At 47.7% G+C, this 280,960-nt stretch overlaps 1 protein-coding gene across 3 annotated transcripts; it reads left to right on the top strand.

Annotated features, from left to right (window-relative positions):
- Positions 1–5,046: 5,046 nt before the first annotated feature.
- WSCD2 (WSC domain sialate O sulfotransferase 2) lies at positions 5,047–226,803 on the top strand. 3 transcript variants are annotated; one of them, XM_075898761.2, is made up of 9 exons: positions 5,047–5,733; positions 90,021–91,098; positions 133,101–133,215; positions 140,057–140,241; positions 162,617–162,738; positions 169,549–169,723; positions 174,704–174,868; positions 191,712–191,912; positions 208,620–213,964. In XM_075898761.2, exons 2-9 carry the CDS (start codon positions 90,729–90,731, stop codon positions 208,970–208,972), a joined length of 1,686 nt encoding a protein of 561 aa, XP_075754876.2. In that variant the 5' UTR covers positions 5,047–5,733; positions 90,021–90,728; the 3' UTR covers positions 208,973–213,964. The 3 variants fall into 3 exon arrangements, with proteins under 3 accessions (XP_075754876.2, XP_014428402.3, XP_089631303.1); XM_014572916.4 differs by lacking the exon at positions 208,620–213,964 and adding an exon at positions 226,328–226,803 and having other exon boundaries at positions 5,058–5,733; XM_089775177.1 differs by lacking the exon at positions 5,047–5,733 and having other exon boundaries at positions 90,705–91,098; positions 208,620–213,965.
- Positions 226,804–280,960: the final 54,157 nt, after the last annotated feature.

Genomic DNA, 280,960 nt, shown 5'->3' on the forward strand with positions numbered 1-280,960 from the left:
GCCAAAGTGGACAGTCTCTATGGGAAAGAATTAATGGACACAAATCAGATATCCAAAAAGACAACACATCAAAACCTGTTGGAGAACACTTTAATCTGCCTGGACATTCATTAATAGATCTTAAAGTCACTGTGTTGTTCCAGGCCAATTCCACAAGCCAAATACATAGGTAAGCACTGGAACTGAACTTCATTTACAAGTTCGAGACCCATCACAAATGAAGAAGTGGGCTGTGCCCACGAAAGCTCATGATACCATCTATATGTTTTGTTAGTCTATAAAGTGCTACCAGACCTTCTGTTGTTTTTTTCAACTAACAATGGGTACTTAAGAACAATTTGCACCTTCTCTATCAGCTTCATGTAACATGAACACTAATTCACCATTTTTTCCCTTCCTTCTTCCCCCACCCCATCCCCTATTTATTTTGGAACTGGACTTTTAATACTCCAGTCAGCTGAAGAAGTTGGTTGTACCCACAAAAGCTCATGATATCAGTTACATGTTTTGTTAGTCTTTAAGGTGCTGCTAGACTATTCGTTGTTTTTAAAGTTTTTCCAGTTATAGACAAACTCAGCTATCCCTCTGAAGTCCCTGTTCATACATTTCCAGGTGACATTGGTAACCAGGGAGGCACAAACTTTTATTAGAGACCTCCCATTACAGTCTTGTTGTGAGTTAGACTCAGGAGGTCTTGGTAACTTCTCTGCTCCCAGTTCTGTGCCCCTGGCTAGTAGGAATCCAAGAGGTTTCTGGATCACACTCGCATTGCTTCTGTTCAGTTTTTTGTGTAACTGTCGGTCAGGACCTCACAAAATCAGGATTCTCTCTCTCATTCATGCCTGATTTCCCTCCCTCTGCTTCCCTGTTCTTCAATTTGTCTTTCCTCTCCTGCTGTTCTCTCTCCTTCAGGCATCCACCCCCTCGCTAAGCTCCTAAACAGCCCCCTTCACTTTGCAATCCTTCTTTCAAATGCTCCTGGCCCCCAATGTCAGTTACAGCACTGCCTGTCCACCCATGCTATTAATCTGTCAACCACAGCGAGGTTTTCTGCTCCAGTTTGTCACACCAAGCGGATGAAAACAATATGACAGCCAAATGCATGGCCCCATTCAGCGAGGACCAAATGTCAAAGCCACAGGGTTCAGGTAGGTTTGAAATGTTCTCATACAGACTCACCCCCTCCTTGCTGCCACCTTCTCCTTACAAAGCTGTTCTACGCCCCATCTCAGAGACAATCAGAAGATTGAGAAGCCAGCAGGGAAGAAGCACTTTAAGATGTACACGCGCCCCCACACTCTGGGTAAAAATTTGCTTATAAAAAGTTGACATTTCAAATCACAAAAGGACCAAATGTTGTTTCATAAACAAACTTATTTTTCCTACACTCAAGCTTATTAGAACGCAAGAAGTGAGCCATTTAAATTGTAGATTATGACCTTTACACTGAAGATCTTTTCAGACGTCCTGTTTACAGCTTTTTTTTATACTGGCACTTCATAATCCTCAATATGAGATTTTATGAAGCCTTTTTCTTATTAGAAGGCACTGCATCCTAGCCTCTCATGTGTTATTGAGACCACCTTGGTTATTAGCAGTTTTGCAAAATTCCCATAAATTAATGCTACAGACTACTAGACTACCGTATATTGTGGTGGGAGACAGCATGGATTCTGTTAGATTCTCCTCTACATTATCATGAGCCTAGGAAAGGAACTGGTCTAGTGACTTTGAGCCTAGGAACATGTGAGGAGAGGGAGTCTTTTCATGGGACAGAAGTCGGTGCATTTCAGGGCTTACTCACAAAGAACATTTACGCAACAAAAGTCACCTTCCTGCAAGGATGCAAATTAATCTCACAGGTTTTATTTGCTTGATAGGTTTGTTTCAACAGTTCTTAGTATGTGGTTTTTGGCCAGTGATTTAGGATTAAAAAATATTGACTCTAACTAGGATGGATGTTCATGACAGTGTTAAAAGTTTAATGAAAACAGGATTTTCCCCTTTGTTTATAAAAAGCAACATTCTCTGTGCTGAGGAGCAGCAAGTGAAACATTATTCAAAGCAGAAAGAGAAACAAACTGGTTTTGACTGAATAAATGAAGGGCAAACAGTAAACCAACTGCATGGAGGATGCAAAGTGAATTAGTGTTACACATTCTCCTAGTAGGGAGAGTTTGCTGCTTTAGGGTACATCTAGACTACACCTTTTTCTGCCTTTTTTTTTGGAAGAGGCTTTTCTGAAAATTGGCCCTTCTACACTGGGCCAAATTTTGGAAAAAAAACCTCTTTTGGAAGATCCCTTCTTCCTCGTGGAATGAGAAAGACAAGGCTTCCAAAAGAACGCATCTGCTCTTCTACAAAAAAAAAAAAAAAAAAGCGGAAGAGCAAATGTGTTCCCTGGATGCGGCAGAGTTTTTTTGGGATACCTTTGGTATCCTGAAAAAAATTCAGCAGTCTAGACATACCCAAGTTATATAGCAGGGCGAGGTGACTTCACCTACCCTGTACAACTCAAGAGAGTGCAGGGTTTGCTGCTATGCTGGTCCTCTATCTTGGAAAAACTTTCCTCAAAGAAACTGAGGATGGGAAGGGTGTAGGCAGTGCCATGGCTCTGTTCCCTCCTAACCCCCACCTCCATATTTTGGCCTGGGAGGATGGTAAGTCAAACATTACCTCTCCACCCCAGCAACCAGTGTCTCTGCACTGCTTCCTCTTTACCCCACAATATGGGGTTGTGTATTTTGGACCCAATTTCACAATATGTTGAAACACAAGCTTAACTTTACACATATACTTCAAGTCCATCCCTACTCAGCAAAGCATTTATGCAGGAGCTTAAGTTCAAGCCCTGGAAACATCAATAGTTAAAGTTAAGCTAACAATTAAGTGCTTTGCTGAACTAGGCCCTTCTGTACAACTTGCATTTAATGTGTTAATATGGGGTTAAAGAAATTATTGCTATCTTGACAGTGTCCATCCCCCCCCCTTTTTTTTGAATGAGGGAAAAGCAGATTTGATTTGTTTCGAGATGTTGTATAAGTGTGATGAGATCAGGGTTAGCAACACTGTGTCAGCCCAGAAAGTTAAAACAACTTCTTCTTATAGGTCCAAGTGCTTTAAGTACTCTTACATGTAAACTGAGTTGACTAAAGCTTGCTGATCCAATCAGGATGGACCAGACACCAGGCCAGATGCATATTACTGTGGCTGAGTGAACCCAGCAAAACCCCAAAAGCATGTGCGTGAATTGTTATTCCCTTCCCGTCTAGGCATGCTCTCATCTCTCCAATCACTGAGTTTGCTGGTTGGGATATTTGCACAAATGGGGTTTAAGATGATAAAATCATGATGGGCATGGAGAAAGTGAATAAGGAAAAGTTATTTACTTGTTCCCATAATATAAGAATTAGGGGTTACCAAATGAAATGAATAGGCAGCAGGTTTAAAACAAACAAAAGGAAGTATTTCTCATGCAATGCACAGTAAACCTGTGGACTCCTTGCCAGGGGATGTTGTGAAGACAAGGGCTGTGTCTACGCTGGCATGAATTTCCGGAACTGCTTAAAACGGAATACTATTCCGTTTTCAGTTTTTCCGGAAAAGGAGCGTCTACATTGGCAGGCTGCTTTTCCGGAAAAGCCCTTTTTCTGGAAAAGCGTCTCTGGCCAATGTAGACGCGCTTTTCCGGAAAAGAGCCCCGATCGCCATTTTCGCATGTTTGCTCAGAGGGGTAGTTGGAATTAGGCTGTACCTAACCCTCACAAGTACTGCGGGTAGGGGCTAGAGCTAGAACTATCCCTGAGCAGCCACGGGGAGCAGCTGGGAGCTTGTTCTCTCCCCTTCAGCAGCTTTGCTTGTCCTGTGCATTGCTGTCACTGCAGCTTACGCAACAGGAACGAGGAGGCAGGGCCTGGAGTCATGCATTGCCTCTCAAGGTGGGGCTATATTATGCCTGAGGGAAATGCACATTTAGTGGAATCTAATATAATTGCATATACAGGCTTTCCCTGAGTTACAGACATCCGACTTACGAATATCCCCCCATGCACACACAACTCACCAGCAGCCTCCAGGGTGCAGGCAAGCGGCACAGGCTGGGTGAGCAGCACAAGCACTGGCCCGAGGACTCCAGAGGAGCAGGGGGCAGTCGCGCAGCCAGTGGCTGCAGAGAAGTGGCACTTCGAGGGGAAACCATCTGCTTCTCTCCAGCCGCCGGCTGCACGGCTGGCCCCTGCTCCTCTGCCCACACACACACCGGCCACCCCCTTCCAGTGAGGGGGGGATGGGAGAAGCCTCTGGGGAGGGAGGTGGCAGTCAGGGGAGAGGACCGGCTGCAGGAGCCGGCACAGAGCCTGTGGGGAGAGGGCAGGGGTGGTAGCCAGGGGATGCCCAGAATTCCCCTTCAGAATCTTCACCCACCTCCTCATTCTCCTCTAGTTAAACCTGCCTTTCCTCAAGCACCAGCACTCAAGGTTAAATGAAAAACTCTCTCTACTATTTTGCATTGCAGACGAACAGTATTTCAGCTACAATAACGGGTTAAACCAACTTTGGTGGGCCAGCCCGGGAACTCACTGCCACTTAAAAGATTGTTTCTATGGCAAAATGTGTTCTGAGTTCCAAACAGCTGGCTTACAAACTAACTTTTGGAACACAACCCGTTCCTACCTTGGGGATTTCCTGTAATATTGGGTGTTATATTTCAAAAATATAATGGTAGTGACTGTAAGCTTTTGGGGGCAGGCACCTTCCTTTGTTCTGTAGTTGAGCAGCTCCAAGCACAATGGATTCTTGGTATAATTAGAGCCCCCAAGCATGACAGTACTACGGATAATAATCGCAGGCAGCTGCTGCTAACTCCAACCCACTTTTGGTTCCCTACCAGCTCTACCCTGGCTGCTTTTTGCTGTGTGCCTGGCTCAGGTCTATGGAGCATTTTCCCGCTGTGACTGTGCCTTCACAGTGAGCTTTTTAATGCTGTCTGCCTGGCTGAGCTTTTTCGGGGGTGGAGGGATGTGAATAAGCAGAAGGTGGCAGGTAGGGGGGGGGGAGAGAAATCTCGACGCACCGGCTACCCCCTTACAAAAGTGGAGAGATGGCAATTAAGGAGTTAAGCAGTAGGCAGTGCTGTAGGCCTGTGAATAGCAGCGTGCGGCGAAGCAGAGCTGCAGCAAGGAGAGCTGGATAGAGATGTTAAGTAACGGAGATCAGGACGCCTCAGCCGCATCAGGAGCTGGAATCCTAGCTACAGGACAAGGGTTTCCCCCTCTCCCCCACCAGCCAGGGATATTAGAGGCAGTGGCTGGCATGTAAAGCATCCTGGGCAGAAAGCAGGAGTCACAGGATGGACAGAGCTTCTGGGAAGCCTCCTTCTAGGTTGCATGAGGGGGAATTGCAGTGACTTTAGCACTGCCATCCTTTCTGGAGAGGAGGACTCGGAGACACACACACGCTCAGGCTGGGGCTACTGCATTTGGGGGGGATGTTCTCCCCCTCCAACACAAGCTGGTGCCTTGGTGGAAGGCAAAGCAAATGCCCTTCTGACCAGGGTGGCAAGGGGGAGGAGACCTGCTAGAGGAGAGGGTCCTGTTAAGAAAGGCAGATCCTGTACTACACTGTTGGAAGGACCAAGGGAGCACACGAAGCAGCTGCAGACTTAACCCGGAGGGAAGAATCTGGCATCCTGACCCTGACCTCTATGGAGTTTTGAAGGGACTGCACATTGCTCAGGTAAGAGGGGAGCAAAGCGAGTAGCACTGGGGGCTATTGTGCTAGGGCTGCTGGAGAAGGTGGCTTATTTTAGTTGTTTCATGCTGAAAGCAAGTAAACAGCAGATTCTTTGCAAAAAGTGATGTCTATAAGGCTACTGGGGAGAAGCAGGAGAGAACGGGTTACAGCGATTACCAGGGCCAGAGGATTATTGACAAAGTTTCACTTTGCCAATAAACTGCTCCTTGGAATGAGGAATCTGCTCTGTTATCTTCCCCCATTTGCCATATGGGAGACGCTTTAAGGACCTTATTAAAAATACAGAGTGTGACAAAGGATGAGCAGACAATTGCATTTCCACTCATTGTTGTCCCCCTAAAAAAACCCTGCCTCCTGCCCCCATGCTGGACATGACCCCAGAATCTGTTTCTATGTCTCCAAGCTAGGAATGGGGAAAAGCAAAGAGACAAATTTTGTGTTAATCTATAGTGAGTGTCTCATGCTGTCTGTGCAATGAAGTTATAAACCAATTCCTGTGAGCACCCCGGCTCAGAAGAGGTTAAAGATCCTTTGCAAGGAGGTGTTAATAATTCTATTATTGACAGTGATTTCTCACCATATTCTGCTGGTTTCAAAAGGGCTCCTAGACTTGGAGAAGGGGGGGGATGGAGGGAGGAAACAATCTCTCTCCTATACTATGTGCAGGAACATTCGCAGCATGGGAAATTGGGAGAAAGCTGCTTATCCTTCCAAATGAACTTTCCTGATTCATTCTGCATCTGGAGCTGACAGCTTCTTAATATATTTGTAACATGTATGTAGAGAAAAAAGGGTGACAGGGCAGTCAGATAATAACATGAAGGTTACCTTGAGCTGAAGATTAAAAAATAAATAAAAGGAAGCCTACGCGTCTTCCAGCCAGGCACGATGTAGTGAAGTGTCTCTGCAAATGAGTAAGTACATTCATGGTTCAAACAAAAATATTTGGGCAAACTTTGGAGAGGGGAGAAGACTGAGGTGAGGTGGGAGGGTGGTACATTCTAGAGCAGAGGGCAGAGCTGTTTAAAAAACTGGCTGGAAGCATGAGATATATCTGCTACATTCCAGTGACCCCTCCAGTTCGTATTGCTCCTTCTTGCACCACTGGCAGCTGTAAACTCTCCACCTGCTAGTTTACTCTGGTCCAGTTATTTTAACAAATCATGAACACGGACCTACAGGGGCCACCTCTCTGGAAGCATCATCCCCAACTTAATCCCTTTGCTCTGGTGCTCATCAGAGTCTTTCCCTCTAAGTTGTACAGGCGTTTTTCTGAGCTGGTTTTTAAATAGGCAGCCCTGTTTGAAGGGTTACTGAAAACAGCAGCTTGGCAAGCTGAATGGTGATTGACGGGCTGGTTCTCCATTCTTCTGCTATCCCTCAATTTTAGCCTCTTGTTATTCTGGGTTTGCATTTATGACAAATGCAGTTCGGTGCTCAGAAGAGGACAAAAAACATGTTGGGAAGGGTCCAGGGAGCCAAAAACCACAGTCTCATAGAAATGTGAAGAAGAAGATCTTTTTCACCCTCTGCAAATACTAGGTTGTCTCTATGTGTCAAGTATAGTGTTAAATGTCTTGGCCACTTGCCTTGTCTTTTGCATTCTGCATTCAAGGTCCCCAGAAAATCATATACAATCCCTGGCCCTCTTTGCTCCCAGCAAGGGCCTGAGATGTGGGGCATCTTCTCTGAAAGGGTGAAGTGCTGCTGTTTTCACTCCAGTCCAGATTTCCTTTGACTTCAAGAGGAGGTTTGCCTGAGACAGAGCTGCAGGAGGTGGCACTGTAGCCAGGGCTAGTCCAAGAAGCACTAAGGCAAGCTCCGGTGGTTTGGGCTGCTCTGAGACTGTTTCTGCGATGTTACAGTTGTTCTCCACACAGAGAATGTGTTTCAGGTAGGGTGGCCAGGTGTCCGGTTTTGAACTGGACAGTCCAGTATTTGAGCTTTCTGTTCAGGAAACAAATTGCGAAAATAGAAATGTCGGGTCTTTTCTAACTAAGATGGAATGTTGATTGCGATGTTATGTCAAGTGTGACTGGTATTTTTGTTGAAACCATCTGGCAACTCTAGTTTCAGGTCTTGTGTGTATAGTCCACGCCAACGTTTTTAGCCTTAATCAATTGCTGCCAACTAGGAATCAAGGGGTTTCATGTTCTCTGCCATTTGCCGTCCCCAGTTCACCACAGGCCCTGCAACTTACCCATGTGCTACAGCCGGAGCTGGAACCCACTCTCACTGCTCAGTAGAAAAGTGACTAGTTTCCTCCCACTTTGCAGTGGGGAAGTAGAATAACACCTCCAGAAGCACAGGTTGACAGTCTGTAATGCGAGCGGAGGCATGTTGGCAGGGATGTGCAATTTCACATTTCACAGGATCGACTTTTCTGATGGCGAACAAACAGTTTCCATTTCTGATCTTCGTCAGGCCTTGTATTAATTTGCTAGCAGCCTGATTCTGTTCTCAGAATGGTGTCAGTCTGGAGTAACTCCTTTGAAGTGAATGGAAAGTTGGTGCAAATGAGGTATCAGAGTCACCCCTGGACTCCTCTTTAGCGACTGGCAGCTGTTGTGTTAATGACCAGGTTGGGAGCATTAACATGTTACCCTGGGGTGTAGTAAGGGAACAGATTGGCTAGTGCATGCATATGTTTTATATGGCTAGACACACTCCTTGCTTCACAAGATTTGAGGTTGCATCAGGGCCTGGCCACCAGTCCAGCTGCTTGCATTGGCTTGCTAAAGTTAAAGGCACTTATTAGTGAGGAGAGAAAACTTCTGGCACAATCTTGACAGAGCTGATAATTGGAGGTGAGTGACTAAATTTGGATCCAGATCTGTGTCTCCACATTTTCTGAAAAAACTTAAAAACAACGAATGGTCCTGCAGCACCTTAGAGACTAATAAAAACGCAGATGGCACCATGAGCTTTCGTGGGCACAACCCACAATCTGCTGCTGTGGGGTGTGTGTGTGTGTGTGTGTGTGTGTGTGCGCGCGTGCCAGGAAGTCAGCTGATATGGGTTGAACCCTCCTGGATTAGCATTCCTGGACATGCTCATTTTCCAAAGTGCATAATCCATGCAGCCCGAGCATCGCTGGCTGCCTGGCTATAATTGCCAAATGCTCTAAAGTGATGTTTTTTCAGCTACTTAATTTTGGACAGTGCTGCTCTGTAGCAACTCACAGCGATTCTCTAATGCACACTGCTCTTTCCCATTCCATTCTCCCAGCTCCTCTTTGCAAGAAGCCCGAATTTAATAGGAATTGCTGAATACATTCACAGATGCTAAAAGCTCAGATATACATTGATTAAGTGCATGGGGCAGGGGGAGGGAAAGCGGGCAGCCCAAAATGCAGTGCAACGCGTTGGCATAAAGATTTCTAATTAGAATGAATTTGCTTTGCTTAAATAAACAAATCAGGAAAAGAAACTGTCAGTTGCTAAGCACCCCTCTGGGTCTCTTCCCACCTCCTTCTACAAAGGATCCACTACAACTCTCAGGTGGTTCAGACAGGCAAGCAGGGCTTGAATACCCCCGGTGAGTGCAAATTGGCACCTCTTTGTATCTGAAGAGCAGCTGCTGACAAGGAGAATTCACTCCCTGGGGGAACCCAGCAACAACATCTCTGTTGCCTTCTGCCTGGCTAGGAGCAGCTTTCATCTCCAGCTAGACCCACCTGGTGAGCTGCTGAGGAGATGCAGTGATATAATTGTTCCCTGTCATGCACATAGTTGCTTTGTGCATTGTGTAAATCGGCTTCAAGGTCCCTACAAAACAGGGGTTACTCTGACTCCTTTCCAAACACAGTTTCCACTCTCAGAGGCCTCCAGCTGTGATGGAACTCAGGCAGAGAATCTGGTCTCTTGTCTAGAGTTATTAAAACAATCATCGTTTATATTAGTGCCAGCCTGGGGTCCTATGAAACTCCACAGATCCTGCTGTCTCCCCACTGAATAGATAGCAGGTTTAAAACAAATAAAAGGAAGTTTTTTCTTCATGCAGTGCACAGTCAACCTGTGTAACTCCTTGCCAGAGGACGTTGTGCAGACCAGGACTTTAACAGCGTTCAAAAAAGAGCTAGATAAATTCATGGAGGGAGGGTCCATCAATGGTTATGAGCCAGGATGGATAGGAATGGTGTCCCTAGCCTCTCTTTGTCAACAACTGAGTGACAGGGGAGGGATCACTTGATAATTACTGGTTCTGTTCATTCCTTCTGGGGCACCTGAGGACATTGGACACTGTACGATGACTGGACTAGATGGACCTTTGGTCTGACCCAGTATGTACTTACCTAGATATCCTTCTTTGTCTGTTTCCATATAGCACCATAGCGTGCAACCTTTTGGTGCAAAAATAGGACTCCTTGGGAAGTGTGTGTGGCCAGAGTTTTTGGAATGCTGTAAGAGGTGAAAGTTGAACTCCAGTGGATTTCAGGTGCTTTGTTCATTTAGAGAAGAATATGTTCAACATTCTAACATGCAGGAGCCCGGCATGGGAGACACACGGAACGGCTCCCCTCTGTCCCTGTTAGCTTACATGGGTGGGCAGGGTCCTTTTGCAGTTCTATCCCTGGTGCAAAGCACAGGAAGTAATAGAAGGCTCTGTGGTGGCCTCAGATTTGTTACCATATATGTAAGAAAGAATTTCTTTTTTTGTGTGGCAATCACACCCTCTTTCTCTTCATGTCATATCTCAATTAAATACATTTTAAAACTGCACATTCATTAGCAAAAGAACCAATTAGACCACTCATCAATATGTCATTGTGAGGGATGGCTTCTCCTTTCAGGTTCACATACCATCAAATCTTCTACTTCATCACTATCGTGAATCTCTTATAACAACAAAAATACTGGGCATAAACTAGACTCACACTTACAACTGTCCTTAAACTCAGGGCAACTTGACATCTTGTTATATCTTTTACCTGAGAGTTGTAGCCAGAATACTCTTTTTTAAAAAGAAAACCTATCCTATGAGAAATTCTTCTGCTGCTTGATTTAGTTTTAAATACACTGATAAAAATAACATCTTCTGCTTGAAATGGGATTTTGGCTTGCACCATGCTGTGCATAATCCTAGATTACTGACCTCTGGGGAAGGACTGTGTCTGAGAACTGGAGAAGTGTGGTTTTATGGGTGTGATTAGTTTTGTCTCTTTTACACTTGGAGATTCGTGGGGATTAATTGGAGACATAACTCAGTTGACCTTCACACACAGTCTTAAGGAGGAGCATTTCAATGATTACTGAAAGGGATTTATCATTTACCTGGTAGGAAGCTGAATTAACCTTCCAAAATTTTCTATTGGAACTTCCATTAAATGGCTTATTCTCCTCCCTGAACAATAAAGTCCAGTTCCCCAGATTGTTCAAGGTCTACCCAACAAAACAAGTCTGTTTTTAGCGGCACATTAGTGGCTTGATTTAAAATGTGGACGAAGTCCAGCAAGGAGTCTTAAAGGGAGTGCCACAAATTATACAAGTATTTTGTCATCAGTTTCTTATTGGTGTCTATAAAGCATGAATCAGATCCACTGTTGGAATAAATTGTCAGAGGTCAATTGATGATCCTATCACAATTGACATCAGCCCAGGTTGTAGCTCAGTTGTTCTCAAACTTTTTGGCCTGCTCTGTCCAATGAAGACCTTTCTGTGGCTCACCAGCCAACCATCCATGGTGACAAAATGGGTGCAAGAGGAGGTGGGGGTGCAGAGTCTGGGAGGGAGGTTGGATGCAGGAGTGGGCTGAGCCAATGGGAGCGGAGGAGAAAGCCTCCACACGAGCAATTCCATATGCTTCCATCTCCCCAGTCACTTCCTTCCCTTGTGAGGCTCAACCTCACTGACCCCCTGCAGTGGGAAGCTGGCGCTGGTACACCAGTCTTACACGGTGGGCAGGGCTGGAGTCCTGAGCCCATGGCTCACAGGCAGAATGGTCCACAGACCACACTTTGAGAACCACTGATTTAGCTGCATGTGTGTTCTCCATAGAACCATCTAAAAGAAAAACAAGCTTTTAGGTGTGTGTTATAGGAATACAGGGGTATTTTGTAAGACTCTGCCCTTGACTTTGTCATGTTTTTCATCACTGAGGCAACTGCCAGAATTTTGTATTTACAAATTTGGAGCATTAAGGGTGTTTGTGTGCACTGTGGGGGGAGTTGCACTAAATAACACTGAGGTCCTGCACAAATAACCCCCAAATCGCTCTTTTCCTGGAGAGAGGAAGGAACTTTTAAGGCTTCAGAATTCCATTTGGATAGTTGCAGTCAGAAAACAAGAGATTTGCAGGGAATGGTGCAGTGGCTCAGAAGCCAGCTATGTGTCCAATCCATTAACTCAGAAACAGAAATAACAAGCCAGGCTGCTACAACCTCCATTTTTTAGCTCTATTTGACTGTATTTTTACATTCCCTGCCCTCAGTTAAAGTCCTGGACACTCTCTCTCTCTCTCTCTCTCTCTTCTGCAGCCTTCTAAACACAAGCAGGCTGCTGGCCCAGCAAAACAATGTCATGGGGGGCAATGGAGCCAAGCTCCTAGTAAAAAACCAAATCTATTTCCTTCACCCCGGCGATACTAGCAGTTCATCTGTGTGTTCAGCTTGCTGCTATAATCATGTGTCAATTCCACTCTGAGGGCCAGATTCTCCCCTTTGATTTGAGTCTTTTGAGCCTTTCTAGAGATTCAAGCAAGGGGATCAGCAAGCAGCCAGCTCTTTCTACCCACGGGTTCGTCAGGTGTCCTGCCCTTCCTGCTGCTGGCATGAGAGTGGTGTCATGTCTGAAGGGAGAGGTTCACTGTGCTACAGTGTTCCCAGCTGATGAGCCATGGCCAGCTGGTGTGCAGAGAAGTCCTGAGACATAGAAAGGCCCCCCTCATCTGGGAACTACAAGCAGCTGCTTTGAAGTCTGCTACTCAGTCGGCCTGGGATGAGGGATGGAACCTTGTCCATAAAAGGCACAGGAGAAGCCTGCAGAGCATTGATATAGGAAGCTCTCCCCCACAACACTCAACATGTTAACAGCTGATCCAACTGACCAAAGGTACTGGGGTTTCCCCCCCCCTCACATTTTCTTTAAGGCTGAATTACTATCAGTGAGTCTGAAATTGCTTCTGTCAATGTCTCAGATAGGCCAGGCGGTATAAGGTGAAAATATCACTCCTAGTACGCCTGGCACTGTATAATGCTAAAAGCTGACTGACCCTTAGCTAAGGCTGCAGAGCAGATGTCCCTCTCCCGTCTCAGTGCCTCTGGGTTTCACTAGGTTAAGAGCATCCAGCTAGTTCCACTCTGCGTAACAAAGACCAGACTCTAAATAATGAATCCAATGGGAGCGTTGGCCCAATATACCTTGGATAAGGTATACACCTTCAATTATCAAGTCATGTCACTTCCTGCCTCAGTCCCCCCTTCCATAACATGATAGTGACCTCCACTGTAAAGCACTTTGAAATTTGTGGATGAAAAGGTCCAGGCAAGAACTCAGTATTGTTATCACTTTGAGTATCCAATATCTGATACAGGTCCAAGCTATTCTGAGTGGGTTCTGTCACTTAGGAATTGCCAACTCTTCGCATTAAGAAATCATGGGTCAGGCCCCTGAAAATCTTGACATTGGCTTTAAAATGATGAATTTTTAAGAAATTGGTGCTCACTTTATTCATTTTCTGATTTTTCAACCATTCAGATGCGCCTGTGTCATGTTTTAAGCTTTGCTGGTCTAGAAATGTCCTTTATTTAAAAAGGCAGCTGAGTGGCTCACCTTGTCACATGATTCTAGGCACTTGAACTTTCTGAAAGACATCCCATCTCATGTGGCTTGTGGTGGAACAGCAAGAGTTGGCAGTGCTACTGGAGGATAGGTCACACGAATTGTTGCAGAAACACAGTTCCCAATATAAAATTGCAGTGCAAGTGTTTTCCCCTCCGTTGTCAGGTGGGTCACAGGTGCTGGTAGGAGCACGAGGCTGTGGAAAAGAACCGGAACAAAGTGTTCTTTTGGGAGGTAGGGCCACTTGTATCCAGTGATAGAAGAGGGAGGTGTTGCTGAATGCTCTGGCTGCATTCAAGTTTTGTTGGCTGTTTAGACAGCACAGTGCAAGATGTGTATGGTCTGAAGAGAAACCAGACTATTTAGACAGCAAATAATAAGACAATAAATATCCTAATGACACTGTATACATCCATGGTATGCCCATTTTGTTTGTCCCATCTCTAAAAAGATATATTAGAATTGGAAAAGGTACAGAGAAAGGCAACCAAAGTGAACAACTTCTGGATGGAAAGGGGATGACAAAGCTGGATATGGAGGTCGCTGGTGTGGAGAAAGTGAATACAGAAGAGTTATTTATTCCTCCACATAACACAAGAAACAGGGACCATCCAATGAAATTAAGAGGTTGCAGATTTAAAGCACCTACAAGGAAGCATTTCTTCACACAACACACCTGTGAACTCATTACCAGGGGCTGTTGTGAAGGCCAAAAGTAGAACTGGGTTCCAAAAAAGAATTAGATAAGCTCATGGAGGACAGGTCCATCAAGGGTTATTAGACAAGATGGCCAGGGATGTAGACCCATGCTTTGGGTGTCCCTCGGCTTCTGACTGCTCAACAAGAAAGGGATCACTTTGATGATTCCCTGTTGTGTTCATTCCCCATAAAGCACCTGGCTTTGGCCACTGTGGGCAGATACTGGGCTAGATGGATCATTGCTCTGACCCAGTATGGCCATTCTTAGACATATGGTTTTGCCTCTTTGATTCTAAAACACGTGAGGTTACACTGCTTTCTAGCCCAGACTCTTTGGTATACTCAAGGGCTGTGTCTAGACTGGCAAGTTTTTCTGCAAAATCATCTGTTTTTGCGAAAAACTTGCCAGCTGCCTACACTGGCCGCTTGAATTTCCGGAAAAGCACTGACGATCTCATGTAAGATCATCAGTGCTTTTCCGGAAATACTATGCTGCTCCCTTTTGGGCAAAAGTCTTTTTCCAAAAAACTTTTGCGCAAAAGGGCCAGTGTAGACAGCACAGTACTGTTTTCCGCAAAAAAACCCCGATTGCGAAAATGGCGATCGGGGCTTTTTTGCGGAAAACCGCATCTAGATTGTCCACGGACGCTTTTCCACAAAAAGTGCTTTTGTGGAAAAGCACCCTGCCAATCTAGACGTGCTTTTCCAAAAATGCTTTTAACGGAAAAGTTTTCCATTAAAAGCATTTTCGGAAAATCATGCCAGTGTATACGTAGCCAAGGAGCATGTGGTGCAAATCCAAGTGGGAAGGGATAAATGTATCTTTTGAACCCACCTTTTGTCCCTTACCCAATTCTAGTGTGGCACTCATACATAATTTTACATGTGCTTTTTCCCAGTGTGTGAGCAAATGTTCAGTCTTCAGAGAAATGTGCTGTCAATGTGGGAATATGGACTCTTTGGGAAAAGTTGTTGCAAACAGCAAGGTAGTTTAAGGCAGAGAACAATCTATTATATATTTGAGAGAGATTGTGTATTGGTCTGTCTGTTCGTCTGTAAGTCCATTTGTTCAAGAACTCTTCCTGAATAGTAAGTGGGAAGACTACCAAATTTAATATGCAGTTCCTTCTTATCATAACTGAAAGCAAGGTTAATAAGTTTGGTTGTGCCAGGGTAACAGGATGAGCATGGAATGTGATTGTTTCTCATCAAGTGGAAAGGGAGGGATGTGATAGCAGGGACAATTATACTCACAAATGACCACAGGACAGCAACAAGCATGGGGGATAGTTATACCCCAGAAGGACCACCAGGGGGCAGCAAGAACTGCATACTAAATCCCCGGGAGCAGCTTCACCCCCAAACCTAACTCCTGCACCCTTCCACATCCCTAGTCCCCTGCCCTAAAGGACCTGTGCAATGCTGGGTAAGTCTTCTAGTTTAACTAACAAAAGTGAATTCCTGGGGTAGAACTGAGCATTGGCATGTGGGCTGACTGGTTTTCCTGCCTGCTGTTGATCACTGCCTCTGTTCAAAGACTGGTGTTTACAGTGTCCATAAACAAATGGCACTGATAAAATACCCTAACTTCATCCCTGATTCCTCTGAGTGGTTGGAGATGTTCAGTATTGCTGCAACCAAAGGCTGAGGTTCATTCTACAGCATGGAAGGAGGGAGCAGAAAATCCATTATCAAGGTCTTGCCCACACTGACATGCCTGGGTTTCACCACATAGAAATCAAGTACACCACTGTGTCCTTCATGCTGGCACTACTCATTAAGAGTGTGATCTGCATAGCACAATCATTTCTTCCTCTAGAAGCTTGACCGTGATGAACTGACAAGGACAGAATTACCTTTTCGTAACTGCTCAGACATTTGAAATTGGAATTGAGCATAGCTGAGCACACCCTGGGAGAGCTGCCATCTCTTCCTGGAAAAAATGTGGCCTGGGGAGATTTCAGTAATGACAATGACAGTTCCCCTCTAGCTAGAGAGCTGCCTGACTCACAGATCCACTTCTGTGGCGTGGTCAGTGTAATTCCATTACTGTCTTTCAGCTGTTCTAACACATCCAGCCGAAGGGCCCGTCTGGGCTGCAACGCGGGAAGCAGCCTGATGTCAGCTGTTTCGGCTTTTGTAGCTTGTTTCCTGGCAGAGCCTGCTCAGCTCACCCTTCTCAAACTGTAGTGAAAAGACTTGGAAACCTCAAAGTGTTTGACACAGGACAGTATCCCATCTGTGGGGTCCTGCAGCCTGTGCACCTACCTATGGCCATGGACAGTGCAATCCCCTCGCTGAAGGGTGAAGACACAAGGTCCCACCCCCGCCAACTGTTTTCAATGGCCAATGGGAGTGTAAATAACGTTGAGGATCTTGTCTGAATCTCTGTGGCTGCTTCTTTCACATTTTCACACTGAGGAGATGCAGTACAGTGACTTTGCCCCTGGCGTGTACCCGGTCTTCATCCGTATCCCACAAAGGGATCCCGTGTCTGCTGGGGATTTAAAATCCTGTTTTAAAAAAGTTAACCAGTTAAATGTTAAGTTAACCAGTTAACCAGGAACCCATGGGCTGGGGGCTGCTCCTGCACAGCCTGCCACCCGGTAAGCTCACGATGCGATGTAACTGGTTAACAGGTTAACCTTTTACATTCCTAGTGTTTGCCAATCTCCATCCCAGGATGGAACGATGTGCAAAGGCCTCCAGAATGCACTGTCATGATAAAGGCAGACTTAAGGGAAGCCAGGGCTACCCAGTCCCACACACGCTTAGCCAAACCAGAGCGCTAGAGGCCAGATATCAGAGACATTACTGCTGGCCTTGGCATACAATGACTAGGCCAGCGACCAAGCAGCTGGTGTCTGAGGCCTTCCCTGACACAAGGATATATATGCATGTGGTGCTGTGCGGCCTCTGTTACAGTTAGGGTCCGGCCTACACTGCTGCTCTCAGTGGGTTGGCTGCTGGGGCTAACGCTTTCCTCAACATCCTCTTCTCCTGCGTTTGCCTTTGGCCTGGCCCTGCCTGCTGTGTTCTTTTCCGCCAGGCCGGCCCTTGCGTTGTGTAGGGGAGAGGCCGGTTCTTCTCTCTCAATCCTCCTGCTTCCAGTCCACCAGAGCCCATTCCACAGGCATTGCTTTGGGTGCTTTCTGGAGTAAACGGCGTGTTTAACCTTGAGCCCACCTCAGTCCTGACCCCCTGTGCAACAGGCTTGCTTGTGAGTCAGCCTCTTGTTCACGCCCTCTACTGCATAAGTGACTCTGACCCTTCTGGACTAGACAAATGAGCAAAGACTCGCCCCTCTGAGTCCTGGAGAGTTCTCAGTGAGTCAGTGGTGACTCAAACACCAATGGCACCTCTTAGACTCCTTTGGTTCCTGAGCTCAACCATCTTACCTAGCAATGGCTGATGGATGAGGGCAGCTCTTTTGCTGGTCTCTTTCTGCATTTTTTCTGTCAGCCACTTCTCTTGTCCTTTTTCTTGATTTTTCCGGTGGTTTCTTGCCATTGGCTCCTGAGGGAAGATGGAGTGACTCAGACCTCCTCCAGCATGCACTGCTCATGGCCTCTCTAAAGGAATCTGGCCAGAGGCATCTCCCAGCTTACCTGCTCCCCTCAGGCTTCTACCTTCTCCTGTCAGAGTGGATCTGGCTGGGAGACCTCACACAGATAATGTCTCCCCCATTAGGAAAGCAGGATAAGGGGACCTGCTGAAGGAAGGGAGGTGGGGTGAGTTCTTGTGTGGACTAAGGGATAAGGCGTTCCACTGAAGAACGTACCCCACCTCTTGGTACCTGTGGAGGTGCAAGTAAATATAGAGGTGGTGGCCATTTTATTGCTTACCCTATTATTGAGGATGCTAGATATGGGAGCTCATGACATAATTGTGCTCACCAGCAACTTGTCAGTAATTCCTTCACTAGGCCTCACACTGGCTAAATGTAAGATCAGGGTCCAGATCCTGAAAAATATTTAGGCACCTAACTCGTATTGAAATCAAGAGGTGTGGCATCTTTGAAGATCTGGGCCCATGTCTCCATCTAGGTCCTGACAGCAGAGCATTGGCCTAGAGCTCCAGAAACCAAGGTCCAATTCCTGGCTTGGTCATCGATTTTCGATTTTGCCCAGGGCAAGTCAGTTAGGGCTTGTCTTCACCATAGGGGCTGCTGTGCTGCTGTAGCTATCTTGCAGCAAACCCATAGTGTAGCTGCACCCTACAGTGATGGAAGGGTTTCTGCATTACTGCAGACAATCCACCTCCCTCAGCAGTGGTAGCATGAATGCTTCTGTTGGCCTAGCTGTGTCTACTCCAAGGGCCATTCAGCAAGGTTACTGTGCCCAGGAGTGTGGGTTTGTCAATCTACATTTTTAGTGTATTCCAGGCCCTCATCTACCTCAGTAACTCATCTGTAAAATGGGGAACCCAGGGACGCTGTGAAGATAAACCCATTAATAACTGGGAGTCACTCAGATGAGCCACTGAGAGTCCCTAGATCTAGATGGAATCTGTTCCCTTTTGTTGGTATGGAATTTCAGTTACAACGGTATCTACCATGGATACAGCAGGACATTGGCCAACAATACAGGGATGACCCGGGGGGAGAAGAAATCGACCCCATGTTGCTGTGGCTTTTCATAACAGTGTTTTAAAAATATCATCCCAGCACCTAAGCACTCACTGAAAGAGTGGAATATCAGAGGGTATGTCTACACTACCCCGCTAGTTCGAACTAGCGGGGTAACGTAGGCATACCGCACTTGCAAATGAAGCCCGGGATTTGAATTTCCCGGGCTTCATTTGCATAAGCGGGGAGCCGCCATTTTTAAAACCCCGTTGGTTCGAACCCCGTGCAGCGCGGCTACACGGGGCACGAACTAGGTAGTTCGAACTAGGAAGCCTAGTTCGAACTATCTAGTTTGTGCCCCGTGTAGCCGCGCTGCACGGGGTTCGAACCAGTGGGGTTTTAAAAATGGCGGCTCCCCGCTTATGCAAATGAAGCCCGGGAAATTCAAATCCAGGGCTTCATTTGCAAGTGCGGTATGCCTACATTATCCTCCTAGTTCGAACTAGGAGGGTAGTGTAGACATACCCAGACAGAGTAGCAATGGGGCTGATAGCCTCACCAGGCCCCCGATCAAGTTTTGTGTATGGTCCAGCACCATTGCTCTTGGAAGGGGAAAGGGCCAGGGCCAGGACTGAGAATGACTGCTACCCCCACCATGTCCGAGATCCTAGGCCTGCCTCATCTTGAGCCTCAGAGATGCCCTGACCACAGCAGTCCAGAGAGAGGTACCCCGACAGCATCTCCCGACTCCCCACCCCCACTGGCTCCAATCAAATCCCAGTCCCACTGTGGATGCAACAAGGTTGTACTTTACAATGACTGCTCCAGCCCATCTCCACAAACTTCTGCTCTTTCCCCCACTACCCCTGAAAGATGCTTACCATCTTCAATACCGTGGAAGAGACTTGTCAAGCCAGGGAGATTTCCTTCCCTGTACTGCAGCTAAAGGGAAAAAGAACAAGCTGCAGAATACCTTGCATTTCAAAGGCTTCCACCATTTCCCCTTCTTTTCTTTATCTTTAGTAAAAGATTAAAAGGTTTTTGATTTTATTTTTTTTTTGCCAGAGTGCTGAGCAGGGTGAAGTCTAAGATGACCCCTTAGAGATGTTCCCCAATGTGCTGATTATGCCACTAATATCTGGCTTCTTGCTCTCTGGGGCTCCCCAGCACCCTGCCTTACTGGACCAGATCCTCTGGTCTTCCCCAGACAAGACAGAGCCAGGGTAACTGCCCATTTCCCCCAAAGAGCAATGCGGACACTGAACCACTTCAAGTCTGGGAATGCAGTTGTAGGGCATAGAAAGCAAACCTCAAATGGGACTAAACCCCCAAATAAATCCATCCTTCTCTGAGTAACCGTTTTACAAAAAGAAAGCTGTGAGGATGTTCTCCCTCTTTATCAATGAAAGAGAGATATGCACACTGATTGCTCCCCCCAGGTAACAATTATTTGCACTGGGCCTGATAGTAAACAAAAGTGTTTTTATTAAGTGAAAACAGAAAGATTTAAGTGGTTGCATGTGAAAACAGGCAGATCAAAGTAAGTTACTAAAAAAAAAGAAAAAAAAGAAAAAAAGAGAAAACAGATAGCTATTTCTAATGCATTAAAGCTTATTGCAAACTTATCTAAAACCTGTTCTTATTCCAGCCACATCTTCAAATCAAAGATGTTTTTTCCCTCTGGCTTGGGTCTCTAGCCTTCCTTTTGGGTATGCCACGGCAGCCAAAGACAAAGGGACTGAATTTACTATTGTTTATATAGACTTTTCCCTGATTGGAATCTTTTGTTCTACATCCTCCCTTCCATGGAATACATCTCTAACTTTGCAGACTAAAGTGATACATACACCAAAATAGGAGTTACAGCTCCAGCTGCTTGTAACATTAAAATAGGTAGGTTACATGAGATATTTTGTCCAAAACATCTTCAGGTTATGCCTATATCATAAGGTTATTCCATAAAGCATGTGGGGAATATCACAATCATCTCTCCCCATTCTCCTTATCTAGTGCGACTCCCCTGGTCCAGGGGTCTTCCCTGGGGGATGTTTCCTCCCACTGCAAACTGCACCTGGGCTTTCCCCCTTCACTGCAGCCTCCCACTGATCACTCCCAGGCCTACTTGTTCTGCAATCAAAGCTGCCAGCCTCAGCTTCAAGCCCAGCCCCAAAAGGGCAAGTCACCCTGTTAGTTGATCTCACATTGTAGAGAAAGGTCCTATAGGCAGTTTTCACACTGTCAGAATGTGTCTATATATGGCTTAAATCTTGGCCCATTTCAAGACAGTGGCAAAATTCCCATTGCCTAGGATGGGACCAGGATTTCACCCCAGGAATTTTTAGTTTGTGTAAAGGAAACCATTTTTGACAAGAGGAAGCTGAGGAATACTAGGGGCAACTCTGCAAAATGCCATTTTTGTCTTTACACTTTAACCAGCAACCGTCTCCACCAATTGGGATCCAGTTGCAAAGCCCTGTGCATGGAAATGCTAATGGGTCTACAGAGGAGATACCACGACAACCTCACCATGGAGCCTGTAAAAATGCAGACAGAGAGCCTGCATTGGATTCAACAGCTGCTTCGTTTGAGGAGCTCCCATTTGGATCTAAGCAGCCCCCTTGCAGGGAAGCATATGCTGTCACAGGGAGACCACAAACTGCTTCTCCACTTGCATCCCAGAGCATTCCTCACTCCTGAAGCAGCTCACTAGGGGAGAGCTGACATAGGCAGGCATCTGCTGTGTGGGCAAGGAAACAGGCCTGGGGAACATAGACATCCCAATCAGACAACAACTTTTAAAAAAGCATAGTCCTGTGGCACCTTAGAGACTAACAAATATATATAGGATCATGAGCTTTCGTGGTAAAACCCACTTCCTTAGATGAGATGATCTTGAGTGGAAAAAAGGGGGAGACCCTCAGAAGAACAGGGGATCCCCAATAAGACAGAAAATATCTTATTGCCTCTTTATAATTCCATGGTACACCCACATCTTGAATGCTGTGTGCAGATGTGGTCGCCTGGTCTCCCCCTTCTCCCCCATAAAAAAAAATCTTTCAATTGGAAGTTTCAGAAAAGGGCAACACAAAAGATTAGGAGTGCAGAATGGCTGCTATATGGGGAGAAATTAATAAGACTGGGACTTTTCAGCCTGGAAAGAGGCCACTAACAAGGGACATGATAGAGATCTAACACATCATGACTGGTGTGGAGAAAGTAAAAAAGGAAAAGCTATTTGCTGTTTTCTATAACACAAGGACCATGGGTCACTAAATGCATTTAAATAGGGAGCAGGTTTAAAACCAACAAAAGGAAGTATTTCTTCACACAACACAGTCAATGTGTGGAACTCCTTGCCAGAAGATGTTGTGAAGGCCAGGGCTATAAGAGTTAAAAAGTGTTAGATAAATTCATGGAGACTAGATCTATCAATGGCTAGTAGCCAGAACGGGCAGGAATGGTGTGTCCCTATCCTCTGTCATGTCTGGAAATGGATGATAAGGGATGGATCATTTGATAATAACCTGTTATCTTCATTCCCTCTGGGACACCTGGCACTGGCCACTGTCAGCAGACAGGATACTGGGCTAGATACCTTTAGGCTACGTCTACACTGGCCCCTTTTTCGAAAGGGGCATGCTAATTTTCAACTTCAGAATAGGGAAATCCGCGGGGGATTTAAATATCCCCCGCGGGATTTAAATAAAGATGTCCGCCGCTTTTTTTCCGGCTTGGGGAAAAGCCGGAAAAAAGCGTCTAGACTGGCCCGATCCTCCGGAATAAAGCCCTATTCCGGAGGATCTCTTATTCCTAGACGTAGCCTCTGTCTGACCCAGTATGGCCGTTCTTATGTTCCTATGCTGTGCATGCACTATTCTCTCCAATCGCTGAGAATTTGCACACATTTCGTGAAGATCCTTTCTGTTGCTAGTTGGAGAAAGCAGGAAGGCTGTTCTTCAATTAATATCACACAGAGACATGTCCTATTTGCAATTTTATATTCCAGCATGCTAATATTATATTAGCATCATGGTTATTCATTTACATTAGTGAAAACAAACACTGATCTAGTAGGTTGTTCACTGCAGCACAATGCTAGTTTAAAGCAATTAGCCCCTCTCAGAAAAATGATAGAGCATCTCTGCTCTTTCCAGAAGCATTTTCAGGGCCTGTTAAAGGAAACCCAAGTACTGTAAGCTCAGATAACACTAATGGAAAGAGTCAGATAACACACGCTTGTGATTGTTACTGGGTAATTAAAATAGTAATACAGTAATATATTGGTAGATCACAAAAGGCTGTCTACAGTTACCTGTTGTCCTGGATTGAATTGTAAATGAATGCATCCTTATTTATGTTATTACAGTGATTTCAGTGTCCCTGGCTGTTTTAAATCATCTGATCTGCAGGCATTGTATCGTGTATATAATTCTGGAAATATGTAGGCATTTTCTGCTTTCCTTTATGAACCACCTTTGCCCTGAAGTACAGCCCATTCATTGCAATACAAATTAGACTGCAAAGAAAAGAAGACTGGCATAGGACCCTAGAGTTGAAAGAGACCTCAGGAGGTTGTTGAGTCTAATCCCCTGCCCAAAGTAGGACCAACCCCAATTATATCATCCCAGCCAGGGCTTTGTCAAGCTGGGACTTAAAAACCTCTAGGGATGGTATAAGTTGGTCAGTTCTGGGAGGGGCACCTTCCCTTTGGGGTCAATGGGTGGCCACTCCAACCCACTACAACCAGATCAGTCTCTAGGGGGAATTAACACATCAAATAACCAGTCCCGGGTCCCCTGCCTGTACCTCAGGGAGGGCTGACAAAAGTAACCAATAACCAAGGAGGCCTGGGTTTGGGCAGGCCAGCAAATGAGAGTTAGAGGCCCAGCCTTAATTCAGGGTGGGCCGCCAAGCCTAGGGTTAGGAAGGCAATTCAGGGTGGGGCAATAGGCAAGCAGTCGATAAGCTCAGCCCTAAGTCAGGCAGGGCAGCAGCAAATAGTTTATCAAGGCCTAGCCCTGGTTCTGGGTGGGGCCACAGGAAAGCAGTTTGTAAAGCAATCTGCACAATTCAGGTCTCCTTGCTCAGGAGGGTTGTAGGCAGCTTGCCAGCAATGGCAGAGAGGGGAAGGCTACCACTCAAGTGGTGGGGGGGGGGGGGGTGTCACAGGCCCGCCCACTCCACTGTGCCCTGGCCCAGGCCCTAGAGCAGTTTACTGCTACTGGACCAGCGGGGGCTCCAGCCTGAAACACGCTGATCCAGGCATGACTACGTCCATGTGTCCCCTGGGCCACTTCCCTCCTCTGCGCGTACCTGGCAGTCGCGTATATTTCCCACAGAGTCACAGGGACCCAGGTTCATTGGCCACTCCTCAGTGGCAGGTTGGGTGTTTGTGAAGTCTGGGGAAGTCTGTTGTTCCTCCAGGCCGCTGTGCAGCAGGGACCCCAGTGACCCCCGCCAGCTCTCCACCTTCCCATGCCTTAGCTCCCCTCCTCAAGGTGTAGGGGAGTCCTCTGGCTTCTTCAGTGGTCAGCACCCCACTGTCCTGGCTGGCAGACTTTTTACCTCTCTGGCCCCGCCTCTTGGCTTCTGGCCAGGTGGCTTATTAGGGCCAGGTGCAGCCCACGGAGGCTCTGTGAGGGGCACCTCCCCTTTGGGGTCAGTGGGTGGCCACTCGGAGCCACTCCAGAGAAGGAGGAGGAAGGTGTGGCTGCTCTTCTCTCCTCTGGTCTGGAGCACCCTTCCCTCCCTCTCTCCCCTGCCCTGTCTGATGCTACTGAGCCTCTCCCTTCCCAGACAGCTGCCACCACCACCACCACCACTCACAGCTTGCTGCTTCCTGGGGGGCCTGCTGGCCTGCGCCCCCCTGCACCCAGAGGGAGAGGTGAAGAGGACCCAACCACCCAGAGGCCTTCCCTGGTTGGCTGACACCCGCCTGATGCTGCTGCTGCAACACCTGTGCCCTGTCGAGGAGGAGGAAGAGGAAGAGGAAGAGGAAGAGGACCGCCTCTGGGACTTGTGGAGGGGATTGTTTTCCAGGACTGAGCCTTTAATATCTGCGCTCCAGGGGCAGTGGTGAACTGAGTTGTTAAGAGGAGGGCTGGGAGAGAGGTGCAGAGCCCTCCCCCCAGTCCAGCTTCTCCCTCTTCCCCCCACACACTGCCACCACCCCCAACACCTCCTCCATCACCTTTGACACCTGGAATTTTCTCGGAGGGGCTGCTGCTCCAGCTGAGACTGAGCTGCTGCAGCAGCGGGCGAGGCTGAGCTCCCCACAAGCGCTCGTGGGCGTGCTCCCTTCCCACCCCCTTGGACTTGGCCTCCCTCCCTCAGCTGCATTTGGCGCGGGGGGCTTCCCTTACCCCTGATCGCCCCACCCTACTCCCCCCTTGCCACAGTGGCTTGCCTCTTTCCCTTCTGCCTGCTCACCCCGGGGGAGGAAGACTCTTTGCCAGTGGGCCTCGGTCTGGGCTGTGACTCTGCTGCGCTGCCCCCTCCTTTCCCCAACCCTATGCCCCAGGCGGCCGACCCCGGCCTCTCTCTCAGGGCACCTTGGTGTTGCCCATTGACCCAGCCGACTCAGGCGCTACAGCTGAGGCTGCTGAGCCCTTGAGGCGATGGCTGGTACTGAGCAGCCAGGTCCTGGACTTGAGGGTGCCCCTTCCTCCACCCTTGAGGCGGGGAGGTCACCTTCTCTCCCTGTTGGGGATCCGACAACGGACGTCCCTCTAGCCGATGCCGAGGCTGCAGAAGCGTGTTCTGCTCCTCCCTGAGCCCAGCATCGGCGTGGGCCCCCTTCCTACTCTTGCCCCCCACCCCGGTCTCTATTTGGGAGGCACCGCAGTCCAGTGGTGTGGACCAGAGGAACCTTCCCCATGACCTTGCCCAAATCTCTGGCTCCCTTCCCTGTCCTGATCCTCCTCTCCCCCCTCGTTCACACCCTTGGTCCCGATCTCACCCTTTATGAGCCCATTTCCAGCCCTGAGTCCTCCCCATTCCCGCTCCCTCTCCTGCCATTACCATTACCCTCCCCTCTGTTCCTGACTCACCGTCCGGCCCTGACCCCACCTCTCCTCCCGCCCCACCACGATACCTGCTCCCCCACTATCACCCCCCCATCCTACCCACCCTCCCATCCCCACTGCAGTGCCTGCCCCCCCATAACCGCCCTTGCATCCCACTGTTATTGCTACCCCCATGATGGCTGCCTCATTCCCACTCTCTGCGGGCAGCCCTCTGGGGGTGATATTTGTATCCCCAGTCCTATAGGGGCTGCCTTGTTTCCTCCGCTGCCCCCTCCCTCGCTGGGGTTGGGGACAGGCATTGCGACGCTGTCTCTTTTGGCACCGCGCCGGTGATCGGATCCTTCTCTGCCCATCTCCATGGCCCACGAGGCCCATCCCGGGGCCAAGACAGAGGAAAAGTCTGGTACCCCCTCAGCGCTGGGGGCCAAGCTCTGCCAATTCCTCATGGATACCTGCAGGGCCAAGGGAAAGGTGGCTCTTCAGTGCTGGGGGGATTTCCATTCCATCCTGGGGTCCACAAGGGCCCTTTTGCAGGACGGAAGATGGATCAAGAATCAGGACATCGCAGCCTACTGGTGGACCCGCAAATTCGGCAACACTCTCCTCACCTCCGGGTCGGGGAGTGGCCTGTTACGGGGCCTACGGGAGGCTGATGATAACCCTGCCTGGGAGGATCCACCCCAACCCTCACTATGAAGTACACCACCATTGCAACATTAAATGCCCAGGGCTGTAGGGCAGGTCTCCTCAGGAGCTGGGTGCTCTCCTTCCTTCAGGAGTGGCGGTACTCGGTGGTTGTCCTGCAGGAGACCCACATGACTCTGGCCATTGAGGCTGACTGGCGGCTGTAGTGGGGGGACGGGTGTATTTTAACCACCTCGGCACCCCTTCAGCCATGGTGCCCGTGCCCTACGGCCCGAGGTGCTGGGGGTTACTGAGGTTGTCCAGGGCTGCGGAGTGCTTAGTTCGAACTAGGAAAACTTCATTTTACGAGGACTAAGCCTAGTTCGAACTTACTAGTTCGAATTAAGGGCTGTGTAGCCCCTTAATTCGAACTAGTGGGAGGCTAGCCCTTCCCAGCTTTCCCTGGTGGCCACTCTGGCCAACACTAGGGAAACACTATTGCCCCCCTCCCGGCCCCGGACCCCTTAAAGGGGCACGGGCTGGCTACGGTGCCCGTGCCAGGTGCAAGCCTGCCAGCACCCAGCCAGCAGACCCTGCACCTGGCACGGCTCGAGCCTCCCACCCGATGCCCCCCAGCCCTCCCCCTCTTCCCGGGACCAGGCTGGCGGCTCCCGGGAGCTTGCCCGGGACTGCAAGAGGCGGGCACCTGCCTGGGCTAGTGCGGACATCGTGGACCTCGTCCACGACCTCCGCACTAGGCACAGGAAAGTGGCCGTCTAGGGCAGGAGAGCTGCCAGCCTGGCCACCCAGGCGCAGGTGTGCATGAAAATTAAGGTGGTCCACTGAGACCCCCGACCCTGAGCCCTGAGCTTACAATGGCCGTACTAGGTCAGACCAAAGGTCCATCTAGCTCAGTAGCCTGTCTGCCGACAGTGGCCAACCCTAGGGACCCTGGAGGGGATGGACCGAAGACAGTGACCAAGCCATTTGTCTCGTGCCATCCCTCTCCAGTCTTCCACAAACTTTGGGCAGGGACACCACTCCTACCCCCCTGGCTAATACCACTCCATGGACCCAACCTCCATGACTTGATCTCACGTCCCTTTAAACTCTGTTCTAGTTGTAGCCTTCACAGCCTCCTGCAGCAAGGAGTTCCACAGGTTAACTATTTGCTTTGTCAACAACAACTTTCTCTTACTAGTTTGAAACCTGCTACCCATTCCTTTCCTTTGGTGTCCTCTAGTCCTTCTTTATGGGAACTCATGAGGAACTTTTCTGAATGCACCCTCTCCACCCAACCCCTGCTTTTAGAGACCTCTATCCTGTCCCCGCTCCATCTCCTCTTTTCTAAGCTGAACAGTCTCAGTCTCTGTAGCCTCTCTTCATATGGGACCTGTTCCCAACCCCTGATCATGTTAGTTGCCCTCCCCTCTCCCACTGTTTCTCTTCCCCTCTCCCACCTCCTTTTCCTAGTCTCCCCCAGTTTTGTTCAATAAAGAAAGAGTCAATGTTGGAAGAAACGTTATCTTTATTTTGTACATCAGGAAGGAGGGCTAGGGAAGGGTAAGTGGAAGGAGGTGAGGGAGGAATGGGGTACGAGCCCCCGATGGGGAGGACTGGGCTGGCTCTGCGGGCTTCTGGGGGTGGAAGCTCTCCTGCAGCCCCCCAATTGCCCTCTCTCCGCAGATGGCAGCCTGCGGCAAGTGCAGCCGGTCTGATGGCCGAGTGGTGTGATGTGTCCAATGTGGGCACTCCGGGCACTCCAAGCTAGGACTGCTTTGCAAGCGGGGCACCCCTGAGAACTGTCTGTCCGGGGTGGGGGTCGGGTCCCTTTAAGCGCAGCCCTCGGCTAGCCTGAGACAGCATCTCCACGCTCTAAGTCCTCCTCTGATGCCCTGCTGGCACTGCTTCCGGCCATCCTTAAGCCCTGTTCAGGGTCCAGTTAATGTAGACATGCTAGTTCGAATTAGCAAAATGCTAATTCGAACTAGTTTTTAGTTCTAGACACGTTAGTTCGAATTAGCTTCGTTCGAATTAACTAATTCGGACTAAGTTAGTTCGAACTAACTCTGTAGTGTAGACATACCCTCAGAGAGTTGTTGTTAACGGTGCTAAATCCTGCTGGAAAGGGATAACAAGTGGAGTTCCGCAAGGGTCTGTTTTGGGACCCGTACTGTTCAATATCTTCATCAATGATGTAGATATTGGGATAGAGAGTACGCTTATTAAGTTTGCAGATGATACCAAACTGGGTGGGGTTGCAACTTCTTTGGAGGATAGGGACATAATTCAAAATGACCTTAGCAAGTTAGAGAAATGGTCAGAGGTAAACAGGATGAAGTTTAATAAAGAGAAATGCAAAGTGCTCCACTTAGGAAGGAACAATCAATTCCATACATACAAGATGGGAAGCGACTGTCTAGGAAGGAGCATGGCGGAAAGGGATCTAGGGGTCATAGTGGACCACAAGTTGAATATGAGTCAACAGTGTGATGCTGCTGCAAAAAAAGCAAATATGATTCTAGGTTGTATCAACAGGTGTGTTGTAAGCAAAACTCGTGAAGTCATTCTGCCGCTCTACTCTGCACTAGTTAGGCCTCAGCTGGAGTACTGGGTCCAGTTCTGGGCGCCACATTTCAAGAAAGATGTGGAGAAATTGGAAAGGGTACAGAGAAGAGCGACAAGAATGATTAAAGGTCTAGAGAACATGACCTATGAAGCCAGGCTTCATGAACTGGGCTTGTTTAGTTTGGAAAAAAGAAGATTAAGGGGGGACATGATAGCGGTTTTCAAATATCTAAAAGGGTGTCAAGGAGGAAGGCGAAAATGTGTTCCTCTTGGTTTCTGAGGACAGGACAAGGAGTAATGGGCTTAAAGTGCAGCAAGGGAGGTTTAGATTGGACATTAGGAAAAAATTCCTAACTGTCAGGGTGGTCAAATATTGGAATAAATTGCCCAGGGAGGTGGTGGAATCTCCCTCTCTGGAGATATTTAAGAACAGGTTAGAACAGGTTAGATAGACATCTGTCAGGGATGGTGTAGACGGAGCTTGGTCCTGCCTTGAGGGTGGGGGGCTGGACTCGATGACCTCTCGAGGTCCCTTCCAGTCCTATGATTCTATGATGTTGAAGGCAGCTGTCAAATCCCCCCTCATTCTTCGCTTCTGCAGACCCAACTCCCTCAGCCTGTCCTCATACGTCATGTACTCCAGCCCCCTAATCATTTTGGTCACCCTCCAATTCATCCACATCCTGGACACAATACTCCAGATGTGGCCACACCAGAGCTGAATAAAGGGGAATAATCACTTCTCTAGATAATATGTAATGGAGATTGCCTATTCCCTAGAACTGGAAGGGACCTTGAAACGTCATCGTGTTCAGTCCCCTGCCTTCACAGCAGGACCAAGTTCTATCCCTGACAAATTTCGCCCCAAATCGCCTCTGCAAGGATTGAACTCACAACTGTGGGTTTAGCAGGCCACTGCTCAAACCACTGAGCTATCCCTCTATATTTAGAGCTGCTGGCAATGCTCCTCCTAACGCACCCTAATATGCATGCGCCTTCTTGGCTACAAAGGCACACTGTTGACTCATATCCAGCTTCTTGTCCACTGTAATCCCTAGTCCCTGTAATCCCAAGGGCTGTTCCGAATTTACTGGCAATGGGTGGAGAAAAGGGACACCATTACCTCTGACAACAACCCCAACACAGACCACTGAGAAAAGTTTGCATAGAGCCACTACATCAGTCTTCCACCCCGGGGGAATCCAATGTCATGGCTACCTGTCACTGGCCCAGAGGCACAGATTAGCTGTAGCAGCATGGAGCATCTGGGCCCTTTATATTTTGATTTCCTTTCACTGGCCAGAGAAGTAGGCCAGTAGGGCAGTTTCCTAACTAAGGCTGCACATGAGAAGGTCAGAGAGTTATTTTAGTGAATATTTCACAGCTGAACTTAGATCCTTAATGGGACCCCTGGAGCATGCAGGGCTGGGTATCCAGAGAACAAGCTTTGTAGCAGGTCAGCACCTCCCCTCCATTCCTGCCCACACTAGAGAGCAGCAGGGCGGTGTGCAGCATTCAATATAACCTGCGCAACAAAGTGGCCTGGAAGCTTTTGAAGCAGATGCTGCTTTTGTGTCCTTTCCTCTGCCCTGGAAAGCCAACATCTTCTGCTCTGTTGGAGTGAATAAATGATAGCTGGAGGTCCTTTGCCCATAGGCTGAGGTATGGCATATTGCAGGGTCAGTCTTTATTGCACAGTTAGCCAGGGTGCTTGGCACCCTACTTAGCCTAACGTACGTGGAGGCCACCCCCCCATCCCACCATCCAGTGTTCCTGCTATTTTTTCGCACCAGTGTGCAGAATAAATGTTATGTGCACAGAGGCATGTGCAGATGTGCACCACCTGTAGAGATGCATGCTGCCAGCTGTGGGTGCTCTGCTAATCAGCTGGGTGGCACCTGAATCTCTCCTGTGTGGTTGCCCAAGTGCTCAGCTTACAAGGACCACTGTCTCCATCCTAACAAGACCCTACTCGTGTCCACTATCTCCTCACTGTTTCTGTGCTTCCCCTTGTAGGTCTGGAAGGGTGTGCGTATCCCAGGTTCTTTGTGCTGAGATGCATTAGGATTCTGTCCCAGATAATTGTGGGAAAACTTGTCTGTCTTTGGGGGGAATCGTAGCAAGGCATTGGAGGATGATCAGCATGTGGGCAATTTAGCCTGTGTGCTAAATGCAAAAAGGGCAGATTCCAGCATGAATTAAATAAGAGCCTGGTTGGGCATTGACCCACCAAACCCCAGCCAGGCCAGCTAGCCTGGACATTCAGCACCTCAGTCCAAACCCAGTGTACAGGTTTGTCACTGTGGATGGTAGGGGGTAGGGCTGAAACCGAGAGGGAAGCTGAGCTTACCTGTGCTGTGAAGACATACCCGCCAGTGTCTTGTGAGGTGTACAAGAGGGGCCCCAGATTACTGGAGAAATTCAATAGCATGGGACTGATTAAAAGGGAATGGTTTCTTTAGCTGTGTCAGATTTCACCATCTATTTGCTACGTAGGCCTTTCATTTCATCCCATGTCCCTGCCGTGTGTCCCTGCTTTGGCTGATCTCAAAACTGAAATGCCACCATTCCTAACTGCGCAGACTCAGAAAAGCATCTGAGTGTTGCGGTTCTTCTTCAAAATAAACCTGGAAACTTCTGAGACTGGGCACTTCACAAGCAAAGTACAGGTTGCACCTCTCTAAACAGGGACTCTCTGGTGCTGCTGTGGCACAGGCGTCAGCAAACAGAGTTGTAAACAGGGGAGTGTGAGTGGGAGTTTGTAAGGGGAGTTTGGATTGAGGGACTCATTTGGGGTTGTTTTTTTTTTGCTGTGTGTGTGGGGGGGGGGGGGGCTTGTTTGTTTTTTTTGTTCGCCAGACTAACAAGATTTAGGTGAGAAGGCTGATAAACACAGAGGCAGTAGTGGCCATGGCCCAAGTAGTAGAGAACACAAGGAGGATGATTGGATGTGGTAGCTGCGGTATGTACATGATTCTGGAGGGGGTACCTGAAAGGAGTTTTTTTTGCATGAAGTGCCGTCTGATAGAGCTGATGGAAAAAAAGAGCCAAGGACTGGAGATGCAGGTGGAAACTTTGGTCGAGTTTAGAAGGGGGTTTGAGCAGATGATGGAGCAAAGGCATGAGGTGGCTGAAGGGGCCAGCTTAGACATGCTGATGGAAGCAGGATCAAAGGGGGGACTGTTGGGCGAAGAAAATGGACAGTGGAAGCATGTGACTAAGAGAACCAGGCAGAGGAAAAGATGGGCCAGTGAAGGAGAAATAGAGCTCAAGAACAGGTATGCGGAGTTAGAGAATGAAGAAGGGGTACAGCAGGTGGCCACTGAAGATGGAAGGGCAAGGAAGAAGAGAAGAGTGGTTAGTCCCATAGCTAAAGGGGAAGAGTCGATGGAGACAACACCAATAATGAGCACCAGGAGGATACAGGATGGGTTGACGAGGATTACAAGGGAAAATAGAAATGGAAAGGATTTGCACCTAGAGGAAACAGGATATAGACCAGAGAATTGGACTTTCACCAGGAAAAGGCAGGTCTACGTGATTGGGGACTCCTTATTGAGAAGAATAGACAGGCCTGTAACTAGAGCTGATCCAGAGAATAGAAGGGTGCGCTGTCTGCCAGGTGCTAAGATACGGGATGTGGAAGTGATGTTGGAGAGGATCCTAAAGGGAGTGGGAAAGAATCCATTGGTCATACTTCATGTAGGAACAAATGATACGGCTAGAATCAAGGGAGACTATGCCAGGCTGGGGAAGATGCTTAAGGAAATCGAGGCTCAGGTGATCTTTAGTGGGATTCTGCCTCTTCCTAGAAAAGGGCAACTAAGGTGTGATAGATGGCTCAGACAGTGGTGCTATAAGGAGGGCTTTGGGATGTATGGCTACTGGGAGGCATTCATGGACAGAGGACTGTTCTCTCGGGATGGACTTCACCTAAGTAGGGAGGGAATAGACTTCTAGGATGGAGGCTGGCATGACTGATTAAGAGAGCTTTAAACTAGGAATTTGGGGGAGATGGTTGGGAGATGTCCAGGTAATCTCTATGCTGGATTTTAGCATTGAGAGGGAGGAAAAAGAAGTAAGAAAGGATGTAGCTGGGGGTAGGAGAATGTACATGAGGAAGGGTAGGGTGGATACTAGTCTAATAGGTCATATCGGAGGTACAAAGTCTGGGCCAAATTGGGTAAAGAATGTAAGTGAGGCCAAACAGCAAAAATTAAGATGTTTGTACACCAATGCGAAGAGCCTAGGTAACAAAATGGAGGAACTAGAGCTATTGGTCCAGGAAGTGAAACCAGATATTATAGGAATAACAGAAACATGGTAGAATACTAGGCATGATTGGAATACAGGTATTGAAGGGTATGTGCTATTTAGGAAAGACAGAAATAAAGGTAAAGGGGGTGGAGTCGCATTGTATATCAAAGATTAGATAGATTGTAAAGAAATAAAAAGTGATGGAATGGAGAAGACAGAGTCTGTCTGGGCAAAAATCACATTGGGGAAGAAAACTATTAGATCCCCCCCAGGGATAGTGCTTGGGGTGTGCTATAGACCACTGGGATCTAATTTGGATATGGATAGAGACCTCTTTAATGTTTTTAATGAAGTAAATACTCATGGAAACTGTGTAATCATGGGAGACTTCAACTTTCCAGATATAGACTGGAGAACAAGTGCTAGTAATAATAATAGGGCTCAGATTTTCTTAGATGTGATAGCTGATGAATTCCTTCATCAAGTAGTTGCTGAACCAACAAGGGGGGATGCTATTTTAGATTTGGTTTTGGTGAGTAGTGAGGACCTCATATGAAATGGTTGTAGGGGACAACTGTGGCTCGAGCGATCATGAGCTAAATCAGTTCAAACTAAATGGAAGGATAAACAAAAATAAATCTGAGACTAGGGTTTTTGATTTCTAAAGGGCTAACTTTAATAAATTAAGGAAATTAGTTAGGGAAGTGGATTGGACAAAAGAATTTATGGATCTAAAGGCAGAGGAGGCCTGGGATTATTTTAAGTTACAATTGCAGAAACCATCAGAAGCCTGTATCCCAAGAAAGGGGAAAAATGTATAGGCAGGTGTTTTAGACCAAGCTGGATGAGCAAGCATCTCAGAGAGGTGATTAAGAAAAAGCAGAAAGCATATAAGGAGTGGAAGATGGGAAGGACCAGCAAAGAAAGCTACCTTATTGAGGTTAGAGCATGTAGGGACAAAGTGAGAAAGGCTAAAAGTCTTGCAGAGTTGGACCTTGCAAAGGGAATTAGAATAAATAGTAAAAGGTTTTATAGCCATATAAATATTGAAAAAACAAAACAAAAAAAGAAGTGGGACCGCTAATCACTGAGGGAGTGGAGGTTAAGGATAATCTAGGAATGGCCCAATATCTAAACAAATACTTTGATTCAGTCTTTAATGATGCTAATGAAGAGTTTAGGGATAATGGCAACAGAACAAATGGGAATAAGGATATGGAGGTAGATATTACCATATCCAAGGTAAAAGCCAAACTCGAACAGCTTAATGGAAGTAAACTGGGGAGCCCAGGTAATCTTCATCCAAGAATATTAAAGGAACTGGCACATGAAATTGCAAGTCCATTAGCAAATTTTTTTAATGAATCTCTAAACTCAGAGGTTGTACTATTTGACTGGAGAATTGCTAATATAGTTTCTATTTTTAAGAAAGGGAAAAAAAGTGACCAGTGTAACTACAGGCCTATTTTGATATCTGTAGTATGCAAGGTCTTGGAAAAAATTTTGAAGGAGAAAGTAGTTAGGGACACTGAGGTTAAAGACAATTGGGACCAATTACAACATGGTTTTACAAAAGGTAGATCGTGCCAAACTAACCTGATCTCCTTTTTTGAGAAAGTAACAGATTTGTTAGATAAAGGAAACTCAGTGGATCTAATCTACCTTGATTTCAGTAAGGCATTTGATACAGTACCACATGGGGAATTATTGGTTAAATTGGAAAAGATTGGGATCAATATGAAAATTGAGAGGTGGATAAGCAACTGGTTAAAGGGGAGACTACAGCGGGTCATACTGAAAGGTGAACTGTCAGGTTGGAGGGAAGTTACTAGCGGAGTTCCTCAGGGATCAGTTTTGGGATCACTTGTATTTAATCTTTTTATTACTGACCATGGCACCAAAAGTGGGAGTGTACTAATAAAGTTTGCAGATGACACAAAGTTGGGAGGTATTGCCAATTCAGAAAAGGATCGGGATATCATACAGGAAGATCTGGATGATCTTGTAAATTAGAGTGATAACAATAGGATGAAATTTAATAGTGAGAAGTGTAAGGTTATGCATTTAGGGATTGCCAGAGGCTGGAGAAGGATGGCAGGAGATAAATTGCTTGATCATTGTCTTTGGTCCACCCTCTCTGGGGCACCTGGTGATGGCCACTGTCGGCAGACAGGCTACTGGGCTAGATGGACCTTTGGTCTGATCCAGTATGGCCGTTCTTATGTTATGTTCTTATGTAGGGATTAATAACAGGAATTTTAGTTATAAGCTGGGGACACATCAGTTGGAAGTAACGGAAGAGGAGAAGGACCTTGGAGTCCTGGTTGATTACAGGATGACTATGAGCCACCATTGTGACATGGCCGTGAAAAAGACTAATACATCCTTGGGATGCATTAGGCGAGGTATTTCCAGTAGAGAGAAGGAGGTGTTAATGCCGTTACACAAGGCATTGGTGAGACCTCATTTGGAATACTATGTGCAGTTCTGGTCTCCCATGTTTAAGAAGGATGAATTCAAACTGGAACAGGTACAAAGAAGGGCCACTAGGATGATCCGAGGAATGGAAAACCTGTCTTATGAAAGGAGACTCAAGGAGCTTGGCTTGTTTACCTTAACTAAAGGAAGGCTGAGGGGAGACATGATTGCTCTCTTTAAATATATTAGAGGGAGAAATACCAGGGAGGGAGAGGAATTATTTAAGCTCAATACCAAGGTGGACACAAGAACAAATGGATAGAAACTGGCTATTAGGAAGTTTAGACTCGAAATTAGACAAAGGCTTCTAACCATTAGAGGGGTGAAGTTCTGGAACAGCCTTCCAAGAGAAGTAGTGGGGGCAAAAGACCTAACTGGCTTCAAGATTAAGCTAGATGGGTTTATGAAGGGGATGGTTTGATGAGATAACATGATCGTGGCAACTAATTGACCTTTCACTATCAGTGGTAAATAGGCCAATGGTGGGATGATAGGAGTTACTTTAGAGAACTTTTTCCTGGGTGTCTGGCTGGTGAGTCTTGCCCACATGCTCAGGGTTTAGCTGATCGCCATATTTGAGGCTGGGAAAGAATTTTCCTCCAGGGTAGACTGGCAGAGGCCCTGGAGGTTTTTCGCCTTCCTCTGTAGCATGGGACACGGATCATTTGCTGGAGGATTCTCTGCATCTTGGGGTCCTTAAAACATTTGTGGACTTCAATATCTGAGATGTAGGTGAGAGGATTATTCCAGGAGTGGATGGGTGAGATTCTGTGGCCTGCACTGTGCAGGGGGTCAGACTAGATGATCATAATGGTCCCTTCTGACCTTAAAGTCTCTGAGTCTGAGGGTATGTCTACACTACCCCGCTAGTTCGAACTAGCGGGGTAATGTAGGCATACCGCACTTGCAAATGAAGCCCGGGATTTGAATTTCCCGGGCTTCATTTGCATAAGCGGGGAGCCGCCATTTTTAAAACCCCGCTGGTTCGAACCCCGTGCAGCGCGAGGTGAAATGAGGAGTAACGGTAGTTCGAACTAGGAAGCCTAGTCCGAACTACCTAGTTTGTGCCCCGTGTAGCCGCGCTGCACGGGGCTCGAACCAGTGGGGTTTTAAAAATGGCGGCTCCCTGCTTATGCTAATGAAGCCCGGGAAATTCAAATCCCGGGCTTCATTTGCAAGTGCGGTATGCATACATTACCCCGCTAGTTCGAACTAGGAGGGTAGTGTAGACATACTCTGAGTCTGGCAACCTGTACTATTATACTGCCAGGCTTGAGTTTACTCCAGGCCTAATTCAGGACAGATCTTCCTTTTTTGTAAGCATTTGTTGTTTTTACTACAGCCTTCTCCTGCTAATGGTGCTCAGCATGGAAATGACATATTTCCATCCCCCTCTCTCATTAGCGGCTGCTTCCGTCCGTGTTGCTGCATGGAAGACAACAGTGCTGTCCCCCCTGATAAGGGATCTTCTTGTGGCTTCTCTTGGGTATCCTTGTTTCCTCATACCCTTTAGTTTCTCCTGGACAACTTCATATGTACATCTGTGTGCTGACATCCACAGTCCAATGGCCAAATATGCCTGATGCTTCCTTCTCATTCTCATGCAGACAAGCTGCTAGGAGATAATTTATTGGATCTCTTCACCTGGTGATTGTCTTTTCTTCCAGTGCCCAGAATCTTTGGTAGGCACTTATTTTCAAAGGCATCTAGTTCCCTATCTAGCATCTACTATATCACCAGCCCTCATAGCACTGTGTGAGGACTGAGCTTGATTTCCATCCCATGTGGAGTTCAGGGAATGCTACAGATGCCTTCTCTGTTTGATGCCACATCCTTCTTGAGGTCTCCCTTGGTTAGGGTACCATTGCTCAGGTAAATGAACTGTACTAGTTTCTTGATGTTCTAATATGATGCCACTGCTAGAGGGTTGAGTTTCAAGGATGGGTTTTTTTGGTGTTAATGATTTCAAGCCCTGTTTGGCTGGTTTTGCAGTGGTGTCTGTCTTGGTATGCAGTTTTTCGTGGGCTGTGACTCAGTAGCACATGAGCGAGCATTGCATTTAGGGAAAAGCTATTGCACAGTCAAGCAGTGAATGCTGCAAAGATCGGAATTAGACAGCAAGCTAGTCCAGTGACATGAAAAAAAAATGATTCATTCTCTCCTAAGGTCACTTCCTGATTGCTGCTGTGCACTGCAGCTGCTGTCTGGATTTGGTTCATTGTGCATTGGTTGTGTGTGTCCGACAGCAGACTTTGCTTGTCTGCTAAATTAAGCAGCCCAGTTAGGAGTCAGGTTGCCAGGATGAGTGTAGGAATGTAATAACATCCTCCTAGCAAACTCTGTTGCATTCTTTGCATCGCAAGCTGATATTCTGCAGGCACAACACGACAAATGAAAAAGCACAAAGAGCCTTTATGCTACAAGTTGTATGAATCGAGTCACCCGTAGTCACCCACCTGTGTATTCATTTATGGATGAGAAAGACTGGCTATTTCTGTACTGAAAGCCATTTTCTACCTAAGTGTGGGTAGACATAGTAGGCATGTTTCCCCATTCATTCTGTGGGCAAGGAATAGTCTAGTGCACAACATCTGTACATGGGAGACCTCAGAAAATGGAGACAATATGAAACATTTCATCTCTCCTGCTAAAAGGAGGGAGTTAGTTTGGTCCCAATAATGTTTAATTCAAAGTACTTAATCCTGCAGGGCAGGAGTGGTGTCAGAATGCAGAATGGGCACCAGCTGTGGGAATAGATCTTTCAGCAGGTACCAGCTGAAGGGGAAGTATTAGCTATGATGCTCTAGGCCCATGGTTCTCAAGTTGTCCACAAACTGCTAGCAGTCCATGACCATCTTGTTGGTGGGCTTGGGGCTTGTCTCCTGCCCTCCCGCAGCAAGGAGCTTGCACTGGCACTCCAGCTCGGCAGCACCCATGCAAGGTTGGAGCCCCTGTACCAGCTTCCCGATGCAGTATATATGTGTATGTGGGGTGGGGTGAGTTGGGGGGAGAAGTGGTGAGCCTCACAGCTAAATCTGGCGTGTGCAGAAGGAAGCAGCTCTATGCACTGCCGCTCCCCTACCCTGGCTGGGGGAACAGCATTGCAGGAAACCGCTTTCCTGGAGGCTTTCCCTGCTGCTCCCATTATCTGGAATCATGGCTGAGGGGAGCAGTGAGGGGTGGTGCCTAGGAGTGGTGGGGTGCATGGACCCAGATTAATGCCTTTCATGGCCAGACCCTGCATCCTTACCCTGCACTCTACCTCCCACCCTCAGCCCACTCCTGCACCCAACCTCCAAGCCAGACCCCACTTACACCCCCTTCTGTATGCAACCTCCCAGCCAGACCCCATCCCTCACCCTCTCCTGCACCCAAACTCCAAGCCAGACCCCATCCCTCACCCTCTCCTGCACCCAAACTCCAAGCCAGACCCCATCCCTCACCCTCGCCTGCTCTCAACCTCCCAGCCTGACCCCATCCCTCACCCTCTCCTGCACCCAAACTCCAAGCCAGACCCCATCCCTCACCCTTGCCTGCTCTCAACCTCCCAGCCTGACCCCATCCCTCACCCTCTCCTGCACCCAAACTCCAAGCCAGACCCCATCCCTCACCGTCGCCTGCTCTCAACCTCCCAGCCTGACCCCATCCCTCACCCTTGCCTGCACCCAAACTCCAAGTCAGATCCCACTTACACCCTTTCTGCACATAACCTCCCAGCCAGAGCCCACCCCTCACCCTCTCCCACTCCCAACCTCCCAGCCAGAATCCACCCCTCACTGTCTCCTGCACCCAACCTCCCACCCTCAGTCTGCTCCTGCACCCAACCTCCCAGCCACAGCCCACCCTCTCCTGCAGACAACCTCCTAGCTAGACCTCACCCCCCACCCTTCATGAACCCATTTTTGTCTTCATGGGTGATTGGCTGGTGGTCCGTGGAAAGGTCTGCATTGAGCAGAGTGGGCCACAGGCCAAAGTGTTTGAAAAACACTGTTCCAGGCCAGTGGTCTCCAGACATTTTACCTCATGCCCCACCTTATCCCTGTCCATGCCCCACTCTCCTCTGGTGCTGGTGCCAGCATGGGACTGGTAGCCAGGGCCAGCCTCTGGGGCCAGAGCCAGGAACAGAGGGTGGTGCCCCCTTCCTGGGGGGGAGGGCGCCTGGTATCTAGCCACGCCCCACAAACATTCTTCTGCACCCCTCTAAAGGGCATGCTCCACAGCTTGGGGACCTCTGCCATAGGCACTCAAAGAAGCAGCCATGCCTCCTCTTTCTTCTAAGTACCAAGAGGCAGGACCTCATGTTTATTTAGGCTGTCAACTCTTTGGGACAGTGTCCATCTTCCGTTGTGTGTTTGTACAGTGCCACGCTCACTAGAGGTCTCTACGCACTACTACAGCATGAACACTAATCCTTAACAACAATAATGCTGTTTCCAGGCTCGAATGCAAGATGTAACCCGGCAGTCAGCCATGCTTCCTTTCGCCTTCAGTGAGGTCCCTGTCATGCATTGTTCTTTGCACCATTCTAAATACAAAGAACAATACTGCTGCAAAACTGTTGCAGAAAATGCTGTCTGTGATTACATTTTCAGCCAGTGACTACTTTCCCAATAAAAATCCTCATGGCATGCTGATGAACTGAACAATATCTTGGGGATAGTTCCTGTGCCTTTACACTTATAACCGTTTCCTTTGGAGGGCGGAGTAATGTGCATTTGCTTCTGTCTTTCCAGCAGGGCTCACAGCAGAATTGGTGAGTTTGCTTTCAGAAGGCTATGGGAGAAATTCATGCCTGCCACTGTGCTTTGGTAGCATCCACTTGCTACTGAATCTTTATTATTGATATTATGTTGGCAGCATAATTTCTGCCCCCATTTCTATGTCATCTGTTCCAAAGACAGGAATATCCTCTTCTTTCACAAGTCAAACACAATGACCCAGGCAGACGTCTCTATAGAGCTGGGCACTGGGACTTCCGAGCAGCCGCTTGAATTTTTAATCCGCTACAACTGAACTTCGAACGTCAGTTACATTTAAAACTTAAGATATCAGCTCGGGTGAATAAAATGACTCCCCTCAATTCGCTACAGATCATGTCGCTGTGATTTCAGCCATGCACTCAAATATTGTCTGGGCAGCTGTCAGATGACTTATGCTGACACAGGCTGTTGTGTACAGCAGAGCAGACCCGTTTCCGGCAGGTATCCATCTGTGGAACTAATCGATGTAGACGGGCAGCGGAAAATCATCTCTAGGTTGTTCTGTGCAGGACTTTCAGGTCAGATCCTCGTCTGGTGGAAGCTGGCATGATGCCCGTGGAGCTGCACTAATGGATATCACCTGAGGACCTGGTCCTGTATTTCAGAGTTTATTTATAATCAGCACATTTAATCGGAGTTGCCCAGGTCTTTAAGGAGAGGCTCAGGGCAAGGAGCTAGGCGCATGGAGGGGGTAGGAGTCAGGGTTGGGGGGTGAGGAGAGGCGCTGGGCAGAGGACATGTGTGTGTACGTGTGTATAGGGAGTGAGGAGGTGGCCAAAGCTACCCTTCCCCACTCCTGATTCATACCAGGGCTGTTTGCTCCTCCTCTTCCTGTCCCTGTCAGGGAGCCAGAGCAAGCTGCACAGCTCACCTTCCCCCTGCACTCCCCAGCCAGAGCAAGGAATGTAGCAAACTGTGCACTTTCCCCACGCTCTCAGACAAAGGGAACCAGCCAGCAATGCCCCCATACAAATCTGGGGGATGGGGGGGGGGAGCTTTGGTCCCTTCCCAGCCCTCCCAGTGGGAGTCTCAGGGCTCTGGCAGTCCCAGATGTGGTGGGGGTGCCCCATCCAGCCCCTTTTCACCTGCCTGGTGATTGTCTCTTTTCTGTAAGGTTTATGAAAAGCAATCCCATTGCAGGAACATCCCTTTGTCCTGGCACAACCAGTCCCTGACCTTGCTTTACGTTCTGATCAGCCCTAGACGAGCTGCTGGCAACTGGCGCTCTAGGCGAAACGCGCGATCAGCGCCCCCACCTCCAAAGGCCTCAACAGCCGTTTATCTTGGTGCCATAGATGTCCGCCTAGTTCGCCTGTATTGACGGGCCGCCACTGGTTCTGATAAGAGGAAACTGTGCACCAAATTGGGTGGCCCTAGTTCTTGCCATTTAGGAGGAGTGCTTGCACAGATAGACAAACAGACAGAGAGACAGACAAACTCAACAATATGGTAGATGACTTATAAATCCAGATTTGCGTGTGGCAGCATCTTGAAAGTGAGAGAAACAGAGGAAGGGTTATCTGTGGGAATACAATCATGATCATTGCCAACAACCAGTGTCCCCTGCAAGCTGAACGCTTGACCAGTTGCCCAGCAGAGATTCAGGTGCCACCCAGCAGATTAAAAGAGTGCCCACAGCTGCTCAGGGCTGACAACACTGGTGGTGCACATCTATCTGCACATGCCTTGGTACATGTAACAAAATGTATTCTGCCCATGGATGGAAAAAATTAGAGGGAACCTTGACAACAACAGTATTTTCCATTTAACCCAGTGCCCTTTGTGATCTCAAAGCACTGGACGGATGTTTCTTAATGAAGCCTTGCAACTGCCATGCATGTGTTACCCAGGAGGGTTCAGCTGAGCCTCTGAAATATTGTAAGCCAGCCCTCTTATGGATTCCTGCAATGCCAGCCATCTAGATTTAGCTGCTCCCTGCAATACCCAGAGCAACAGAACAACCAGTCTCCTCTATCATAATCATATGCTGTCCAGACCACCCGTAAATCTTATAAATAATATTTAAAAATTCCTCTCCTCTCCCATCCCTGTTCTCACTGGCCTCTGCTCTCTCATGTAAATCCAAAGCCTCCCATTGAGTTACAGCTAGGAAACAGATTTATAAACCTTAAAACAGATCTGGAAATCCGGCAAAACTCTCTGAGCAGATGGACAAATCCTCCTTTGGATTTTCAAATCAAGCTAATAAATCCCAAATAAGAGGTTTTTCCTTTGCAAATCTTTTTTGTACTTGGGACAGAAAAGGGACTTCACTGCTTACAAGGGACTTTGGACCCAAACCACTAGGACTTACAATTTCTTTGAAAATGGCTGGATGAGAAAATTCTGTAGCGGACTTGTCTCTGGCATTCAGAAAGGCACTGGAACCTGGGCTGCAGTGTAACCAAACCCACAGGATTGAAGACAATCCGCTGGTCCTTATTGCTATTTACAGATCTCAAGATTTTCCCACTGTTCCCTCCTCAGTAAAACTCCACACCTTGTTCACTGTACTTGTGGGCCCTTCAGATCCTCACTGGTTAGGGTTGCCAGATACTTTCACAAAAAATCCTGACCATGGCGGTGAAAAAACTGGTTGAGAAAAAAAAGGGGGGAGGGGGAGAGACCAAACTTGTTGAGCAAGAAAAAAGGACACTGCGCCTTTAAATTCCTGCGCACCCCTCCCCCCCCCTCCCCCACCCGCAGAAGCTGACCTTCCATCTGAGAAAAACATGTCTGGTATTTTCTGGGGGGAGGAGGGTTCTGGACAGAAGATGCAATTACTGGACTGACTGGGTGAAAACCGGACACCTGGCAACCCTATCACTGGTTAGCTCTGACATTGCTATCAATGGTGCTGCAGTCATCTACATCAGCAGAGGTTCTAGCCTGCTGTTCCTGTAGACCATCTTCCTAGTTAACTCCTTTGTAGTTGCACTTCTTTCTCACCAACACACCCGAGTGCCTAACCCTGCCCTCCCTACACTTTCAGTATTGGCTGCTTCCTGCAAATGGTGAAGTAAAACATTGGCGGCTGCCTATCTGGCATGCAGATTGCTTCAATCTCTTGCAGGGGTGGGCAACCTGTGGCTTGCGGGCCATCTGTAGCCCACTGGGGTTCCACTTGTGGTTCTTGGACCCCCTGGCTGCTCTCCATCCCCCCTTGTCTCTTGAGCACTGAGACACTGGACCCCACGCTTACTGGGTATGTCTACACTACAAAGTTAATTCGAACTAACGGACGTTAGTTCGAATTAACTTTGATAGGCACTACACAAGCGCTCCGCTAGTTCGAACTTAATTCGAACTAGCGGAGCGCTTAGTTCAAACTAGGTAAACCTCATTCTACGAGGACTAAGCCTATTTCGAACTTACTAGTTCGAATTAAGGGGTGTGTAGCCCCTTAATTCGAACTAGTGGGAGGCTAGCCCTTCCCAGCTTTCCCTGGTGGCCACTCTGGCCAACACCAGGGAAACTCTATTGCCCCCCTCCCGGCCCCGGACCCCTTAAAGAGGCACGGGCTGGCTACGATGCCCATACCAGGTGCAAGCCTGCCAGCACCCAGCCAGCAGACCCTGCACCTGGCACAGCTTGAGCCAGCCACCCGATGCCCCCCAGCCCACCCCCTCTTCCCGGGACCAGGCTGGCGGCTCCCGGGAGCTTGCCCGGGACCGCAAGAGGCGGGCACCCGCCTGGTCTAGTGCGGACATCATGGACCTCGTCCACGACCTCCGCACTAGGCACAGGAAAGTGGCCGGCTAGGGCAGGAGAGCTGCCAGCCTGGCCACCCAGGAGCAGGTTTGCATGAAAATCAAGGGGGTCCACTGAGACCCCCCGACCCTGAGCCCTGAGCTTACAATGGCCGTACTGGGTCAGACCAAAGATCCATCTAGCCCAGTAGCCTGTCTGCCGACAGTGGCCAACCCTAGGGACCCTAGAGGGGATGGACCAAAGACAGTGACCAAGCCATTTTTCTCGTGCCATCCCTCTCCAGCCTTCCACAAACTTTGGGCAGGGACACCACTCCTACCCCCTGGCTAATACCACTCCATGGACCCAACCTCCATGACTTTATCTCACTTCTCTTTAAACTCTGTTCTAGTTGTAGCCTTCACAGCCTCCTGCAGCAAGGAGTTCCACAGGTTGACTCTTTGCTTTGTGAAGAACAACTTTCTGTTATTAGTTTGAAGCCTGCTACCCATTCCTTTCCTTTGGTGTCCTCTAGTCCTTCTATTATGGGAACTAATGAAGAACTTTTCTTGATGCACCCTCTCCACCCCACTCATGCTTTTATAGACCTCTATCATATCCCCCCTCCATCTCCTCTTTTCTAAGCTGAAAAGTCCCAGTCTGTTTAGCCTCTCTTCATATGGGACCTGTTCCAATCCCCTCATCATTGTAGTTGCCCTCCCCTCTCCACCCTGTCTCTTCCCCTCTCCCACCTCCTTTTCCCAGTCTCCCCCAGTTTTGTTCAATAAAGAGAGATTCTATTTTTGAACACAATTGTCCTTTATTTTGTACATCAGGAAGGGGGGCTAGGGAAGGGTAAGTGGAAGGAGGTGAGGGAGGAATGGGGTACGAGCCCCCAATGGGGAGGACTGGGCTGGCTCTGCGGGCTTCTGGGGGTGGAATCTCTCCTGCAGCCCCCCAATTGCCCCCTCTCCCCAGATGGCAGCCTGCGGTAAGTGCAGCCGGTCTGATGGCCGAGTGCTGTGATGTGCCCAGTGTGGGTACTCCAGGCAATCCAAGCAAGGACTGCTTTGCAAGCGGGACACCCCCAAGAACTGTCTGTCCGGGGTGGGGATCGGATCCCTTTAAGCTTGGCTAGCCAGAGACAGCAGCTCTAAATCCTCATCTGATGCCCTGCCGGCACTGCTTCCGGCCATCCTTAACCCTGGTTCAGGGTCCACTCTGTGTGGACATGCTAGTTCGAATTAGCAAAATGCTAATTCAAACTAGTTTTTTAGTCTGGATGCTTTAGTTCGAATTAGCTTAGTTCGAATTAACTAACTAAGTTAGTTCGAATTAGCGCTGTAGTATAGACGTACCCACTGTTCCTTCCTCCTCCCTCCCAGCACTTTTGAAGGAACCACTCCATCCCTGTTTCTCCTCCCTCCCTCCCAGAGCTGGAATGCTGAGAATCAGCTGTTCACGGCATTTCAGCTGTGGAAGGGAGGTGGAGGAGTGGGGTTGGAACATGGATCAGGTGATTCTTGTGCTCTGAAAGCATTGGGAGGGGGAGATACAGAAAGTGTGGGGCTCTGGTGCCCCTGTGCACCAGAGGCATGTGGGAGAGGGGAGCAGAAAAGGGGACTAGGATCAGGCTCCTGTTTCTAAGGGGCTACTTTTCCATCTTCAATCATGTCCCACACTGCCTTTGAGGTGTGGGGACACCCCTGCCTCATTCTGAAACTAACTGACTAAGTGCTATAAAAGGAATACTGCCTGGCTTTTCTGCTTTGCACTCACTCACATTGACACAGGGATCAGCTAGAAGCCCCACTGGGCATTCCTGAGTCACTGCTCTGAGTTCCCTTCTCAGGAGAATGGGAGCTGCTGATAGAAACCGAGTGCAGATGGTAATCCAGAAAGTGTCTGCCTCTGTCTGGTTGGAAGCAAAAGATCTTAGGCTGTGGAGAACTCTTCCATCCTGGAAGACTAGCATAAGATGGCTCAGCAATTGCTCTTCTGCTGAGAACCTGGGATGAGACTGCTGTAGAATCCGATTTCCCTTGTGCCCTGGTATTCAGCTGCGATGGCACCTCTTCTGGAGGAGCAGCTGTGCAGTAGCCGATAGACAGAGATAGGAATACTAATCTGAATGTAATTACTTCTCAGATAGAGCAGTTCAAAGATACATCAGAGGATACAAGCTGTGACCCTCTTGTAATATTTAAAGTTGGGAAATTGTGCTCATGCTGAGGGCTTGATGGAAAACAATTCCATTTCACCAAAAATTCGGAGGCTTTGACATTTATTTTTTATTCCAATATGCAACAAAAATTAGACCTTTTTAAAGTTGTGCATGAAAAACACTGGCGAGAGAGAGACTTATCTACCCTGGAAGAGCCAACAACCCAGTAACAAGGGAATTTATCTGCATGTGGGGAGTCTGGGTTCCACTCCCTGCTTCGCATCAGGACTTGAACCTGGGTTTTACACATTCCAAGTGGATCTGGTAGCCACTGAGCTGTTGGCCATTCCTTGGGAGGGGGGTGTCCCTGTCTTTCTGTTTCTCTCTTTTGGATGAGAAATTCCATCTTGTATCCAAAAAACCTTCCTGATAGGATTGCCAGGTGGTTTCAACAAAAATACCGGACACATTTGACATTACATCATAATCTACATTACATCTTATTTAGAAAATACTGGACATTTATATTTTCTCATTTATATTTGCTCAATTTCTTTCCTGAACAGAAAGCTGAAATACTGGACTGTCTGGTTCAAAAGTGGACACCTGGCAACACTTACTTCCTGATAAAACCTTTGATCAGTTCTATGTACGGGCAGCAACAAGTCAAAAAGGCCCTCTTTATTAAGGAGATCTGCATTTTCTGCCTGTGAAAATCCCACTTGCTCCTATCAGGGGCTAAATGGAAAATCTCTGTGGTTTAATCAGGAAGGAGTTAGCATTTAAATGCCCTGCTGCTTTTATTCACACCTTTATTTGTGCATGCCCTTGCCTATGTTTTTTCCAGGAAGCTTGAATAGCTAGACACTGACAGCGGATGAACAATAGGAGAGGTGCTGAAGGGTTATCATGATGAGTCTTAGAGGACAGGATATACCTGGATAGAATATGCCCTCTGGGAACTGTAAAGAGTAATGTTTGTGATGAGATCTAAAACTTTTTAGCAAACTTGAACTGAAGGAGGCCGGGATCCTGGAGATAAGCCCGGGTCCTGAGGGTTGAAGCTGATGCTTGGCTTTGGAGGGAAACACAGCACATTTTAAAATCTGAAATGTAGTGTTTTAAGCTCAGCTCCACATTGAATTTTTGCATTCATTCAAAGTTGCAACTGCAAGCTGAGTTCAAGGGATGGGAACTCAAGAGAGGCAGAAGGAGAAAGGATCTCATGGTACATGTTAACCATCATATGTCATACAACTCTTGCGGAGAAGACACAACAGAAGCGGGGAAAAGCCTTCCAATGTTTGGATGCTTGTCTACATTTATCATGAGAACAGGCTGTCCTGGGCCAGGCCAGATTTAGCTCTCTGGTAAACCAGTGTAAGTCTGGAGTAACTTCACAGAAGTCAATGGCACATTTGGAGTTACAGCCATTGTTGTCATTCTTTATTAGTAACATCCAAAGAGCCCAGACAGAATCAAGGTCAATGTTCTCTCTAATTTTTTCCATCCATGTGCAGATTTTCTTCCATCCACATGCCTTTGTGCACCGCCCACAGAAAAACAACCTAGCTGGGGGCACTCTGTTAATCCACTGGGTGGCATTTTAATTTGTCCTGAGTGACTGCGCAAATGCACATGGGAACATGGGCCAAGGCCCCCTTTGTGCCGGTGGATGTACAAACACAGAAGAAGAGAGAGTACCAGAGAGCAATGTATATGAGTGCCACATTTGACCCATACTTTTAAATTATCACATTTTTTGGTTTCGTGGACTGGAAAAAGATGTAAATAATTGATCCAACTCAGATGGCCCATCAACTGTGTCCATCATGTTGGGAGAGTAAAGTCCAATAGTTATAGTAGGAGGCTGAAGGGGAGAGGGGGGCAAGGCTATTGGGTTCTAGACCTAAAAATACCGCAGACTGACTTGTTATATGAATTTGGGCATCTTAATGAACTCCTCTATGTTTCAATTTACAAATGGCATACTTATAAACAGTGTCCTGTGTGAGTGTTGTAAGACTATATCAATTAATGTATGTAAAGAGCTTTGAGATCCTTGAAATGAATGGAGTTAAATGAAGAATTTATAATGCATTATTTCTAAAACAGCTGTAAGCATTGTGATGAATAGTGCTGGTCAGTACTTTTTTTGTGACAGTACTGTCCAGTACGCAGTACCGGCATCTCCAGATGCAGTACCAGCAGCTCCAGTCAGAGCTCAACAACTTTTCCCCTGGAGTACCGGCACCTTTTTTTCTTCTTTTTAACAAAAAAAGCACTGGTGCTGGTAATTAAGGGGGGGGGGGAGGGAGGAGGGGGAAGAATGGTGCCATGTCCACTGCAAAAGGAAATTCTTTAAAATGTTCAGTGAATCAAAAAGAAAAAAAATTGCTTTGGGTCAATTGGAGGATGTTGCTTTAATTTTAAGCAGTTTTAAATCTATAATTGAAGGACATTTCTAAACAAAAAGATAGATAATGTCAACATAAAATGTTTATTGTTTGGACAACATCCAACAACAGTGGCATGAATTTGCTAAAAATTTTGATCAACCTAAGTCTGCATTTTTGGATGACCAAAGTTTCAGTTGAAAAATTGCATCCTGCTTTAATGATGGTAAATAGAGAAGAGACTGATCCATAATACCAGCTCCTGACTCCCCTAAACAATTGAGAAATTTTGATCTAAGTCCACACGTTGGACTTGACCCCATTCAATAATGGAATGAACCAACTCACCAGATTTAAACACTGAGAAAGTTTTGATCCAGGTTTGGAATTGAACTCTACAGCTCAAACTACTCTGTAATAATGAAAGATGACACCTCCTGTAAGGAACTGATGGAGTTATGCAGAAGTTTGACCCCATTCACAGCACACACAAGAAATGCAAACTAGCTAGAGACCTGTACTAGGAATTATGAGATGAACCAAGTTATACTGAACAAACCTCAGAAAAATGGAAAACAGAAACTGCCACCACATAGCAGAAAATAGAGCTATGTCGGGCAAAGGGTTTTGCCAAAGAATTCTGAACCTAAGCCAAACCAAATAAAACATTTTTAAAAAATAAAGATAAATTTGTTTTAACTGCATCTAAAATTTCAGGTGGTGTATTTAGCTTGGCAACATCACACGAATGGATATGTGCACCGTATGTTCTGGTTTGGGCTGATGTCTGTTTGTGGTGTGGATGAGACCAATGTGCTTTCTTGTTACAATCTCTCCCCTTCAAGCCCCACTCCCTGCATTCAGAATGGGTTACTTGTGTAGCTTAAAAACCATTGCAAAAAATTGCTATGCTTGATGGCTACAAAACTGCCTATGTATTACAGCTACTTCGTTTCTATATCTGCAGCCATTCCTCTCAAATTATTCATTGTGATAGAAGCTATTCCCAGCCACTGTATAGAGACAGGGCCAAATCCACAACTGGGGTAAATTGCCATTGCTCCATTGAAATAAATGATGCTGCATCGTGGATAACTGTTGAGGACCATACCTGGAGAATGTAATTTTTCAAAAGTGACTAGTGATTTTGGGTGCCTCAAGTGTTCCCTGTAAGCTGGGCACTTGGCCGGCTGCTCAGGAGAGATTCAGATGTTGCCCAGCTGATTAGTAGCACTTCCACAGCTAGGCTTTTGTTTCTGTTGGTGGTGCACATTCATACAGGCCTTGGTGCAGATACAATTTATTCTGCACATGGATGGAAAAATTCACATATGGATGGAAAAGATTAGAGGGAATACGGGTGCTCAATATACATTTTTTATTTATATATATATATATATATATATATATATATATATTAATAAATAAATATTATTTAGTACTGGCATGACTGTGGCACTGAGAAGCCCATAGTCAGGAACAGCCCCCTCCATTATTCAAGACACTATAAAGACAGAAGTCAAAACCAACTGATCATCTAAGCACTTTGCTTCTTCAGCAAGTGATGAGCATCTCCCCTCTTGGAAACAAAGACACTTTGAAGCATTCCTTTTGCAAACCTACCCAATGGAATGACATATAGATCAACCATAGGTCCAGACACATACACACATGCTAGCTTGTAGTGCCATCAGCGACAATTTTGCAATCCAGATGGGATGTTTTTCTCCAGATTGGATGTTTTTGGTCTAGGAATTCTTTTGGGGCAGGTCTCCGGCCTGTAAGATACAGGAGGCCCGACTAGAGAATCACAGTGATCCCTTCTGGTCTTGAAATCTGTGAATTGCAAGCAATGAAATCACTTTGCAGTGCTAACTAATTGCATGGCATGAGTTTAATCAGGTGGCTTTCCACTTAAATCCCCCTCTCCCCCGACATTTTTTTTACAAATAACAGTAAAGGCTTAAAACGGTTACAGGGCTTGTGCTTGGTCCAATCTCCCTAACCCCCTACTACATTTCCTGGAAGAAGAAAAATCCTGCTGGTCTTTACACTTCCTATTCACTACTACCTTTGCCGCAGGCTTTTCTGATTTTCTCAGGGAGACGATGAAACACGTTTCCCCTCCCACATACATAAATGAGCGTTTAGGCACAAGTCGAATGGTTTGAACCACCCTTCCCCACCTATGGAAACAGCAGCACTAATGGGGGGCCTTCACTGTTCTAAATACTTGGTGGGTTTTGCTGCTCCTTGTACTGTGAGTGCTTTGTTCTTTTCTCTGATAGAGGGTTGAGATGGTAAAAAAGAGCTCTCCAACCGGGCAGCATGAAATCCGGCTGCACTTGAATTAAAGGACTTGTTTAAGGGCCATTTTTGCCTGTCTACAGAATCCTTTCCAGCTTTAGACTTAGCCCAGGTAAGAGGAAGGGATTCAGTGTCTCTCTTCTTGTTTGCTGCTAATGCATAGAGCATTGTAGAAGGGAGCCACAGGAGTTCTTAGTCGTTTGAGCCAAGATCAACTGAATGTGAAATTACACTAATTGGAATCTTGGCCAGCCATTCAGAGCATTGAATTGCGACCATTGCTAATCAATAGGAAGGAAACACAACAGGAATCAGCAATGCCACCTAATCAGATGGCGACTTATTCAAAAGAGACAATCACAGAATTCTGTGAGCTTAGGAACAAGCCAGTGATATATGACTGGCTGAAGCACAGGATGTAAGTTGGTCTTTGTGGAGGCTTTTGTGTCACTTAAAACCACATGAGCCTGATGGGATCTAGATAATCACGTTTACTTAAACTTAAAACACAACAAATAGTTCAGCAGCACCTTAAAGACTAATCAGACATGTAGATGAGATCACGATGTTCTGTCAGGGCCAGCCCACAACATTTTGGCACCTTAGGCAGTGTGAGGCAAGTGACCCAGGCCTGTTGGCAAGGTAGACACTGTTGGGGCAGCAATATAGTTAGAAAAAATATTCTGCAGCTACAAAAAGCTCAAGTGTGTAGACTGGTGTAATGACCGATTCAGACATTTCAGGAACCCTAATAGAATTCAGGGAAACATGAAAACCTAGGATGTGCTGTTTCTGGTTTAGTGGTGCCTAGGTCTCGTGCTACCTCTGTATAGGGTGAACTTCCCCCATTGTAAGAAGCAACTTCTTTTCAGCGTCTCCATCAAACAAAACAATGTAAATCTACATCAATCCCCATTGGACAGGTTTCCTCATGTGTATGGAAACTGGAGAATTTCTCACATTCCTGTTATCTTTAGTTTTGGAACTGAATGGTTAACACACGCAGGTGGTGAAAGGTGCCTTAGAAAGAGACCAATTAAATAAATAATAATCCTGTTGATAAAATCGTTCTATTAAAGCCTCAGCCCTTTCAAATGAGATTTCATTCATCTCCCGGAAATTGTTACTCCAGTAATGATTGCCACCAAAGTCTAATAGAATTTACTGGGGGACAACATGTAAAAACAAAACACTTTTAAGATGTGTTTTTATGTAAACCCAGCGTGGGGCAAGGCTGCCTGCGGAGAAGAAATCTTAGATGAGAGGGCAGATGTTGTGCGGAGAAGATAACAAAACATGCTGGCAAAGCAGCACTCAGCTTGCAAAAAAACATTCCAAGGCCCTGGTTTTCTGTGAGTAAATGAGGAGTCAGGGCATCGCAATCAATAGAGAACCAATGGTGTCAGCATGAAGGGAGGGAAACTAACAAAGGAAATGCCCTGCTCTTTGGGCTGACACCAATCTTTATACTAGTACATAACTAATACACTAATATTATAGTCCCGACTACTGCTACTGCTAGTCCATACTTTAATCAGTGCAGTCAGGCAAGATGTCTTTTTGAAATGTCGCTATGAAATTAGTTGTGCTCTTGTGGAAACCCTGAATGATTAGTGCCTAGGTACCAGGGCCGGCTCTAGGTTTTGCTGCCCCAAGCAAAACATTTTTTGGCTGCCCTTCCACCCTTTTCGTTGGCTTTTATGCGTATGCACATCGCAATTTTGTTTTGTTTTGTTTTGGTGACAGAGACAAGATTTCCAGCTCACACAAAGCTCTTTTTCAAGAGTGGGAAATATACCTTAAATCTCTACGTTATTGTTCTTATAGAAATAGGCTACTTTTTAATTGTGGTTTGAATGCATGAAAAACTATTAACACAAATAGTTTATATTTCCTTAACTAAGTACCAAAAATAGAAGGGAGAACTTGTGCCACATCTAAAACTCAAGGGCTGTGTCTACACTGGCATGAATTTCCGGAACTGCTTAAAACGGAATACTATTCCGTTTTCAGTTTTTCCGGAAAAGGAGCATCTACATCGGCAGGCTGCTTTTCCGGAAAAGCCCTTTTTCCAGAAAAGCATCTGTGGCCAATGTAGACGCGCTTTTCCGGAAAAGACTATTGGGCTGTCTACACTGGCCCTTTTCCGGAACAGTGTTCCGGAATAAGGACTTATGCCCGAGCGGGAGCAGAATAGTTTTTCCGGAATAGCGGCTGATTTTGTACAGTAGAGTGTCGTTGCTTTTCCGGAAATTCAAAGGCCAGTGTAGACAGCTCACAGCTTATTCTGGAAAAGCAGCTGATTTTCCGGAATAAGTGGCCCAGTGTAGACACAGCAAGTAGTTTATGGCTATACTTAATCAATCTTCAAACCAATTACAATCAGCTAACAATACCACTCTGTTTAAACATACTTGTCAACCAATTATAATTATAGCACATAGGATATCTAAACTACATCATTGTTGTATTGTTAAACTAGATTTGTTTTGGAATGCAGTGGCTACTTATGTGGCTCTAACACATCTATGTTATCAGAAACTGAGATCAGCGGGTGTGCATGTGCACATTATTTTTGTGTGTCTATCTTTTTAGTAGCCATTATATATTCAAGTTTATGAGGTGTTAGAGGGAGTGGAGAGTTGTATCTGCACAATATAACTATATATGGAATGAAGCTTGCCTTAGAGACATCAAACACAAAAGTTTACCCAGATCAACGAAGTTTAATTCTTTAAAGAAATATCTATGAAACAGCATGTGTGGTTCTTTGAAGAGTGTAGAACAGTTAATATTCTGTGTGTGTGTGTGTGCGCACGCGTGTGCTGGATCCTTGTTTGGTTCTACTTCTACTACAAACATGAACAAGAGAAATATACTAGGAACAGACTTCAAAGGGTCCATGGGGCTGAGGCTGTCAAAGTAGGAATAAGATCCTCCGGAAAAGGGCTTTTTTCTGGAGGATCGGGGCCATTGTAGACGCTCTTTTCCGGCTTTTCTAAAAGCCGGAAAAAAGCGGCGGACATTTTTATTCAAATGCCGTGGGGGATATTCAAATCCCCCGCGGATTTCCCTATTATGACCTGTGACATTAGCATGCCCCTTTCGGAAAAGGGGCCAGTGTAGACGAGCCCATTCTGATTTTAGTGGAGTGAAGACCGCATTTTGTGTGGCCACAGAGATATGCCTAACACATGTCTAGTTTGATAACCAGACTCATATTTTCAGAAAGTGTTCATGGGAGCGAAGGGCTCCTGGCACTGACTAGATCTAGGGCAGATGATTTGCAAGCTTCCCAGCCTAGCTAGGGCTCCTCTCTTGCTTTCTCTTTTTATCTGCAATGATCTCTATTGCAAGCCGGGCCCTTTTTGAGTCCAGTGGATGGAGCAGAGCTGGGTGTCAGGGCTCCTGGGTTCCCCCCACATGGTGAGAATATAAATTCTTATTCACGGGAATAACTTGATTGCTGCATCTGCCAGTGGTGTCCAGGGGAGCTGACAGGATGGCCAGCAATGTGGGGGGGGGGGGGGAGGTGTTTGTGGGGGTAGCTCTGCACTCCTGGAAGGGGCAAGGCCTTAGGAAGAGGGGGTGGGGGGGCTGCACATCCAGTCCTCAGCGTCACCTGACTGGCCCCAAGGCTCCCCCACCCACAATGCATTTGGTGCAGGGCTCTGCAGTGTGCCTCCTAGTGCTTCGGCAGCAATACTAAAGGGCCTGGGACTTTGGCTGCTGCTGCTACCGCTGCTCTTCAGAATCTCTGGGCCCTGGGACAATTGCCCCCTTTGCTCTCCTCCCCATAGATCCCGTGTAGGTGGGAGGCTAGGAAAGCTGCAGAATGCAGACATAAGATGATATGTTTACACTGATCATTTAACATCAAGACATTTCAGGCTGTCAAATTACTAGATGGCAATCAATATGGTGAGGCAGCATTTGATATATAAGCAGGGAGTTGATTTTTTTTTTTTTTTTTTGAGATGGAGAAGGAGACCAGGTCAAAAATGCATGCTGTCAGATGGATTGCACACCAAAGCGTTGAACTATCCAGGCGCTTGGACGAACCAAAGCTGACTGTTTCTGATGTAATCAGTGCAAACATGTACTTCCTCTTATAAGCACCAGATGCATTTTTCATTCAAGCTGTTAGTGCCAGGGATGAAAAGTGAGAGCAGAATTTGCCTCTGTGCATTGCAGGTACCGCACCTCCCATATGATGACCTCACAGGGCTTTCTTGGCCTCACAACACTCATGGGAAGTGGGTCAGTGACACTTCTGTGGTTATCTAGGACTTTGCAGTTGTCACAATGCTTCACATCAGGACCCGTTGGAAACTTCATGGTAGCAGGCGGGGGAGAGGACTCAGATTTTCCTCTTCTGAAGCCCAGCGGGAGATTTGTTATTAGTAGAGCCCTGCAAATCTGCAGATAGCCACTTTTCATCCATCGGTATCTGTATACATGGCTATGGACGAGGATATCTGCGGTTCAGTTTAGTGACTGACTACAGATGCAGATGCAGATATACATTCTGTATCTAGAACTCTGTAAATGTGTGGAGATATACTTTATGTCCCTGGGTACCCGCGTCTGGCTGTGGATATCCATGGATCATTTTTGCAGATGGAGATGGGCATACCAGTTGTGTATCCATGCAGCGCTCCAGCCATTTGTTAGCAGAATACAGACTATGGAACATTTTTTAAATAATCTAAACCCATCCCACAGGGGGCAATCAGTTGGACACATACACAAACTGCACTATCCAGTTAGCTTACAGCAAGATCATGATTCCTGTTAGATGGGTCAGGTAACTGAGAGTTAATGTTTGTTCCAGGCCTATAGATTGTTTCCACGTTTTAAACACTAGACTACAGTGTATTTGTCTCTATTTTTAAAGGCCTTTTCTCCTGCCCTGGCCTAGACCCTAGATAAGATATGCTAGTGATATGATGCAACTGGATAGTTCAATTGCCTTTCTCCTCCTAATGGAACTCTTGTGTTCACTAATTTGCTGTTTTTAATGGTCTGATTGTTCGGCACATCTCAGGGAAGCCATGTGAGCACTTGAGAGTGTTTTTCAGCGGTCACGTGTGAGGTGGTGCTTGAAGGCAGCTGAACCTTGTTGCTCAATAATCAGAGAGCAATTTGGAGACAAGACTCAACTGTATAATTTATGGGCACTTCATTCATCCTGGTCACAGGCTGTTACTGAGACAATTTTTATAGTATAAAAAAACTCCAGTCAAGAGTCAGGACATGTGGTTTGGAGCTGCAACTGGCCACCTGCCAATGGGCTTTAGTTGGGAAGAAATCATGAAGTTGTAGGACAGGAAGGGATCTCGAGAGGCCATCAAGTCCAGTTGCCTGCATTAAATCACTTTGAACTTTCTGATGAAGTATTCCTAGTCAGTGAATGAGCAAAGGACCCTAAAATGAAGAGAGCCTGGTCTCACCTGCTTTGCACAGGGCGAGGAGCTGGTATAAAACACTAGCATATAAGAATTCCCACACGCAACTCCAGGAGAACATTTCAATACACTTTCCACTAGTGTGAATGACTGGAAATGAAACCAGGCAGGAGGGAACCTGGCCCTCTGATTTGCTAGTCTTTTATGCCTACTTTGTATAGGTGTAAATAATTGTACATGGTGCAGGACAGTGAGAAAAAAGAACTCAAGCTCTTAGACAGCATTGCCATGAGCATAACATGTTACACTGGTGCTATGGAACCTCTGCCAACCAATGCTTCCTCTAAACTTTTCCATCCATGTGCAGAATAATTTTATGTGCATATGTACCACCAGTAGCAACAAAAAACCTAGATGTAGGCTTTCTGCTAATCAGCTGGGCAGCATCTGAATCACTCCTGAGTGGCCGATGGAACCGCTCACAGTGGGGGTGAAACAGCTCTCTCACCACTGCTAATGCCATATCTTTGCTCAGTCTGCCTTGAAGATCAATTATTCTCATTAGCCAATGGGGAATTAATGAGCATTAGGCTTAATTAAGGTGCAGGAGGGAGAGGTTAGGTAGAGCATTAGGAAGGAAATCATATATGGGCCAAATTTGGCTTGTTGCCACCAATCTAAATCCATTAATGTTTGTAGAGGTAGATCCCAAGAAAGAATCTGGCCCTACCCCTAACATGGAACCCAGTGCCAAAGGAAGTTATGGACTAGCTGGCACAGCAGATACACCCAGTTAGACAATAAACAAGGGATGGTTTAGCAACAATATAAAACAATAATGATTCTTCTCCAAATGCAGGGTGATGGCTGATACCAGCCAATGCTAGAGGTGGCCTCCAAGTTTCCAGCCTGGATAACCGTGCAGCATAGCCTGGAACAACTGATGAGAGCAACGGCTCTGAAATGTGACATTTCCAACCCTGCCCCCCGGCACCGAAGCATCTGATTAATTCCTCTTGCTTTAAGCTTCATTATTTTGATTGCTAAAGCATGTCACCAACTGTCCTCTAGCAGAAATGCTGATCTGGCCGGTGCTTATTAACTCGGCTGCTAAATTAGGGAGGCTTGGGCAGCCGTGTGTTCAGAAGCTGCTTTCCCTGCACGATGAAGATAAAGCTTTCTTCAGCGCGTCAATTCTCAGCCTCCCATGGTATTTCTCACATAGTTCTTCAGATGAGTTCTCCTTTCCAATGCAGAGGGCTGCTGGGAATGCTGTTTGACTGTAGTTATCCAATTGAGACCTGCAACCTCACCGTTCTGACGACATCCTATGTAAGAGAATGTGCAATTGCATGGGAATGCTCTCCCCCGTCACTCTCCTTCCTGGCGGGCAGAGAGAATTGGAAATCCTGGAGGGGAGCAAGCACACACCTTGGTCCTAAGTAACATCAAGTTGCAGCATTTGTTGACTTTGACATCAATATAGGTTGGACCTCCCTGGTCCAGCACTCTAGGGACCTGAGTGTTCCCGAGCCAGGGAGTTTGCGGGACCAGGGAGGTTAATACTCCCCTGATGACTGCTGCCTCTGCTCCCAAGCACTGGGCTGCGGGACTCCCCGCCCTGCTGCTGGCCCCACTGCTGCTGGCCTTGCTGGGAACTCCCTGGGGCTGGACATCCCGCCCTGCTGCTGTCAGCACAGCTGCAGCCAAGACTCCCAGGCTGCTGAACTCCCAGCTGGCTCCTCTCCCAGCCTCAGTGACTCTTTGGTTCAACAGCATCTGTGGTCTGTATTGCCAGACCAGAGAATCCTGGATTTAAGAGGTTACACCTGTAGTAGGCATCTTTCAGAGCCATGCCAGATTTTGGCACCTAAAAGCAGGGGCAGCCTGTGAGTCTAGGTGAACAAGGCAGTTGCCTAGAGCGCCGCTGGCCCGGGCGCCTGATGATGACGTCACAGCCATTGACGGCCATGCGAGGGGGGATGCCAATTGTGCCGCCTGCCTGAGACACCAGCTGCCGCATCCGGCCTCAGTCCGCTCCTGCCTAAAAGCACTCAAGGTTCCTACACGACAAAAGAAACCAGCCATTCCATATGACTGGCGTTGCCACAGACTGTGCCATGTTGGCAGCTCCTAACAAACCTAGGACACTGTTCATCCACAACAAGCCCAGCCTGGTCTTCTTGCCCCTACTGGTGTGCCTCAAACCTGGCATGGACAGAGGGCAAGAGGGAAGATCAGTTTTGATGGAGCATTTGGTCTTCAAGACCTGCTGTTGGAGTTTGCCAGCCAGTAGCAGATACACTCCAACCTCCCCATAACATTGGTGTCTGCAGTGCCGGCCTCCCCACCCTCCCCCCACGTGACAAAGCTCAACATTGATATCATTTTGGGTTGAACACGGAATTTCTTGGAAAGCCAGGAAGTCAGAAACACCTACTGTCCCATTAATAATGCCTCCCAGCCTTCGTCCATCTCTCTCCCATTGCCTTGGAATTATCACAAGGCCCATTTCACAGAAGGTCAGATCTGACCACACGCTGTGCAGGACGGGGTGCATTGTATCATCTACCCACTAGTGCCCTGGTCACCACCACACACGTGTTATTTATCAGCATAAAGAGCTGGAGGACGACTTTGGCTGGGTTGTTAATTCCAGCCTTGATGGGACTGGGACTAGTAACAAAGAACAGCAGCACCACATCGTTAGAATGAAAAACCACAGGGGTAGCCTCTTCAGCCTCCAAACAAAGCCGAAAGAGCAGGCTTTGGAGTCCAAATATGTATTTCTGTCTCCCTGGGGGTACTTGGTGGGCATAAAGAGCCGATGCTCCCATGCAGAGATTATTTATCCTCCACAGAATTAACTTGGATATTTTGCTTCTGATGTCTTTTTCTTTTTATCCTGCCTGAATATTAACAGTGCAGAGCTGCATTAAGGAGGGTTACGATGTTATAAACCCTTTCCACTGGGGATTGCCTCCTTCGTCTGTGATGAAGCCGGCACTCAGTGAAATTCTTTGTGAGATTTAAGCACTACCAGAAGGCCCCTTTTTTCTGATTGTGCCCTCTTCCTGTTCCGCCAGAGCTGGAGGTGGGAACAGGGCAGAGTGTTGGCATTGTGTTAAGGATGTTAAATATCGTGTAATTCACTAATCAAATAGTCGATGCAATTTTCATTGACTATTTGATTAGTCGCTAGGGCATTTCAAAGGGGCGGTGCCGCACAGCTGATCCCAGGCTCCCTGCATTGCTGCCCCTTTGAGGGGCTGAGAGTTTGGCAGGCATTTGTGGATCCTGTTGTGATGTTTCCAAGAATAGTGTGTTTTGGTGCTGTGTTATACAACCTCTTGTTAAACCTGCCCATCTTTTTTACTTCCTTCCTTGTTAGACTAGGGTAGTGGTTCTTAATCAATTTACCTTTGTGGGATGTCTAGGTAGGTCTCTGTGCATTATGTGGGCTGCATCTACACAACACATATACAGCCTATCTAATCCTGAGGATGTCGCATGGGCCGCAGCTGTGTGCTGATTGGGCTGCAGGTTGAGAACCACTTGGCTACTGGCTTGGCAGTGATGCCACAAAAAACTTTGCTGGCAAACGATTCAGAATCTGTACAAGTCTTGCCCCTTAATGGCTAGAGGCTGATTTCAAAGTACCTTCTCAGGTGCTTAAGCTTGCACTTCAGTGCATTGCAAGAGCTGGGCCTTAGAGGCAATTCCAGATTTAGAGTGAAACTCATAGGGTTGCCAGGTGCCTGGTATTGACCCGGACAGTCCGGTATTTTCGCCCCCTGTCCGGTAGAAAAAATCAGAAAATACCGGACACCTAAAATGTCCAGTATTTTCTGATTTTTTTCCCAGCCAGGAAGCGAAAATACCGGACACCTGGCAACTCTACACACACTCAGCAACTGGGCCCAGCCCCCCCGCTTACCTAGTTTTTTTGCTCAATAGCTTTGGTCTCCCCCCCCCTTTTTTTTCTCAACAGAATATTTTCTCCGGTGTTTTTTTTTTTTTTGTGGGAGTGGGGGGCAGAGGGAGTTTTTGTATTTTTGGTTAAACCATATCATAGAATCATAGAATAATAGGACTGGAAGGGACCTCGAGAGGTCATCGAGTCCAGCCCCCCGCCCTCAAGGCAGGACCAAGCTCCGTCTACACCATCCCTGACAGATGTCTATCTAACCTGTTCTTAAATATCTCCAGAGAGGGAGATTCCACCACCTCCCTTGGCAATTTATTCCAATATTTGACCACCCTGACAGTTAGGAATTTTTTCCTAATGTCCAATCTAAACCTCCCCTGCTGCACTTTAAGCCCATTACTCCTTGTCCTGTCCTCAGAAACCAAGAGGAACAAATTTTCGCCTTCCTCCTTGTGACACCCTTTTAGATATTTGAAAACCGCTATCATGTCCCCCCTTAATCTTCTTTTTTCCAAACTAAACAAGCCCAGTTCATGAAGCCTGGCTTCATAGGTCATGTTCTCTAGACCTTTAATCATTCTTGTCGCTCTTCTCTGTACCCTTTCCAATTTCTCCACATCTTTCTTGAAATGTGGCGCCCAGAACTGGACCCAGTACTCCAGCTGAGGCCTAACTAGTGCAGAGTAGAGCGGCAGAATGACTTCACGAGTTTTGCTTACAACACACCTGTTGATACAACCTAGAATCATATTTGCTTTTTTTGCAGCAGCATCACACTGTTGACTCACATTCAACTTGTGGTCCACTATGACCCCTAGATCCCTTTCCGCCATGCTCCTTCCTAGACAGTCGATTCCCATCTTGTATGTATGGAACTGATTGTTCCTTCCTAAGTGGAGCACTTTGCATTTCTCTTTATTAAACCTCATCCTGTTTACCTCTGACCATTTCTCTAACTTGCTAAGGTCATTTTGAATTATGTCCCTATCCTCCAAAGAAGTTGCAACCCCACCCAGTTTGGTATCATCTGCAAACTTAATAAGCGTACTCCCAGAAACTCAGCAGTGGTGGAGGACAGATAATTCTTTCACAGGGGTCTTGAACTGGCTCTGTTCCTGACTCTTGAGAGCTTTGCCCCTTGGTTGCCCCCCCGGGAGCTGATAGACTTCTCCACGGAGCGCTGAAATGTTTTTGGAGCTGTCCCAGGCCTTGGAAGCACTAAGGGCATGCTTACAATGGGGAGTTATTTTGAAATAACAAGTGGAGCATCTACACTATCAACCCCATTATTTTGAAATAATGGGCTTGTTATTTTGAAATAATAAGCTTATTTAGGTAGTAATTATTTCAAAATAACCTGGTTGTGTAGACACAGCCTAGAACACCTCCCAGGAGTTGCCAGGTAGACCTCATTGAGAGCCATTTTTGGAGCCGGGGAACTGGGCTCACCATGGTTTTGTTCTAAAAGAAAGAACTCTGCCTAGACTTCCTCCCAAGCAACAATTTCCCCCACCCTCCCTGCAGACAATGACGTCTCTGGGAGCGGATGACCTTCAGAGCACAGGCCTGATTCAGCACTTGTTTTACATTTCTGTCAATTTTTCACACTTTAGAGGGTGTTTAGCGGTAAGAATCAAAGTGGAAAAATGCCCCAGTTACCCTTGGCAACCATCTGAAGTAGAACTCAGGGCTTGTGAAAATGTAATTAGAATCACTCTGGCTATTTGGTGTTTGCTGGTTGGGGGCGGAGGGAGACCAGCCAGGGGGCTTGCTTCTCCTTTGAATCAATTAGCTGTTCACCCAAGACTGCAAAGAAAAGGGCGGATGTAGTCTGGTGCTACCACCCATTTCAGGCGGTTTGTAAATCTCTCCCTGACAAGGGAACAATAAGAGGAGGACATTATCTCCTCAAGACAATTAGCAGCAGTATTAATGGAATATATGCAAATGTGCAGTAATTGACCTGAGCCTTAGCAGTTCACAATGGAGAAGGATGAGTTCCAGATGGCTTAATGAGAGTAATTTAAGCCCCCTCTTTATAGTGTCAGAGCCCAGAAAGAAATAAGGAAAGCCAGACTGCATTCTACACAGGGAGGACTACAGCTAGAATTGATGTTGACACATCCAGAGACACTTGTTGCTTTGAGAATACAGTGGGGATAGACCCCAAATCCTCCTACTCCAAACAGCAGAGCAAAAGGAGACTGACTCACTATTAGGTTTGGTAGTATAGGGTGTATGACACAGAATTTATTCTAGTGACACAGTAGTATACGGTCTACAACCCACAGCTGATTCTAATTCCATTCAGCGGAGAGGTGTGATGTGCTTGTGTGTACATGCACAAGTCAATATGTTGCTTGAGAAGATGCCATTTATTTTATCTGCTCTGGTTATTTACCTTTTGTTTTCACTCTGGGAGGATCGGTGTGGTGCCCAGTTCAAACAGGGTGGTTAAAACATTGCTTCCTGCTCAGAACTTATGGAATCATAGGATCATATAACACTAGAACTAGAAGGCACCTTGAGAGTTCATCAAATCCAGTCCCCTGCCCTCACAGCAGGATCAAGCACCGTCTACAGCAGTATTTCTCAACCTTTTTTTTATAAAGTATCCCTTTAAATATATATATATAAGTATCCCCAGTACCTACAGTTTTCAGACACACCATTTTTTTCTACCATTGCAACACATTTGTTTAAACAACTTAATTGTAGCCAGGAGGGCAATAAAATTTTTGGGTGTAAAAAGTACAAAAATAATAAAGCACTGTAAAATGTAAAACAAAAATTCAGTTTTCTCCAAATTTCAGTTGTGTTGATGTACTCTCTTGAGTACCCCTGAGGGTACTCATACCACTGGTTGAGAAAAACTGGTCTAGATCATCCTTGATAGAGTCTATCCAACCTGCTCTTCAATATCTCCAGTGATGGAGATTCCACAACCTCCCTAGGCAAATATTTCAGTGTTTAACCACCCTGACAGGGTACGTCTACACAGCAGTAATATTTTGTAATAACTGGTGTCATTTTGAAATAACATTGCCCGCATCCACACTACAAGCAGTTTTCATCATAATATCAAAATACTGTCAAGCTGGAGGACTTCTTACTCCGACTCCTGTAACCCTCATTGTACGAGTAATAAGGAAAGTTGGAGGAAGAGTGTTCTACCTTGCACTTCCTACTCCGTAGACAGCGCCAAAAGCCAAAATAAGTTATTTTGACTTAAGCTATGCAATTGATGTAGCTTGAGTTGTGTAGCTTATTTTGGTTTTAGCCCTGCTGTGTAGATGTACCCTTAGGAGGTTTTTCCTAATGTCCAACCTAAACCTCCCTTGCTGCAATTTAAGCCCATTGCTTCTTGTCCTATCATCAGAGGTCAAGGAGAACAACTTTTCTACCTCCTTGTAACACTCATTTAGATACTTGAAAGCTGCTATCATGTCCCCTCTGTTTTCTCTTTTCCAGACTAAACAAACACAGTTCTTTCAGTGTTCCCTCATAGGTCATGTTTTCTAGACCTTTATTCATTTTTGTTGTTCTTCTCTGGACCCTCTCCAATTTTTTCACATCTTTCTTGAAATGCGATGCCCAGAACTGGACACAATACTCCAACTGAGGCCTAACCAGCGCAGAGTAGGGCAGGAAGAATGACTTTGCGTATCTTGCTCATAACACTCCTGTTCATGTTTCCCAGAATCATGTTTGCTCTTTTTGTAACAGTATCTCACTGTTGACTCATATTTAGCTTGTGGTCCACTTTAACCCCTAGATCCCTTTCTGCAGTACTCCTTCCTAGACAGTCGCTTCCCATTCTGTATGTATGAAACTGATTGTTCCTTCCTAAGTGGAGCACTTTGCATTTGTCCTTATTAAACTTCATCCTTGAACATAGCATTATTCTGAGGCTGGAGAGAATTTGCTTGAGTAGGGAATTCAGGATATGGCTCGTTGAGATGTGCTTGGCCCCTGCCACACTTATTAAAGCCACTGTTGCCAAACCTGGGGAATGCTACTCAGTGTTTACTCAAACCAAGTAAAGGCAGAGTAAATACCAAGTAAGGACCTCAGGAGCAGGCCCACAATGAAGTTTCTGGTCATTTCTGGAGCAAATGCTCCTCCCTTATTTGCAGCCTGGTGCTAATTGCAATAAAGTTCATGCTTACAAAGCAAGAGGTGTTTGAATAATTACTCTGGGAAGCAGAATTAAAATATTTATTTATTATTCATGCCATATGTTCCACCAATATTTTGTATTTAATCAACTTAAGACAGATGGCAGAACATTAAGGCCATTAAACTAATGGCACTTAGTTTTTCCATTTATTTTCTTCTCCTTTGGGGGAAAAAAAAGTTGATGGATAAATGAAACTGAATGGAGGCAACAAACTCTGATCTCTGAAAAGCCAACTGGAGCTAGAGAATGGCCCAAGGAAAAGGTTTTGCCAGACATTAAGGGAGCTGGATTTCCGCCTTGCTGACACCAGTTTCACACTGGTGTAACCACACTGGCTTCAGAACAATTACTTCCAATTTAAAGCTGTGTGTGGTCAGAATGAAGCTCTTAATAATTCACTGGAAGATTTACCTGGTATTATCTGGATCCCTCAGGGCAGGGCCTTGGGTTTGCGGTGGTGATGGTGGTGGTGGGGTGGAGTGTGGGTGTGTGGGGGAGGGGGTACTGCAGGAGGCTGGGGGGTCAGGGGCCTGTTCTCTTCCCCCTTAGTTTCCCCCAGCCACCTTTTCTCTCCTTCCCCCTCTAGTGCTGCGGTCAAGGGAGGGGGTGAGGGTTTGGGGCAGGAGGGCTATGTACTCAGTGTGCTGGCAGGCAAGATGGAGGAGCTGCAGCCCTGCTGGCCACTCCCTTGGTGGTATCGCTAGTGGACACTCTGCAAGATAGCTTCCTACAGGCTCGCTGCAGTGTCCCTTCGAACACCCCCTCCCTTTCCATGTTATGGAAAACTGTCCTGTACCCAGTACTTATGGTTGTCACCCTCTGAGAACATTGGCACCCTCAGAGCAGTTGCTAGTGAGCAAGCCGCACCACAAATGACATTCCAGTGTCAACAAAGAGATCGGGTAGTGATTGGAGCTCACTTCTGGGCTGAGAAGCAATCAAGAGAAGGCAGGGTTGAGACACCTTGGGGGGATTTGCAGGGGAAGCTTGTGTGAAGCAGTATGAACATGTGTCTGGACAGCTCACTTGTGATGTAATATTCATGCAATGTCTTTCTCTCGACATGCTCTTCCATTCTCAACGCGGGATGCAGAACTCTTGCAGGCGCTGGGGGAGGAATGCACCTGCCACCCAGATATTGTGCAGCATTTCAGCGAAGGAACTGAATCATTGTTTAGCATTTGAATTATATTTGAAGTGCTCTTCTCTAATTTTGGCCAGACTGGGATACCATAGTGGAGATTAATACAGGGTTCCCAGGTGCAGGCTGATTCCATTTAGCCCAGAGCTCTGCTCTCCTATTGGACCTTTCTTTGGGACAGGCCTGTTGATGGGGGGAGGGGGGGAACAGAATAAAAGGGCCAACTGCTCAGTGGCCAAGCAATACAAAAGGATCCAGAACTTCCAGCCATTGCTGCTACTTCAGCAGCAGCTGTGGCCAGATCCCCAGGCCCTTTAAATAGCTGCTGGAGCCTTGGCTGATGCATTCTGGATAGTGCTAAGGGTTGCCTTGGGGGAAAAGGAAGGGGCATGGTGCACTCAACCAGTGCTGTGGCTGCCTACCCCCAGCCCTGTCCCCTTTACCTGAGGCCTCACCTCTTCCAAGGCATGTGGCCCCACTGCTTTAGGATATTGCTGGACGGGAATTGGTTTTCTTCTCCCGCAAGAGTTTTCAAGATTTCAAACTTTTGTCCTGTTCCAAAGTGGGAGGAAAGTTTGATATCTCAAAATTTTATATATATATAAATTGATAAGCCAGGGGTGGTGGTGGTGGGGAGATCAAATCAGGTCAGTCGAAACAACAATCAAAACATTTTGGTTTCATGAAATTAGCATTTTCCGATGGAAAAATGTCTCCTGAGAACATTCTGGCCGGCTCTATGTAAGCCAACGCTTTCAAACCTGAGTGCCAGACAGAGGCATAGAGAGGGCAATTTTGAAAACTCCGGAGGCCCAGACCCTTCCATGTACTTAGATGCTAACTCCCATTGACATCAGCATTGCTCCTTTGAGGACCTAGAGGTCTAGGAGACTTGCGATCCAAATTCTGGTGAAAGTCAATGAGCCATTTTGTAAGTGGTGACTGATTGCCTGCTCACGCCCAACCCTTCCAAGATACTATCCACAAACCTATGGTAACAGCTGCTGCACAAATGTTGACCCTGCTTATGGAAGGGCTGGAGTGTTCAGAAATTGGTGTGGTCAATGCCCTGTGGATTGAAAGAGATGATGAAGAGAATGCCGGCAACTTCCCTATTGTCTAGGCTGCTTTCTTGTTCCAGGGATTCAGAAGAATAAACTACTCCGCCTCAAGCTCCACTTTCTTAGAGGCAGGGAAGGGGGGAAGGGACAAGCCCAGTGAATGGTGATTGCTGTCTCTTCTGTGTATACAAAGCCTACTTCACTCTCCTTCGGTGGCAAGAAAATTGTCTCTAAAGTGGGAAGGCAGGGGAAGAAAAGTAGTTGCATAAAAAGAAAATATGAAGAAAGGCAGCAATCAAAACAGCTTTCTTTACAGCCCCTCTTGTGTTCTGAAAAACCCAGCCCCCCAACCTCCACTCCTCCCTCTGCTCTGTTTGGACACATTCAAGAGGAAAATGATTCACAGTTGGTAAACAGCTCCTGGAAGTGTTAAAATTTGCAATTATTTATTGCTGTTCCTAAAGCAGAAATTAAAACCTTCAGTCTACAATTCCCAGGCCCCAAGCTTCTGGGGCTTGCTGGGAGACACTTTGGGAACTGACAAGCCCAGTGAATGTTGCAGGAAGCTTGGTGCATAATTCTCTTGCACATCAGCAGAATAACAAGCACAAGTGTCTTTGTTTTCCCACATTTCATGGCCTGTGCTGATAACATCTCGTGGCTGAACCATAGGGCAAGACCCGTCTCTCTTAGCTCTGTTGATTTCAGTGACGTTACTTCTGCTTGGATTTCAGTAGCAAATCAGGCACATTATACTCCCACTCTGTGCACAAAGGTCTTAGTTACATACTGCCAGTTCGGGGTGGGAAGGACTGACACCCTCCTCGCCCGTTAAGCAATGTCAAATCAGCCCTTCCGTGGACAAGGGTAGTTGTCTCCCTGGGTGAACTAGCTGAGCCATCTGGCACGCTGACAGAATTTGATTTTTGCCAGACAGATTCTGAACTTTGGCCTGGAGCTTCTCCACGGAAGGTCATGGATGGTATGTCTATATTACACGGCTCTGTCGATGGAGCCATGTAGATGAGTTTACTAGACATAAATTAAATGAGATTGCCTATCTCCTACAACTGGAAGGGACCTTGAAAGGTCATTGAGTCCAGTCCCCTGCCTTCACAACAGGACCAAGTACTATCCCTGACAAATTTTTGCCCCAAATCCCTAAACAGTCTCCACAAGGATTGAACTCACAACCCTGGGTTTAGCAGGCCAGTGCTCAAACCACTAAGCTATCCCTTTCCCCATAGGAAAATGAAACGGCGATTTAAATAATCGCCGCTTCATTTACATCAAAATGGCCACCGTGCTGTGCCAATCAGCTGTTTGGCAGCACAGCAGGGCAGGCTGGACGTGCCACAGTTGACAAGGGAAGCCTTTGTCAACTGCTAGTAAACTCATCTACATGGCTCTGTCAATGGAGCCATGTAGTCTAGACATACCTGGAGTCCCTGCACTATAGACATGGGGTGATATCAGAGCTAGAGTGATAACTGCCAACAAGCAGATCTGAACCTGGGACCTCTGAGAGCATGAGCCTCTACAGCAGTGTTTCCCAAACTTAGGGCTGTGGCCAGTCCTCAGCATGGCTGCTGGGAGGGGAGCGGGGCGGGCTGGGAGAAGGCCTGTGTGCAGGAAACCGGCCGCCAGGAAGCAGAGTTGGGGACAGTGGGGCTGTCCAGTGGAGATGGGGGGGGGGAGGCTGGGCGGAGGGCCAGCAGAAGCAGGGCTGGATGGAGGGCGGGGATGGGGGGTGGGGCTGGCCAGGGGAGATTGGGAGGAGGAGGAAGGGAGAACCAGCCACTGGAAGCAAGACTGGATGGGGGCAGCGGGGCTGCCCCGGGAGATGTGGGGGAGAATTGGCCAGCTGGGAGGGGGTAGGGGAAGCAGGGCTGGTTGGGGGATCGTAAAGAGGAGCGGGGCTGGCCGGGGGAGATCAGTGGGGAGCAGGGGGGAACTGGCTGCTGGAAGCAGGGCTGGACAGGAGAGGTCAGGGGGAAGGGGAGAGCGAATCGGCCGGCAGGAAGCAGGACTGACCCAGGCACAGGCAGACCCGGGCACATGAATGAGTCTGGCCCTGGGGATTCCATTTTGCCCGCCTCCCCCATGCCCTCCCTCGAGTAGTTGTGAACTTCCTGGCTGGTAGACACACTCGCGCAGTGTGCACATCTGCCAGCCAGGCAGTTCGCAGCTATGGACTGATATACCTAATTCTAATAAAACTTACCTAATTAGAAAATACTGGACATTTTAGACTTCCACTCTATTCCATGCTGAGCCCCTGGTACCAAATATTCTGGCATGCCAGTGCCACCTGCATGCAAAACCACATGGCTACTGCAGGGCAGAGAAGGGAGTCTTGGATGGCTCATGAGAGGTAAAGTCAATTGGCCGCTAGACAGAACAACTTTTTGGTCTCTAGACAAAATCAATCAGCTCTTGCCCGAGTCTGCCCACAACAGGGCCTGTTGGAACAATCACCTTTCCATCAGCCACTGGGCTGAGACCATCCACTCTATTGCAGAGGTCTTCAAACAGGTGTAAGGTGCCACCAGACCTTTGTTTATTTAGTCTGGATTCAAGTTTTCCATATGCCTTTATCAATCCCCATGGCCAGCTAGCCCCCACCAGAAGGCTCTCTTCATAAACTGGTACTGCAGGAAATGGAGTTGATCGTGAATGCTGAGCCATCCCCAGGAAATAACGAGCCTTCAAACTTATTATACTCACAGGACATCAAGCTGTGAAAGAGAGGTGCCAACTGACTCTCCACGGGGCGTTTGCGGGGAAGGCTGGCATGTTTCTGAGCTTTTGGGAGCCGCAGTAATCTGTGCTGCTTTTCAAATTGGAGACTAGGAAATGTCCCGTGGGCTCAGAGAGGCACTTGAGTGATAGTGAATCTGGAAAACATTTACAGTGTGTTTAAAAAAAATGTAATAGCTCAGCTTGTCTACTTGAATTTAGGAAGGAAGAGGAAGAGGGAAAAGCCGGGCGAGACCTGCCGACAGTATGTTATGTGTTTTCTGAAAGCTGAGATTGACTAAAAATTACACAGCGTTGGAAAATGAGCCAGTATGTATGCGGGAAGGGGCTGTGTGCTTGTCAGCAAGCCAGTCTTGAGGGTGTGCTGAGATACAGTGCTTTGCACAGATTAAATCATTTAGAATGTTCTGACAGCAAATACACTGTGATAATGTGCTTCGGGCCGTCCTGACATTCTGTCCACATCATGTGACACCCCAGGGCTGCCTCTCTTGCTAGGCATTAGGAGAACCTCAATAAGACATCAGCTTGGGATGACGCCACAGTGAACAGCTGGTACCTTGCTCCAGACCCCAAGTCACGTCAAAGGAAACCCCAGCAGAGAACAGCCCTCTGGGTACCAGGGAGGGGGAGAGTAATGATAGCACCCCATTCTGCCCCATGTCCCCAGAGAGCTGTACCAGATATTAATCTCTACCACTTGTAGAAGCACCAGAAGAACTCTAGACCTAGGAGGACAAAGAGATGCTCTCAGGCAAAGAAGCTCCAGTAGCCAAGATTGGCCCATGAGTCAGCAATAATTTATCTTTCTGGTCACGTCTAAACTACGTTTTTTTTCTGAAAAAGGATATGCAAATTCCACAGGAATTTGCATATCTTCTGATCTCACTTTTGAAAGAGGATCTTTTGAAAGTGAAAGTAGTCTGAACATGGGGGGGGGGTTTTGGGAAAAACCCCCTTTTTCAAAAAAAACACATGAACCTCCTTTTTTAAGGAAGAGCTGTTTTTTTGAAAAATGAGGGTTTTTTCCAAAAAACCCGCATCCAGACTACTTTCACTTTCGAAAGATCCTCTTTTGAAAGTGAGATCTGAAGAAGATGCAAATTCCCACAGATGTTCCATGGGAATTTGCGTATCCTCTTTTGAAAATTCTACTTAGTCTAGACATAGCCTCAGTGGGTGGCAGGAGGCATACAGGCAGGGGGGCCATGCTTTCTAAGCACAGCCTCACATAAAGGGTGGCATGGAGATTCATTGCCTAAGCTGCAGTTCCTTGAGGCACTGTGTGCTAAACAGATAGTTCTTCCTACTGCTCCAAAAGAGAGGTGCTGCTAAACTTATTCATGAATGTATCATATGCACTCCAGTTGGCTAGCATTTTAGTCTGTGTCAAAAAGAATGGGATGGGCAATTGGCTTCACTGGGAGATACCCACCTCCAGTGTGGGAGGAGCAGGGCTCAGTCACATGGCAAAGAGTAGGCCCTTACCAGAGAGGGACCTCCTAACCAGAGCCAGTCAGAACATGTTCATTCAAGTATGTTTTTTCTGAAAGCCAAAATGTTTTGCAGAGACGTATCAGCTTCTGGGACCAGAGCAGGGAGAGTGGGAGACCAAGGCAGGTTCTTCCTCTAAGGGTCCAGGGAGGGATGGGTATTGGGGACCCCTCCTGTCTGAGTCCCCAGGACAGAGTGATCTAGAATTAGCCACTGGTGCAATGGTGGATTCCCCATTCCTGACTGGCTGGCGGAAGAAGCAGCTGGATGTTTTTCTAAAAGCTCTGCTCAGGGAATTACTGTGGAGTAGGCCTGTAGCTTGTGTCACCCAGGAAGTTGGGAAAGAAGCTGACCAAGGTTTCTGGCCTTGGAATGTTTGAATCTCTTGCCTTTCGCAGCTGTAGCCGGGTTCACCCACTCTGGAGGTGACATTGCAGCTGCCTGTTGAGGAGGCTGTTTCAGGAGGGGGCTCTACTGTACAGATGCTTAGGAAGGTGCCACCTGGTCTAGCTGAATGGACCTGCCCTCCTTACAAACTCCTCTGCAACAAGGAGCTCTGATGCCGCTGGTCTATTGAGCAGGCAAGGGGGAGAGGTAATTAAAAGAGCTCCTGTCCATTTTAGCTTCACAGTTAATTTAGAAAGGGCAATACAAGACCTAAGCAAACTAACGAGGCTACGACCTGGAAGGTGATTACACATCTGCCTGTATGATCCAGGGGAGCCTCCAGCAATAAACTGGCAGCTTGGGACAAAGTTCAGCAAAACAGGCAGCCGTGAATGCGTCACTGGCGTCTGAAGATACTAGAACAGAAGAGCACTTGGGCGCTCGCTTGTCTGCTGAAGTTGGCTGAGTTCTGTGCTGCTTTTAAGTATACAGTGGCAGCAAGGAGGGCCTCAACTTCTAATCCTAGTTCCCCTAGGGTGCGTCTACACAGCAGCATTATTTAGGAATAATGGCTTTTATTCCAAAATAACAATGTGAGCATCTAAACCACAATTCCGTCGGCTTATTCCGACTTCTGTAAACCTCATTCCATGAGAAATAACACTTATTTCAAAATAGCTATTTCACAATAGCTGTAGTGCGGATGCTTCACTGCTGCTATTTCAGAATAGCTCCTCCCCACGGCTAGTCAAAGGAATTACTCCCCAGTACTTCCTGGGGCAGGCCTGGGCAAAATACATCCTGTGAGCCAAATCCAGCCCGCCAAGCCACCGGATCCAGTGGGGAGCCCCAGGCAGGCTCCCCAGCTTACCCTGCAGCCCTATGCAGCCATGCAAAAACGCAACCGCCTGGGCTCTTGTTTCTGTCTTAAAACCAGAGGGGAGGAGGGAAGGATTGGGAGCCGCTCCACTCCCAGCACATTCTCATTGGCCGGTTTCTGGCATAAACCAGCCAATAGAAGCTGCTTGTTGAAATAACAGGCAGCTAAGAAGAGTCATGCCCCCTCTCCTGGGCTCAGTTATTCTTGAAGTACATGGCCAGGCAGGCTGGCTGGCTGGGAAACATTTTAAGCTCTGCAGGCAGGCAGGCAGGCAGGCAGGCTAGTTTGGCAGCTGGCAAGTAAGTCTCTTGGCTACATCCTTCTTGTGGCACCCCAGCTCTTTTCTGCCCCAATTCTCCGTCCCTCCCAGTCAACATACCCAAACCCTCTGTCGCGCTTTTACACCCATACCCCCTCCCAGATCTGGCACCCCAATCTCCTGCCCCAGAACACAATCCCCTCCTGCCCTAGGTCACATCCCAAACTCCTGCACTCCAGTCCCCTGCCCTAGGTCACAACGGCCTGCCTCATCCCAACTCAGTACCAGACTCCAGTCTCCCTCCTGTACCCCAGTCCCCTACCCCAAACTCCCTTCCAAGCCCTGCATCTCTTCCATTAATATCATGGAAGAGGCAGTCCAAAATCTAAGCATGCCCCCCCCCATCAAAAATTATTGCCCACTCCTGGCTTTGGGCTCTAAATTGAGGTAGCACATTCACATTAGGGGAGGCTGCCTTGGACTAATTTTGAGGCTTCCCTGTAGTGTAGACACTGTGCCGAAGGGTCTTCTTCATTAAAATGGGATGAATGGGTGGTGGGGCATCATAATAGCAGCTACTAGGGGTATTGTGAAGCCTGACTTGTCAAGATAAGGTGGAGGGTTGGTAGAGCAGCAGGCTACTATTCTGGCACTACTAAGATTTTCATTTTTCCTCTCTCCCTCTCCCCCTTTCTCTCTCTCTCCCCCTTCATCTCTCTTTCTTTCTCTCTCTCCCTCCCTCCCTCCTCCCCCACTCCCATGGTATCACAAAATACCATGGGTACTTCTCAAGCAAAGATCTGTTTTTGTTCTCTGAACCCCTGCAACAGACAAGGGCAGATACAATAAACTCAGAGCCGCTCTGCCTCTCTCAAAGGTGGCCCAGAGCTTATGCCCTCCCCCCCATGTTTGCTCACTGAAATATGAAAAACTGGTAATTACATGGATTCCGTGTATGTCCAAGCAGCCAGATGACACTAAAATGCAAACAAATTATGTCTTGTTGCTCACGCCTCACAATCTGCTTTAAAAACAATCTGCTTTAAAAATCTGTGGCTCCTTAGGGCACGTCCACACAGCAGGACCAAAGTCAAATTAAGCTATGCAACTTCAGCTATGTCAATTGCATAGCTGAAGTTGAAATAGCTTAGTTTGGCTTTTGGCACTGTCTACACAGCAAGAAGGTGAAGGAAGAACATTTTTCCTCTGACTTCCCTTACTCCTCGTGAAATGAGGTTTGTAGGAGTTGGACTAAGAAGCCCTCCAGCTCGACGTTATTTCAAAATAACAGCTTGTAGCCGTGATCTTTGTTATTTCGGAAAAAACGTCAGTTACTCCAAAATGACACTGCTGTGACTAACAAGACTATATAGATAGTATCATGACCTTTAGGTTCTGATGGAATCTGGTAGCTTCCAGCTGCCTCTTCTCTCATCACCCTCTCCCCCAACTTCCACCCCAGCCAGTTCCCACATCCATGCCCTGGCTTCCTCCCCCCAGTCCTCCAAAGTCCTGCTGCAGCTCCTTTACCCACAGCTTCTCCCTCCCCCACCTGAATGATCACTGCTGCCAGTCTGGGTCAATGTTTGCTCTCCCTGTTTGTTTCTCATTAGTGGGAGATTTTGGTGTTTAATTTTGGGCTCCCTCCCTTTTGCTGCACTGTGTAAGCAGCATTGTTTCCTGGAGCTCCCGGGCAGGAAGACTGGGATATTTTGGGATGGGACAGTTAATACTGTACTTGAACTTTTGCTTTTTTAGTCCACAAGGAAAGCTCTTTTCCTTGTTGATCTCTCCCACCACTCCCATTTTCCCACAACTGCACATTCATCTGCATTTTTAAACTCTCCACCCTGGCACCTGAGCTAACCATAAAGCATGCTCTGTTGCATTCGATACGGCATTGTTATGACATTAACAATTTAGGCGAGAGATGGGATTTTTCCCCCTATCAAAATAAGATGGGAATCAAAGCAGCAGGCTGGATAAAATTGATTTCTAGCACCTCGGGTTGTAAGTACCTCACACAGCTACAGAGCAGTTTCTATAGGGAAAAGATGCTTGTTGTAATGAGGGAAAGCAGAGTGTTCTGATTATGCAGCATTATGTGCATGAAACAACAGGAACATGGCCTGTAAAATCTTCTTCCCGGGGGAATACCAACTCCCCCTGTCCAGTGAGGAAGGGGGTATTAGCCAGAGGATCAGCTGCGCTCCATGAATGAAAGTCTGGCAGCAGCTTTTGTAAGCAAAGGTAGTACAAAAAGAGTAATGTTACTATTATAGTTTTTGTAAGTAGGTAGCATTGAGAGGCAGTGTGGTCTAGCAGAGGCTCTGTTCCAAGCTCCGCTACTAATCCACCTTGTCACCTTAGGCAAGTTACTTCACCTCCCTTCTCTGTTTCCTTGGTCTATTTAGACTGCAATTTCTTCAGGGCAGGGGTCCTTTTTGTGCATTAGCGCAGCACTTCGCATAATGGGGCTCTTATTTCAGTTGAGGTCTCTGGGTGCTATTGCGATATGAACAATAACATCAATACTCCTGAGACATCTTTGCTATCAGCACAGCCCTCTGGCCTGTGAGGGGGACCTAGGTTAATGAGTGAGCTTCACGAGTGGTCCTTCTTCATCTCCACGGGCTGCAAGTTGGTCGTCACCAAGATGGTTTCCTGAATTAGGGAAGTTTTGCTAATTGCACTGGCTTGCCTAGAATTTGCAGGCGATGACAAATGAACCTTAGCAACGCTGTGTTTGCATGTAGAGGGAGTGCACTGCTCTCCCAGTGTTGTGTGCAGTCAACCCGCACCTTGTGTTGCGTGCCTTTGCCGTACGCGTGTGTCACTGTAGCAATACAGGAAGGAAAACGCCTTTGTGGATGGAAACCATCAGAAACTGGCAACCCTGTGTCCGAGCAACAGTAACAAAATGTCTCATGGGCCACACGTAGAACCCCGATGGGCTGCATGCAGCCCTCTGCTCTTATGTGTGCCATCCAGACAGCGGCACTGACTGGATTGTGACAGATGGTGTCTCTTGCAGCCATGTAGTCCCTCCGTGGGGGCATCTGACGACTCCCTACAGGAATAAGTGACCAGGGCTCAATGGATTCATGAATGTCAATGAACTATAATGGCTGCTTATCAACCATGTACAGGGAAAATGACCCAATGTTTGGGTGTACAGTCCCTTCAATCCAAATTTTCTTTGTCAAGTTGCTGGTGGCAGGAATTGACTCATTGACTTCAGGATCTTAAGGCTTGAGCTCCTCTTGTTTGAGCTGGGACCCAATTTCATTAACTCAGCTGAGCTGTAGCAAGCTCAGCCTCTAGCTACAATGCTGTCTACACAGCACCCTAAACTCGAAATAAGATACACAATCTATCTTGAAATAGCTTATTTTGAAATTTGGTGCATCTACACAGCACCAAATTTTGAAATAACTCACTATTTCAAGCCATCCCTTATCCCCTGTGCAATGCGGTTTACTAGTATGGTGAAACAGTGCGCTTGTTATTTCAAAAAATATTTTGAAAAAGCGGGCAGCTTGTGTAGACATAGGGTAGCTATTTCGGGTTACCTCCCATATGCCAAAGTAGCTGTGCAGTGTAGATGTACCCATAGAGGGGAACAGCATGCCACACCAACTGGGCATGACCTTTAGCATTTAGCTCTGTCTGCACCTGAAAGCCCGGGGGTAAGAGTCATCTAGCAAAGTTCCCTCCTGCCTCAGCCCTTACCTGGGGAGACCTGCCCAAATGGTGACTGAGTGAGGCTGCATGGACCCCTTCAGTCTCTGATGTTTCTGCAAATGAAGGGGCCTCACCACCTCAGTCATATGGGGACACTTTTCCTTTAAGAAGTAGGTGGACCTGTGCCACCTTATGAGAAGCATGGTATAAAAAAAGCCACCATGTGAGCCCTAAACTGGGAGTCAGACTGAGGCAGGATCGGATAGGAAGTGTCTCTAATCTCTCTCCACAAGGTTGGCAAACAGTCTGTTGGCCTCTCTGGAGATAGCTGACAGATTTTCCTGTGTGGGCACAATGGGTGTATCGCAAGGGAATGTTGGAAGCCTACAAGCTGCTGCATGGATATGCACAGACAGACCATTACCTGCTTTATATGCAGTGTGGTATCCCATTGGAGCAGAAGGATTGGGCCACTATGATTATTCAGAGCTAATGTTTGGCTTTCGATCTAGTGATCATGCCACTGAAACCCTAGGTATGATTGGTGAAATAACAGGGGAACTGTCGTAGAAGGCAGTTTTGGTTCTTGTGACAGTCAAGGAAAAGACTCCTGCTTTTTAGATTTGCTTGGTGCTCCCCATTAGACCACCTTAAGTATTGGGGGGGAGGATTCTCCTTCACAATGCACTGTCACAGACAACATTGGGACCTGGTGAATTCATATTAGTCCCCCAGCTGGAATGCAGCCATTCTCATCTAAGGGAATCTGTGGGGCTTTGTGTTTGGAAGGCCAGGAATTGGATACTGAGAACTCAGTCACTTCCCAGCAGCAAAAATGCAATTGACAAAAATGTTAAAGGGGGAAAGACAAAAGGGCCCCCCTGACTTCAAGGGTTTTAATAGATTGCTCCCTTCCATTCTGACAAGGCCACGATTAATGGTGACATTTTCCCTGCAGCACCTTTGTGACTGAAGAGCTGCCGGCTCATTAAATATGACTCTGAATTAACAGCCAATCAGAAGATACTGCCTGGGGTTGCTGCTGGGGAATTACTGACGACTTAGCCATAAATTTGCTTTTCATTAGTTTGTGGGAGTCTGGACTGAAGCATGACAGTCTCAAGGGCTGTGATTAACGGGATGGTGCAAAAGGCCACCCAGGGGATGAGTCTGCGTAGGCCTCATTGCCTGCGAGGGATGGGAAACTCCTGTGCCTCATACCAAACCCAGCCAAACGTCAAGGCCATTTCTGCATTTGTGTCTGGCTTTGGGAAGACAGAGAGGAACACAGGAGAGGAGATGGGAGGAGACGGGGAAACTATTGAAAGACAGACCCTACTGCAGCAGAGCAACTACCAACTACCCAGGGGTGCGGCACAAAGGAGTGGAGGGGAAGACTGTGAAAAATGGACATAGCCTATATGTTGTACATTGGGCAGCCACTGGTGTATGTCGCTGTGTGTATATGAGACTGTGTCTATCTTTGTGTGATATAGCTCTGTGTTATTCTATTTTTGCTACTAAAATTCAGTGGAACTTCTCTAGCAAACAAATGGCTTTAAATGCCACTAAAACCAAATGTTGTTACTCTAACAACCTGCCCTTATTACCAGGCATAAAGTCCTGGAACACACCGTGGCATTGGCCCCCTTCAGTGCTGAGATAGTCAGCAGCATGATATGGGTCTCAGCCCAGCTCCTGGCTGAGCCCTGCTCCCAAAGGCCAAATGCATTTTATTTTGCAGACACATGGCTACAACTCTCCCTTCTCACCAGATAATCAGCCCCTTCATGAAATTTGCAATGTACAGCTACCATTCCATTGCCCTTGTAATTCAGATAGTTTATTGCTTGTGAATAATTACCTGACCACTTTTTAAAAAGTGGTCATAATTTCTTCCTGATCCCAAGCTGGGCACTTGGCTTCTGCCCTGAAGCATGTGGGTGGATCACACTTATGATTGGTATCCTTGCTAGCATAACTGCAGTGTTGCTGGCTCATGGGAATGCCTAATACCTTTTTACAGAGGCCTCTACTGTTGCTCCCTCAATGAACTGTAGCCACAAGCAATAGAGTATGGATGCCGGTGTGCTTGGTTAACCCTTGGACAGGTGCACTTAGTTATGTGGAGTATTGGGCAGTACTCTGGGCCTGATGTCACCCATCACTAGTACCTACTGCAGAACACAGAGAAAGAAGTGTCCTGTGAGAAAGAGACACACAAATTTGGACTAGATTGCACACCCACATGTTGCAAGTCTGCCATGTAGCAAATCAGAAAGAGGCAAAACCCAGCAGAGAGAGTCAGCCTACACAGGGCTCAGCCCAAGGCCAATGAGTTACTTATGCTCCATTTATATCCATGGCCTGAAACAAGATGTAAGTGATGCACAAACCTTGTGCTTGTTGCTCTGAATGGGGATAAATACCTCTCCATTAGAGCTCCTGTTAAGCCCTGCAAACAGCGAACAGACCTTGGATAATTATTCTCAGGTGAAATAAATTTGTTTCAGTCATGCGTGGGTCCCCTTCATGTCCACTCCTACAGGTGGGTGCACTAGCACAAAGGCTCCCATGATGTGAATTTCGATGTCACAGGGAGGAGCTGAATTTTAAATCCATATAAGGAAGTGGTCATGCTTGCTCACTCATCCAATCAGGGAACAGGAACAATGCCATGTTACATATCTGATTACTCTTAGGAGGGATTGAATACTTTCAGAAAATTGTGAGCAATCAGGATACTTAAAATAAGGGGGGGGGAAGTGTTAAACAATAAGTACACAAGAGGAAACTGATCTTCGGGGGGACGTGCAGCCGAAAAAGTGAGCAGTTAATTGTTGTGAGTTACTGGCTCCCCTGAAGTCATTATTAATATGCACCTATTCAGATCTGGGAAGTTTATTGTCCATTTGACCCCTGCAGTAGTTCCCCTGGATTTGGGGTGAACAAGCTGAGAGCAGTGGATATACATTTATTGGAGCATTAGAGTACGATAAATGCAATGAGAATTAGAATGAATCCATGTGCCTGTGTCTGCTGCCTGGCCCTCCAAGAGAAAGACCTGAATGAGCAGAAAAAAAAAGGCTGAAAAAGGAAAAGCCAAGAGGTGACAGTGGCCTTCTGTGCTGAACCTAGGTGGAGCTACATAAGCTCTCACAGGAGGCTAGAAGTCTCAGGGCATGTCTACACTAGGAAATTATTTTGAAATAGCTTATTTTGAAATAATAATTCCCAAATAACTATTTTGAAATAGTTCACACTACAGGGAAGCCTTGAAATTTGTCCGAGGTAGCGTCCCTTAATGTGGGTGTGCTACCTTGACTTAGAGCCCCAGGACACACCGGGGAGTAATTCGTTTGAATGAATCTGGGGAGCTGTTATTTCAAAACAGCAGCTGTGGAGCATCCACACTATCGCTATTTCAAAATAAACGTTATTCCTTGTGGAAAGCAGGAGTTAATATTTCAAAATAACGGGCTTAGTAGTGTGGATGCTCTACTTGTCATTTTGAAATGTAGACCAAGGCTCAGAGGGCTAGCTGTGTTAGTCTGTATCTGCCAAAAAACAAGGAGTCCTCTGGAGCGTTAAAGACTAAGACTATGTCTAAACTACATCCCTCTGTCGGCAGAGGGATGTAAATGAAGCACTTTGAAAGTGCAAACAAAGCTGGGATTTAAATATCCCACGCTTCATTTGCATAATCACGTAATAGCGCTCTTTTGAAAAAGCGCTATTTCGAAAAAAGAAACACTGTCTAGATGCAGTTATTTCAAAAGAAAACCCTTCTTTTGAAATGACCCTTACTCCTTATAAAATGAGGTTTAAGGGTAATTTTGAAAGAAGGGGTTTCTTTCAAAATAACTGCATCTAGACTGTGTTTCTTTTTTTGAAATAAGGTATTTTGAAATAGTGCCTGGATGCGATTATGCAAATGAAGTGCGGGAAATTCAAATCCGCACTTCATTTGCCATTTCGCTCAGCTGCATTTGCATTCCTCTCTCAAAAGAGGAATGCAGTGTAGACATACCCTAACAGATTTATTTGGGCATAAGCTTTTCTGGGTAAAAATCACTTCAAGATCTCTCTCTCTCTCTCTCTCTCTCTCTCTCTCTCTCTCTCTCACACACACACACACACACACACACACACACACACACAAAATGCTGCATCTTCAGGTACATTTACCCAACTCCCACCTGTCCTTCTGACAGTCATCGGCAGGTACCTCCTTTCCCCTCAGCCTGCCTCAAGCTGCTAGGAGCTAGGACAAACTTTGTTATCCAGCACATTCAATTAACTGACAACCCCCATTCAACCATGCGTGCCAGATAACAAAACTTTCATTGTACTAGCATTTTGAAAGAATGGAGTTACTTATCCAGTGTAGGAACAGTGTTAGTGGGGCCAATTCAGTCAGGATGGATGTGGCTTATTCCCAGTATCTTATTGAGGAAATATGAATAGCAAGAGATTGCCTTGGTAGAGAGATAACCATTCTAAATCCTTATTCAGTCCTAATTTGATTGTGTTAAATTTGCAGATTAATTGCAGTTCTGCTGTTTCTTTTTGTAGTCTGGTTTTGAAGTGTCTCTTTTGTAGAAGGGATGGCTACTTTTAAATCCATTACTGAGTATCCAGAGAAGTTAAAATGTTTTCTTACTGGTTTATGTATGTTACCTTTTCGGATGTCTGATCTGTTTCCATTTATCCTTTGGCGTCGAGACTGTCTGGAGCCTAGCAGTGATTTTTACACTGTTATCCTTCATGTGAGCAGGTCAAGGTTCTTTCTTTCCATGTTTTCTGTCTGTTACTAGTTGTCTCATTAGCCTCTTAGGTTACGTCTACACTGCAGAGTTATTTCGGGGTACTGGAAGTATCTCAAAATAGTTATTCTGCGTCTTTGGAGTGTGCCCCTTATTTTGAAATATAACGGGTTCACTATTCCGACATCCTTATAAACCTCCTTCTACAAGGGTGTAGATAGCACCAGATTTCGAAATAAGCTATTTTGAGTACAGGTGCAGTTTTGATGCCCCCTTTGAAACCTCTCTCACCCCTCTGTCAATAGTAGTGCAAAACCCAGTGAGGATTCCAGAGCCTCACATTTAGGCTGTGTCTACACTGGCACCCCTTTCCGGAAAAGGGATGCTAATGTAGACTTTGGAATAGGCAAATCCGCGGGGGATTTAAATATCCCCCGCGGCATTTGCATTAACATGGCTGCCGCTTTTTTCCAGCTTGGAGATAAGCTGGAGAAAAGCGCCTGTCTAGATGTGATTCTCCGGAAAATAAGCCCTTTTCCGGAGGATCTCTTATTCCTACTTTCAAGGGTAAAAGAATAAGAATAAGAATAGGAATAAGAAATCCTCTGGAAAAGGCTTTATTTTCCGGAGAATAACGTATAGACTGGCGCTTTTCTCCGGCTTTTCCCCAAGCCGGAAAAAAGCGGCAGCCATGTTAATGCAAATACCGCGGGGGATATTTAAATTTTCCGGAAAGGGGTGCCAATGTAGACACAGCCAGAATGTATGAAGAGGGATCTGGCAAGTCTCACTGGAGCCAAGCAGTAACCTCTGTACACAGACATTTTCTCTCTCTCTTACCCACAGCAAGGCAAAGGGCTGCAATGTAATGAGACCTTTCCAATTCACTCTGGCTCTTTGAGGCTCTGTGGCCAAAGAAAGTCGAGCTGGTGCCAGACGAATATGTGAGCAAGGTGAAGACTGTGTGGCCAGAGAGGAGTCAGAAAAGGTTCTGGAGGAGGCTGGTTTCTCATCAGTGGAGATCTGGTAGCCGAGGCAACAGGGATACCAAGAGTCAGGGCCAGGCTTCTAGTGGCGCTTAGAACTCCATGAGCTGAGTGTCTCTTCTGAAAATCCGGCAGGGTCACTGCCAGCATTGCCTGTACACTGCACTTCGGCAGCCACCCAGGAAACTCAAATGCCACCCAGCTGACCAACTCAGCACCCAGAGCTGCCCACAGTGGTGCACCTCCGCACATGCCTCAGTGCACATAAAAATTATTCTGCACATGGATGGAAAAAAATTAGATGGAATGATGGTCACTGTCATGGGGCAGTCTCATCACCATCGCGCCTCCAGCCAGCAGTCCTGGGAATTAGCTTGCTTGGCTTGTTGGACACTTCCCTCTAGCTGGTGTCTCCCCGTGTTTCTCTTCCCAGGGAACACCCAGTTCCCCTGTACACACCTTGCCTCAGTGACCCACTGCCAGTCTTCATCTAGCCCCTGCCTCAGAGGCAAACTGTAGTCTGAATTGGCCTCTCATCACTGGCAAGGGGATGTGGACCTGCTGCCCCTGCCTACCATGGCTGCCCCTTGCAGCCCCAGTTGCTTCAGGCCCTGCAGCCTGGGAGCTTGGCTGGTCAGACCCTCCCCAGCCCTGCCTTTCTTCCCCAGCCCTGCTCTATCCCCAGCAAGCCTCCTGCTTCCCTGGCAGTCAGGTTTCTACTGCTCTCTGTCCAGAACAGCCGTCAGTTCTCCCTCTCCTGCCAGGGCTATGTCTACACTGGTGGGTTCTTACATAAGAAAATCTTGCACAAGGGTTCTTGTGCAAGAACACGTCCACATGGCCATGTGCTTTTGTGCAAGAGTACCCATGGCAGTGTGGATGCTCTATTGCGCAAGAAAGCTCCGATGGCCATTTTAGCCATAGGGCTTTCTTGCGTGTCCACACTGCCCTCTTGCACAAGAGTTCTTGTGCAAGAGAGCTTACACTTGTTAGAAAAGAGCGTAGCTCTTGTGCAAGAAGCCCTCTCTTCCCACGCTTGACTGTAACTCTTCTTGCGTAAGAGTGGGCGGGAAGTGTGGATGCTCTGCGGAAGAACGGCCACTCTTGTGCAAGAACCTGCCAGTGGAGACATAGCCCAGGAGTCCTTCTTTATATCACCCCGAGCTGGGCCCTCATTAGCAGAGCTGCCTAGCTGTGGCTTTGTTCTCAGCCCTCACTTAGGGCTGGGGTTTTGCTTTTCAAGGGCCAGTGCAGGGCAAGTGCCCTGTCACAGTCACCACGAAAGCTGCGGCAAGCTGAGCTCATCTGAAAAAATGAGGCTCATCAGGCCTCATATACGAGGGTTGAGCTCATTTGAAAACCTGCCCTCCCATGGAAGAAAGCAGCAAGTATGGGGGCTCAAACATTGAAAGAATTCAACAAGGTAACTTTGTACAACAGTGCAGTAAACACATGGTTACAAGAATTTGACAGGCAGGAGTAGAGCAACAGCATGTTTTTATCTGGAGTTGGTTTGGCTCATTGTAAGAGGAAGGCCAGTTTTGTGCTTGAGCATTGGAGCAGCAACCAGGAGGGCCGGATTCTATGCTTACTCTCACGGTGCCTCAGTTTCTCCATCTAATAATGCCAACCTCTCTGACAGGGGTTTATGAGGCTTGTACTTGTAAAGCCTGTTGAGATCTCCAGTTAGCAGGCACCATGGAAGCACAAATTGTCTATTGCGTGTTACTTTGATTAGGGAGAGAAATAGAAATGTAATATCCATTCTTTTTCTAAGTGCAGATAATCAAGGAACATCTGTTTGTGGGAGAACATTAATTGGAAACAATGACCGTGACAGAACCTCCCTTTGCACTCAGATGTGTGCTCCATTAGGCAGGCTGCTATGAGGAGTATCTTGCCAAGGCTGGATCACTGTGTGGTGGAGGGGCTGACAGTGGTTGCTTCTCATCTGTCATGCAAAAATGCAAGAGAATGACCATTTAAAGAGAGCTTCATGGGGCTGCCCAGGTCTGGGTGTTTTTCAGATGGAAAAGAACATATGTCTGGGTTGCATTGGATTAGTAACACCAGGAGAACATCTGAGCCCACTATGTTTTGGTCCCTAATGTTTCCTGTCCCCACTGAAACACATGCAATCTACTATGTATTTTAGAGAATTTGTCTGTCTGTTCAAGAACTCCTCCTAAATGGTAAGAATCAGCACCATCAAATTCAGTGTATAGCTTCCTCTTATCCTAACTTAAACCAAGGTCACGGGTTGGTTGTGCCAGGACAATGGGGTGTGCCTGAAATGTGGTTGCTTCTCATAAAAACTAAACAGAAAAGAGACAACAGAATCACCAAAGCAAGTATAATGTGTCATTCTGTGGCACCTAAGACACCTTAACAATATGTGTGCGTGTATGCTCACATGCACGCGTGTGTGTGTATATATATATATATATATATATACAGAGAGAGAGAGAGAGAGAGAGAGAGAGAGAGAATCATGAGCTTTCGTCGCTTTCGTGGGCACAATCCACTTCTTCAGATGCAGGGGCAGATGAGAGCGCCGCAGGGCCCCGGGCAGCAAAATTTCGCGGGGCCCCCCCCTTTGACACATGCGCCGTGGTGCCAAGGCGCATGCGCGGGGCCTCGGGAAGCGCGGGGCCCGGGGCAGACGCCCCACTCGCCCTGCCCTAAATCCGCCGCTGTTCAGATGAGCTTGAGACAAGCAAGTCCTCCAAATTGACATCACTGAGCAAATGTTGAAAGAGACTGAATCAAGATGAGCCAGAAAAGAAGGATGAACAATGAATAGGATTGATTCTCAATAAACCTTACAGAAAAGAAATAAAATGAAGAAATTTGGAGCAGTGCTCTATTTTGGCACAGCTAAATCAATGCTTTAACTTGACGGTAGGGGTCGCTCAGTGGTTTGAGCATTAGCCCCCTTAACCTAGGGTTGTGAGCTCAATCCTTGAGGAGGCCATTTAGGGATAAGAATGGCAGTACTGGGTCAGACCAAAGGTCCATCTAGCCCTGTAGCCTGTCTGCTGACAGTGGCCAGTGCCAGGTGCCACAGAGGGGGTGGACTGAAGACAACAGTCAAGCAATTTGTCTCCTGCTGTCCTTCTCCAGCCTCTGATCAACAGAGGCCAGGGACACCATTTCTATCCCCTAGCTAGTAGCCTTTTATGGACCTAACCTCCATGAAATTATCTAGCTTCTCTTTAAACTCTGTTATAGTTCTAGCCTTCACAGCCTCCTCTGGCAAGAAGTTCCACAGGTTGTCTACACGCTGTGTGAAGAAGAACTTTCTTTTATTAGTTTTAAACCTGCTACCCATTAACTTCATTTGGTGTTCTCTAGTTCTTCTATTATGGGAACTAATAAATAACTTTTCTTTATCCGCCCTCTCCACACCACTCATGATTTTATATACCTCTATCATATCCCCCCTCAGTCTCCTTTTTTCTAAACTGAAAAGTCCTAGTCGCTTTAACTTCTCTTCATATGGGACCCGTTCCAAACCCCTAATCATTTTAGTTGCCCTTTTCTGAACCCTTTCTAAGGCCAAAATATCTTTTTTGAGGTGAGGAGACCACATCTATACATGGTATTCAAGATGTGGGTGTACCATAGTTTTATACAGAAGGCAGTAAGATATTCTGGGTCTTATTTTCTATCCCTTTCTTAATCATTCCTAACATCCTATTTGCCTTTTTGACTGCCGCTGCACACTATGTGGAAGTTTACAGAGAACTATCCACGATAACTCCAAGATCTCTTTCCTGATTTGTCATAGCCAAATTAGCCCCCATCATACTATGGGTATAGTTGGGGTTATTTTTCCCGATGTGCATTACTTTACACTTATCCACATTAAATTTCATTTGCCATTTTGTTGCCCAATCACTCAGTTTGGTGAGATCTTTTTGAAGTTCTTCACAGTCTGCTTCTGTCTTGACTATCTTAAACAGTTTAGTATCATCCGCAAACTTTACCACCTCACTGCTTACCCCTTTCTCCAGATCATTTATGAATAAGTTGAACAGGATTGGTCCCAGGACTGACCCTTGGGGGACACCACTAGTTACCCCTCTCCATTCTGAAAATTTACCATTTATTCCTACCCTTTGTTTCCTGTCTTTTAACCAGTTCTCAATCCAAGAAAGGACCTTCCCTCTTATCCCATGACAATGTAATTTACACAAGAGCCTTTGGTGAGGGACCTTGTCAAAGGCTTTTGGAAAATCTAAGTATACTATATCTACTGGATCCCCCTTGTCTGCATGTTTGTTAACCCCTTCAAAGAACTCTAATATATTAGTAAGATATGATTTCCCTTTACAGAAACCATGTTGACTTTTGTACAACAAATTATGTTCTTCTACGTGCCTGACAATTTTATTCTTTACTATTGTTTCGACTAATTTGCCTGGTACTGAAGTTAAACTTACCAGTCTGTAATTGCCAGGATTGCCTCTAGAGTCCTTTTTAAATATTGGTGTCATATTAGCTACCTTACAGTCATTAGGTACAGAAGCCGATTTAAAGGATAGGTTACAAACCACAGATGATAGTTCTGCAGTTTCCCATTTGAGTTATTTTAGAACCCTTGCATGAATGCCATCTGGTCCCGGTGATTTGTTAACATTAAGTTTTTCTATTTGTTCCAAAACCTCCTCTAATGACACTTCAATCCAGGACAGCTCCTCAGATTCATCACTCACAAAGGACGGTTCAGATTTGGGAATCTCCCTAACATCCTCAGGCGTGAAGACTGAAGCAAAGAAATCAATTAGTTTCTCTGCAATGGCTTTATCGTCCTTGATTGCTCCTTTTATATTTCGATCGTCTAGGGGACCCACTGGTTTTTTAGCAGGCTTCCTGCTTCTGATGTACTTAAAAAACATTTTGCTATTGCTTTTTGAGTTTTTTGCTAGTTGTTCCTTAAAATTTTTTTTTGCTTTTCTTATTACATTTTTACACATGATTTGACAGTGTTTATGTTCCTTTCTATTTATCTCACTAGGATTGGACTTCCACTTCTTGAAGGATGCCTTTTTTGTCCCTCACTGCTTCTTTTACATGGTGGTTAAGCCACGGTGACTCTTTTTTATGTCTCTTACTATGTTTTTTTAATTTGGGGTATACATTTAAGTTGGGCTTCTATTATGGTGTCTTTAAAAAGTTTCCATGCATCTTGCAGGGATTTGGCTCTAGTCACTGTGCCTTTTAATTTCTGTTTAACTAACCTCCTCATTTTTGTGTAATTTCCTTTTTTGAAATTAAATGCCAGAGTGCTGGACTGCTGAGGTGTTCTTCCCACCACAGGAATGCTAAATGTTATTATTATGGTCACTATTCCCAAGCGGTCCTGTAATAGTTATCTCCTGGACCTGATCCTGCGCTCCACTCAGGACTAAATTGAGAATTGCCTCTTCCCTGTGGGTTCCTGTACCAGCTGCTCCAAGAAGCAGTCATTTAAGCCATTGAGGAATTTTATCTCTGCTTCTCTTCCTGAGGTGACATGTACCCAGTCAATATGGGGATAATTAAAATCCCCTATTAAAATCCCCAACCTTATAGTAGCCGCATCTAGGTTGTATCTCCCTAGTTTATTAATAAGAAGGTCATGGGAGACCAATGCTTTATTAAAGTCTAGGTGTACCACATCCTCCCTTCTCCCGTATCCACAAGGATACATTTCATCAGGCCATGGTGACTTGCAGGCATCTCATTTTTAACTTTTTCTTTTTTCGTTTTAACTTCTAACCCTACCCCATTTCCAGTAGCATTCACTGTGTTCGGCATCCTGTCACCATAAATCTTCTGGATGAAAACTGAAACAAAGAAGTTATTAATCACCTCTGCCATTTTCATGTTTTCTGTTATTGTTTCTCCCTCCTCACTGAGCAATGGGCTTACTCTGTCTTTGGTTTTCCTTTTGCTTCCAATATATTTGTAGAATGTCTCCTTTATGTCTCTAGCTAGATTGGGCTCATTCTATGCCTTCATTTTTCTAATCTTGCCCCTGCATGTTTGTGTTATTTGCTTATATTCATCTTTTGTAATTTGACCTAGTTTCCACTTTTTATATGACTCCTTTTTGATTTTTAGATGATGTAAGATCTCCTGGTTCAGCCAAGTGGTCTCTTGCCTTACTTTCTATCTTTCCTACGCAACAGAATAGTTTGCTTTTGGGCCCTTAATCATGTCTCTTTGAAAAACTGCCAACTCTCTTCAGTTGTTTTTCCTCTTGCTCTTGCTTCCCATGGGACTTACCTGCCAGCTCTCTGAACTTACCAAAATCTGCCTTCCTGAAATCCATTGTGTCTTTTTTGCTGTTCTCCCTTCTCATGCACTAGAAATTGCCTTTGTAGTGCACTAACCAGTTAATATCTTTGTTCAAGCCCAAGTTGATAGTGTTGAACTTGTAAATGAATTCCAATTCAGCTGTCTCCCTTTGTAATCGGGCGATAAAATTGCTTTGTAGAAGAATGGCTTCCTGAAGGGTGTTTTACCCACAACAACTCATGACCTAATACATTTGTTAGTCTCTAAGGGTATGTCTAGACTACATGCCTCTGTCACCAGAAGCATGTAAATTAGACTACCCGACATAGTCAATGAAGTGGGGATTTAAATATCCCCCACTTCATTAAAATAAAAATGGCTGCCGCGCTGTGCCGGCTCAGCTGATCGATCGACAAGGGAAGCCTTTGTCGACTGCTCCTGTAAACCTTGTTTCACGAGGCATAAAGGAGCGGTCGACCGATCTGCGTCTTGACTGCCGCGCTGTGCCGACGATCAGCTGAGCCGGCACAGCGCGGCGGCCATTTTTATTTTAATGAAGTGGGGGATATTTAAATCCTCGCTTCATTGACTATGTCAGGTAGTCTAATTTACATGCCTCTGGTGACAGAGGCATGTAGTTTAGATATACCCTAAGGTGCCAGAGAACTGCTCATTGGTTTTACAGTTTAAGGTTTAGCTGTCCCTTTAATAAGACAATGTTGGTGGATGCACTTTGTATGAAATGCTGCAGTCCTTTGCAGGCTGATTGAAAGATTTAGCATCGGTACAGGATTTGGAGTGGAAGGAAAGGTAATTAAAATACAACTCCATGCAAAACAGGCTGACCAATAGACTGGAAACATCAGAAATCCCTTTTTAAATAGCTACATAGGAAAGTGTCAAAGAGTCTGGTCTAATTATAAGGACTGAAATTATTTTGGACAATACATCTGGGAATCTGCAAACAGCTTAGGACAGGTCTACATTGATGGAGAAAATCAGTGTAAGATAGGCAATTCCAATTATAACAATTGTGTAGCTAGAGTCAACATACCTTCCATTGATTTTCTTGGGCTGCCCGAAAGTGGGAGGTTGACAGGTAAAACTCTTCCATCAACTTCCCTTATTCCTCACAGTCACAAAGAGTACTGAGTTTGACTGGGCACCCTCAGCATTTGATTTAGTGGGTCTTTGCCAGACCCACTAAATCAAACCGCATAAGATTCATTGCCAGAGCACTGATCTTCCAGCAAGTAGAAACATGGCCTTTGTGTCCCAGTTTTATTCATATAATATTGTGATGAAGTAGATATGTTGGTAGGTGGGGGGAGGGAGAGAGAATGTGTGTGTATTGCTATTCTCCACTTGATGACTTCATAACTCACCTGTATGACATAGGCCCTATACTGCTGATAGCTAATAGGGATTCTCCCTTCATTGGCAGGGCCCTGTTATTTTTAAATTTGATTTCTATCCTAGTGGAATCCAGGAAATTCCAAGTGTCCATAACGTGCAACATAGTGACAACTGTAAGGTGCCTGGACAGTATTGGATTTCCTCTAATAATAGCTTAATTTGCAAATGTCCCAGACTGCTAAGTTTCAAAAGGAAAGAAGAGGTCTTGTGTTTTATCTTGACTGGGATCGGAGAGTCTGAGGGAGGCCTGCAGCTTCAAATGCTGTAAATCTCTCCCTTCAAAATACTTTCCTAATCATTGTCTTTCCTTTTGACTCACAGGTGGAGATTTCTTGTGCTGAGACCGAAATGAATGGAGATGCATTGAACAAAGGGGTCCAGTTAGTATTCCGTACCTGGAGACGCATCCAGGGACCTTTCATTCTTTCGCTGAAAAAGAGACGGTGCCATTTCCATGACAGAAATGCCTGCAAGAACCAGTGCTGAGGAGCTGAAAGCTGAGAGAGCCAGGGAGGGGAGCTGTGTCAGCTGATCAGCTTTCAAATCACCTTCAAACATTCAACTTTCTTAACATGATCCCGCCATCCTTGGAGTCTCCAGGGTACCCTGTAGGAACGTTAACAGGAGCAGAATGAAATGGAGCCAACTGGGACTGACTGCGTTTTGCTGTGAGAAATACCTCGTTTTCTTAGCCTGAAAGGGGAACTGAAACATATACTCTCCAGCACCTACCCCTGCCCCTTTGGACTAGATAGAGTTCTAAAATATTTTTGTATGAGTTCAGCATGCAGTTCTGATCTGGTTTTGTGACTACCTATTGATCCCAAAACAATACCAAGGGGAATACTTCAGCAATTGAACCAGTAGAGCAGGATGGCTGACAAAAGGCCATTGTCCTCTCTTTCCCACTTAGCTTATATCAGCCGGTTTTGACCCCAGTCTTGTGCACTTGAAGCTAGAGTTGCAAGACGATTGTTGCTGTCTTTCCTCTGCAACTTCCCCTAATACAAGGCGAGTAATGAAGGCGCTATGGCGAAGTTATTGGTAAAGTTCCAGCGTTATTTTCGGCGGAAACCTGTGCGCTTCTTCACCCTGATCGCACTGTACCTGACGGCCGGCAGCTTGGTGTTTCTGCATGCTGGGTTTGCTGGGGAGCCCACCATCTCAGAGAATGAACCCAACCCCTTGGAAGGCACCAGTGAAGGAACAGAGTTTCAGTACCTAGGAGTGGTTCAGCTTGGAAGGGGTTTCAAGGAGACTCCAGAGACCCGGAATTCTGTCCGGAGGTTTGGGCCTTGGTTCAAGAGTGTTTCCAAGGATATGCCTGAGAGGAACAAAATGGGGGCCCGGAGCAGAGCTCTCAAAGGGAGGAAGGTCCGCGAGAAAGAGGAGGACCGAGGTAAGAGTCCCATGGGGCTTGGGGAGACTGTCTGAATATCAGCATATATTCACACCAGGGAAAAGGCAACAACTCCCAGCAAACCTCTGGAGCAAACTCCTGGCCCTGCAGGAATCAAGGGGAGTTTTGTTACTGATATTTGTTCATCCATCTCCTGGAGGGACATTTTCCATGGGCTTTATTGATTCTGGTTTTCAAAATTCACTCAAGCCAGCTTCCCCCACATCCTTTGGGATGTACTGCCAGCCAGTAGAAATTTGTTTCCCAGATATTCAGCTTGAATTTTCCTTTGCTCATTTTCATTTCATAATAAGTTTTAGTCCTAGGCCCTCCGACCAAAACAATCCACCTCCCTCTGAGATGTTTATAAGAGGAGCTTGAGAACATCCAGCTCTCCTTCTGGGAACTTTAATGAGGGTAACTCCCAGGGGAAGAAAAACACAAGTTGAATCTTGGAGCCAATTTATGTCCCCTTGACCTTACCAATGTAAGTATGCTCTTGTGTCTCTTGCATTGAGCGAGCCTCATTTTCTAGGCACCCCTTGATCTCAGTAATACAATGTTATGTCTCCATGGACTTCAGTGGAGTTACTCTGAATTTACATTGGTGTAACTGAGATTAACCAGAGTCTTTCTTTTGCCCGGTGTTTTTACTGGTGCCTCCCTGGGAGGAACACTAATCTGAAAGCCACCTTATCTTTTCCCATGGTGGTGGGGGGAAGAAGCATTGGACTCCACTCATTTTTAATATTCCAACTGGTCACCTAATTGAAAGGCTGAGAAAGCCTGAATCCTAAACATTCAAGTGAGTTTCTCTTTCTGAGGCTTCCTGCACATTGGAACTGATCGGGTAGCACTGCAGCAAATCAGTGATGTTTCTAAGCCAGCCAAAGAGCTTGCCCCAAAATCAACATCCTCAATGTCTTTGTGTCTACGTGAACCATACATTCCTGAGCTGTTTAGCTTTGGCAATGTGAAGGGGGTCCCAGAGGGCACTGCAGACAAACAACTGTCAGTTCATCCTAAGCCCCTTGAAACATATATTATCTCTGTTTTAAATGAAACCTGCTACCCTCCGCTGACAGTGTCTTTTGTGTGGTGACTGATTGCTCTGTTTCTGATGTGCTTATCATCTCTGAGAAGCTAATTTACAGTCCCCTGACAAGGCAGTTATTTTATGAGGAGTACAGAGCTATCACAGGTTCTGTTTCTTTACCAAGTTGCATGGCTTAGCTAGCTTGTACATTCCCAGTAATTTTTTTCCATTATGATATTTCTGGAGAGGCAGCACATCTTACATTTTGTTAGCACGAAAAGACACCCTCCCTCTTTTTGCTTAACTCTGTCCTGTATGGGTGTACACAGAGGAGACTGCAAAAGCCAAGTAAACTCAAAACCAATTTAAGAAGCTCCCCAATTTCCTCCTCCCGTTCTTAACATTCACACTGCTCCATGAGGAGAGTCTAAAAAGTTTCCAGGCCATTGGTAGAAAGTGTGTGGAGAATGGATCAGTTGCTGTTTACTCCAGTGCTGTAGTTATTCTTGTTGCTCATCCTGAAGTATTTGCCAGACTGCCAGCCCAGACAATCACTTTTTTGCCTTTGATTATGAAGGCGCCTTATCACCGTATTGCTATTTCTTCTGGTATGCCTCAGATACTTGATGTGGGCATTTTGGATGAAATGCCTTCTAAAGAAATGGGAGATTAAAATACAGGCAATTACTTTTGCAGTAAACTCTCAGATTTGATGTCTGCAAGTTCTGAGATCCCCGCTGTACTTCTCTCTGTATGCAAATAATGTATAATGTATTCGGGCTTGGCTAAAATGTTAATTACCCAGGATAAGCTAATTAGGTAGTGCTCATTGGTTTTTAAAAGGTCACTTATTTACCCATTGGATAAGTATATGCAGACAAACAGTCTCTGAGGTGCCCTAAGGTTCCATGTGTGAGTTTACATATTCAGAAGTGCTCACTACATCTGGCTTTCTCCATTTTGGGGCCTACTCCAGGCAAGCAGAGGGGTGCTCTGTACCTCTGGCAATCAGACCCCAAATTGCTCAAGCTGAGCACCCAAAATGAGGGGCCACTTTTTAAAAATCCAGTCCAGAATTCCAGGGTTAATATAGGTTGAACCTCTCTAGTCCAGCACCCTTGGGACCAGACAGGTGCCGAACCAACAAATTTGCCTGACCATGGGAGGTCAGTATTGTCTAGCAGCATTACCGCTTCCACTGCTTGCTGGGCTTTCTAGAAGACATTTAGGGGTAAATTAGAGGTAAATAACAGCACAGAACACTGAGAGCCAGGACTGATAGCTGAAAACAAGCTTTATGGGACTGCGGGAAATTTGGCTACACCCATGATAAGTGGACATCCGGCTAACTACAATCATACCAAACCATGGATGTTGCCAGATCAGAGAGTATCAGACTAGAGAGGTTCAACCTGTACTTCATACCGAGGATAAACCTCCCTCTAGAAAATTGTCCTACATATGTTGATAGAATGAAATATCAGACAACAGCAACAGAATGAGATGTCAGGAGAGTACCCATGATGACACAAAATTACCTGCAATCAATGTTCCCCGATTTGAAGATGAAGGGGAACGGTACATTTACAAAGCAGTTAGACTCTGCAAATACACTGTATCTGGAGTTCTCAATCTACTGTTTTTCCCCCCGTGAAGCACTAACTTGCATCTTCGGCTGAGTGTGAATGCTGTTACAATTTGTTGTCATTAATAAAGTGGGCTGGTGTGAAGAAGCAATACAGCATGTTGCTACAGTACAGTGCACCTGTGACAGCAGCATAATGGATTGCCTTGGTATTTAGGGAAATAGCTGCAGCATTCTCCATTATGGGAACCCAAAATGAAACAAGAAATGGCAGTAGTAACTAGTGAGGTTATCACCAGAAGCAGATTCAAGCCCTGTAGATGATTTCTTTCCATAGCTTTTCCCGGGAAAGGCTTGTGTGAACTTTCAACCATGCAAAAGGCCATATTGTCGCCAACATTTGTTTTTAATTGCTGGGTGCTTTTCTGTGGTAAAAACACACAATTAAAAATACAGTACAGCCACAGGAAAGTGGAGGAATTCTGCAAAACCAGACAATCCCATAGCAAGCCATTAGGAAGCTAAGCCTGTGAAAGAATAGCATTCACACATCCCCCTCTTGTGAACTAATTCAGTGTCTCTCTATCTGTTCCCCAGGATAATTCTGTTCTCTTCATTTGGAAAGTGAACCCATCTAGTTTAGTAGGTGGGTTACAAGATGATCCCCTATCCCCAGGCTTTCCCCCTCTTGGTCATATGCTGGCATCTGGCTCATACAAACTTCAAAAAAACCTCAGCAACAAATGGCAAATGAATAAAATGATTTAATTAATTCACAGCAAATGTTTCGACCCATTCTGGTTACAGGGTTCAATGTTTGTGGTCCTGGCCCATGGGGGTGCAAAGGAGGATTGTAGAAAATATAAAGGAAGTGAGATGTGCCAGATTCACAAGAGGAGATGACTTTTTTCATCTGTTCTCTGAATATGATCCCAGGGTGTTAGCTTTACAGCTGAATATCCCAGGACATTTTTCAGCATCAGCCCCTTTGTGCAGAATCGGTGCAAGGAGGGGCCATAACATTCAAGGATAGACAGGCTAATTCGGATCAACTTTCACCTTGTGCTCCTAATGGCATGGGGGGTATTGTGGTGCACAGCACCCTCTCAGCAAATGCTCCTTAAGAAACAGGATTAGGCCAAAAACACTACCCCTACGTGCTGCAAGAGGTGTGTTCAAGTGACTGCAGCCCTGAAAACAGACAGGGGCTCATCTCCACACTGTGGGGGCATAAATGATCATTAACTGGCTGGTATTTTGTGTTCCATTTGGAATTCCTCTGCATTTCCTTTAGATTATGGTCACCAACCAGTAGATCAGGATCTACCAGTAGATCTTGGAGCCTCTGACAGGGGATCCTGACTGGTTTGGCCTGGAAGCTATTGAGCACTGGCACTTCAGTTTCCCCTCCCCTTCAGGCTGCACATCTCCTGCCCTTTGCCTTGGAACTGCCCCTTGGGAGCCTCCTGCTTGCTGTGCAGAGAATGGGAGGGACAAAGGGGGGCACTAACGTCCAGAGTCCCTCCTCCCTCCACTTCTGTACCCCATCTCCACACAGAGAGAAGGGGATGGAGGTAGCATGGAAACACAAATCTCTGTCACTCTCACACCCTGTGTGTGTCTCTGTCATTCTCACAAACCTGCACTATCCTTCCCTCTCATCTTCTGACCCAACATACATGAGGGGTTGTTGTTACTTTTACTGCTTGCAAAGTGGGTTATTTTTGGTTTTTGACTGGTCTGGGCATTTCATAACTTTCATTTCTCTCTTATGCTTAAATTTAATTCTTTGAGGAGTGAGTTCTAAAATGCTGAACCTGTCTTAGCTGGGATAATTATCCCTGTGGTAATTGCTGCTCTGGGAAGTGGCTGGCATGTCCCTGCAGCTCCTAAGTCAGAGCAGGGGGTCTCCACATGCTGCCCTTCCCTGCAGCTCCCATCATATATATAGTAGCCCAGTGTCTGTGAGTCTGTAACGCTGACGTACACGGCCATGCCCCCTGACCATGTACATCAGTGCCCCACCTTCCTTCCCCTCTGGCCAGGGCCCTGCTGAGTGCCGCTTGCGCTGTGCCACTCAGCTGGGCCCAGGCCCAGAAGGCAAGGGGGGCAGGACACTGGCATACATGACCAGGAGGCAGGGCCTTGAACGTCACCACTCCGCCCCTCCCCCCTCTTCGCAATGCTCAGCTGGGCCACCACAGGGAAGCCCAAACAGCTGCTTGCTCCCCCACAGTGGCCCGGCTGAGGGGTGCAGAAGTCAGCCAAGTGCCACAGCCGGAGCAGGGGGGGCAGGGAGAGATGGAGAGACCAGAGTCTCAGAGTCTCAGACCAACATGGAGGAGAAACCTGAAATTCCCATCTTATGATGGGCTAATTGTTCAATAATGGAGAGCTGTGGCCTGCAGAGTTGATGCCTTTAGATGCGAGGCAGCACATGGGACCATGGAGCCTCTGCTGTACACATAGGTGCAGGGGGCCAGGGTAGGGATGAGTCTGCCTTAACTCCACTGCTCTATCCCCAGGAAGCTGGCTGGCTGCTCCCAGGGTGAGTGGGACTTGAACCCGAGCCCAAACCCTAGCCCCGGGTACATGCCTTATCCACTAGGCCACTCCAGCACTACTTTCTTTCCTCTAGAGCAGGGGTTCCCAAACTTTTTGACACGGGGACCAGTAAATCCATTCACGAACTTTTGGAGGACCGGTAATATTCATTTGCATATTTGCATATTCATTAATCAAATGATGAATATTCAAATAAGTTGTTTCTGGTCCTCCCAAAACCCCCAGTGCCAGTCTTAGCAAAGCTTTTTGATATGGTCACTCACAATATTCTTGCCAGCAAGTTAAGGAATATGGATTGGATAAATGGACTGTAAGATAGACAGAAAGCTGGTTAGACCAGGGTTTCCCAAACTTTTTACTTTCGTTGGAACCCTTTTTTTCCCAATACTGCTTTTTGCAGCCCAAAAATATAAACACATAAAAAACAAACTGAGAAAATACCAGACGTATAACATGTCTGGCATTTTCTCATTAGGTAAGTTGTATTAGTACTAGATATATCAATGTATCAAGATGTATCAGTTTGTAGTTTCAAACTGCCTGGCTGGTAAATGTGCTCAGGCTGCATGAGTGTGTCTACCAGCCAGACAGTTCGCAACTACTCGAGGGGTGTGTGTGTGTGGGACAACTACCCGAGGGGTGTGTGTGTGTGGGGGGGGGAGGGAAACAATAGACTCTCTGGGCCGGACTAACTCATGCTTTGTGGGGGGAGGGGAGGAGACGGGGCAGCATCCCAAGATCTACATATGGCCAGGTCATTCCTCCCCCCTGTGCCTTGGCCAGCCCCACTTCCCCCAACCCCCTCCTGGGCAGCCAGGTCCCCCCCCCCCACTTCTCCTCCCAATCCCCTTGGCCACTCCCCCCTGGCCAGCCCCGCTTCTGGTGGCCACTTCTCTCCCCCCCCATCTTCCCCGGCCAGCTCCCTGCCCCCAACCTTGCACCCCCCAGCAACCCTACTTCCACCAGCCCCCCAATATCCCCAGCCTGCCCTGATTCCCCTGATTCCCCCATCCAGTGCTGCTTCCCATGACCAGCTCTCCCCTCCTCCTCCCCCGCTCGTTCCCTTCCCCATTGAAGGGCTGGAGGCCACTGGGGCCCAGCAAAGACTTTTAAATCCTGGGCTGTAACATCACCTCACGTCACACCCAGGCATCCTCCCCACCCTCCCCACCCACAGGCAGCAGCAGGCAGTGATGAGGAGCCGCGCATGGCAGGGACACTCTGGGGGCAGGGCAGGGTGACGCACAGCAGGGGACCTGCGCCCATGCCAGGGGAGAGATCCAGCTCCACATATCAGAGGAGCAGGTCTCCCAGCTCTGTAACTCACCTGCACTTCCGGGTTCAGGGCCCAAATTGGCCTAAGGCCAGCCCTGCTGGCAGGTATGCTGAGGCCCAGTATTTTTTCCCCCACAGCCCGGTACCAGGCCACGGCCCATAGTTTGGGGAACGCTGCTCCCAAGGGTCCCTTACTCTCTGTAGACTGTTTGGTCACTCACAGGGCAGGTAGGACAGGGCTTGAACCCATCATTCCATGCACCCTAGGCAAATGAGCTGTCCCCTAAGCCACACCAGAGCCCACCCTACTGCCCCACCTTCAGGGCATCCCTTATCCTGCCTTCCTAATGCAGGTGCCAGTTCCATCCCTGGGGCTGCTGGTGTTGGCTGCCAGGCTGCTGCATTGGTGGGTGGAGTGTGGGCCAGGGGGAACTTGAGTCCACCACACTGTGCTTCAGATGGTGAAGTCATATTCCCTGTGCCACTCCAGAGCCCACCCTACCTCCCTACCTTCAGAGGGTCCCTCGTCCTTCTTTCCTAATGTGGAAGCCAGCTGGATCCCTGGGGCAGCCTCTGTTCACTGTCTGGCTGCTCCCAGGGTAGGTAGAGGGGAGAGGGACTCAAGCCACCCAACCTGCACTCCCCAGGAAAAGGCCCTATCCCCTACTCCACTCCAGAACCCAGCCCAGCTCCCTACCTTCAGGGTGTCTCCTCCCACATTCTGAAACCCTTGGCCCAAGACCGGAGCCTGCACCCCAACCCCTATCCCAGCCTGGTGAAAGTGAATGCGATTCGGGGAGGAAGGGGGATGGAGTGAGCAGAGTGAGGCCTCAGAGAAGGTGTGGAGCAGGGGCAGGGCCTCAGAGAAGGGTGGGAAGGAAACGGGGCAAGAGTATTTGGGTTTGAGGTAGATCTTACATTGCACTTACACTGAAAGAGTGATCTTGTGGTTAAAAAGGTTGGAGACCACTCTGCTCTAGAATAGCCACTCACACGTCAAGGAGCTGGCGTTAAATATCTGCACACAAAGCCCGAGTAAAGAGATGAGAGATACGCACAACTGGTGGCCTCCCGGTGCTATTTTCTGAGCATGCAACTCTCACTACCTTTCATCTTGCCGGGTGTACAGGTAGGGATATGTTCTCATCCCTGGAGAACTCCCAGGACACAGGGACTGTAGAAATGACAACATACTCCTAATTAATCAGGCTTTCACATTAATATGCCAGATGAGTAACCAGTGAAACATTTAATTATGCAAAGAAGTAACCTTCTATGGAAATGTTCCACTGAGAAGCTGAATATGTATTTCTTTGGGGGAGGCAAGGCTGCAATAAATCTGTAGCAAGCTAAATATTTCACAGCAGTCACTATGTTGTGTTCCTCTCAGATCATTTCTCATAAACATATCCCAAGCCACTTTAGCTTCAGTTGGATAACTGTTGGCTATTAGCAGTATAGGGCATATGAACCACAGTTGAATGGTTCTTATTTTGTCTGGTGCAGGACAATGATGCAAATGCTCTTTAGACAGTCCATGCTCTATAGTGGCAGCAAGAGACCTGTGTATGATGGATGTTCCAATCTTCTACTAACTGGGCTTTTCCAAAGCTGGAAAAAAGTAAATTCCCTCAGCCATGTGGGCTTTCATGTCACATAACAAGAGACAGGAAATATAACGCCTGAATAAATTCTGTGCCCTCCGGCCTTGTGGCGTTCTTACACTTTCCACAGCAGAATCGGTGGAAACCCACTTCTGAAATGTATTTAGTTGTGCTTGTTAGACTAATTTGGATTGACACATAGAGAATCGCCACCAGATGGTTAGCAAGAATAAACTGTCTGTCACCATAAGAAACCATGCAGCATTCCCGTGCCTGGCCATATGTAATGTGTCCACTGCAATTAATCGCTGATAAAATGGCTTCTAATTCCTAATGATGGAGATGGGGATTAACACAGGGAGGGGTTATCACTATCCATGCATATTGGTGCTGATAATGGGCAAATCCACACTTGCTTCAGCGACACTTACAGATACTTTGTGTTCAGAAGAAAAGCAGATGTTGCTACCTCTCACTTGATGCCTTAGCTCCCAGCAAATGGCTGGCCCTAATATTATTCAGAGCAATCCTTGAATTCAGCAAAAGCCAGTCCATTCGTAAGAAACCTCTCCCGGCTTTCTGCTAAACCACCAGAAGTAGGAACAGCTCAATCAGAGAGGGGCTGCATGTGAGGCAGAGGGAGAGCTGTATTCAACACTTTTTGGCAAAGCCTAATGTGCAAAAATTTCCCTGCATTTCAAAATGCAAATATTGGACTCACTACATTATTTATTAGCCATTTAATTTTTTTTATTGTGGAGCTAAGCAATTTGGTTACTCAGGACAATAAATCAAACTGCACGGTACTTGGGCTGGGTCTAAGCAGCTATGGCTGTAATTAAAAAGAGTCAGCGAGAGCCAGCTTGAGATGCTTGTGAACAAAGAGAACCAGAATGAAGTCTGTGTAGGTCAAATAGACAATGGGGCATATTTGTGGACTGGCAATAAATGCACCTAAGGGCCTTCCACAGTGTGAGTAAGGTGAGTGCTTCCTTTGTGCCCTCCACTAAAAATGTGTCCCTCTGCCTTTCAGCCAGAAACTGCTTCACTGTGCAGCTTTTACAAGAAGCGAGCTGTGTTCCTGCAAAGCACGTTGCCGTATGAGCGTGTGCTCGTCTGCATCTTATTCCTACAGTCTACACTGCAGGCTTCTTGTGCATGAACAGCCATTTTTGCTCAAAAACTTGTGGAGCGTCTACACTGCACGCCTGTTCTCGCACAAGTAAATTTACAGTAAAGCATTGGAACAGAGGGCTTCTTTCACAAGAGTTATTCCTCTCCCCATGAGGAATAAGCCCTCTTGAGCAAGAGCTCTTGTGCAAGAAGGCAGTGTGGATGGGCAACAGCTGTTTCTTGCGCAAGAAAACCCTATGGCTAAAATGGCCATCTGAGCTTTCTTGTGCAAGAGAGCATCCACACTGCCATGGGCGCTCTTGCGCAAAAGCACATGGCAGTGTGGATGTGCTCTTGTGCAAGACCTTTTGCACAAGAACTCTTGCAAAAAACAGTTCTTGCACAAAAAGCCTGCAGTGTAGACATAGCCAGTGACCAGCTGTCCTGTTTTTAAAAGGAGAGTCCCATATTTAAGCCCTCCTGTTTTTCTTAAAAACAGGCAAATTGTCCCATATTTCCTGTCTCTCCCCCCATCTGTGCTGGTAGGTCCTACTTGCTGGTCAGAACCCTGCTTGCCAGCTGCTTGTCCACCAGTAGTAAGTGGGCAGGCATACTGGCCAATGATGGGGGTGGATGTTCAAGGTTGGGTGTGTGTGTTTGTGGGAAAGGGAGGTGAAGATGCAGTGTGTGGAGCTGGCTGGTCCCTCTGCACAGCCTCCACTGCAGCCCCGCTCCACATTCTGTTTCCTGGGGACCCTGGCCACAAGCTACAATGGTTGATGAGTGAGGGTAGGAACCAGGTGGCAGCTGGTTACAAGTCCCCTCTGCTGCCCATCCATCAAGCCTTTGGGTGTGTCTAGACTACAGGATTTTATCGACAAAAGTGGACTTGTGTCGACAAAACTAAACCTGCGTCTACACTGCCGCTGAGTTTTGTCGATATAACGTCGACAGAACTCAGCAGTTTTGTCGATGGCTGTAAACCTCATTCTACGAGGAATAACGCCTTTTGTCGACAGAGTTCTGTCGACAGAGGACGTTATTGCATCTACACTGTCCTTTGCGTCTACACTCTCATGTTGACAAAGTGGCTTGCTTTGTCGACAGAACTGGCTGTAGTCTAGATGCTCTTTGTCAATAGAAGCTGTCGACAGAACTTCTGTTGACAAAAGCCTGTAGTCTAGACATACCCTTTATGTGCTCCCCTTCTCTCTGTCCTCTGCCTGCTTTTCCCCTTCACTCCCTCCTCCCAGCCACACTGCTCATCCATATCCCCACATCAGCAGGGAGTGTCCCTCTCCCAGAGCTGTGTGGAGAACCAGCCACTGGTCCCATCATTCAGCTCACCCACAGACTGGCTGGCAGGCTCCTTCCTCCCCCCACTGCCTCTGGCTGCCCCAGGAAAGACCAGCACCTTGCAGCCTAGTATGCTGGCCAGGAAGAGCTCAGCCCTGCATGGGTCAAAGCCCCTGCAGAGCGCTGGCACAGGAGAGCCTCTGTTCCTCTCAGATAAGCTCAGGAGTGGTGGGAGGGAAGTGATTTCAAGCCTGTTTGTGCTCCAAACTGGCAGGATCCATGGAAGCCCCCTTGAACAAGGGCGTAACATTCTCTTTACCACATCCTGCCCTAGGTCCTGCCCCAGGGAGTGTGGGGCTGCTCTGTCCTTAGGCATCCTCCTCTGCTGAGCCACTTCTCTGGCCTGGTTGGCTAAAGCCCCTGCAGCCGGGTTCCCTGGTACTGATTCACAACGCCTCCTTAGGGCTTAACCCTTTCCTGCCTGCGCTATAGCTGTGGCACAGGAGGTGGCTGGGATTTGTGAGTGGCCAGCAGTAGCCTGGAGGTGTGAGCTGCCTTTTGAAACTGTGCAGGCAAGATGGAACAAGCTGCTCCCTGCCATATAGAAGTGGTTGGGGGAACAGGGGGAGAGGGGAGCTCTGTAAAGCTATGTCTAGACTGCAGGCTTCTTGCGCAAGAAGCTTTTTTCGGAAGAGATCTTCCAAAAAAACTTCTTCCAAAAGAGAGCACACTGCCAAAGCACATCGACAGAGTGATCTGCTTTTTCGAAAAAGAGCATCCAGACTGAACTGACGTTCTTTCGCATGTAAGCTGTGATTACTATGGACGGCGTAGCCACCAGGGCACCTGTGCTTTTTTCTCATCCCTCTTCTTCCAAAAGAACTGCCTCTTCTCCATCCACACAAGCCTTTTGGCAAAAGAGCTCTTTCACAAAAAGGCTTCTTCCTCGGGCAATGTCTACACTACAGGGTTTTGCGCAAAAATGGCTGTTTTTGCACTAAAACCTGCGGAGTGTCCACACCGCAAGTGTGTTTTTGTGCAGTATATCAAAAGAACAGAGGGTTTTTTGTGGTATAGGTATCCTGTTTCTATGAGGAATAACTCCTTTTTGCGCAAGAGTCCTTGCACAAAAAGGTGTGTGTGTGGACGGGCAACAGGGGGGTTTTGTGCAAAAAGAGCCAATCGACAAAAGCACAGGCGCCCTGGTGGCTATTCTGTGAATGGCAATGAGAGCTTTCTTTCAAGAGAGCATCTATGCAGTCTGGACGCTTTCTTACACAAACGTGCACCACTTTTACAATGCGCTTTTGTAGTGTGGACGCGCTTTTGTGCCAGACATTATTGCGAATGATCCCTTCTGCAAAAAGCTTCTTGCACAAGAAGCCTGCAGTATAGATAGCCTCGTAGGATGAGGATTACCAATGCTGGAAAACCCCCTCTGTTCTTTCGATTTTCTTGTGGAACAACAGCTGTTTTTCCTACAAAACTGTAGTGTAGACACAAGCCAGGTCATGCCTCCCCCTCCTCTCATGATTGGAAGCAGCTCCCATCCTTTCCCTCCTGCACAGTGCTGAAAGGCTGCTGCTGGCCACCTTCTGGTGTGAAGCCTGGTAGAAATCTGATGGGCTTGTGACCCTGCATGCCCTTCTATGCATTGCCTTGGGAAGACAACAAGCCAGGTATCAGGAGATGTGAGTCCGTACTGGGGGCCCAGCCAGGCATAGGTGGAGGAGAGCGCTGGGCAGGCAAGGTCAGTCATTCTAATGTGAGAGAGTTGTATAGGAGCATGTGTGTGTCACCCCTCTGTGTGTGTGTGGACAGGATCGGTGTGTGTGTGTTACTCCTCCCTATGTGAACCCTCAAGCTTTAAAGATAAGAAGGCAAATAAAAAGAATCCAGCTACACAGTTCTTTGTAACAAAGTCACAGGGCAGGTAGCTATGTTAGTCGATAACTGAAAAAGCTTAAAAAACAGCAAATGGTCCTGCAGCACCTTAGAGACTAACAAACATATAGATGGCATCATGAGCTTTCATGGGCACAGCCCACCTCTTCAGATGCCCACGGAAGTTCATGATTGGCTATATGTTTTGTTAGTCTCTAAGGTGCTGCAGGACCATTTGTTGTTTTTTAAAGTTTCTCTCTAACAGGCACTCAGTCAACTCAGTGTTAATTTGAACATTTGTACTATTGATTGCCATGGGACTCCCTCGAATACAAGTTATTTCGCTAGGTGTCCCGTATTCAGTCTGCTTACTAGGGGGTTGTCTCTTTGTAATGTGTCTGTTTGACACTGGCGAATGGGGTGGGGTGGGGAGGGGCCTGTGATATTTAGGAGCTCAGATGGGGTGATCTGGTGATTTCTTTTGGCCTTAGATTCAATTATTTTATTACATACTCTTGGCAAAATTCACCACTAGGCAGAGGGAACAGCCCCAAGCTTAGGCCTCACCTCAGACCTATTTTTTAGGGTTTTGCAGTGACTAGTCCTTCTGGAGACCACCTCACACAGGTGAATTTCCCCCACAGAAAATTGGCAATGACACTAATGGTGACCTACAAGAAAAATGCCCTTAACAAGCTGGCTAAGTGCACCCCTGGTGTATGACCACTGATGCCACAGGAAGAGCATTGGTCTGGAACTTGGTGCCACTCCTGCTAAAATACAAATACCCATCCAGTCCGTCCCATATTCTCTTCTGGGGTAGGAAACACAGCAGACTCACATTGACCTCCTGCCCCCTTGCTGAAGGCATTTTATGACCCAAGAGCCATCAGGAGCAATCCTAATAACATTACTCAAAGCAATTACTGTGTAAATCCTTTAGAACAGAACTTTATGTCGGCTGGGGAAACTGTGCATACCAAATATGCCAGGCCTTTGATCAGCAGCCTTCAGGTTAAGGGAATCTATTAATGTTAATACCACTCTAAAGCTAAGCCGGGAGAAATTCTTTCATCCCACTTTTAACTAACGAAATGACAGCTAATGCCCTATAATCCAGCAAACAATGTGGAGGAGCAGACGCAGAATCCAGTGCAGCCGGGTGACTTCTGCCAGCTCCAAAAGGCAACAAAACTCTTATTCTGCCTGCTAGGTCCTGACAGCATCCATACCTTGCACTTTCCTAGCATCAGCTGTCGGGGGACCTCAAAGGGCTTCCTAAATGTTAGTGAACTAGTCACCTGAGCCTCCCCAGAGACAGTGGAAAATCATCAAACCTGTTATACAGATGGGGAAGGTGAGGCACAGAGAGGTTAAGCAACTGAACCTGGGTCATGCTGTAAGTCAGTAACATAGCTGAGGGTATGTCTACACTACAAAGTTAATTCGAACTAACGGCCGTTAGTTTGAATTAACTTTTATAGGCACTACACACGCGATCCACTAGTTCGAACTTAATTCGAACTAGCGGAGCGCTTAATTCGAACTAGGTAAACCTCATTCTACGAGGACTAACGCCTAGTTCGAATTAACTAGCTCGAATTAAGGGCTGTGTAGCCACTTAATTCGAACTAGTGGGAGGCTAGCCCTTCCCAGGTTCCCCTGGTGGCCACTCTGGGCACAACCAGGAAAACTCCTCTCCTCTACCCCAGCCCCGGGCCCTTAAAGGGGTAGACTGTGGCCAGACAGCACTTGACACAGCCAGCCCTGCCAGCAGTCTCTGCCCCGAACCAGTGGCCCCAGGATAAGCCAGGGAGCCAGTGCCAGCGAGCCGTCCCCTGCCCAGTCCCCCAGGGGCCATAGATGGCACACGCCCTCCTGGACTAGTGCAGAGGTCATTGGACCTCATTGAGGTTTGGGGGCAGGCCCCCAACGTCCATGATCTCCGCACTAGGAGGAGGAACACAGCTCTCTACGGGTGCATAGCAGCCGCCATGGCCCGAAAGGGACACAGGCGCACCCAGGAGCAGGTGCGCCTGAAAGTAAAGCAGCTGCGGCAGGCGTATGCCAGGGCCACCAGGGGAGGCGCCGCAGCAGGGGCTGCCACCTGCCCCTACTTCCCCGCCCTCGACCGACTCTTGGGGGGTGGGGCGGTCCGTGCCAGCCCGGGAGGCAGCGAGCCGGGACCGGAGGGCCCTGACCCAGGCACACCGGAGGAGCCACCGCAAGCAGTTCCAGCACCAGAGTCGGCAGGGTCGTCCAGGGAGACCGTACCGGGTAAGTAGTTTGAATTAAGTAGTTCGGGGGGGAGGGAGAGGCGGGAGGGAGACCAGAGACCGCGCGCGTGGGCCATGCCTTCCACGGATCACGCAGACACCTGTGCATGTGCGAGCACGTGTCATGCCACCCTTGGGCAGGTGGCTCCAGCTGCGTGACACCCAGGGACCATGGCCCAATAGGCACATGCATGTGTGAAGAGACCTGACATGCTCCCGACTGCGGGGCGGGACCCAGCAGGATGCTTTCCCTTCACATGTCCCCTCTACACGGAGGCAGGGGACATCTCCCCTTCCCCCCCACCGCCCCGGCCACACTATACATGGCACAGGGACATGGGTGCGGTCTTGGGGCAGCTCCCAGTCCCGGGAAGAGCCAGACATCCTGACCATGGCCTCTGTACAAGCACAGCGGCTCTGACGGTGCAGGACATGGTCACCCGCACGTTGCGGAGTGGGGGAGGGGGCTGGGCATCATCCTCTGCGTCCCCAGGGAGAACTGACCACTTCTCTTCTGTCTCTACAGCTGCACCAGCTGCTCATGCAGGGCGCACCACCCCGCCCGGGACATGCTCCCGCACCCGCGGCCTGCTCCGGACCCCCACCACGGAGCAGGAGTACTGGGACCAGCACCTAGGGTGTGTCTAGACTACATGCCTCCTTCGACGGAGGCATGTAGATTAGCCAGATCGGAAGAGGGAAATGAAGCCGCGATTAAAATAATCGCGGCTTCATTTAAATTTAAATGGCTGCCCCGATCTGCCGATCAGCTGTTTGTCGGCAGATCGGGGGAGTCTGGACGCGATGCCCCGACAAAGAAGCCTTTCTTCATCGACACAGGTAAGCCTCGTGAAACCAGGTTTACCTGTGTCGATGAAGAAAGGCTTCTTTGTCGGGGCATCGCATCCAGACTCCCCCGATCTGCCGACAAACAGCTGATCGGCAGATCGGGGCAGCCATTTAAATTTAAATGAAGCCGCGATTATTTTAATCGCGGCTTCATTTCCCTCTTCCGATCTGGCTAATCTACATGCCTCCGTCGAAGGAGGCATGTAGTCTAGACACACCCCTGGGGGCCCTGCGAGCCCTGCACCGCACAGTGGAGGCCTGGATGCGGGCAGACCTCCAGCTCCGCCAGGAGCAGCTGGCTGAGGTCCGAGGGCTGAACTCAAACCTGCAGGCCCTGCTGCAGAGCATGGTGCCCCGTGCTGGTCCTGCGCCTGCTGCCCCCCCAACTGCTGTCCCTCCTCCCACTCCTGCCCCCCTCCCACCTCTTCCTCCTCAACCCCCATACCCTCTTCCTCAATGTCTACACCCCCCACCTCAACCTCCGCATCCCCCCGGGGACTCCGAGGCCCCCTCCCTCGCCGTGCTGGGAGGCGGTTGGCCCGGCAAGACCCCCACCCCAATCCCTGAGTTTCCCCTCCCCCTCCTTTCCCTTGTTTCCCCCTTCCAGCTCCCTCCTCCCAGTTTTCCCCCTCCCCTCTCCCACACTCTCTCCTGCCCTTTCCCGCCTCCTCTCCCTCGACTTCCCACAGTTTTATTCCCCCCCCCCCAGTTTTGTTCAATAAAGAGAGTTTCTATTTTTGGACACTTGTGTCCTTTATTTTTTACATCAGGAAGGGGGGCTAGGGAGGGGTAAGTGGAAGGAGGTGAGGGAGGAATGGGGCACGAGCCCCCGATGGGGAGGACTGGGTTGGCTCTGCGGGCTCCTCAGGGTGGAAGCTCTCCTGAAGTCCCTCAATTGCCCCCCCCCCCTCCGGATGTCAGCCTGCGGCAAGTGCAGCCGGGCTGATGGCCGAATGCTGTGATATGCCGAGTGTGGGCACTCAGGGCACTCCAAGCCAGGACTGCTTTGCAAGTGGGGAACCCCTGAGAAATATCTGTCCGGGGTCGGGGTCGGGTCCCTTTAAGCACAGCCCTCGGCTAGCTTGAGGCAGTAGCTCCACACTCTAAATCCTAATCTGATGCCCTGCCGGCACTGCTTCCAGCCATCCTCAACCTCGGTTCAGGGTCCACTCAGTGTGGACATGTTAGTTCGAATTAGCAAAACACTAATTCAAACTGGTATTTAAGTCTAGATGCACTAATTCCAATTAGCTTAGTTTGAATTAACTAATTCGAATTAAGTTAGTTCAGATTAGTGCTGTAGTGTAGACATACCCTGAGACTGGAACAAATGACTCTTGCTGCCTATCCCCTTCCCCTCCTGTAACTGCTAAACTCCACTTCCCCAACCCCCAGAACAGCAAGCTTAGCTCACATCGTGTCACCTCTTCTTTCAATCACATTATTCTCCTTCCTGGGTGTGTTTATAGAACCCAGGCATCCTGAATACAGGTGCAGGAATATTTTTAAAAGTGGGGGTGCTGAGCCCCATTGCTTCTGTCCATCCCCACCCCCAGCTGAGGCTGAGAGCAAAGCCCCTCTATGCATGTGCAGCTGAAAGCCCATCACATGGGTCCAGCTGCTGAAAACTTGGTATGTGAAGCAGCAGCAGGGATCTCAGATGCTGCTGGGTACCAGGGGGTGCAGCACCTCTCCGCCCTCCTCCCCCATACTCTTAGTTCCCATGTCTATGCAGGTCCCCTGCTCTAACCATTAGGAACTTGCCCTGTTTCCAGCACCGGGATCCCTAGGCCACATGAGCTGTGTGACTCAGCTGTAGTCAGTCTCACTGCTTGAATTCAGGGACATCACAAGTTTGTTTTTGCAGAGATAGTGTCATGTCTTGTTAAGTAGCTAGGCTCAGAGGCCCAGATCCTCCAAGCTATTCCCTTCCCATAGGAATTAGGCACCTACATACCTTTGAGAATCAGGGCAGAAAAGCCTTGGCTGCCACAAGCTCTGTCTGGGTATGTCTACACTACCCCCCTAGTTTGAACTAGGGGGGTAGTGTAGACATACCCTCTGAGAGCAGCAGAAAAGACTTGGGGGGCAGCTGCCAGCTAGGACAAATCTGGGGTGGTGGTGGTACCTTTGGTACCATATCAAAGCCTGAGTAAGACCATGTGCTGCCTGGGCTGAGCCACCCTCTGCAGAATTACCAAGACGGACATTTGTGTGAGAGGAAGATTTTACGCCAGGCTTGGCACTGTAAGTCAAAGGCTCCATCCCCATGCAGAGCAGCTCTCAATATCCTCTGCTAGCCACGGACAGAGCTGTCCTCTCCAGGTGATGGGTGGCTCTCTGGGGCAGGGAAAGGAATTGCTTGTTGAGAGCAGGCTCCCTCCATATCAGCCCCCCCTTCTCTCCATCCTTGTATTGTAGGATGTCACATGGGATTTCACCAGGAGTGTTATTCCAGGCAGATGAAAATCATTGCATTGGTATCACTATTTTTATTATAGTCACATTTTCAAGGGGACTGGAAACAAACCAGATTTCAGTTATAGCGTTGCCTTTGAACCCATCCCCTCTCCAAATCCATAAAGGCTCCTAAATAAGAGTATGTCTAGACTACAGAGTTTTGTTGGAAAAATGGCCATTACACCAGGTTTGAATTGGTCCAAATGTGCTATTTATCAGAGTTATATCATGGTACCTGTGTTACTAACTCTTATCTTATGCTACTCCCGCTGTGTTGTGCTAAACTCACCATGCCCTTTTAGCCCCTCATTCATTCATTATCCCTACCTTTCCCTAACTATTCAGAAGCCTTCTTAATAAATTGCAGTTCGCATATGCCAAGAGCAGCATACGAAGTATAACACACATCAGTCGCTGGCCCTGTACAAATGACTGCGGTAATCCCATACCAGTTGAATTTATCATGAACAAAATTAGTTGACCTTCTGAAAGCTGTTCTGCATTGAGGAAATGCCAAGTTATGCTGAAAATAATTGGGAGCAATGAGCTATGACTATTCTGTGGTTAAAGTTACCAGGGCACATTTCCCTCAATCTTCTTCCCATCTTCTCCTCACCCTCCAAAAGACTTTTAAAGAGTTTCCAAGAGGATCCATCAATCTTTAACAGTATGAGATGAACGCGGTTCTATTAAAAAAAATTAACACAGTCGGCATTGCCCGAGGGATGCCCAGTGGTTTCGATGACACTCAAGCAGGAGTGTGTGGCAAGTGTGGGTTTTGTTGTAGCTAACTGTGAGGGTTGCACACTCTAAGAATATTCCCTGTCAGGAGCATAGGACAGCTTGGTATTAGGAGAGCAAATTCCATTGGTGCTGCATCACAAAAACAACAGGATGGATCTGGTGTATGGATCTAGACAGAATGAAAGGCCCAAATGGATGTATTTGTGCATTGCAACATGCAAATTGCTTTCTAAACCAGATTGAGCCTGTAATAAAACTATTCAAAGGGTCTGCTCCCTAAAGTCAATAAGAATCCGTGCTGAGCACAGGGGAATGATGGGCTCAAATCACCATGGAAGCAGACAGGCAGACAGATGCTGTGAGGGACCACTGGGGTCATCAAGTACAGGAAAAGTGGTCAGATAATCTATTTATATATTTTAGAAATGTGTGTCTGACTGTCTGTCCATCCACGAGTCTGTTTTTTCAAGAGCTCCTCCTAAACGGTCAGAGCTAGGACCACCCAATTCAGTTTTCAGCTTCCTCTTATCATAATGTAAAGCAGGGCTACTCAACTTTGGAAGTCCCAGGGGCCACAATGATACTCATGGCACGTGCCAAGGGCTGCAACTTAAGTGTAGTTGTATATATATGCAATTATATATGCAAATAGCTTTGTTCACACTGACAGGCATGAATACAAAGAATAAGGCAAGACTACACAACACGCAGGCCCCATTTAAGTCAGTTCTGCTGATATTAATAAAATGCAATATTTACCCAATTTCCTCCCATATGACAGCATTTTTAATAAGCAATGACAGTCCAGGAATTTAACTACTAAAACGCATCTCAAAAGACGACCATCATATTGACTATTTGTTTGTTTCGGCACCTACCTGCAGGACACCTGTTGAGCCCCACGTAAACCCAAATCACACCACTGGCCGCAGACAAAAGGAAGGGCTGCAGGCATGTGGCCCGTGAGCCACGTGTTGAGTAGCCCTGACTTAAAGCAAGGTCAGGTGTTGGTTGTCCCAGGACAATGGGCTGTGCCTGGAATGGGATTGCTTCTCTTCAACTATACAGAAAAGAGACAGAATCACCAGGCAGGTGAAAGAGGCTGGCTGGGGGTACACCTTCCCCCAATCCAGGACTGCCACAACCCTGAGTCTTCCACCTTCCAGGCACCCTTTAGGGAGACCAGGGAGGAATGGGGGTGGGGCTGAAGTCCCTCTTCCCAATTTGTATGGGAGCATTGCTGGATGTTCTCCAGAATCATGGCCAATGGGAGCAGTAGAGGGTGACGGTGCCTGGGAGGGACAGAAGGCATGGAGCCAGGTAAGTGCCTCCCGTCCTTTTCATGCCCCGACCCTGCACCCCCGCCCTCCTCACAAATTCCCCTCCCAATAAGACCCTGCCCACCTAGCCTGCTCCTGCATGCTCCCTCCCACCCAGACCCCTTACTCTTAGCCCACTTCTGCACCTAATCTCCCGGCCAGAGCCATGTCCCCAACCCACTCCTGTATCCTTCCTCCTTCTCAGACCCTCCCACTCCCACCCCGCTCCTGCACCCCACCTCCCTCGAGACCCCCATCCCCACCCCACTTCTGCACCCATTTTGTCATCATGGATGCTTGGCTGGTGGTCTGTGGAAAGGTCTGCATTGAGCAGGGTGGGCCATGGGCCAAAAAATTTGAGAACAGCTGCTCTAGACCAATGGGCCTGCTGCCCATGACACTGTACTGCAAGTTCTTTAGGACTGCAGCTAGATTCAGATCAAGTTAATTCAGAGTAAATCGGGAGTAGTTCCAGTAAAAACAGCGCTGGTTTGAAACCAGTGTGAGATAGGACACAGGTGACCTGACATCTGATTGACCCTGTAACACATCCCTATGACCTATGGCAGACAATAAATGCACAAACACTAGTGCCAACTGGCAGTGTCTCATCTCTGTGTCATGGGAACAAATCCAGAGTAATTCCAGTGATGTCAAATAGGTTCTGACAACCTTTGGGTCCCCTGGGCTCTGGCGGCTGGCTCTGGTGGTATAGCTCGGCCCTCGGTCCCGACTGTTCCAGCTGTGGAGGACAAGAGGGAGAGGCTGTCAGTCATCCCTGCAGACACTGACCCTGAGGCATAATCTTGCCACAGCTGGGTTATGATTTCAAAGCTAACAGTTGGGAATCCACAGTTAGGAGGAGGTTGAGGTGAAGCTAAAAGCCAGGCCATGGGGTCCCTTTGAACGGAGACAGCTGAAGGTAAGCTGTACTTGTGTGAATCCTGGTGCTTGTGGCCACCGCCGTGTTTATGGAAAACTAGGGCATTGCCGTCCAAGTCTAACACATTTGCTTTAGGGCCAAGCCAGGGCTTGGGCCCCATGCTGTAAACAAACATGCTCAGAGACCCTAATACACAAAAGGGGACCTGACCCCTGTCAGATTGTGTTGTTTGACTTCTGCACCTTTGAGAGCAAATTGCAGACACTTTCAGCATTGCGCACCGCGGGCAATTTCTATCCTAATCAGTAAGCTGAACATCTCCTGTCAAAATAGATTAATAAACATTACATTAACAGATTCCCAAATAGCTGACTACCCACCCAGCACTTGGAAAATTGCTTTTTTTCTTTCCTTCCTTTTTTTTTAATCGGCACAAGAAATGACAGTTGGCTCAGTTCACTGAACAAACATGTCACATGACTTTCCTCTGCAATGTATCTTTTCAGCAGAGCATGCATTTTATCTCTGATTAGAAAAGAAAGGGTGAAGGCAAAGTTGGCTACACTTATTAGAGGTGATACATTATCCCAGACAAAGCAGCTAGCATGGGTTCCTGCCTGCTTTAGTTCTGATTGGCTAGAGTAATTGGTGCACAGGGTGTTATGGCTTTCCCAATCTTTCCAAAATTCTCATTCATAATCAGAGCTGGCTTGAATATTGTCCTTGACTATTTTTTGACTATTTAAATGAATCCACCCTAGCCGTGCTCCCATTACCAATTGAGAGACTGAGTTTTGCTGGCATGAATGTGTGTGAGAAACAGGTATCAAGTTTGCATGCCTGGCTGTTCCTGGAAACCTAATTTTTCAAGTGTGCCTATTAGCCTCATCCAATAAGGGAACAGAAAAAATACGTGACTTTTCTGACTAGTCACACGACCAGTCAGGGACCATAAGCAACATATGTGACCTATCTGATCAGTCTTGACTAGCTTACATGACTAGCTTATAAGGTACATATCAAATACCATCCAAAACCTGTTCGTAATCAATCCATGACATTTTCAAAAATGTCCACAGAACCAAATTAAATCATGCTTAATAATGAATACATTTAAAGCATGTTCTATTTGCTTGCAGATCATTTAGTGTATGGCTAAATGTATTCAATAAACCATTTCTTATTAATTATTTATTGAACTCTAGCCTCATTCACTGATACGTTCCACAAGTACTGTCCTGTCTCCCAGAGCAATCTTAACTCTGTCTGTATTGATCCAATGCAGTAACCACAAATGGTGATGAAGGCATTTTAATGTATGTGGTTGCAGATTTTTAAAGGCACACTAGAGTTTTTTTTAATGCTGTTTTTCCTCACATGGCCTCATTATGGGACAGAGTTAAGGTTGTTTGGGTGCTTTAATTGGACTTTCCTTAACATGCTTGGATTTTTGCACAGTAAATCCTTTGAGTTTGTAATACGGGTTGGACCGCCCCAGTCTGGCACCCTGGGGACCCAGACCACAGAGGTTCAACCTGTACTTTGTTTTGTGACTTTTTAAACATCCTTGACACATTTTTACTCTGAATTTATGGATATAGACTCTAAACCTTTTCACACTGTCTTAGGGTAGAGAGACCTGCCAGAAAAACAGCTGTTTTTCCAACACTACCTGCATTGCATCCACAGTGATTGCATCCTTCCAAAAGTAAATAGAAAGGACAGAGAGGTTTTTCCAGCATTGGTAATCCTCTTTCTATGAGGAAGAAGCCTTTTTCTGAAAGAGCTCTTTGGGAAAAAGGCGTGTGTGGACGGAGAGGTGTTTTTTTGTTTTTTGTTTTTTGTTTTTGTTTTGAAAGAAGAGACCTCCAGGAAATAACACAGATGGCCTGATGGACACTCCATCCAAATTAATCAGGGCTCTATAGTTCACGCCCCTCTTAAAGCTGCAGGCACCCTGGACAAGCCTTGGGGCAGGAAGATGTCCTGAGAGCTGCACCTCACCATGTGGCTTTCCCTGCCACAGGCCTTACTACTCATGGCCCAGCTTCAAGCACCGTGCGATCTCCCCGGCCCTCGCAGGGAGCAGTGCCAGCGGTTCCAGGACCCACCCAGGGGGACCAAGAGGCAGGTCCGGAGAGGAGTTCCTGTCCCTCCTTGAGTTCTGGGGCAAGTTGTACACCTTGCAGGATCTCTGCTCCAAGCAGCATGACATCAACGTCTATGAGCACATGGCCGAGTCCCTGGCAGAGTGCGGTCACGCACCCAGGACCCTAGAACAGGCCTGGAATAAGGTCAAGGCGCTCCACCAAGGATATGTGTAGGTCAGAGGGCACAGCTCGCAATCAGGGACAAGACCCCACACCTGCCCCTACTTCGACAAGCTGCACCATATCCCGGGGGGTGGGGAAACATCTTCCCCACTCATCGTGGTGGACTCCGGCGTCCAGACCCCTGTCGTCCCCTGGCCGGAGGTCACTGCAGAGGAGGAGCAGGAGGACCAGGGCCAGCCGGAGGAAGAGGAGGAGGAGACAGATACTGTCACCCTGTCCCTGGAACCAGTGCTTGTGAGCCAGGACATCTCTCAGGCCTTGTTGGACACCAGGGAGGGTTCTTCAGGTGAGTGGTTTTAGTTTGTCAAATAAACAAGGCGGGGGAGGCTGGCTCACGGGGGGGGCAGGGTGTGAGTGTTGCTCAGGCTGCTTGGGCTGAACATCATGCTGCGGTCCGCACACATGGAACCACGTGCAGCGTTAGTGTGTGGCATGCGCACTCAGCAGGAAGCCTCTGAGCATGGGTAGGATCCAGCTTCCAGGCTCATGTCCTGCCACGGGTGTGGGGGGACCTCCTAGCACCTGCCGTGGCTGGAAGCAGGCTAGCCACAAGGGCGCAGGCATGACCCCAGACACCCCGAGGAGTGCCGCACACAGCTCACGAGCGAGGCATCACCCACTCCCACGGGCAGCGCTGCAAGCTGCAGGTGTGTGTGCAGGCCCCAGGGAGGACCAGGCTGCTCCAGGCTCCTCAGGGTCAGTGTCTGCAGGGATGACTGACAGCCTCTCCCTCTTGTCCTCCACAGCTAGAAGTCTGGACTGAGGGCCGAGCTATACCACCAGAGCCAGCCACCAGAGCCTGGGGTACCCAAAGGCGCGCCAGGGTCCAGGAAGACCAAATGCGCCAGCATGTCAGCATCCTGCATGACATGCAGCAGACTCTGGCACAGAAGGTCCATGAGGACTCTGAGTGGAGGAACCGTGTATGGGACCAGCTCATGCAGTGGTGTAATAGCATGTGTGCCATCATGTCACACATGCTGGCACACCCACCTGCTGTCACAGCTCCTGGCTTCCACCCTCCTGCCTTCCCCCCTGCTATGCCCATTCCCCCTCTGCTTGCCCCCCATGCAATGCCTCTGCTCCCTCCCCAAGTGATACCCATGCCTACTTCCTCTGTCCCCCCTGCTATCCCTGACCCCGCTCCAACATCTCCCCCGTCCCGTGGTCCCCGGATCCATCCGATCCCAACACTGACGAGGTTCCAGCACCTGAGGTGACACATCTAGCCATCCTCTCCCCTTCCAGTTATGAGCCCCTCCTCCTCCTGCCCAACTTTTTTGATTGTGGGATAAATACAGACTTTGTTTTGTTCACAACGAAACAGGTGTCTTTATTCTGAGGTCAGGGAAGGGGCGAAGGGAGGGGCTGTGGGGGGTAGGTATAAGGCAGCAAGCCGGAGGCCCCTAGTGGGGAGGTCGTGGGGAAAGTTGCTGGGGTGCTTGAGAGAACCTCTCCCTCAGGGCCCCCCAGATGCACACCCCAGCCTGATGGGCCTGTCAAATGGCAGCTGTCCTTGGCTGCTGGAAAGCTCATTCCTCGCAGCCAGCGTCTATCCTCCACCCCGGGAGGAAGGCCTCCCCCTTTCTCTCCACAATGTTGTGGAGGACACGACATTCTGCGGCCACCTCAGAGATGTTGTGATCCCCCACATCCAGGTGGGTCAACAGGCACCTGAACTGTGCCTTGAGGTGGCTGAAGGCACATTCCACCTGGATCCGGGCCTGGTTCAGGCGAGCATTAAATTGGTCCCTGCTGGGATCCAGGTGGCCTGTGTATGGCTTCATTAGCCACAGCATCAGGGGATAAAGCATGTCCCCCATGATACACGATGGCATCTGCATGTCCCCAATGGCACGTTCATGGCGGGGGAAGAATGTGCCCGCCTCCAGCTTAGCGTACAGGCTAAAGCTCTGAAACACGTGGGCAGCATGTGCTCTGCCCAACCACCTGACAAAATTGCCCGTGAAGTGTCCATGGTGGTCGGCCAGGACCTTCAGCACTGTAGAAAAGTGGCCCTTCCTATTAATATAGCGGGCTGCTCAGATTGGGAGGTAGGGCCCATCTGTGGCTCATGCGCAGTTTGGGAACGCTAGGGCAGCCAAATCCAGCCACAGTCGGGTCCAGGTCTCCCAGGCAGATGACCCTCCACAGCAGGATCGAGTTGATGTTCCTTACAACCTGCAGAAGGAGACAAACAAACACACAACACAGAGAATGAGAGAGGGAGTGCCTGAACCCTTGGGAGGTGGCCGCTCCCCTCCCCTCCCCTTCTCCAAACCCCCCAGGAGCCACCCCCTATGAGGCCACCCCCCCAGCAGCAGGGCTGTGTGAGGGTGGGAAGGCACAAACCACTGCGGACAGGACTTCCTCTCACCCCCACTCCACCCCTCACAGCCTCCAACTCCCCATTCCCTAGGGTCCCCTTTTTCAGTGCGCCCCCACTGCAGGGACTGCAGCCCGAGTTCCTTATCTCCCTGAGGAGGGCCCCAACGGTGGACTTCACCCCTCCAAACCAGTTTCCCACCGACCGGTAGCTGTCTGGGGTGGCGAGCTTCCAGAGGCGATGGCAACCTCTTTTCCAGGGGGATGGTGGGCCGTGGGTGAGTGTTGAGTCTCCAGAGGGTGGGGGCGAGCCAGGCACACATCTCCAAAAAGGTGGCCTTCCACATGCAGAAGTTTTGGAGCCACTGCTGGTCGTCCCACCGTTCTATGACCAGGCAGTCCCACCGGTCCGAATGGAGCCTCCAGAAACGCCTCTCCACGTAGGTTGTGGTTGCCAGAGTGTAGTTCCCGCACCCAGGGCGAGGGTCCTCAGCATGAGCTCGGGTCGGGGCCAGAAGGGACCACTATGATCTCCTAGTCTAAGTAGAGCAGTCAATCTTGATTTAAAAATAGTCAGGGATGGAGACTCCACCACGATAATTTCAGTGGTTAATTACTCTCATTGCTAAAAATTTATGTGGTATTGCAGCCTATTGCCTGCCCTATATCATGCTTTGGAAGTGAAATGTGGTTTTCTGTCTATACCATCTCAAAACTTCTACCTCCATTAAAGTGACAAACAAATTTACATCCAGCCATTAAAACTTCTTTTTTCTCTCTTGCAAGTAAAGATTTCTCTTCTGACTTAATTTAAGATATGTGAATCCATCAGTTATTATTAGACAAGGATCTGGGGCAATTAGTACATTTCCATAAAATAGATTGATTCTCCAGCCTTTGGAAAGTAAAGGTTTTGTGGAATACAGCAATAAAATAAAAAAAGAGAGCAAAAATAACATTCCTCAGAAGCAAGTTGCTGGAGATGCAAGTGTAATGCCACCAGACTCTGACTATCAGTGGCAGGATTGAACTTGTGAAGCTTAGGGTACATGCTGCTATTGCACAAGCTAAATACCATGGCTATGTCTACATTCATGGCTTCTTGCGCAAGTAATATGCAAATGAGGCTAATCATGGAATATCGCCGAGCCTCATTTACATACCTAATGAGCCACCATTTTTTTCAGAAGAGGCTCTTGCGCTAGAAGGAGCATCTATACTGCCCCTTCTTGCTCAGGAAAAACCCTCTTACGCAACGCCGTTCTTTCTCTCAAGTAATAGGTGTAACGGCGTTGTGCAAGAGGGTTTTTCTTGCACAAGAAGGGGCAGTGTAGACGCTCCTTCTTGCGCAAGAGCCTCTTCTGAAAAAAATGGTGGCTCATTAGGTATGCAAATGAGGCTCGGCGATATTCCATGCTTAGCCTCATTTGCATATTACTTGCGCAAGAAGCCGCGAGTGTAGACATAGCCCACATGTCCCTGAACTAAAAGTGCAGAGCAGACTTACTAATCTCTCTGATTTCTTATAGTAGGAAGTCAGTGCTTTTGCGGAAATTCAAGCGGCCAGTGTAGACAGCTGGCAAGTTTTTCCAGAAAAGCGGCTGATTTTCCGGAAAAACTGGCCAGTCTAGACACAGCCCCAGGGTCGTGTCAGTGAATGCAGAAGCACTGCTATTTGTCTCAGGAGCTGACATGTTGTGATAGTGTCAGGCCTATTTCACTCTCCCTCTCGACAGGAGACATGGTGTAGCAACAGGAAATATACTCCTGGCAGGTCTGGGGATACACAAATCTATGACCTGCAGCTCCAGAAATGCAATGTGAGCTCCCTGAGGCTGCAATGACTGAATTAGGAAACTGCATATTGTCCTGTCAGCTATTTCAACAGCTTTCCCCATGATGCGGTGCTGTGAACAAGGAGCTCACATTGAGGTGGAACGCTGCAAAGAAACTGCATTGTGACGAGATCATCATGCAGCAGCCATGAACGAGGCGGCTGATGGGGAAGGCTAAGGACGAGGTTGCCATGGGGCCCAGTGATTTAAAAGGGCACAGGGCTCCAGGCCACCACCACTGCTACTGTGGCAGCTGCAATCTTCCAATTTGTCTAGGTGACTCTGGACCCTATCCCTGCCCTCCAACGTATCTACCTCTCCACTAGCTTAGTGTCGTCTGCAAACTTGCTGAGGGTGCAATCCATCCTCTCATACAGGTCATTTATAAAGATGTTGAACAAAACTGGCCCCGGATCCATGAGGCAGTCTGCTTGAAACCAACCACCTACCAGACATCGAGCCATTGATCACTACCCATTGGGCCCAACAATCTAGCCAGCTTTCTGTCCATCTTACCGTCCGTTTATCCAATCCATACTCCCTTAACTTGCTGGCAAGAATATTGTGGGAGACCGTATCAAAAGCCTTGCTAAAGTCAAGGTATTTCTCATCCACCGACTTCCCCATGACCACAGAGCCCGTCACCTTGTCATAGAAGGCAATTCAGTTGGTCAGGCATGACTTACTCTTGGTGAATCCATGTTGACTATTCCCAAACATTTTCCTCTCTTCAAAGTGCTTCAGGATCCCCTTTGATTTTTCCAGGGTCTGAGGTAAGGCCGACTGGTCTGTAGTTCCCTGGATTGTCCTTCCCTTTTTTAAAGACGCGCACTACATTTGCCTTTTTCCAGTCATCCAGGATCTCTCCCAATCTCCACGAGTTTTCAAAGATAATGGCTAATGGCTCTACAATGACATCATCCAAATCCCGCAGCATCCTCGGATGAATTAGATCTGGCCCCATGGGTTTGTGTATGTCCAGTTTTTCTAAATAGTTCCTAACCTGTTCTTTCTCCACCGAGGGCTGTCCACCTCCTTCACATACTGCATTGCCTAGTGTGTTTCTCTGAGAGCTGACCTTGTCTGTGAAGACAGAGGCAAAGAAAGCATTGAGTACTTCAGCTTTTCCCACATCATCTCTCACTAGGTTACCTCACTCATCCAGTAAGGGCCCTGTACCCTTCTCTGATCACCTACTTATGCCTGTAGAAACCTTTCTTGTTACCCTTCATATTCCTTGCTAGCTGCAATTCCAATTCCGCTTTTGCCTTCCTGATTACATCCCTGCATTCCTAAGTGAGGGTATGTCTATACTACCCCGCTAGTTCGAACTAGCGGGGTAATGTATGCATACCGAACATGCAAATGAAGCCCGGGATTTGAATTTCCCGGGCTTCATTTGCATAAGCCGGCCGGCGCCATTTTTAAATGCCGGCTTGTTCGAACCCCGTGCCGCGCGGCTACACGCGGCACGGGCTACATAGTTTGAACTAGCTAGCCATTCTGAACTATCTGTACACCTCATTCCACGAGGCGTACAGATAGTTCGGACAAGCCGGCATTTAAAAATGGCGCCGGCCGGCTTATGCAAATGAAGCATACATACAGTGCAGCTCCTCCTCCTTTTCTCCTCTGTCCAGTCATGTGAATCATCCCACCAAGTCTCTGTTATTCCAGTCTAATCATAGTTCTTTGACTATGCCAGGGCTTCTAATTCTTCCTGCTTGTTCCCCAGGCTTCTTGCGTCTGTGTACAGACGCCTTAGATAACTGGCTCATTGTTCTACCTTCTCTGAGAGGACCAGTTAATCAGCACTCTCAAGCTGACCCTTTATATGTCTTTGGACTCAGTATTCTGGTTGCACAGCAGTGCCAAGCTGTGACCCTCATATGCTCTTGGAATCCGTGGGCTGGTTAAGCAGCACTTTAAGCTACCACCCTCTGATGTCCCCAGGTTCAGCATCTCCCTATCCCCCTTTCACATCACAGTCATTCTGCTAGTAACTTACTTGATGAGCAAACCCCACAGGATTTTTGGGTGCCACAGGGCCTTTAGCTTAGGCACAAGAAGCATTGTTGCAGAGGGAATGGGGAAAGCCAAACCCCCCCCCCCCCTGCGGGCAAGCGAATGAGAAAGAGAGAAAAAGAAAGAGAGACAACCAGCTTAACCATGAAAGTTATTTATTTTGAGGTAGTAACCATACAAGGGGAGCCAAACAAACAAAACAGTTACAATATTAAATCTAACTTAAATCGGTTTGCAAATGTTAGAGCTAGCAAACCAGAACTGATCTCATAAGGCAGGGTCAGGAGGCTGTACATAGAGTGGGGAGAGAGAGAGGGAGGCAGAAGAGCGATCTCACCACTCCATGAAGCCTGAAGTGATCAGGATTCCCAGATGATGATGGTAGCTGGTATCTGGGAGTCCAGAGTGCTCGAGACAGGCAGAGCAAAGCAGAACCCCCAGCACGGTCGGTCAGGAGCAGATGTTGTCCTAAAGGAACTGATGCAGACTCTAGATCCAGGCATCAGAACAGTTTACTTGTGCAAAGGTAGGAGTTTTCGTAGGGACATAACAAGGGTTCAAGGAGGACACTGGATTTGTTTGTGGGTAAACAGGTGGTTCAAGGGAGTACTCTAAATTTTGTTTAGGCTGGAAAATAGACATTCATCCTTCCTACCTATGGATGGTGTTCCTCATCATGTAACGAGGCAGTTTCAGTATTTTGGCTATCAATAGAAATTCTATTACTAGAAATGCTCTGATCATTACTGATTTGGGTAGGTGCCGGGGTGGGTTCACTAGTATCTGGAGCAGAGGTTTCCCACCAAGCAATGCTTTTCTGCTTTCAGTATCACAGGCTACATCTTCACTGCAGGCTTCTTGCGCAGGAAGCTTTTTACGGAAGAGATCTTCTACAAAACCTTTTTGTACAAGAGCGCATCCACAGTGCTAAAGCGCATTGCAAAAGTGATGTGCTTTTGCGCAAGAGAGTGTCCATACTGCATGGATGCTCTTTCAAAAGAAAGCTCTGTTGCCCATCCACACACACCTTTTGTGCAAGAACTCTTGCGCAAAAAGGAGTTATTCCTCATAGAAAGAGGAAGACCTACACAGCAAAAACCCCTCTGTTCTTTTGATTTACTGGAAATTTACTTGCACAAAAACACACTAGTGTAGATGTAGTCTCATAGTTCACTGCACTTCTTACTTTGGAAATGCTCATCATAAGAACGGCCAGACTGGGTCAGACCAAAGGTCCATCTAAGCCTGTATCTTGTCTGCCGACAGTGGCCAATGCCAGATGCCTCAGAGGGAGGGATCACAACAGGTAATCCTCACATGATCCTTCTCCTGTCATCCATTTCCAGACAAACAGAGGCTATGGACACCGTTCCTACCCATCCTGGCTAAGAGCCATTGATGGACCTACCCTTCATGAAGCTATCTAACTCTTTTTTGAAACCTGTTAAAGTCCTAGTCTTCACCACATCTTCTGGCAAGGAGTTCCACAGATTGACCATGCGCTGAGTGAAGAAAAACTTCCTTTTGTATGTTTAAAACATGCTGCCTATTAATTTCATTTGGTGACCCCTAGTTCTTATATTGTGGGAATAAGTAAATAACTTTTCCCAATTCACTTTTTCAACACCAGTCATGATTTTATAGACCTCTATCATATCCCCCATTAGTCTGCTGTTTTCTAAGATGAAAAGTCCAAGTCTTTTTAATCTCTCTTCATATGGAACCCATTTCAACCCCTAATCATTTTTGTTGCCCTTTTCTGAACCTTTTTCAATGCTAATGTATCCTTTTTGACATGAGGCGACCACATCTGTATGCAGTATTTAAGATGTGGGCATGCCATGGTTTATATAGAGGCAATAAGATGCCCAGCCCCCTCCCCAACTCCGCAACGTGAGGGTGACCATGTCCTGCACCGTCACAGCCGCTGTGCTTGTACAGAGGCCATGGTCAGGATGTCTGGCTCTCCCCGGGACTGGGAGCTGCCCCAAGACCGCACCCATGTCCCTGTGCCGTGTATAGTGTGGCCGGGGTGGCGGGAGGGGAGGGGAGATGTCCCCTGCCTCCGTGTAGAGGGGACATGTGAAGGGAAAGCATCCTGCTGGGTCCTGCCCCGGGGTCGGGAGCATGTCACGTCTCTTTGCACAAGCATGTGCCTATTGGGCCATGGCCCCTGGGTGTCACGCAGCTGGAGCCACCTGCCCAAGGGTGGCATGGCATGTGCTCGCACATGCACAGGTGTCTGCGTGATCCGTGGAAGGCATGGCCCACGCGCACGGTCTCTGGTCTCCCTCCCGCCTCCCACCCCCCCCCCCCAAACTACTTAATTCAAACTACTTACCCGGTACGGTCTCCCTGGACAACCCTGCTGGAACTGCTGGCAGTGGCCCTTCTGGTGCGCCCAGGTCCGGGCCCTCTGGTCCCGGCTCGATGTCCCCCGGGCTGGCACGGACCGCCCTGCCCCCCAAGAGTTGGTGGAGGGCAGCAAAGTAGGGGCAGGTGGCAGCCCCTGCAGCGGCGCCGTCCCTTGTGGCCCTGGCGTACGCCTGCCGCAGCTGTTTCACCTTAATGCGCACCTGCTCCTGGGTGCGCCTGTGTCCCCTGCTGGCCATGGCGGCTGCTATGCGCCCATAGACGGCCGCATTCCTCCTCCTAGTGTGGAGATCATGGACGTTGGGGGCCTGCCCCCAAACCTCAATGAGGTCCATGACCTCCGCACTAGTCCAGGAGTCCGCGCGCCGTCTACGGCCCCTGGCTGGCCCCTGGGTGCTGGGGGACTGGGCAGGGGACGTCTCGCTGCCACTGGCTGCCTGGCTCATCATGCAACCACTGGCTCAGGGGCAGAGACTGCTGGCAGGGCTGGCTGACTCTAGTGCCGTCTGGCCACAGTCTACCCCTTTAAGGGCCCGGGGCTGGGGGAGAGGAGAAGAGTTTTCCTGGTTGTGCCCAGAGGCCACCAGGGGGAACCTGGGAAGGGCTAGCCTCCCACTAGTTCGAACTAAAGGGCTACACAGCCCTTAGTTCGAACTAGTAAGTTCGAACTAGGCTTAATCCTCATAAAATGAGGTTTACCTAGTTCGAACTAAGCGCTCCGTTAGTTCGAATTAAGTTCGAACTAACGGAGCGCTAGTGTAGTGCCTATCAAAGTTAGTTCGAACTAACGTCCGTTAGTTCGAACTAACTTTGTAGTGTAGACATACCCTTGAGTAGTTTGGTATCAGATGCAAATTTTGCCACCTCACTGTTTACCCCTTTTTGTAGATCATTTTATAAATAAGTTGAATAGGATGGGTCTCAGGATAGACACTCTGGGGATCTCACTAGTTACCCCTATCCAATCTGAAAATTTACCATTTATTCCTACCTTTGTTTCCTGTCTTTTAACCAGTTCTCAGTCCATGAAAGGACCTTCCCTCTTATTCCATGACAACTTAATTTACATAAGAGCCTTTGGTGAGGGACCTGGTCTCCATTCTGTATAGCAATGTAGATGTCTGTCTGTTCTATCTTTGATGCAGATGGGGCTAGGGGAGTTTTCTTAATTCTGTCACCTTGTCGGGAGAGGTTTACGTGTGTCTTCCCCTGCCTTTTCTTTGCTTTGGTGTTGGGTCAAGCAGAGGCCTGAGGAACAGGTGTCCTTCATGAGCATCACACCCAGGCTCTTCAAGAACACAGGGTAGGTAGGTATCAGAGCTATGAGGCATCTGTCCCTTCCCCCGCTGGCCCTCAGAGCTGGCCAGAGCATGTGGTATGAGGCTCTGGAGTGTGCTAGTCAGTGCTCCAGCAGTGATTCTAAAGGGCCTGGGAGTCTGTGCCTCCTCCACTGGTGGGCCCGACTGAACATTATCTGCTTCTCCCCCACCCCATCCTCTGACACCCTGAATATTGTCCATGGTTGAGGCAAGACTTCATGCACATATGGTGTCTCTTCTGCTCCTGCATTAAAGGTCTTTTTGTCAGACAATGCCCTGGACTTGAGCTTAGTGAAGATTGGAGATGCAAGACAGGAAGGGTTTCACTTTAAGCCCTCATGCTGGGGAAGTAAAACCTTCTCAGTCTCAGGCTACCATTTCTTGTCCACTATCTGTGCTCATTTTGCTGCTCTAAGTACCTTTCCTGAATGGCTTGCAGCTCTTGGCAGCATCATGTCCGAGGAGTGTTCTGCTCAGAACGTTGATTTAAAAAGCAACCAACCAAACAGGCTGGTGTGCTGAACAGCTCTACTGCCAAGAGCAAGCAGCCACACTGCAGGTGTTAACTGAGCTGTCCTGCCTTTTGCTGCACTCTCAGGTTTACCTGAACCAGGTCAAGCTCTGCATCTTAGATTCCTTCCAGCTCCATTACTCCTTCACCAGTGGCCTAGTCCATGTGTGGAATGATTGCCTTTTGCCAGGAATTAGGATAGCACAAACACTAGGCACCACATTATTTCCTAGCTTGCTTGCCGAGCAGTCTGGCTTTTCACAGATGCACCTGCACAGATGTTGCCTGTGAACTACCCAGGTGTCTATAGACTGGCTCCCCTTCCGCGTAGGTCATTTGTTATCAGCAGGAGTGACGGATTATGTAGGCACGGGAAGTCAGGGTGCTGCAATACCCCTAGATTTTCCATCTGGCTTTCTTGCACCCTGGAATCTGCCCCACCACTGACTCCACCAGCCTTGTGTACTGGCCTCTGGGTGGACCTTCTGTGGTCCCGCCACATTCCATCCCCGGGGTCTAGGCCATTAAGCCTGGAGGCTGCACTGCCTCTCCGGGTGCTGCCACTGGCCTGGGGCTCCGCAGCCACCTCCAGCTGTGGCAAGAAGTGCCCGCTCTCCGGCTGTGTCTACATTGGCACCCTGTTCTGGAAACGGGATGCTAATGAGACAAGTCGGAATTGCAAATGCCGTGGGGGATTTAAATATCCCCCGCGGCATTTGCATGAACATGGCTGCCGCTTTTTTCCAGCTCGGGGCTTTACCGGAGAAAAGCGCCAGTCTAGACGGGATCTTTCGGAAAGGAAAGCCTTTTCCGGAAGATCCCTTATTCCTCTTAAAATCAGGAATAAGGGATCTTCCGGAAAAGGGTTTATTTTCCGAAAGATCCCGTCTAGACTGGCGCTTTTCTCCGGCAAAGTCCCGAGCCGGAAAAAAGCGGCAGCCATGTTCATGCAAATGCCGCGGGGGATATTTAAATCCCCCGCGGCATTTGCAATTCCGACTTGTCTCATTAGCATCCCTTTTCCAGAAAAGGGTGCCAGTGTAGACACAGCCCCTCTGACTGGACCGACTGGACAGCATTGGCTGCAATGGCATCTGGTCAGGGAGAGTTGGTAACCCGGACGTGTGTCCCTGGCTTGACTGTTATACCAATTTTTCCGTGTTTCCCACATGAAGACATCTCTGCTTTCTGGGAGCACAAAGGTTCTTAGGTGGAACCCAAGGCTCTTAGGGAGGTAGGCACCAGCTCAAGAAGTCAACAGGAGTTGGACATCTAATGTCTCTAGGCACCTTTGAAAATCCAGCTTTATACCCTACAATGCTAGGAATGGCACAGCCTCTTTCCCTGCGGAATCCAGAGCTGGCCTGTGTTTGTGACTGGGACTAGCTCATTCTCCTTTTCCTCAGGGCTACATAAAGCCAGGTCTGCAGCAGGAGGGACTGCTGTTTGAGGATTAATGCTACAGATATGCAACCACGGGCTAGACACTGCTACTTTCTGCTGCCTCATGATTGGGAGTCTATGAAGTGTGTGGGGAAGTGTAATGCATCTCACATTGCATTATTCATGACCCATATAAATCTTGAGCTGGAAGTACCAAACTCTACACAGATGGAAGAGTAACTAGGACTTTTTGATTAAATGTTGCTACTCTATGGGCTTGACCAAATGCCCCTCCACTTCCACTGAAGCATGCCTGTCTTTGTAAGGGCAAATGTTACCACACACAGCTGCCTTCACAAGTGCACTTGTGCCCTGTAGCTTTTCAAAAAGGTGTCAAGTGCCTGGAACATAAACCATGTTCTTTTGGTGATGCATCTGGCAAGCTAACTAAGAACATTTGCACACAGGATTGCCTGGACAGAGTTGCCTGTAAAAAATAATTAACAACAACAACAACAACAAAATCCCTGGCTGTAGAATTAGAGGTTGGAATAACATCCCTTTGCAAACTCCTCCTATCGTTCACACTAGGACTAGTGCCCTGCAAAACTGGAACACGTGGGCCTTAGAATAACAGTAGTCAGGTCCCAATCCTGCCTCACTTTACTCAGATGAGTAGCTTATAGACTTCATTCAGCAGTGAAGTTCTGCACTTAAATCCTTGTTTTCAGGAGCAGAGCCAAGATAATGCACTGGATACATAAACTATTAAGTGCTTGTCTGCTCATCATAACTAAACCAATGTAAACATTTAACTAAAGTCTTGGAGGAGAAAATATTTGCTCATGATCAATGATTTGGAGCATGGAGCAAATTTTCTTTGTTAGACATGACCAACTTAGCATTCCTTTAAGAGAAACATAAGCCCTGGATTGTCTCTGCTTGATACAGCAAGAACAGGATGTGCACACAATGAGATTACTCTGTTTAATACAGATTCCCTCCTGTTCTCCTTCCTCTCTCTCTCTCTCTCTCTCAAGCCCTGAGTGTTTCCCTCTTCCTTTTGTGAGGGCCAATATTCTGATTTTTCCTGTCTGTCTGGTCCAGCTGCCTCCAGCTTCTCCACTACTCTAGCATCTTCTTGTCTGTAGAACAAATACAAGCAATTATGTCGCCTGCCACAGGAGGTCAGAGGCAAATGGTGATGCTGGGTTTTAAGAAGGGCTAGGTAACTTGGTATCCATTGACTGCATTTGTCCTTCTGCCTGTGAAGGTAAGGAAATCAGAACTCACCCTTATATATCAGGATATATAAACTACTGGTCATCATAGGGATGCATGACAACAGAAAGCTTCATCTAACAGAGTTCCAGGCTCTATGCTTTAGAAACTCCTGGGCTCCATCCCCTGTCTCTATTTCCCCCTGCCACATTGCAGAGGGAAACTGCAGTGGACTTCCTAAGAGACTCATCCTTGTGTGTTAGCTCCTCGTGCATCTTCATGATTCTTTGCAGCGTGCAAGATGGAGCACTGGGCGTATTGTCTTTCCCCAACTTCCTGTTCCCTACCCCAGTCTTGTGGAATGCACAGACATTTGTATCCCGGGACAAATGTTTGGAGAGGGGCCGCACCTGCCTCCAGTGTAAACTGGGCTGCGGTAAGAGGCCATGAGTTAACTCTGGGTAAAAAAGACTAGTAAGGAAATCCCCCCTTACAGTAAATATCACCCATCAGTCAGGCTAATTTTGCCCTTTGCCCATTGCACGACGCTGGGGTGTAGTTACAGGTGGGCCTGAGTGGGTCATGGACCACCCAGTTCACAGCCAGGCCCACCCCTGCCAGCTCATCTGGCTCTCTGGTTGGAGCGGGGGCTGGCCCCACTGCACCCCGGTACTCTGGACCAGAGAGTGGGAGCCGGGGAGCAACATGCTGTGCTCCAGGCTGGGAAGTGGAGGCTGGAGCCTACCCACCCACTTGCCCACTCACTCGAAGTCGGAGCCCACCCCCGAGTGGCATAACCTCCTCCTGGTTGCGCTGATAGAAATAAAAAGCAAAGGCACAGAGGTACCACAAATTCCCTTTGGAATGGCATTTCCACCCTGTGTGTGGAGAGCTGCTTCATACGTCCAGGGCAGCTCCTGAGTTGAAGTAGCTCTGCAGAACTCCACCAGCATCCATAGGCCTGTGCTGATTTAAAACCCTGGTTTTAGCATCTTACTATCTTCGGTATTTTAACATTCATTTGATCCACCATTTTGTTCTTTCTCCCCTTTTTCGTTTGTCTGGCCTCTGGTAGTGAGGATTTGTTTTTCTACTCGTGAAACTTCAGTTGTAATGTTGTCTGTGGTTTATGCCTCAACTTGAAAAGAAATGTGTTTACTTTCCTGGGATTTTAAGAACTGCTGGTTTTCAATCTGGGAATTCACTTAGTTTTTACATGCGAATTGAAAGACAATCCCCAGGGAACTGAGAGGTAGGTCTTTTTCTAGGAGCGAGATTTAAGTGGCACAAGGCAAGATTCAAAACCAACATGAAGGGCCAAACCCTGAAGACCTTAGTGTGTTTGTGCTCAGTCCTTGCTAAGGCAAAGACTTCTTTTGATTTTGATGGGGTAAAACTTGGGTTAATCCCAAGTGGTGGTCTTTTCATTGTTAACTTGGATGGATTTGTTCCAAAGGCGGCTTGGCCCAAGCATGCGTGAGGGCTGTCATCTGAGCTAGCAGGCTGGGAATTAAACTGGCAAACTCCAGAGCTAAAAAAACCCATGCTTGTACAGCACTAGAGACTATAACAATGCATTGCCTCTGCAGAGTGGCACAGTGGGGGAGGGGAAGGCTATGCCATAAGATCACCTGTTGATTATACCTGCACACTATGATTTATCTGGTTTAGCTTGTTGGTGCGGATGGCTCTTGCGCACAGTAGGTGGTGTACCAGGCTCAGCCTCGCCATCTGATTCCAAGTATTCACTGTGCCTGCTGGCACTAATTTCCTAAGCATCACTGCCTGGTTGTTTCGTTTCTCTCACTTGAAGTGCTAGGTATCCTGCCTCAATCTGCGATGCGAAGATTCAGCTGACTGGTGATAAACATGATGGATTAAGCCATCTTCTTGGCCTTGGAGGCCGTATTTTCTTTTTAATGTAAGGCAAGTCCTTGAAAGGACCGTTCTAATTGTATAGTGTGTGGCGTATGGATTTTATGAATTAAGCCCTCAAATAACTGTTCATGCGGCAAATACACAGAACCTTTGCTGGGAATGACCTGGGATACTATTTCCTAACTTATGGGTTAAAAAAAAAAAAGAAAGAAAAAAGAAAAGAAAAGAAAAATAATTCGCCTCCTGCTAGCTGTGTTAGAAGGCTGCTATGGAGACAAAAGAACAGAGTGCTAGTGATAGCTTGAGTTGAAACACCCGCTTTTGGCTTGTGCCTGCAGATTCCAAGGCAAGGGGCATGCACTAGACTCTCCAGAATTCACGCATGCTATTCGGACCCATAAACAAATCCATTCTGCACCCACAGGATTGCCCAGAGAAATTAGGTGACACTGGGGGAGGCAGAGGAGAGCGAATGAAAATATTCAAGCTTTGAAAAAGTGTCCTGCTCCAGCTGTCCATAAGTAGCACAATCTGCAAAATCACAAGAAAGAGAAAGCACCTGACTACAGGGCATGTACTGAACCTTGTGATACAGGAGCAGTCTTCACACCCATCCTTACATTGAGATAAGGAACCAAAGCTCAGCTATGGGTAGTTCTGTGCTCCCTTCACATCATACCAGCAGCATTAACTCCACATGTGCAGGGGAAATGTTCTACTTGGAAATACTTGAGCAGAGGAGATCCCCAGATTTCATCCAACCTACACTTCCCTTGAACCTCTGCCCTTGGGGAATAGCTGGAGCACTCCTCTGTTTTGTCTGTTCTCAGCTGCTGCAATGTGTTTTCTGCTGGAAGGCACCCATACACTACAGAGGTGAATGCAGAATAAGAATCTATGCACATAGGCTTAGCAGAATTCAATTTTTAAATATAATTTCAACATATAATATCGAAGTTTATTTGTAAGTATTTTTTCAGTTTTTATCCATTTAAATATCCAGTTGCACAAAACTATGGTTTGGGAGCATTTTAAAATGTTCTGTCTATTATGGGGGCTGGGGGAGGAGGGGAGGAGTCAGACAATAATTATTTAATGACAGCAGTGATTGATATTCAAAGGGTTAAAACTGTTAAAACAGAAACTGTCAATATCACATGTCAAAAATATTCAGAGTAAATGTCCTTAAATCAATCTCTAAGTTCTCAAGCAGCATTTTTCTTACCTTGCCACTCTATGATCAATGGACATGTTTTTTGTCAGTTTGCATGTCCATGGTAAAGCTAGCGTTTACCAACATTGACCAATAAAAATCAATCTGTCTGAACTTCAATATAGATTAGGAGTTTCTGAAGTTGAGTGTAATTTAGAGTAGCTTTGAGGCTGCTCTAATGCATGCAGGGTGACAGACCAAGTACCTAGGGAGGTGCAACAATGCAGGAAGCTCCTCTGTTCTTGCACCGAGTGCAGTTCAGCTCAAACTATCCCCCACCCCCATGTTCATGCCCCCTGCCTATTCCCGTACCGTGCCATGAGCTCCAAATCCCAGGCTTTGCATCCATCTGCCACTGTACCCATTTCTGTGATTCATCCTGGGGGACACAGCCCTTAGCCTCATTCTCTTCTAGCGTGCACCAGTATTTTCATGGTCTATAATGGAACAATTCCTGATTTACATCAGCACACTTGGGAGGGGACAGAATGAGACCTACAGTTATCACACCCTTGCCTGGTTGCATAGTGCATCTTGGCAGTAGACCCCTTTCTCTTTGCTTGTTGAGCTACATAATCAGGATAAGGCAAGCCCACTGAGTGATTTTGAACCCAGCAATGTTCTGCCCTTAAATACTGTGAGTCAGGTAATTCCTTGCCGGAGAGGAGAGGAGACTGAGGGAAAGCCTGAGACAGAGCGATATGCCTCATGCTCGGCAGCATGCGAAGAACATCCCATTTCTTGAGAGCATTGAGCTGCACACATCACAGGGACCCCGTGCTGCAGTTTTGCCTGCAGCAAAGCGACAGAGCCTGCCAGTCCAGAGCCCTTTGTGTACTCTTCTCCCAGGAGCTGAGTGTTGAGAGCGAAGGTGGGGAGAGCAAACGCTGAACAAAGGTAGAGGAAGCAGCTGAGGTTGGTATTCAGACGCTGAAAAGGGAACCTTGTCCCCAAAACATCAAAGACACCTACAGACCATTTGGAAAGAGAAGCTAATGGGTGTTAAAGGGCAATGCCTGCAAGTCATTCTGTCTGCTGCTGTAAGTCCAACAGGCAGAATTGAACCTGGAACTTCTGGAGCTTGGTGTGTGAATTTTGACTACTTGCGCTGAATGCCAGCTGACTGTAGGGCAAACTCACTCTTATCTCTCTCAGTAAGTGGGCTAAGTGCCACTCCGTGGGACAGTGACCCACACCCAATAGGTGTGTGGGTTATAGACTTCCCCTAGCTGAGGAAGCGTGTCCTGAACTCCAGAGACCCAGTTGAAACCTGGAAGAGCCCCCACTTGTGATGCGGAGAGGGGGAAACTGAACCTGGAACCTTTGGAGCTTAATGCATAAGTCTGCATGGTCTGAGCTAAAAAGCAGCTGACTCTCAGCTGAGCTTCTGAAGAAGAAATCCATTCTTCTCACTCTCTGAAAGTGGTTTAAGTGCCACTACATGGTCTAAAGTGCCACCAGAAAGTGTATGTGGGTTGCACTGCACATCTTGGGTTAGTGCCCGTCACCCCATTAACAATAGAATCAACTCTGTTTAAACCCAGATAGGGTTGGTCAGTTGGTCCAGGATGGGTGTGCGTGTGTGTAGGGGAGAGATAAAAAGTCATCCTACAGTGTACTCCTGGCTTATTAGCAGCAGCTACAGTCATGTTTCCTGCACTCCTGTAAGCAAGGAGAAGGCTTTGGGGGCCTAGTGTGGCCATGTCTGTGGAGAGGGGAGTGCATGCTAGGAGAAGGTGCAGAGGGTGTTCCCCAACCACACGGAACTGTTTGGAGAATTATTCTGCCTCCTGGAGCAATAACAATTTGGCCCCCCATCACATTATGTCCTAATCATGATGTAATACCACTCCAAAAGCCCACTGAAGTCAAAGCAAATCTTTCCACTGAATCCCAGGGTTCTGGCTCAGGCCTGCAGACTGGACATTGCCTGTGTCAATGGTTGTGGGAAGACGGGGTGGGAAGGCATGGAGAGCTGACAGCAACATGGGGCTTGTGATGTTTAGCACCTCCGCTTCCCCGCCCATCTCTGGATTGCCCAGCGAGTAGCTGGATTCTGTGTGTATCAGAAGCTGGTTGGTGCCCCTACCAGCATCCAGCAGAGAAGCTGCAACTGCACTGCTGGCTTGGTGCTACTTGTCATGGAGTGACACCGCTGTGGCATAGGAGTAATGCAGCAGTGAATTGGGCCCTGTCCAGGCTATGTTTCTAGCCTGCATTCACAGCCTCTCAATTTCCCAAGCACTATACATGTCCCTAATTCAACTCTTCTTTTCCCTCTTCCTTTGCAATGCTGCCCCAGAGCTGTTGCTGCTGAAGAGAGTAGACACTCACAGTGATTTATGGGTGATATTTTTAGGGATGGTTCATTTGCAATGACTGGAGCTAAACAAGTGAATGAGTTAAGCTTCTGGCCTCCTAGGGCTCTGAGAAACTCATTTTGCTTCCTGTTTCCTTTTGGAGCATGCTTTTTTTGCCTGTGTATTCATTCCTTGCACCTACATGGGTGCTTTGCTGATGGATTCCGTCTCCCAACCTCTGACTTGCATTTCTAGGCCAGCTGAACTAACTCATGTGGAAGAGGTGAAAAATAATGTTAGGCAGAGGCTTGGGTTTGGAGAGAGAGGGAAAAGCTAGTGACGCAGACATTGGGAGTATCTTAACAAGCTGAATTCTTCTTCTCTTTCTTTTCCCCAGCAAAATACATTGGCTGCTATGTGGACAACACTCGCCGACGGGCGCTGCGTGGCGTGTCCTTCTTTGACTACAAAAAGATGACAGTGTTCCGTTGCCAGGACAACTGTGCCGAACGGTAGGGTGGTAAATGAACACAGAGTCTTCATTAATTTCAACCCATCAGCCGTGTTTCCACTCTTGTCCGCTCAAGCACTCCAGTTTCTTGGCCATTTTTCTTCTGTCCCCCCCACCCTCCTGCTTCCCCACTCCTCCCAGGGATATGTTAAAAGATTCTATTTTTTTCCCCAGGGAAAAAGCTGGGGCATTTGACGTTTCTCATTTGGGATGATAATTAGGTCCTGATTAGAGGGGAACCTGCTGAACATCCTTTGCTGAACATCACCCCAACAGCAGGCCAAATTCATTGCTGGGAGATTGGAATGGTTCCCTGCATGCCATCCATTTACACCAGCAGGGAATATGGCCCATGGTGGAGCCTGGAATAAACGGATAAATATTGCTGCTGAGTTCACCAAACCAGAGCTCATTGTTAAGATGCCCCAAACTATCGTGGTTTTATGCTTATTTCCTTTGGATGAAATTTACACAGTGCAGCAGGGACTTTAATTCCACGTCCTCAATCCAGAGGATAGCATTGCAGTGCCCTTTACACAGCACTATAGCAAGAGAACCCAATGGCACACCAAGGCTACATCTACACTGGCACCCTTTTCCGGAAATGCTTAAAACAGAACAGTTTTCCGTTATAAGTATTTCCAGAAAAAGAGCATCTACATTGGCAGGATGCTTTTCTGGAAAAGCCCTTTTTCCGGAAAAGCGTCATTTTCGCGATCGGGGCTTTTTTCCGGAAAAGACTACTGTGCTGTCTACACTGGCCCTTTTCCGGAACAGTTTTCGGAAAAAGGACTTTTGCCCGAGTGGGAGCAGCATAGTTTTTCCGGAAAAACACTGACAATTTTACAGTAGATCGTCAGTGCTTTTCCGGAAATTCAAGGGGCCAATGTAGACAGCTTGCAGCTTATTCCGGAAAAGTGGCTGATTTTCCAGAATAAGTGGCCCAGTGTAGACACAGCCCAATTGTCATGCAACAACTGCACCAGGGGCGAATCTGCAACTCACCATCATGAAATAAAAAGGGACGCAGGCTAGTTACATGGTTTTGTGTGAGAAAGCTGACATCTTTCCAAGCCGCCTGGTGTTGCCTTTTAATAGAGATAATGGTCGCGCACCCCACAACCCTTTCTGCTTTGAGGAAATGGTAGGGAAAATACGGTGATCTCCAGAAGAATGAAAGGCTGAGAACTGGTATTATATGTTGCCTGGAAAAACCCTTCTGCCCCATGCAGCATCCCAGACATATAATGTACTTCTGTTGCTGCCAGGGCAGAAAATAACTTAAATGTCTTACTGGTACAGTGGTATTTCAACCCCACTTGGGGGCTCAGGAGAGGAAGTGGGGGGGGGGGGGAGCTTGTGACCCGACAATACATGTAAGAAATGTCAATATAGGGTGGAGTGCTGGGGAGGCTGAAGAGAGGGGGCTGGGGTATGACAGGGTATAGGGGATGGAGATGTGGAGGGGTGCAGGAATCCGGGCTGAGGGTTGGTGTGTGTTAAGGAGAGGTAGGCGGGGGTTGGGGGGGGGGCTGACGCCCCCCCACTGAGACCCGTATCAGGAGCCTGCTTGTTCTTCCCCTTCCCATCACTGAATGGGAGTGAGAGCAAAGTGCACAGCTCGCCGGCCCCCTGCACTCCCCAGCCAGAGGGAGGACTGCAGCAAACTGTGCACTTTCCCCTCGCTCCCTGATGAGAAGGGATCAGCCAGCAGCTTCCTGGTACTGAATCTCGGGGTGGGGGACACTTCAACCTTCCTAATGGTGCCCTGAAGGAGGGTGACGTGGGACTGGGGCAGCCCCATATTGGGGGTGGGGGAATTCCTAACTGATCACTGTCACCTGCCTGGGTGCCTGCTGCTTAGTGTGGCAGTCTGCAGGAGGGCCCTGGGAACCGCCTCCCCAGCTGGCCAGCTCCTTCTTACCAGCGTAGCACACTGGGACCACTGCCTGACTTTCACCACTGGTTGCCTCAATTACCGCAGTATCTGCACATCTCACAAACGTATTTATCCTCCCAGGTGAGATAAGGATGTGCCACTTGCTCCATTTCACAGATGGCAATTTAGGCCTGGATATCTTAAGGGGCAGATTTTTAAAGGAATTTAGGAAGCACCTAAGGATGCAGAGAGGAAGACACTAACTCTCATGGAAATCAGATTTTCCAGGGTCCCAGCCCTTTAAATTACTTTTGAAGCACCATGTTGCATGCTCCGTTAGGCTCTGAGAGCTGGGAAGGAGGATGCACTGTGCTCTGAACCGTGTTGAGGGATGACTGCTCCGGCCCTGCCCCTTCCACCTGAAGCCCTGCCTGTTCTGAGAGCACAGAGCCATCCCTCCTCCCACCTTGCCTAGGGGCCTGTGCAGGCTGGCAGCTCTGCCGGATGTCTCGGTTCCTGTCTGAACATAAAGTTGGGAGGATGAATTTACACTGAGTGACAAAGGGAATTTGGAAACAATTTGCTGCTTCTCCACATTCCAGATCCCCGGTATGTCAGCGCTCTACCCAGCAGCTCCTTCTGCCAAGCCTTTGACATGCACTGGACAGAGTCTGTGTATTGCTAGATCATCCCTCCTCTTAGAGATATTATCGCTACTATGTCTTCCGGGAAGTCGAGCAGCCAAAGCGCAGCACCTGGGGCCTGCTGTGACATCCTTAAGCTTTTCCATTAGCACGGCCATTCATACAGGCAATGGAATCCTCCTCACTGATCCTTGCTGGCTCCTGCCTACAATCTTTCCTTGCAAAGGTCGCAGGAGCAGGGCGGGAGGCAGGATAGGAACGGGATTATCACTCCTTGATCCAAACTAGACCGGAGCGGCAGGGATAAAGCCATGGACCTGTACCTCCTATTGGGTTTGCAGTTGAAAATGCTAAGATTTACACCCGGGGAGCCACTAGACAATTGAAAAGATCCCTGCAACATGGGTATGTGCACAGGTATTTGCAGACGACAAATACAACTGCAAGTTCCTGTGCATGCAATTTTGTACATGCGCAGCTACCGGCTGAGTGCTCAGAACCCAGTGGGACTGGACACATGAAAGCCTGTCTCTTGATTGAGTAGCCACTAGGGATGTAAAATCCTGTTTAAAACGTTAACCGGTTAAACTATATGTTTAACCAATTAACCAACACGAGGCATGACACTGTGGGTTTGGCTGGCCAGGCACCAGTCAACTGGGTAACCAGTTAACAATTCACATCCCTAGTTGCCACACAATACACCCCAAGATTATTTTGATTGTAAGCTCTCTGATGTGGATGTCTTCTCTCCTCTCAGATGTTTACAGCATTTTGCTCACCATTGCTATTCAATAACTACTAGTAATACAATTATCAGAGAGTTTGCCCTGTGGGTTTCTCTTCCTCCACAGACTTAATACATGAGTGATATCTTCCTGGAGAACCCAGGTCACCACTCTTGCTAATCAATTTTTTTGTAGAAAGCTCTGTCCCTTGGATCTCCAAATGCAAGGTGTTGGGGGTTCATCTCCACTTTCACTTTTCAAGCCCACATCTGGTTCAGGCAATGTTGCAATCTTCTCTTTTCAAATCCAATCTGCATCAAGGAGTGACCCTTTCCAACTCGGAAGCCCTGTAAAGTCTCCACCACATTTTATTTCACCTGAAACACACATAATGTCCTTTTTGCCTGTAAGTAATGTTGCTTGTCTGTTGCTTTATGATCTATAACACGCACTAAGCACTTTTTCTTTTAAAGTGATGCTACTTCCAGCTTGTGTCTAATAAATCATCAGCGATGGACACACACATACAAAAAATCAAAAACATTCTTGCTGAGAGAACGTTGGCAGTAACGTGACTGCTAGGGTAACAGGAATCTTCCAGTGGCTGGCAGCAAGCTGGTCTCCCATTGTGCCCAGTACTTGGGAGCAATTTAGATTGACTCTTGAGTTGCTGAATTGTTATAGAGAATTCTAAATACAGCAGAATCCAGGTAATGCCATAAGCTGGGACCAGACCCCGGGGATGGATCACTTGATTATTGTCCTGATGTGTCCATTCCCTCAGAACAGTGGTAGGCAACCTGCAGCCTGTGGGCCTTCTGCAGGTGACCCACAAGGCTTTTTGTTTACTGTTAGCAGGGTTGCCAGATTCCACTGGTTTCCGTCCACTTAGATTTTTTTCCCTAAAGTCACACACACGTAAAACAAGGGCACGTGAAGTGAGGTGCAGGCTGACTGCACACAGCACTGACCGTGTGCTCCACTCTGCATCCAATTACAAGTTCTGTCGTCCACTCCCAAAGTCTAGGTGCACAAGCTCAGTGAGCAAAAGTACCCTATCTGAAAAGACAGTCTTGGTTGCAACAGTCTTGTGGCCCCGTGAGATGAAGGAGGGCCACTCATGTGACCAACTCACTGGCCTAGGTTGCCCATGACTGCCTCAGAATCACCTGTCATTGGCCATTGGCTACGGGTCTCATTGGAACATTTGTCTGATCTAATGTGGCCTTTCTTATATTCTTAGTTCGTTAGCCTGGATAGTGGCTTAACTGACACAACAGTCAACCAATGGATTCCAGGCTGGTCTAATTCTGATTCAATGAGCTTAATTCTGATCTCACACCCACCTTATACTGGTGTGACTCTGTTTCTTTGAAGGAATTACGCCTGATTTGCTTTGCGGCACTGAGATCAGAACCATGCCAGGTGTCTCTGAATATTGGATAAGTAGTGCTCTGGTCAGTTTAAATGGGTCACCTGGTACAATCTGGATGCCTGAGTTAACAGATGTGATTTGGGGCATCCTGGTACGGATTACCGATGCATTCTTCTCAGCACCAGTTGCTCAATTTTGAGGGCCTGACCCACAAGTTCCAACCCATTGGAATCATAGAGGTTCAGACCAGGCTTTAGCAAAGTCAAACTGACCTTAATAGAGGTTTTCCAAATATGGAGCTGGTTTTGCATCGCTTATTTTGAGTGTAGCTCCTCTTGATTTGAAAAGCTTAGACCTGCCATGGCAGTGGGCTCCCCTGTGCCACCGAGAATGGGATGTGCCTCTGCTTAGCCCATTTCTCTTCCCGCCATGGTCTGTGCCAGGGAAGAGGACTGAAATGGCTGTGTCTACATTGGCACCCTCTTCCGGAAAAGGGATGCTAATGAGACCAGTCGGAATTGCAAATGCCGTGGGGGATTTAAATATCCCCCGCGACATTTGCATGAACATGGCTGTCGCTTTTTTCCGGCTCGGGGTTTTGCAGGAGAAAAGCGCCAGTCTAGACGGGATCTTGCGGAAAATAAACCCTTTTCCGGAAGATCCCTTATTCCTACTTTCAAGTGACTTGTTCTTTCAAGTAGGAATAAGGGATCTTCCAGAAAAGGCTTTATTTTCCGCAAGATCCCGTCTAAACTGGCGCTTTTCTCCGGCAAAACCTCAAGCCGGAAAAAAGCGGCAGCCATGTTCATGCAAATGCCGCGGGGGATATTTAAATTCCCTGCGGCATTTGCAATTCCGACTGGTCTCATTAGCATCACTTTTCCGGAAAAGGGTGCCAATGTAGACACAGCCAAATGGGAACAGCCCCCAGGAAGAGAAGAAAATCCACCAGCTCCTGAGCAAAATTCTCCTTGCAGCCTCACATGCCAGCCCTCCTGTCAGATTCTGCTCTCCATGAACAAACAGGGTTGCTGTGGAGAGCAGTGGGAAATTTGCACATGCAGGGCCAAATCTTGAAACCTGCTACTATGAGTGGGAGAGGTCATTACTGCTCAGGATTCAGCTGTTAGCAAGAGCAGGGGATCAGAGTTGCACCCAGAGGCTTTGTCTATACTATAAATTTGCTGAAAGAGGCAATGCAAATTAAACGTGGATTAGCATTTTCTAATGCTTCATTTGCATAATCTCTTTCTGCCCATTTTTGCGCAAGGGGTTTTTGCACAAAAACAAGCAATTGTAGACGTGTCTGTTTTGCGCAAAATACCCTTTTTGCACAAGATCCTTATGCCTCTCTGGGACAGGCGTAAGGATCTTGTGCGAAAAGAGGTTTTTGCACAAAATGGCCACAGCCACACTGCTTGTTTTTGCTCAAAAACCCCTTGCGCAAAAATGGACTGAAAGAGATTATGCGAATGAAGCATGAGAAAAAGCTAATCCGCATTTCATTTGAATTGCCTCTTTTGGCAAAACTCATAGTGTAGCTGTTGCCACAGTGTGGAGTTGAGAGGAGAATGTTTCCTATAGTTTATGCAGAAGGGACTTTTCCGACCATGTCTGTCTCACACGACAGGCTCTGAGTATGCTCAGCCCTTTCCAGATTAAACACGTCCCATACTGGGCAGCACTGGCAGGTCCAGCGCCTTGAATTGCTCACCAACCACTCATCTCTTTAGGTGTTTAAACAGTCCCCTCTTGCAGTGCAAGAACTCAGGTGATGAAAACTAACCTAGCTCTAGAGGTTGAACCTCTCTAGGGCAGCACCCTCGGTACCTGACCGGTGCCAAACCAGAGAATATGTCGGACCATGGGAGGTCAATATTGTGTAGCAGCATTACCAATACTTCCACTGCTCACAGGGTGTGTAGGAGACAGTTAGGGGTAAACTAGAGCTAGAGAACAGCACAGAACAGAGAGCCAGGACTGGTGGTTGTAAACAAATTTTATGAGACTGTGGGAAACTTGGCCACACCCATGACAAGTGGACATCTAGCTACATAAAACCATGCTGGATGATGGATGTGGCTGGACCAGAGTGTTGGACTAGAGAGGTTCAACTTGTACTGACTTCCATGGAGCAAGGCAGGTGTACTTTTCCTCCTGTGCCTGTTGTTTCACTGTGCAAGAGCGGTTGCTCTGACTGTGGTTTTTACCTCCAGGGGCTATTTGTATGCCGGGTTGGAGTTCGGTGCAGAATGTTACTGTGGACACAAAATCCAGGCCTTAAATGTGAGTGAGTCCGAATGTAACATGGAGTGCAAGGGAGAGAAGAGCAACATCTGTGGAGGTGTGAACCGTCTCTCCATTTACCGGTTGGAGCTGGCCCAGGAGTCTGCAAGGAGATGTAAGTAATAACCACGCTGCTGTTGGAAATTGAAGCAGTTCATGTACATGAATTGGAAGGTGTAACATGGAAACAGGGAAAGGGCTTGGCTGGAAGCATTTGCATTTCTCAGAGCTATGTCCGCCCCCCCCCCTCTTTGGGGTGGAATGCACATAATGAATGGCCCTTTGCACTAGGCTGCATTTCATCCTGGGTGACCCTGTCAGCTGGAACGCTGCGCTCTCCTGGTCTCATGCTGACGCCGGTAGCCCAAAGCAAGCAGGCTGGGCATCCAATGCACCTCACTGTTTTGGGAGCTTGGCTTGGGTTCTGATGCCTCCCTGCAATGTTCAGAGGCACCGGACCTCCCAAACAGTGAAGGGCTCAGCTCTCCAGCAAGAGCTTCAGCACCTCTTGCGCGGAGGATTTAAGTGACGAGAGGGCAGCTCTTGAGGGGCAGACCAGGCCCGGGGGGGGCCGGGCTGCTCTCTTACCTGTGATTGTTTTCTGAGAAATTCATGGCCGTGTTACAACTGGGGTTTATTTGAGGGTGAGTGGAGCCAACAGCCACCATGGGCCCCCAGCTCTGTGTCCCTGGAAGGGGTGGTGCCTTGGGTGGAAGGGGTGGTGCCGGTGCCAGCCTGCCCTCAGTGCCATCTGTAGCACAGCATGCTCCCCCTTCTGGCCCCCAGAGCTGCACAGCACATACAGCGGGGCTTTGTGGTGGCTATTTAAAGGTCCTGGGACTCTGGTCACTGCTGCTGACTTTGAATGGTCGGGGGCCAGGACAACTGCCCCCTTTGTCCTCACTCCCGTCTGAGGGCCTGTTGTGGGAAGGCTTGTGGCGGGAAGTGTGGCACACATTATGCCCTCTAGGTGGCCATACAAGTCCCCATAATCCTTTGTGAAACAGGGGAAGCCCTCTCTTGCAGTTAGAGTGAACTGTGACCGGGCAACATCCATGCCTAGCTTGGCTTTAGGCTCCGCACCTCTAGTTCCCGTGGGGCACAATACAGTAACTGTAGGGCTACTTCAGGCAGCCATTCTGTATCTTCCTGCTCTCAAGGAAGGAAAACTTTACATTCGTCCCATGAACTGTGCCTGGCCTCTTTCGCTTTTCCACGCTTTGCCTCCCCCCACATTCCTTGTACGAGTGATGAGCAACATTCAGTCCTAAACGAGGGAACAGAGGAGAGGGATTTGATTATGACCCAGGGCAATGTGTTACCAGGCCTGCCATTGGGAGGGGAAGGGCAAAGAGGACAGTTGTCCTGGGCTTCTGGCTGCTACTGCAGCAACGGCAGCAGCCCGAACTCCTAGCCCTTTAACTTGCCATGGAACGTGATGCGGTTGCCTAGGGACTGGCATCCTGTGCTCCCTGCAGTGCTCCAGGCTGGGCTGGCCCAGGCTCCACCCTTCCACCTGAGGCCCTGCCCCTTCTGGGGTCATGGAGTCAGACCCCCCACCTCCAGACCCAACCTTGCCAAGGGCCCCCTGGTAGCCACAGGCCCACCTTGACAAAAATAGATGGCAAGGCCAGAGACAATCATGGCACATCGCTGTTGGGGGCTGTTGTATATTATGAGGGGAATTATTCAGAAGATGGCTGCTGCATCTGGAGCAAGACAGGAGAGGGAAAAATTCAATACTGAATCCATTACACTTCTCCATCCCCTTCAACGCTAAATCCAGCTATCAGAAAATCCTAGTCCCTGTGCCTAGCTGAGATGAACGACTGTCTGACAGCTGGAAAAGAGATGGTGGAATTGCACTCACCTGTTCAGAAATGAGTCTCTGCCCCTCACTGCCTTTCCTCCAGCCCCCCCTTAATCTTGTGGAACAATGCACCAAGGTTATGTTCGTGGCACTGACACGCCGATGTGACCTCAGGCAAATCTCTTAAACTCTGCTTCCCATCAGTAAACTAGGATTAATTATATTTACCTTCCTTTGTAAAGTGCTTGGAGACCCACGGAGGAAGAGCGCCATAGAAGAGTAAAGCGTTGTTATTCTCCTGTATCGTTCAGGAGTCTGGAAAGGGTGATGGATTGAGCAGGTCACCACTGGTTGTCACTCTTCAAGAAGAGAAATAAGGAGGTGCCCGATTTTGAGCCCTGTTGTGCCAGAGTAACTTGTGTGGAGTCATTCTATTTAATATGATGCGAAAATATGTCCAGAATCTGGACATCGGGCCTTTAATTCCTCCTCATCCTGGAAGAAGGGAGAAACTTTTGGATTAGGAATGTCATATTCCATTTGTCCTGTAGAAATGATGCCCACAGAGGTGTGGGTGGATATCAGAATCAAACATGGACACTTGTTATTCCTCTAGGAGATGAAGAATATACACAGACTCCAGAAAGGAGTGAATGAACTTCCATTCCATTCTACTCCTAACAAATGCTTGCTCCCTCTCTCTTAATGGCACTCCTTTGGCTTCCCGTTAAGTTACACAATAATTACCTTCCCCCCCTCCCCGCCCCGTTTTCAGCCTTTCTTCTGACACTCCATGGCAGAAACTGCCAAGAATGGGGTTGTTGTGATGGTAAAGTGTGCAGTAGCCGTCAAATTACTCCAACTGGGGTCTTGCCACAATCATTTTAATAAGGATTGATTGACTCCACTGGCATAATTTAGCAACAAATAACGGAAAGAAGAAAACTCGAGGCCAAGCACTTTCTGTGATGAACTACATGCCAGATTTTTTTTCTTGAAATGAACCTTTACAAAGATACAAAGGCTGTACGTGGCTCACATGTAGATCCAGGCACTGGGAAACCTTAGGGTTTGGACTACAGGTGAACAAGATACTATGTTAATAGCAAGTACCATGGGGCAGTTGTAGCAGCAGCAATCAGAGGGTAATGATACTTTGGTCTCATTTTGGGTGTTCGAGTTAATATGCAGGTGTGGAGGGAACGTTGGTGGCCTGTGATATAGACAAGGTTAGCTGAGGTTATCTTGGTCTTGAGCTCCCTTTTGGTCTGAGCTCCAGAATTATATGAGAGGAGGAAAGGGTCATGATTTTAGCACAAGCATGGAATGATCTCTAATGCATCTTATGCCAGGCAGACAATTGTCACAGAGACTTCAGAACCATCCTTCCCCAGATACAGAATACACAGCTGCCTAGGTCACCTGAAAATGCCAGGCACCACTGGGTCTTAATGTCCACCCATCTGCCTATTCCTGTCCTGTAAAAAATAATAAATAGTCTTGCAACATCTTAGAGCCTAAAAAATATGTAGATAGTATCTTGAGTTTTCGTGGGAACAACCCCCTTCTTCAGATGAATGGAGTAAAAAAAAGTCCAGATACAAGAATAAATAGGGAATGGGGTGGAAGCAAGGGGAAAAAGTCATGAATTAGAATGTTCAGGTTACAACAGTGGTCTCCAACCTTTTTACACCCAAGATCACATTTTAAGTCTCAGAACAGGCGAAGATCTACTGCCCCACTCCTTCCTTGAAGCCCCGCCTACATTACATGAGGAAATCTAATGTAAATGCACTGCGCAGCTGCGCAGTTCAGAGAGGGCTCAAGAGCTACTCTCGGAGCCCCTGAGATCTACCTGTAGATTGCAACCTACTGGTTGGTGACCAGGGGGTTACAAGAAGTTGATGGAGAAGGTGCAAATTGTTCGTAAGTACTCATTGTTAGTTGGTTAAGTCATTAGTATGTGGAAGGGAGCCATAAAAAAAAGTATGAATAAAAACATTACCTGGTTAGCACACTACCTTCCACATCCTGATGACCGTAACCAGTAACAATGGTACTTAAGAACAATTTGCACCTTCTCTACCAGCTTCTTATAATTTGAACACTCTAATTCATGATTTTTTCCCCTTGCTTCCCCCCAACTTTACCCTATTTATTCTTGGATCTGGACTTTTTATACTCCATTCATCTGAAGAAGTGGGTTGTACCCACAAAAGCTCATGATACTATCTACATATTTTGGTAGTCTCTAAGGTGCTGCTAGACTATTCGTTACATTTTTCTTCAGATGAAACCTTCTTCTTCCTGTCCCTGTTCTGTGACTCTGCTTCCTCCAGAGAGGGTCTATTTCACTTACAAGGGAAAAAGCCTGCCAGACCCATTAGAAGACCGAGCCTGTGAATGAGCCTTGCAAGTGGTGATGAAGCCATTTTACAGGCATGGGCTAAGCCCGGTTTCTGAATTTACTCTGTGCGTCAACAGGAGCTCTGTTTAAGATTTGCTTAAAAAATATTTCATTGGTGTGCTGCTGAAGATTATAAAATCACATCTCCAAAAAATCGTTATCACCCCGACTGCTGTTGGGCGCAGGGGCAGCAGTTTAATAGAACTGCACAGGACTCCATGCAGCCTAAGGATAGCCCTGCGAGACATGCTCAGGTCAGCAGCAGAGACGGTCCAGTGCCTAACGCCCTGCACTAGCTTACCTCTCATTGTGCTTTCAGGCAAGGCCTGATTTTTCCCCAGCTGGCTCCTTCTTCTTGGCTTGTTTTGGTGTGTCCCAAACTGGTTGTCAACAGCTAAGTCCGCAGCAAGCTTGAGCTTATTTGGGTCTTCTGTTGGGAGCAGTGAAATGCTCTCCATTAAAATTGCAGCATTGGCATGTCTCTCTTGGCAACTGTCCTGAGACGTTAACGCTGTTGCAAATCTATAGGACACTTATAATCAAAGGGCCTTTTTCTTGCAGTGAGCTGGCATTAGCATTTGCCAGAAGCAGGCATGAGGAAAGCGAGCATCTTGGGAAGCTTAGCTCTTATAGAAGATGTGTTATTAATTTACAGTGGAAGGTGTGTCGGCATGGACCTGTCAGATGCCATTAACCTTAATGCGGAGATACAGATATCAGGGTTCTTTCCTGTATTACAGGAGAGCTGAGAAATGGACTGTCTGAATCACATTGCTTACTGACAGTACTTTCATAATTAAGCGAGCACCAGCTATGCAGTGAGCCTGACTAATTAGTTCATTCCTGCCAGGCAGACCAAAGTCTTCCTGAATGATTGCTTGGTAAATCTGCCAAATTATTTGAATTTCTTCTGATTGAAAACAGAGGCTTAATAGCTCTTGTTTGGGGCGGACAGTGCCTGGCTGGAATGTGAGCCGCATGGAGCCCTACACATCTTAAATGGTTTGCCTCTGCAGCTCAGACTGGTTTAGCAACAAAAAGAACACACTTGGATGTGAGTAGGCCTTACTGTCTGACATGGCACAAGTTGTTTTGCTATTTACTTCTTGTGTTATTGTAGTATCTAGTAGCCTCAGGCATTGGCCAGCAGGGCCAATCATAGGGGCAGGCAAGCTCGGCGGTTGCCCGGGGCCATCATTTTCAAGGGGCCACCGACAGAGCAGGTGTTAGGGGTGGGCTGAAGAGTAGGTGTTAGGGGTGGGCTGAAGAGTAGGTGTTAGGGGTGGGCTGAAGGTGTTAGGGGTGTGTTAAGGGTGACCACATTTTGGCCCGACCTCCTGAATCCTTCCCCCAGGTTTCCCTGGTTACTCTCCGACCTTTTTTTTTTTCTTGCTCAACAAATTTTCCCTGGCATTTTTTGTTTGTTTGTTTTTGCTTGACACATTTTTGTTTGGTATTTTTTTTTAAACCATCTGGCATCCCTACAGGCGAGCTGGGAGGTCGCTTGGGGCTGCCAATTGGTTAGGACTGGCCCTGTTGGCCAGGACCCCATTGTGCCAAGCTAGGCGCTGCACAAACACAGCACACACAGAACCAGCTGTAAAGAACTTCCCATTGGAATGAGCAACAAGAGACAGCAGAAGGAAACATACAGATATGTAAGGAAAGAGACAACACGGGTCAGCATGATAGACAGTGGTCACAGAAATGTCTTCTAGCACTTTCCATCAGGGGGTAGCTTGGCAAATACTACTGAGTGACATCTCCTCAGCCCCCTCAGTAAGTAACACAAAATCATCATCCGCATTTTGCCAGTGGGGAAACTGAGATATGAAGAGCTCCTGGGGAAGCCTGCAGAAGGTCTGGGAAATAAAAATGTTGTTTCCTGGGGGTCTCAGACCAGCGCTCGAGATCTCAAGAGCAGTTTGTAGTGTGCTGATCAGGTGACCACTGAGGTCATATTAAACAACTAAAGTACAATCTTCATGAGAGGTTATCATGGATTTTGTAGGTTTGTTTTAATTATAAGAGTCTTGCCAGCTCCTTTCAGGGGATATGTCTACACTACAGCACTAATTCGAACTAACTAACTAGACCTAAAAACTAATTCGAATTAGTGTTTTGCTAATTCGAACTAGCATGTCCACATTGAGTGGACCCTGAACCGAGGTTAAGGCTGGCCAGAAGCAGTGCCGGCAGGGCATCGGATTAGGATTTAGAGCGTGGAGCTGCTGTCTCAGGCTAGCCGAGGGCTGTGCTTAAAGGGACCCGACCCCTATCCCGGACAGACAGTTCTCAAGGTTCCCTGCTTGCTTGTCTAACTCGATGAGGGACAGCAAAGCAGTCCTGTCTTGGACTGCCCTGAGTGCCCTCACTCAGCACATCACAGCACTCGGCCATCAGCCTGGCTGCACTTGCCACAGGCTGCCATCTGGGGGGGGGGGTGTCAATCGGGGGGCTGTCAGGATCTAGGAGACCCTGCAGGAGAGCTTCCACCCCGAGGAGCCCGCAGAGCCACCCCAGTCCTCCCTCACCTCCTTCCACTTACCCCTCCCTAGCCCCCCTTCCTGATGTAAAAAATAAAGGACACGTGATCAAAAATAGAAACTCTCTTTATTTAACAAAACTGCGGGGGGGGGGGGGATTAACCTCTGGGGAGACTGGGAAAAGGAGGTGGGTGAGGGGAAGAGAGAGGGTGGGAGAGGTGAGGGGGAAACCTGGGAGGAGGGCACTGGAAGGGGGAAGTCAGGAGAAGAAGGAGGAGGGGAAGTATAAAACTATGGTACGCCATATCTTCAGTACTGTGTACAGATGTGGTCTCCTCACCTCAAAAGAGATGTTTTGGCCTTGGAAAGGGTTCAGAAAAGGGCAACTAAAATGATTAGGGGTTTGGAACAGGTCGCATATGAAGAGAGGCTAAAAAGACTGGGACTTTTCAGCTTAGAAAAGAGGAGTCTGAACGGGGATATGATAGAGGTCTATAAAATCATGAGTGGTGTGGAGAGGGTGCATAAAGAAAAGTTCTTCATTTCTTCCCATAATAGAAAGACTAGAGGACACCAAATGAAATGAATGGGTTGCAGGCTTCAAACTAATAAAAGGAAGTTCTTCTTCACATAGCAAATAGTCAACCTGTGGAACTCCTTGCCACAGGAGGCTGTGAAGGCTAGAACTATAACAGAGTTTAAAGAGAAATTAGATAAAGTCATGGAAGTTGGGTCCATGGAGTGCTATTAGCCGGGGGGTAGGAACAGTGTCCCTGGCCTCCGTTTGTGGAAGGCTGGAGATGGATGGCACAAGACAAATAGCTTGGTCATTGTCTTCAGTCCATCCCCTCTAGGGTAGCTGGTGTTGGCCGCTGTCAGCAGATGGGCTACTGGGCTAGATGGACCTTTGGTCTGACCCAGTACGGCCGTTCTTATGTTCTTATGTTCTAAGCTCCTGGGTTCGCATGTGGCTTTTGGTGGCCAGGCTGGCAGCTATCCTGCCCTAGACGGCCACTTTCCTGTGCCTAGTGTGGAGGTCGTGCACATTGGAGGCCAAACCTGGATGAGGTCCACGATCTCTGCACTAGACCAGGCAGGCGCCCACCTCTTACGACCCCAGGCAGGCTCCTGGGAGCTGCCAGCCTGGTCCCAGGAAGAGGCGGAGGGCTGGGTGGCAGCGGGTGGCTGGCTTGTGCCGTGCCAGGTGCAGGGTCTGCTGGCTGGGTGCTGGCAGGCTTGCACCTGGCACGGGCACTGTAGCCAGACTGTGCCCCTTTAAGGGCTCCGGGGCCGGGATGGGGGCAGACGAGTTTCCCTGGTGGTGCCCAGAGTTGCCACCAGGGCAAGCTGGGGAGGGCTAGCCTCCCACTAGTTCGAATTAAGTGGCTACACAGCCCTTAATTCGAACTAGGCGTTAGTCCTCGTGGAATGAGGTTTACCTAGTTCGAATTAAGCACTCCGCTAGTTCGAATTAAGTTCGAACTAGCGGTTTGTATGTGTAGCGCCTATCGAAGTTAATTCGAACTAACGGCTGTTAGTTCTAATTAACTTTGTAGTGTAGACATACCCAGGTTGATCTGCTCCCTAGGTGTTTTATTCAGATGTTATTTCCTAGCTTATAAAGCCCGAAGGAACCACTCTCATAATCCCAGTGCCACATAGCCCCTTAGCTAATTCCCCTTTGCCTGAGAACAGATCTTTTAGAAAAAACGGCCCATCTTCTTTTTAAACTTGCCGTTTGGGATGTTGCTCCCCGGGGGCCACGTTTCTAGTCAGAGGGTGTCTGCCGAACAAGGGCTCCAGCAGCACAGCTGCAGTTGTGCTGCAGTCGTGTTGTCATTTGACACTTCCTATTCCCACTGAAGGGCTGTGTCTACACTGGGCCACTTATTCCGGAAAATCAGCCGCTTTTCCGGAATAAGCTGCGAGCTGTCTACACTGGCCCTTGAATTTCCGGAAAAGCAACAACGCTCTACTGTACAAAATCAGCCACTATTCCGGAAAAGCTACGCTGCTCCCGCTCAGGCATAAGTCCTTATTCTGGAATACTGTTCCGGAAAAGGGCCAGTGTAGACAGCCCAGTAGTCTTTTCCGGAAAAAAGCCCCGATCGCGAAAATGACGATCGGGGCTCTTTTCCGGAAAAGCGCGTCTACATTGGCCATAGATGCTTTTCTGGAAAAAGGGCTTTTCCGGAAAAGCAGCCTGCCAGTGTAGACGCTCTTTTTCCGGAAATACTTATAACAAAAACTATTCTGTTTTAAGCATTTCTGGAAATTCATGCCAGTGTAGACACAGCCAAGGTGTTTTTCTCCAAGAGGCTGATGGAAGAAGTTACAGGGTGGGCGAGGCTGACCTCGCTGCAATGCTCAGGGGGTGAAAACCACCATGGCTCTGCACAGTGTGGCTGGGTAGACTTGTGTTTTAGCTGTATAGACCAGGATTAAATGTGTCTCATTTCAACTTTCAGCTCTGAGAAATTATTACACCTTAGTCTGCTAGAGAGAGGGGCCCTCTATTATCAAATTTCTGTTCCCCACCTAGACACTTAGCCCTGGTCTACACTAAGGAGTTATTTTGAAATAACCTCCCTATTTCAAAATAGTAAGGGCAGCATCCACACTACCAAGCCCCCTATTTCAAAATAACGGGCTGGTTATTTTGGAATCTGTACTCCTGCTTTCCTCAGGGGAATAATACTTATTTCAAAATATTTATTTTGAAATAGCGGTAGTGTGGACTCTCCACGGCTGGTATTTCAAAATAACTACTCTCCAGCGTAATACAAAATAATTACTCCCCAGTCCTTCCTGCAGCTCTAAGTTGAGGAAGTGCATCCACATTAATGGAGCCTGCCTCGGACTAATTTCAAGGCTTCCCCATAGTAGGGACACGCTATTTCGATTTTGTTATTTTGAGAGTTATTATTTCAAATGTAGTTGTTTCGAAATAATTTCCTAGTGTAGACATGCCCTTGGAGATGGTGAGCACATTATTCCTTAATCTTCCCTGTTGTAAACTAAAGAGATTGAGTGGCTTGAGTCAGTCACTATAAGGCGGGTTTTCCAATCCTTTAATCATTCTTGTGGCTGTTCTCTGAACCCTTCCCGACATGTCAACATTCTTCTTGAACTGTGATCGCCAGAACAGGATGCAGTATTCCAGCAGCAGGAGTATCAGTGTCAGTTACAGGAGTAATACAATCTCCTCACTGCCACTCCACATTCACATTAACCCTTTTGGCTGCAGGGTCACCATGGGAGCTCATTTTCAGCTGAGTATCCACTGTGACCCTCATGTCCTTTTCAGAATCACTGCTCTCCAAGATAGAGTCCCCCCACATTCAAGTGCAACCTGAATTCGTAGTTCCTAGATGTATGACTTCACATTTAGCTGTAAATGCATTTCATTTGCTTGTGACTAGTTTACCAGGCAATCTAGATCACTATGTACAACTGACCCACCCTCTTCCTTGTGTATCCAGTCTTTGTGTCCTCCGCAAACTTGATCAGTAATGATTTTCTGTTTTCATTCACAGCATGGGTAACAATGTGAAATAGCCTGGAGCTAAGACCACAGGGCCCCTGGAGATACATCTGGTCAACAGAGTAACACTTTGAGGCCTATCGTTTAGCCAGTTTTTAATCCATTTGACATGTGCCAGGTTTATTTTGTGAAATTCTAGTTTCTTAATTAAAACATCACATGGCACTGAGTCAAATGTCTTACAGAAGTCTAAGTATATTCTATCCACAGCTTTATGGCCAAATGTGTAATCTCATCAAGAAAGAATCCAAGTTAGTTTGACAAGATCTATTTTCCATAAATGCATCTTGATTGGCATTAATTACAGTACTCTCCTTTAATTCTGTTTTAGCCAATCCCATACCAGCCATTCCATTAGTTTGTCTGGGAGCTATGTCAGACTGATCAGCCTATAATTATCCAGGTCAGCCTATCTATTCTTTTGAAATATTGGCACACCAATAGCTTTCTTCCAGGATTCTGGAACTTCCCCAGCATTCTAAGACTTATCAAAACAATACTGATTATTCAAACAGCACTTTGGTGATCTTGTCTAAAATTTACTGGATGAAAGTTGGATGTTTAATTTCAGTAGCTGCAGCTGATTATCGTCTTTAGTTCCTGGCAGAAGGTTAAGTATTTCATCATCATCTGATATGCCTGCATCATCTCCTCTTTTCCCAGTGACAGAGCAGAAATGTTTATTGAACACAGCAGCCTTTTCTACATTATTACTTCTAGTAGAGATTGGTGTGTCCCTTGGAATAATCCAAGAACCCATGTGAACATCCATCAGTTCAGCAAACCTGAAGCGGAGCTTTGAAAAAGTTTGCACTTTCCTCTCTAAGGCCACCTGTTTGTTAATGAACAGGGTTGGACTAAAATGTGGGGATGCCCAGGCAGTGAATTCAGCTGATTTCTGTCTCTAAGGATCTGACTCAACAGGTTGCTTTGATGAGCAGGTCTTCTGCTGCTCCAGTCCCTTTAGGAGAGCAATTCTTAACATAAGGACAACATAGGAACAGCTATTCTGGGTCAGACCAAAGGTCCATCTAGTCCACTATCCTGTCTTCTGACAGTGGCAAATGCCAGGTGGAAAACGTTGCAGTCTTGACCAATCAGAGACCCATCTGGTCTCTGTTCTGAATCAACAACTTTCTCTTGACATCCCTATTGACCTTTGCTCATTGGCCTTGAGCGTGAATCTAGCTTCACTTCTAATGCAGTGGAGTGCGGTAGCATTTCCAGTAGTTTCTGGGCATTTATAACAAGGATGGGGAGAACCACATGAAATGAGGACTGTCCATTTGTGGGGAGCCTTGGAAATCTATTTTGCTCATTGGGCAACAAATTCCCCACAAGTGAATGGTGAAATTTGGATGAACAAGGATCGCCTGCCTCCCTCTGAGTATATCCATGGCAAGAGACAGAATCTGAAGAACTTCTTGCTCTGCTGTCCCAGGCACTGTGTGCTCGGTATCCCAGGAGAGGATAAAAATAGAGATAGACTTTGCTCCTGGGCTTTCACTCCTATTTTTTAATGGAAGCAACCAGCAAAATGCAGCAACACGAGTCTCACTGGAAAAGGCCCCTCTCATAGAAGGAACAAAGCTCATTCCCGGCAAATTGCTTTTGCCCTTGTTTCCTGGCTGCTCGAAATGACTCATTCAAATGCCATTAGCAAATCTAGCTTCACAGCCATTAGGCAACAGCAGATCGTTATCATAATAGGACACAGCAAATGCTCTCCGGACGCACAGAATATGAGGGGTTTGTAGGGGTGGGGATGCAGATGGAAGAGGCTGTGTAGAATTGATCCCTGTCTGTGGGCTGCCAGGGAATGGCAAAGCAAACACTGCTGATACATGGAACCCTTCTGTGAAAAATGTGGCTCTGTCACTTTTTTCAGACTTTGTTTCCCCACTTTTCAAGGGAGATAATTCTGTCTATCTTCCAGGTGGGACATTCCCCTCATTCACAGGGCTATAAAATGCTTTGAGTATCCACAGACAGGAAATCTGGTCTTCTGGTTAAGAGACAAGCTGGGATTCAAAGTTTAGTCCTGGGCTCTGCTACAGACTCCTTTTGTGTCCTTGGACAAGTTGCTTCACCTATGTGTGTTTCAGTGCTCCACCCGTAACATAAGGGAGATGTAACTTCCTTCATTTATCCTGTCTGTTTAGATTGTAAGTTCTTTGGAAGACTCTTGTTCCTGATGGGAATTGACAGAGCTGAGCTCATTGGGATCTCGGAGTTGCCATGATGTGAAAGGCTAGTTCTGCACTTCACCACCCGTCTTGACAATGGACAGGAATCTCTCTCTGACAGAATGTTCTTTGTGTCCTTTACAACATTGCGCCAGCAGTCTCCGATGTATCAGCCCCCCATCTTCGGGAAGGAAAGATGACCTGAGTGTCCATACATCAGTAACTTGACTAACAAGGCTGGCCTATGAGATTCTGGAGGGATGTGAAATTCTGGTGAGCTCCCTTCAGAGGGTGGCTTAGACGTCAGGAAAAATAAATGCTCATGAAAGAGCAAAGGCTGGATGTGACTCTGGAGAGACGTTGCTGATTCAGGAAAGCAGGCAAAAGTCTCCGAGGGAGTCAAGGTTCAGCGGCTTGAAAATAGAGCTGACAGCTGAACCCATCACCATGCACTAAATGTCTGGCTTCTCCAGCTGGCAGGGACACCATGGGCCATAAAAGCTAAGACAGTTGCAGGACATGCTCGTATTGGGAGCAGGCAGGAATGAGGGGTGGCGAGCAATGTTCCATCTAATTTTTCCCCCTCATGCGCAGAATACATTTTGTTCTGTGCACTGAGGCATGTACAGATGTGCACCACCAGAAGAACACATGCTGCCAGTTGTGGGCACTGTAGGCTCTCTGCTAATCAGTTAGGCCGCATTTGAATCTCTTCTTGATGGCTGCCCAAGTGCTTAGCTCACAGGGAACACTGAGGCTATGTCTTACTAGCATGATTTTCCGCAAAAGCACTTTTTGCAGAAAAGCGTCCGTACCAATCTAGACGCGGTTTTGCGCGAAAAAGCCCCGATATGCTACAAGAGTAGCATAGTATTTCCGCAAGAACACTGACAATCTTACATGAGATCGTCAGTGTTCTTGCGCAAATTCAAGCTCCCAGTGTAGACAGCTGGCAAGTTTTTCCACAAAAGTAGCTGCTTTTGCGGAAAAACTTGCCAGTCTAGATGGAGCCTGGGGGCGAGTTTCCTACAGGAGAGTTGAGTGCTATAGGTACAGTGGTGACACTCTCTGTCTTCTCTAAGGTGCCTGCCACCAAGGGAGCTGAACACTCAGCAGCAGGCAGAAACACAGGCTTTGTGGGGGATTTCTGTGTCCTATTATGGTGCAGTTCCTTGCCCTGTCAGTCAGCAGTGCAGGAAACCAGTATTAAATCAGAACCTGGCTAGCACCTGGATTGTTTACTCTGCTCATCAGTAACGATACGGAGTCTTAGTCTTCCCACCTGGTCTGATGATTAACACACCTGTTGTGTTCTTCCTGATGCTTCTCTCTGGGCCAGGGACTGCTCCTTTGTTTATTTTGTGCAATAAGACCCTGATGCTTTTACTGGGCCCCTAAGGCACCTACCCTAAAAAACAATAATCATGATCTATAGGAAGAGCGGGCTTTGTAATTTGCAAGTGATGCTGCACTGGAACACTTGGAGACTTCCCTTCTGGTTCCGTATGTCACACCCAGGTACTGTGCTTCTTTGGGATCTAGACATGACATGGAAGTGGCAGATGAGGAGAATAAAATGATAGTCATTAAACAAGTCAGCTGATTGATTCATGGGCAACTAGACCCTGTTCAATGGGCACACATCGGGCACATCTTGCAGATCAATGCCCTCTTTCCCTGTCAACGGTGTTTAACGGAACAGAAATGTGTTTAATAAATCAAGCAAGATCCATTTTTTAATATCACAAAAGTTTTGTTCTCCTGTGGTTTTGTGGATGAGGCCTGGTTATGACCGGGATTTCCTGAGGTGGAAGGTTTTATAGTGGACTCAGAGATGGCTCATAAGCCCCGCCTGTCTCATAATTAGCTAGTCACTTGCCACCTAGAGGAATGCATCTCCTGCCTTTGACCCAAATGTAGTTGGCTCGCTTGTTTTGGGGGGTAAGGTGGGCGTAGGAGGAGCCCACTGGTGCCTCAAGAGGGAACTCCCAAGAGGAGGGTCATGCTGACTCCACAAAGAGCTATGGCAGTTTGTGGTTAAGTCCCAGCTTTCTACCGACATCTGAGTTGGGCAGGGACAGTCGAGCTTGGGTCAAGCCTTTGAAAGAGGCAGCAGAAAAAAACTGGTCAGAAACCAGGAGGGAAGGTTCTGGAGGCATAACGGCTGCTTGGTTTGGTTTGATATTGTTCGTTAAGTGCTAACAGGCTGTTACAGGAATGCCATCAGCTTGAAACTCCTATTTCCTGTGGGAGTAGCCGGCAGGTGGGGAGGGGGCGGGCGGATGCCCTGCATGGGCCCCTGGATAAGGTGAGGGAGTGGATCTGTGCTCCTAGAAGGGGTGGGGTGGGGATGGGGGCAGCCAGTCCTCTGTGCCACATAGAACATGCCACGCCACTCCCCAGCCCTCCGCGTGACACTCCAGTAGTGATTTAAAGGGCCCCGGGTATTCAGCTGCTATGGCTGCTGCTGTAGAATTGCAGCAGCTGGGAGCCCTGAGTCCCTTTCAATCACCGGTCCCAGGAACAACAGCCCCCTTTGCCCTCTTCCCTCCCCTGTGGGCAAGCCTGGGGGTAGCTATCCCTGGTGATCAGGGATGGTGGCAATTTTATACCTGAAGCAGGGCCTAAATAATCCAGTGACTTGAGCAGAGTTGTCCAGCAAATCAGTGGCAGACACAGGGTTTGGGAGTCTTGCCTTCCAGTCCTGCTCTAAACATCAGACTTTGTCCAAAATACAGACAGTTTTTTTAAGGGAGAACTCCCCATAAATTCACCGGTGCATGTTCTTGTCACAAGGTGACATGGGCTATATCTAGACTACAACAATAAATGGGAAAAATAATCGCAATTTGCGGTACACAATTTTTTTCTGATTTACTTCCCGAAGAGGCTTTTCTGAAATTTGGCTCATCTGCATGGGGCCAAATTTTGGGGAAACACCCTGTTTTGGAACATCCCTTCTTTCTTGTAAAACGAGGTTTACAGAGATGCTGACAAAATGCATCCGCTTTTCCAACTTTTTTTTTGGAAAAGCGGATGCATTCCTGGAACAGTTCTGCAGTCTAGATGTACCCTTGGGCAGATCAGTTCTGCTGGCTGGAAAACCCATCACCTCCCATCAAGGGTCAAGGTAATAATGACCCACTTTGCATAAATGGAGCCAGGACTGTGAATGGAATGTGTGTAACCTGGTTAAGTGATTTGGACAGGCAGATTAACTGTAACCCAGCCAAAGAGGGGGAAAAGGGAGAGACAGAAAAGCAAAGGCATCTCTGAATGCAAAGTATTTCTTTAATGAATCAGAAATAGGTTTTTGATCTCTCTCTGACTTTTTAAGGCTTTTGTGAGTCTTGCCTGTAATTTCGTATTCATTGTATTCAGCCTCCCTTCAGCCTTAAGCCCCTAGACTTGTGGGGCTCATTAGCAGGTACTTAAATGTCAAAGGGAAAGAGAGAGAGAATCTGTCCATTCAGGTGAATGATCATTTACAGTGATTCTGGATGTGTCTAAGATCTCCCGCAGGAATGGCTTGGGGTTTTTGCCAGCTTGTCCCACAGGAAAGCCGGGAGAAATCAAATTAGAGAAATGCAAATGAACACTCACAAATTGTTCCTGGCACTGGGATTACTTTGAGAAGGCCAGAAGGGAGTGGAGTAGCTGCCAGCGTACTCTAGGAAGCTTACACACTCCTTGCTGCAAAGCCACTGTGGGTACAGACCTACTGCATGTTCCCATTCAAAAGCCAGAGTTAATCAACAGGTTTATGCAGCCATGTACCAGGGATGGTTTAATTTTCTGGGTGCGGCATCTTGATATTTCCAAAGAATCAGCCATTTTGTTCTGAGAGCTGCAGCAGCCTGTGACGGTGAGACGCATGTACTGTGCTCACTCTGTTTCTCTCCCTTCCGTTTGTTGACTCACTGGCTACATCTAGACTGGCATGATTTTCCGCAAATGCTTTTAACGGAAAAGTTTTTCTGTTAAAAGCATTTGTCGAAAAGAGCGTCTAGATTGGCATGGATGCTTTTCCGCAAAAGCACTTTTTGCGGAAAAGTGTCCGTGCCAATCTAGACACGGTTTTGAGCAAAAAAGCCCCAATTGCCATTTTTGCCATCGGAGCTTTTTTGCGCAAAACAGTTTTTAGCTGTCTACACTGGCCCTCTTGCACAAAAACATTTCCAGAAAAGGGCTTTTGCCTGAACGGAAACGTCAAAGCACTTGTGCAAAAAGCACTGATTTTGGACAGTAGGACGTCAGTGCTTTTGCGCAAAATCAAGCAGCCAGTGTAGACAGCTGGCAAGTTTTTCCGCAAAAGTGGCTGCTTTTGTGGAAAAACTTGCCAGTCTAGATGCAGCCTCAGAGTTTTTCCTTAATCCAAACTGGTAGCCACTTTGGTTGGAAGTGAAAGTTCATGAATAATGGATTTTCCAGGAACAATTTATACAAGAAATGGGGGGTTGCCAGATGACTGAAACAAAAATACCGAACATCCCCCCCGCCAAAAAAAAGGGAAAAAATTCTGTTGAAGAAAAAAAAAGGGGGGGGGGAGATCACTGTTGTTGAGAAAGAAAAGGACTCCAAGACTTATTAAGCAAAAAAACAAAAACAAAAAACCAGCATTAAAACAGCATGTCCCCTTTAAGAGTGAGTGCAGGGATAGGAACAGGGGAATGGTTGAGCACTAAGACCAGGGGAGTCATTGCTTCCCCTTGGCCTTTTTTGCTGGCAGCCATTTTCTGCCAGCAGCCTTGCGGAACCAAGTAAGCATGGGGACTGGGGTCAGGGGGCTGGGGGTGTTGGGAGCTGGGGGATGGGGTTTTACAGGAGGCGAAAATACCAGGCTGTCCGGGTGAATATTGGACACATGGCAACCTTACGCTGCTCCTGCCCTCTGGAACTGCATCTCAGGAGCCCTCTGCTGCTATACCCATTACCATATAGTAAAGGGCACAACAGGACTCAGGATGGAGGTAGGATTGCCAGGTGTCTGGTTTTCGTCCAGACTGTCCATTATTCAGGTCCCCTGTCCAGTAAAAAAATAGAAAATACCAGACACGTGAAATGTCCGGTATTTCCTGTTTCCAATTTTCTCCTGCCATGTCTGACGGGGGTGGGGGATTGAGGAGTGTGGGGCCATTTAAAGGCGCAGCACCCCTTTTTATTTTATTTTTTGCTCAATAACTTTGGTCTCCCCCCCCCTTTTTTTTGCTCAACAGATTTTTTTCCTGGTGGGTTTTTTTTCGGGGGGGGGGGAAGGGCGGGGTGTTCAGTATTTGTTGTTAAACCATCTGGCAACTCTAGATGGAGGGAGCTGGCTGGCTGCTGCTCCTATTTCTGAACATGCTCAACATATTTAAAGGGGCAACACACATCTCAGTCACTCATACATTTTGTGTTTCTCTCCCTCTCTCTCTCTCTCTCACTCACTCACACACACACAGAGAGAGAGGAGAGAGAGAGAGAGAGAGAGTGAGTCTGTCACATTCACCAGCCCAAACTTGTATGGTTCTAGTTACTTCTTTCCAAGTGTTATTTGCACCACAAGTCCCTGCCCCAGCCTGCTAAAAGTGAGGGCAGAGCCTCAGAGAAATAGTGGAGCAGGAGTCGGGGCTAGACAAGAGGCAGGGAAGGGGATGGGGCAAGAGTGTTTGGATTCCAGGTAGATCTTGGATTGGTCTGAAATTCAAAAAGTGATCTTGCGCTAAAAAGGTTGGAATCCTCTGGTGTGTATGATGGAAGCTACTTCAAATCCAAGCATGCAGCCATACTCCCAGTGCTGCTAGGTGCAGCACCTATGATTTTTTTGGATCACTGGTAGTTCCAAAAACAGGGGGGAAAAATCACTTCAGGCCAAATCAAAATTGCATTTTTATTTTTTGACAAATGAGAAGAATGGGGAAAAGTCCTTTTAGAGTGGAATGAAATGCTTTGCAGCAAATTTGAAAACACTTTTGAAGTTGTTAAAATAAACAAAGGACATTGCTAAACCGAAAATCACTTCACATGAAAAAATCAGATTTTCATTTTGAAAATGTTGAAAGGAAATGAAACAGTTTTTCCAGAATTTATTTTGGTAGGGCTTTTTCTTCTGATTGAAACAATTTGGCAAAATTGACATGAATTCACAAAATGTTCAATGAAACAGAATCTGTATTTTTCATTTAAAAAAAAATTGGTGGAAAAATTTTGCCCAGCCCCACTTTGAAGCTGGGTGGTTGGTTTTTGTATGTGGAAATTCATAACAAACAATATCTGAGACATCAGAGTCATTTTCTCTGCCACATATAAGTCCGTACTGGAGTAAGTAAGGGTATGTCTAGATTACATGCCTCTGCTGACATAGTCAATGAAGCCGGGATTTAAATATCCCTGGCTTTATTAAAATAAAAATGGCCACCGCGCTGGGCTGGCTCAGCTGATTGCTGGCACAGCGCATGAGTCAAGACGCAGATCAGTTGACAGGGGAACCCTTTGTTGACTGCTCCCTTATGCCTCGTGGAACGAGGTTTACAGGAGTGGTCGACAAAGGCTTCCCCTGTCGACAAATCTGCATCTTGACTCGCTCTGTGCCGACAATCAGCTGAGCCAGCTCAGCGTGGCGGCCATGTTTATTTTAATGAAGCCGGGGATATTTAAAGCCCAGCTTCATTGACTATGTCGGGTAGCCTATTTTACATGCCTCTGTCGGCAGAGGCATGTAATCTAGACATACCCTAAGTTATCACTCTGGCTAGGTCTAGACTACAAGGTTTTGTCAGAAAAAGCTTTTTCCAATTCTTTTGTCAGACGAGGCTTTTCCAACATTTGGCCCATCTAGATTAGGCCAAATGTTGGGGAAAAACCTCTTTCAGAAGACCCCTTCTTCCTCATAGAAGGAGGAATACAGGGGCTTCTGAAAGAGAGGAATACAGGGGCTTGTGCATTTCCACAATAAAAGTGGAAGTGCAAATGCATTCCCTGGATGCAGCGGGGGGTGGGGTGTGTGTGTGTGTGGGGGGGGGGGTTTCAGGATACCTGCAGTATCCCCAAAAAAAACATAGTCTGGACATAGCCTCAGTGGGCACTGTGGACAAATGTTGACTTTTTAGGGGTGACCATTGCGGATGTTTGTTCAAGAAGCATATCAGAATAAACAGAACAGCCCGGCAGATGGTCCCTTTCTTAGCTGCAGAACACACTGGCCTTTCATACCGGACACTATAAAATGCACTTTGCTTATAGTATATTATCTGTGGGGTGAGCATGGGTACCAAGATCCTTTTTAATGAGCTGGTATTACCATCCTTCTGGGATGTGCTTTCATCCTATGCCCAGTACTAGTTATTCTTTTACAGCTAGTACCTAGCACCAATTACTGTTCTGCACCTGTGCCTATTACCAATTAGTGTTTCACACTATCAACCCTGTTCATACCAAGTTCTGTGAGCGGGGGCCTGCCTCTTGCTGACAGTTTAGCTTTGCTTTATATTCACAAAGTCTTGACCATTATTGGCCGTGCCTCAGGTTTCACACCAGGCCTGTGATGAATGGACTTATGTTTCAGGCCCTCATCTTACTACGGCAACCAAAGCAACATCCTTTCTAGGCTGGCTGGAGAAAAGTACAGAGTGGAAAAGTAGGGGAGACTGGTACCTAGAAGCTATGTTCCTTAATCAGGCTGCTCAGTACTCCCCTTGTATAGCAAGAGAAAATGAACAGGCTGCCTTACATGACAGAGGATAAGGAATTAAACGGCAAAGAAAGTCTTTGGGGAGACAGATTCCCACTGAGTTTGTGCTGCTGTTTGTTTTCCAGCTAACCTCTCAGAATAAACACAAGTCGGTTGCATTTCAACTGGTGCATTTTTATTCAAGGCAGCAGAGAATGTTTTTCCTGGTAATTTTCTAGGCGCTTTGTCAGAGTACAGTGAATGGCATTCATTTAGGATTGGCTGCCGTGCTGTACCAGCAGCTTATTTAACTTAAAATTGATGTGAAAGTTGGACTGTCTTCTGAGAATAGGAGGAAGGGCCTTTGGTAAATCTGCTGTAGTGGAGGGATGAGATTGCTCGTGGCGGTTGGAGCCTTTCGCCCTGGGTTTAGATTCTGGTGAATCAACTGCTTGCCAGCCAGTGACTGTCCATTGCTCTGTTACGGTATGTCTACACTACAGCACTATTTCGAATTAACTTAATTTGAAATAGTTAATTCAAATTAAGCTAATTCAAAATAATATTTCTACACACAAAAACTATTTCGAAACAGCATTTGTTTCACTATTTCGAAATAGCGCGTCCACACTGAGTGGCCCCCGAACTGAAGTTAAGGCTGGCCGGAACCAGTGCAGGCAGGGCATCAGGTTAGGACTTAGTGTGTGGGGCTGCTGCCTAGGCTAACTGAGCTCCGTGCTTAAAGGGACCCTACCCCCACCCCGGACAGACAATTCTCAGGGTTCCCTGCTTGCTTGTCTTCCTCAATGAGGGACAGCAAAGCAGTCCTGTCTTGGAATGCTCTGAGTGCCCGCATGGAGCTAGAGCTTCCCTGGGCATGCTGGTGCGTCTCGTGGGGTCGTTGCCATCAGCTCGGCTGCATTTGCTGCAGGCTGACATCTGGAGGGTCCATTGGGGAGCTGTCAGGATCCAGAAGGCCCTGTGGGACAGCGTCCACCCCGAGGAGCCCTTAGAGTCAACCCAGTCCTCCCCTCAGGGGGCTTGTGCCCCATTCTTCCCTCACATCCTTCCACTTACTCCTCCCTAGCTCCCCTTCCTGATGTCAAATAAAAGACATGTATGTTAAAAAATAGAAACTGGGTTTATTGAACAAAACTGGGGGGAGGGATGAACCTTTGGGGAGACTGGGAAAAGGAGGTGGGAGAGGGGAAGACAAAGGGTGGGAGAGGGGAGGGGGAAACCTGGGAAGAGGGAGCTGGAAGGGGAAAGCAAGGGGAATGAGGGGGAGGGGAAGCTCAGGGCCCAGGGTTAGGGGTCTCGCCGGACCAACTTGATTTTCATGTAAACCTGCCCCTGGGTTTGCATGTGTTCTTTGGTGGCCAGGCTGGCAGCTATCCTGCCATAGACAGCTGCATTCCTCCATCTCGTTCAGAGATCATGGACATTGGGGGCATCCCTCCCAAACTTGAATAAGGTCCATGATCTCCACTCTGGACCAGGAAGGCTCCTGCCTTCTCCAGCCCTGTAAGGCTCCTGTGAGCTGGCAGACTGCTCCTGGGGAGCAGTGGAGGGCTGGCTACCAGTGGCTTGCTGGCTCATGTTTTGGGGCCACTGGGTCAGGGGCCCTGGTGGCCACTGCTGGCTCTGGGCTGGCAGGCTTGGAGCTGGCACAGGCACTGTGGCCAGGGTCTGCCCCTTTAGTGGCTCTGGGGCTGGGGGAGAGGAGAATAAGTTTTCCTAGTTATGCCCACAGTGGCCACCAGGGCTCCCGGGGAAGGGCTGGAGGCACCCTATTTCGAATTAAGTGTCTACACAGCACTTAATTTAAAATAGCTATTTCGAATTTGGCATTACTCCTCGTAGAACAAGGTTTACCAAATTTGAATTAAGTGCTCCGCTATTTCGAATTAAATTCAAAATAGCGGTTTGCATGTATAGACACTATTAAAGTTAATTCAAAATAACGGCTGTTATTTTTAATTAACTTTGCAGTGTAGACATACCCTCAGAGATATATACTCATTCATGCTGGCCCGCTGTCCATGGCACTAAGCCGAGGTGTTAGGGAACTGCGTGGAACCAGTTATGTGGAAGAAGGGTCTATGACTCATCTCACACTTCTGCATGGGGGAAGGGTTTGGCCTGGAGAGTTTCTGCATCAGTCAGAAGGGTTTGCTGAGCGGGGCAGAGAGTCAGATTCCTTCTTGCTGAGAACTGCATTTGCAGCTGGGTTTGGGTGGACTGCCCGGGTCCAGGTGGGAGGTGGGCAGCAGGTGAAGAAGACCTTGAGGGCTCTCAGAAAGTCTTGGCTCATGTCTTGTTGGCACAACAATCTTTATTGCCCCGTACCAGACTTTCCACTTTCCCTGTCACAGGGATCTTTACTAACAAGCTCTCACTCTGCTCCAGATGGCAGTGCGATATTCCGTGGATGCTTCCATCGGCCGGACAACGTCTCGGTAGCTTTGCCTGTGAGTGGGGTAATGCTGAACATGTCTGTGGACAAGTGTGTGGACTTCTGCACTGAAAAGGTAAGTAGGAGAGCGATGGGGTCCCACCAAGTGAATGGGGCTGTAGGCAAAGGGCCTGACACACACCTCCAATTTCAGTGGCGTAAATCCCCACTAGAGTCCAGGGTGTGTCTGAAGCGACCTGGGTACAAGTGGGGAAGGATCGAGCTAAGAATCTTTCCAGCGCTCTGAATATGCTTCAGAAGAGTCACATTCAGATCATACTCAATACATTGTGATCCAACATAGTGGAATAATTGCATGTGTCCAGAATACAAGAGGTAAAATTGACAGCTCATGTCTTTGCCATGCAAAAAGTAGGCGCTCAATCCCAGTAGAAAACAATGCTGGGGAATCACTAAATTTCTCCTTTCATTTAGTCAGTAGCCTGCCAGAGTTTTATCCCTTAGTAGTAGCTTTACTTGTACAAATCTACATGAGCTTTACAGAAGATTTGTATACTGTTGGCTTGGTTGAGTCAAGATTTGACTCCGCTCGTTCTGACTACTTCCCACTGTAAAATGTCAGGACAGATATTTAGCTGCTGTGATGACCATCACTCCACTGAAGGTCTGGGTTGGAGGCAGCTCTAACCCATGTTCTTAAGGTTGATGGGCAAGTTTCTCTTCACAGAACAGGAAGAATGTGGGTTTCCAGCCTACTACCAGGAAAGCAGCCAGGGAAGAGAGTAGGGACACTAATGATTCTGGAGGGCTACCTCTACAATGGCATGATTTTCCGAAAATGCTTTTAACGGAAAAGTTTTCTGTTAACAGCATTTTTGGAAAAGCGCGTCTAGATTGGCAGGAAGCTTTTCCGCAAAAGCACTTTTTGCGGAAAAGCATCCGTGGTCTATCTAGACGCGGTTTTCCGCAAAAAAGCCCTGATTGCCATTTTCGCGATTGGGGCTTTTTTGCGGAAAACAGTACTTGCTGTCTACACTGGCCCTTTTGCGCAAAAGTTTTTTGGAAAAAGACTTTTACCCGAATGGGAGCAGCATAATATTTCCGGAAAAGCACTGGAAATTCAAGCAGCCAGTGTAGACAGCTGGCAAGTTTTTCCGCAAAAGCAGATGATTTTGCGGAAAAACTTGTCAGTCTAGACACAGCTGAGAAGTGTGGGAGGCTGAAGTGGGAGAGAGATGGGACTGATATGTGGGGAAGAGTGGGCCAGATAAATCGTGGGAAGGGGGAGGGGGCCGTGCCTGGAGAAGAGAAGGAAGCTCTAGCGGAAAGAAAAGAAGGGCTTGTGAATCAAAAATGGGATCTGGCCATAGAGACCCCAAGAGAGGAGGGTGGGTTACAGGACCTTCCAGAGAACAAGTTGCAGCTTTGCTTAACTTTGCGGGGTGGGGTGGGGAGGTTATGAATGGTCCCAGAGTTTCATGCAGTCCCTGGAAGAGTCATACAGCTTTTTCTCCAGTCCAGGGCCCTTCTGCTGACACAGCCCACAAGGGGCCATGTGCGAGGGTGGGGTTGATGACCCTGGATGTCCCCTTCTCTAGGCCATGAACTGTTGGGACGTACACTGCCTAGGAGCTATCAGGTGACCGTGAGCCAGCCAGGACCCAAGAGCCATTAAGACATCATGACTTTGGTCACACTGGTGACTGGGGCCCAATTTCATCCTTGTTGTGTCTTATTTAATCAAGGCAGTTGACTTATTAGAGTAACTGGGCTTGGTGGCAGAAGAAGAAAGGTCCCCCAGATGCTACATGGGGTGACCTGGGTACTAAGAACATCGGTGTGGTGGCCTTTCGGCCTGGTGCTGCACCTCAGCTCTGCACAAAGGAGATTTCTGTATGGTTGCCCACAGCAAGCCCATTTCTCAGGACAATCGGCTACTGAGTAAGAGGGGAAGGCATGGAGCTAGAGGAACACTTGTTTTATTTCTCCTGATGCCCTGCAATCATGTACATGGGCAGTGGCTGCATAGGCTACGTAGGCTGCTCCCTGCCACACTGTCCGGGCCTTTTCCCAAGCTGTGCACACTGTTGTGAATTGCACAGCAACTTGCTCGTGCATGGGCAAAGTGGTTGGACTTGCATCTGTGGGATAAGTTGGGCTAAGTCCCATCTCTGCTTCTGTGGTCACTTCTATTTCAATGTTGCTCCCTTGGTGTCAAAGGGACTACCCCCCTCCCCACCTGCCCCGTTTACACCAGCTGAGATTTGGACCTGAGTGAGGTGTCTCTGACCTAAACTGCACATCAGTCTAGTATCTTGCTGAGCAGTGTAACAGCTGAGTGGGAAAGCAGCAAGGTTATGCCAGCCACTTACAAGGTCAGCTCCTGATCTCATGCTTTAATCAACACAGATGAGTCCATAGGGCCTCTTCTGTGCCAGACTTTTGCTATACCAGAATACGCAAATGTTAACATGTATGGTGAGATTTTTACTGGTGTTTAATCTATTCAGTTTGACTGTCAATTAAAAGAATGAAAGCAATTAAATAAGCCAACAAACTTGCTGGTGGCTCTATGACCCAAAATAACAAATTCATGTCTCACCTCCTGCAGTACATTGATGTCTAGAAGTCTGGCCACAACACTGGAAAATGTAGAATGCATTAGAGGACACTGTAGATTTATAGGGATGGCAGAAGATAATTTCCTTCCTGGCCCCAGCTCTGGTCACCGTTTTCTGTCCTGAAGCACCAAGATTGTTCATTCTTACAATGTCTAATGTAACTGCAGATGTTACTCAAATAGGTTGAATTGTCTGGCAGCAGCAAGTTACTCAGCAAACAATCCCTATAGCTTACAAGTGTCACATGGGGCTACAAAGCCACTCCCAACATAGTGAGCTTCACATGGGGAGTGCCTTGCAAAATGCTGTTACGAACGCAGGGTTGTCTCTACCCAGACACAAAACACACAGCCATGTAAGGCAGCATGAAAGTTGGGGCACCAAATTGCCCCACATTTCATGGTGTCCTGTAGAACTCTGCTACCTATGTGCTTCAGCTGCCCCTCACTCTCACCTACCCACACAGGTTCAGTGCCATGGCTCCAGCAGTGAGCCTCCAGCCCCCACTCACTAAAAGGTGTTCACAGGCCTGAAGACTCACAGAGCAGGGGTGCAGCTGTGGTGCTTAAAGTGCCACTTCTCTCCAGCTAGCTGCATAGCCACTTGTTGCTCCTCTAGCCCATGCTTCACTCCTGGCCCTGCTCCTGTGCTGCCAGCTCTCCCTGACTGGGCACCATTTAAATTAATGGCAATTACCTATCTCCTAGAGCAGGAAGGGGACCTTGCAAGGTCATCAAGTCCAGTCTCCTACCCTCACAGCAGGACCAAGTGCCATCCCTGACAAATTTTTGCCCTAAATGGCCTCCCCAAGGATTGAACTCACAACCCTGGGTTTAACCGGGCAATGCTCAAACCACTGAGCTATCCCTCCTTATGGTAAAGGTAGCAATGGGCCATCTGATCGGGGAAAGTTGGCAACCCCACTCCTGCACCGCCCCCTCTCCTGCCCCTGGCGGAGAGGCTGCTCGCGAGGAGGACGAGGGAAGTGCTGATACTAAGCTGTGTATGTATGGCTCTGTACGAACTAATGAACCTCCATTGTCTGGCGATGACAACTGTCCTGGGACTCAGTCCCTATCAGCTCTGAGGATGCCCAGGCATATGCTTAAATAGCTGTCATATAATCAGGCCTCCCATCCTGCACCTGCTGTCCCCGGACATCTCCCTGCTGTCACGTTTCAGTGCTGTAGAGGGAGGTCGCGCAGATGCCTGGCAAATGGATGGCTAAGAAAGGGATTTGAGAACAATTTATCTAGACGCAGCAGCTTTCCCTGGCTGTGTCTCCATACACACCCCACTGAGCAAGCTCCCCCTACTGCTTGACAGACAAGGAGCCCCATTAAAAGCTGCCAGGTTCCCTGCACTCTGTCACATTGCATAAACACGAGCAGTGGCTCCACACCTAAGCCCTGCTTTGTTCTCGCTCCCCTGAGAGCTTGGCTCTCGGAGGTGTAAATAAAATCCTGAGCTCTGAGCCCCTTGATTAACCCAGCATCGCCACAGCCCTGGGTGTTAAATTGCCTGTCAGTCTCCAAATGTTCCCCCATAACTCTGCACTTTAAAATCCAAATGAGGTCACAGAAGATGCAGTCTATGGGCTTTTAGTAACCTTACGCTGGATGACAAACTCACAAATTACAGGAGAACCATTAGGCCGTGATTCTAAGAGGAGTATCATAGCTCCAGATATATCGCCCCCTGCACTAGCAAATAGCTTGGAAATTTTCAGCCCAGCGCTTGGAAGGTAGGGGCTACAGCTGGGCGAGGAGGTGCTGGAAATACTAGAAATCTGGTAGGCTTTATTTCTGCCAAAGGCAAGCTGCTGTTGCTAGCAATGCAGCATTGCGGCTGGCTGGCAAGGAGAAATAACACCTAGCCCTTCACAGGGCAGGACTCCAGGAATGGTTACACAAGGAGATACTGCCAGTTTGCAGTAATGCACCTGACAGAAGGATTTGGCCCACAGAACACATTTCATTTACAAAGCCGCTGTGTGCCCTGCACCAAATTAGTGACATGGGGCTCTGTATTATGAGGCTGCTGAAACAGAGGGGTGATGGACTGAGTGGTAGAGCTGAGATTAGAAGTGAGCTTTGACAGCCTCATTCCTGCTCTTGCTCTTACATACCATGGAAACAGGTGGTGCAATGCTCAGCATCAGGGCATGCAATGTTTAGGCACCTACTTAAGTCCCAAGGGAAGCTCTGACATCCACAAAGTCTGAGTGAGCCACTCAAATCCCTTAGATGGTGAATCAGGACAAAAAGGTGCCTATTTTGCAGCAGAATGCAATTTACAAAAGCCAGCACATTGCACGGAGATACAGCTAGACTCATGGGAGATGCCCAGAAGAGAGGTGCGTGCCAAGGTAGCCAATGGGAGATCCCTAGGAGAGGGGTGTGCACCACCTTAGCCAATAGGAGATGACCGGAAGAGGGGTGTGTGCCGAGGTAGCCAATAGAAGATGCACGGGGAGGGGGGGGGAAGTGCCAAGGTAGCCAATAGAAGATGCCCAAGAGAGGGCTGTGTATCAAGGTAGCCAATGGGAGATGCCCAGGAGAGGGGGTGTCCTAAGACCCATCCAGAGCCACCAACAAAAGTGCCTATAGACCTTGTACCATCGAAATGTAGGTGCCTAGAGGGTCAGTGTGTGTGTGTGTATGTATGAGAGAGAGAGAGAAAGAGGGTGAGGGGTGAGTTGTACATTGTAGTGGTACCAAAATTGCAGTGCCCAACTCCTTTTGTGCAGCTAGGCTGTAAGAATATAAGAACGGCCATACTGGATCAGAGCAAAGGTCCATCTAACCCAGTGCCCCAGAGGGAGGGAACAGAACGGGTAATCCTCACATGTGATCCTTCCCCTGTCACCCATTTCCAGACAAACAGAGGCTAGGGGCACCTTTCCTACCCATTCTGGCCAATAGCCATTGATGGACCCACCCTCCATGAACTTATGGAGCTCTTTTTTAAACCCTGTTCCAGTCCTGAAGAAGAGCTCTGTCCTCTCTGTGCCTCTGTTTTCATCTGTACAATGGGGACAGTAGCAGGCATGAAAGATTGTGAGGTGCTATGGAGTCCATGGATAGGCAGAGAACTGTCTGCCTGTGCAGGTCACCATGCAGAATCAGGGCCTTAGCGCAAGCCAGTCCCGAGGGGTGTGCTTTTGCAGCAGTCACTCTTGCCATTCCCAGCCATTTTGCAGCTCCTGATGCAAACAGTCTCTGGCAAGGAAGATGGAAATGCTTCTCCCAAGTCTTGTGACTTGGCACCATGATTATTCCTGTTTTACCTGGAGGGAAGGGATAGCTGTGGCAAACCTCAGCTCCCAAAGTGGCTGCCAAGAGACTCCAGCCTCCAGGGCTGTCAGCCAGCCTCCCAGCCTGGCTGGGCAAGTTCGCCCTAGTTTCTTAAAACTACCTAGGTGGGCTCTGGAGCAGCTTGGGTTAGCCACCCACACTCAGGCCCCCCCACAGTTAGTTAGATCTGAGCTTGGGCTGTGACGCTGCTGGTTTTAGCTGAGCTAGTGCAAGTTGATCTGGGCATGGGAGGCTGACCCCCAGCTGCCATGTGGACTGACTCTCTGATAACCCAGGAGAACTAAAGAAAACACCTTCCAAGGTCCCTGTACTCAGCCATTCACCCACATTAAATTAGGGCCTAAGTATGCTGCCCCTGAGAAGGATGGGAGCTCAGGGGGGCTATGAGAGAGGTCTGTAAAATCAGGACGGGTGTCAAGAAAGGAAATAAGGAAGTGTCATTTACTCCTTCTCATCACACAAGAGCTAGGAGTCACTCACGTGAAATTAGTAGGTAGCAGGTTTAAAACAAACAAAAGGAAGTTTTTTTCAAACTGTGTACCATCAATCTGTGGAATTCCTTGCCAGAAGAGGTTGTGAATGTCAAGACTATAGCAAAGAGCTAGATGCATTCATGGAGGTTAGATCCATCAGTGGCTATTAGCCAAGAAGGGTAGGAATGGTGTCCCTAGCCTCTGTTTGTCAGAGGGTGGAAATGGGTGACAGGGAGGGATCACGTGAGGATTCCCTGTTCTGTTCTTTCTCTTTGGGACACCTGGCATTCACCACTGTGGGCAGATAGGACACTGGGCTAGAAGGACCTTTGGTGTGTCCCAGTGTGGCTGTTCTTACATTCTTATGCTATGGATGCTGATGGCAGCAGAAATGGGCCCTGCGTGTGAGCTGGTAACCATCAGGAAGCAGGTGGGCATGAGTGGCAGCAGGTAGCTACGGGCTGCCCATCCCAGGTTGCTCATGCTGAGCGGCTCTGTCCCTTGCTTGCCACAGGAATACCCACTGGCAGCCCTGGGGGGAGTCTCCTGCCACTGCGGCTTCCCCACCAGTCTCTTCCCCCTGCACGAGCGTGAGGATGAGCAGCTGTGTGCCCAGAAGTGCGGCGGTGAGGAGTTCGAGAGCTGCGGGACTGCCGAGTACTTCATCGTGTACCAGACGCAAGTGCAAGGTACGGAGAGCTGCGCCGGCTGCTGCCTCCACCTCCCATGGAGCTCTTTTCTCCTCATGGCTTTGACATGTGGCTGCTGGGGAGGCAGCGGGAGAAGTCTCTACCTCACCTCTTTCAGCAAGAGCAGAGACCCCAGGAACCCCAGAGCATGGCTGCTTAACCGGAGTTTGGCTAATGCTGGATAGTTATTGCTGCTCGGGGTGCATCCACACCACAAGGGTTAACTGGAAATAAGCTACGCAAATTGAGCTACATCAATTGCATATGTCATTTTGAAATAGCTTATTTTGAACTAGGGAGCATCTACACGGCACTTATTTCAAAACAGAGCATTCTTCCTCTGACTTCCCTTACTCCTCCTACAATGAGGGTTACAGGAGTCGGAGTAAGAAGTCCTCCAGCTTCACAGTATTTCAACATAATTTCGAAATAACTGCCGGCTGTGTGGATGCAGATGAAGTTATTTCGAACTAATGCTAGTTAGTTCAAAATAATGTTGCTGTGTAGACGTACCCTTGGTGTCTTCCACCCGGCACAGGGCCTGGAGAGCGGTGCATGCTGAGCTCAGCTGCTCGCTTGGGATGCCCCCTTTCACAGCTTCTTAGCAGAGCCAGGTGGCTACCTAGAGACATGCTATCTCTACAACGCAGGGATGGGCTCACCCTTTCCACCACAGGGGTGGTGGTGGGACCAGCTCTGAGCTCGTGAAAGGGGCAGGGCCTTGGGCAGATGGGGCAGGGCAAGGACAGCCAGCCCTCCGTGCCACCCAGGTGGTGTGGCACCCCTTCACCCTGCAGGCCCTCAGAGTCAGCTGGAGCATGCTGTGTGGGGCTCTGCAGAGCCTGCAGCAATTCTAAAGGGACCAGGGCTTTGATTGCCACTGAGGCTGGAGACCAGGCCCTACAACAACTGCCTGTTTTGCCTCCCCCACCCCCCATCTTCAGCAAGTCTGCTCCACTGAGAATAGGACCATTCCTTCTCTGCCTCTCAAAGACGTGTGCTCAGAATCCTAAGACTAGGACTTCAGACACCCCCCTGCCTAGCTGCATGCTGATCCTTAGTGGCCCCCCATTGGCCCCCTCCTGTCTGTCAGTGCACCTCTGGGGGAATGGGCTGATTGGAAAAGCAGCATGATGCATGTCCACAGCAGCCTTTCCTACAAAGGGCTCATGTCCTAGCGGGAATGCTCGGACGGGGCTTGTCTACACTTTGCGGAAGATGGATGCTGCCGCAGCCGATCTTCTGGGATTTGAATGAGTGAGTCTAGCAAAGAGGGCTCCCTAATCGGCCCTGCTCCTCATGAGGAGTAAGGAAAGTCGACGGGAGCTTGTGCGCTGTTTGGGCAGCACAAAGGCACCATTTCAGATACTTCGAGTCCAGCAACATAATTAACGAATCTCAAGTCGTTAGTGTAGACCAGGCCCCAGAGACTGTTCACTTCCTTTCAGAGTCAGCCAGGGGGATGTTTTGATGTGCTGATCCCCAGCAAAGGGCAACAAGCACCATTCAAGCGGAATTGCCTGCTTGGAGCATTGCCTGCTAGACCCAGGTGTTGCAAATTCTTGGAACATTGGTTCTCCAGCTCTCTAAGACCCTCCTAGGATGGGAAGATCACCGGATGGAGGCCACCTTCAGTGAGACCCCAGGACTTTGTGCGTTTACATTCAGCCTGGCACCTGGGCTCCATAGAACTAGACTATTGGCCCCCAAAGGCTCAGCACTAGCCGCTGATGGGCTCCTGCAGGAATTCTCCATTTCTGTTGTTTAGTGGTCCTAATCCACAGACACAGAGTACAGTGACTCTGAATATTGCACTGTGAGCAGGTGCCCCTGCCCCAGCTGTGTTTCCTGTGGAGCTTTTCCTTTCCTTCTTTCTCCGGCATGGGAGTAAGCGGTGTGAGGAGGAAAGACACACTAACTGATCAGATGGACACATGCCTCTGCTGCAGATTTCAACTTTTCCATTCGTGTCCAAACTTGCCTTAGAATACATGAAGCTCTGAGCAGTCTGTCCCCCTAGATAAAATAACACGAGTTTCCAAATTTCCATTTGGAGTTCATTAAAAATGACCATTTATTTCAATTTCCCAGGATATAAATCCTCCTTTGAACATGCGACTTTAATTACTGCTTAGATCAGACACAGGAAATAACAGTTTGCCATCTGCCTTTCACAGACTTCTTTCTTTCTCCCCCCTCCCCTTGTCACCGTGGATAAGTGACAGGCTAGAATAACCAATCTGGTCTTCTCCCGACATCCCAATGCACCTGCTGTCCAACGCGACCTCGGGGGAAGCAAGCAAGACTGCCTGAAAGCAAAATATAACAAATCCGGTCTCCTTTCCAAAGAAACACCCACTGTCCCAACTAGGCTGTTCGTTTCCTTTTCCCTGCAGCATTTTTTTCTTGTTTGGGCAGTTCTGATTTTCATAATATGGGATCATTGCATATCGGTCCCTCTGAATGCTTCCAGGCCCAGCATTTGGCAATGCTTTTCAGTTCTTCCCTTGCTTACCAAAAATAATTTTAGATTTCTAGAACTATCTGCTTTTTTCTTGTTCTTAGTCTGGTGACAATAGCAAAGACTGAGCATTAGCACATCTGGGTACAGCTCCTGGCACTGCTGTTGATGGGCCATTGGTGTCACTTAATTGCTTTGTGCCTCAGTTTTCCCAACCATAAAATTCCACTAATATTCCTCCCCGTGGGGCAATGAGGTATTATTAATCGATCCATGCTTGCCAAGCACTTTTAAATTCCTGTATGAGTACAAAACATTATTATCCTGTGAAAACTTGGCCCAAATGAAGGAGGAAAGCCCAGAGGTATCATGTTTGAAGACATCATTGCTTGCAAAATGTTGCGGTGGGGAGGTTACTGAAATAGAAGGAAATATCCTCAAACCTCCATAGACCATTTTGATTTTGTGACCTTGCCCTCATACTATTGGTTGCAACACAAAGTAGATACACACATGAAATTGCTCAGCGGAGAAATGCAAGAATACGCTTGTCTTCTGGTGAGCGAGTGAGAGATTTGCCTTTGTTTTCTGAGCACTCTCAGGAGTTCTCAGAGGCCATGCTAAGAGTAGATTTATCCAGTTACAATGCAGGATAACAGACTGTGGGTCAAGAAAGGAGAAAAGGAAAATCCAGTCCAGGAAATTAGAGGATAGAATCCTAAACAGAAAACTCAAGGGCTTTCCATTACAAGTGACTTCCCCCAGCTCCCATTCAAGGTCAGCTCCACCAAGGTTGTTCCAACAAAGTTAAGTAAATAAAAATGAAATCTCTGATGTGTATTCAAGGATATTCTTCTTTAATAGTTTTCATTAGGGCCCAAAGTAAGCAAAAGCTTGAAGGGCATCTGTAACCCAACATTTTTTTTCTTTTTTTCTGTACCATGGTTACTTTTGTTCTGTACAAAAGCTCCTGCAGGGACTTTCTCAAGCAGTTTTAGCTTTTGCTGGAAAATAAAAAGGGTAGAAGGTCTCCCATTAACATTTAGCATGGAGCTATCCAAGGAACTCACTACACTCTGCAAACATTAATTGTCCATTAAACTTCAGAGCTCTCTGGGAGGCAGGTAAGTCTGAGGATAGGACAAGAAGCAATGGGCTTAAATGGCAGCAAGGGAGGTTTAGGTTGGACATTAGGAAAAAACTTCCTGACTGTCAGGGTGGTTAAACACTGGAATAAATTGCCTGGGGAGGTTGTGGAATCTCCATGCTTGGAGATTTTACAGAGCAGGTTAGACAAACACCTGTCAGGGGTGGTCTAGATGGTGTTTGGTCCTGCCATGAGTGTAGGGGACTGAACTTACCTCTCGAGGTTCCTTCCAGTTCTGATTCTAGAACAGATGCACTGTTATTAGCACATGTGGTGTCCTTTGCTGCAGTCCATCTGCCTTCAGAAGGGGTCGCTATGTGATTGCGGAACTGGGTACCAGAAGAAAAATCTGTGCCAAACAGGAGTGTCAAAATTTGCCTGGCTTGGCTATAGAGATTCTTGTGCCACACAATATGTGTGCCCTGACTGACTGCCTTTTGGGGGGCAGGTCTATCTGTGTATCTTCCTATTGGCTGTTCTGGCTTTGGCACAGGACTTTGAACTCTGCTGGGGATCTTTTGGGAAATGATCATTTCCTTACATGTTTGTACAGTGAAATCTATCCAAGGGAAGGCCCCAGCAGGATCACCCCAATCCCTGCACGAATTCCCCTCCCGCTCTATGAATAGAACAAACCTCCAATCCCTGTACAACTTCCCCTCACCTTCTATGCATAGATCCCAACCCACTTCCCCATCCCAATTAATGTCAGGGATGGTCTAAAACGTCCTCATTTCTAAGGAGGCATAGCTGGGATCCTGCCAGCCATCACAGCTGCAGATTTCTATTGTCCATGAAGGAACAATGTCTGTAAAATGTCAAGGAACAGGGACCCAAAAACCGCAGTGAATGGGTAACATAGTCACTTTTTTATATAATAGCCAGTACATCTGATTTCCCCTGGCTTTCTCTTCTTGTTCTCACTGCTGGAACTATGTGGTTCATATACCAGAAACTGCCAAGCCAGTCGCTATGTCACTGAAAAGGCCCCAGTGGACACAGGAACTGACGGAAAAGTGCTTAGCTTGGGACACATCACACACAAACACGAGGCTGCGGAGGCAGCATCGAAGTAACAGAACCATTTCTTGACTGCTGCTCATGGCTCCAGACTTCATTAATAACCCTTGAGACAACACAAAGGAGATGAGATGGCATGGTACCTGGTGCGTTAGTCAATACACCGAGCCTTAGGCTCTTTCAGCTCCTGGTGCAGAAAAAGAGAATCTCCCCGTGGCCATTATGAACATGGTTCACTAAATGAGCATTTCCTGCATCTCTCCTGAGAACTGAAAACCTTTCTCCTGCCTATTTTAGTGTTGGACACTTATGTACAGCACCTTGACATATCTTCCATTTATTCTCTTTCTAGACAATCGTTGTATGGATAGACGGTTTTTACCAACCCGGTCGAAACAAATTATCGCTCTGGCAAGCTTTCCTGGGGCGGGCAACACTTGGGCACGTCATCTCATCGAGCTAGCAACAGGTTTCTACACTGGGAGCTATTACTTTGATGGCTCTCTATACAACAAAGGTAAGAGGGGGAATGTGGCCTATAAGCTGTTAGGTTAAATAAGCTGTTAGGAGCAATGGGCTCAAGTTGCAGTGGGGGGAGGTCTAGGTTGGATATTAGGAAAAGCTATTTTCCTAGGAGGGTGAGGAAGCACTGGGATGGGTTCCTTAGGGAGGGGGTAGAATCTCCATCCCTAGAGGTTTTTAAGTCCCGGCTGGGATGATTTAGTAGGTGTTGGTCTGGCCCAAAGCACTCAACGGGGTTGAACTCAATGACCTTCTAAGGACTCTTCCGACCCTATGATTCTATAATTTTATGATGTTGTGGTTATGTTTTGGTTATAACTGGTTTAGCAGGGCATCTATAGTATAAGTAGAAATTGTATGCTTATTTGCTTACTAATAATTTTCCTCTCAATAAAATTTGGTTCTATCATTCAAAGCATCACCCAAGCTCCTCTGCTAACGTAGGTTTTGTCTACACTGGCATGTTTTTTCACCAAAGCCTGCCTTTTTTCAACAAAACAGTGAGGGCGTTCACACTGCAATGTGACTTTTGTCCAGAAACCCCCCCCAGTTTCGACAATAAAAACCTTTCACCCTGTGAGACACTTTTGTCTTTCCCTTCCCTTTATTGTTGACAAAGAGCGAGTGTGAACTCTGTGGTTTGTTTTATCAAGAGAACTGGCTTCCGCTAGTATCCTGCAATGCCTGCCCTGAGGCTTTGCTCAGTATTTTGTGATCTCTGCTGCCCTGCAGTCATGCACCCTCCCCTTTCAAAGCTCCGAGAAGTATCTGACAGCAGAGTGAGCTGCTCCATTTGGGATACAAACAAAGAGCAAATTCTTGGAATGTTTCTTTTCTGCCCTGCTAGAAACACAGTGGGGAGGGCTGGAGAGTCTTCTGGGCTGCTTTGACACTCCTCAGCACAGAGAGCTCACAGAACTATGAGGGAATCCCAAGAAGTGCAGGGATCAGCTCTGTCTGCACTGCTTACCCACAATGCTTTGCTCTAGCTGTCAACTGGGAGCTAGCAATGTGGCCATGAAATGTGGACAATGGAAAGCAGAAAAACCAGTTTGACTGGATTTCACTTTTAGTGACTTTTGCACATTGATAGCACTTTTGCCACTAAACCTTCTGGGTGTAGACACAGCCATAAGTTGTCTGTAACCGCCTTAAAGGCTCAAACCTGAAAGCTAAATCTGATTTATTGCATTCTTAGCTTTAACAATTTAACGCTAATTGAAAATAAATAAAATGCAAGGTCACAGGCATCACTGGCAGCTTTGCTATCACTAGAACTTAAAATGTCCTAACAACAGAATCTGGATAACTTTAAGGGTTTCGGAAGAAAGATAAGGGAGGAGATTTCAATTTAAAAATACACTATTGTTATAAGGAAAGGAAATATGCTTTAGTAGTAAACAAATTCTTATGAAAACTTATTGACAGTCCAGTAGCTAGAATTCCATTGAAGTGAATGCATTTATTCCTGATTTACCCCTTCTTCCCAAAACTGATGTATGCTGGGGATAGTCTATAGCAGTGGTTCTCATTCAGAGGTATACATACCTCTGGGGGTATGCAGAGATCTTCCAGGGGATATAGCACCTCATCTAGATATTTGCGTGGAAACAGGCCAAATTAAAAAATCAAAACAACAAAAACACACTTGCAAAGTCAGTACAAGATAACATTTCAGATAGACAATGGCATGGGAATACTATTCTACATGCTATATCCCAAGGATTCTCAGCCCGGGAGTCCAAGGTTCTCTGACAGGCTGCAAGCAGATATCAGGGGTCTGCCAATCAGGACTGGCATTAGATATGCTGGGACCCAGGGCTCAAAGCCAAAGCTCCACTGCCTGGGGCTGCAGCTCAGACCTGAGCAACATAACTTCATGGGAGCCCCCCGTGGCACAGGGCTGAGCCAGTGCCTGGCTTCCTACCCCTAAGTTGGCCCTGACATTCATATGCACAAACTCAGCTGAAGTGGCCCAGGTGTGCCTCCAGTTCTCAGAGCATGTTGGGGAGGGCTCAGAAAGAAAAAGGTGAAGGACCCCTGCTCTGTTCTGTAATGGAAGTACAATGTTTCCAGCTGACGCATTGTGTGAGTCTATGGTGGAAAGGAGAAAGGACGCCGTCTTTCAGTCACAGCGCATGGTGCCACTTGGATATTTTTATGTCTGATTTCGTAAACAAATTTCGTTTTCAAGTGAGGTGGGACTTGGGGCATGCACAGGGGAGCGATAGCCTCCGCAGGGCCCTGGGCAAGGTTGGGGAAAGAGGCTGGCTCTGTGCTCCTAGAAGGGACAGGGCCCAGACACCCCAGAGCATGCCACGCCAGCCCTCCCCCTCAGCCCTCACAGCCACACAGAGTGCAAGGCCACAGCGCTTTGGCAGTGATTTAAGGGCCCAGGGCTCTGATTGCTGCCACCGTAGCAGTGACGGTGTCGGGAATCCTGTGCCCTTTTGACTCACTGGGTCCCAGGGCAACTGCCCCATTTCCCCCACTCCCTGTTGGTGGGCATGGGAACACAAGACCAACCAGCCTCCTGAAAGGGGTACAGTAGTCTGGAAAGGCTGAGAGCAGGGTACTTCCTTTCAAAGCAGGCAGAGCTGGGCTCCAGACAGCCATCCCTGCTGCAGACTTGTGTGGTCAGTGAAGACGCAACGGCTGTAAAACATAAAGTAACAGGGACCTGAAAACCGCAGTTAATGGAAGGCCCGGGAGAAATGTAGCTGCCTGCTCACATCCCAGCATAAACAGATGATTTTTCCTTCTCTCTCCTCTCCTTGTCCTCTCTGCACAGACAGGCAGGCTTGAGTATTTCAAACCATCGCCATGGTATGGTGGATTTATCTCTAGGGATTCGCGTAGTGCCTTGTGAATGGCCACAAAGCCGTCTGGCCTTATTCAGGCCAATCTTCCTTTGGCTCCAGTAGGAATTTTGCCCGAGGAAAGACTTCAGGTTTTGGGCCACGTCTTGCCCCAAACTGGCAGTGGTATCTCCCTTGTGTTCCCGTTACATCGTTCTGTTGGCACGGTCCATCTATCGCCCCCGCTGAGAAATGCCTGCCAAGATGACAATCTGCTAACATTAGATTTTAAAAAAATACATTACGACACCTCTGTGCCCAGCCCCAACAGAAAGCACATCATGCGTCCTTTCAGCAGCGCTCCCCTGCTCTGGAAAGGTCTGAGGGCTGGGCCAGGCCATTTCATAGAGCCCTTGTGGGACCTGGTGCCGTTTAGCTCTGAATGAGGAGACTCTGAATTCACCCCTGTGTATTCACACACACCTTCCTGAGGGCTGGATTGTGGGCTGCTTTGCATGGCACCACAAGCAGGGGCAGATGATCATTTTGTGGGGCCCAGGGCAGCACAATTTCACGGGGCCCCCCTTTGCCATGGCACATGCGCAGGGCTTCTTGAAGCGCGGGGCCCGGGGTGGCTGCCCCGCTCACCCTGCCCTATATCTGCCCCAGACCAAAAGTCAGTAGGAGGGTAACTCCCTTCCACCAGCTACCTGGGGAGCAGGAAGAACAGCTTCTGTGGGACCAATGGGGAGGGTGAAGTGGGAGGTGGTGACTGTTTGGAGTCTTGGCTCACCCCAGCCCATTGGACCAGCTACTGTTGCTGTGCCCGCCCCCTGAGTGATGCATGCTACACCCGATATGGACCTAGTGCAGGGTACTTTCCCTGGGGAGACAGATTCTGAGACCCTCACACTGCCCATGGCTCTTGGCCATGGTCTGAGCCCCAAGTCAGTACATTCATTGTGGCATAGAAAAAAATCAATGTAGAATGGTCATGTTTGTGTTGCGGATCTCACTCATGGCCCATGCTGGGGACTGCTACTTCTCGTCTCAGCTGGAAGAGCTCGGAATTTGTCAAGCCTACTGCAGATTGTCTGAACCAAACGCCAGGGTACAAACTGCTGCTTATAAAAAAATTTGGGGTCTTATAATGGACTCTATCCCCTCCCCTTAACTGGGTATTATACCCTGTTGTTCCTATCCTCCCATTGATTACCATATCCATTTTGTAATATGTTAGTACTAAACTGGATTCTTATGTGTCACCCCAAGATCATCAAATCTCCCTCTAAACTCATGATTCATTAAGGATTTTTAAAAAAAAAACCTCCCGTGGGAGACTAAGACAGTGCAGTTAGCAATCTCCATCCTCTGACAGAGCATAAGAAGAATTCAGTAACTACGCACAACAATAACAAAAAAAGCACCGTTACATCAATCAATCTGAGATAATCTCTCGGGCAGAGAGGAAAACTGCTGCGAGTTAACTTAATGATACTGCAAAGCAAGGCTGCATGCTGGCTGGCCATGACTACAAAACAGAGACGTCCTGCGTTAACAGTCAAGTAGAGGGAGCAGAAAGCGCTGGCTTTCATGGATCTGATAGCCTTGCAATGGGGTGCCCAAATTGCTAACGAAAACTATCACAGACATCAAGTGAGAAGAGCCAAAACAGATAATCCGAGGGGTCACCTGATGAAACCTCCCTGTGGCTAGCAGAATCGCAGCCCACCCAGATTAAGCAGAATCGAGCCAGTTCATCTCTCTTTGCACACAAACCCCTTTCAAAGGACACGGGGCATCCAGCCCTGTGGAACTCCCCTAAGCCCATTCTGTCTGGAGCCACTGTGGGCAGGGATTGCCAAAAGGACCAGTGGCCGTTTAATGGGGCCTGATTCTAAGAAGTGACGGCTGCGTGTCATTTTTAGTGGCACTTGAGCAGCTGCTTGAAGCTGGCCATGGGCTTTGTTCATAGCTACATCGATTCTGAGGCCACTCGGGTCTGACCTCCTCGATCGCACAGGCCAGAGAACTGCCCCACAATGATTCCTACAGCCATGGTTTTAGGAAAACAGCTCATCCAGGGGTGAAAGTAACTTACATTTCTTACTGGTACTGTCAGGTCACACCTCAGGGCAGGAAGGTGGGAGGGAGGTGTGACATGATAGTACCAGTAAGAAATGTAAGTGTGGGGTGGAGTGCAGGAATCTCAGGGCAGGGGGTTGAGGTGTGGGAGGAGGGAAGGGCAGGGGTGCTGACGACCACCCCCCCACCACCCCCCCGTGAAATTCATACCAGGACACGGTTTGCGCTTCCTCTTCCCATCACTGTCAGGAAATGAGAGCAAAGTGCACGGCTCACCTGCCTCCTGCCTTCCCCAGCAGGAGCAACAGGAATGCAGCAAACTGTGCACTTTCCCCTTACTCCCTGACAGGGACAGGAAGGGGAAGAAGAGCAGCATCCCTGGATGAATCTGGAGCCTGGGGAGGTTTCAGTCCCCTTGCCCTCACTAAATGGTGCCTGTGGGGATGGGTTCAAGCTTAGGGCAGCCCCAGACCAGTGCAGGGGCACACCCCCAGCCAGCCCCTTTCACCTGCCTGGCTGCCAGGTGCTTAATGTAGCAGCCTGCAGGAGAGGCCCGGGAGCTCCGCTCAGAGTCCGCCACACCTCCTCTGGCAGCCCAGTGCCCCAGCCAGCCAGCTCCTTCTTGCTGGAATGGCGCACCAGGGTATACCACCTGACTTTCACCTCTGATCTTGATTTAAAAATTGCCAGTGCTGGAGAAACCTTCATGTGCTCTGCACAACAGAGAAGAACATTAGCACATGCTTCCAGTTCAACACGTGCTAAAATTCTCCACTGCATCTTGACCTTAAATTCTCTGGACCTCTGTTCCCCTCTGTAAAACAGGGATAATCATATTTCCTCCCTTTAAATCGCTCTCTTGATCTCATCTGCTTAGACCGCTGGCTCTTCAGCACTCTGGCTGTGTGCTTAGATAGCACTTATAATAATGGGACCCTGGATTTGGGCTTCCTGGAAATACCAAAATACAAATACTGTAAATAATGAAAAATGTTGCTGGCTGGGGCTGGTGCAGAAACACAAATTGCCAATAATAAAGTGGGGACTTGAAGACTGTCACCAGGCTCATGGCTGCTTTGCAAACAAAGACAAGCGTTCCATTCCTTTTGAATAGGGGGATAATTTAACCAGCCTTGTTGAGTTTATTTCTGTTTTTCATCCTGCTCATAACTTAGGAAAGCACAAAAAGGTCAAATAGTTTGAAAACAAATAATTTACTCCCCTCCCCTTTTGCAAAAAAAACCAAAAAGTTTTGGTTCAGACTGAGATGTGAGTATGGCTTCAAATCACTTTGTTCTTTGTCAGGCCGGGTTCTTCCTATCCCTAGCACAAAACAGGCCCTTTTACAACAGGGTTCACTCCTCCAAATAAGAATGCATCTTCTTTTGAAATGCAGTAAATCCATCCGTCGTGTGCTGAGAGGTCAGTCTCTCAGTTACAGATAAGACTGTTTCAGAGCAAATGTTGCTTAGGGCTCGCAGGATAGCTTAGTGGAAAAACATTAGACTAGTGGCTCCTGAGGAGATGTGTTAAGGTCTGCTCACTGCTGCTCATTGACTCCCAAAGCATGTTTTTCCTTTGGGCTGAATGATTTTGTAGATATCCATCTTTTGTTCCTGTGTGACATGGAGAAATTATATACTGAGTTAATATTTTACAGGGAAACAGCTCTTCCCCTCACTCAGCCTCTAAAGCCTCTGGAGGGACAATAAAAACACTGCCCAGATGATGTAAAAGATGAGAGTATGATTTGGCTTGAGTTATAAAGAGCAACCGCTGAACTCAGTGCAGGGAAAGTCTGAAACAGCTGAAGCAACATTTCATGGGATGAGCTGTAGAACACAGAGAGGGCAACACAAGGAAGAACAGTTTTCATGCACTTATGGAATTAGTTGTGGAACTTTTTGCCATAAGATTCTCTTGAATCAAAGACATTAATAAGAATCGTTGAAGGCATAGCCATTTTATATGGCTAACAATGGTATCCAAAGTGAAATAATAAGTTATTTTCTACAAAAGAAGACAGTTGGATGGATTATAAATACTCATGCTTCAGGGCATAAGACAACCTCTCATTGGGGTCAGGAAGAAAATTCTCTGTGAAAAGGTTATTTGGTCGGTTCCTTCTGCAGGATTTCTTGCACCTGCCTCTAAAGCAAATTGTGTTAGCCAGTGTGGCTGACAGGACACTGTATTTAATGGGCCACTGGCCTGATCTAGTCTGGTAATTGCTAAGGTTTAATGAAGCTCCAGAAGAAAATACTTACATTATGATTATTATTTTTTCCAATGCAGCAGCACTGTGGAGCCCTAGGCAGGATTCAGGACCTGACTGCATGCAGTTTCCAATTTTTGACTGTGTGACCCCATTTTCATCTGTATTCCTTCCCATGACCCCAGACAGCATGGAGAATATCATTTTAAAATGGCACTTTCCATGCAGTGTCATCGAATCATAGAACACTTGAACTGGAAGGGACTTTGAGAGGTTATTGAGTCCAGTCCCCTGCCCTCATGGCAGGACCAAGTACTATGTACATCAGGGATGGGCAATACTTTTTGACTGGGAGCCACTCCAAGATTTTGGAAAGTGATCAAGGGCTGCACTCTTCCATGATATTAATAAGGGACTGGGGTGCAGGAGGGAGACTGGAGTTTGGGAGGGAGTTTGGGTGAAGGAGGTGATTGTGACCTAGAGCAGCGGACGGGGGTGCAGGGTTTTGGGATGTGACCTAGGGTAGAAGTGGATTGTGATCTGGGGCAAGAGGTTGGGGTGCTATGTCTGGGAGGGGGTATGGATGCAACAGGGGGACAGAGACTTTGGGTATGTTGACGGAGGGGGGAGGGAAGAGGATTAGAGCAGGGAGGGGCTGGAGTGTCAGAGGCAGCCTGTGGCCAGAAGACTTACCAGCCAGCAGCCAAACCAGCCTGCCTGCCTTCAGAGCTAAGACTTGCAGAGCTTAAAGGTTCCTAGCCAACCAACCTGCCTGCTTGCCTGGCCAAGTGCTTCATTGAATAACTGAGCCAAGGAGCGGGGGCGTGATTCTTGGCTTCCTGTTATTCAAACAAGCAGCTCCCATTGGCTGGTTTCTGGCCAGAAACCAGCCAATGGGATTGTGCTCAGGGCAGCTTCTGAAACTTCCCCCCTCTCCTCCAGTTTTGAAACAGAAAGGAAGCCTGGCAGCTGCATTTCTGCACTGTGTACAGGGCTGTGGGACAAGCAGGGAAGACTGACTGGAGCTCCCTGCTCCCTCCACAGGCTGGATCCGGTGGCTTGGTGGGCCAGATCCGGCCTGAGAGCCATATTTTGCCCAGCCCTGGTATAGATCATCCCTGACAGGTATCTGTCTAACCTGCTCTTAAATATCTCCAGTGATGGAGATTCCACAACCTTCCTAGGCAATTTATACCAGTGTTTAACCAACCTGGGAGTTAGGAAGTTTTTCCTAATGTCCAACCTAAACCTCCCTTGCTGCAGTATAAGCCCATTGCTTCTTGTCCTATCCTCAGAGGCCAAGGAGAACAATTTTTTCCTCTCCTCCTCCTTGAAACACCCTTTCAGATACTTGAAAACCACTATCATGTCCCCCCTCAGTCTTCTCTTTTCTAGACTAAACAAGCCCAATTCCTCCAGCCTTCCCTCATAGCTCATGTTTTCTAGCGCTTTCATCATATTTGTTGCTCTTCTCTTGACCTTCTTCAATTTCTCCACATCTTTCATTAAATGTGGTGCCCAGAAGTGTTCTCCAATTAAGACCTAATCAGCACAGAGTAGAGTGGAAGAATGACTTCTCATGACCTGCTCACAACACTGCTCCTGTTAATGCATCCCAGAATCATGTTTGCTTTTTTGGCAACAGTGTCACACTGCTGACTCATATTCAGCTTGTGGTCCACTCTGATCCCTAGATCCCTATCTGCCATACTCCTTCTTAGGCAGTCGCTTCCCATTCTCTGTGTGTGAAACTGATTGTTCCTTCCTAAGTGTAGTACTTGGCATTTGTCCTTATTAAATTTCATCCTATTTACCTCAGAACATTTCTCCATTTTGAATTATGACTCTGTCCTCCAAAGCACTTGCAACCCCTCCCAGCTTGGTATCATCTGCAGACTTAATAAGCGTATTCTTTATGCTATCATCTAAATCATTGATGAAGATATTGAATAGAACTGGTCTCCAAGCCGACCCCTGCAGAACCCCACTTGTTATGCCCTTCCAGCATGATCGTGAATCATTAATAACTACTCTCTGAGAATGATTATCCAGCCAGTTATGCACCCACCTTATAGTAGCCCCATCTAAGTTGTATTTGTGTAGTTTCTTGATAAGAATATTATGCAAGACCATATCAATTGCCTTACTAAAGTCTAGATAAACCACGTCCACCGCTTCTCCCTTATCCACAAGACTCGTTATCCTATCAAAGAAAGTTTTCAGATTGTTTTGCCATGATTTGTTCTTTGTAAATCCATGCTGGTTGTTACCTATCACCTTATTTTCTTCCAGATGTTTGCAGATGAATTCCTTAATTACTTGCTCCATTATCTTCCTTGGCACAGAAGTTAAACTGACTAGTCTGTAGTTTCCTGGGTTGTTCTTATTTCCCTTTTTATAGATGGGCACTAGATTTGTTCTTTTCCAGTCTTCTGGAATTTCTCCCATCTTCCATGACTTTTAGAAGATGATAGCTAAAGGCTCAGATACCTCCTCTATCAGCTCCTTGAGTATTCTACGGTACATTTCATCAGGCCCTGGTGACTTGCAGACATCTAACTTTCCTAAGTGATTTTTATCTTATTCTTTTATTTTAACTTCCAAACCTACCCCATTTCCAATAGCATTCATTGTGTTGGGCATCCTATCACCATCCATCTTCTTGACAAAAACTAAAACAAAGAAGTAATTAAGCACCTCTGCCATTTCCAAGTTTCCTGTTATTGTTTTTCCCTCCTCACTGAGCAATGGGCCTACCCTGTCCTTGGTCTTCCTCTTCCTCTTAATATACTTGTAGAATGTCTTCTTGTTACCCTTCATGCCTCTAGATAGACTGAACTCATTTTGTGCCTTTGCCTTTCTAATCTTGCCCCTGCATACCTGTGTTATTTGCTTATATTCATCCTTTGTAATTTGTCCTAGTTTTCACTTTTTATATCATTTCTTTTTATCTTTAGATCATGTAAGATCTCCCAGTTGATCCAACATGGTCTCCTGCCATACTTTTATCTTTCCTATGCAGTGGAATAGTTTGCTTTGGGGCCCTTTAAAAAACTGCCTACTCACTTCAGTTGTTATTCTTCTTAGTCTTGCTTCCCATGGGACCTTACCTACCAGCTCTCTGAGTTTACTAAAATCTACCTTCCATTATCTCTGTTTTGATGTTCTCTATTCTGCCATTCCTTAGAATCATGAACTCTGTGATTTCATGATCACTTTCACCCAAGCTGCCTTCCACTTTCAGATTTTCAACCAGTCTCCTCCTATTTGTTAAAATCAAATTTAGAACAGCTTCTATCCAGTAGGTTTCTCAACCTTCTGAAATAAAAAATGGTCTCCAGTTGCAGTCCAAGAACTTATTGGATAATCTGTGCCCTGCTGTGTTAGTTTCCCAGTGTATGTTTGGATAGTTGAAGTCCCCCAACACCACCAAATCCTGCACTTTAGATGATTTTGTTAGCTGTTTAAAAACAGTCTCATCCACCTCTTCTGCCTGAGTAGGTGCCCTGTAGTAGACCCCAAGCATGACATCACCCTTGTTTTTTATATCTTTTAACCTAATCCAGAGACTCTCAACAAGTCTTTCTTCCATGTCCATCACCACCTCTGTACAAGTGTATACCTTTTTAATATATAAGGCAAAACCTCCTCTCTTTTTTCCTTTCCTACCCTTCCTTAGCAAACTGTACCTTTCTATACCAATATTCCAGTCATGTGTATTATCCCACCAAGTCTCTGTGGGAATGTCTACACTACAGCACTAATTCGAACTAACGCGTCTAGAACTAAAAACTAGTTCGAATTAGCGTTTTGCTAATTCAAACTAGCAAGTCCACATTGAGTGGACCCTGAACAGGGCTTAAGGATGGCTGGAAGCAGTGCCGGCAGGACATCAGAGGAGGACTTAGAGTGTGGAGATGCTGTCTCAGGCTAGCCGAGGGCTGTGCTTAAAGGGACCCGACCCCCACCCCGGACAGACAGTTCTAAGGGGTGCCCCGCTTGCAAAGCAGTCCTGGCTTGGATTGCCTGGAGTACCCACACTGGGCACATCACAGCACTCGGCCATCAGCCCGGTTGCACTTGCCGCAGGCTGCCATCTGGGGAGAGGGGGCAATCGGGGGGCTGCAGGAGAGCTTCCACCCCGAGAAGCCCGCAGAGCCAGCCCAGTCCTCCCCATCGGGGGCTCGTACCCCATTCCTCCCTCACCTCCTTCCACTTACCCTTCCCTAGCCCCCCTTCTTATTGATGTACAAAATAAAGATAACGTTTCTTCCAACATTGACTCTGTCTTTATTGAACAAAACTGGGGGAGACTGGGAAAAGGAGGTGGGAGAGGGGAAGAGAGAGGCTGGGAGAGGGGAGGGCAACTAACATGATCAGGGGTTGGGAACAGGTCCCATTTGAAGAGAGGCTACAGAGACTGGGACTGTTCAGCTTAGAAAAGAGGAGACGGAGCGGGGACAGGATAGAGGTCTCTAAAAGCAGGGGTTGGGTGGAGAGGGTGCATTCAGAAAAGTTCTTCCTGAGTTCCCATAAAGAAGGACTAGAGGACACCAAAGGAAAGGAATGGGTAGCAGGCTTGAAACTAGTAAGAGAAAGTTGTTGTTCTTGACAAAGCAAATAGTTAACCTGCGGAACTCCTTGCTGCAGGAGGCTGTGAAGGCTACAACTAGAACAGAGTTTAAAGGGAAGTGAGATCAAGTCATGGAGCTTGGGTCCATGGAGTAGTATTAGCCAGGGGGTAGGAGTGGTGTCCCTGCCCAAAGTTTGTGAAAGGCTGGAGAGGGATGGCACGAGACAAATGGCTTGGTCACTGTCTTCGGTCCATCCCCTCCAGGGTCCCTAGGATTGGCCGCTGTCGGCAGACAGGCTACTGGGCTAGATGGACCTTTGGTCTGACCCAGGACGGCCATTGTAAGCTCAGGGCTCAGGATCGGGGGTCTCAGTGGACCCCCTTGATTTTCATGCACACCTGCTCCTGGGTGGCCAGGCTGGCAGCTCTCCTGCCCTAGACGGCCACTTTCCTGTGTCTAGTGCGGAGATCGTGGATGAGGTCCACAATGTCCGCACTAGCCCAGGAAGGTGCCCGCCTCTTGCGGTCCAGGGCAAGCTCCCGGGAGCCGCCAGCCTGGTCCCGGGAAGAAGGGGTGGGCTGGGGGACATCGGGTGGGTGGCTCTGTGCCGTGCCAGGTGCAGGGTCTGCTGTCTGGGTGCTGGCAGGCTTGCACCTGGCACGGGCACCGTAGCCAGCCCATGCCCCTTTAAGGGGTCCGGGGCCGGGAGGGGGGCAATAGAGTTTCCCTGGTGTTGGCCAGAGTGGCCACCAGGGAAACCTGGGGAGGGCTAGCCTCCCACTAGTTCGAATTAAGTGGCTACACACCCCTTAATTCGAACTAGTAAGTTCGAACTAGGCTTAATCCTCTTAAAATGAGGTTTTCCTAGTTCGAACTAAGCGCTCCGCTAGTTCGATTCAAATTCGAACTAGCGGAGCGCTAGTGTAGCGGCTATGAATGTTAGTTCGAACTAACGTCCGTTAGTTCGAACTAACATTGTAGTGTAGACATACCCTGTCATACCAACGATGTTATTGCTGTGTTTATTAACTAGCACTTCGGTTCTTCCTGCTTATTCCCCATACTTCTTGCATTTGTATATAGGCATCAAAGATACTGATTTGATTTTGCCGCCCAGTTCTGCCTTCTCCCTCCTTTATCTTTGCTGTTATAGCCCATGCTCCTTCCCATTTCTGACGTATCTCCCAGTTCTCCATGTTTTTCACTTCCCTGTGAGCTTTGGTCACCTGCCCCCGTTGAACCTAGTTTAAAGCCCTCTTCACTAGGTTAACCAGTCTGTGTCCAAATACTCTCTTCCCCTTCCCCTGAAGGTGAACCCTATCCCTGCTTAGCAGTCCTTCTTTTTGGAACAGCATAATGTGGTCAAAGAAGCCAAATCCCTCCTGGAGACACCATCTTCATTGCCAGGCATTCACCTGCAGGATGCATCTGTCTCTGCCTGAGCCCCTGCTTTTGACAGGAAGCACTGAAGAGAATACTAGCTGCGCTCCAAACTCCTTCACTGTGGTCACTCTTGATCTGCTCAAGATTATACCTTGTAGTATCATTAGTGCCCACATGGATAAGTAGCTTGGGGTAGTAGTCAGAGGGCCCGATAATCCTCGACAATGCCTCCATAACATATTGGATACGGGCCTCTGGTAGGCAGCATACCTCCTTAGATGACATTGCAGGATGACAGATGGGCACCGCTGTCCCCATCAGAATAGAGTCTCCGACCACCACTACCCTATGTTTCCTCCTTGCAGTAGTGGCAGCAGAACTCCCAGCTTTGAGGGCACATTCCTATGCACTATAAATACTAGGCCACACTGTGCTTAGGATGCTATTTTGCTCCATAGAATATGCTACTCCAAGAACAATTTTGCTCTACACAGACTAGAAAACCCAAAGATGTTGGTGCTAAAGAAATGGTCTTTCAATAGTAGTCAGACTGGTGGTAAGACAAGTAACAACTATCGCATTTTATATTTATTTACATTACCTTTATTTATAGATCCCAACAATTTCTTTCTTTCTTTCTTTCTTTCTTTCTCACAAATTCTCAGATAAAATCTCTTCTCCTAATGCTGCCCATACCAGAGCTGGCCTAGCAGTACAAATGGTTATCACAGCTACTCATTTAATACATACCTGAAATTTGATTAAGCTGTGTTTGCCACTAGAGCTGGATGAATACTTTAAAAATATATATTTAAGAACTTTTTTTGGTGATTAAAATAGTCAATGACTAAATTATTCTGGGCCCTAATGGCTCACCGCTGGCAATGTTGGCCAAACCTCCAAGATTCTTTCATGCCCTATATGCTGGTGATATCTGAAAGACTCACATCTTGCAAAACTGCAGGGCACTCACATTATGTTCCTCCAATAGATGACCAGGTATGATGACTTCTTGGGGATTTGAACTTGTGATTCCAAAAGTATAGTCTCTTGCCTAGAGCTGGTCACACCTAGCATTAGAAGAGACCATGTTTTCCTGTTAGGCTTAACTGTACTACTCCTTGCTCAGTTCAAGTCCATGAGAAGTCTGTTTCCAATACATTCCAAGATACAACGTGACAGAGTTTCCAGACAGGGACTCAAAACATTTGCTTATATCAACCAGCACCCATTCCCTCATTCTCTTTTGCACAATGGCTCTTGATTATGTTTGTTCATTATAGCAATTTATTTAAACATCTATACCCTGCTGAGATTTTTTTTAAAAAAAAGCACACACAACAAAATCTCCTAGCTAATGATCCAAAACATTTTGTTCCACTGGCTAAGTATCAAACAGCATTTCATGATTATTCTGGGCTTTCTACTCATCTTCCTGGGCTAGAAGGTATCCAAGCAACTAGTAGATTAGCTACCATGTAGCTATGCTGTACAGCATAATGGAGGAAAGCAAATTACACATCTATAATTGATGTAATACATCTACTTACATCTCCTGTCTCCCCCGGCTTGAATCATCTGCTGACATGTTTTTTTTTTCCTGTTTATTTAGACATGGCGTGTGTGTTTTTCATGCAGCTAGGCCTGCGGGTCATTGAGATGAGGCTATTCAGCACGTTGAGTGCAAGTGGGTTGGCTGTTCCGTTGGATTTACAGCTGGCAAACTAAGAAAGGGAGGCCACTGTCTTGTGCGTTCAGCAGCAAAATACGTAGAGTTTGGAGCAGTGGGAAAAGGAGGGACCTGTATTTTCCCCAAATGAGTTCACTGATAGTTTTTGCTTGTGTAATCTTTGCTCAGGGGGATGGCATAGGCTGCCCAGCAAAGTAATTTTGGCAACCACATATTGGGCCATCACTTCTGCTCCGCAGGAACCCCACAGCTTGCTCTTGGCACCCAGCTTGCCCTACCCAGACTGCCAGGAGCACCAATTCTGGGATGAACACCTGGCCAGCAGGAAGTGGAGTGACTCAACTGACTTTCCTCCCATTGGCAGTATCATGGCTTTTGGTCCCTCAGCCAGGGTTGGGCTCACAAACTGCTGATGGAAACCCAGGCAGCCTATGTCCAATGCCGGGCTATCATTTATCACTGTGGGAGCCACGGGGTGAGGGTAAACACCAGGGCCAGGAAGATTATACTTTGAAAAAGTGCTCTCGATCCTCGGAGGCAGGCAAGAGCTCAGGGAGGTTGGTTAAAGCTGCAAATAGCCCATGAAGGCGCATGAATGCCGGCGTGTTTTCCAATGAGGCCTCAAGGAAAGCTGAAATTTGGGGAATCAGACTGTTTGCAGACAGCTCTGCTGACAAGGGTGAAATTCACTGCACCAGCACAAAGCCAGAGGCACTGGGGAATCCCTCACATGGAACTGTCTCCTGCATATCTGTGCACAAGATGCAAAGCCCTGGCCAAGTATCGTTATTCTTCATTTACACATGAGGAAACTGTTTGCCACGGGAGCCAGGGAAGCCCATGAATGAGCCAAGACAAGAACCAGGGAGTCTGGATTTGGAGCCCCGTTGGGGACATGAAATCCATTTGTGCTGCACAGTAAGAGCCCGTCGCCTATGTGCTGAGAGAGCTACACCTTTCACATGGCACTGAGCTTCCCGCATCTCATTGTCCTTCCCAGACATGCCTGCCCCCGCTGATTGCAGGGGGGGCTCCCAAAGTGCTGCTTCCAGTGAGCCCTAGGAATTCTTTCAATGGGGAGATTTCAATGCTCCTTCTTCAAATGTGACTGTGGGAGGTGCCAAATCTCGCTGAGTCTCTGCAGTCCTGGTGTGTGTGCTTCAGCCTCAGGCAAGGCGAGTTAGGGGGATACGTCCCCACCTCAGCTGGTGCTTTGCCTAGCACACCTCCAAGAACTGGCTTCATCTCATCCAGACATGAGCCGCATGTTCCCTAGAAGGGTGCCCTGAGAATACAGCCACGGCCACCCCCTGCTCTCCCTCCAGCGAGCTATGGAGGCTGGCACTCCAGAATGGTGCAGCTGGGGAAAATCTCTGCCTTTTAGTGCAAGGTGGCATCTCCACAGCTGCTGTCATTAGAGATGCTGGGCACTTCTTCAGCCACCTCCATTATGGGGATCTCCAAGAGCTTTGTAAGCATTGATCAACTAAATCTCACAGCACCTTCGGGTGTTACTCTAGCAAAGTACAGGCAGCAGCAGCCCATTTCATGCACAGGAGAGGCACAGGAAGAACAGTCATCCAATTTGCACTGCTCCAGACATGCCGGTGGAGTTACTCTTGATTTCCATTGTAACTTAAGCAGAATCTGCCCCAAAGTGATTTATCCACAACAGCTGGGAATAAAACTCAGGAGTCCTAATGCCACATCCCTCCTGTAACCATGAGGCACCACTCTCTGACACCGGTCACTAAAAGCTGAGGCGTTTGCTGCAGATCCTGGGAAAGTGCTTTGTGTTGCTTCCCAGCAGTGTGGAGGCAGAGCTGCATTCAGAGAGCGGCCGTATCACTGCATTGGGTAACCAGGCACTGTGCTAAGTAAAACATGCATTTTAAATGATTTTTAGCATAAAAATCCAAGCAAACAAATTATTTCCATCTGGAAAGAGGATGCAAATATATTTTACATTGCTAGCTGCTTTCATCAACATATATTTTGCAATCTGATTTCTCCCTGCTTGCTGTTTTCTTTTCTTTGGTCTTTTATTTTATTTTATTTTATTTTTCTTGTGTGTCTGTTTATTTTCTGGAAAGGGTTCAAAGGTGAAAGGGATCACTGGAGAAGTGGAAGGACAATCTGCATCAAAACCCATGAAAGTGGCCAGAAAGAAATTGAGGCTTTCGATTCAGCCATATTACTCATCCGGAACCCATACAAAGCCTTGATGGCTGAATTCAATCGGAAGTACGGTGGTCACATTGGATTTGCTTCTCACGCACACTGGAAAGGCAAAGGTATGCAAGTTACCTCAATACTTTTTATAGCAGTTTCACTCGCTGGTTTGGGTTGAAGAGGAAAACACCCACCCTTCAAAACAAGGCTCAATGTTCTGTGTTAGCATTTTCCAAATGAGATGTTTTGTTCGGATTAAAAAGTCTTTTGGTGCCTAAATGTTCTTCAAGAATGCACAGTAACTTGTAGGGAGCAACAGCAGACTGAATTGTGCATGCCACTGCCCTCTAGTCGCCAGAGGCACAATTTGAACCTTTCTAGTCTGGCACCCTCGGGACCTGATCGGTGTCAAACCAGAGAATTTGCCGAACTATGGGCGGCCAATAATGTCTAGCAGCATTACCAACACTTCCAGTGCTTATCTGGGCTCTTAGCAGACATCTAGGGATAAATTAGAGTTAGAGAACAGCACAGATTCCTGAGAGCCAGGACTGATGGCTAGAAACAAACTTTATGAGACTGCAGGAAACTTGGCCACCTCCTAGATAAGTGCACTCCTGCTAGCTAATATGCTGGACCACAGATATTGCTGGGCCAGAGAGTGTTGGACTAGAGAGATTCAATCTATATACAGAAAAGACTGAGGCTAACATACACAGTGCTCCTTTTGCATGTGTTTTTCAGAGCTGTGCTAAAGCTGACAGTTGTAACATCTGTGTATAGGAGGGTAGAGTGTCTTACAGGTTTGCAAGGGAATTAATGTATGCATCATTCTCACAGCCAGCAGCTTAATGTATTATCATAATATTTGCCCTTATTTAGTGCGCTACTTTTGTCCAGTATGGCAGGCAAACAGAGGTATAATCACCCCCACTCACCACCTTTACAAATGTCTAAATTACAGCATAGACCATTCAGGAGACCAGCTCACAGCAGGTGGCCAGCCTGTGACCAATGGTAGGGCTAGAATCCAGAAAAAGAGTTGTGACATTTTCAGACAAAACTTTTTTTTCCGGTAAAGTAATGGAGGTTCGAGGAGAGCAGAATGCATTGTGAATTTGTGCCAGTTTCGCTGGCTGATTTGGATTGAGGATAAAACCTGCTAACATTCAAAAATAGTCTTATGGTTTTGTTTCAACATTTTCAAAATGAAATGTTTTTGATTTTTTGATTGAAATGACTTTTTGTTCTGAAAGTTCCATCACCTTTACTTTAAAACATTCTGACACATTTTAATATAACATTTAATGTAGCAATTAAACATTTCATTTTAGGATTTCATTTACTCCAGAATGGTTTGTCTCTCTCTCTCTCTCTCTCTCTCTCTCTCCCCCCCCTCAACTTTTTGATTCACCAACAATTGCAAAACTATTTATTTTCCCATTCAGTTATTTTCCCTGAGCTTTTCAGAATCACCAGCAAACTGAAAATCTGCTACTCTTGTAGGTCACTCTAGGAGTTTTGATTTCCACTTCACCACTTTTACCACTAGATCAAAGTCCTTGTGCTAGATCAGAGGTGGGCAAACCCACAGGCTGGATTTGGTTCCTCGGACTGCCGCTACTATATTTACGTGTACCTCTGCAGGTAAGGGCAATCACTGCTCCCGTTGGTCGTGGATCGCCATTCCTGGCCAATAGGAGCTGCAGGAAGTGATGTCCCAGTCTGTGCCATTTCCTGCAGCTCCCATTGGCTGGGAACAGCAATCTGCAGCCAATGGGAGCTACAATTGCCCATACCTATGGAGGAGCACGTAAATATAGCAGTGGAGGGCTAACTAGGCTGGCCTTACCATGGGGTGAACTGAAGCGGCCATCTCAGGTGCTAGATTTGGGGGGGAGGAGGGGGGAAGGGCACCACTAGGACCCAGAGTGTAGAAAATTGTGTCTGCTGCTGGTGCATATGTATTCTCTGTGCTCTAGATGCACAGAGATGGTGGAGTGCCATGAGAGGAGTAGAACAGGAAGAAGGTGAAATTGAGACCTTTCAAAGTTTTGACCCAAGCGAAGGAGCATGGGGGCGTCATTTGAGCTCCCCGCCTCAGGTGCCAAAATGTTGTGGGCTGGCCCTGGGGCTAACCTTGCTGAACTGCTGCCATTTTATTGCCACCTCTGTGCTAGGACTTTGTGCTAGAGAGAAATTTCACCAAGAGAGTATACTCACAGGGGAATAGATACGGAGACAGGGAATTCAGCCTTTAATTCAGGCAGACATTGAAAGAAAAGATGTTTTGCCCAGTTCTAATTGGTGTGCACAGAGCTTAGTAGGCTGAGCTGGTCCAGACAGACAGAGAGGATTCTGGGATTGATTGTCCCTATTTTCTTTATCTATTCGTACGATAAAAATAACATTCCCAAGGCTGCAGCTGGAACATGCAGCTTTTGCAGCTGGTTTTCAAACACCCTTGAAAGCCATTTACTCTTCCATCTGGAACATTAACTCCCAAGGTTCTGGCTGAGGATAAGTTACCACTATCACTCCCATTATCATCATCCTGTATGCTGAACTAGCTGAGACAGGAAACCTTGGATATCCTACAACAGTGCTTTAAACCTGTGGGGTTAAACCAAAACAAGTAGCATATTAAACCAAAAGCACCTGCTACACAGGTACCATCCAGTGCTTCTACACATGCCCAGCCTGACTTCCGTACTTTACCAGCTTGTGGGATTGAAATGCTGGTAAGAGCCCACTGGGAAATCTTACTTTCCCAGGCAAGTTCTGACATGGCCCTGAATCTCTGTGTGGTGGAATAAAGGCAAAATCCTCTAGGCTTTTATCCTCTGAAGCCAGAACTGCTCTCAGGAAGGGGACTGGCTTCCTAGCAGAAATCAGTTTTATCAGAGTATTGCTTCAAGAAGATGGTATAAAATATCTGGCCATGACACGTGGCCATAAATCCTTATCTGACTTGATGATCTTTCCCTCTGACTGGGCATTCCACATAGGAGGAGAACTTTCCCCCCACTCTGCCCCCGGACAAATCAGTCGCAGCCTTTTAATTCTGTACATCCCGCTGCTCTGGAGAAAGCACCTTTCCCATCCACGCACAGACACATATTGTGGATGCTTGTTAATTATAGCAATTTACAAATTGCTGTTGTGAAATTGACTTCATTGGAAAGAGTTAAAATATTTAGCTTGATTGAACATCTGCTACACTTAATTCAGAGTTTATTTAAGGGTATCTCTTTTTACGTGTTAGTATGTGCCTGGATTTCATTATTGCCACGTGCACTGAAATGCTCTCTCTCTCTCTCTCTCTCTCTCTCTCTCTCTCTCTCTCTCTCTGTCTCTGTCTCTGTCTCTATCTCTCTCTCCACAATGCTACCAACACCCAAGATGTGCCCAGAACAAAATCCGTGCTCTGACCACCACCAAACTCAGGGATAGATTTTGCCTTTTCTGATACGCCTCTGAGCCCAGGGTGGTGCTTTGGGGGCACCATCTCAGGGGAAATAGCTTCCCCATTGGCTCTTAAGCAGCAGCGATTTGCTGTGGATTTAGACCAGTAACAAATCACAACACTGTTGCACACCAGCTCTTCTGTGCTGGGATATTGAGGGGTCGGAGCCTTGTTCTGTCAGCCATTTGTGGCAGTGAGCAGTAGCTGAGCTTGTGTCTGGCAAGCAAGGTCTGGTTAGTCCATGCAGGTGTGCAAGGGGGGGCTGTGCTGTCACACACACACACACACACACACACACACACACACACACACACACACTCGGGACATGAAGCAAGTCACTATCTAGCTCTCAGGCTGGGAGAGCTCAGAGGTTCAGAAAGGACCGTTCTGACCACTTTGTCTGACCTGCATGACAGAGGCTGGAGAGCTCACCCAGCATTTATTCCTGTTTGAACTAGAGCAGATCTTCTAAAACAACATCCTATCTTGTGCTCAACTCCGGAGTTAAATTTTAGCAGGTTAGGTCCCTCTCTAGGACCGATATGAAGGCTGAGGCTTGACAGGACACAGGGTCCATTTTGGAATATGTGCTTAGGCTTCGGAAGGAACTCAATTGCTTAGTGAGGTTCATGATGGCCCAGGCCCACCAATGAGGGAGGGAAGGGGAGAGTTGCCCCAGGGCCTAGCAAGTCAAAGGGACTGGGACTCCTGGCCACCACTGCTGCCACAGTAGCAGCAGAGGCAGCAGCTGAAGCCCCATGGTCACTGGAGCACCACACTACATGCTCTAAGGGGGGGGGGGGGTGCACAGCAGCATGGATGGATGGCTGCTCCCAGCCCCACCCCTTCTACCTGGAGCCCTGCCCCTTCTGGGAGCATGGAACTGGGTCCTGCCCCACCCCTTACCTAGGGGCTGGTGAAGGCTGCTGGCTTCCCTGCGCTGGTGACAACTGCCAGATTATTTGCCCTAGACACAGAAGTCCCCTACCTACGGAACAGGGACTGCCCACATAGTAGCAGTAGAAACATCCTTTACTCTGCCCAATAATCAGCTTTCATGGTGAACAGGAAAGACCAGCCTGGTGGTTCAGTCTCCATGCCCTGGTCTCTGTGCTGAGAGTGCTGACCACAGTGCTAACTGGAACAGTTAATGGTAGTTTTTTTAGATACCCTGTAGGCAGCCCTATCTGCTGCAGAGACATGAGGCTGGGTTTTGCTAGGGCTAGCCCAATTGTTCATTGGTCCATCTTCTGCTGAGACTTGAGGGACAAACTTCCTGCAAAGCCCTTCTCGGGTTTGTGTATATCTCAGGGATGTCATCAGGTAGCTACACAGGCCATTGCCCAATCTGTGCCCATATTACTATGCACAAATGCGAGAGGCTTTTCAGGTCCATGGAGCCTCTGAATATTGTGATGACTCTCCTCTCCGTACCCACACTTGAGAGCTTTCCTTTTAGCATACCTGGCTGGGAGCAGCAACAGCTGTGTGTGCTAGCAGGGCAGAGCGCTTAGTGTGACTCACTGACCATAGTAGCAATAATTATGCTGCACAGAGAGTGTGGAAAGAGGAAACCTCTGAGAAGCTTATATAAGGTGCTAGAACAGCCAACACAAAAAGCCGAGGAGAAGGTGGGAACAATCTGTCCACAAATATTCTCTCCAACGCAGAACTAAATCTGATTTGGATTTAAGTCAAAACATGCCACCTTGTGCACTCAACAAGGCACATATTTTTAACAGCACTGGTAAATTAACTGTTGGAACAACTTGCCAAGGGATGTGGTGGATTTTCCATCATCACTTGATGTCTGTACATCAATAATGGATGGTTTTCACAAGAGTATGCAATAGCTCAATGGTGAGAAGTGGGTCTGATGCAGAAAATACAGGATGAAACCTTTTGCCTGTCTTATGCAGGAAGTCAGACTATGTGATCACAGTGGTTCCTTCTGTCCTGGAAATCTGTGTATCTACAAACCTTTCAAGTTCCCTTTCTATGAAAGTTCAAGAACAATCAAGCTTCATCTGACAGCCTGAATACCGTATTTTCCGGCGTATAGGGCGACTGGGTGTATAAGACGACCCCCTATCTTTTTAATTAAAAGATAGGGTTTCGTCTTATACCCCAGCGCCCCTCCGCCTCCTTTGCTCCCGGTGTCCCTGGTCTGCTGGAGATGGTCCCCAGCAGACCAGAGGCACCGGGAGCAAAGCCGCCAGGAGCGCCTGGGCTGCCCCCCCCCCCCGCCGGAGCCCCTCCGCGGCTTTGAAAGCCTCGGGGGAAGCCGGCGGCGGGGCATCCCAGGCACGCATGGGCTGCCCCCCCGCCGGAGCCCCTCCGCGGCTTTGAAAGCCTCGGGGGAAGCCGGCGGCGGGGCATCCCAGGCCGCGGAGGGGCATCAAAGCCGCGGAGGGGCTCCGGCGGGGGGGCAGCCCATGCGCGCCTGGGATGCCCCGCTGCCGGCTTCCCCCGAGGCTTTCAAAGCCGCGGAGGGGCTCCGGCGGGGGGGCAGCCCATGCGCGCCTGGGATGCCCCCCCGCCGGCTTCCCCCGAGGCTTTCAAAGCCGCGGAGGGGCTCCGGCGGCGGGGCATCCGGCGTACAAGACGACCCCCGATTTTTGGGGGATGTTTTTTAACATCAGAGGTCGTCTTGTACGCCGGAATATACGGTACTTGTGAAGAGCAAGTGGTCTGGCTTGTTTCGGGAATTTGCGATTAGCAATGTGTCACTTAGCTGCATGACTCATCCTGTCAGAAGAAAAAATAAATAATAAAAAAAAGAACTCAGTAAAAAGTGCAGTGCACTTAAGCCCTAGTTTGAGAGCTCAGGTGGGAAATAAGTGGCCTCGGCCCAGCAGTGAATTTACCCATTCTGAATATTTGCAATAAATTCTTAACAAACAACCAGCAAAGCAAAAATTACTCTCTGCAGAAATTCCCCCAGACAACTTGAATAGAGAATATATTGAACAATGGCACAAACTGAAAAGAAGGTACAGTTTGTCCTAAGACTTAACTGTTGGAAATCTAATTTTTAGCTCCTTCAAGCCCCTCGATTCCTGGCCCGAAGCATTCTTTATCCAGGGAGGGACTAGCAAAGCAGTCACAGTGCTGACGGCAAGTGCCAGAGCATAAGTGAGTCCAGTAAAAGTAGGAAAATATGTCTTAGTGCCCAAGCAGGTTTAGAAACACAGGACCTTATATTGGAGAGTTATGGTTCTGTCAATAGCTGTGAACAAGTGCCGTGAAAAAAGGCTGCTTTCATTGCAATTGGCATTCACGTGGGTTCTATTAATCTCGGCTCACGAGTGCTGCAGTGGAAAGGAGAGAAGGAAAGAGGAAATTGGAGTAGGGGCTTTAGCACAGATTTTTCTTTTTTTACTACACATTATTTCCCCCCCCTTAGGTTTGAGGGGGAAATTCTGGAAAGAAATATATTAGCTAGTTTTCTGAACTATACTAACTGCAGAATCAGCCAAGGTCAGCTGCAGGCATGTTTGGGGATGTGTGGTTTTAGGGTCCAGCACTCACTCGGCAAGTCACATTCTAGCCCAATCTCCGTCTACCGCAATGGAATGAGCATGGTGAAAAACCTAACCCCTTCCCTAGTCTCGTTGATACCATTAGCTCCTCATAAATGATCACAATTCACCTGCAAGGTTTGAACTCAAAACCTTCAGCACTGTAGACAGAGCACCAACTCCTATGCGCGCCCTTCTAGCCTTGGGGTGTGGTGGTGCAAGTTTCTGCCTCAGTTTCCCTTTCTTAGCATTTCTTAAACATGCCACAGTCCAAAGGGAACTACAAGGCTTCACGTCCAGGGCCCAGTTGAGTTAATCTTGGTACAAAACAAACAGCGCTCTAAGCAACAACAACTAGGCCCAGCCCCTCCGCCACAAGGATCTGCCTTTCTGCCCTCCCAGGGCTCCTTCCTTGGAATGTAGCCTTCTCACCCTGGAGAGTGCCCCATCCTTCTCCACGGGCCTGGCTTTTATATAGCCCCGGCCTGTTTGTGTCACATGACCCACAGGTCACATCACCTCAATTTTCCCCACCTAAGCAGGTGAGTGGCTCTTGTCACTGGTGGGGCTGAAGCCCATTTGTCCTTATGAGGCCAGCCACCTATGTGAACCCCAAAGCACAAGCCTCTACCACAAGAAAGGAATAACTCCGTATGCTGGCAGCAGTGGTAGGGCTGTTGTCTGTGATGTGTACCAGCTCCTTGAGGATAACTGCCCTTGAACCTAGATGAAAGCCTGTGTCCTGTGAGAGAGTAATAACAACAATATCTTGCTCTTATCATCCATAGATCTCAAAGCACATTGTGTAGGTGGGATGGGGGAAACTGAGGCATGGAGAGGGTAAGTGACTTGCCACCAGGCTAATGGCAGGAATACAGGTCTCTCAGCCCACTCAGTTATCCAATGGGAAATACTGCCTATGTGACCATGGGCACCTCAGTGTGCCAGTGCCTCAGGTCTTCCTCTGAACAGTGGGAATAACAGCACAGTCCTGCCTTGCAGAGGGTTTGTGAAATAAATACAGTAACGATTGCAAAACACTCAGATACCGCAGTGACGGAGGCCGATAAGCACCTATGATGAAAGGGGGAGAAAGATACTGCTCACCCTTTCCAAGCATTTTATGCTCTAGTCTTAGGGGCCTTTGTCTGGAATGCTACAGAGGCGTAAATCACAACAAAAGGGCAAGCTGGTGCTGAGTTATTTCCCCTCACTCCTGAAGGCATGAGGGAATCCTTTCTGCACGCAGCCTCCTGTGCGGCACAGACAGCTCTAGCATTGCTCATTCTTCCTGCAGCAGTGACCTCCAGGCCTAAAGAAGAGGGAGCGACTCTTCATGGAAAGAGAGATTATTAAATTTTCATTGCTAGCTTAATCCATGGCCTTTCCTCAGCAATGACTGTCAGTTTGGCCACGCACAGGGCACTGGTTGTTTTTCTTTTCCTGGCTGAACTACTGGCCTCTTTCTTCCCGCTGAGTTAAAGCACCTACCTTATTTCATGCCAGATCTGACTTTAATCTCCAGCCAGGTGCCCAGGGCATTCCAGCCTCCATGGCTTGCACTCTGAACTAGCCCTATGAAACCCTATCTTTGACTCTTCCCCTGGGGCTGCATTTATGCATCCAAACCAGGTCTGTCTGCAAATTGTGACAGACCAGGAAATGTGAGTGGGACTTTGTCCCTATCATGAAAAGCAAACCCCTCTCTGGATGGATATGAACGTGATGAATAAAAACAGGATCTCCTTGATTTTTACTTTTCTCAGAAGGATGCCTGCATCACTTGAAAGTGAATTCAGCAGTGATCAGTGTAGACAGACTCTGGAGACTGGATTCCTCCTGTTTTCAGTGTGTCACTGTACTGCATAAACTAGCCTAGTCACTGCAATTCCCCTCACCAACATGGCACACCATTGACCCCTAAGAAGAAGCCCCATTGCAGGGCTGAGGGAGGAGCTCCCTTCCCTATGGCCAAGACAATTCTAATGTCTGTGAGCACCAGACCAGGAAGGCATCTCTGCTTAGAAAGGACTTTTTAGGCCACGCATGACGTGAGCGTATGTGCTTTCTTGGATCCATGCCATTGTGCCACTGATGGGTTTTTTCCCCGCTCAGATCTGAATACGCCTAATGTGTATTTCTCAGCACAACACCAGCAGTCGACTCTCAGCAAGGGAACATTCTGTGTGGCCGAAATCGCTGTGAAAGCCCTTTTGCTGTGCTGAGCTTTGACATGCAAATTCCCCTCCGCCAACGATGGGATTTGACCCAGCACCTGCTCTGCCCTGGGAAGGTGCTTGGGCCTCACATGAGGCAATATGTCTGTGTAGGCTTCAGAACCTGAGATGGCCTGGAAGAGCATGCTGGGCCACGAATCATAGAATCACAGAACTGGAAGGCTCCTTCAGAGGTCATCAGCTCCAGTCTCCTGCCCTCACGGCAGAACCAAGCACCCTCTAGGCCATCCCTGATGGGTGTCTGTCTAATGGTGATTTTCAGTCACTCTTGGGATACTGAGAAGGTTAAAGGGTGATGTGAGCACACTCCATGGGTCCCTACCTGGGGAACAAACATCTGATAACGGGCATGTCAATCTAGCAGACAAAGTTATAATGAGCCCCAATGGCTGGAAGACAAAGCTAGACATATTTGGACTGGAAATAAGAGGCACATTTTTTAGTGGTGGGAGCAATTAACCATGAGGACAGTTTGCCAAGGGTTGAAGTAGGTTCTTATGAATACTGGGTGGTTTTCTAAACGATTTACTCTCGCTTGAGCAGGAATAAATATAAGAAAGTCCTATGGCCTCTGCTATGCACAGATGGTTGCTCATAAGACCATAACAATGGTCATGCAGAGTCAGATCAAAGGTCCATCTAGCCCAGTAGCCTGTCTTCTGACAGTGGCCAATGATAGATGTCCCAGAGGGAGTGAACAGAACAGAGAATCAAGTGATCCATCCCCTGTTGCCCATTCCCAGCTTCTGACAAACAGAGGCTAGGGACACCATTCTTACCCATCCCAGCTAATAGCCATTGATGGACCTATCCTCCATGAATTTATTTGAACCTGGGTAAAGTCCTGGCTTTCACAACATCCTCTGGCAAGGAGTTCCACGGATTGAGTATGCATTGTGTGAAGAAATACTTCCTTTCATTTGTTTTAAGCCTGTTTCTATCTATTAATTCCATTTGGTGACCCCTGGTCCTTGTGTTATGAGAAGGAGTAAATAACTGTCCCTTATTCACACCAATCATGATCTCTCCCCCTTAAGTCATCTCCTTTCTAAGCTGAAAAATCAAAGTCACCTTATTTAGCAGACATTTCACACCCTTTTCTTGCTTTAATAGAATCCTAGAATCATAGACCTGGAAAGGACCTCGAGAGGTCATCAGGTCCAGTCCCCTGCCCTCATAGCAGGACCCAGTACCATCTAGACCATCCCTGATAGATGCTTATCTAATCTGCTCTTAAATATCTCCAGAGATGGGGATTCCACAGCCTCCCTGGGCAATTTATTCCAGTGTTTAACCACCCTGACAGGTAGGAAGTTTTCTCTAATGACCAACCTAAGCCTCCCTTGCTGCAGTTTAATCCCATTGCTTCATGTCCTAGCCTCAGAGTCCAAGGAGAACAATTTTTCTCCCTCCTTGTGACACTCTTTCCAAAATGTGAACCTCTCTCTCAACCAGTGTCCTCTATGCCATTGAACGAATGGGCCAAATTCTGACACCTCAGTCACACTGCATGGTGGAACTGAAGTGACTCTGCTTACTGCTGTGGCCCAGATTCACATTTGTGCGTGTCTGGGAAAGGAATCTATATCCACCAGTTTAAGGGGAGCTGGTGGTGGTGGCTAAGATACCAATACAACTTCCAAAAATGGAGGCCTAGCAGATCCCTGGCAGAGCAAAGGCAGTGGGCTTTGACGTACCGTAGGAATGAGTGGAGCTACTAAGTGAGGAGGGACAAAACCTTGTTTTTTCTCTCCTGGCTGCTGCTTTTGTTGAATTCAGCCACTGATCAGATTTCCCCTCCTGGTTGCAGCTGTGCTTCCCACCCGCCTGGGTGGAAGGCTCTTTAAAATCAGTATTTTGTTCCGTGACATTAATTTTATGATATCCCTGGAGTGGTTCCAAAGCAAAGTTTTATGTGATATGATTGCACAAGGTGAATTGTCCTGTATCTGTTTAATGAAACAGATACTGTCTTTAATGATTCTTTGGGGAATTAAATACAGTTAAGCTATTAATCAGGCGTTGGTTCCTCAAGGAGGACAAGAGGAAGGAGCAGAGACCCAGAGCATTTATGCATTGTAAGATACATGTGTATTACAGTTTCAACAGCATAGTGGCTTATTATTGGTATTTCATTATCCTTTTTATCACCTGATTTTAATATGAGGATCAATTAGCAAGAAACCTTGGGAATAGTTGAAAGATTTTTAGTAGGGAGCACGTATAAACAGCCTAGGGACCAGATGGCTAGTTCATCTTACTAAGGATATTATGAATCACCAGCCAAAGACCTTTGTGGAACCTCATAGACAAAGCCCATTGTCATTTCTTTCAGATCCATTTTTCTGAACTACTCCTGGTGTTGAGGATCACAAAATACAACATTTGGAATCTCTCTCTCCCCCTTTCTCTCCCTGTCTCTCTCTCTCTTTCTCTCGCAGGGTTTGTCTCCACTTACCCAGAGATCCACACTGTGAAGATCAATCTCCTGTGGTTTGATTTAGTGGGTCTAGTAAGGACTAGAGATGTTACAGTGTAGTCGATTAACCAATTAACCAATAAGCAAAAGCTTATCGGTTAATGCTATAGACTACCCTCATTTCCCTCTCCTCCCTGCCAGTACATTTTTTAGCAGGCTAGCCAAGAGCCTGGCTCAGTCCTGGCTTGCTCTGGGTCCGGGACCTATCCTCTTGCAGCTCTGCATTTCAAGTGTATTGGGAGCTGGGCGGACAGGCAGGCCAGCTCAGTTCTGGCTCTCACCAGATCCAGGAGCTCAGACCCACCCCTGGAGAGGGGCTGCTGCCACCCCGTACTGCTGCCTCTTTCTCAGAAGCAGCAGCACAGGGTGACAGGCAGCCGGTTCATGAGGGGAGCTGGTTTTTAAACTGGCTCCCCTCAGAGACCAGCTCCCACCTGGCACCCTGCACTGCTGCCTCTGGTACACTGACTGCCCCTGGGGACTATCAAATAGTTGACTAACTGATAAAATTTCATGAGGTTACTCGACTATTCAATTAACCGATATTTAACATCCCTAGTAAGGCCCGCTAAATTGACTGCTGATAATGCTTCTGTCAACTCCAGTATTCCACTGAGTCACAAGGAGTAAAGGAAGCTGACAGGAGAAACTCTCCCGTTAGCCTCTTGCAGTAGGGATGCCGCAGAAAATCGATCTAAAGTCTGTCGACTCCAGTTACACTATTCACGTAGCTGGAGTTGCATGTCTTAGGTGGGCTTTCTCCCTTAATATAGACCTGCTTTCCCTCCCCCATAACCCACAATAAAGTCAATCTCAAAACTCAGCGCTGTGATTAGGCAAACTATTCACATTCAATTTCAGGAGTGACGGGTGGTAAGTAATAGCAACCTTGATTAAACCCCAAAAGCCCAAGTAGCACAAAGGAATGCAGGGCCTAGGCTGATTAAATGCCAAGGGGGTGGAGGTGGGGCCGTGCCGTGGTTGCCACCAACAGTAGAAGTGAAAACAAGGCAGGCATTACCTTGCCTCAGTTGCTGAGATTTCCAGCTCACATGACACTGTTGTCATGGAAATCTTACCAGTTCTGTGTACCGAAAGTGAGCCAGTCCCATTGACTTTAGAAGCAAGCAGCACCTCAGCAGAGTCAAGAGAAGCAAATAGGGGAGGAAAGGTACAGGGATACAGATGAGAAGTTTCAGTCTTAATGCAGTTTTAGGAAATTTTTGGTAAAACTCTTTCTGGCAAGGTCAGCTAGGTGACTTGATGCCAACGACATGTGACGCGTTTCACATGAAGTTTGCGTACAGTATGAAAAGATTTCTCCTCAGCAGATGGGCTGCAGAGAGTGACTCAACCATTATTGGAAAAACTCAAGGTCCTTAACAGAAAAAAGACTTCGGTAGGGGTAGGAATGTGGGATCCGTTAAGTTCTGTAAGGTGGCAGTTAAGATTAGAGACATGATAGTTCAGAGACATGAACAAGTGTGTGTTAGAAAAGCACCTCCCTCTTCTACCATTAAAATATGGCAGCATTTATCACAGTCAAAATCACTCCGAATTATGGTAATGTCAGGCTGGATGGGACCTGGAGAAGTCCTCAAATCCAGCTGCTTGTGCTGGTAGGATCAAACAAACCTAGACTGGCAAGTTTTTCCGCAAAAGCAGCTGCATTTGCGGAAAAACTTGCCAGCTGTCTAGACTGGCTGCTTGAATTTCCACAAGAACACTGACTTCCTACTGTCTGAAATCAGTGCTTCTTGCGGAAATATTATGCTGCTCCCGTTCGGGCAAAAGTCCTTTTCCGCAAAGCTTTTGCGCAAAAGGGCCAGTGTAGACAGCTCAGATTTGTTTTGCGCAAAAAAGCCCCGATGGCGAAAATGGCAATCGGGGCTTTTTTGCGGAAAAGCGCGTCTAGATTGGCACGGACGCTTTTTTGCAAACAGTGCTTTTGCAGAAAAGCGTCTGTGCCAATCTAGGCGCTCTTTTCCGAAAATGCTTTTAACGGAAAACTTTTCCATTAAAAGCATTTGCAGAAAATCATGCCAGCGGAAAATTCTTAAACGCTTCCCATGATGGGGATTCCACAAGCTCCCTTGGAAGCCTATACCAGAGCTTAACTCCCCTTACAGTTAGGAAGGTTTTCCCAAACAGCTAACTTACACTTCCATGGCAGTAGACTAAGCCCATCATTCCTTGTGCTGCTGTAACCCACACAACTGCTGGTCAGGGCCACTGTCCCAGGCACGGGAACTTAGACCACTTACAGAGAGAGAGAAGAAGGCTATGTCTACACGAGGGCTACGTCTACACTGGCCCCTTCTCTGGAATAGGCATGCAAAGCAGGCAAGTCAGAATAGGGAAATCCGCGGGGGATTTAAATATCCCCTGCGGGATTTAAATAAACATGGCCGCCGCTTTTTTTCTGGCTTGAGGAAAAGCCGGAAAAGAGCATCTAGACTGGCACGATCCTCTGGAATAAAGCCCTTTTCCGGAGGATCTCTTATTCCTACTTGCAAGGGCTTTATTCCGGAGGATCGCGCCAGTCTAGACGCTCTTGTCCAGCTTTTCCCCAAGCCGGAAAAAAAGCGGCGGCCATGTTTATTTAAATCCCGCGGGGGATATTTAAATCCCCCACAGATTTCCCTATTCTTACTTGCCTGCTTTGCATGCCTCTTCCGGAGAAGGGGCCAATGTAGACGTAGCCCAGGAGTTATATCGAAACAAGTTATTTTGAAATAATAACTCCAGAAATAACTATTTTGAAAGAAGCTTATGCCTCTTCCCAAGCAGGAGTTATTATTTTGAAATAACAGGCTTGGTAGTGTGGATGTTGGTCTTGTTACTTTGAAATAAGGGGAGTTATTTCAAAATAACTTCTTGTGTAGACATGCCGTGAGTTAGCGCTACAGCCTTCAATGACAGCCAGCTCAGAGGTCCCAGGTTCAGGTCCTCCTGCTGGCGTTACACTGCCATCAATGGACATGGAGAACAATTGACTACCACCCTTTTTGTAACACCCCTGAATATATGTGAAGACTGTTCTCAGGTCTTCCTGCCACAGTCCTCTTTTCTCAAGACCCTACAAGGCCCAGTTTGTTTTACCTTGCCTCACAGGCCAGGGGTTCTAAACCTCAGATCATTTTCATTGTTCCCTTTAAAAGAGTGGTGCCCAGAACTGGACATAGCAATGCAGCTAGATTTTTACCTGTGCTGAGCAGAGCAAGACAACTACCTCCATGTCTTGCATAGAATATGCCTGCTAATACACCTCGGAACCTGAGCCTTTTTCGCTGTTGTCTCAGACTGCCGACTTTTATTCACTACACATGATCCTGTGTAGCCATACGACTGCCTCGCCAGTTACTCCCCATTTTATAGTTGTGCAGTTGATTTTTCCTTCCTAAGTAAAGCACTTGGCATTTATCTTCATTTAATTTCATCTGATTGATTTCAAATCAATTCTCCAATTTGTTAAGGTCATTTTTCATTCAAATTCTGCCCTCCACGGTGTCATCTGTAAATTTTATAAGCACGCATTTTATATTGCCTTCATTATCATCATAATTTGCACACTTCTCCTGCCTGTTGTTAGAAGATCTCATTGTATTTTATAGAGGGGCTGGGAATGGAGGGTTTTCATATAGGCATTAAGACGTTCAACCCGGATAAGACTTTGGATACCTGTTTCCGGTTAAAATGAATGGGAATTCGGCGTGGACCTCTTAGCCATAGCATGGGTCTGATTTTCACCCCACACCTGAATATTCATTAATTAGACCTTGTTACACCCTAGTAAATTAGGCATGTATCACAACAAGTATAACTCACGATCCCTTTTTACAGGAATGGGCAATGAGACACAGAGAAGGCAGGTCACTGGCCTGAGCGTACAGAGCAAGCAAGACATACAGTGATGTGACTCCTGGGCTTGCTTGAAGGCTCAAAGGGAGAGCGCAACAGCACAACACTAACGTTTCAGAGAGCCTGCCTTCCTATGGAGGGGAGCTTCAGCCTAGGGAGGTTATGGAATCTCTGTCACAGGGGAATATTTAAGAGTAGGTTGGACAGACATCTGTCAGAGATGGTCTAGCTGGTGCTTGGTCCTGCCGTGAAGGCAGTAGCCTGGAATCAATGACCTCTTGAGGTTCCTTCCAGTTCTAGTGTTCTATGAGTCTGTGTTCTTCTGGGAAAAGGAAAGGAATGCAGGCTGATGGCAGGAAGGAAGAAAACAAGCCATATCTACTGCCAGGGCATTTGACACACACATTCCCTGTCTAATTCCCTCTCTCACTTGTCCCTCCTTGTTGAGGAAGAGAAGTGGATGCATCTCAGACAAGCCTGGGGAAAACGTTCCCGTGCTAAAAGCTCTAAGACCGTATATCCCTTGGGCAGCCTGAGTCAGGGTGAAGAACACACCCACAGCACAATCCGTGACCCAGAGTAGATACTGCTATCAAGTCTTCAGCCTGCCAGATATCTGCACCCCATCCTCCTTGCCTAAGCCTCAGCCCCCTCCAATTCTTTCCCCCAATGCTGACTCCAGGACTGGCTCCTAACTACCCCTGGGATTGGAACAGGTTCCTAGACGCAGTCAATATGAGTGCTAATGCATCCCCCTCTCCTCTGGACCACTTCTAAAAACCTCACCTGTCATGAAGTCCTGATGTCCTGGCTCCCATCTACACTAATAGCACACTTCCCCTTCTCACACTTAGACCAAATGCTGTGTGTCTTCCTCGCTGGCTGGTTTGATCCATCCCCAGGCCTCTGGCAACCATGGGGGGTCGCAATGTCACTCTAGTTTGGGTCTTCTCCCCCCAAATCAGGGGCACAGGCACCTGCTTAGTTTGCCTGTGCATCAATCCAGCCCTGCTTGAGCAATCTCTTTGAGATCCAGCGGAGAAGGATTTGAATCTTGCGTTGCAATATCATGAGGTCAGGGGTTGAGTTTTTAGTTCCCACAGGGGAACTGTTGCTCTTGCACCGTGCTGCCGTATCATGAACGATATTACTAATGGATATTACTAATGGATAGCTTAGGAAACGAGAGGCCCACCTTGTGTCTAGTGACTTCAAACAGGCAGTGACTGATACTTTTGTTAATGGTTTTTCTTTGCTTCTCTCAGAGTGGCCAGAATTCATCAAGAATTACGCCCCCTGGTGGGCCACTCACACCTTGGATTGGTTGAAATACGGCAAAAATGTCCTGGTGGTGCACTTTGAGGACCTGAAGCGAGATCTCTTTGTCCAGCTGAAGAGGATGGTGAGCCTCCTGGGCACCACGGTCTTTGAGGACAGACTCTTGTGTGTCGAGGGCCAAAAAGATGGAAACTTTAAGCGCTCTGGGCTGAGGAAGCTGGAATATGACCCCTACACACCTGAGATGAGAAAAATGATTAGCACCTATATTAAAACTGTGGATATGGCGCTAAAACTCAGAAACCTCACAGGAGTCCCAGATGACTATTATCCGAGATGATGAAGATAAGGCTTGGGGGAACTGACTCTACCCAGAACAGAAAGGCTTGGTTTTTCCCAGCCCATATCTAGTTCCACCCAGTGGGTGGCTTTCTTTCAATTATCCATCTGCTGCTATTAGCTGTTAATGAATTCCCTGCATGAGAAAAAAGAATGGTCACCAGTCATCGCTGAGAAGATGTCGTGGCAAACACATCGCCGAGTCTAAATTCTTCGGGGATCGTGCCGTTGTGAATTTGCATTTGCGACATGAAGACCTTCCCTGCTGGTGTCTTTACCGCTTTCTCTCTCCTGTAGTGTGGGGTGCGTGTTTTGTTCCCTTGTCAGACTTTACAAAGTGGTGAACCCTGCTCAGAAACGGTGGGAAGGAGCTGCACCCTCCGCTTTCCAGTTAGAATGGGGCTGAACACACACATGGCATTTAAAATGTGATCTGATGTTATTTGAGCTGTTTCATTCATTCCTAATAACTTAACTCTTTATTTATAACCTTCTTTGGAGTTTGGGAGGCAGGCTAGTGCTGGAGATCAACAGTAAAACTCACTATGCATTTCCAAGGCCTAATTCAGCTTGTAGGCCATGATCCAGCAAGCTGTTTTACCATGTGTTTTGCTGAGAGCACGACTTCTTAGCCTGGAGATTGCAAACCCTCAGTATCAGGAGTCACAACCACCTTGAAGGCTCAGCTGGGGAAGGCAAGCTGAAGCCCCACCCCTTCTGCCCGAAGCCACACCCCTTCCCCCAAGACCATGACCCTTCAACAACCCCACCGCACCACGGCCTCAACTCTCTTTGGCAGCCGGGGAACTGGTTGCTGGCCCAGCCCCTCCAGGGCAGCTGGGCACTGTAGGCAATTTTGGGAAGACAATGCCTTCCCTTGTCTACGTTACCCACCACCCATGATCCTGCCTGAGTACGGAAGAGGTTAAGAACTTCTGACTTTAAGCACCTACTGGTCTGTAAACACAGGAGCAGCCCCAGGAGGATGACTCTACTACTCCCATGCCTAACGTTAAGCATGTGCCTAAGCACTTTGCTGGATCAGGGCCATGGTTACGTCAGATTAAATCTGAGGAACCACGCTGGACTCAATGGAGTTACACTGGTTTAAACATGAGCAAATGTGCCCCATCCTCCACCTACATTCTCCTCCCCACCTCTTCCTGCCCAGCGCCTTGCCCGTCTCTCTCATCACTGGCTTTGGCAGCAGATGTGGCAGGCCTGAGCACGCTCCTGTGCTGGCTGTTGACATTCTAGTCACAGCATCCCAGACACTGCCATTATCTTTAGACACATATTTGCTGCTTCATCGGTGCAAGGTCACCCTTCCACGTGCGCTCTTCGCAGATGTCAGCTCTGTCACGGGGCATCCCTCAGGGGCTCGTAGCTGACCCAAACTCTGGTGCTGACAGTCACCCCCGGGTGGAGGGAGCAGTTGTAGGGGCTGTGTAGCCCTGAAGCTGTCAGGCAGAGGAGACCCCCTGGTCCCCTGCCTCATGCTCATTTGAGTTCCGTTTCCTCTGAAAACGGGATCAGAGAGCCTGGGAGTAAAAATGAGGCTCAAGAGGGAGAGGTGGAGGGCTAGGTCTCCCTCCATGCTCTCCAAAGCTCATAAGCCATAAAGCGGGGATGGCGTCAAGAGGCTAGTGGGCTTGGGGCTTGGCATCAAGTGCTAGTGCAGAGATGGGCAGCCTAGGCTAGTGAGTGGGCCACATGAGGGTCATCCTTCATCTCCGTGCGCTGCAAGGTGGTTGTCACCAAGGCAGTCTCCCAGGAGAAGGCCGTTCTGCCAACTGTGCTTGTGTGTCTAGAATTTGCAGGGTGGTCAGTTGACCTGGAGCAGTGCTCTGGTTGGATGCAGAGGGAACAGCACGCACCTCACTTCACCTGCCCTTTCTTTTGTGTGTGTGTATGTGTGTGTGTGACTTTATTAATACACAGATGGGCAGGGGGAACCAACATGGACAGAAACCAGCAGAATCTGGCATCCCTGTGCATGGGCAACAATATACCAAATGTCTTGTGGGCCATACGTAGAACCCCAATGGGCCTCAGTTTACCTACCACTGTGCTAGATAGCTGTGAGGTTTGCATCTGAACTTCATGTCAGGCAGAGTTTGGGCTCCCAGAATTTGAGGGGGAGGGGAAATTCAGGCCCCAAAGTCTGGAGTGGGCAGATCTACGCTCAGTGGGACCGACAGAAACCAGTGGCCAGGGGATGGGATGTGGGTGGGGATTCCTGGCTCCATGCTCCCAGAAAGGGTGGAACCTCAGGCAGAAGAGGCAGGGCTGAGGGCTGTTAGTCCTTGGTGCCACCTGGAACACAGTGCTTGGCCTCCCTGCAAAGCCGCACAGAGTGCCCAGCATGGCTCCCTGGTAGCAATTTAAAGGGGCCCCGGGTCTCCAACCACTGATGCTGTGGCAGTAGCAACAGAAGGAGGCCAGGAGTTTCAGGACCCCTTCAAACACAGATATGTGGAACAACTGCTCTGTTTACACACACACACACACACACACACACACACACACACACACACACACATATATTGACTGATGGGCCTATTTATGGTTATTATACATCAGACGTGGGCTCCACAGACAGGCCCGGCCTTTGGGCAAGGTGAGCAGGGCTTGCCTGGGGCCCCCACCTTTAGGGTGCCGTACTGCTCGGTGCCCACCCACCTGGCCATGCACTCGCTGCCCTGGCTGGGAGCCAGCTGGCCATGCAGCACAGCCAACCAAAGCATGCCGCCCTGGGCCCTGCAAACTCTTTGGCCGGCCTGTCCACAGAACAGCAACAGCAGAGAGGAGGGGGCCCGTCGTTAGCTGAGCTGCCACTGAGAACCATGCAGCGGAATACCTACTGCTCTAAATGTTTGTAGCCTTTTCAAAAGCCCTTCATCTGTGAAAAGGCAGTGAGGAAGCTTTCAGAGCCAACAGGAGAAGAGCAGCGGTTCTCTCAGCCTGCTTGACTCTGATTCTCCCGTACTCCTCCCAACGCCTGCCCAGGTTTGTGCTCCAGCCTCAGAAAGGAGTCTGCCGTCACTCCTCTAACCTGCCGTTTGTTCTGCAACATGGGTGTCCATCAGCAGTGACCATGTCCTTTATGTCTAAGGAGAGGGTGGAGAAGTTTAGGGAGACCAGCTGTTTACCTTGCCCAAAGCAGGAACAAATTTCTCTAGCTGCGCACAATTTAGGATGGCTCCGTGCAACCCTATTCTGACACTCTCCCACACCCACACCAAGAGGGGGCTATTACAGGAGCCCTGTAGCCTCTGAGTTCTTGCTTAAAAAAAAAGGAGTCAAACCAAAGGATCTATGTGTATTTCAGTAAGTTATCATTTTGTAAAGCCGACATTCCTAGGAGCTGGATGTGGTCCCGCAGCAAATTCCAAACCACTGATTCATTCCCGGATCAATGCTTCACTGCAGTCCAAGCCCCCTACCCTGCCAACATAATCTGCGAGTCCGCTTTGGATGTAGATGCAAAAGCCATATATTGTACGCAGCCTTTTTATATCGTTAGTTACTGGACAGTTGGCTTTTAACTCTTGATCTTGATAGAAATAAGTGCACAGTTCTATATAGCTCTATATTCCAGGAAAGCAAAGCAAACTACATTGAGAAGAGGAAAAAAATTAAGTAAATATATTTTTCTAACATCTCTGAGGGAACGACATAGCCAAATGGAAAATTACAGCAACACCAAGGCTGTGGGGTTTGCTTTCATGTTTTTTTCTCTCTTTGCCTTCCTGATTTTTCTTTTCTTTGGCTGGTTAGTTATCTAGGTGCAAGCAGAACCCTTAGAATGCAAGTTGGGTCTCATCTCTGAATGTATTTTGTAAGGAGTAGCTACAGCATTTTTAACTCTTTCTTTGACCAATTGTTTGAGATCAGATGTCTGTGCACTGCTAAAGAAAGCAACCTGGTTTCCCTTTCCTTTGTTCGGGGGCAGTCCCCGGGCTGCCAACCTCTGTCAGAGCAATCCTCAGGTTAACACCTATTAAATGAGAGTTTTGTTGATATTCTGCAGTGTGCTGGCATGTGTTTTGTGGAACAGCTCCTCACTCACACGGACGCGCGACCAGGGACGCAGAGATGTCGCCACAGAGGCAGCTCAAAGGCACCTGGCAGGCACAGCTGATGGAAGCAGTGAACAGGAAAGGATGTAGCAACAAGTGGAAAGCAGAGAGCAAAAGGGGATGGAGCAAAGGGCCATCATCACTAGCGTGTGCTTACTGGTCCATAAAAGCCTGGGGACTTCACAATGGTATTGCTACACGTATGCCTTGGGAGGGGTCTGAATGAAGGAAAAAAGGATACCAAATGTGTAAGGGACAAAGGCATGGGACTGCAAGAAGAAATGTTACACACACACACTCCACAGATTAAACGTCCCCATAGGCAGACCCCTTGAGTTTTTCTACACAGACACTAACCATCTGGTGAAGTTCAAGGATGTGTTACTTCAGTGGGACCTCAACCCAGAATCCCCCCACCCCCAGTTTTGCCCGCCATGGGGCAAGTGGTTTGCAGCTGGGGCAGTGACACAAATGGAACATTCCCTCCCTCCCCCGGGAGAGTTCTGCCCTTCATTAGGGATGCGAGGTCTTTGGGGAGTCTTCTGGGCCAAGTTCAATAGCAGCCTTGCTTAGAGGAGATTATTTCTGCTGCTCTGAGCAGATGCTGCTCAGAACAAACTGCAAGGACAATGAATTCTTATATGGGCAGCCAGGAGAAGGCAGGAATAACACCGACCGATTGAGCAAAAATGGAGCAAAATGCCAGGCTGGCATCTAGCATCGATAGTCCAAAGGGAGCCTGCATGTGTAATTGGAGAAGAGAAAAAATTTACAAGCTGGAGAGCTAGCAGCATAGCAACTATGCTGGTGTCCAAAGAAATCTACTCTGGGGTGACCCAAAGTAAATCTGTAGACAGCTGCTCTTTGCAGAAAGCCAATATAGAACCTGGGGATGTAGCCATGCATGCTGTGAGCAAGGTATGCATCTCTGAGAGAGAGGCTAAGTGCTAATAGTTCCTGGATTTCCAGAGCAGCAGGAATGCGTGGTATGTGTGAGATGTTACCTGCAATACCAGGAGCATTCTGTCTCCCTGGAAAAAATGCTGCAAAACAATATTCCAATGCTGCACAATCGAGTAACTCACCAGAGAGCTTCTGCTGAAACTGCTGAGATAGTGCAGTTCTATGGACAGAGAAGACTTAGCTGCCTTGGCTGAGGGAGAAAATGCATCCAAGCTATTAGTAATACATAAGGCATCATAGCAAGAGGGAGGTAATCATCTAAAATGTCTCCTTCATACAAGATGGACACTAATTTTCCCCATCTTGCCCTCTCAGTAGCAGTCCTGCATGGCTACATTTTTTAGATTCCTTTGACAGATGAGCATCAAAGGCATCAGAATAATAACCGCCAGTTACTTGAGTGTCACAAGCCCCTTGGTCTCGGAGAAGCACTCATAAGAGGTGTAATGGACAGCTTTGCTTCTAGAGACACAGACTACGCCGTATTTTTGGTTCTTCTTGCAAGGCTAAAAATACCACAAGAACAGCCTGTCCGTACATTGGTTGGACACCTTGCACTTCCAAAATCAGATCTGCAACAAAACATTAATTCAGGAGAGTTCTGCTTGATGTCCAGTTGCACCACAAAACTTCTGGGGAGCTTTGTGGGTAAAATGGTGCTTAGTTTCAAGGATGGGTATATGACAAGTGTATAGAACTTATTGGCTAAAGAGATAAACAATCCTTTTTTCTTGACAAAATAGGCCTGCTTTTCACTTTTCGCACAAAATATTATCCTGTTTGTGATGGCTGGGACTGCAGAGAAAAAGAAGAGCTAAGTAATGCCCACTTCAGTATGGCTGCCCTTTGGACAGGCAGAGAAGGTTAGTACAACAAGTTAGGTCAGTCACAAAGGTCTCTCTGTCCCTTGTGTACAGCACGGTGCTTTGAAACTCCCTGTTTCTCCTGATGGTGGTCACCAGAGTTATTGGCCTGTGAGACAGGCCCTCCTGGTATAGATCCACCCTGTAAGAAAATCCTTTCCACTGATTTCTTGGAAAGGGAGTGAAAACCCCAAATACAACGGGCTCCTCATGCTGTTCTGTGAAAGCTCCATAGCAAAGCTATTCATGTCTCTACACATAAGCCGGCAGTGTACAATGGGAATTAGACTCCGTGGTGCCTTGAGTGAAACTGAGAAAATTACAGTCAGTCATTTAATTATAGCTTAACACTTCACACAGGTCCCGCCATGGCGTGCCAAGGATTTCATAGGCCTAGGGTCTGTCAATGAGGCCGGGCCTGTGTTGTCCCACATCACCAATGCCTGCAACTCTGCCAAGCCAAGAGGAAGCGTTTCAAAGAACGTGCAGCCGTCCTTGAAGCCACACAAATGGGATTTTCATCAGGCCTGTCTGGAAAGCACCACATCACATTTCAAAGGACACTGCTTCTTTATGCTCAAACAGCAAAGTTCTCAATGGTCTGCTTTGTCCGAGCGAAATGCCTTTGCCCACAGACAGGCTGTTATGATGTTTAGCAGAACTTGCAAGATGGAATGAAAATGCATGTGGGGTGAAGGCTGCAAGTAGGAAGTTTTACCAGCTCCTCTGGCAATTTTTCCCACAAACATTTTAGGAGTCACTTAAATTTGAGTTTTAAATGACAGGTCTGCAGCTCCCCTCTGTGATGCCAGGGGAATATGCAAGAAACCCCAGAACTCTTGCTGACAGAGAACATAGGAACGGACATACTGGGTCAGACCAAAGGTCCATCTAGACCAGTATCCTGTCTGCCGACAGTGGCCAATGCCAGGTGGCCTAGAGGGAGTAAACAGAACAGGGAATCATCATGTGATTCCTCCCCTGCCCCCCATTCCCAGCCTTTGACAAACAGAGGCTAGGGACACCATTCCATCCCATCCTGGCTAATAGCCATTGATGGACCTAACCTCCATGAATTTATCTAGAACCTGGGCTCTCACCTCTCTCACCACTGGTGTCTTCTACAAGGGGTCACCAATGACCTAGCATCCTCCCACTGATCCTTAAGGGTTTCACGCTGCTCCTTGTGGTAGGAGCTGGTAAGGAGTCTCAGGCTCTCTTCCCACTCCAATTTATGGATCTTCTTGGAGAAAATAACTTCTCAGGACAAATTATTTAAACAGAGAGTTTCTCGTATTATTGTTCCTAGATATAACCCCCTGGAAAAGAAAACACAAAATTGCTCCTTCATGCTATTTTTATTACCTCTGGAATACCCTTAAAGGGCAGTTCTTTTGCATCCTCTTGGTTCAAAGTTGACTGATTCACTAAGAACATTATTTCCATTCTCTGTTATAATTATTTCCACGAATTAAAGTCCTGGCCATTGTGGAATTTACTCCTTTTCTCTTTGTCTATGGCCCTATCAGTTTTGATTCTTTTAATTGATGCTGTTTGTGATGCCTTCGCCACAATTCAAATGCATGTAGCATGTAGCTTATTCTTACAAGGATCCCCAGCAACAGATAAAATTCCAGTAAACCCCACTGGAAATAATTAAAACAGAGCAAGGAAGCTAATCTCAGAGATAAAAGAATTAAGAGTCAATATCCCATGCATAAAACATTCTCTATGCTTAGTTTTCAATTTAAACCTTATAATCCCCTTTGATTAGAAATATGGGGCATTGGTAACGGGATGCAATCCAACCTGTCTCTTTGTTGTACTTTCAGCGCTTCTATCATTAACTTCACAATGGGTAGCATTTTCCAAAGCTGCTCACCTTGGCTGACTTTGCTCCCATTCAGTCCAATGCTAAAACTCCCCTTGTTTTCAACAGGAGCAGAGCTAGGGCTAGTGTTGGCCCCGTTTGAAAATCCCATTCCTTGACACACACATTCAAACCCTCAGCTCCATGCAACAGGGGCCAAGTCTTCACTTTGCTTTGTCTCCATGATGAATGCCACTAGCCCTCCTTTGTCTACTCCGCATCCTTAGCTCAAAATAAGCTACACAACTTGAGCTATGCACATCAGAGCCCTGGCTACCCACATCCATACCTGCAGCTGCGGATACCCACAGGTATAAAGCCGAGAGCCATGGATTTGCAGGGCTGTAGTGGTTTTTATCCCAGTGCAGGCAAGCTCTAAGAGTGACAGATTATCAGCAGGACAGAACTCACCTGGAAGCCTAAGATGGACTCTGCCAGCATCAGAGGGCCCACTGAGAGCAGGTCCTGGAACAGCAAGTCATCCCTGAGACAATGAGGGCCCAGCCTGCTGTGCTTTAAAGTGGAGGGGGAGGGGACAATAATATTTGATGGGAGCCACTCTAGAAATTTGGTAAGTGGTCAAGGGTCGCAGTCTTCCATGATATTAATGGGGTGTGCCAGGCCTGGGATGGAGATTGAATGCAGAAGGAAGTCAGGGTAGAGGATGGGGTTCTGGAAGGGAGTTTGGGTGAAGGAGTGGGCTGTGACCTGTAGCAGGGGGTTGGGGTGCAGCAGGGAGTGCAGAGTCAGGGAGGGGGTATGGGTGCAGGAGAGGATTCTGACCTGACCTGGAGGAGAGATGTAGGAGGGGGTGCAGGATCTGGGAGAGGGTTGTAACATGGGGCAGAGGTGCAGAAGGAGTTGCAGAAGTTTGGGTTATGATCTGGTACAGTGGATTGGAGTGAAAAGTCTGGGAGGGATATGGGTGCAGGAGCAGGGGTGCAGATGGTTTGTATTTCATGGGGTAGGGGTGCAGAAGGGGGAGCAGAGAATTGGGGAGAGGGAGAGACTGGGGTGCCAGAGACAGGCTCTGGTCAGGAGGCACTTAACTGGCAGGTCCCCACCAGTAGTCCAGTGGGACCCTTAGACAGGCTCCCTGCCTTTCAAACCTTTGCATACAGCTGAAAGCAGCCAACTGCAAGGCCCATATGTTTTCTTACTTCACATGCTGCCTGTGCTACAAGCACAACCCAAGCAGCTCCCTTTAGCCAGTTTCCAGCCAATGGGAGCTGTGAGATTGAGCTGGGGGGAAGCAGGGTGCAGAGCCCCATCCTTGGTTCACGGTGCAGAATGAGCACAGGACCCCTGCAGCCAGCCACTTTGAGGCATGTGGCATGTGAGGGGTGCAGAAGGCCAGAAGCTTGCCTGAGGCTCTGGCTGGGCCATGGGACAGCATTTTACCGAGGTGTTTTTTGGGCCCCTGCTTTAAAGGGTAGCACTAGGACCTCAGAACAGAGCTGGAACTGGTTGGGGGCCTATGCAGAGTGCAGCGCTCTGGACGGACATGTGCTTGCCCATTTACAGTACCCTGGTGTGGGCTACTGCAATTTTCATGCAGGCTTTGCCTTGGTCTTACACACACAACATAGCAGCTGACAAAGACATGGCTTGTTCTGGCTGGCACTTGGCAGGAAAGGCTGCGACCTTCTGGTAAAAGACCTTTATGTGTCAAGGATCAGTGATGAGGCAGGGAGGACAATAAGATTCATGGGTTCATTGATTCCAAGGCCAGAAGGGACCATGATGATCTTGCATATTGCATGCCAGGGCATTTCACCCAGACACTCTCACATCCAGTCCATGACTTCTTATTGAACTAGAACAGATCACTACAAACACCCTTCATTCTCCATTTGAAGACTTCCAAGTGGTGGAGGAGCTACTGTGTTGCTAGGCAAACTGCTCCAATGATGGGTCATTAAAAAGTGCATCGTATTGTGAGTCTGGGTTTGCATTGTCCCCTCTTGCTTTCTCTATTTAAATACTCCCATCACCTTCAGATCTGGGCACAATGGGTGATGTTTTTAAAAGGGACCTAAACTGGACAAATTATGCCCCGCAGTGATTATCAACGAATGCAGCATCCTTCTATTATTTCAATTTTCCCTGACAGAGCCTCAGCCATCACCTTTTTTTCTGCATATTTCTATCACTCAGGCTCTGGGCATTGCTGGTGTTTGAATAAGTCTGATCTGGGAAGCATCACCATATTGTTTCATAAGGTTACCCGGTCCAACAGGACCTGATCACATCCAAACCTCCCAAAGGCCACCCAAACTGAACTTGAAGTTGGAACCTACTGAGGGTCACTTGTTGTTGTGGGCTACTTTGACACTCCATTCTCTGGTTTCCCCAGATCTCTCTCAGGGTTAGGTTGGACTGTGTATTTTTGCTCTGTCAGGCTCTGATGTGCCTTTCACATCACACCCCAAGTTTAGGACAGCATCTACCAGGAAAGAGAAATAGGATTGTGGCTGGTCTGTATCCATGGTGAGCAGAAATCAGAGGAAACAGATAACCCCCTGAAGTCCCATTTGAATATTACTTTCTAAATATTTTAATAGGACTCCAATGTAATGAATACAAAGGGGGCTCTTCTTTAAGGCAAAGTAAACCTTGTTGTTCTCTCTGGGTATGTCTAGACAACAGGGTATTGTTGACAGAAGTTTTGTCGACAGATACTGTCGACAAAGCTTCTGTTGACAAAAAGCGTCTGGACTCCATCCAGTTCTGTCAACAAAGCAAGCCGCTTTGTTGACGTTAGAGTGTAGACGCAAAGGGCAGTGTAGATGCAATAATGCCTTCTAATGACAGAACTCTGTCAACAAAAGGCGTTATTCCTCGTAGAATGAGGTTTACATACATCGACAAAACTGCTGAGTTCTGTTGACGTTATGTCGACATAACTCAAAGGCAGTGTGGACGCAGGTATAGTTTTGTCGACAAAAGTCCACTTTTGTCAACAAAACCCTGTAGTCTAGACACACCCTCTGACTCTACAATCCAGCTCAACCTGCGCTTTGTAGCATTATCACTCTGGATCTCTGCAGTGACGGAAAGGACTTCAGACACATGATAGCACCCTGTCCGGTAACCATCTTTAGTAAGATGTCTATTTGCGGGATGAAACAATTTCCCTATGCAATCAAACAGGGGACCAGAGTTCCCTGTAAGCTGAGTGCTTGGGCAGCCACCCAGGAGAGATTCAACTGCAGCCCAGCTGATTAGCAAAGTGCCCACAGCAGGCAACATGTGTTTCTACTGGTGGTGCACATTCCCATCTGCCTTGGTGCACATAACAAAAATTATTCCACACTTGAATGGCAAAAATTAGAGGGAACATTGCAGGGGACACCTATCTTTTTGCAGATCCATGCTGTGTATAGTTAAAATCGCACAATGCAGTCCTGCCTGATTTTCACTGTTGAAATCACTGCATAAATAAGGAGCAAGTTTTTAACAGCAAGGGTAAATTTAAAACATTGGAAACACTGACCTTGACACATAACAATTTCGCTATCACTTGAAGGCCTAAAATCGAGGTTGGATGTCTTTCTAAAACAGAGGCTGCAGCTCAGCCAGGAGTTACCGCCTTGAAGCAGGAGTCACTGGAAGTCTCTGACCTCTGTTATGCAGGAAGTCACACTAGACCGTCATGGTCCCTTTCTGGCCTTCACAGTCAGTGACTCCATAAATCAATGATCACACATTTATACTTTCCCGTTTATCCCAACATCTCAAAATGCGGCACCAATAAGAGGTTGCTCTCAGAACACCTGGGCTATGTCTACACTGGTGGGTTCTTGCGGAAGAACATCTTGCGCAAGGGTTCTTGCACTAGAACCCTTGCGCAAGAACACATCCACACTGCCATGTACTTTTGCGCAAGAGCACCCATGGCAGCGTGGACGCTTTCTTGTGTAAGAAAGCTCTGATGGCCATTTTAGCCGTAGGGCTTTCTTGAGCAAGAAACCCCTGCTTACACTTGCTAGAAAAGAGCATAGCTCTTGCGCAAGAAGCCCTCTCTTCCCACGCTTTACTGTAACTCTTCTTGCGTAAAAGCGGGCAGGCAGTGTGGACGCTCTGCGGAAGAACGGCCACTCTTGTGCAAGAACCTGCCAGTGTAGACATAGCCCTTGTGAAGGAAGAGTGCCTGGGAAGGTCATTTCATGCCTAAGGAAACTTAGGTAGGGGAAGTAAGCAACGTGCTCAAGGTCATACCATACAGCTGTTAGTTCTCTAGACTTAATGTATCTATCCACATAACACTTCTTTGAGATAGGGCAGTGTTATTAACCCTGTTTTACAGAGGCTATGTCTATACTGCAGCCTTCTTCCGCAAAAGCTTATGTAAATGAAGTGCGGAGGATGAACAGCTCTTGCACAAGAGGGTTTTTTTGCCATCTAAACAGCTCCTTTTTGAGCAAAAGCTGCTTGCACAAAAATGGCTGCTAATTAATTATGCAAATGAAGTGCAGCAATATTCTACTCTGCACTTCACTTGCATAAGCTTTTGCGGAAGAAGGCTGCAGTATAGATGTAGCCTGAGAGAGGAATGGAGGCATAGAACAGCTAAATAACTTACCAAGAGTCACACACCAGAGCATAAAAGCAGCCAGAGTGGGTCAGACCCAATGTCCTATCTTCCAACAATGGCCAATGCCAGGTGCCCCAGAGGGAATAAACAGAACAGGGAACCATCAAGTGATCCCTCCCATGTCATCCATTTCCAGTTTCTAACAAACAGAGGCTAGAGACTCCATTCCTGCCTATCTTGGCCAATAGCCATATCCTCCATAAATGTATGTAGCTCTCTTCACAAAGTCCTCCGGCAAGGAGTTCCACAGGTTGACTATGCACTGTGTGAAGAAATACTTTCTTTAGTTGTCTTTAAACCTACTACCTATTAATCAGGAAGTCTGTCCCAGAGCAGAGACTTGCACTCAGGTCTCCAACGCCTAGGTTAGTGCTCTAACCACTGGGCCATCCTTCCTTTCAAAATACTACTTTGGTGTTTCATGATTTTACTTTGGAAACCTGAAAATATTGGTAGTTGTTGGGCATGGTGAGAATTACGCTAGGACAATGTAGGTACATAACAGCTGCAAAGTGGCCATAAACATTGGGGACAGAAATATCAACCTCACTGGGAACAGGATTGGACCTCAAGATCGTTTCCTCTTGTTCTTTCATACATTGAAGCAAATGCCATGATTTTTTTAATGGTGCCTACTTACACACAGCCTAGCTTTGCCTGATTAAAGGGGCATTTCAGAAATAGATCAGATATATTTCCAGTGGAAAGAGGAAAACAAACCTTAAAGCTTGCACAATAACAGAGGAAACCCTCCGAATGCTAACAATATCAGCTGCCTTTTTTCCTGTGGCTTTAAGGATCACAGAAGCTTAATTCACTTATTTCACTGCTATTGCTTTTTGCAATGAAATTGAGCAATTTAAGTCATTACCTTCTGGTAATTGCCTGTTGAACATTTGATTGCACATACACTGTTTCCATATATCAGTGCCTTACAGATGTTCCCAGGAAGAGCCATGTCAGCACATTCTGATTCACCTTTTTGCAGGACCTTTTCCCAAAGCACTACCACCCTTCTGTCAGTGTATTATGAGACAATAATGCCCGTTGCAGATGTTACCTACAATGAACTCTGAAAAGAGAGGCTGAGGGAGAGAAGGGGGAAGTGGTCCTCTTTCAAGGTCCACCCACAAAATAAGCTCCACCCAAGAAAGCAATATTCCCTCTTACTTTTTCCATCCATGTGTGGAACAAAGTTTATTATGTGCACTGAGGCATGTGTAATTGTGCACCATCAGTAGGGACACATGCTACCACTGTAGGCGCTCTGCTAATCAGCTGGGCAGCACCTGAATCTCTCCTGTGTGGCTGCCCAAGCATTCAGCTTACAGGGAACACTGCAAACAAGTCCCCAGAATGAGACTCTGATGACAGCAGATTGTGTAAATGTTCAAAATACAGCCATACACACTCTGTGAGCTCCGCTGGGTGCCCCTCTGTACAGTTTGACTATCCCCAGATGCTCTCTTAGGTTCCTTGCAGTGATGTACATTTGCTCCAATGCAAATTTTCTGACTCAGATTCCATGTCAGATTGGATCAAATTTGCAAGTCAGGAGTTGATGTTTTCTAACAGCCAGAGCCACAGACTGGAACTTGGCTTCTTTCTGTCTCTTCTTTCTTCACCAGCAATGGAGATTCTGCAATCGGGCTCTATAGGGTTGAATCATGAGGGTCCATGCCCCATAAATGCAGGATCACTCCCAGCTCTGTCCGACAGGCAGAACAGGTGATGGCTTATGTTAGCAAAGTGCTAGCAGGCAGCAAAGCAGTCACTAACTCTACATGGAGGCAGCTGCCGTGCCAGGAACAAGCCTTTGCTAATGGGCCCAAACTACCTCTGTGTTGCTGGTTAGCCTAGCAGGGACTAAGCACAGTGAAAGGCATTATGTTATTACAGGTTGAACCTCTCTAGTCCAGCATCCTTGGGACCTGACTGGTGCTGAACCAGAACATTTTCCTTATCATAGGAGATCAATATAGTCTAACATCATTATAAATACTTCCACTCTTAGGAGACATTTAGGGGCAAATCAGAGGTAAATAACAGCACAGAACACTGGGAGCGAGGTCTGGTGGCTGTAAACAAACTTTATGGCATCACGTGAAACTTGGGCACACCCATGACAAGTGGACATCCGGCTAACTAAAATCATGCCAGACCACGATGTTGCTGGACTAGAGAGTTCTGGACTAGAGAGGTTCAACCTGTAGTACGATGATGGAGCCTCCTAGGGAGTAGATCCTGAAGGTAAAAGGGAGCCATTTTTACCTAGACAATTTTCTGACCAGGATCTAATTTTAAATAGCTTTGTGCAGCATTTCCACCCTGCTGACAGAGTGCATGCTGGCCTGCTAGGGCAGGAGTGGCAATAATTGTGTTGGGAGACACTCCTAAATAATTTGTGTTGGGAGACACTCCTAAATTTGGTAAGTGATCAAGGGCTGCACTTTTCTATGGAGAGGGTCTGGGATCTGGGACATAGGTTGAGTGCAGAAGGGAGCTCAGGGTAGGGAATTGGGGACATGATGCCCATAAGCCAGGAGGTCACCATCGCATTGGGGTCAGTATGCCCCTCCCAGAATCTCTCAATGGTGAGGGTCTGCTCGTTCCTCGCTCGGCCTTCTCAGCCTGGGAATCGCACAGCAGCCTGTGCATGTGAGTACACAGGGAGCGCCAGTCTGGAGCAGGCAGCCACATGAGGCTCCCCCACAGGAACCTTTTGCTCCTTCTCACAAAGTTGCCAGAGAGGCCTTTCTTACTCTGTACGCTGCGGTGCGACACCTTCCCTCCACAAGCCACCACTAAGGAGTCTGGGGTCATGTACACACACAGCAGTGCTGCACATGGCACATGGTCATGTCCACACACCCAGGGCTGCATCCGCTCCCGGGCAAGCACAGCGAGGTAGAGGATACCAAGCCTCTGCATGGGAACCTTCTGGGGGGAGAAAGAAAAGGGGACCCCAATAGTACCCTCTTCAGCAAGTAGCATCAGCTGCTCACACACATACCTCCCCCAACACCCTCTCCCCTCTTCTCTAGTGGGCGGGGATAGAAGTTCTCTCCAAGTGATGACATCAATGCCATACCCAGAGGCTATGTCTAGACTGGCCACTTTTTCCGGAAAAGCAGTTGCTTTTCCGGAAAAACTTGCCAGCCGTCTACATTGGCCGCTTGAATTTCTGGAAAAGCACAGACGATCTCATGTAAGATCGTCAGTGATTTTCCGGAAATACTATGCTGCTCCCGTTCGGGTAAAAGTCTTTTTCCAAAAAACTTTTGCGCAAAAGGGCCAGTGTAGACTGCAGAGATTTGTTTTCCGCAAAAAAGCCCCGATCGCGAAAATGGCAATCAGGGCTTTTTTGCGGAAAAGCGCGTCTAGCTTGGCCACAGACGCTTTTCCGGAAAAGGGTCCTGCCAATCTAGACGCACTTTTCTGAAAATGCTTTTAATGGAAAACTTTTCCGTTAAAAGCATTTCGGGAAAATCATGCCAGTGTAGATGTAGCCAGAGTGTGTGGGGCACAGAGGGAAGTCGAGTTGCCCCATCACCCTTCTCCCATCTGCAGGCTTGTGGCCTGGCTAGTACCTTCCTTGCTGGCTTTTCCCTAGGGTATGAGGATAGCAAAGCTCCCCTGGGACATCCACGCCCCTGCATGATTGCCTTCTGCATAGGTCACAGATACCCTTGCTCAAAGTACATCGCCATCATGTAAGCCAAAGCTTTTCAGTGTTGGCTCACACATTAGGGCTAGGCTTCAGGTACCGGGTCATAGAATCATAGAGTATGTCTACACTAGCCATTGCAGGAGGAGTAACGGTAGTCCAAATTAGGGGCTTTAGTTCGAACTACCTAGCCCATGCTGCGTGTAGCTGTGGGCAGGGAGTCCGAACTACCAGGCATTTAAAAATGGTGGCACCTGGGAAGATGCAAATAAAGCCCGGGATATTTTAATCCCGGGCTTCATTTGCAAGTTTGATTGACTGCATTAACCACCCTAGTTCGAACTAGGGTAGCTAGTGTAGGTATACCCATAGAGTCACAGAACACTAGAACTGGAAGGGACCTTGAGAGGTCATCAAGTCCAGTCCTCTGCCCTCACGGCAGGACCAACCACCATCTAGATCATCCCTGATAGATGTCTATCTAATCAATTCTTAAATATCTCCAGATGGAGATTCCACAACCTCCCTGGGCAATTTATTCCAGTGTTTGACCACCCTGACAGTTAGGAACTTTTTCCTAATGTCCAATCTAAACCTCCCCTGCTGCAGTTTAAATCCATTGCTTCTCTATCCTCAGAGGCCAAGGAGAACAATTTTCTCTCTTCTCCTTATGACACCCTTTTAGATACTTGAAAACAGCTATTGTGCCCCCTCTCAATCGTCTCTTTTTCAAACTAAACAAGCCCAATTCTTTCAGTCTTCCTTCATAGCTCATGTTTTCTAGACCTCTCATCATTCTTGTTGCTCTTCTTTAGACCTTCTCCAATTTCTCCACATTTTTCTTGAAATGTGGTGCCCAGAATTGGATATGATACTCCAACTGAAGCCTAATCAGTGCAGAGTAGACTGGAAGAATGACTTCTCCCGCTCACAACACTCCTGTTAATGCTTCCCAGAATCATGTTTGCTTTTTTCACAACAATGTCACACTATTGATTCATATTTAGCTTGTGGTCTACTATAACCCCTAGATCCCTTTCTGCCATACTCCTTCCTAAACAGTCGCTTCTCATTCTGTATGTGTGAAACTGATTGTTCCTTCCTAAGTGGAGCACTCTGCATTTGTCCTTATTAAACTTCAACCTCTTTACCTCAGACCGTTTCTCCAGTTTGTCCAGATCATTTTGAACTACCTAGCCCATGCTGCGTGTAGCTGTGGGCAGGGAGTCCAAACTACCAGGCATTTAAAAATGGTGGCACCTGGGAACATAAATAAAGCCCTGGCATGACTATCCTTCTCTTTGTTCTTCACAGCTGGCCCAGATGTGAGCATGATGCATCTACCACCTCCCGTGCCAGTCTCCCAACCCCGCAAGAGCTGCCAGCGTAGATGACCCTATGAGGACTTGGAGCAGACCTGGAGCATGTGCACATCATGCACCATCACTGTTGACTGCCTGGTCACTGCCATTGAACAGTCCAGCAGCTGCCTTCCCGCATCTGTTTCCTCCCAGGTCCCTCCAGGTCTCCTCAGCACCTGCTTCTGCCCTTGGTCCCATCCCTGCTCCCGCTCCTGCCCCATCCCTCTGGCTTCTCTCCCTAGTTCCCCCTGTGGCCACCAAGGGTCCCACACATGAGGTGATGGGGACACCTGAATCAGGCACCAATTCCAGACCAATCCTTGAGCTCTTCCTCTCCTCTCTTCCTCCTTCCTCTCTCCTCCTCCCCTCTCCCAGGTTCTTTTTCCAGTCCCTCCCTAGTTATATTTATCCCCAAATAAATATAGCAGTAAGTTTTTTGTTTCAAACCAAGAAATCTGGTTTATTTTATCTGCAGGGGAGGGGAGGGGAAGGGAAGGTGGGAAGGGCAAAGGAAGGGAGGGGTGGGGAGGACAGGCACAGAGGGGCAATGCAGAAGCCTGTTGTGGGGACAGTGTCATAGGTGTCCTTGGCTGAAACTAATCCTTGGGGCCTCTTGGGTACACACAGTCCCCTGATGGGCCTGCCAGATGGCAGTGGTGCATGGCTGCTCAAAGGCCCTGGCTAGCTGCTTGGTCTCTGCCCTATACCCTGGCAGGAATGACACCCCTTGTTCTCACAACAGGTTTTGCAGGACACAGCAGACTACCACCATCTGGGGGTGTTCCGCTTACTGAGGTCCAGGCAGGTGAGGAGACACCAGAACCTCCCTCTGAGGTGGCTGAAGGAGCCCTCCACCACGATGCAGCACCTGCATTGAAGCATTCCTTGGTGGCGTCCAGGTGTCCTGCATACAGCTTCATTAGCCACAGGAGCAAGGGGGAGGCTGCCCGCCCACGATGTACATGGGTGTGTCCACCTCCCCGGCCCTGATGGGGTGGTCGGGGAAAAATGTGCCAGCATGCATTCTCGGGAAGAGGCTGGAGTTGTGGAAGACGCGGGCATTGTGCGCCTTCCCTGACCACCCGACATTAACGTGGGTGAAGCAGCCTCAGTGGTCCACAAGGACCATTGAAAGTACTCCTTCCAATTGATATACCTGGAGGCCCAGTGGACAGAAGCCCAGAAGGGGATGTGGGTGCTGTCAATGCCCCCCTCCCTGTAGCTGGGGAAGCCCCTGGTGACAAAGCCAGCAATGGTGGGGTCCCCGTCACCCAGGGTGATAACCCTGAACAGCAGGATGGTGTAGATGGCTACAAACCTGTAGTTGGATACAAACAGGGAATCACAGAGTTGCCAGAGCCTTCAGAAGTTCCACAAGTCCAAGTCCCTTCCCACAGTGGGAGCAACCCCAATTACCCCATCCCTGGCAGAGCTCTGTGAAGCTGGGGTCATAAAACCTCCAGGGAGGGAGAGTCCACCCCATCTCCCTTCCTTAGGGAATCTCATTCCAGGGGTTCACCACCCTCCTGGGACGATAGTAAGAGAGTCAAACTTGCATGGCCCCGATGGTCCATCTCCCCACGCAGAACTGGCTCCTGATGGAGGGGTAGCTATCCAGTGGGGCGAGCTTTCAGAGGATGATAGCAACTCACTGATAGAGGAGGATGGTGAGTCACATGTGGGTGTCCCATCGCTAGAGGGCAGAGGAGAGTCACTCACACAGCTCCATGAAGGTGCTTTCCATATGTGGAATTTCTGGAGCCACTGATGGTCTTCCCACCCCTCCCTTCACCAGAAGCAGCAGTGCACAGTGTGCAGGGGAGGGAGGGAGGGCTTATGCTACATGAGCAGCACATGGAGAGAGGTGAGGAGGTGTCCCAGAGGGAGCTGTGGGTCCTGGTCCTGAAGCGCCAGCTGGACAGCCTGCAGTAACTGCAGCAGGAGGTGTGGCAGGAGGTCTAAGAACAGCTGGTCCGGCTCCATGGCAGAAGTGCTGCGGTGTCCACTAGTACAGCCGAAGCAGGCAGTGAGACGAGTTTGTTGTCCTTTGAGGAGGTAGGCAATGGAGAGGACCCTGAGACATGGCTGTAGAGGGGAGCCCCTTTAAGCTCAAGCCTCAGCATCTGCTGTCCTGATTCCCTGCCTGGAGTGCTTCCAGGGGGCTTTAAATACAATTCAACTTCCAGTCAGTGTGAATGTCCTCTTCTGACATAATTCTGTACAGTTTCGATGGGGATCTGTAGTGTGGGCCTGCTATTTAGAAATATTTATTTCAGGAGTTATTATTTCAAAATATTTTATTTATTTATTTAAATATTTGTACCCCACCTTTCTATTTAAAATATTCAAGCTGGAAATAGTTTATTTTTAAATAAGCACACAGTATAGACATACCCTTAGGCTATGTCTACACTGCAGGCTTTTGCCGGTGGAGAGTATGCTAATGAAGCACTCATTAGCATTTGTCAGGCTGTCATTTGCATATTCTCTGCCAAGACTTTTTGCGCAGGAGGTTTTTGTGCAAAAACAAGCAGTGTAGATAGGTCCATTTTGTGCAAAAAACTCTTTTGCGTAAGATCCTTATGCCTCAAAAAAGGAGGCATATATAACATTAAAAAGCATTTTCCTGTCAATGGTAGTAGGACCCATGTTAATGAAGCTAAGGGGGAAGTGGACTGGATGTGTCCCACACATGTGGAAATGCAGATGTTAAAGGCAGGGAAAATGGGGATTTTGGCTTTGTAGTGCGTTAACAAGTTAATGTCTCTATTCAAACCCAGAGTAACAGTGTCCCATTTGTAAATGAATTCCAGTTCTGCAGCCTCTCTCCGTGATTGGCTGGTGAAATTCCTTTGTTGAAAAATGGCTACTTTTAAATCTATGACTGAGTGCCCAGGCAGATTAAAATCTTCCCCAACAGGTTTCATGTGTTGCCATTTCTGATGTCTCATTTGTGTTCATTTATCATTTGCTGCAGAGACTATCATTATTCTGGTAGAAAAAGGAATTGGCTTGGACACCCATTTGCTCATCCTTGGCACAACCAGATAGGAAGGGAATTCTTCCTGCTTTACAAGGCATTAAGGCGCTCTATGTAATACCCTCCTCCCACATGGATTTTCACCAGGATCTGACCCAGACATATTCAATTTGTGCCACAGATCTTAATCACTTGTGCTGAAGAAGTAGCATCATTGGTAGGTTTGTTATCCTGTAGCGGAGCAGCTCCCTTATACACACTTTTGCCAATGGATGCAGGGTTATCCTACTAAGTAGCTGGTGATTTGTCTCTAAAGGCAAAGTAACACCTCTGTGAAAATCTTATAATCCCTTGGGCAAGGCTGCTCTTTCCAACAGCAAGTAAAGGGATATGTGGCATTTTGACTTTCCATCGAGGCAGCCTAAAAGACCACTAACAAAAAACAGCAGGGCAGAAATATTAAAAAGCACAAGAGAAAAAGAAGCTAACAAGAAATGCAGAGGATTAAAGCTGAGAAGGCAGCCTGCTTCTGCAGGGAGATAAAATTCACAAGCAGATTAGTTTATTTCTCCCAACTGATCCCAAATGCCATCACTTGCCTCTTTTATCCTCTCAGTACAAATAGGAACCTGCATGCGCTTGAAACTAAGCACTCACAGATCCCATCCAGCAAGGTGCTGACTCTATTAAAGATTCCAAAACCAGCACAGCCATTGTGTTTCCAGATGGGTTTGTCACATCAGCGTGAGTGGAGAAGTTTGAGCTCTTGATTTCTGCCTCTTCCCTGACAGAGCTGCAATTCCCCCAGTGCCTCGGTAACCTGCAGAAATAAAACTTCTGCTTTGTAGCATGGGAAAAGACATGCACAAGGACTGGGAGTGGGTCGTTGAGGTACCAGTTCTTGCAAAGAAAGGCTCCAGACTTTTTGTTCCCCAGATTTTGGTGTTCTGCCCACCACGCCTGCTGCCAGTTACATGAAGCCCAAGGAGCAGCTCTGATAAATAAACTACTCTGAGATTTTCACTTGAAAACAATAATTTATCTCAACAGCCCCAAAGCTCTTAGGAGTGGAAATGCAGCTATTCAATGGTGAAATTAGCTCCCACCCCATCTAGTGAAAGAAGAGGGAAAGATGACTCTGGTTTCCATAGGTGAATGCTAGGTGCCTAGTGGACAGCCTACTCAGAAATCCATCTGTCACTCACAGAAAAGTGCAGTCATGTACATTCTCCAAGCTGCCTGGTTCCGTTAAGACCTTGGGTTGGCATGAATTAGCAGAACCCCTTTGTTTTCAATCTCTTTATGGTGATTTATACCATCCCTGGGGTTCTAGCCTTGTTTGGGCTGAAAGAAGCAACTGGTAGGGTCACTGCTAAGAAATTCTTCAGCTGCTGTGTGTTGCAAAGCATCATTTTAGTGCATTGCACTGTCTGTGTGTTTCTTTCCACACATCCTTCCTCTCAACAAATATGTGATCTCTCGCCCTCTTTTCTTCTGAGCCACACAGCATCTCTGACTGGAGATCCCTACTTGTGCCATGGGACAATCTGGTCCTGCCCTGATGGTCCTGCCATTAAGATGCCGATTCCATAGGAAACTGTCCTGCACACCACCTGTGCACCATCAGCAGCGAAGGAGTTAAGTAGAGGGCCAAATTCAGCTCTGACACAAATGAGCTCCGTGCAGCTACTCAGCCCAGGGCTCCCTGTGGGATGGGAGTGTTTCTGCCCTCTTTTCTGCCTTGTTAGACTTAGCCCATAAGCTCTTGGGGGTCAGGGACTGTCTCCCTCTTTGCACTGGTATACACATAGGCTACGTCTACACTGGCATGATTTTCCGAAAATGCTTTTAATGGAAATCTTTTCCGTTAAAAGCATTTTCGGAAAAGTGCATCTAGCTTGGCAGGATGCTTTTCTGCAAAAGCACTTTTTGCAGAAAAGCGTCCGTGGCCAATCTAGACGCGCTTTTCCTCAAAAAAGCCCCGATCGCCATTTTCCCCATCGGGGCTTTTTTGCGGAAAACAAATCTCTGCTGTCTACACTGGCCCTTTTGCGCAAAAGTTTTTCGGAAAAAGACTTTGGCCTGAACGGGAGCAGCATAGTATTTCCGGAAAAGCACTGACAATCTTACATGAGATCGTCAGTGCTTTTGCGGAAATTTAAGCGGCCAGTGTAGACAGCTGGCAAGTTTTTCTGGAAAAGCGACTGCTTTTCTGGAAAAAGTGGCCAGTCTAGACACAGCCATAAACTATATCACCCTCTCCCACCCAGACCAATCTGTGTATGATGGGCAAAAATGGCCCATTTACAGCTTGTGCCTGGCTGATCCTGCTGTAGGTGGCTGTCTTAGCCAATGAGAAAGTGGAATCTTTTGGGAGGTAAAGTATCCACCATTCATTATCATTTCTCTTCTCTCTCCCAGCTCTCCTTGCATCTCCTTGCTTTCCCTTGCTCTATTTCCCTTGCCATTCACTGGCCATGGTGCTGAATGCAGATTCAGCTAGGACATATTCCTCCATGACTAGGCCATCCTTCTTGGGCTGTTTTCTGCACATGCTACCAACCTGGTTTTATTGCAGGTGAAGTGCAAGGTACATCAGCATCCATTGTGGTATTCCAGACACACCCGGGGCTCGGGATCTGCAAGAGATACTAGGCAGGGATAATTCACACCAGAGTTTACTCATGAAATATTGCCAGTGCAGGAGAAAGCAATTCTGCAGGCTGTGTGGCTGGAAATAAAAGGTCCTTTGAAGTTTGTTCTAGTCACAAAAGCAGAAAATCACAAATCTGATGGCTGTTTGCCACCTCGTTTGCTCCCCAGTACCGGCATCTACAAGAAAAAAGCCTTCAAGAGACTCCACAATCAATGAAAACCAGTCTGGGCTTGGGTGAAAGCTGTCACTTTAATGCCACACTGAGGTGGTCACACTGACTCCAACCCTGTTTGACTTCTCCGGGCAGAAAGAAGTGCAGCTGAGAGATGAGGATGGGATGAGAGGATGAAACCAAAGAAGAGATTTGCGTGTGAATGGGAAAAGGCAGCTTCTAAACAGACAATATTCTCTTGCCTGCTGTTAGCAAAGTGCTAGCAAAGGTGGCAGGCCACATGCCCAGAGGTGATGCACCTCTTTTCTCCCACCACAGATAATGGTGACTTTCGCCTCCAGAGAGCAACCAATGCCAGGGACAGTGACCATGTCAGGGAAGCTCCCAGAGGCTGTCTACCTGCTGTTGGGAGATCATAGAATCACAGAACACTAGAACTGGAAGGGTCCTTGAGAAGTCATCGAGTCCAGTCCTCTGCCCTTATGGCAGGACCAAGCACCATCTAGATCATCCCTGACAAGTGTCTGTCCAACCTGCTTTTAAATCTCTCCAGTGATGGAGATTCCACAACCTGCCTAGGCAAGTTATTCCAGTGTTTAACCACCCTGACAGGAAGTTTTTCCTAATGTCCAACCTAAACCTTTCTAGCTGCAGTTTAAGCCCATTGCTTCTTGTCCTATCCTCAGAGGCCAAGGAGAACAATTTTTCCCTCCTCTTCATGACACCCTTCTAGATACCTGAAAATCGCTATCATGTTCCCTTGCAGTCTTCTCTTTTCCAAAACTAAACAAGCCCAATTCTTTCAGTCTTCCCTCATAGGTCATGTTCTCTAGACCTTTCATCATTTTTGTTGTTCTTCTCTGGACCCTCTCCAATTTCTCCACTTCTTTCTTGAAATGTGGTGCCCAGAACTGGACATGATACCCCAACTGAGGCTTAATCAGCGCAGAGAAGCGTAGAAGAATGACTTCTCGTGTCTTGCTCGCAACACTCCTGTTAATAGTATCAGCTATGTCACTGCAATTATTAGTATTTATTTGTGTTATCATCATGTGTGGGAACCCCACTGGACTAGGCGCTGTACAAAACATCACTGCAAATCTGTCCCAGCCTGAAAGAAGGATGGAGGTGAGAAAAACATAGAAGGGAGAACTTAAAAAATAATTCTGAAGGCTGCATGGCATGCTACTGGGGATACAGTACATATTGATGCTTCTTTCACTCTCAGCCAATGCCCTAGTATTCTACAGTGGGTGATTACCATGCACGATACCCTTTCTGGGGCCAAGAAGTTATTCACTTTACCTCCCAGAAATCCATTATGTGCCATCCTTGGTGCAGACCTTCTGCCATGTTCCTCCCCAGAGATGGCTGCATTGCAGTGACGACTCTTTGCAAATACAACTTACAAGCCTTAGAGGATCCTTCCAGAGGAAAAAAGCTGTGCAAATATCAGTGTTATTTAAAATGTGCCCTAGCTATTCCCACATCTAAAGCAAATCATGTGCAGAATCTTTCTGCCTGAAAGCTGCCTCCTCTTCCTTTTGTTTTCACACTGATTGCAGGTTTGATCTGGAAGGAAATATAGACCCCTGGTTTCTGGCAACTCTCTGCTTTGAGATGTGTCAAGGTCCCTGGATTCCCCTGTGTCCATTTCCAAAAGGACAGGGACAACCAATCAAAGCCTCGATCAGTCACCTATGATTAGAGGTCTTCGCAGATTTTGTCTTGGCTTTCGTGTGCTTCCTATGCTTCTGTCGTGCTTCCTGACGGTCCAGGTCTTCCATCCTCCATGTACAGCAGAGAGCTCCCAGGGATGGCTCAGGTGAAATAAGAGGAGGTCCTGGCTTTCCTGGGTTCTGGACTGTGAATTGGGAGACCTGGGATTTTCTCCCAGCTTTGCCACTGATTTGCTGTGTGACCTTGGTTGAATCCCTGCTCTATGCCGTTGCTTCTCTTCCCACCTTTTGTTTTGTGTGTGTAGATTGTCAGTGCTTGGGATATGACCTGCCTGCTGTGTGACGTTTGTGCGGCACCTTGCCCAATGAAGAAAAGAAGGAGGAGGAGGAGGCTATATGGTGAGAACCATCTGTTCCTTGCCTCTCCTTGATTTTACAGTGAGGCAGCCAACCCACGCTGTATATCCTGAGATTGTATTACATCGTTCTTACCCAGCAGACCCCCCTCTCAGATGGAATCCAGTGAAGTGAAAGGGCCTGGGTTTCCTTTATCCCCATACTACTAGCCAGCACTGCTATCATGGTCTCTTACCACTCAGCAGCACAATCAACATAGCCCCATACCACTAGACATCACTGCCATTATGACTTCTTACCGCTGGGCAGTTCTGATACCACAGACCATACCTGTGAGGCAGAAGAGTCATCCCACTCACAGTGAGTCCCATGGAAGAGTTGGTGGCTGCTGAGCAGAAGTGACGATGAGGCTTGTGCTCACCTAGTTCGTTGTTAAACTCTAGACAAGGAGACTCCGGGCTTTTTCCTTCCAACAGTAGCATGGAGAGGACGTATGTTTGCCAGGCAGAGGCTGCCTTTGGCTGGCAGTTCTCCAATAGCCTGCATGCTCTGATTTAGTGGCCTTCCATCCTATTCTACACATCCTCCTCACCTCCCTCTGAAACCCCATTGCTCCCTTTTGCTGGCTGGCTGAGAGCCCCAGGGACTGACCTTGCAGCCATAATGCTGCCACTGCTTTTCCCTTATCTCCCTAATTGCTCCATCAAACCAGCAGAACCCTAGACCCCATCAATCCAGCTGCTTTATGATTCTCCAGAGGGATTTGGAGGTGAGGAAAGGCCTTTCGAGAGCAAGCCACTGCTGCTGCTAGTGTGCCACCCCACTGTAATCAGCATGAATTGACATCCCATTATCTATCTGCTTTCAGCATATTTGTGCCAGGCTCCAGAAATCACTGTGGAAGCATGTTTAGCCACTGCTGTAAGTAATTTCATTAAGACCACAAAATAGATGTTGAGCAAATGTATATGACATAATCGTCTATGACTGTCATTAAGTTAGTGACGCTTAACATCCCGTGGCATGAAGGGGGAGAAAGAGAGAGGCCTCCAAGGCCAGCCGAAAATGAAGGCTCTCTATCAAGGGCAGGCAGTGCCAGTGGGGTTGGCAGGGGATGGGGAAAGCTGGACTCAGGGAGAATAGGAAGTTCATGCCATCTGCCAAGGGTTGCACTTTGGCATTTTCTTTTCCTTCTAAGCAGGTTGCAAACAAGTCAGCGCCTGAGACCACATTGTCTGCTGATCTTGACTTATAAGGAGAGCTGCTCTCTGCTAGCATTGAGCCAGGGAATGGATCAGGGTCAGGCAGGCAGTACAGGATTGCTAATCCCAAGCAAAATCATCATGAAATTTGCCTTGAAAATAACAAACTTTAAAAAATAATTAATGTAGGTTCTCTTTAGTCACCTTCTGGTTTCTAGAGCTCCAAACGGCATTTGGGAGTCAGTCTCTCCCACAAATATGAGGGCTAGGAACTTACTATTTTCTTTAATGAAAGCAAAGATTTTCTTCTAATCACGTGCATCCAGGAGCTGGAGATTTCAGAAGAACATCAACTATTACAAGACCCACAATTCATAGATTTGAGGACCAGAAGGGACCACTGTGGGCACCAATTCAGAATGCCTCCAGAGCTCTGAATTGATCCTTGTTTAACACTTATGTGACACTTCCAGATCAATCCTCCATTTTCCCCTAGGATCTTTTTTCATACTTTTATAGGCCTAAAGGCCCTGTTACGTTACCTACCCTGATCTCCTGCCTATAACAAGACAAATACTTTTGCACTGGACCTAAAGACGTCCATTAAAGGAAAGTACTCCAGTCCTGAAAAGACTCTGATGTGCCCCAGACAGAGAACAGGAGAAATTAAGTGACTCCCAAAGCCATAGGCTCCTGCACTGACAGGGAGTTGATAGAGTGAGACAAAGAAAGAAAGAAAGAAAGAAAGAAAGAAAGAAAGAAAGAAAGAAAGAAAGAAAGAAAGAAAGAAAGAAAGAAAGAAAGAAAGAAAGAAAGAAAGAAAGAAAGAAAGAAAGACACCCCAACCAATGATCCATGTCCCAGCCAACCTGATCAGGGGAAATTCCCTCTTGGCCCCAAGTCTGGTAATCAGTTAGACCCAAAGCATGTAAGCTAGACCCAGCTCCATACCACTTCAACACACTGGATACATCTAGACTGGCATGATTTTCTGGAAATGCTTTTAATGGAAAAGTTTTCCATTAAAAGCATTTTCGGAACAGAGCGTCTAGATTGGCATGGACGCTTTTCCGCAAAAGCACTTTTTGTGGAAAAGCATCCCTAGCCAATCTAGATGTGCTTTTCCGCAAAAAAGCCCCGATCGCCATTTTCACGATCCGGGCTTTTTTGAGGAAAACATATCTGGACTGTCTACACTGGCCCTTTTGTGCAAAAGTTTTGCATAAAAGGACTTTTGCCCAAACGGGAGCAGCATAGTATTTCTGCAAGAACACTGACAATCTTACATGAGATCGTCAGTGCTTTTGCGGAAATTCAAGCAGCCAGTATAGACAGCTGGCAAGTTTTTCCGGAAAAGCAGCTGATTTTCTGGAAAAACTGGCCAGTCTAGACACAGCCACCGAGTCTCCCAATGCAATATTCTAGCTCAAGCTATAGCAGATCTCTCTGCTTTAAAAGAAGGCACCGGATAAAAACCAGATTACAAATCTGCATTAGGACAAATAATTACTTCCTGACCCCTGCAGGCCACTTGGCAGAAGCCCTGAAGCATTAAATTGGATTATAGTCATTATCGTAAAAAAGAAAGACACGTGTTGGGAGCCTTGGCAGTCCTGTTCCCTGCTCGGTGCAGGGAGTATCCTCTCCTGCCTGCTTTTAGGAATGCTTTCACACATATTGTCAGTGCTAAAGCTTTTAATGCTACTGTTTTCCTGGGGCTGGCAGAATACTCTCAAGGTCTCTTTCCAGGAGGCACAGGCAAAGCAGGCTTGATAGGTTACCAAGCGGTTGCCCTAGCAACAGTGTCTATTAAAAATCTCTCCATATTTCCCCCAGTTTTGTGCAATTTCTGTACTTAGCAGATGAGTTACTTTAGATAGAAGAAAATGATCCGGGAGATCAGATGTGACCTCATTAGAGTAAGGGGAATGGTCCCAACCTCTCCTTACTTGCTGTTGCCAAAGGCATTGGACTGGCTGGGTTTGGTACAACCTCATCCATCTTTTGCCCAGTGGTTTCACCCTAGATTTAGAGTTTAAGGCCACGAGGGACCATGTGGTTACCTAGGCTGGCCTCCTGCCTAACACAAGCCAGAGAATCTCACCCAGTTACGCCTGTGTTGAGCCCAAGAATGTGTGGCTGATTAAGCAAATCAGATGCCAAGCATCTAAATCTGTCCTGTTACATGTGTCAGCCCCGCTGAATGCCACTGTTTCCTGGCCAATATGTTTTTCTGGCTCATGTCATGGCCCAAGAGAATTAATTGGTTTTCAGGTATTTGGATGCATAAATCTCCAGCCAGCTATGGGCCAGCAATGGGTTGTGGTCCCCATTCAAGTGTTCAGAGCTGACTCCTCAAATCTTTCCAGGCCACCCCACTGCCAGCTCCTTGTATCTGTCCTCTTAAAAAGCAAAAGGCTCTGAGTCTGAAAAGCTTGACTCAGAAGAGCAGCCCTTCTCCTCCTACCTTATGTTCACTTTGTGATGGCTTTCAGACGCATTCCTGCCTCCTCCCTGTAAAATGGTGTCTATCAAACTGGGGCCATCTTTTAAAAACAAACTAACAACACACAGATGCATCATGCAGGGGTGAAAGGAACTTACATTTCTGACAGGTCCTGTCCTATCTCAACTCGGCTCCCTGCCAGCACTTTAAATAGTTCCCTGCTGGCTTTTGCTGCACTTCAGCCAGCTCTTGTGGAGCTGCGCACCAGGGCGCACCCGCTTACTGTCACCTGCCTCAGAGCCAATGTAACAAATTCCCCTTCTCGCTGTCCCCCAGCCCTATCCAACACCCCTCATTTCCCAGGCACTGGAAATAAGATGGGCCATGACAGACAGTTACAGATCACGAGGGATGGAAGATAGCCCCAGTAAAATCACCTGGGCCATGTGGCATGATGAGTAATGGCTAGGTACATTCCTGTCAAAGCGCCTGTACCTGGCACTGACCCAGCAACTTCAGACTAGCCCGTAATGTAACCCTGGCCAGTTTCACTCTCTGCAGTGGTCAGGGAAACGAGAAGGCCTGGGTCCCCCAAGAAAAGCAGATAGTAAAATGGACAGGGTGGGAAAGTGGATTATAATATGATTTACAGCGAACATGAGACAAAGGGTGGGAAAAATACAGGGAATACTCCCAGTAGATAACTCAATACCCCAGATAAAGACCCAACTTCCTACTGTAACAAAATTGAGAGATCAGCTACCAGACGTGAGAGAGGTATCTCCAGCATCTCTTACATTGAGAGACTTCACTCTGCAGAGCCACCAAGCTAAGGGGGTATGTCTACACTGCAGCTCTATTTTGAATTAACTTATTTTGAAGTAACTAATGCGAAATAACGCATCTAGACACAACAACTAATTCGAAATAGCATTTTGCTATTTTGAAATAGCGCGTCCACACTGATTGGAGGCTGGATCGCATTTAAGGGCAGCTGAAACCGGTTCCAGCAGGGCATCAGATCATTAGTTGCTTTGTGTGGCTGCTGTCTGAGGCTCGTGCTTAAAGGAAGCCCCCTGAACAGCCGGTTCTCAGCTTTCCTGCTTGCTTGCCTACCTCGCCAAGGGACAGCAAAGCTTTTTCCTCTCCGCCTGCTTTGGTCGCTCTTGTTTGGGACACCACAGCACTCAGCACCATGGAGCCAGAGCCGCCCCGGGCACTCTGGTGCTCATGTTGAATGTCTTGTTGCAAGCCTGGCAGCAATTGCAGGAGGCTGCCTGGCACCTTCTGCTACAGGCCAGCCCCCTGGCCCTCCTTCTACCCCCCTGGGGGCCATGGAGGAGCGGCACCCAGACACCAGCATGCCCCACTGCATCTGGAAGGTAATAAAGTGATAGGGAATAGCCAGCATGGGTTTGTGAGGAACAAGTCATGCCAAACTAACCTGATAGCTTTCTTTGATAGGATAACGAGCCTTGTGGATAAGGGAGAAGCGGTGGATGTCATATACCTAGACTTTAGTAAGGCATTTGATACGGTCTCGCATGATATTCTTATTGATAAACTAGGCAAATATAACTTAGATAGGGCCACGATAAGGTGGGTGCATAATTGGCTGGATAAGCATAGTCAGAGAGTTGTTGTTAACGGTGCTAAATCCTGCTGGAAAGGGATAACAAGAGGAGTTCCGCAAGGGTCTGTTTTGGGACCCGTACTGTTCAATATCTTTATCAATGATGTAGATATTGGGATAGAGAGTACTCTTATTAAGTTTGCAGATGATACCAAACTGGGTGGGGTTGCAACTTCTTTGGAGGATAGGGACATAATTCAAAATGACCTTAGCAAGTTAGAGAAATGGTCAGAGGTAAACAGGATGAGGTTTAATAAAGAGAAATGCAAAGTGCTCCACTTAGGAAGGAACAATCAGTTCCATACATACAAGATGGGAAGCGACTGTCTAGGAAGGAGCATGGCGGAAAGGGATCTAGGAGTCATAGTGGACCACAAGTTGAATATGAGTCAACAGTGTGATGCTGTTGCAAAAAAAGCAAATATGATTCTAGGTTGTATCAACAGGTGTGTTGTAAGCAAAACTTGTGAAGTCATTCTGCCGCTCTACTCTGCACTAGTTAGGCCTCAGCTGGAGTACTGTGTCCAGTTCTGGGCGCCACATTTCAAGAAAGATGTGGAGAAATTGGAAAGGGTACAGAGAAGAGCGACAAGAATGATTAAAGGTTTAGAGAACATGACCTATGAAGCCAGGCTTCATGAACTGGGCTTGTTTAGTTTGGAAAAAAGAAGATTAAGGGGGGACATGATAGCGGTTTTCAAATATCTAAAAGGGTGTCACAAGGAGGAAGGAGAAAATTTGTTCCTCTTGGTTTCTGAGGACAGGACAAGGAGTAATGGGCTTAAAGTGCAGCAGGGAGGTTTAGATTGGACATTAGGAAAAAATTCCTAACTGTCAGGGTGGTCAAATATTGGAATAAATTGCCAAGGGAGGTGGTGGAATCTCCCTCTCTGGAGATATTTAAGAACAGGTTAGATAGACATCTGTCAGGGATGGTGTAGACGGAGCTTGGTCCTGCCTTGAGGATGGGGGGCTGGACTCGATGACCTCTCGAGGTCCCTTCCAGTCCTATGATTCTATGATTCTATGATCTGGCATCTGGACACCCACAGCGACTGGTGGGACCACATCATCCTGGAGTGCTGGGGAGACCAACAGTGGACCCAGAACTTCAGGATGAAGTAAGACACCTTCCTGGAGCTCTGAGAGTGGCTCGCCCCTGTTCTGTGGCAACGGGACACACACATGATGCCTGCTATTCCCCTCCACAAGCGGGTGGCCATCGCCCTCTGGAAGGTCTCCACGCCAGATAGCTACTGATCTGTCAGCAACCAGTTCAGCATGGTGAGATCCACCGTCGGAGCGGTGCTCATGCAGGTACGGCACTCACCAGTCACTGGGCCAGGAGAGGGGGCTGCAAGGAGGGGATGGGCCACCCCAGGGAAAACGGGGGGGAGGTGTAAGTGCCCTCCCCAGGAGGGTTCGGTCTGTCCCAGCCACGCTACAGACCATCCGCAGTGGCCAGGATTGCAGCAGGGGTTGCTCCTGGGAGTGGGGCGCAGGGCAGTGGCGGGGAACGAACACTTCCAGCCACCCCAGTGACCCTCGGTTTTGTGTATCTCTCGGCAGGTGGTCAAGGCCATCACAGGGTGTTGCTCTGCAGAGTCGTCTGCCTCACCGGCCTGGACCTGTGGGGGGGCAATCGATGGGACGCACTTCCCCAGCTGTGCCCCAGACCACCAGGCCTCCCTCTACATCAACAGGAAGGGGTACTTCTCTGTGATCCTGCAGGCCGTGTCTGGTCTGGTCTGGCAAGGCACTTGATGCGCGGGAGTACCAAAACTCCTCCATGTGCCAGAGGCTGCACGCCAGGTCTTTCTTTCCTGACTGCCCCATCAGGGTTGGGGTGTAGACATGCCCATCTGCCTGATGGGGGATGCGGCCTACCCACTACAGCCCTGGCTCATGAAGCCCTACATGGGACACCTCAACCTCTCCCGGCAAGCCTTCAATGCCACGCTCAGCAGGGCCCACATAGTGGTTGTGGGGCCTTTGGCTGACTGAAAGCATGATTTAGATGCCTCCTCACCCGCCTCAACCTATCCCAGCACAATATTCCGCATGTGGTGGCAGTGTGCTGTGTGCTCCACAATTTATGTAAGAGGAAGGGGGAGGCTTTCCTGCCAGATTGGATGGCAGAGGCTGACCACCTGGCTGGCCAGTAAGTACAGCCCCACACGGCTGCCAGCCAGGAGGCCTTTTGGGGGGCTGTCCGCATCCAAGAAGCCCTGCGGGAGAGCTTCTAGACAGATGAGGACTGAAGTCCCCCTGGCATGCCCCACTGGGGCCTTGTGCCTTACATTCCACTCCCACCTCCTTCCCCTTTCCCCTCCCTAACCCTCCGTCCTGATGTACAATAAAAACACCCGTGTTGCCACAAAACACTCTCTTTATTTAACATAACTGGGGTAGGGAGAGGGGGGGAATGAGGGTGGGTGAGGAAAGGGGGGAAACCTGGGAGGAGGGAGCTGGAAGGGGGAGGCAAGGGGAGGAAGGGGGAGGGGAAGCTCAGGGTTGGGGGTCTTGCTGGCCCTCCTGTCTCGCAGCACTGCAGGTGCGGGGGCCTCAGCGTTCCCGGTGGGGAGTGGGTATGGAGGGTGGGGCAGGAGGAATGGGGGGGGGTGGAAGAAGCAGGAGGGGGAGCAGAGGTGGGAGGAGAAGCAATAGCTGGAACGGCCGCAGAAGCTGGCACAGCAAGAGGCAGCAATCAGTCTGCCAGGGCCTGCAGGTGCTCGCGGAGGGCACAGCCTTGCTCCCGCAGCTACCACAAGCTCTCCCGCCAGAGCTGCAGGTCCTCTTGAACCCAGTGCTCCTGGCTGTGAACCTGCCTTCCCTGTAACCGCAGCTGCTGCCTCTGGAAGTCCTCCTGGTTGCGGGTGCACCTGCTTGCCCGGGTGCAGGTGCATGGTCCAGGTGGTGGTGCGTCCTGCACTCTCAGATGCTGCAGTTGCAGTGGAACAAGAGAAGTGGTCAGTTCTCCCTGGGAGCACAATGAGTGAAACCCAGCCCCCCTCTGCAAGGCGAGGACGGCAGGTCTCCGCACCATCACATACTGCTATCCCCGGGAGTGGGAGCTGGCCCAGGACGGCCCTTCTGTCCCTGTGCTGCCTATAGTGTGGTGTGCGTGTGGTGGGCGGGGGGAGATGTGCCCTGCCTCTGTGTAGAAGGGGCGTGTGGAGGGAGGGCAGTGTGCAATGTCTCTCCCCGGGATCAGGAGCCTGTCATGTGCCTTCACGTGTTGATGCACGTGGGGAACAGGCCAGGGCCCCTGCATGGCACCCAGCTGGGGCCACATGTCCCGGCTGGCACAGCAGATGCACAGGTTGCCGCCTGCTCCATGATCGGCAAGGCCCACGCGCATCGTCCCTGGGCTCCCCCTGCCTCCTCCCCGCTCCGCATAAGGGGACCGTGATGGCACTCACATGTGGAGGCCTCCCCAGTCTCGGATGAGGCTGCTGACGGGCTCTCCGGTATGGCTTGGGGGTCCTGGGTGCAGGGCATGCTCCCTGCAGGCTCCTGCGGCTCCTGGCTGCCATCCTCCTCCTCTTTCTCCTCTTCCCCTGTGTCAGGGGCAGGGCCCTCTGCCCCGGGGTCAATGACAACCAGAGCAGCATGGACCATCTGACCCCCCAGGATGCAGTCCAGGGCCCTGTAGTGCGCACAGGCCCCTGGGTCAGCCCCTGGTTGGGAGGCCCTGGCATAGGCCTGCCGCAGTTCCTTTATTTTGCTCTGTACTTGCTCCTGGCTGCTCATGTCACCTCTGGTGGCCAGGCTGGCAGTCATGTGGCTGTGGACGGCCACATTCCTGCACCTAGTGCAGAGAGTGTGGGCATTGGAGGCCTCCCCTCAAACCTCAATGAGGTCCATGATCTCTGCACTAGACCAGGCAGGCACCTGCCTTTTGCAGCCCCTGACAGGCTCCTGGGAGCCACCAGCCTGGTCCTGGGGAGCGGTGGAGGGCTGGGTGGCAGCGGTTTGCTGCTCATGCTGTGCCAGGTGCATGGTCTGCTGGCTGGGTGCTGGCAGGCTTGCAACTGGCACAGGCACTGAGGCCAGAGTCTGCCCCTTTAAGGGCTCCGGAGGTGGGGTGCGGGGTGGGGAGGGGACCAGACGAGTTTTCCTGGTTGTTCCCAGAGTGGCCACCACAGCTCCCTGGGAAGGGCTGGAGGCGACTTATTTCGAATAAAGTGTCTACACAGCACTTAATTCGAAATAGCTATTTCGAATTTGGTGTTATTCCTCATGGACTGTGGTTTACCAAATTTAAAATCGAAATATCGACTTGCATGTATAGACGCTGTTAAAGTTAATTTGAAATAATGGCTGTTATTTCGAATTAACTTTGTAGTGTAGACATACCCAGGGTGCATTGCTATGCCAAGACCACATCTCCTGGCTGCTTTGTGCAGCAGTCTCATGCCTGGCCACCAATGTCCCTGTAAGCTGAGCACTTGAGTGGCTGCTCAGGAGAGTTTCCAATGCTGCACAGCAGATTAGCAGAGCACCGACTGCTAGCTGGTGGTGCACATCTGCACATGTATTGATTCACATAAAATGTATTCTGAGCATAATGGAAAAGATTAGAGGAACGTTGTTGGTCATAGGTTAGATTTCACCTTCATATCCTGAATGACAGGCCACAAGAAGTTGGAATATATTCTGGGAACAGAGGGCCCCTCCCACACCTCACAAGTGATCTTCTGATGTTTGCCAATGACTTCCTCTAGCAGTCCATCCATCAGCCTCTCACACCAAAATGATAAGGTTTCAGCCTGCCTTTCAGCATTTTTTAATCAAGAGAGACTTTGTGGGGATTTGTGTTATTTACTGAAACAGCTAGTGGGCTCAGCATACCCAGCTGCCTCCATTTTCCAGGTCTAGCTGTTAGAGGAGAATCATTAAAGGGGTTGAAGTGGGATGGAAGCCGACATTTCAGCATGAGAAAGCCTGAGTGGAGAGAAGCTTCCGCCAGAACCTCACCTCCAAACTCCCCGGGTATGTCTACACTACCCCGCTAGTGCGAACTAGCGGGGTAATGTATGCATACCGAACGTGCAAATGAATGTGGAACGAGGTGTACAGATAGTTCGGAATGGCTTGCTAGTCCGAACTATCTAGCCCGTGCCGGCACGGGGTTCGAATAAGCCGGCATTTAAAAATGGCGCCGGCCGGCTTATGCAAATAAAGCCCGGGAAATTCAAATTCCGGGCTTCATTTGCACGTTCGGTATGCATACATTACCCCGCTAGTTCGCACTAGCGGGGTAGTGTAGACATACCCCCCGACATTTGGAGCAACTTTGCATCGGGGTCTGACAGGAGCGCCTGAACTCATCTGCAGTTTTCAGAGATCATTTTAAGGAGTGTATACTGCTGCGTACAGCCGGTCCCTGACTTACGAATGAGTTACGTACCAAACACTAAGTCATAACTTGATCTGTTTGTAAGTTGGATTACATTCACTTGCATACAGCCGCGCTGTTTGTAAGTGTGGATTTCATTCGTAACTCGAGTTCCGGCTGTATAGGAGGTTGGTCATAAATACAAATGGTCGTAAGTTGATGCATTCGTAACTCGGGGACCGGCTGTATTCCAAACAGTCCAACTATGGGGAGGTCAAAGGTCTATGGCTCAAGGGATATGAACATAAGAACAGAGAATTTATATGAGGCAGCATAGGTAAGGCACTGGAAAAAGTCAGGAAACCTCAGCCACGTGGTGCTGTGCCTTGGTTTCCCCATTTTGAAAATGGGGTGAGTAATACTTGGCTTCCTTTGCAAAAGTGCTCTGAAATCTCTATGGAGGAGAATTGCTAAGTACAGGTTGAACTTCTCTGGTCCTGGACCCTTGGGACCTGACCGGTGCCAAACCAGAGAATTTGTCAAGCCATGGGAGGTTAATATGGTCTAGCAGCAGCATTACCAACACTCCCACTGCTCACTGGGCTCTTAGAAGACATCAAGGTGTAAATTGGGGCTACATAACAGCACAGGACACTGAGACCCAGGACGGGTGTCTTTAAACAAACTTTATGGGACTGCAGGAAACTTGGCCACACCCATGACAAGTGGACTCTGGCTAACTACAATCATGCTGGACCACGGATGTTGCCAGACTACGGATGTTGCAGGACCAGAGAGATTCAGCCTGTAGTGGTATTTAATACACCACAGTAAGATGACTCCATTTCAACATTCTGCAATGACATAGATGAGAGGGGGAATTCCTGCCTTCTGTATTGATCAGATTATGCACTCAAGCCATGTGATTTGATGGAAGGCAGGTCTGGGCAGGATCCCCACTCCCCACAGGTATTCAGTCACTCTCACCTTGTCTGCTCTGCATACAGGCTTCTCTGCATGGAGCTGCAGCTGCAGGGAGTGGTGTTTTGGTGGTGTATGCGAGTCAGTAGTACTGTTGAGTGACCTTGATAGCAAGTTCCCCAGCAGGTTCTCAGGCGATCCAACATTAGTAGTACCATTGCAAACTGGTCTTTTCATACATCACCACTGATGGATGCTTGCATAATCACTGCTCTCGCTTTGCTTGTTCCAGGGGTGGCTGCAGACTTTGGTTACCATGAAATGCTGCCAATTAGCCACTTTTCACCAGCATCAAAAAACCCTTTGTAAAAAAGAAATAAACCCACCATATTGCAAATGGAGCTGCCCTAAATAAGAGGCAACAGAGAAGAATAATTCCTCAGTGTACCCAGTTTTATGCTGATACTGAAATGAGAAAGGGGGAAAAAATCTTGCTAATGGAATACAGATGCCTACAACACCACAGTTATAAAAGCAATAAAATGCAGGGGAGATGAGAGGTATAAATCTGAATGGCAATCATATCCATCCCCTCCAAAAAAATCTATGTTTGTTTATTGCTTTTACTATTTTCCGTAAAATTTATAGTTGACAATCTGCCTGAATGCGGCAGAGATCTGTTAAATGTGGCTCCAACCAGCATGGCAGGGAGAAAGAAGACAGGCTGGAAATATTTCTTCTCTTTCTTAAATCCAGTTCCAAACAAAAGAGATGATTTACCGGGAAAACAAAATACAGCTTTGCACCGAGTTTACAGGAAAGAATGGTCACTATGTTAAACAGAAATGATTTTTGGGGGGAGGGTGTATTCTGGATTTAATTTTCCAAATATTTGCATGAAGTGAGACCCACCCAAAAGTTGCAGGGACTTGGCAAATAGTTTATTACTAGTCAATTAGCCCGTTATAAGAGGGGATTTTCAGATCTTCTCTCCTGAGCTCTCTCACTCTCTCTCTATCTCTCTCCTCCTACTGCCTCCCCCCAGCTCTCCTCTGCCTCCTGCCTCTCTCTCCGTCTCTTTCTTTCTCTTCTCCCCCTCCTGCCTCTCACTCTCCCTTTCTCTTCTCCTCCTGCCTCTCTCTCCCCTCCGTCTCTCCCTGCCCCCCTTCCCCTTCCGCTTCCCTCCTGCTGTGGTGCTTGGCTTAGTGCTGTCTGCTCAGCCGGGCTGCCGCGAGGAAGGGAGGCAGGGCGGTGACGTACATGGCCAGGAGGTGGGGCTGTGTACGTCACCGCCCTCCTTTACCCTCCTACCCCGGGGGAGTCCAAACAGCCCCTTGCGCTGCTGGCTCCCCTGGTGGCCCAGCTGAGTGCCACAGCGGGAGGGGAAGGGGGCAGTGACGTACCTGTCCCCACCCCCTGGCCATGGACGTCACTGTCCTACCCCCTTCCCCTCCCTCCATGGCAGCTTGGCTGAGTGTTGCATGCTCAGCCGGGCCACCGCGGGGGAGGAGGGGCAGGGTGGTGACGTCCACGGCCAGGGGGCGGGGCTGTCTACGTAACCACCCCCCGCTCCCCTTCCTGTCCCACCAGGGCTCAGCTGAGCGGTGCAGCGCCAGCGCCACTCAGCTGGGCCGCGGCCGGGGAGCAAGCGGCAGCAAGCGGCTGTTTGCGGTCTGGCTGCAGCCAGTGGCTGCACCCCCCGCCTCGCCAGGTCTGCTTCCCACCCCCTTCCTCCCGTCCATCCCCATGGCCCCCAATCCCCCCCAGCTCTGCTTTCCGCCCTCTCTTCCTGCCGGCCAGGCCCCCCCCCCGGACGCCCCCATCCTTCCCCCCCGCCAGCGCTCCTTCCCTCCCTCTTCCTCCGGGCCCCCCATCCTCCCCTCCAGCCCCACAGCCCCCGCTCACCACCAGCTCTGCTTCCTGCCCCCTTTCCGGCCAGCTCCATCTCCTTCCCCTCCCTGGGTGGCACCCAGCCCTCCTTCCCCTCCCTCCGTGGTGCCGGGCCCCAGCAGGGGAGCAAGCGGTGGCAAGTGGCCCTATGGGGTCCACTTGACGCCGCTTGCTCCCCCGCTGGGGTCCAGCTGAGTGGCGCAGTGCTGGGCCGAACTGCCACGGAGGGAGGGGAAGGAGGGTGGGGCACTGACGTACACGGCCAAGGGGCATGGCCGCAGGGGCAGTTGAGTGTGCTGCGGGGCCCAGGGCAGCGCCACGGGGCCCTGGGCAGCAAAATTTCACGGGGCTCCTCCTTTGACACAGCGCATGCGCCGTGGTGTCACGGCGCATGCGCGGGGCCTTGGGAAGCGCGGGGCCCGGGGCAGCCGCCTCGCTTGCCCTGCCCTAAATCCACCGCTGCGTGGCCATTACGTCAGTGTTACAGACTCACAGACAATGGGCTACTATATATATGATTATCAGGAGAGGAAAAGAAGCCAACCAGACGCAACTCGTAACTGCCTGGTTCAGGACTTCTGGCACTGGGGTGGGAGGGGTGTCAGTCTGGGCTACTGGATGTGTGTCACTTTCATGGTCCTTGGGATGAGACATTAAAATCCAGGTCCCATTTGCAGCTGAGCCACCTTGGGCTGTGACCCCACCATAGCTCAGAAGTTAATAAGGATTGAAACAGACCAGTGCTACAGGAAGGACCTATATGTTAACACAAGTGTCCTGGCCCAGATCCAATTTGGATAGTTGTTACATCCATCAACCTAACTGAATTGGCTACAGAAAATTTCTCCACCTCCCGTCCTAAATGGCTACATAGTACTTATGGCTCACGAGGAAGAGCACGTAGAGCACAGAAGATGCTTAAATTGCAGTGGTGGGTACGTAAAACTAGTGCTCCACTCTGGCCAAGGTCTACACTACAGGAGAAGGTCGAGTTAAGATACACAACTCCAGCTATGTTCATTGCATTGCTGGAGTCAATGTACCTTAATTTGAGTTTCCCCACCATCGCCACAGTGGGAGGTCAAGAGGAACAAATGCTTCCATTGGCTTCCCTTACTCCTTGCAAGGAGCAGGAGTCCAGGCACTGATGGGAGTACCCTCTGAGTTCAATTTAGTGAGTTTTTACTAGTTTTTCGAATTCCACAAGATGAACCGCAGCAGCGTCAATCATTCGCAGAGTGAAGACGTGGCCTCTGTAAAGTTTTTTGAGCTCCTAAGGATGAAAAGTGACAGCAAATCTAGGACTGTAGTTTTTATTAGGAGTATTGTTTCTTGCATGCATGCTGTAAAGGGCCTGGCAGATATGGCCTTTGCCCGGGTAGTGGCCCTTTGGGTGTCCCAAAGCCCAAAAGGCAGGGCATTCTTGACTTTGAAACACAGCCAAGGATGGTGCCACCATTCCGCATCCACTGGGTCTGACTGTGAGGAGAAGCCTTTTCTGCCGAGTGTCCTAACAATCTGGTGATGGGTTTATCCAAATCATAGTCATCCCTGTAGTTTCCTAAAAGTTACGTTCAAACACCTCAATACCAGGCATCACACAGGCGAATACCCTATCCCCTAGGCCACACCAGAACCCACCCCACCACCTTACTCTCAGGGCACCCTTTATCCCACCTCCCCCGGGGGTAGACCTGGGACAAGAACCTGCCACCCTGCCCTCCCCAGGAGAAATTTGGTCTCTGCTGTATTCTTACATCGTGGGTTTCAATGGGGGCTTTTCCTGAGAGAGGCCTTTAGAACCATTGCTGAGAATGCCTGTGGCAAAAGTCCTCCTTTGAAGATTTAAGCCTGAGTGATGCATGGGCTTGCAATGGGCAACTCTAGGGCACTAATTCTGATGTCCTTGTTCTCTCCAAATATCACAAAGGGGGCATGCTACTCAATCCCGCCTGGCGCTAATAAATAATCCCAAAAGGTGACCCATGGAAGTTTCACTAAGGACCAAGGAATCAGATAGTTCTAAATTCAGCTCCATTTCTTTTGGGCCAGCTCGAGCTAAAATCTGGAGTTTGCCCACAAAGCGCTAAATCTCTTCGGCATCATTGAAACAACCACATTAGGCTGAATGCTGATGAAATTTTTTGCTTTCAGGTTTGGCTCCAGTCTCATTAACCTGCTTGACATGATTTATTCAAGGGACAGAATTAACTCCTAGAAAGGGCCGGCTTGCAACTTACATTTTTAGACTATCAGTGATTATAAGATAAATGAAATTGGCTGATTTGGGGTCAGCGTGGTGACTTTGAGGATTAATGCTCTACTATATTAGACCTTCTGCTCCAAAGTAGCTCATTTAAATCCTGCATTGCTAGGCAGTCCTTCTCAGTGGCAAGCTTCCAGAGCTTGATCAAACAGACAAATGCTTCAACAAGGGGAGAAAAAAAAGCTTTTAAGTTACCATTAAACGTACACTTAGAATGGCCATACCTAGTGGCAGAACGGTTAGAATTCTCCAGCAGCTAATCTGATAGTCTACAAAAATCATACCGAAGTTTGGTAACACATTTTGTTCAGAAGAAATACTGACGAATTCATGCCACCCTCCACAGCTATCGCTATTCCCATGTTTCTTGCACTTTTTAAGAGTCACATAAAACATTTTTATCCCCCTCTTTTCGATAGATGCAGAAAGGGATGTGGTTTTAATGTCTCATCTGAAAGGTGACTGGAATGATGCATGTTTCACATCCCAGAAGGATGCCATTGACTGCAAGCATTTGTGCAATGGATGAGTCTATCCAATGACAGGAAATTTTAGCCACAGGGAAAAATACTTTAGCCTGAAACACATGATATGTGTGTAAAGCATTCGGATACCTGGCTGCCCTTTATTGCCACTCAGAAAAGGAGTTAGGTTAGGATACTGTCTCACTCCCAAGCATTTCTCTTTATAAAAGTTTTATTACTTATATTTTCTTCCTCTTTTTTTCTTTTGAGTGGATGTAAACTTTGTAAATGCTCAGTGTTTGACCAAGCTTTTCTATGTACTTCCTTGTTGCCTGACCTGGTAAGTGGGCATTAATTAATTACTCAAGATTTTCCATTTTACACTCTGAGGTTTGGCAGGGTCTAGGTCCCAAGCCCAGATTCTGTGTTGTTAGAATTACTGTAAATTTGGGAACCCCGACATGCACCGCTGCAAGATTCACTCTTCTGTCTTTGCAATGGTTAGCCAAGATACAAACACTCCACCCCAGCGGGTACACAGAGATAATGCAATGAGCATTTGAGCATCCATATACACACACATCCGGACTGCCTGGGTGCTCTCTTTCGAAAAGCGGCTTGCTTTTTCAACAGTACTGGTTGTAGTATAGACGCTCTTTTTTGAAAGAGGCTTTTTCTAAAGTATCTTTCTAAAAAGCCTCTTTTGAAAGAGGCTTGCAGTCTAGACCTAGCCAAGAAAAGATATCTCAATGCAGTGGTCACCAACCAGTAGATCTTGGTGTCCCTGACAGGGGATCCGGACTGGTTTGGCCAGGAAGCTACCAAGCGCTGGCACTTCAGTTGCCTCTTTACCCATTGTCTTGCTGCTCCTGCTCTCTGCCTTGAAGCTGCCCTCTTGGGAGCCTCCTGCTTGCTGTGCAGGGTGTGGGAGGGACAAGGGAGTGGGGACACTAATGTCTGGGGTCCCTCCTTCTTCTGTACCCCATCTCCACACAGAGAGAAGGGGAGGGAGGGAACTTGGCAATGCAAATCTCTGTCACTCTCACACCCTGTGTGTGTGTCTCTGTCATTCTCACAAACACACTATCTTTCCCTCTCCTCTCCCAATCCAACACGTATGTGGGTTGTTATTACACTTTACAAGCAGTAAAAGAAGGGTTATCTTTGGTTTTTGTTTGGTCTGTGCATTTCATCATTTTCATTTCTCTCTTCTGCTTTGAATAGTGAGTTCTAAAATGCCTAATCAGTCTTGGATGGAGTCATTATCTCTGTGGTAATTGCTGCTCCTGGAAAGGCAGAGCAGATCTCTACATGCTGCCCTTCCCTGCAGACACCACTCTACAGCTCTCATTGATCAATAACAGGGAACCGTGGCCAGTAGAAGCTGTGGGTTCAGGGCCTGTAGATGAGGGGCAGCACATGGTGCCATGGAGCCATTGCTGTCCATGCCAGCTGCTTTCAAGAGTGGTGCAAGGCCAGGACAACAGTAAACCTGCCTTTACCCCACTGCTCCACCATCTGGAAGCCATCTCAGTTAAACGGTGCCCAGCCAGAGCCTGCTTCCTGTACCCCTGTCCCAGCCCTGAACCGCCTCCTGCACCCAACCTTCTTCCCAGAGCTTGCATCCTGAAACCCCTCCTGGACTCCAATCCCCTGCCCTGGGCTAAACTCAGACCCTCTTCCACACTCCAAACCCCTTAGCCCAAGACCAGAGCCTGCACCCCGACCCCCTCCTCCAGCCTGGTGAAAGTGAATAAGAATGGGAGATGAAGGGGGATAGAGTGAGCAGGGTGAGGCCTTGGAGAAGGGATAGACCAGGGACGGGGCCTCAGGGAAGGGTTGGGAAGGAAGCCGGGCAAGGGTATTTGGGTTTGAAGTAGATCTTACATTGCACTTAAATTGAAAAAGTGATCTTGTAGTTAAAAAGGTTGGCGGTTATTAAGTGTCTTAATTCCACTAAATAAATGCATAATACACCCACATCTTGACAATTGCATGCAGAAATTGGCACCGCACCTCAAAAAGATATCTTGGCACTGGAAAAAATTCAGAAAAGGGCAACAAAAATATTAGGGGGTATGGAATGGCTGCCATAGGAGGAGAGATTAATAAGACTGGGTATGTCTACACTACAACGTTAATTCAAACTAACTTAGTTCGAATTAGTTAATTTGAACTAAGCTAATTCGAACTAACGGATCTAGACTAAAAAACTAGTTCGAATTAGCGTTTTGCTAATTCGAACTAGCGCGTCCACATTAAGTGGACCCTGAACCGGGGTTAAGGATGGCTGGAAGCAGTGCCGGCAGAGCATCAGAGGAGGACTTAGAGCGTGGAGATGCTGTCTCAGGCTAGTGGAGGGCTGTGCTTAAAGGGACCCGACCCCCACCCCGGACAGACAGTTCTCAGGGGTGCCCCGCTTGCAAAGCAGTCCTGGCTTGGAGTGCCCTGAGTGCCCACACTCGGCACATCACAGCACTTGGCCATCAGACCGGCTGCACTTGCCGCAGGCTGCCATCTGGGGAGAGGGGGCAATTGGGGGGCTGCAGGAGAGCATCCACCCCCAGAAGCCCGCAGAGCCAGCCCAGTCCTCCCCATTGGGGGCGCGTACCCCATTCCTTCCTCACCTCCTTCCACTTACCCTTCCCTAGCCCCTCTTGATGTACAAAATAAAGGACAATTGTGTTCAAAAATGGAATCTGTCTTTATTGAACAAAACTGGGGGAGACTGGGAAAAGGAGGTGGGAGAGGGGAAGAGAGAGGCTGGGAGAGGGGAGGGCAGCTAAAATGATCAGGGGTTGGGAACAGGTCCCAGATGAAGAGAGGCTAAAGAGACTGGGACTTTTCAGCTTAGAAAAGAGGAGACGGAGGGGGGACAGGATAGAGGTCTATAAAAGCAGGAGTTGGGTGGAGAGGGTGCATACAGAAAAGTTCTTCATTAGTTCCCATAAAGAAGGACTAGAGGACACCAAAGGAAAGGAATGGGTAGCAGGCTTCAAACTAGTAACAGAAAGTTGTTCTTCACAAAGCAAAGAGTCAACCTGTGGAACTCCTTGCTGCAGGAGGCTATGAAGGCTACAACTAGAACAGAGTTTAAAGGGAAGTGAGATCAAGTCATGGAGGTTGGGTCCATGGAGTGGTATTAGCCAGGGGGTAGGAGTGGTGTCCCTGCCCAAGGTTTGTGGAAGGCTGGAGACGGATGGCACGAGACAAATGGCTTGGTCACGGTCTTCGGTCCATCCCCTCCAGGGTCCCTAGGGTTGGCCGCTGTCAGCAGACAGGCTACTGGGCTAGATGGACCTTTGGTCTGACCCAGTACGGCCATTGTAAGCTCAGGGCTCAGGGTTGGGGTCTCAGTGGACCACCTTGATTTTCATGCACACCTGCTCCTGGGTGGCCAGGCTGGCAGCTCTCCTGCCCTAGACGGCCACTTTCCTGTGCCTAGTGCGGAGGTCGTGGACTAACTTTGTAGTGTAGACATACCCACTGGGGCTTTTGAGCTTGGAAAGAAGATGACTAAGGGAAGATATGATAGAGGTCAATAAAATCATGAAAGGTATGGAGAAAGTGAATCAGGGAAAGTTATTTACTTGTTCCCATAACAGAATTAGGGGCCACCAAATGAAATGAATAGATAGCAAGTTTAAAACAAACAAAAGGAAGTATTTCTTCTTGCAACACACAGTTAAACTGTGGAACTCCTTGCCAGAGGATGTTGTGAAGGACAAGACTATAACAGGGTTCAAAAAATAGTCAGCCATTAATGGACCTATCCTCCATGAGTGAATTTGTTAGCTAGGATGGGCACGGATAGTGTACCTAATTTCTGTCAGAATTTGGGAATAGGAGACAGCCAATAGATCATTTGATGATTCCCTGTTCTGCTCACACCTTTAGGAGCATCTGGCATTGCCCCTGTTGGCAGGCAGGATACTTGGCTAGATGGACTTTTGGTCTCACCCAGTATGGCCATTCTTATGTTCTTATGTGCCTCAACTAGTTATCAAGACATTCTTGTGAGTGGACCCCTTGGATGTTCCAACTTAGAAAATCGATAGAGGACATACCAACAGTCAGTGATTTAATCATAACAGCTCATTGCAGCATTCTCAGTTAGGCTATCTGACGAGCTAGAGTTACGCTACTTAGTTGCTTATGATAAGCTATTGCCTTACAGGCCTGTCTGCTTGTTGGCACCTGGTGTTATTGCCTTAACACATATAAGAAATATTTTTATGTCTTATATAGCAAATCCAGATAGGCTTCAGCCTTAGCATGTAATCCTCCACTGGGAATTATGGATATTATTTCCTTGTGAGTCTGACTCATAGAAGCTCTTGCAGGAACACAGAGCTGTCTACCCAAGATAGGAGAAAGGAAGGGGGTGTGTGTTGAGACATTATAAATATATTTCTTGGGGGGCGTTGATGTAGTTATATAGATAAAGTCTGTAGCATAGGGCAGAGTCCAGCCCTCCACTCAGAGTCCAGCCCACACCGTTCTCACTGACTGTAATTTGTGGGAACATGTTCTGTCTTGGCCTCTGTTGGGACAGTGGAAATTTCATTGGCTGCTAAAGTGCTGTATCAGCACAAGAGCGACGCAACATGCACTGTGTGGTGCATGATGGGAGTGGAGTTGACAGGGACCAAAGGGTAGGTGTCCATTCTTACTGCGACTGAGCTCACGGAAAGGATGTGGGGAGGGAAGAACAGGACTTGGTGCCACCTGCAGGTCAGGTTGGCAATGGGGAAGCCAAACCTAATTTGAATAAAATGAAGCAGACTGCAGGCACTGACTGCTCAGACAAAGCTGAAGCATTGCATGCTGGGATCTTTGCTGCCCATTGCCTGCACGTGTGTATTAACAGAGAGGAAGGACTTGGGGTGCACTTGACAAATGCGATAATCACATTTTGGCCACCTTTGATATTTCATAAGTTAAAGTGGTGGCCACCAAAAACCCAATATTTGCCGACACATACCACATGGTATCATCTAGTGTGCCCTGTAAGCTGAGCACTTGTGCGGCCATCCAGGAGAGATTCAGATGCCTCCCAGCTGATTAGCAGAGCACTCATAGCCCCTGCAGCTTTCCATAGCTGGCAGTATGTGTTTCTATTGGTGGTGCACATCTGCACATGCCTCGGTGCATGTAACAAAATATATTCTATACGTGGATAGAAACAACTAGAGGGAACATTAGTGACAACCCCAATTTCCTGTGTTAAGCACATGTGGTCTCAGGTATCATTACTTGGTAGCTGTTAACAAATGCTGTCATCTCATTTGCAACCACGGGACTGACTAGAGCAGTAGAACTTTGGGGTGGGCTGGTCCTTCATTTCACTTTACATTTTTCACTGTTTCCTAGGAGATCAATAGTACCGTGTGTTTCATCTGGCTTCCTTTGGGATGAAAGGAGCTCTGTTAATACAGGGATTCCTCTGGGTTTGGAATAAGCACTCTGAGTTTATCCCACTTCACTGAACTTCTTTGATCTGAAAGTTGGGCGAGTAATAATGTGAAATCAGGATTTCTCTGCTAGATTTTTAGTTCTGCTTGAATAGTCAGGAGGGATAGAAAACAAGATTAGTGGTTCCTTGGGGGATTTTGGTATTTCTCCTGCTTTCTCATGAAACTGGGAAGGTCAAAGGCATATGAGCAGGCTTCTAAAATGATAGCTGAATGGCTGCAGCCCTCAGAAGAAAAGTTCTGGGTAGATGCTTGCCTTCATATTTTGTGCAGCATTCCTTCCAAACTGGTTTGCGGAGGCCTTTTGTATTGGCTGCTCATTCTGTCTCCATATAGACTGTGCTAAATACAGAAACAAAGATGGCAAGAAAGTGTTGTGGGCATTCGTACAATACCTCCAACCTCCCAGGCTCTATTTTTGGCAGGGCCACTGTAAGCTGAGCTCTTGGGTAGCCACCCAGGTGAGATTCAGGTGTTACCCAACTGATTAGTAGAGTGCCCACAGTCACCCATAGTCAACAGCATGTGTTCCTGTTGGTGGTGCACATCTTCACAAGCTTGGTGCACATAACAACATTTATTCTGCACATGGAAAAAATTAGAGGGAGCATTGCTGCTGACTTGCTATGTGACCTGGGGCCAGTGACTTTGCTTCAGTTTAACCAGCTGTAAAATGAAGCAAATATGCCCCTACTTTTGCGGGCAGATGAAGTTTTCTTGTCTGTGTGTGCAAAGAGTTGTGAAACACCCTAGAAAAGGGGCTGGATAACTGCAATGCATTTAACCTTGGCATTCCCCCAGAGAGGTGGCCAAAACCCATCTGCTGCAGCTGCCACGGGCACACGGTGCAACAAGGCATTGGCACTGACACTGTATTTGAAGCATTCTCCCCTCATCATTAAAGTGTTTGATAGTTATTACGGCAAGAGGAACAAATTCTTTGGACTGAAAGCAACTGCTGCATCAGGAAGCCTCCCTGTCTCTCCCCGTGGATGCTTCCCCTTATCTTTGGGCTCCGCTCACCAGACAGTAGCAGTGTTGTCATGTCTCATGATTTGGTTGAGTCTCATGATATTTATGGTTCTTCTTAAAGCCCCAGCTCTTGGAGTCAACTGGATCTCTGATGATTTTCGCCTCTTTAGGAGAGAGAATTGTCCAGGGCAGTCAGAGTCACTCCTCGCTCCTCCTAGCAAACTTTTCCATTGCTACTCAGTACCCTAATCCAGGTCTAGACTATAAAATGAAGCAAATAATCCTTCCTTTCTCCCATCCTTTCTCTGCCTTGCAGGTAGGGACTGGCCCTTCTCCATGCTTCTACAGTGCTCAGAACACTGGGATTAAGTGATGTGCCCTGGGTCACTCCGAGTGCATGATAGAGCTTCTAACTCCTAGTTTAGTGCCCTAAGCAAAGGGAATGGTTGGCCTTGTAGTTACTGGTTAAGTCTTTTATAATGGACACACAGCCCTGGTCTATACTCCAGTGAACGGCTGACTTAAGATATGCAATTCGAGCTACATTCATTATATAGCTGAAGTCAACGTGTCTTAAATCTCATTTCTTCACCAATAGCACAGAGGGAGGAAGAGAGGAGAAAACGCTCCTATTGACTTCCCTTACTCCTTATGAGAAGCAGGAGTATCAGCACCAACAGGGGTGCCCTCTGAGTTCAATTTAGCGGGTCTTCACTAGACCCACTAGCATCATCTTTCACGTAGTATAGACCTGGCCTTAGATACGCAAGAGATTAAACTACACAGATTTGGTTGGCAATGATTAGGTGCAATCCTGGAATAAAAAAAATAAGGTCATGGAGGATAGGTCCATTAATAGCGATTAGCCAGGATAGGTAAAGGTAGTGTCCCTAACCTCTGTTTGTCAGAAACTGGGAGTAGGTGAAGGGGAGGGATCACTTGATGATTCCCTGTTCTGTTCATTCTGGGTATGTCTACACGACAAAGTTAATTTGAACTAACAGCCGTTAGTTCGAATTAACTTTGATAGGCGCTACACACGCAAACCGCTAGTTCGAACTTAATTCGAACTAGCGGAGCGCTTAATTCGAACTGGGTAAACCTCAGTCTACAAGGACTAACGCCTAGTTCGAATTAAGTAGTTCGAATTAAGGGCTGTGTAGCCACTTAATTCGAACTAGTGGGAGGCTAGCCCTCCCCAGCTTTCCCTGGTGGCCACTCTGGGCACCACCAGGGAAACTCTATTGCCCCCCTCCTGGCTCTGGAGCCCTTAAAGGGGCTCGGGCTGGCTACCGTGCCTGTGCCAGGTGCAAGCCTGCCAGCACCCAGCCAGCAGATCCTGCACCTGGCACGGCTTGAACCAGCCACCCGCTGCCACCCAGCCCTCCGCCTCTTCCCGAGACCAGGCTAGCGGCTCCCGGGAGCCTGCCCAGGTCCGCAAGAGGCGGGCGCCCGCCTGGTCTAGTGCAGACATCGTGGACCTCATCCACGACCTCCGCACTAGGCACAGGAAAGTGGCTGGCTAGGGCAGGAGAGCTACCAGCCTGGCCACCCAGGAGCAGGTTTGCATGAAAATCAAGGTGGTCCACTGAGAACCCCGACCCTGAGCCCTGAGCTTAGAATGGCCGTACTGGGTCAGATCAAAGGTCCATCTAGCCCAGTAGCCTGTCTGTCAACAGCGGCCAACAGTAGGTACCCTGGAGGGGATGGACCGAAGACAATGACCAAGCCATTTGTCTCGTGCCATCCCTCTCCAGCCTTCCACAAACAGAGGCCAGGGACACCATTTCTACCCCCTGGCTAATACCACTCCATGGACCCAACCTCCATGACTTTATCTCACTTCTCTTTAAACTCTTTTATAGTTCTAGCCTTCACAGCCTCCTGCAGCAAGGAGTTCCACAGGTTGACTATTTGCTTTTTGAAGAAGAACTTTCTGGGTATGTCTACACTGCATCCCTAGTTCGAACTAGGGATGCAAATGGAGACAATCGAAGTAGTTAATGAAGCGGGGATTTAAATATCCCGCGCTCCATTAACATGATCTCGCCGGCGCGCTAGTTCGAATCACAGCTGATTCGAACCAGGAAGTGCGCGCTGGGACGCGTTAGTTCGGACTAAAGCCCTTAGACCGAACTAATGTTACTCCTCAAAAAATGGGAGGGGTAAGTGGAAGGGGATGAGGGAGGAATGGGGCATGAGCCCCCGATGGGGAGGACTGGGGTGGCTCTGCGGTCTCCTCGGGGTGGAAGCTCTCCTGCAGCCCCCCAATTGACACCCCCCCCCGGATGGTAGCCTGTGGCAAGTGCAGCCGGGCTGATGGCCGAGTGCTGTGATGTGCCAAGTGTGGGCACTCAGGGCACTCCAAGCCAGGTCTGCTTTGCTATCCCTCATTGAGTTAGATGAGTGAGCGGGGAACCCCTGAGAACTGTCTGTCTGGGGTGGGGATTGGGTCCCTTTAAGCACAGCCCTCGGCTAGCCTGAGACAGCAGCTCCACGCTCTAAGTCCTCCTCTAATGCCCTGCCGGCACTGCTTCCGGCCAGCCTTAACCTCGGTTCAGGGTCCACTCAATGTGGACATGCTAGTTCGAATTAGCAAAATGCTAATTTGAACTAGTTTTTAGGCCTAGATGCACTAGTTCGAATTAGCTTAGTTCGAATTAACTAATTTGAATTAAGTTAGTTTGAATTAGTGCTGTAGTGTGGACATACCCTCACTCTGGGGCATGTGGCATTGGCCACTGTTGGAAGACAGGATACTGGGCTAGACAGCCCATTGGTCTGATCAAATCTGGGTATTCTGATGTTCTTAGAGAAAAAGATTTTTACCTGCATTTGAACGCATAGAACCATCATTCAGATATCACATGATTCAGACTCTAGAACAGGAAACAATGCCATGGAACAATGGAAAGGTCGTTTGAAACATGTCACAATGTGGAGGTAGACGGTAAAGAAAACTCTCCCAGTGACTATGAAATCAGCATGGAGGAAAATGTCACCAACCCTGATATTGTGAGAGTTGATCAAGATGTAAATTGTTCCGAACCAGAGACCGGTCTTGGAGCTGTCATTAATAATGCTTTTCCAATAAGCATAACAGAGCAGTTGTTAGATCGTATCAGACAGCGAACTCATTGTGTAGACATGAATATGAAGAAAAAATATTGTAGGCCACTCAATGCATGGATTAATGAATTGGCTAGAGGACAGAAACAGATACAACCCATAGGATCTGTGTGTAACAAGCCTGCAGTAGTTGCCTTACACAATGGTCCTCCAACGGGCAGCAGAAAAACACACTCGCCTTTCAGACAAGGCAGAAAATACACAGCGGGACACACATGGGCAGATCCACATCTGCCCTTTGCAGGCAGCAGAGCATGGAACTAGTGAAAGAGGCTTCAGGGCAGGGTGACCTGAAAATGATCTGTCCTGTGATCAGCACGTTGGCTCGCAAACTCAGCCCTGTGCGGAGCACTGGTACGAGGCTGACACGCCAGTTCAGCGATGTTGCAGTGAGAAGAGCTTTTGCATTGGGCTGTGTTTCACCCTGGAGACAGACATGGGTTGAGGTGACAGTTTAGTATTTTTATCAAATGACCTACCCTTTAATAAACATGATTGGCATGTCTAGAGAGCTCATTAGAATGGCCAGACTTGGTCAGAACAAAGGTCCATCTAGCCCAGTATCCTGTCTGCCGACAGTGGCCAGTGCCAGATGCCCCAGAGGGAGTGAACAGAACAAGGAATCTTCACACGATCCCTGCCATGCAGACACTGACAAACGAAGGCTAGGGACACTATTTGTACCCATCCTGGCTAAAAATCCTGACGCGCTCCAGAATGAATGAAGAACTGCCTTTGCAGTGACATCAACTCAACTGCGCATTCAGAGGGTGACCAGCAGGGCACAAGATAATCCTGAGGTGAGGGAAAGAAAACTCCCCACACTCCTCCTCAGTTTAGTACTGTGTAATTAAATCCAGCATGTGTGTTAGGGGCAGAGAGGTAAGATGGGCCTTCTTGTGGAATAGCAGCTACAGGCCCCATCAGACCAGCATACCAGGCTTCTGGGACAATTTATTTGCACAGGCCAGGGAGAAAGCTGCTATGTTCTGACCACAGACAACAGTGCAGCTGAGAGAGGCTGAACAGTCTCTTCAAAATGATGTAATATCTAACATTACAGGTGCTTAAAAACAGATCATTAGAAGCATCAGGGTACATAGGTGACAGGCCGGCCAACACTGGGTTTATCAAAGCTGAGGGAAACTGGCCATTATTGGTCTCAGAGGGGGACCTGTTTTAGCCTGAACCTGCAAAAACAATGGGCAGTCTTGTGGCACCTTAGAGACTCACAGATTTATTAGGGCAGAAGCTTCCATGGATAAAACCCACTTCATCAGGTGAATTGGAGTGGAAGTGATAGAAGCAGGGGATATAAGGAAGAAGTTGTCTCTCTTTGTAATCAGGTTTTGAAATTCTTTAGTAGAAGGATGGAAACTTTCAAATCCACTGCTGTGTGGAGGGAGGTTAAAGTGTTCCCCCTGCAGGTCTGTGTGCGTTACCTTTCCTGATGTCTGATTTGTGTCCATTTATCCTCTCTCACGGAGACAGTCCGGTTTGGTCAATGTACATGACAGAGGAGCATTGCTGCCACTTGATTTCAAAACCTGATTACAAGGGGATTTCCATTTCCAATTCAACACTATCAAAGGCAGTTAACACAAAGGCAATTTCTCCCCCTATCCCCCCGTCATTCACATTTCCTCACCAAATGCTGTGAATGACCCACTTCAACCCTAACATGATTAGCCTCATTAAGATAAGCAACTTCTTCCTTATGTATACCCCTGCTTTTGTCACTTCCACTCCAATTCATCTGATGAAGTGGATTTTTTCCCATGAAAGCTCATGTCCTAATAAATCTGTCTGTCTCTAAGGGCATGTCTACACTAAGAAATTATTCCAAAACAACTAAATTTGAAATAATAACTCCCAACATAATAAAATTAAAATAGCATGTCCTCTCTATGGGGGAGGCTTGAAATTAGTCCAAGGTCGGCTCCGTTAATGTGGATGTGCTACCTCAACTTAGCACCCCAGGAAGCACTGGGGAGTAATTACTTCAAATTACTCTGGGGAGTTGTTATTTTGAAATAACAGCAGTGGAGCATCCACACTACCACTACTTCAAAATAACTATTTGGAAATAAGATTATTCCCCAAGGAAAGCAGGGATACAGAATTCAAAGTAACCAGCCCCTTCGAAATAACAGGTTTGATAGTGTGGACGCTCCGTTTATTATTTTGAAATAAGGGGGGTTATTTTGAAATAACTCCTTATTGTAGACCAAGGCTAAGGTGCCACAGGATTCCTCATTGTTTGGGTTGCTAATAGTAAGCAATCAGCCTGTAATGTGAGACCTTAACAGAGACTGAAAACGCCAGGACATTTTGATATGTTTCAGGGCACTATTGAGCAGCATATGACAGCTTTTTCACACTAGCTACTGCCCATTATCAGGAGGCATGTTACTCACAAGATAAAAGTACAAAGTTCAACTTCCTCCTTCCAAAAAGGAAGTGCTGACCGCAGGATTTACAACAGACTGCCACTGAGAACAGATTAGCTCCAAGAAGAGTTATATGTAAAGTGCTGGCTCTCTGCAGACGCTTTGCTCTGCGCCTCTGCAGCGCTCTCTTTGATTGCTATTGCAATTGGCTCGGCTCACTCAGAGATGGGCTCAGCTCACTTGAAAGCAGGACTTGCTTAGGGAATTCACACAGAGCTGTTCAGCCATTAATCATCCATGCTTAAAAAATTCACTGACTCTGTGAGGTAAATGTGGGAGAGCCTCCCCTTCAGAAAGGAGTTATGGCAAAGACAGAACGCTGGCAGCTCTTCTGCAAGGTTTGGGGTGTGTTAAACGTTGAACATAATATGAACAGAGTGGTTGGATTGAATGACAGACTGAAAAATGACAGGCCCAAAATGTACAGCACAAGCACATGCTCCCCTCTCCAAATCAGAACCCCATCGTTATCACCCAGAGCACCACAATATTGTGAGGATGTACAGAACTATCCCTATCTTTAGGCAACACACATAGCCACATAGGGCACCGTAACATTCAGGGCTCCAAATTGTGCCAAATTTCATGGTGCCCTAGGCAGCCACGTGCTGCCTATAGGTTCCAGCAACCCTCAAACCCGTACCCCGGCTGCCCTTCAGGGTGCCGCACTCAGCCCCCGCTCACCAGGCAGAGACGAGCGGCCCATGTGAGCTGGTGGACCGAGCAGGGGGCAGCTAGAGAGAAGTGGCGCTTTCCCCTTACAAGTGCCACTTCTCTCTGACCAGCTGCATGGCCACCTGCTGCTTCTCTGGCTTGCACCTCCCTCCTAGCCCTACTCTTGGTTGCTGGCTATCCTGGACCAGACAGACTGGACAGCAACACTACAGTAAACACCATCTGATGCATCCAGGCCGGGAAAGTTCACAACCTTTTTCCTACACAGCGTCAGGCCCCCCCCTCGGTGGGAGGTACTGGTGCTGGGCTGCATAGGGTACCAGCAATGGTTGGATTGGCCCTGAGTACATAGGTGCTAGAGCCTAGGGATTCGGGAGTACTGCCACAACCTCTGGCTTGAAGAGAGTTCCATCATACACAGAGTTTACAGTCTGGTTCGACGGCTCTCAGCACCTCCATATACAAATTGTTCCGGCATCCCTGCATGGTATGAGCTATAGATCCAGATTCTCCTTCCCCCTACCCCCGCCAGCTGCCCCCAGCCGGAATGCTTTGCACCCATGTCACCCTAAAGAGAATCAGGAGTATCAACCCAGCACAAGGTGAACCTATGGCTCTTCTCCACTGTGCTGGGGCTGAGGTCAAATAAAGGGAGTGTGGACAGATCAACTTGCCTTCTAACAAGCCCTAGCAGCTGTCATAAATTAGTACACCATTTAGTTTGCTCTGAGTGACTCTGTAGAACTGGCTGGGGTTCAGGCCTGGTCCAGAATTAGGGGAGCCTCAAGGTGTCTCATGCCATCTTTGCATCCCTGCCACCATGCTGTGCTGTATGCTCCTCAGGCAGATCAGTGTTTCGGAGGAACCTTTACTGCAGAATATGGAAAGGACTGTTTGAGAGCCTGCAGCAGCATCTCCCTCCATCTGTCTAAGCAGAACCAGGTAGAGCCCTAGGGGAGAGCAGCGCAGTCTGCATGGCCTTCACAGGCTGGTGAGACTGAAACAAAGGTACCAATTAGTGTGGTGGACCGCTCTTCAGTGGGAAGTGGGCTGAGATTACTAACTCCTTTCACAAAGGCCACTGAACAGTGATGACTTTCAGCTCCTCGGCTACAACCAGTACTGTCGAAAAAGCAAGCCGCTTTTTCGAAAGAGCACACAGTTCAGTCTGGATGCTCCTTTTCGAAAAAGCACAGTTTGCATTACGTAGCGCCTTTTTTCGAAAGAGCACTTTTGAAAAAAGGCATTCTTGCTCGTAAAATGAGGTTTTCCACGGTCAAAAAAACTGCCGCGTTTTTTTAATTTACTTTCAAAAGAACGCGACAGCAATCTAGATGCAGGGGAAGTTTTTTTTTTAAAAAGGCCACTTTTTTTTGAAAAAACCCTGTAGTCTAGACACATCCCTACTGACCTGGTTTAGCATGAGCCAGTGAAGCCTAAACATAAAGCTCCGTGTGACTTGAGCCCATTAATAAACCCATCTAAGCTCTCTTGTCCTTGAGTTAATTATTAATATTATCCTCACAGAACTACAGTCAAGGATCAGGATCAGGACAGAAAACCAACAGGAAAGCCAGTCCCTGCCTAAGAGATCTTACAATCTAGACAGGATCACATTGCCCGTTCCTCCCTGAAAATCACAACCTTCTGCTCTTTGACATCACACTCATTTGCTCTGGGACTCTTTGCAATGGGAAAGAAGCAGCAGGAGAAGCAAAGCTGGGGAGGGAAGAAAATTTAATCATATTGGGGCCAGCCAAAAAGTAAATCTTTCCAATGTGTCTCTGGAATCATGGGGAAAGGGATTCATCCTTAGTTGTTTTCAAGGCTAGTAGACAAAAGAGATGGTGTTTCCCTGGTAGAATAGTCTTTAGGCCAGGGCTACTCAACATGTGGCCCGTGGCCCATTTGTTTGTGGCTCACGGTGTGGTGTGGGTTTATGTGGGGCTCCACACCTAAAGACAAAGACGCTATTTGCATATATTTGCATATATATTTGCATGTATATGCACACTTAGGCTACGTCTACATTGGCATCCCTTTCCGGAAAAGGGATGCTAATGAGACGAGTCGGAATTGCAAATCCGCGGGGGATTTAAATATCCCCCGCGACATTTGCATTTACATGGCTGCCGCTTTTTTCCGGCTTGGGGATAAGCCGGAGAAAAGCGCCAGTCTAGAAGCGATTCTCCGGAAAATAAGCCCTTTTCCGGAGGATTTCTTATTCTTACTTGATATGCAAGAAGGAATTCTGTTATTAATGATCCACTTATCATCCTAATGAGTGTCCTGGATCCTTTCTGTCAGAGCCAGACAAAGGAAGGGTATAAAACCCATTCTTCTCACCATGTCCGCTGATCCACTCTGGGTATCAGCACAACAGCGCTATTATTATAGTGCATCTCGTTTTCAGTCTTTTTATGTGTTTGTTTGGTTTTTTTTGCTTGGTCTGCTAACATCTGCAGACTTAAGGAGAGAATCCCTAGGGCCAAGGCTAGTAAGATAGCATGCAGACATATTGTACTTTGAAACTCATCCTCGCAAGGGATTTGGGCTCAGCAGTTGTCAGGGTCTCTCTCTGCTTTGCTCTCTTAATCTTTCCTTGCCTGCAACATCGCTGAACACACTTGGAAACCCAAAGATCAAAAGGCACTGACAAAAGAAAGGCACCATCCTGGTCCTCAATGCAGCTTTAGTCTCTGCAGTGTCTCGAAGACAAAACAAAGCTGAAAATACTGGGCTTTTCTCACACCGTCTCAAATCTTTGCTGCTTCTAAATCTGTTGGCTCCACTCTGATGCTTCTTCCCGGGGGCTAGTCATTCTGCAGCAGCTGGTACAGTGGGGAATGCTACCTGCAGGCTTCGCTTTGTTTCTTGGAAAGGCTAAGTTCGAATTAACATCTGGGAGCTCTGTCGGTATAAACAAAAGCAGAATCCAACCTGCAATCTCCAGAGAATAGAATACAACTATTGCCATATCAGCAAGTCTTTTTAGAGCAGTGATTCCCAAACTTTTCAGCATCATGCCCCATTTTTGATTTTTGAGAAATCCTCACACACACCCCCACATAGCAGCAAAACTTGTTGAGAAAAAAAAAGTTCTCAACAAGTTTGACTGAAAAACAAAAATAGCAGCAAAACTTGGGGGGGGGGGGAAGATTAAGGATGGGGAGGTCTGGATCACCTCACGCCCCCCCTGGAATTCCTTCATGCCCCCCCAGGGCGGCATGCCCCCCAGTCTGGGAACCCATGTTTTAGAGTCTTAAGATGCAAATCTTGCTGAAGAAAAGGGGAGAAACACGGTCAATTATGATTGCATAATTATTTGGCAACTTGTAGTGACAAATTATGTTGGCAAGGCTCCCTTACCAGCCAAGTTTCACTTGCTTTTGGGTCACTGAACTTCTAAAAATGAAATGTCTATTTACTGTGCTTCTCTCATTGAATGATGGGGAAATTCTGCAAAGCTGATGGTGGTGGTGGTTTTTCACTAGTTCATCCCAGTGACGATGTGGGCGAGAGCAGCACAATGAATAGTACAGAAGGGATCTTGAGAAGATACCTAGCATGGCAGGACTAAGAATTATCTCAACCATCCCTGACAAGTGTTTCTTTAACCTGCTTCTAAAAATCTCCAGTGATGGAGATTCCACAACCTCCCTGGGCAATTTATTCCAGTGTTTCACCACCTGACAGTTAGGAACTTTTTCCTAATGTCTAATCTAAACCGCTCTGGCTGCAACTTAAGGCTAGGTCTACACTACTGTTGGCAGAGGGATGTAAATAAAGCACCTCAAAAGTGCAAATGAAGCGGGGATTTAAATATCCTGTGCTTCATTTGCATAATCACGTTCAGGTGCTGTTTCAAACAAGCGCCTTTTTGAAACTGGAACTGCAACTTAGCTGTGGTTCTGCCGACAGCAGGGTGATTTTTCAACAGATCCTGTACTCCGCAAAAAATGAGGAGTCACAAATCTGTTGATCCAAGGTTTTGTCCTTCCGTAGGCACAGATGTCACTGAATATTCTATGCCTGGGTCCCTGACTCAATTCATGACTCCCAGCTCTGCTGTGGTCACACAAAGACTGCCACAGGAAGATCACTACTTCCAATTAAAAAACCCACACTCTGTTTTCATTGGCTTTCTTGCTTTCCTGCCATCACTCTTTGCTTCCCTAGCATTCCTGGAGACTCTCTAATATCCACTGTCTCTGTGGGTTTAAACCTTACAGGCTATGTAGTTAACTGAATTGCTGGGATGTCCAAAAAAAGGGTAGTACCCCTCCCATTAATCACAAAGCCTATTGCTTCTTGCCCTGTCCAAAGGTTAAGAAGGACAATTTTTCTCCCTCCTCCTTGTAACAACCTTTTAGGTACTTGAAAACTGTTATCATGTCCCCCACAGTCTTCTCTTTCCCAGGCTAAACAAACCCTGTTCTGTCAGGGTACATCTACACTACCACCCTAGTTTGAACTAGGGTGGTTAATGTAGTCATACGAACTTGCAAATGAAGCCCGGGATTTGAATTTCCTGGGCTTCATTTGCATGTTGCCGGGCGCCGCCATTTTTAAATGTCCGCTAGTGCGGATTCCGTGCCCGTGGCTACATGCGGCACGAACTAGATAGTTCAGACCTCAAGGTGTACAGATTGTTCGGAATAGGAAGCCTAGTCCTAACTATCTAGTTCGTGCCGCGTGTAGCCGCAGGCACGGAGTCCGCACTAGCGGACATTTAAAAATGGCGGCGCCCGGCAACATGCAAACAAAGCCCGGGAAATTCAAATCCCGGGCTTCATTTGCAAGTTCGTATGACTACATTAACCCTAGTTCGAACTAGGGTGGTAGTGTAGACATACCCTCAGTCTTCCCTTGTAGGTCATGTTTTCTAGACCTTTAATAATTTTTGCTGCTCTTCTCTGGACTTTTTCCAATGTGCCCACATTTTTTCTAAAATGTGGCACCCAGAATTGGACACAAAACCCCAGCTGAGGCCCAATCAGTGATGAGTAGAGTGGGAGATTCTCTTCTCATGTCTTGCTTATCACACTCCTGCTAAGACACTCCAGAATGATATTGGCTTTGTCATATTTAATTTGTATTCCCCTAAGACCCCAGATCACTTTCCATAGCAGGCGGTCATTTCCCATTTTGTATGTATACAACTGAGTATTCTTGCCTAAATGGAGTACTTTGCATTTGTCATTATTATATTTAATCCTTTTTAATTCAGGCTATTTCTCCCATTTGTCCAGATCATTTTGAATTTTAATCCTGTCCTCCAAAGCTCTTGCAGCCCTCCCCGCTTGGCATCATTCATAAAATACAACTTGAACTTCTGGGTTTTGAGTATTAGGAGTTCAATTTCTGCAGTAATAAATCACTGATTCCAAGAAAAGGGCCACCGTCATCTCCGACAGCCAGTCCTTTACCAAAACTGTTCTCCTTATAAAGCTATTTCCAGACTCTGCTGTGCTCACATGGTGAGTTTGGTGAGGAGAAGAGACCCCAGCTCAGGGATGCGAAACAAAGGGTCCTGCCTTATTTTAAAAAGATACTCTCCTTAAAGCCCATGTGAGTCAGAGAACCCAGAGACAGTGTCTTCAGGGAAGCAAACTAGCCCTCCAGTCCCAGAGGCTGGGAAGTCTGGCATAAACTTGGCCTAGCTAAGCCATTAGGCCAGACTGATAGACATGCAGCCTGTGTGATGACAAGGGTATCCAGGTATTGTGGTGATGCAAATAAATAATAATAACAGTAGTAGTAGTAGTAGTAGTAGTAGTAGTAGTAGTAGTAGAAGAGGCCTTTTGCAGGGGGTGGAGGGGTTTCTACAGCACCCCCAGGCTTTGCACCCAACGTGGTCTCACACTGGGGTACCAATTGCCAGCCCACAATTGGAGGGCTGCTTGGAATTTTAGCCACTGGGGGCTTTGCTGCTGGCCCCAGGATCCTGGCAATGGGGCTCTGCTCTTGATCCCAGCCTGGGGATCTGCAGCTGCCCCCCAGCTATGGCCCCAGCCTGGGGCAGTGAGGGGCATGGACAGGAGTAAGAGAGGGGACACAGCTAAGCACCCAAACCCCAAAAATTATTCCAACACCACTAACTTCAGCTGCTGTTCAGTAGCTCATCTAAGTTCATTGTGAGTATTTGCTGTATGGGGTTTGCATCCAGTTGACAGGACACAACTGCCACGTGGTCACTTTCCACTCACTGGTAAGAGAAGCAGTATTTGTGTGACAGTTATGCCAGCTTCCTGAAATGCCTTGGGCAAACCTTACTGAATGTAAGTATTTATACTTGTATTATAAAATACAAGTATTTTAGGTGTCCAGTGTATTAAAAATGCAAATATTTCTATATTATTGTGGGACTGCCTGGAACTTCTTGGGGAGGGAGGCAGATTCCTGCAATTTCTGGCAAGCATGGTGAACTTTAAGAGACTATGCTGAACAATGTAGCAGCCAGGGCTAATTATTTGTAACAATACACAGGAAATGAAATTCCTAGGAAGTACTTGAAGGAGATTGCAAACTCCCACCTACAGATTCAGTCTTTGAAAAGTCTCCTTAAAAGAGAAGGGGGGATGGACTTTTGTCTCCTGTTAAATGAGGACAGTTCAAAGACTCAGGCTATGTCTACATGAGGAAGGTTTGGCAACGAAAGTGCTGTTGACGTGCAAAAGTCGCCAAAAGTGAAAACCGGTCAAACTGTTTTTTTCTGACTCCCATTGCCAACATTTCATGGCCACATTGTGAGCTCCCTGTCAACAGCTAGAGCAAAGCATTGTGGGTAAGCATCCCTCAGTGCAGTGTTGTGGGAAGGCAGAGCTGATCCCTGCACTTCTTGGAATTCCCTCGTAGCTCTGTGAACTCTGCGCATTGTGGAATGTCAAAGCAGCATGGCAGCCCCTCCAGTCCACCCCCTGGAGCAGATGTCTGTCTGCCGCTGTGTTCCTGGCAGGGCAGAACAGGAGCATTCCAATGATTTGCTCTTTTTTGTTTATTCCCCAAATGGAGCAGTTCACTCAGCTGTCAGATACTTCCCGGAGCTTTGAAGGGAGGAGGTTGGAAAGGGCAGCAGAGATCACAAAAACACTGAGCACAGCCATCAGAGCAGGCATTGTGGGATACTGGGGAAAACCAGTTCTGTCAATATAACAAACAGTGGAGTCCACACTAGTTCCTTGTTGACAATAAAGAGAGGGGGAAAGACAAAAGGCTCTCTCAGGAGTGAAACTTTTTTGGCAGCAAAACTGGCTGTTTTTTCCCAACAGAAGATGGGTTTCAGTGTGCACACTCTCACTGTTGTGTCACCAAAAGGCAGTTTTTGGTGACAAAATGTGCCAGTGCAGACAAGGCCTAACTGTATGAAGATGTAACTGATTTCCTTAGGTGAGTGCTTGTTGTGTGGTAAAGCTGTGATGTACTTGTGATCCAAGCAGGCACCCTCTTTGTATGCTCAGGTAATAAAACAATAAAAGGCAAGTGACAGTGACATATTTTAATGTTCTGTCCTTTTGGCTTTAGTTTTAAGTTTTATTGTAATATTTTTTGGTTTTGGCCCAAATATAAGGTGCTATTAATAAACTACTCCTATTACTATATGATGAACTTGTGGCCAGAGGAAAAACCGCTGTGTGAGGTTTGAAAGGTAAATCACCAATTGGAACTCTTGCTGGAGCGAGGAGCTGGTCTCTGGTAAGTACATTAGCAGGTGTGTAAGTTCTTGGGTTGCTTTTATTGTATTTCCCTTGGACTGCTTTTAACCTAGGAATAAATGTACTTGCTTAGGAAGAGCCAGGTGTCAACTTAACAGTGGCCATTGCAGCATTCGTCACAGGAGTGGGCAATAATTTTTGATGGGGGGGCCCACTCCAAGATTCTGGTAAGGGGTTGAGGGGTGCACTTTTGGGAATGGAAGCTGGGTGCAGCAGGGAGCTCGGGGAAGGGGACTCGGATAGAGTGTGGGGTCTGAGAGGAAGTTTGAGCAAAGGAGGGGATTGTGATTTGGGGCAGGGATTTGAGGTGCAGGGATGAGGAAGGGGGAGATTCTGGCCTGGAGTGAAGGGGTGTAGAGGCCTTGGGTGGTGAGGAGAGGATGGTGGCCTGAAGCAGGGAATTGGAGAGTAGCAGGTGAGAGTTCCAGAGGAAGGGTCTGGCTGGAACTTGCTTACCTTAGGCCATGCCTGGCCAGCAGCCCAGTGGGACCCCCAGCTGCTCAAAACAGTTGGAGGCTCCCTCATGTGCCACTCTATGCTGTATACCCTGGGGTGGGAGGGAGACTTTGCACACTGCCCCAACCCCCAACCCAATCATCGTAGCTCCTACTGGCCAGATTTTCCTGCCAATGGGAGCTGGAATGATTCTACTGGGGGCAGGGGCAACACACAAATCTCCCCTCCCACACCAGGGGCACGCAGCGTCTAGAGGGATTCCCCCACCATTTTGAGCTGCCTTGGGCTGCAGCAGGTGGAGAGACTGCCTGGGGCAGGCCATAGGCCAAATCAAAAGGCTTGAAGGGCTGGATTTCTTTCCCACCCCTGGTTTACAATCTCTGAGGGGAAAAAACATGGGTTGGCTGGGAAGGTCACTGTGTAGGTGGTGAGCTATGCAGTCTGGAAATACCCCAGGCAGGCAGGAGAGAGGTATGGGTCTTCACCCAAAAAGTGAGATGGTTGGCTTGCCAGGAGCCTGAAGTGGATGTTCTAGATGGATCACAGAGAGGAAAATACAGGTGCAGTTTGTCTGATCTGTGACAATCTGTATTTTACAGGACATACCACACTAATACCAACCCTGGTACTTTCCCTTGCAACAAACCCCGTTGCCAGCTTTGTCTACATATTCACTCTGCTGACACCATTATTGGGCCTAACCAAGTGAGTTATAAGATCAAGAACACATATTCCTGAACATCCAGAAATATAATCTATGCTATCATGTGCCGAAAGTGTCCGTCTGCTATGTACATTGGACAAACGTCTCAGACACTTCGCCAAAGGATCAATGCACACAAAACAGACATTAGACAGGATCACAAAGAAAAAACAGTTGCTTGCCAATTCAACCAGAAAGGACACTGTCTGAATGACCTACTCACCTGCATCCTACTTCAGAAGACATTCAAATCTGCACTTGAAAGAGAATCTTCTGAACTGGCATTCATGCTAAAATTCTACACTCTCCGCGGGGGGCTGAACAAAGACTCCAGCTATCTTACCCATTACAAAGATAGCTTCCCCAATTATCACCTCTAATACTATTAACTCACAGACATCTACCCTTCCCCACCTCTAATATCATCAATTCACAGACACTTACCTTCCTTCCTTCTCCCCCCCCCCCCCCCCGCATCCCCCTTCTGTTCTGAAATGTGATTTGTCCTTTTCATATGTGTTCATTTTTTTTAATTGTATCCTTTGGTATATATGGCTGTGACTATTTTCTTCCACTATTTGATCTGAGGAAGTGGGTCTGGCCCACGAAAGCTCATCATCTAATAAACCAGCTTGTTAGTCTTTAAAGTGCTACATAGTCCTGTATTTTGTTTCAACTACACCAGACTAACACGGTTACATTTCTATCACTATTCTGCATTTTACTTATTAGTAATATTCTTCAACATTCCCTTAAAATGTGCTATTTCGGGGGCCACTCCAAAGCCCAATTAAGTGCATAAAGAGATATCCATTAATTTAATTAAGCTTTGGATTGGGCTCTCTGCAAACATTCAGTTCAAGCAAAGTCATTTGCTAGAATACCTTCAGAAGGCATTTTTTAGCAAAGGCAAATGCATTTAAACATTCCAATAAATATTCAGCCATTCTTTATGCAACATCCTACCAGTGCTACTCACGGTCACGACAATATTAAAGCAATTTAACTGGAAAAACACCCCTAAAAATGATTTTTAGTAAGATATTGCCTTGATGTGAATGGTAAACTCAGGACCTCAGGCTGTGTAAATTGGCCTGTATAGTTGACGTCAAAGATTTTTAATGAATCGTTTGTGGTTTTTACAAATAGAAATATCAATGAAAGCATTATAAAACAACAGCCTTCTGGAAACCTACGAACTCTGTTATCTCTGCATGGAGCTTTTGCATGGATCGGGCGTATTTGTATGTAAAAGAGGCTTTTTATATTAAATAGGCAAACAGCTACAAAGACAAAATCAAATATTAGGTTTCCAAAGCTGTCATTACCATGATGATTTAAGCCAAGGTTATGTACCAAGTCAGAATTATGGGAAAGCTGTTTGCAGTAATGATAGATGGGGACTGAAAAAGCCAACCGTGAAAATTAGTGAGGATTCTCCCCATGATAACGTCGCCTCTGGGAGGGTCACATTATAAAACAAACAACAGCCTAATGGAAAGCATGTGCAGCACAGAGCTTTGGGAGCTCACAACCATGCTGGTGCTTTGCTGCCAAGTGGACCGCATGTATTTCCAAGGAGAGACCAATCACTCATACAAGGTGCAGTTCACATGTTGGACAGATGGTCAGTGCACAAGTGCATGACAGTCCCCCTAGTGGGGAAACTTCACAGGGCTGCTTGTCCACAGCCAGTCCCTATCCATCACACAAGGGTGTGCTTTGCCGGCTTCATGAAGACCACAGCCAGATCAGGGAAAAGGCCCCATATCTACTGTTACATGGATTCCGTGAGCTCCATGCAATCTGCCCAGAGGGGCTAATATTCCAACTCACAGAAGAGAGCAGAGCTCAGGGGTAGATTTCTGCAGCCCAGCTGCCACTCCAACCATTGGCAGAGGTACTGACCCTACCTGCCACTGAAGATAATGGAGGCTCTGATATTGCTTTCCATGGGTGCAGACCAAGCCCGAAAGATGTGAAAGAATGGAAAGGATGTTTCCCAATGGACACAAGCAAGAGGCGGAGGGGACAGCATCTAGACACCTTGGCAGTCCCATGGGGTAACCACAAGCACCAGGTGTTTTCTCACACCTTTACAAAGAATTAAAATAGAAAAAGGAGTTGGGGGTGTCTGTCAACCTCATGTTAATCCCGAAAAGCTTCCCTCCCCCTCCCCCAACCTGAGCTTGGACTGAGTGTCCAGGCAGACTCCAGCTCTTTGGGTCCCATTTTACCTTCTATTTATTTGCTGTTTTTGAATATCTCAGCTAAAAGCATGGCCACCATTGGAACCAGCACCATCTGGATGCTGCTTGACCCTGTCTCTAGTCTCCATATTTCTCAGAACTTCGACAGCCCCGATTCAGGAAAGCGTGTAGGCAAAGCTGAATTTACAGTCTAACTATCTTTCCTGAACAGGGATGGACTTAAACATGTGTCATGGACCTTCTTGTATTAGATGATGGAGGCAACTTGCCTGAAACACCATCAGAAGGTCAGGGAGTAGGCATAACTTAGGGTATGTCTACACTACCCTCCTAATTCGAACTAGGACGGTAATGTAGGCATACCGCACTTGCAAATTAAGCCCGGGATTTGAATTTCCCGGGCTTCATTTGCATAAGCCGGCCGCCGCCATTTTTAAATCCCGGCTAGTTCGAACCCCGTGCCGCGCGGCTACACGTGGCACGGAGTAGCTAGTTCGGATTAGGCTTCTAATCCGAACTAGCTGTACTCCTCATGGAATGAGGAGTACAGCTAGTTCGGATTAGGAATCCTAATCCGAACTAGCTACTCCGTGCCACGTGTAGCCGCGCGGCACGGGGTTCGAACTAGACGGGATTTAAAAATGGCGGCGCCCGGCTTATGCAAATGAAGCCCGGGAAATTCAAATCCCGGGCTTCATTTGCAAGTGCGGTATGCCTACATTACCCCACTAGTTCGAACTAGCGGCGTAGTGTAGACATACTCTTATTTTCCCATCACCCTCTTGAAACTCCACCACCTGTCCTGATGCACTGGGTGGATATTTTGCTCTCACTAATTATTCATGCCTTTTCCAGCTTTACAAGGTGGTCATCAATTCTGAGATGGCAGGCATATTTGTGATTGACATTTACAGTGCTGGGCTGAGGAACTATTTCTGCTACCAGCTATAAAAACCTTTTGTTCTCAGGGCATGATTTAAAGAAGCTTTCGACCTCTATTCATGTTTAGCTAATAGGATTCCAGAAGCGTACCTTTTAGCATTTAATTAAATATTATGTACAGTAAAAGTGGGCAAACAAAGACTTCCTCCTGCTGCAAAAAACACACATTTTCCCCCTGCTGTGGAAGAACAGGAATGTGCTTCAAAACAAAATAAAACCAATGGATGACAACATATAAGAACAGCCTGACAAGAGTGTATGAGAACCTTATTTCTTAGGGCAGTGATGCGTAATGCAGGCTGCGCGAGTGGCCCTTCTTCATCTCAGTGGGCTGTAAGATTGTCATAACAATGACAGTCCTCAGGATAGGGTAGTCTTGCTCACTTAGCTTGTGTACCTAGAATTTGCAGGAGGTGCTGATTGAACCATAGCAGCTCTGGGATTGGATGCAGAGAGAGAGCCTGGTTCTCACAGTCAACATTGTGTGCAATCAGCCTGTCCCTCGCTTCACGTGCGTTCCACTTCAGCAATATCAGTAGGAAAATAAAATGTCGTGTAGGTCACACAGGAGTTCCTGGGTCCTGGGCAGGAGGGGTTGAGGTGCCCCGTGTATGGCTTCATTATCCAGGGCTGTAGGGGGTAGGCCACATCTCCCACCAGGCAGACGGGCATGTCCACATCCCTGACCCTGATGTGGCGGTCGGGGAAGAAGGTCCCGGCCTGCAGCCTCTGGCACACGGAGGAGTTGCGGAACACCCTGGCGTCGTGTGCCTTGCTGGACCAGCCCACACTGATGTCCGTGAACTGCCCTGGTGGTCAGATATGGCCTGCAGGAGGACAGAGAAGTACCCCTTGTGGTTGATGTACTGGGAGGCCTGGCGTTCCGGGGCACGGATGGGGATGTGCGTCCCATCGATGGTCCCATCGATGCAATTGGGGAAGCTGAGGGCGCCGAACCACTGGTTGACTGCGTCCAGGTTGGTGAGGCGGACCACCCTGTGGAGCAACATCCAGTTGATGGTCTTGACCACCTGCAGAGAGATACACCAAACCACAAATCATTGGGGTGCCCGGGTGGCTGGGAGTGTTCGTTCCCTGGCACTGCCCCGTACCCCACTCCTGGAAGCAACCCCCGCTGTGATCCTGGCCACCACGGGCAGCATGTCATACGGACAGGACAGACCAAACCCTCCATACAGGGCACTTTCGCCGCCTCCTCCCCTCCACCCCCGTTTTCCCTGGGGCGGCCCATCCCCTCCTTGCAGCCCCCCTCCCTCCCAGCCCAGTGGCCGGTGAGTGCCGTACCTGCATGAGCACTACTCCGACAGCGGATTTCCCCACGCTGAACTGGTTCCTGACGGATCGGTAGCTGTCCGGCGTGGAGAGCTTCCACAGGGCGATGGCCACCAGCTTCTGGAGGGGGATGGAGGGCCTCATGCAAGTGTCCCATCACCGCAGAGCAGGGGCGAGCCACTCGCAGAGCTCCAGGAAGGTGTCCCTCTTCATCCTGAAGTTCTGGGTCCACTGTTGGTCTCCCCAGCGCTCCAGGACGATGCGGTCCCACCAGTCACTGCTGGTGTCCAGACACCAGATGCGTCGGGGCACGCTGGCATCCGGGCATTGCTGCGGCTCCTCCACAGCCCCCAGGGAGGCCAGGGGGAAGGGCAGGGGGCTGACGTGCACCAGATGGTGCCAGGCAGCTTCCATCCATTGCTGGCAGGCTTGCAGCAGCAAGTCCAAAAACTGGACCAGAGTGCCCAGGGCGAGCTCTGGATCCTTGGTGCCAACTGCAGCGGCATCCCCAATGGGAACCACCAACACAGGAAGGCAGAGAGGAAAACGCTTTGCTGTCCCTTGGTGAGGTAGACAAGCAAGCGAAAAAGCTGAGAACCGGCTGTCCAGGGGGGTCCCTTTAAGCACGAGCCTCAGATAGCCTCAGACAGCAGCCACACAAAGCAACTACTGACCTGGTGCCCTGCTGAAAACGGTTTCAGCTGCCCTTAAATGCGACCCAGCGTCCAATCAGTGTGGATGTGCTATTTCGAATTAGTTTTTGGATCTAGATGTGTTATTTTGAATTAACTTATTTCGAATTAACTAATTCAAAATAAGTTAGTTCGAATTAGTGCTGTAGCGTAGACATACCAATAGATTTTTCTCCTCCCCCCACCCACATGCATATCACTACGTAGCAAGACATGACTCCATTCCAGTTTGCAGCAAGAAGTCAATAAGTTGACCAACCCAAACAATGAAGAACTCTCCGTAATACGTGCCTTAAATACTTTGTACAGGGAAAGGATTAACAAAAGATGAGCTCTAGGGTGAAGCTGTTGAAAAAAATTACATTGCACAACAGTTTGCTTTTGGAGGGACCACAATGTACCAAACACAATGTAATGTCTAGCCCTCAGCTAACTGATAGGAGTCAAATATTGGAATCTCTCTTTAGATCAATGAACCTCATACTGCAGCTTGTAAGCCACAAGTAGCTCTGTAGTGTGGCCTCCTGCAGCTCTTTACAGCACATGATATTATAGTTATTAACCAGTCAGGATGTGTTTACTATATGATGAACCACCTAAGTTGTCAACTCGCACTAAGCGATTAACTTATTTGCTGTGAGAATAATTTATGAATACATAAAAACTAAATATTTGCCCTTAACATTGTTTAAATGAGGCTTGTAGTATAATAAATGAAACAATCAATTCACACAACTGTGGCTTTTTTGGATAAGAGTGATTGTTCATTTGGGTCCTGAACCACTGAGGTCTGCCTATTACTGCTTTAGATAACAACCTAACTGCTCTTTTGGGGGGAAGGTTAGTGAATTTGGGGTTCTTTATTAGAGAGCTAAGCGTTGGTGAAATGTCCTATAATGTTCTGCAAAAACAACAAGGAGTCCCTGTGGCACTAACAGATTTGTTAGGGCATAAACTTTAGTGGGTAGAAACTACTTTGTTAGATGCATGAATGAGCCCATGATGGATCTGACACAGTGTTTTTTTTTACCCAATGAAAGCAGATGCCAAAATCAATCTGCTAGCCTTTAAGGTGCCACAGGACTCCTTGTTGTATTTGCAAACACAGACTGCACAGCGACCCCTCTGAGATTATAATGTCCTTTATGTATCCTTCTGTTTCCCCTCCCTAGAACAGGTGTATGAAAGGCAGAAGCAATGGAAACACCACTAGGAATTACCTGCTGACCTGCCTGCCCTAGAGGAATTATTCTCTAAAGCTCCAACGCTGGCAGGAACATATCCTGTGAAGATTTCCCCTGCAGTGCAGGGACTCACACTCTCTTCAGCCTCCGTCTCTCCCAGGGTGAGGTTTTGCAGCCACATTTCACAGTGAGTATACTTACCAGAACATACTAATGCTGGGGTGAAGACCTCCCTCTCATTTCTGAGATGAGCCAGGAGGTCTGCCCACTAAATGGGAGACTGGTATAAAAAATCAGGCCTTTTCATTTCAAAGTGAATGTAAACAACCAGCTTTAGGGGAAATCACTTTTCTTTTAAAAACCCCTTTTTAAAAATCTCCTGGCCCCACCATAATAAAATGACTTTCATCCCATCAGTGTTTTGGGGGAAATTATCCAACAGGTGGCAGTAGTCTATTTTCTATTAATTTGCTTTATAGGTCTGTCTGGTACAATACATCACCCTCCTTCCTGGTTCAGGCTGACCAAATTTGATTTCCAATACAGTTATGCATTCCCCCCCCCCATACACACTCTCCCCATTTTTAAAAGCCTAAAGGTACGTCGAGACTACAAAGCTTTTTCGGGATACTGGAAAAGCTCTGCTGCATACAAGGAACGCATCTGCTTTTCCAAAACATTTTTGGAAAAGCAGACGTATTTTTTCAGCATCCCTGTAAACCTCGTTTTACGAGGAAGAAGGGATGTTCCGAAAGAGGCTTTTTCCCCAACAATTGGGCCAGTGCAGATGTTGGAAAAGCCTCTTTTGGAAGAAAAGCAGAAAAAGATATGCAAATTGTGGTTCACAATTTGCGTATCTTTTTCCAACAGATCTTTGTAGTCTAGACATAGCCTAAGAGTAACACAATAAAGAGCTCGTGTTCTCACTATGTCCTGGCAGCACTGAACAGCTAGCAACTCTAGGGAAGGGAAGTCTGGGTTGGTTGATCTCTGGTTCAGATATAAGCAGGTTTTTTTCTGCTTCCTTGTATTCATTTTCTAGGGACTGGCACCTACACCTTGATGTGTGTGTACTGGGGAGATGCCAAAAGCAACTGTAGCTATTTTAGGACTTATGCAAACAGATCAGCAGTGATAACAAATACCCTGTACTCAGCTCTGGCTGGTTCACAGCACAGCACAGCTTAGAGAGAAGTCAAGGGAAAAACCTGCAGCTCAGTTCCACTTCAGTCAGCCGTCGATGGGTACAGCATTTATGTCCTGTGCTTAGAGAGCCTGGGAAATAGAGTGAAAAATGGCACAGGGAATGGGACCCATTGAAAAACCAACCCAGAAGGAGACTGCAAAGGGGAAGGAGAGAGCAAACATCAAAGGTAAAGCTAGCTGCACTCAATAGCCCCTAATCACAGCACTCACTTGTACCAGCCCAGCTTTTGGGGGCTGGGCCTACCCGGGATCCATACAACAGACTGCCGTTAGTGAGATTTTTTTTTTAAATAAACCATCCTTGAAAACCAGCCATGGGCTTAAAAGGGTTATGGACCGGAACGAGTTTTGCAACCCACCCAAAATAATCGGAGAGGCTTGACCTCTCCCCATCAACCTCGCTCCATTGTGTCTTATACTTAATTGAAGCTGAGCATCACCAATCTGAGACCCCATAGCAGCTGTTCACATTAAGTAGTAAGTCTCCCCCTCTTGTTTGCTCTCTCTCTCTCGCCTCAGTTTCATTTCCTGGTTCTTATGCTTGTGCTGCTTAGGTTGACAACACTGCAAGGCTGTGTGTACACTGGCGTGTTCTTGTGCAAAAACTTGCTGCCTGTCTACACTGGCTGTGTGTTCTTGCGCAAGTAAACTGACGTTCTAATGTATGAAATCAGGGCTTCTTGCGCAAGAACTCTGATGCTCCCGCTGAGGAATAAGTCCTTTTGCGCAACTGTTCTTGCGCAAGAGGCCATTGTAGACAGGCAACATGAATTTCTTGCGCAAGAAAGCCCTGTGGTTAAAATGGCCATCAGAGCTTTCTTGCGCAAAAGAACGTCTACACTGGCATGGATGCTCTTGTGCAAAAGCACATCTCTTGCACAAAAGCACATGCCAGTGTAGACGCTCTCTTGCACAAATATCTTAACACATGAACTCTTGCGCTAAAGAGCTTTTGCACAAGATCACGTCAGTGAAGACATAGCCCAAAAGAATAGCTCAGATTAGCCTTCTGATTAGGGTTGCCAGGTGTCCGGTTTTGAACTGGACAGTCCAGTATTTAAACTTTCTGTTCAGGAAACAAATTGGGAAAATAGAAATGAGAAAATATAAATGTCGGGTATTTTCTAAATCAGATGTAATGTAGATTGTGATGTCTTGTCAAGTGTGTCCGGTATTTTTGTTGAAACCAGCTGGCAACCCTACTTCTGATAGCTCCTCCACCACACACACACACACTCTCTCTCTCTCTCTCTCTCTCTCTCTCTCTCTCTCTCTCTCTCTCTCTCACTCACTCACTCACTCACCCCGCCACATGTGAGGCCTAAAGCTAGCTGAGCTGTCCTAACCTTTCCCCTTCCCAGACAGCCACACGGTGCTGTTTGAATGGACATTTTCTAGCATCAAGAAGTGTCCATGCAAAGATACCGGTGTTACCCAGCAAGCTGGTTTGCTGCAGGAGAAGATGGTCCTTGGCTTCA

This window comes from Pelodiscus sinensis, chromosome Z, assembly GCF_052426305.1.
Source record: "Pelodiscus sinensis isolate ZL-2025 chromosome Z, ASM5242630v1, whole genome shotgun sequence".
Classification (NCBI taxonomy): domain Eukaryota; kingdom Metazoa; phylum Chordata; order Testudines; family Trionychidae; genus Pelodiscus; species Pelodiscus sinensis.

What these genes read in the sequence shown, in the direction of transcription:
- WSCD2 (XM_075898761.2), top strand. Translation starts at nt 90,729, where the DNA reads ATGGCGAAGTTATTGGTAAAGTTCCAGCGTTATTTTCGGCGGAAACCT. An exon ending in CCAGGAGTCTGCAAGGAGAT is followed by an intron (nt 140,242 to 162,616) that starts GTAAGTAATAAC and finishes ACTCTGCTCCAG; the next exon opens with ATGGCAGTGCGATATTCCGT. An exon ending in TGGCTCTCTATACAACAAAG is followed by an intron (nt 174,869 to 191,711) that starts GTAAGAGGGGGA and finishes TTTTCTGGAAAG; the next exon opens with GGTTCAAAGGTGAAAGGGAT.